This window comes from Anabrus simplex, chromosome 8 (assembly GCF_040414725.1).
Source record: "Anabrus simplex isolate iqAnaSimp1 chromosome 8, ASM4041472v1, whole genome shotgun sequence".
In the NCBI taxonomy this organism is placed as follows: domain Eukaryota; kingdom Metazoa; phylum Arthropoda; class Insecta; order Orthoptera; family Tettigoniidae; genus Anabrus; species Anabrus simplex.
In genome coordinates this window covers 83,206,078-83,494,435 of record NC_090272.1, presented here as the reverse complement: position 1 = coordinate 83,494,435, position 288,358 = coordinate 83,206,078, and the positions used below count along the sequence as shown (strand labels likewise).

The 288,358-nt window shown below is 40.6% G+C and overlaps 1 protein-coding gene across 1 annotated transcript; it reads left to right on the top strand.

The window, feature by feature from the left end:
* Positions 1-131,874: 131,874 nt before the first annotated feature.
* LOC136878814 (uncharacterized) lies at positions 131,875-284,829 on the top strand. The gene is made up of 10 exons (XM_067152310.2): positions 131,875-133,422; positions 145,923-146,202; positions 217,150-217,240; positions 230,501-230,596; positions 231,272-231,436; positions 250,923-251,011; positions 252,898-253,028; positions 260,878-261,040; positions 262,414-262,483; positions 278,867-284,829. The coding sequence occupies exons 1-10, from the start codon at positions 131,875-131,877 to the stop codon at positions 279,459-279,461; spliced, it is 3,228 nt and encodes a 1,075-aa protein (XP_067008411.2). The 3' UTR covers positions 279,462-284,829.
* The last annotated feature ends 3,529 nt before the right edge of the window (positions 284,830-288,358 follow it).

Genomic DNA, 288,358 nt, shown 5'->3' with positions numbered 1-288,358 from the left:
AATTTGACGAGAAGAAGAGATAGAATAATAGGACACATCTTAAGACACCCAGGACTTGTTCAGTTGTTTTTTGAAGGAAGTGTAGGTGGTAAGAACGGTAGGGGTAGACCAAGGTATGAATATGACAAGCAGATTAGAGCAGAAGTAGGATGCAGTAGTTACGTAGAAATGAAAAGGTTAGCACAGGATATAGGGTGGCATGGAGAGCTGCATCAAACCAGTCTATGGACTGATGACTCAAACACACATCAGGTTGTGCATATGATCTTTGATTTTATTTCATACCTATAATACAGAACATATTTTTGAATCGTAAAGAAAAGTATTAAAATGGAAGAAAGCGAAAATTTGTCACGTAACAAAATTTATAGCAAAAACTCACAATGTTATAGAAAATGACTTTTCAAAATAGCTAGACCTAGCTATAAAATGGCTAAATTGGCAACTCTTTTCGGATCATCCAAGATTTTAAATTCTATAATATTCTTGAATGTTTATTTCCTGCACTTCAATTTCTAATGGTGATGCTTGTCATACCGAGTTGAGTGATAACTGCTCGTCTTTTTGGCTTGGTGATAAGACATTTCCTGTAGAGAAGCCACGCTGAAGCCCCCTCGTTCTAATGAATGAATAAGCAAACAAACGACTTTTCTCTCCTTGTTGATGAGTTAGTGTGGGGAGACACGCAAGAGTCTGAGTTGAATAATACAGACCGGCGCTGCAGCTATCGACCATAGACTTTACACCTGCTGCCCCTCGGGCAGGCCTTTCAGCCAGTATAAACCTTGATTCGCGCCTCTCTTGATGCTGGAGCAAGACAAGGTGAAGAATACTGCAAAGTGGTGGGCGTTGCAGTGATGGAAGTACATTTCTTTTGTTAACAGTTTATTCATACACAAACTGACCTCTTATTATCCAGTAACTGGTGGCTTGTTGGGGGCAACAGTTGCTATTTATTGAGACTGCTAGGACTGTATTTCAGTGAAGCGAAAAACCAGTTTATTAAGATTTGTCTGTAAGTCAGCAAAGTAGCGTGGGTGGTCATGTCGTTCTGCAACAGTACCGTAGAACCCCGTTTATCCGTATCCCGTTAATCTGGACATGTAGTTTATTCGAACTGATTTCTGTAGATTGTTTAGCTCATGGCTTTGCCTTCGGTTCAGAGGGTCCGGGTTCGATTCCTGGCTGGGTCGGAGATTTTAATCGCGTTTGATTAATTATTCTGGCTTGGGAACTGGGTGTTGTGTTTGTGCCAGCACTTTCCTTTTCAATTCCAGACAACACACTGCACTACCAACCACAGAAACCCTCAATAGTCAGGAGAAGCATCCGGCCGTACAACGAGGCCACATCCACATGTGCGACACAGTTCGCACCCGCGACCCCACAGGTGTGGGAGAAGCGGTAGAAGATGAAGATGATGATGATGATGATGATGATTTAGCTCATGGCTCATATGACCAATCCGGTATATTAACCAATCAACAGCTGTTTATTACCACAGTATATTTCCATATTATCTAGCTATTTGCTTTACGTCGCACCGACACAGATATGTCTTACGGCGGCGATGGGATAGGAAAGGCGTAGGAATTGGAAGGAAGCGGCCGTGGCCTTAATTAAGGTACAGCCCCCGCATTTGCCTGGTGTGAAAATGGGAAACCACGGGAAACCATCTTCAGGGTTGCCGACAGTGGGGCTCGAACCCACTATTACTGGATACTGGCCGCACATTCGTACCCGTATTTTAAAATAAATTTATCAGAATACCGGACACGCCTCCGTGGCTCAGGCGGCAGCGCGCCGGACTCTCACCGCTGGGTTCCGTGGTTCAAATCCCGGTCACTCCATGTGAGATTTGTGCTGGACAAAGCGGAGGAGGGTCAGGTATTTCTCCGGGCACTCCGGTTTTCCCTGTCATCTTTCATTCCAGCAACATTCTCCAATGTCATTTCATTTCATCTGTCAGTCATTAATCATTGCCCCAGATGAGTGTGACAGGTTTCGGAAGCCGGCACAAATCCTATTCTCGCCGCTCGATGGGGGCTTCATTCATTCCATTCCTGACCCGGTCAAATTACTGGAAACAGGCTGTGGATTTTGATGTATCAGAATACCGTCCGGCTCCATGGCTAAATGGTTAGCGTGCTGGTCTTTGGTCACAAGGATCCCGCGTTCGATTTCCGGCGGGGTCGGGAATTTTAACCATCATTGGTTAATTTCGCCGGTACGGGTAATGGGTGTATGTGTCGTCGTAATCATTTCATCCTCATCATGACACGCAGGTCGCCTACGGGAGTCAAATCGAAAGACCTGCACCTGGCGAGCCGAGTATATCCTCAGACACTCCCGGCACTAAAAGTGATAAGCCATTTCATTTTTGTATCAGAATACCGCATTACTACTACTACTACTACTACTACTACTAATAATAATAATAATAATAATAATAATAATAATAATAATAATAATAATAATTGTACCGGGCGGTACACCTCCACTCCGCTAATTTAAAATGTGCGCCAGTTGAAACTCCTCTGCTGGAGGAAGTCTGGACTTTATCTACGCTATTAATTCTCTACTTTCTCAGAAGATGTCACCACGTGGAAAATTTTGAGTTTTTGAACTGTGTCATTTTTGATGTGTTTTTGTTTCGCTTGAAGTAAGAAGTGTGAACTTTCTCTTCTAGAGGACACTACTGAAGATCAACAATAGTGCAACCTAGTGCGAAGTCAAAGAACTATTTTGTTGGAGAAATTTTTATTTCAAATGTTTGTCTTTGCTAAATTTTTTTTCAGTTATTGTTTAAGTTGGCTGTATACCCCTCTCTTTCCCCTTGTTTTGCATTTAACCAATCCTGAATTTCTTTGAGTTATTTCCGACCAATCCGATGTATCTTCCCCCAACTTGGATATGTTTCTGTACCCGAGCCAATAAAAAGTTTGTGGGAGGGTGTTTTCATTCCCCTAACGCCTAGAACCTTCCGCGAGAGGATATAAACTGCTGATTTTAGGGTCTCCGGGCCACATCTTTTCCATCTTTCAGTGTATAAAGTACATAGCAGGAGGCGGGAAGCGCCTCTTTCCTCGGCAGCGGTCATCAATAAGGTAATGGCCGATTAATAAATTCTTTCTTTGCTAGCTCAGCAGTTTAACTCTCGGGGCGGGTGCGAAGCGTTCCTCCATGTAACCTTTTCCTAAAATGTAACGATCTTTTCTTCTATTCTCTTGTAAGCTGCATATTGGGATAGAGAGTGCTAACCCTCTCGAGCTCCCACTCTTATTGTTTTGAGGTGAACTTATTTTCTCAACCTATTCTTCGTTAATGTAAAACAAATTGCTCTTTTCTAAAGTCACCTCGGTAGTATGGGATTAGCCCTTGCATTAGTGGCCTAGAGCCAGATTAGGTTTTTTTAAAAACAAGTGTATTAGGAGTGCAGATTGCCTCCTCTCAAATTGTTATTTTAGAGGTCACGTAATTGCCCCTTTTCATTTAATAGACCTCAGTAGGTTGGGTATTGTACCCCTGTGTCTATGTCCAGTGAGGACAACTTGAAGGTGGAGTTTGGTGTGGCCTGGGAAAGGCTTAAATTTTGAGAGCGAGTGGCTCTTTTGAAAATTAAGTGTTGTATGCCTCGTGGAGGCTTTTCTGTGTAATTTGGAGCAAGGGCTCCTAGGTATGAATGGGGTTTTCTGCCCCTCTGTTAAAACTCGTGTTTGGGGTAAAACTGAGCTGATTGCCCAAGCTGTGTAAAATCAGGGCGCGAAGCCCAATTCCTGTAAATATTGTAACTACCCTTTTTGACTTGCTACTTTGTACCTGCCATGCTTGTTATTTCTTGTTTTTGAAAAGAAAATATAACCTTGTTAAATTTTAAATTAATTTTGCTTTCGTAGCTGGAGACCTATTCACACCCGCACCTTCTTTCACCTCTACCTACCACGGAAAATCTCCGTAACAATAATAATAATAATAATAATAATAATAATAATAATAATAATAATAATAATAATAATGCCGTGTTGCCTCCGGAGGCGCCTGGTGCAGGTCTCTCGAGTAGACGCCCCATGGTCGACCTGCGCGTCGGTAGTAATGGGGCACTACGTAAGATGAATTCTAGCGATGGAGACTGCATAATCACGCAGCCCTCGAGCCAGAGGCATTAATCACTGAAAGTTAAAATCCGCAATCCGATCGGGAATCAAACCTCGGACTCCTTGGACCAGAGGCCAGCAAGCTAACCATTTAGCCACGGAGCCCGAACAGTAGCGCACTGAAACATATACTTCAGTCATAATTGCTTATTTCATATTGAAGTTCTTCGCTATAAAGTCAAAATGGGTACTCTTCGAGCTCCGGATTCTCTCTAGATAAATCCTGTAGTTCTCCTTATGAAGTAATATTTTTACATAATCTCACTCTTAAAAAGTAATAGTTTTAAATCTATGGGAGGTGATCGTCGATATTTTAGATTTAATTGACATAACTTTTTATTAAACTCTTAAGACAATTATTCTGAAATGTTCAAAAACGGATATTTTTTTGCGGCTAGTTCAACTGGGGATAACGTGATGGTAATTCTGATGGCGTAGGTAGCCTGTTCAGTCAAACGATTCACGCTTTCTTCACAGCGAAGTGACAACAACGCTCGAAAATGTTCTAATAAAGTTGTGCTTCTGTTGTGTTGTCGATGTTGGCTACTTCTTGATGATGATGGGTTTGGCTGCTGCTTTATTCTTAGTACCTTGGGCTTTTCTCTTGGATTAATCCTTCATTTTCTTGCTGAACTCTTATCTTGCGTTCCTCGGTCCATTTCACGGTCTCATTGCGGTGTGCCTCTGCAAAGGATGTTAGGTAGGAGCCAGTTTTGATAGTTCGACAGTAATTATTTCTGTTAATTATTATGGCGTGATTAATGTTAAGTTCTGCGAGATCCTTCTCTACCTGCTTGATCCCCAGTGATCCAGTGGCTTTACCCATGCTGGGTACTTTGATAGGACAGCCTGTGCGAGTCCATTCTATACTGGTGTCCGTAGAAAGCCAGCCGTCTTTTTTTGATGGCATCTGTGAGTTTTTGTTTTAATATTTATGTTTGTAGAGTTCCCGGTTTGTTTTTTACCATCGCTTTCCATGTGGTAGTATCCTTAGTTCTACTCTCTTTCTTCGGAACTTTTCTTGTACTTCGAGGGCTTTTAGTGGGGTCTTTCTAGTTTAGAAAAGGCACTCTTCTGCGTATTATTATTATTATTATTATTATTATTATTATTATTATTATTATTATTATTATTATTATTATTATTATTATTATTATTATTATTATTGAGTCGTTATGCCCAACTAAGGAGCGCGTGTGAACTTATTTAGCTCAACGTTTCTTCTTGTCTTCCCAAAATCTCTTCATTCTTTCGCTGTGCTTCTTTTTGCGTTCTTCCGTCCATCCTGGAGCTTGTCCTTTTGCTTTATCAGTAAATTTGTGTTTGTTTGATGTTTTTTTCTGTCTTGCATGATTTGTTCATTTATAGGCTACCAATTCCTGTAGATCTTTGTTTATTTCTGTAAGCCAGTTGTTATTCTTTTTAGAGATACTGCAAGATTTAGTATTTTCTTTGTTAGCCTATTGTTATCCAACCTGATCAGCAGACCATAGAATTTTAATCTTCTTTTTCTAATGTTGTCTGTGATTTTTTTTCTGCTACTTGATAGATTTCCTGTGATTTTCTTTTCATCCAAATGCCATTCTCGCATTTATGTCATAGAATTTTCCTGACTTGTTTTTTTGTTTTTATTTGTGATCTGCCACCAATTATTATTATTATTATTATTATTATTATTATTATTATTATTATTTAGAAATGTTTTCAGGCAACTTCAGACCTACGGATATAGTTATATTTGACAGTTCAGATACACGTCAGAGACGACAGGGCTGGATGGGAAACAAATGCTGTCTTATTTGCTGTGAAAATACACTGCAAAATTGTCATACGGAATGTACATTTCCAATGGGATTATTGGATAGTTGGTACCAGAAGAATGAAAACTTTTTCCTTGTGTGGAATCCCTATCTAGGAACAAATAGATACCGATACAGGTATCTTATCTCTGGAAAATCCTTCATTAAAAACAAAGGACCCTCACGTATCTATGCTTTGGTAATCATCAGATGTCGCAGTCTGCGTTATAATTGTTGCGATGGTATTGGTGGAATACATTCCTGGATGATATTCCAGCAATGCAATGCAGCTAAGCCCCGAGGCTGGCCGCACATTCCCCAGCCCGGTGGAATGCATGCCACTACCTCAGTCCCGGCTGCCATTTACAATAACTGGCAATGCATTTTAATATGGGGACCTCATACCAAACGTGCATCAGCAACCAGAAAACCTGTGAGCGTTGATTATGTGAACTGATGTGGGGAATATTCCAAACATTCTAAGCTCTGATAAGAGAAACCATTCCCAACTATTTTCAAATCTTGTCATGGATATCGAGTCGTTTGTATGTTTGTATATAACTTGTGTCAAAGGAAAATCAGTTGCATCGAGGACATGCCAGAAGCAATCCGAATTCCTTTCTCCAATTTTTAAACCCTGATTTATTGGTAAGGTAAGGGTATATTTTGCCCGAAGGCAGGTCCAGACCTCCGCAGAGGTGTGCCTGAACCGGAGTTTACGTGCGGTAGGGTGGCCAGTTCCTTTCCGCTCCTCCATTCCCTTACCCCCCACCAACAGCGCGTGGCAACCCATCCAAATCTTAACCACGCCCAATGTTGCTTAACTTCGGAGATCTCAGCGGATCCGGTGTTTCAACACGGCTACGGCCGTTGGCTGATTTATTGGTGCTCGAATGAAATACCGGTAACTTTTTTTTCGGAGATTAATAATATGATTCCTTTAACAATAATTATAATAATAACCATGTGTATGAATTTTTATTTGACGCCATTTTAGGCTACCTGCGTGTCATTTTCGACGCTCTGTTTTACTGCACCATCTGGCAGAAAAACGGATGTCTTTTGGGTATTCTTTGGCTGAGATTCTAATTTTGTCGAGTAAACGGAGATCTTTTAAATGACGACATCGTTCGACATGGAGCGCCGAAAGAACTTCGAATCAGCGGTCTTGTGATCCAGAAGCCGACTCTACAGCTGGTCTACAGCGTGGTAGTGATGGTCATTTAAGATGCAATATTGCTTAACTATCAGCCTCTAGAGAGTAACTAGTTGGTCATATCGACTTCTTTACTATTTTTCCTGAGATCGACACCCGGTGCTTTGGCTTGTTATTTAGAGGACCTGAAATACGATAGGTCTGTGTGAGTAGATTTAACTGTTACGTTAGACAATCTCTTTTCAGTAGACCGAATGTAGTTGAAAGGCGTTAAATATTATTATTATTATTATTATTGTTATTATTATTATTCCGACCCCTCGGTCTAGGGTACCGAGGCTGCCTCTTCCAAGCCAGGCCAGGGATTTTTACCTGGATCTGAGGGCTGGTTCCTGGTTAACTCAGCCAACGTAATTACAGTTGAGGAGCTATCTGACGGTTAGATGGCAGCACCAGTCTAGAAAGCCATGAATTACGGCCGAGATGATTCGTCGCAATGACCACCTGGCACTACGTAATCTGCAGGCCACCGGACTGAGTAGCGGTCACTTGAAGGGCCAATACCCATCAGGGCTGTTGTGCCATAGGGTTATTTTTTTTTTTTCATTATCATAATCATCATCATTGCACAATCCTCTAGTAGAACACTACGGATATTTTATTTGGAGAGATTACCAGTTTCTCTTACATAAATGAACTTTTGCCATTTTTCACATTAGGGAGAGATAATCCAAAAAGGATAGCTGCCCTTACGTGAGGGATGCCGTGAGGATACAGTCTCATAATTAGCCATTTCCAACAATATTTAAATTACTTCCCAAATTTTCGTGACTTCCTTAAACGGACAGACTTCGAATTTGCTGTTAAGTTTACTTAAGGGATTTAGTTCAGTGTACACAATATTTATTCCAGTGAGTCCAGTAAGTATCTCTGCTGCGCGTAGGGCTTATTACTGTAGGATACGAGTGAAACTATGTACTAAGTTTATGACCTGGAAGGAAAGGATGCGTTTAGTTCATTTGTCGTAATGGGTTTCATATTAGTTGTGCCATGATTGGGATGTTCATGCTTTGTACAAATTTGCCACTATGATGACGGGGTACCGTACAATTACGCAAGGCACATTTCCTTCCAAATAACAGGGCCAATTTTCTGTAATTGCCTGCTGAATATACATTTGTTTTGATTGCTTGAGTGGTTTTAGAATGTCTTTATTATGTAAAATGTGCAACTCTGCGTTGTTTTGAGTCTGGGTTTGTGGGGGGCTTAATTGGCGCAGGGAAGGAGAACAGGACTAATGATGCGTCCTTTGCATTTCATTAGCGTCCATTTGTTGAGGTAAACGACGTCCAAAATAACATCACTTTCCATGTTTTGTCAGTTCCTATTTGACTTTGGTTGCCGTTGTATTAATGTTCAGTATAGCAATGGGCGTTTGTAATGCTTTCTTTTTTTTTAAATCTAAGATTTAACGTTTATGTAGAATCGGTGGCTTTCTCTCTTCTTAAACATTTGCATAATGTGTGCGGAGAAGCGTCGATTGTTTCGCATCCTTATTCCACTGTTCAGATATTTCCGAAACGCGCTGAAATTCCTCGTTTAATGTGTTGCGAACCAAAATTGTATATGCCATAGCCTTAACTCTTGTATTTTGGGTGCAGGCGTATTTCTTCCTTCATTCCCTGCGAAATCACAAGGGCCACATTAACCATATAGGCCCTAGGTGTTGCATGTCATCACACAAGGGGATTTTTTTATGTATTTTTTTTATTTTTACAATGAGGTAGGTCGGGTAAGCGACTGTATGATGTATATTGCAAATGTAATAGCATCTCCGCCAATCCAAAATGATTGTTACTGAGCTCGATAGCTGCAGTCGCTTAAGTGCGGCCAGTATCCAGTAATCGGCGGATAGTGGGTTCGAATCCCACTGTCGGCAGCCCTGAAGATGGTTTCCCGTGGTTTCCCATTTTCACACCAGGCAAATGCTGGGGTTGTACCTTAATTAAGGCCACGGCTGCTTCCTTCCCATTCCTAGCCCTTTCCTATCCCATCGTCACCATAAGACCTATCTGTGTGAGTGCGACGTAAAGCAAATAGAAAAAAATAAGATTGTTAGATCATACGGAATATTAATGAACCGGGAGAATGTTAAGAAGATATGCATAAGTTGTTCATGGCCCTTGTTGTTTGGATAAACGACAAACCATTAAATCATTAGTTCTAGGGTACCGATTCAAGAAAGGAAAACACCATTCTTCTTCTCCTACTTATGGGATTGTTTGTTATTATTTTCTAATGTTTATGTGGCAAGGACCAATTTTCAAGGCCCAGTACGGTGGTATTTGAAGGTGCTCAAATACGCCAGCTTGAAGACATTAGATCTACGGGCAAGTAAAAGAACTCCTGCGGGGAAAATTCTGACACGCTCTTGTCTCCGAAAACCGTGGAAGTAGTTAATGGGACGTAAAACCATTATTATATTCTTGAGTGTCCGGCTCCATGGCTAAATGGTCAGCTTGCTGGCCTTTGGTCACATGGGTCCTGCGTTCGATTCCCGGCAGGGTCGGGGATTTTAACCATGATTGGTTAATTTCGCTCGCACGGGGCTGGGGGTGTGTGTCGTCTTCATCATCATTTCATCCTCATCACGACGCGCAGGTCGCCTACGGATGTCAAATGATAAGACCTGTATCTGGCGAGCCGAACTTGTCCTCGGACACTCCCGGCACTAAGAGCCATACGCCATATCATTTTCATATTCTTGAGTATTTCGCGTTGTTGCTTAACTTGTTATTTATAGGATTAAACTTTAAGTTTTAAAACATGAAGAATCTCTTCAGTGTTCCTGCATTAAATGCTTAAAAAAAGTAAAATTTTCTTAACGTCGCACCGACACAGATAGGTCTTTCAAACTGGTCATCAAGGACAAGGTAGTCACTAAAGTCTTCATCAGTTGCATCTGCATATCCAGGTATTTGTTTCAGCAAAGGCAGCATAGCCTATTCTCCGTATTTTCCGTGCCAATTATTTGATTGTCAGAATTTTTCCTTGATTTGCAAGTTGAAGAGCATAAAGCAGAATGTCGGTTAAGCGGGATTCTACTGTATCAATGTCTACCCTTAGTCCCATTTACCTGGCAGGGCGTTGGGGAAATGAAATTATATGACACGTTTTTACTGCCGGATGCCCTTCCTGACGCCAGCCTCAGTTGAGTTAATGAAGATAAAACGAATGATGGTGAATTAAATTGGGTAACGAGAAGGGAGATATCGTCTGTGTTCAGTGAATAGGAACTGTCCTGACATTAGACTGGAAGTGAAAACGTAAAAGCACACACAAAAAATCTCAGGGCAGCTGATTGTGGGATTCGAACGCACTCGCCTCCCGAATGCAGAACTTGGCTCCATATCCGTAGCGCATTAACATGAGCGATTACTCCGCTCGGTGGATAAATTACAAATATAGGCCTATACAGTCGAAACCGTTTATTGCGACATCGCTATTAACGACATGTTGGATAGAACTGCGAAATCTAACGGTCCCGCCTGCATCCTGTATAAACGCCGTGTTTAAAAACTCGCCTATTACGACATATCGTATAAAACGACGTATTTTGATCACATTCTCGGATAAATGTATCGGCTATAACGTCCAATATTGATTTTTGTTTGTTACGTGCACGGCCGGCTCGATGCGTCGCTCTCGAGCGCAGCGAGGGATCCAGTCGGCCGTGGTTACGTGTTTGGTAATCGCTGACAACAATGCAACGCTCATTATTGTAGATTTCAAATCACTCCCTCTATTAAAAAGTCACGGCAAGCATCACTGCGAAGACGTCGCAAAGTAAAAGGGAAATGTTTAAAGTCACGCATAATATGGCGATTAGAAAATTGGGAAGCAAAGTTCAGCATCACGAAGGATTTGTGTGTATCACACCGAATGATTTCTACAATTTCGAAGGTCAGAGAGAAAGGCAAACCTCTTTTCGAAGAAAATTAGTTACTAATAATAATAATAGTAATAATAATGTTATTTGCTGTACGTCCCACTAACTACTATTTAAGGTTGTCGGAGACGCTGAGGTGTCGGAATTTAGTCCCACAAGAGTTCTTTTACATGCCAGTAAATCTACCGACACGAGGCTGACTTATTTGAGCACCTTCAAATACCACCGGACTGAGCCAGGATCGAACCTCCCAAGTTGGGGTCAGAAGGCCAGCGCCTCAACCGTCTGAGCCACTCAGCCAGGCAGAACATTATTTGTAAAGGAAGCGTGCCACAATATCTGAGCACAAAGATATTGAAGACCACTTAGATAGTTTAAGCAGCAAAGAACAAATAATGTGTCGATCAGTGGAAGATATTGAAGACAACTTAGATAGTTTAAGCAGCAAAGAACAAATAATGTGTCGATAATCAGTGGACCTATTTTTCAAGTGAAAGCCAATTAAATTCCTCGCAGTCTCATTCCACAAATAGTGTTCTATAAATACAGTACTTCTTTCAATTACGTTTTTTGAAGATTTGACTTCATTCTGTTAATTAACCAATACATCATTAAAACCGGGTTGTGCGAATATTGTCTATAACGACTGTTGATTGACGGTCCCTTCAGTGTCGTTATAACCGATAAAGACTGTATATGTACAGCTCGGAGGTACTTCTTTCAATTACGTTTTTTGAAGATTTGACTTCATTCTGTTAATTAACCAATACAGCATTAAAACCGGTTTGTGCGAATATCGTCTATAACGACTGTTGATTGACGGTCCCTTCAGTGTCGTTATAACCGATAAAGACTGTATATGTACAGCTCGGAGTGGTAAATTCTGATTTCAGAACGCTAAAAATCACCATACAATAATTTAAATCAGAAAGGTCCAAATAATTTCATGTGCTACATTTCAGAAAAAGTAATATTTTTCACATTTTTGCCTGAGGAGATTCTTTTAGGAACAAATGTGGAAGGCATATAGAGCACGTTCATGCTGCTGTTCAGGTATAATAATAGCACTGTCCTGCTTTCTTTTCTAAAATAGCTACGTACCTTTGATGGCCGTATTTATCTCTGTGTTATGTCGCAAAGGAAAGCCTTGCGACTCGTCCATTTTTCATGAAATTACATGTATCCTATGTGAACAACTTGAAAAAAAAAAAAAAAGAACTGGGAAGTGTCGCTCCTGAGGATCTTTTTGTTGGGAACATAGAGAAAGATATACTGTACTGTATATATATTCATGTTCTTAATTTCATGTAAAGCGCACTTGCAGCCAGTGCTGTGCTTGCTTTCAGTAGAAACATAAAAGAAGTGTAAAATATGAGCTTGTAACTAAAGGGAGCAACCAGATATCGTTTGGTTAGCCTCGGGGTAATGTGGCTGGCTGACTGTTCTTGTTTTTCAAACTAATGAGGTATTTTTAAATGGCCATGTTGGGCTCTGTAATGAAGGTGTCGAGTGTTGGTGAGGCGGACTTTTAATTATCTTTCAGCAGCATCACTCACTCACTCCATGCAGTTCCTCAGCTGTAATTAGAGCCAGAGAATGCGGCAAGGGCCACTTGCAAGGGCTCCATCTCGCAGATGATTTGATGCCGGACCATGTCTAGTTACACTAAAACCTTGTAATTTACACACAATCCCTTGCTGCTAACGGACACGCGCGCTCACACTTTTAATTTACAAGTAATTTGCTACGTTCTCACCTCGCCGTATTTCGTGCCACGTTCACTGTTCCTGTGCTGAAGTGTCAACACTTCTCAGGCGATTCAAGCCCTACACTCCAGGCACTCGGAATCATGCTTCAGAAAAGTCATTACTGGTCCAATACTGGTAGAGCAGATACTTAGGCAGAGTAGAGCGGAGAGGGTTCAATTTTCTCTTCGCGAAATTTTAGAAACTTACAAAATCAACCCGTAGCAACGCTTTTGCGCCAGTTATCTTAAAAAAGAAAAAAAGAAACGGAATGCTTTTGCGCTTCAGTACATTCTGACATTCACCGAGCATTGGAGAAAATACGTCTGTCTTGGGAAATTTGCAACGGTAACTAGAATCAGTGTTGACATTGCTGTCACATTTATTTCCTAATGCGAATTGGCAAAATAAACTAATGTACGGCGGTTAATAATCGCGTTGTTTCTCTCCATAAAGTACAGCAACTGTAACGACCTCCGCCACCAAACTATATTGAGGTGTTCAATCCTTTTCTTCTTCTACCGCTTTTCCCACATCTATGGGGTCGCGGGTGCGAACTGTGTCGCACGTGTGGATTTGGCCCTGTTTTAATGCCGGATGCCTTTCCTGACGCCAACCCTATATGAAGGGATGTAATAATCACTACTGAGTGTTTCCGTGGTTGGTAGTGTAGTGAGTTGTCTGAATATGAAGAGGAAAAGTGTTGGAACAAACACAAAGACCCAGTTCCCGAGGCAGAAGAACTAATCGGACGCGATTAAAATTCTCGACTCAGCCTGGAATTGAACCTGAGGCCTCAACGCTGACAACTCAGCCAGTGAGTTGGGCTGAGGTGTTCAGTCTAATTTTCTTCATATAAAACAAAGCTCCCTTGAAGTTTTAAATGGCTTGATATTGTAATCATAAGGACATAACTGCTCTCTTGAAAAAGCCACATGTATTGGCTGGGATTCGTACCTTCGCTACATTGGTAAGCAACCAGTTCGGATGTCGCTCGGCTGTCGTATCTTCCCACTTTTTGAATCTTGGAACTTCCATATGAGCCCCGATTTCTGGCACATTTCCTGTGAATTTCGCCATTATATAAGCTAGCCAGACAGCCTAGATTTGTAAGTTTTTCACAGTTCCTTCAAAATATTCTTCCTCTACTAGCATATGCATTTCTTCCGTACTGCATCCTTCCCCGTGTAGTGTATGTCCAATTGAAGACATGGATGGAAGAAGGGCTTAAGTCAGGTTGTGTCGTTATTCGGTAAATTGCATATATACATTCCTTGGTGGCTGTTCTAGATACTACCTAAATGGCAACTCGGTAGTGTCAATAGATGGCGTGTGATGTGCTATATTCAGTTGCGCCGTTCTTCCAAATATTGCTCTGCCCGACTTAAAATACACTCCAATGCTGACTTACGGCGAGCCAGCACTCATCAGAAGCGAATCGGCTGACGCAGGAGTAATGTCGGGAGGAGAAACATCTGATATTTCAGCAGATGACAGTGAATATATACCAAGTGAAACCTCAGATGATTCGGATACCAAATCCTTACAATCCGAATGTTCTGCCGTTCTCAGCCCAGTGTCATTTGCAACATCACAAACAAAAGCATTTTAGTTTTCAATTCAAAAGTATGTCATATTATGTTACTCTCCTGAAGGAACTGTATCAGAAAGCCAGACTTATAATATTACGTTTCATGACAAGTTTCAGTTATTGAAAGATATAAAGTCTGTAGATACTTTGGATAGTATCCCAGTTCCTCATGTAGGTACTGAAGCCGGGAAATTAAAAGATGTTAAAGATTTAGTAAGCTTTATATGCGCAGATGCACGTGCATGGTTTGAAAATATTTTCCGGCGAGCTGAATTTGTGGGATTAGGAAATTCTCGATGTAGTGGTTCCCCTAATAACATGTTGTGACCTGTCAAACGTTCTAACCTGTAAAACTTGTCTACATGCTTCCAACAATGTAAGTAACATTAATTTTCAATGAAAATGTTTCTTGAAATTGGAAGAAGGGCGTAACTCCAAAATACAAAACAGACAACAAACCACAAAATTTATAAATATTTTTGATGTACATATTATGAAATAATCAAGAATGTAGTTATGTATAATATCCCAGAATTCTGTATTTCTGAGAGAAGTGTTTGATGTTATAATTCTTTAAACTCATTTATCTCAAAAGGGTGTTTTTTGAGTTGCGCCGTTCTTCCATCCATGTCTTCAATTCATGTACTACTAGTGCTGCTGCTGCTGCTATGGATAACGTTTACGATCGGTTCGTGGTGTCTGCTGCTCGGTTGTCTTTCCTCTAATAGAACATTTCGGGTTCTCAGCTAACGTTCAGAATCATTGCCACTTTGCAACGGTATTTGAAATATACCCCCACCCCTTTTTTTACAGTTTGCTTTCACGTCGGATCGACACAGACAGGTCGTATGGCGACGATGGGATAGGAAGCACTAAGGAATAGGGAGGAAGTGGCCGTGGCCTTAATTTAGGTACAGCCAGTATTTGTCTGGTGTAAAAGTGGGAAACCACGGAAAACCATCTTCAAGGCTGCCGGCAGTGGTGTTCGAACCTATTATCTCCCAGATGCAAGCTCACAGTCACGCGCCCCTAACGCACGGCCAACTGGCCCGGTTTGAAATATACTTGCCTCTTAACAATTCACAGAAGAGTTTTTCCGCAACCTCTTTAGACAGGGCTATTATTGTACATATCAACAAAAAGGAAGGATGAATAGCATACTGTAGTTCCCAATGTCCTGAAATAAATTATAAAACTTTTACTATGTTCAATAACAAACTTAATTGAATTTGCTTCCATTACTGGTCCAATACCGGTAGAGCAGATACTTAAGCACAGTAGAGTGGAGAAGGTTCAATTTTCTCCTCATGGAATTTTAGAAACTTACAAAATCCACCCGTATCAATGCTTTTATGACAGTTACCTATTTCAATAGAGCTGGCTGTAACTCGATATTCCGGCGTGTTTGCTTCTGAACGTCGCGAACTAGCGTATGACAAACAGAGTAAGATGTTATTTTACACGAATATAATGCTGTGTGATGAAAATTTCTCTCATTTCTCCGGATAGTTTATTGAGCTTCGTGTATTGCTACATTTGGCCATCACAATGTGGTGATAACAAAGAATGTTTAAGGTGCGAACTACGATCAATTTAAATTTATATTTAATGTATATTTTTGTAAATTATGTGAATAGTCTGTAGAAAACATGTGAATATGTATATACAGTACGTATTATTTAATTTTCATATCATTTTCTATTATCTATCATCTGTAATTGGGAGACCCTGTAGGTGATAAATAAATATATTCTATTCTAAAAATAATGCGATTTGTATCGTTGGCATAACCTAAAAATTGCCGTCTTTTAAAATAATACTACTACTGTTAAAATAACAGAAGCCTTGCTACTGTTTGAAGTAAGAAACATCTTATAGGAAAGGTAATTGCATCTTGTAAGAACATTGGAAATTTATATCGTAATATTTGCTTCACGTTGGAACTGGATAAAGTTGGAATAAATTTATCTGTTCTCGGAATAGGCTGATTATATGTACGGGAAAAGGTGTGGAGAGTTTCTGATTCCACCTGTAAAGGTAGAGCTGTTGCCCCTGACAGACTCACAAAACATATACTGTTGTACACTGACTGACAGTGACAATGCAACACCAAGGAGGAGTGGTTCGAAAAGGATGAAAGTTGGGGAAAAAACAGAGACGGCACGGACGAATAATTGATGTTTATTTCAAACCGATATGCAGATTACACAATACGCACGGCATCGACTCAGTAGGATGTAGGACCACCGCGAGCGGCGATGCACGCAGAAACACGTCGAGGTACAGAGTCAATAAGAGTGCGGATGGTGTCCTGAGGGATGGTTCTCCATTCTCTGTCAACCATTTGCCACAGTTGGTCGTCCGTACGAGGCTGGGGCAGAGTTTGCAAACGGCGTCCAATGAGATCCCACACGTGTTCGATTGGTGAGAGATCCGGAGAGTACGCTGGCCACGGAAGCATCTGTACACCTCGTAGAGCCTGTTGGGAGATGCGAGCAGTGTGTGGGCGGGCATTATCCTGCTGAAACAGAGCATTGGGCAGCCCCTGAAGGTACGGGAGTGCCACCGGCCGCAGCACATGCTGCACGTAGCGGTGGGCATTTAACGTGCCTTGAATACGCACTAGAGGTGACGTGGAATCATACGCAATAGCGCCCCAAACCATGATGCCGCGTTGTCTAGCGGTAGGGCGCTCCACAGTTACTGCCGGATTTGACCTTTCTCCACGCCGACGCCACACTCGTCTGCGGTGACTATCACTGACAGAACAGAAGCGTGACTCATCGGAGAACACGACGTTCCGCCATTCCCTCATCCAAGTCGCTCTAGCCCGGCACCATGCCAGGCGTGCACGTCTCTGCTGTGGTGTCAATGGTAGTCTTCTGAGCGGACGCCGGGAGTGCAGGCCTCCTTCAACCAATCGACGGGAAATTGTTCTGGTCGATATTGGAACAGCCAGGGTGTCTTGCACATGCTGAAGAATGGCGGTTGACGTGGCGTGCGGGGCTGCCACCGCTTGGCGGCGGATGCGCCGATCCTCGCGTGCTGACGTCACTCGGGCTGCGCCTGGACCCCTCGCACGTGCCACATGTCCCTGCGCCAACCATCTTCGCCACAGGCGCTGCACCGTGGACACATCCCTATGGGTATCGGCTGCGATTTGACGAAGCGACCAACCTGCCCTTCTCAGCCCTATCACCATACCCCTCGTAAAGTCGTCTGTCTGCTGGAAATGCCTCCGTTGACGGCGGCCTGGCATTCTTAGCTATACACGTGTCCTGTGGCACACGACAACACGTTCTACAATGACTGTCGGCTGAGAAATCACGGTACGAAGTGGGCCATTCGCCAACGCCGTGTCCCATTTATCGTTCGCTACGTGCGCAGCACAGCGGCGCATTTCACATCATGAGCATACCTCAGTGACGTCAGTCTACCCTGCAATTGGCATAAAGTTCTGACCACTCCTTCTTGGTGTTGCATTTGCTCTGTCAGTCAGTGTACATTAAAAGATTAACTGATTCAGACCTGCTATTCTTAAAGTGTCTGTTGTCACTCTCGTACTGTTGTCGATGACTGGTTTTAAAGGTTGATATGAACTGTACACCTGTGGTTCCTCTAGGACTAGTCCTTAATTAAGTTGGCAACAACACCTGTCAAGAAAGTGCCTGGTTGAAAGTCCATGGTGAGAGAAGCAAGCGCGCTAGCATACAGGTGATACGTCGTAATAGTACTTCTATTTTTTTCTATTGTAAAGACAACACATCTAAATTTTCCAGCACAGTGGCCGCCGGTATTTGAACGAGTGTCTCGTTGTGAAGTGAGAGGGAGTGTAGTGTTCCTGTTTCAAAAGAGCTGGGCTGTAACTCGATATTCCCACGCGTTTGCCTCTCTTTTTCATTATCGCGTCGCTGGAGCGTCCTTTTTATTAGAGGAGCCGAGACGAGCGGCTGGGCAGGCTCATTAGTATAGCGTGCGTGTCCTCCTCACGAGGACAGCAAGCCCGCTGTTCGCAGGCTTCGGGATGACATCTGCGAAAATCGAAATGCCAAAGTTGATTTTCAAGTCTTGGTAGACCAGTTTCTGGAAACATTTTCGTTGTAAGACTTTTAGATGTTAATAATAATAATAATAATAATAATAATAATAATAATAATAATCTTAACAAGACGACCTCATAGTTCTCACCAACAATAGACAAGAAGGAATTAAGTCCGTAGAAGAACTGTATTCAAATCGGACTCTAAATTTCGTATGAAAAGACGCAGTAAATATATGGAAGGAACAAGACCAAGATTCAACAAACAACCTTTCATCACTAAAATAGTAAAAATTTCCCAAGTAGGTAAATTCAAGTATCTCTGCTAAATTATTTAACATTATTTCTTCTTCTTCTTCTTCTTCTTCTTCTGCTTCTTCTTCTCCTTCAGGTGCCATACCCTGTCCCCCAGACTCTGGCAATCACCCTGGAGAAAGCGCTCGTTCCTTTAGCTAACTTGAAAAGTTGATCGGTGTTGTTGATTCAAGTACACTGGGGACAAATCCCTGTCCGGTTCCTTGGCTGTATAGTCGGAATACTGGCCTTCGGTTCAGAGGGCCGTGGGTTCCCCGGCCGGGGTGAGAATCGTAACCATGTCTGGTTAATTCCTATGGCTCAGCGGCTGGGTGTTCATCTTCTTATTTTTGATCTTCATTTATACACAACGCATCACACTACAAACCACAACAGAAATACGCGACCGAGCTCGATAGCTGCAGTCGCTTAAGTGCGGCCAGTATCCAGTATTCGGGAGATAGTAGGTTCGAACCCCACTGTCGGCAGCCCTGAAGATGGTTTTCCGTGGTTTCCCATTTTCACACCAGGCAAATACTGGGGCTGTACCTTAATTAAGGCCACGGCCGCTTCCTTCCCACTCCTAGCCCTCTCCTGTTCCATCGTCGCCATAAGACCTATCTGTGTCGGTGCGACGTAAAAGCAATTAGCAAGAAATACGCGACAGTGAACTCACAGGGCATCTGGCCGTAAAACTGGGACAAATCCATACACAGTACCAATTCCAGGGAATTGAGAAAATACCAAGTAGTAGTGGGGGATAAATCAACAAGAATTGGAAATACAGAAAGCATACACAATCTGTATCACAGATCACAAAATGACGGCACTGCAACACAGTCGTCAAACCAGAAGCACTTTACGCATCGGAAACTCAGATAATTGGAAGTTGATCACCAAAAAAGAAAATGCAACTTGAATGAAAAAGACGCCACAGGAAATTTATCAAACCACCGGAAAAATTAGAGGTACAATAAGAACAAGAAAATTACAATGTTGCTGTCACCTGTAGATTACAGAATGGCTAACAATAGGCTAACAAAGAAAATTATAGACCTAGCACTATTCCTCAAATACTACAACCGTTCAAGATAGAATAAAATTCAGTTCCATAATGAACAAACAAAACTTGACTGAAACACATAAACGAGAAGAAAAGAGATGGAGCTAAAAGAAACTCGTCGAACGGATGAAGAGGTATTGGCGAAATAAAAGAAGAAACAGTGTGTAAAATAAACTCAAATACGCTCCTTACGTGGGTATAACGGATCAGAAAAAAATAATAATAAATAAGGCAAGGTCATATTAGTCCCACTATGTACTCTTAATACCTCGGTCAAACAATCCATAAAAACGGAATTGAAACAAAACCAACGAAATTTGTAATAAAAAATGGAAATAGCATATCGACTCATCCAGAGTATCTACAGCAAAAACGTAATTTTTAAACCCACAAAACCATGGCATTATAGTAGACCATTGAACCAGAATATTTCATTGGATCAGAATCAGTATTCTTAACACGAAAGTAAACATTGGAAACGTTGGCAGAAAATAACAAAAAACAAAAAAACAAAAACACAGTCATAAGGAACAATCAAGGCCCAAAACTCACAGGCAAACAATACAGACTCAGAAACATACAATAAACAGACATTCACAGTGACATTAGATAACGCAGATAAACAACAATTATAGACGTAGGGCCTATCGAAAGAATGGCCCCTGACAGACTCACAATACATATACTGTAGTCGAATTCTATGAAAGAAGGAATAAAGCCAAAACAGACACTATCAATCGGTGACATCAAAAGCAATATTCAAAATGGCAGAAATCGCGCCAGAAGAAATCTAAAATGGGGAGATCGTTGTATTACAAAATCACAAAATATAAGTTGACCAAGAGGATACTCCAAGAAAACGGTAAGAAAAACGTGAGCCAAAGAGAGAAAAGAGGACCACAGCAAAAGAATGAACGAGAGAGATACACATAAGTCTCTAATTACTTTGCATTGTCATAAATGGGATTATTTAATTTGTATTAAAAGGTCTTGAATTCACTGGAAGATTTTCGGCCTAGCTGAAACAGTGCTGATCGACAAATGTTTGGTGAAATTTCCAGTTGTTAGTCTGCAATTGGGAACATGCATAATTTTCAAAAATATTTTTTTTTTGAAAAGTACACCAATGAAATAGTACGTAAACGTATTACATTGTGGTATGTTGCCTTGTTTTCTACCATTAAAAAAATGTTTAATAGTGCCTTTCCGCAAGGCGAGTGAAACGGCCTCTGACGTAAGCGGCGCGCTGTGACGTCACGATCCAGTACCGCATGGAGCTCTACCAGCCGTTGTGCATCAGCCGTTGCTAAAAGCCGATTGTTTATTATTCATGATCGCGAGTAACTTCGAAATGACAGAAGAAAGGTTCGAAACAGCACAGTCAGACAATCTACCCTGTGTAGATGTCATCATTCTTGAAAAATGTGACTTTTGTGGCCGCAGAAATTCGCGGATAACAAGCAAGTTTGTAAGTGGCGTCTTTTATATACGTGCAATGTACTGTAACCCATAGTATTAGGATAACAACGAACCTGGATAGATATCACATCACTTTCAACATTTCCTTCTAGACTGATTCCCCTATTAAAGAATAACATTACATTTTCGGGCTTTCAGCATTAGTAAAGTAAGAAATCGGATTTCAGCACTAACATAAACATATAGGTAGCATTATAGTACTAGTCCGCTTCTGTGGTGTAGTGGTTAATGTGTGCCACTCCCGGAGGCCCGGTTTCGATTCCCGGCTCTGCCATGAAAGTTGAAAACAAATAGTACGAGGACTGGAACGGGGTCTACTCAGCCTCGGGAGGTCAACTGAGTAGAAGGGTTTCGAATCCCACCTCAGCCATCCTCGAAGTGGTTTTTCGTATTTTCCTACTTCTCCTCCAGGCACCTAAGGCCACGGCCGTTTCCTTCCCTCTTCCTTGTCTATCCCTTCCGATCCTCCCATCCTCCAACAAGTCCCCTGTTGAGCATAACGGGTGAGGCCGCCTGGGCGAGGTAATGGCCCTCCTCACCAGTTTCATCACCATACTCAAAGTCTCAACGTTTCAGGACACTGCCCTTGAAGTGGTAGAGGTGAAATCCCTCGCTGAGTCCGAGAGAAAACCAACCCTGAAGGATAAACTGATTAAGAAAGAAAGAAAGAAGGAAAGAAAGAAAAATCATAGTACTATAGGGCTATAATCTATCATTCCCAAAAAAATATATATTTATGGTTGGGACAACTGGCCTACCCACTTCCAGGGCCCATGAAAGAGAATTAAATATCTTTGTGGAGGGAAAAAGTTAAACATGATAAAGATAAATATGACTTCACAAGTCGGGCTGAGTGGTTCAGACTGTTGAGGTGCTGGCCTTCTGACCCCAACTTGGTTCAGTCCGGTGGTAGTTGAAGGTGCTCAAATACGTCAGCCTCGTGTCCAAGACGTAATTGAAGCATTTAAATAAAGCATTATACATTACAATTTAAAGTTTTACCACTAGAACAGCTGACATGGAAAAGTGATTTGAAAATTCAAACAAATTCATCTTACGTTAAAATATTAAAAAAATATATATATATATAAACTGTAAACTTTTCCGATATATCACCAGCATTTCTCCGGCTCGCCAAAATCCATTTCTTCCTAGTTTTAGCGTCTTTGGAACATTTATAAACAATTTGTTTGGTATGGTATGCGATGTGCTATTGCACATCGGAACTCTACACCATTTATAAGTTTTCTGCCTCACTGTCTGCGCAGGATTCATTTTAAGTCTAAAATATACCACTCAGATTATTATCCAATGTATAGACCTCGAATTTAACCATACTAGACACTAACGTAAAGTAGAAACACGCGAAGTGTATCCTGCTTCTCACAGCACACTGTGTTATTTCGTCTGCTAATTCAGTCAACCTGTACGATGACGTCAGACCAATGAGATCGCGTGCTTGCGTGACGTGACATTTTCGTAGATTTTTATCACGTTTGGAGTTATTATTTGTACATTCTGATCACATTTTTGAATTCTGCATGAAATTTTGAATCAGATTAGCATATTTTTAATTAAAACCCCGGATCATGCATGTTCCCTATTGAAGTTCGAATAATGAACTAACACATCTTTGTATTCTGCTATATTGTACTGCAAAATTGTGTCTTTATGGTTGCCGATTGCCGAGACAGTGCAATACGTCACCTCTGCAGTTATTTGCTATGGTGGGACACGAAAGGCACGATCAGTTCGTTACGGTGTTGTCGTGCGTGCTGGTATACAGGCCGCAAAATCAGCGCAGAGAAAGATACTGTTTAGGGCGTTTGAACTCATGATGTTCTGCTGAATTCCTTTGATGACTAACACTCTTCTTATTTGAACCTCCTACTCATAACAGATATGTTATTATTCACCACCTAGACCGAACTTGCTAACGTGAGTTCATTGAGAAAGTTACCTTGTTTTTGTCGTTTGAGTATTTTAGTTTAGAACGACTGCCTTGAATGAGGCGAATCATTTATCTTCTCTAATTCCATCTCACTGCTTTTCTCACGCGTTGGTGGGGTCACAATTGGGATCTGTTTCGTTCTTGTGGACTTGTCCCAGTTTTCCGGCCATATAGCCTTCCCAATGTCAGCCCTCTTTGAAGGGTTCTATTGAGCTATTATGTGTGTCTGTAGTAGTTGGCAGTATTTTTTGTTAATGAAGAGGTCGTTTAAGTATAACTTTAGCATGGAATTCTTCTGAACACTCAATTGAGTAATAATTTCTTCATAGAAATAGATTTGTGGAAGACTAAAAAGGTTAAGTTTGGGAAGAATTCATTAATGTAGGGGATTTATTACACGTTTTACTTTAGGATTTATGCTTTACTTGAGACTATAAACTCTGTTTATCGTCAGGAATATATTTAAATATTTTAGCCGAGCAGTCCATAGAGCTCGCTTTTTATGTTTTAATTTAAAGACTAATATAAAGAGTCGTGACTATCGAAGTCTACTCGGACCATTATTTCAAAGCAGAATTACTCACAAAGGATGGAATGTGTCATATACTGAAAAAAAAAAAGATTTTTTTATGGATTTGAAACTAATCCGAATCTTTTTTAACACAAACATCGTACAGTATTTCGCTTAGCAACGTGGCTAATGCAGTGGATAACGGTCAGTCAAAATGAAGAAAGAAGTAGGCACCTACCGATTATCTGTTACGACATGTAGGCATTGAGCAGCGAGTTGCTATGGATTACTTAAAGGCGGGTGACGTTCCTAAGCAGTTACTGATGACGTTACAGATGCCGGATCGCGCCACACTGAACAGTATGGACACAAGCTAATCGGTTTTATTTATTAGCGTATGGCTTTACAGATACAATACAATACATACATACATACATACATACATACATACATACATACATACATACATACATGATTTTGGAAAGCAAATTGTATCTTTATGTCCATGTTATTTATGTAGCTAATTGTGTCTGGAAACACACATCAGAATCACTGATGTCGCCACTGTAATTTCTTCTTGGACATTCTGTGATAATATGTTTTGGTTTGCTGAGAGGCACCAGAATCGCAGTTCGATTTACGAGTTCTTTTCCATTTGTAGTGGAAATCTGCGCAGTTACCATGGCCCGATCGTATCCTGTTAAGCGTATTTCAGGTTTTACAAGGAAGCTCAAATCCAGGTGGTAAGGATGAACCAATTTGTGGCAGAGTTTACTCGGGCCTAGTATCTTGTCTTCCCTGTCATTCTTTAGTTTTGGTCAAGATACGGTATTAATGAGCGTATCGGTGTAATACTACGGTAATACGACCTGACCATTCAGAATGTATTCTCGAAAAGTATGGCCGCTGATGGCCTCTGCTTTTTGCGAAAGTGCTGCCATCTGGTATGATTTGTAGTAAATATGACAATTGATTAGCAATTGTTTTTGCATAAATGGAGGGGAAAAATGTTGTTTGAATTAGGCATACATGTAGTCAATACGTTCGTTTGAATAATTTTTGTTATTTTTTGAATTGCGTCAACACGCTCAATCACTTCATTTGGAAATGTTTGATAGATTTCCAAGTTCTTTGAAATAATTTAAGACTAGGTAAAATGATAGGGAATCTGCCAACTGGGCTACAGCATAAATGGAAATCAATGATCGTTGACTTCAGAGAATCCTTCATAATTCATCAATAATAACATCCGTAATCCTCATTCTTTCTGCTAATTACAAACTATAAATTATAACGTCTAAATCAGCATGATCCATTTTAAGAAGAGCCAATTTGATGCCGCAATTTACAATCAAGGAAACACTTTTAGATAACAAGGACTTGATTTTTTTAGCCTTTATATAGTTTTATCTATTTCTTGTTATGTGATAATTTTATCTTTTGGTTTTAAATTGATATTCAAGCTATGGCTGATGTCCACGATATAAGGACGAAACAAATACTAATTGATTTCAATTAAATTGATGTACTGACTCGGATTTCTGACTAACTTAACCTGAAAACATTTATAGTATCTTAAACGGAAAAAAAATCGAGTTTTAAATATTACGTTGATTACGTTGATCAATTTAATTTTTCTATTTTAGGTTATCAGATAAACTTATACAGTGTAGATGGCATAAGTGGGCTGGATTCGATCATAAATGCCCTCATTAGCTGATCAACGCAAACAAGCTAGTCGTCACCATCACCAAAGCTAGATGGAGGGAATAAAAGCAGCCACGGCCACAGACACTGTGAGAATGCGTTGTGATTGGGCAGGTCGTGTTGTCGTAGTGTTATACCGAGACGCTCATTAATACTGTATCTTGACCAAAACTAAAGAATGGCAGGGAAGAGAAGACGCTTGTGTATTGACCCTATCTTATAAACTGTTGTTAACCTGTTTAGACTTGCTTTGTTGTTTGAAAGACAGTGTTGTATTTTCAGTGCTGATTTAAAATGTTCATGTCCTAAAGGTACTACTGTATATTCAAATAGTTCCTTTGTTTTTCATCACTTCAACGGCATACTAATTTTTTATTTTCTTTGTGTGTTTTAGGTAAGTTTGCCGTTGCGATTTGCTGGGAGGACGGTAAGATAGAGCTATCATTATTTTATATTGATATTATTGATATTATCACTAAATAACGGTCAGCACTTGTACAGCCATGTTTCACTCTTCTTAGATATGCTGTTTTGGTTTTCAAATGCGACTCCTGAACATATTAAAGAAGTATCAGTAACGGAATTACAATAACTTTATTCCGATTTTCCTTTTTATGTGACTTGCAATTTTCACTTTGGCGTTGATTCACTTATTTTTTGACTGAAGAAATTAACATCTATCATACGTGCAACGGGAAACTACCTCACTCTTCTTTTCCCTAGTACGCCTCTTCGGTGATGCCTAGGCCATCTATGACAGCAGTTGGCATAGCTATGGAGGATCAAACCAACCTTCGGGCTGAATACCCAACATACATACGTGCAAGATGTGTCTAATTAATCAGTGAGAACTTTATCAACTTTACATTCCAAGAAACTTTTGATGATGTACTTTGGTATACCCGTCCACACACACCACCCTACTTCAATTAATACAGTTGCTAGTGTGTTATAAAACTACTGCCGTCGTAGCAGACGTTTTCATTGGGTGACAAATATAGTGATTTTGCCGAAATGAGGCTGCAAGAACAGAAACTCCATTGATCCCATCACATCATTGACGGAGGCCATACTTACAGTGGGAGGTCACCAACTAGATAATGCAAAATGTGACAAAACTAGTATCAAGTAACAGACCGTGCCACCTTCCGAAGTCGAGGTCGCTATCCCATATTATGCAAGGAATGAAGGTCATACAATTGGTGACCACTTCACATATTGCTCTTCGCAGAAGGCTAAGCATCGTGTGATTAAAGACGTGGGTCGAGGAAATGAAGGATACCGATTTCAATCTCCGCTAGAATAGTTTGTCTTAAGATTACATGGCATATTATGCATACATTTTGAAACTGAGAACATGCCCGTATTTACAGTAGATGTTCCCTGTCTGCATTGTGTCTCCGATTATATGACGTGTCAGTGTGGTTGTGGCCCGACTTCGAAGGTGACGAGTCATTTGATACTATTGTCTGTCACTTGATGCTAGTTTCGTCACATTTCGTAATATCTGTTTGGTGGCTTTCCTAGAGTTGGTGCGATATGCCTTGTGCCATTATAACTGATTGCGTCACATAGTCATCATTTCTCATTGATGCATACACTTAGGGTTACCATATTCTGAAACCCCGAATGAGGACACTGTCAAAGGAATTGATCAACACGCTCTTAGGACTGCCGAACCCGGAATGAAATATTATTAGATCCATTTCTTGTGTTGTCAAATAGCTAGATTTACATCTGAAACAAAAACAAAATTAAAAGTATTACAGACATCGCACATACCTTCACTTTAGAGCCAATGTCCCATGGATATTTTTCACTGGGCTGAATCTTTTTTTAACAGTTCCTTTTGTTGACACAAATATTTAAAATAGTTTTTGCAATTCTCATGTCTGCTGTGTCTTTATTAAGGAGAACAGCCTCTCAATACAAGCGTTGTGGTCTGGAACTGCAAAGAAGAATACACTAGTTCGCTCGAGTCTACACATGTATCGCAAAAACATATACTTTTAAGTGAAAACCGAAAGGAAGGCGACTATTTCAGCTCTCTAAGCTAGCTAAAAGATCAATAGATCGATTGTAAGCAATATAAAATCTATATTTTCGCTTTTACTACCATAGCAGATCGAGTTTAAGCGTATAACAAACGGGGTCATTCAATAATCGACATAAAATATATATAACTTGTTGACGATACGAGATGAAAACAAAAATATGAAGATGTTAAAAAGTAGAAAATGGTGAGCATTATCAGAAGTCGTAAAAATGTTCGCGGAGAAAATACAGACAAGTCCGGATAAATGCGAACGTGTTTCTGTTAGATCATCAACTCAGAGGCTGGTTGGATCCTCAAATAGCACCACCAAAGGCTATACAGTTGTAGGCAAACCGCAAAAACCAATAACAGAGCCCAAATGAGACGTACTAGGCAGGATGAGGAGTGAGGTAGTTTGCCATTGCTTTCCTCACTGGACCAGAATGTGCCACTGCAGCACGACTAACCCTATAACACTCAGGCACCATTTGTGCTCCGAAAGTCATTACGCAGCACCACCCATATCCCAGCAGCTTTCATATTGTCACAGCCATGGATGAGACTGGGACTTTGGTGGAAGCTACATTTTGCTCTGGCCTGTGCCAAGAGACGGATACAAAAGTACTGCATCCATCAAGCTCTTTGTCATATGCAGAGGGTGTCGAAATAGTTTAAAAATAGTGGCAAGACTGTTTGGATAAGGTATTCCAAGACTGTGCTAAAGCAGTATATGAAACGAAACAGTCGCTCGCTGATATCTTTACAAGATTACTATTCAAATGCATCTTGTATTTGTCAGTGTCAGACATCCAGAATGTTTAATCCACGTGGTACGACATGGTAGTGGTCATAACTGAGATGGTTGCGCTTTTGTCCATGCGCGAGTTATTTCAGTGTGTAGGTATCGTGGCGTAGGTCGTTTAAATTATTTTGAGTAATTTATTGGTCTTAACATGCAGAGGCTTATCAGATGGGACCTGGGTTTCTGTGCGCGTCAAATATGGCGTGGATAACCCCTGGGATAGATGCACTGCATAAACGACTCTCTTTTCATATATTGTCATTGTATGTTCTTGTTCCCGCCATAGCTGATTGTCTCCTCATTATAGCATGTTTAGGGGTGGTTTTGTCTCCAGCCGCGAGCACTCTTAGGGGTTGAGACATACACTAAGCTTGGATGAACGAATGAAATCTTGCAAAGCCGATTTTTTCCCCCTCCTGGCTTGCCGTATCGGAGGAAGAAATAAGCTTGAGTTTGAGATTGGCTTCCCTGAAGGTGGAAAGCAGAATAAGAGAGAAAATGTACATTCACTGTGAACGAAGCAACTGTATTGAACTCTCTTCTACGCAGAGCACTGCGCGGCTAAACTGATTTATTAGCAAGAATTTATCGCGTCTTAAAACGTACAGATGCTTATCTAACCTATGTTTACGAAAGAAACATGTGCACAGCCGAATTTTTCGAGCACGATCTAGTGTTACCTTGTGAATATTCTTCCTGGACTATATAGTACCTCTTGATGGATTTGATACAAACAAAAATGTATGGGAAATCTTCCAGTTGTTGGAAAACGAAGGATAATCGCAAACACTAAACACTAAATTCCCTTTACCTTTGAACATGACCACCACTCACAGCCGCGCGCCCCTAATCTCACAGCCAACTCGCCCGGTTCGCAACGTTTAAGTAACTCCTCCTCGTCCTACATAAACATAGTTATTTATTACAAACAATTATCCCATTTGAATCTCCGCATTAATTTTAATACGTGGAACTAACCACCTGTAATTACTTTTAGGTAGTTTATGTACCTTTGCTTAGCTCAAAAATAACCCATTCATGTTTCTGTTGTGATTTGTAATCCAATTAAATGTAATATCACAGTCTAATATATACAGTCGCGAAGCTCTGATGATATTTTTCATCCGAGGCGACTACAGTGCTCCAAACGGCGAGGTAGAGGCAACTTGCTAGCAGACATTAGGGAACGAATTACCACTACAGTCTAAAATGGTCATAACTTCTGAACCATTCATGCAAATAATGTCCTGACAAGGTTATTGTAATCCTTATGAAATAGTGGGGGAGGTCAAATAATTTATTCCGATGAGGAGTTCGAGGATAATATCGAAATATTTATTTAATGTTAAGGAGTTATTTTTCTTTACCGGGGACTATAACATAAAATCGCTTCCAGAGGGCAACCGGTTCGAAATAGGTATATCCCATCGCGGACTTTTTTGTAGAGATTTCTATGCTCTACAATTCGTACGCTTACACTTGTCTATCGTTGACAAGCGATTTTATGTTATAGTCCGCGGCAAAAAAAAAAAAAAAAAACCCACAACTCCTTAAGATTAAATAAATATTTCGATATTATCCTCGAACTCCTCATCGAAATAAATTGTTTGACCTTCTCCACTACCTCATTAGGATTACAATAACCATGTCAGGACATTATTTTCATGAATGGTTCAGAAGTTATGACCATTTTAAAATGTAGTGGTAATTCGTTCCCTGAAGTCTGCTAGCAAGTTGCCTCTACCTCGCCGCTAGAGGTGCTAGTGTCGCTCCAGCTGTCAAGCGGATGAACCTTGCTCTTATTAGAGCTTCGCGACTGTATGTCTTAGACTGTGGTAATATGTTCATGTATTAAGTTTGTATATACAGTCGAACTTCGATATCTCGAACCTCTATTACTCGAATTTTCAGTATCTCGAAGTAACTTTAATATCCCGGTCGTTTGTCCTATTCTTCGCGTGTATTTATTTCTCTATTACTCGAAATTCGGTTACACGAATTTCTCGATTTCTCAAAGCAAAAAATACTCTGTACCTCGAATTTTGTGCAATATTAACTGTGCAATACGGCATTTGTGGTTTGTGAGGAACTAGTAAAGAAAGGGTTACAGTGATGCTGGGAGCTAATGTGACGGGAACCGAAAAAAAAAAAAAAAAAGAAAGAAAAAAACAACAACTTCTAGTGATCGGAAAATCGGCGAATCCTCGCTGTTTCTCTGGTGTGAATGATTTAACGGTTACGTACGAAAGCAGCCTCCGTAGTCGCGGATGAGCTCCATTTACGAATCTCGACTGCGAGGTATTGACGAGAAGTTTGAACGTGAATGGAGGAAAGGTTAACAGTAGCAAACAGAAGGGACTGATTTTTTTTTCCAAAGGTGTGAACCAAGGTATGTTCCTTGTTTCACGACTGTATGTCTTCTAAAAAGTCACTATAATCAAAGTGATGCCGTAAAATAGAGTTTGTATATTTGTATATATAAAATCTTCTCTAAAGCTCTACTTAATAGATTAGAGAAACAAACAGACCACCTGATCGGAGATTATCAGGCTGGATTCCGAAAAGGGAGATCCTGCGCAGAACAAATCCTAAACCTAAAAACCATACTACAGATTCGCAAAACCAAACAAACAGTAATCACCTTTGTTGACTTCAAAAAAGCGTATGATTCCATAGATCGGCAGACCCTGTTCAACATACTGGAGGAATTTCAAGTCGACAGGAAAACGAGGGAATTGATTAAACAAACTCTGACCAACACAACATCAAAAGTTAAGTTCTTGGGAGAAATTTCTGAACCGTTCGAAATCAGAACTGGCGTCCGACAGGGAGATGGACTATCCCCACTACTATTCAATTTAGTTTTGGAAAAAGTGATTCGTGAATGGAGAAAAGAAACTAAAGGTATAAACATTGACAGACTTCTTAAAGACAAAATTCACCTTGACTGCTTAGCTTTCGCAGATGACCTTGCGATCCTTTCGAACAACAGACAAGAAGCAATCCAATCCATAGAAAAGTTGAATGAAATAGCCGCAAAAACCGGACTTCAAATTTCATTTGAAAAGACGCAGTTTATGGAAGGAACTAAATCAAGATTCGACAATCAACCATTAATCACCAACTGTGGAATAATTTCCCAAGTAGACAAATTCAAATATCTAGGTGAAATTATTCAGCCAGCAGGGTTAAATCAGGAAGCTAACAAAGAAAGAACTGCTAAACTGCAAAGGGCTTACAAAATCACATGGAACAGATACAACAAAAGATGTATATCAAAAAATGCAAAATTACGACACTACAATACAGTCATCAAACCAGAGGCACTTTATGCATCTGAAACACTGATCATTGGCGGCAGGTCACAAATAAAAAGCATTGAGAAACAAGAGAGGAAAATTCTCAGAAAAATCCTAGGACCAAAGTTCGAAAATGGAATTTGGATGAAAAAGAAACCACACGAAATTTTTCAATTCACAGAAAAAATCACAGATACCATCAGAAAGAGACGACTAAAATTCTACGGACACCTACACAGAATGGATAACAACAGGCTGACAAAGAAAATTCTAAATCTAGCTCTAACCCTGAAAATCCGCAACAATTGGTTAGCAGAAATTCATGAAGATCTACAAGAAATGGGTATTGAGGACGAAACCATTCAAGATAGAATGAAATTTAGATGCTTAGTAAACAAACATAAATTTGCAGAGAAACCAACAAGAAAAAATACAGGCTGGACAGAAACACGCAGAAAGGAACACAGTGAAAAAATGAAGAAATATTGGGAAGAAAAGAAGAAGAAACATTGTGCAAAATAAGTTCAAACGCGCTCCACAGCTGGGCACAACGAATCAAAAAAAATGTATTCAGTATAAGCTCGTAGATACATATGATTCAATAATGTCTTATACATGCTCAAAACGGTATTCTACCGAGCTCGATAGCTGCAGTCGCTTAATTGCGGCCAGTATCCAGTATTCGGGAGATAGTAGGTTCGAACCCCACTGTCGGCAGCTCTAAAAATGGTTTTCGGTGGTTTCCCCATTTTCACACCAGGCAAATGCTGGGGCTGTACCTTAATTAAGGCCACGGCCGCTTCCTTCCCACTCCTAGCCCTTTCCTGTCCCATCGTCGCCATAAGACCTATCTGTGTCGGTGCGACGTAAAGAAAAAAAACGGTATTGTGTATATCTCGAAATTCCGATAACTCGAAATAAAATTTAGCTCCCGAGGTGATTCGAGATATCGAGGCTCCACTTTGTAGTAAGTTTCTGCTTGTTCTGTGATAATTGCTTATTGGTAGAGGCTAAATAAAGGGGTTCATTAGCCTCACAGGGAAATTGTAATCGGTAAATGTAAATTCAAAATTCTCTCCCTCTCATATAAAACAAATTCAAACCACATGAAACCTATTTTACACCCATAGCTGCATAATGCAAACAAGCAGTCTTTATTCACCGGTTCGAAAACCATCTGCAGTAAAGGTGTGTGTGCGTGTTTCACGTGCGTTCGTGAGTCAGGCAGCGTTCTTTGGGCGAGAAGAATTCATTTGAATGGCATTATTTGATTATAGTAGTGTTACCAAGTGTTAATGGAACGTGTTACTGGAGCTCCACACTCATTGTATATTTGCATAGCGCTCCTGTTTCCTGTGGGTCTTTCTATTGCTGTAATCCATCACGTGATGTTTTACCCTCTTGTTCTTACGGATCACTTTGCACGGCTCAGGCCACCTCAGCGCTTTAAGACGGGCGGGTTCGAATTTCATTGCTGTCATCATCAAACGAATGATACTGCTATTGGTTTTACGTCCGATCAATTAGTTTTGCTGTTTTCAGAGACGCCGAGGTGCCGAAATTCTATCTATCGGGATTTCTCTTGCGTGCGAGTAAATCCACTGAGCACCATCAAATACTACGGGACGGAGCCAGGGTCGAACGTGCCAATTTGAATCAGAAAGCGAGCTGTCACCACTTGAACTACTCAACCCGACCATCATCAAAACTAGTTTTCGTTGATTTCTCCGGCGTCTGTATTAAAATTGTACCCTCCTCGATGCCACTTTCTTTTGCTGTATTTGTTTTACTTCATACCGACACAGATAGGTCTTACAGCGACGATGGAAGAAAGCGACCGCTGTCTTAATTAAGGTACAGCCTAAAGCATTTGCCTGGTGTGAAAATGAGGAACCACGGAAAACCATCATCAGGGGCGCCGGCAGTGGGTTTCGAACGTACCATCTTCTGAATGCAGCCTCACAGCTTCGTGACCCAAACCGCGTAGCCGGCTCAATCTGTCCACTGCCCTTTCCTTCCCAGACAAAGATCATATTATTATTATTATTATTATTATTATTATTATTATTATTATTATTATTATTATTATTATTATTCGGGTTTTCGCGGTGTTCAGTTATGTTAGACTTAACTACTATCCTAGTGAAACATTATTGATTTTCTTATTTTCTTCAGTTATGGATCGTTCGGAGAGTTATTCAGCACTTTCTTCTTATAAATAATACAAGGTTTGTAAAACCACAATAGTTTTTCTTAAGCTTTAGCCGTTAAAGTGCATCATGCATTATCAAGGAAGTTGTAAGAATGACTCCTAACAAGCCATCTTTCAGCACTTGAAAGAGGGTATTGTCACACATGGGATGTTAGGCTACTTGTTATTATTAGTGTCTCGGCGGATACAAACTATATGGCAGTGCGGATAAATTTGCCGATAATTTCTAAATAAATACGTTTATTGATTTTCACTCAGGTATAATATTATTTTTCCTTGACAGTGGTATGGGGGAATGGTGATAGTATAAAGAGCCTTGAGACCATGAAGCCGTAAATCTGACCTGAGCCTAACTGGCTACGGCCCGCAATTAATGGAAGAAGTGAACAAAGGTCAATACGTCGGTAGCTGTCGAAAGAGAAAATCCCTCACAAACTTGTGACTGTAGGGGGTCTGGTGCCAGGTGTCAGGCCTTTTGAGTTATGTTAACAAAACAAAGCCATGAAGGCCCTTGGAGGAGTGAAAGGTAAAGGCTTCCACCATTGTTAACCGCGGCACGTGATGGGGTAGAGTGGTTAGCTCTACGCCCGTCCGCCTTTGCCACCAGGAATTAACCTGGTACTCATTTTTGGTGTAGGCTGCATAAACCTCAGGGCCATATGCACCTCCGGAAGTGGAACTCTCGTTTCTTAAATTTTACGACTTCCTGACGGGGATTCGAACCCACGTCCTTCCGGGCGAACCGAGCACCTCTTTACCGCCTCGGCCAGACAACCCCTTGAGTTATGTTAACAGATCAGTCAATTTCAATACCTTGGGTGTAATACACTCTAGTTAAATGTTTATAATATCCGCGGATAACAATTCGGGTGCGGGATGCGGGTGTGGACGAAGGAAGTGCGGATGCGGATATTATTATGTATATCCGCGCAGGGTTCTGGTGATAGTATAGGCAGAATTGACGTCCGCGAAGCGAGTCGAAAACTGTCTCAGTAGGAAGTTAGGTCATGATTTTTTGGAACTTTGTGTCGTGAATTTCTTAATGTCAGAGCTTGATCTGTTTGGTCTGTTGCATCAAATTTAGATTGGTAGTGTAAGGGAAGGAAGCAAGACTTCGTTTCTCTGCAGCGGTGCAGGAAACTGCTGAGGGTAGCGGATTAGCTCCCCAGTCGAGTCAGCAAGGAGTGGCTTCCAAACACTCGTGTGTCTTCATCCTTTGGCTGCATGCCGGTACCGATACTGTCTCCTTATTGTCTACTCTTGACTGCTGTGATTCATCTTAGAGAAGAGATATTGTTTATAGTGTGTGCTTCATGTGCGGCTCATTCATGTTCGATCCTTCACTTTCGAATGGCAGAGTTTAAACATACGAGGGCTGAAGCATTCTGTCATCCCCTCCGAGAGGACTGTCAATAGTGGTTCAAATGTCACTCTCCATCTCCATGCGAATGCCGGGATGGTAGCTACCACACTGACCATGGTCGCTTTCTTTCCGATCCGTACTCCAAGTAATGGTATGAGTAGGGAAAGGATTTTAAGGTGGAAAATATGGGGGAAAAGGCTCTGAAAATACGTACAAAAAAGGTGTAAACCAGTTACATGAACTGTCTTTATCGCACTTCCTGGATTCTAGTAATTAACAAACTTGTCATGTTGGAATACACACACAAATTTCAATATTTTTGACACTAATTCGCTGGTGTTTCGAGTTTTATAGATCCTTATACCATATGGAAAGTCCGCTCGACATTTACAGAAACCATTGGAGCATATCTTGTCAGCATTCGTAAAGAGAGTTCAGTTGAAGTTGCAAAGGTTTAAAGAGCTGGATTGTTTTTCAAATTTAATTCGAATTTATATTTAAAAATCCATCAGTGTTGTCGCTAACACTCATCAACTTCTCCCACTTTTCCTCCTTCTTCATACCTTTTTTCAAACCCAATCACATCAAAATACCTATAGCCATGCACTGCCAAATGTTCCAGCTCTAGGTCTTTGTTGTTGAGTAATTGTTGCGCCTGCTTGATGGCTGCTGGGATATGAATTAATCTTTTAAAAACTCAGAAGTGGGGGGAAAGGCGCTGAAGTTTGAAATAAAAGGGAACAGGTGGCAAAATGTAGCAAACTCACAAAAAAATGTGCAAGGAAATTGTGTTTATTTTGCTTCATTTCATGTCCCAAAATACATATACTGACCTATGTGTATGAAAATAGCTATATGTTTGGAAAGGTGGGTGCACCTTAAAATCCTTTCACCAGTTACGAGATATGCAACTGTGTGTGGTTTGAAATAAATTCTGAGCTGCTCTACGAGATAGTTAATGTTTTTCAGTGAATCTCGTCGTTATTGTTGTTGCTTCCTTATTGTATGTACGTATTATCTTTCAGTACAGTGAGTGATCGTTTTACAATTTTTTTAAATGCGCGAATTGAATATTAACACACTAGTGCAAGATTAATTGAGCTTAGTTTAACCAGAAACATTTTGTTGCCGTTATCAATTTCAGTCGGGACGATAGTAGTAGTAGTTTTATTAATAGGGGTAGGAATAGGAGTTCGAACTACAGAAGTATATGCAACTATGATTGCTTTGATGTAGAATCTGGATAGTGGTGAGACAGGGATTCAGATTACAGTAGTACAGGTCCTACCAAAAGTTTAACGACACCTGCATATTTCAGGAACATGATTCCTGTTCTTAAACGTGTAGTCTCAGGCATACGATTGTTTACAGGGAACTGGAACATATTTAGAGGAACATTTGATGAAATTCTCATTAAAATATCATTCTTTGTTTCGAAGTTACTGAAGATCTTGTTTAAAATACTTGGAAAGAAAATAGCTGTTTTTTAATACTGGACAGTACAATGTGGGAATTATATTAATATTTGTTATGGAGAAGCACAGATACCTGAACAATATTTATGATTGAAATAGAACCACTGAATATGTTTCCATTTAAAAATATCCCACGTTTCATAGCTCGCAACAGAACAACAGAAAGTGGTAAAAAAAACATTCTTGACCCTGGGTGGACAGGAGGCCCTGAAGCTACAGAGATCGTTTTTGTGTTATGTATTGCTGTAGATATCCCGCTACAACGTAACGTACAAATTATCTCGGTAGCTTGAGGGGTCTCCTGTTCATCCAACGTCAAGGAATGTTTGTTTTTTACCACTTTCTATGGTTCTGTTACGAGCTATAAAACGGGGGATATTCTTAAGTGGAAATATATCTGTTTCTCCATTACAATTATAAATATTCTATAGATATCTGTGTTTCTCCACAGCAAAAATTATTTCTGCAAATCCCATATTGCACTGTCCGGATCTTCTGAAGTATTAAGAAAATAGCTATTTTCTTTCCAATTCTAAACAACTTCAATATCTGCGGAACAAAGAATGATATTGTAATTAAACTTTCAGCAAATGTTCATCTAAATATATTCTAGTTTCCTGTAAACGATCGTATGCCTGAGATTAAAAGTGTAGGAACAGGAATCATCTTCATGAAATATGCGAAATATGCATGTGTCCTTAAACTTTTGGTAGGACATTTATGTTTAACCACGATTATGTCCGGCACCATGGCTAAATGATAACCGTGCTGGCCTTTGATCCAAGGAGTCCCGGGTCGGGGATTTTAATATTAATTGGTTAATTGATATGGCTCAGGGACTGGCTGTGTGTGTGTACCGTCTTCATCATTAGAATTGTCCGGCTCTATGGCTAGATGGTTAGCGTGCTGGCCTTTGGTCACAGGGGTCCCGGGTTCGATTCGCGGCAGGGTCGGGAATTTTAACCATCATTGGTTAATTTCTCTGGCACGGGGGCTGGGTGTATGTGTCGTCATCATCATCATTTCATCCTCATCACGACGCGCAGGTCGCCTACGGGAGTCAAATCGAAAGATCTGCACCTGGCGAGCCGAACTTGTCTTCGGACACTCCCGGCACTAAAAGCCATACGCCATTTCATTTTATCATTAGAATTCATCATATGTAGGGCTCCGTCTTCACAGACTCTTGGGTCGCATGTACCGGGCCTTTCCGGAGGGCACACGTTATCATCAACTATGATTATTTTGATGTAGAATCTGGATAGTGGAAAAGATGGTGGAAGAAGAGGCATACAGTGCAAAATAACTGGCCTAGGGAGGTTCTTTTTCTGTGCCAGGAATAAGGTCTCAGATTTCTGAAGAATGGCACTTCTCAGCTCTAGCATAATAACTATGGTCAAATACAGTAGAGACAATACGCGACACTCAGCGAGATATCGAGGGACAGCTATTAGACCTCTCTCTAGCTGGTAGACCTGAGAACTACTGATTCTGTCATAAGAGCACGTGTATTTGTGTGTTAAGTTTTGGTGTTATTTATGCGTTTTCAGTGAGTTGACATAATTAAATAGTAGCGTGTGTCATTCCTTGATAACTCCTTTCAACATGAGGGGAAAGGTATGTGCTGTGTTTGGCTGCAGTAACTATGAAGTAGAGAAGAATGCGCGATCTTTCTTTCGCTTCGCTCGTGACAAGAAAATGTAATTAATATTGTGTTTGCATATATATTCTTCCAGTGACAAAGAGATTTTTACAGTACTTCATAATCTTCTGACCTGCTCGACCCATATTTTAACTGGCTTAAAATATAATACGCATATTTTATTGTATAGTGCAGCAGTTAACCTTCAATACCGATGTGTTGTTGTAAGTGTGATCTGTGGGTTTTGATTTAATTCAAGAAAATGCGTACGCATATGTGTGTGGCTGGTTGTGTTCCAAGTTACCCCATTTGGAATGCCGTAATGTGTTGTCAAGCACTGAACAAAATATCGATGACTTAAGAAATGTACAAATTTTGTTGAAGCAGTATGATGATGCAAATTTGCTTTACCCTAATATAATAGCAAGTATTGCTTATAGGGAAGTTTTGAATGTTTTTGAGGCTAATTTTATAGATTTTCTTTCTGTTAGTAGTCTTCATGTTAAGAGGAAAATTGTCCAGCTTTTAAATGTCAATTCATTGTATCATGTGTGTAAGTAATGTGCCGGTATTTTTATTGACAAAAAATGTTTTTTAAATGAGAAAAAAGACAAATCTAACCGTAAAAGTTCAGGCGGGAATGCTGAAGCAAAAAAAGTAATGCATAAATGAAAGCTCAAGCCATTTCACAGCAGTCCATTTCACATCTTGTTTATATGTCTAATTTCAGTCTTTAAATAATAACCTTTAAAATAGTTCTTCATTCATTTATCCAGAATTGCTTTAGCAACTTCAAGTTTAATTACTCAATAACACTATTTATCCATTTTCGTATATGCATTTCCATTGATATTTGAATTTAGCGCGACTTTTCAGGTCAAGTCACTAGGAGCGCCACCGTCGAATTGTCTCCCATTTTAACAAGGCCAAATCCGTAAGTGTCGCGTATTGTCTCTACTGTGTTTGCTGTGGTTCTAGTGTAGGGCGTGAATTAACATACTAGTTACGCAATGGTGGACGGAACAGTTGCAGCCATAATGTTATGTTCTGGCGTAGACTTCCCACCAGTTTACTACGGCAAAACGCACGGTGATGCTTTTTGTTCTGTTTATCTAAAAGTATCACGTTTATTTCAAGGCAGAGTTGATGAATCAAATGGCTGCCATCGAATCTGATGCTAAAACGGATTGAAAAGTTGCACAGTTCCAACTTGTGTAATCTGTCCAGCCGGGAACTAATATCACCAGCACAAGAAAATCCTCTGCTCCCTCTCAACGACTGCTCGATCAGCGTCCCATTGTGCCGATATTTGTTAAGCCGCTGCACCTGCTCGCTCACAGATATTAGTTTGCTTGGGCTGTGTAATGCGGAAAGTATTGCTGTCATCCCAAACTTCTGTTTCTTAATGAATGCCAGATTGACAACATAATATCGCTATCATGTGTACACGTACGTACAGTAGTAATCCGGCTTAGCATGTGTGGCCAGTGTGTTGCAGCCTCCTCAAGCACGATGCCTTCCTTCCAAGCATGCATTGCTGTTTAAATCAGTACACATTTCTTCCTATATCGTTGATTCGGTTCGGTGTACAGTAAATCCCCTTTAAGCCGACGATTTAAAAGATAATATCTTGGTTGATTTCTTTACGGACAAAGGACATATCTAAACTATTCTTCCCGTACGATGTTCTAATACTTGTTCTTTCCCAGCATGTTAGTGATATGCGGCCATAGTATCCTTGTATTTATTTCACAAACCACAGAACCTATTTCGGGACACCTGTACGTATATTTGGGATGATCTGTTTTCATTTATTGACATTCATTTTGAATTGAAGTAAGTTAGTTCGAATGTGCTCCTCAAAGCCTTGAAAGGTTCATCATCAGTACTGGTAATCACTTGTATAGTCGCAAATTTATTTAGTATACATTGTCCTCAGGGGTAACCTCTGAATAAATGTATATGTATAATTATTATTTCAAAGTTTAGTGCCATTTCATTTGTAGTGCTATTCATTGCATCAGTAAGCCAGTGCTCGTTCTTCAGTTTTGATCGTCACTCTTTTTAGTGCCTGGTTCCCGAGACATACGAGTTAACTAGACGCAGTTAAAATCCCCAACCGAGCCAGGAGTCGAAACCGAGACCCCCTGATCCGAAGGGATTCGACGCTGACCATTCAGCCAAGAAGCCGGAAACCAAAACCTATGGGGTCTATGTGGATTAATTCATATGTATCCTACCCTGTGCCATCTGTTCCTCTCCACAGTACTAACTTGCCTGTATAGAAGATAATTGGTTCCAATTTTTTCAGAAGTACATAGTCAGCACTAAATCATTCGTTTGCTTTGCTCTCGTTGTGTACTCCTTCAGAATAGGCTCTGAAGCATATTTTTTTCCCAGCGCAGAAAATAAAATAGATCAAAGTTACATGAACTCCAATTTATTGCATTCTTGAGAGAGATATTTATGCTTGTCTTTAAAGAGCTACAGTATACTTGACATTACTGGGGGGATGAGAAGGACGTCATCGATTTATAGAGGATAATCTTATATGATTTTCTTTCCCCCCTGGGGAGAATTTGAGTTATGATAGGAATTGGGCTTTAAGGATGGTCTAGTAAGCCATTTGCTTTGTATTGTTTTGTCATTCATTTCAAGTGTTCTCAAATTCACTTAATCAGCATTCGGGTTACAGAATCATTGCTTGACACTGTTTGTGTATGAATTTCGTCGGTAGAAGCCACTACAAATCTTTATGCTATCATGTGATAATTTTCAGTCACGTCGCATAAGATTGCCTAAATCGCAATAAAAGCTTAGGATTCTTTCCGACTTTGCGTTATAAACCACTTCAATTTATTAACAACTTTATGGTCCATAAAATAATCTACCGACTCCTGGTTCCTTTGAGAACCGAGATATATATGAGGCGTTCAGAATACAAGTGGTGTAAGTCCAGATAAACTGTTTGTCTGACATTGGGAGTTAAAGATATATCGGAGTAAAAAACTCACCATATTCTTTCTTTTTACTTAATCCGTTTACCCTCCAGGGTTGGTTTTTCCCTCAGACTCATCGAGGCATCCCACCTCTACCGGCTCAAGGGCAGTGTCCTAGTTCATGAGGCTTCGAGTCGTGAGGATACAACTGGGAAGGAGGACCAGTAGCTCGCTCAGGCGGCCACATCTGCTATGGTGAACAGGGGCCTTGAAGGCGGATGGGAATTTTGGAAGGGATAGAAAAGAGAAGAGAGAAGGAAGCGACCGTTGCCTTAAGTTAGGTACCTCCCGACGTTTGCCTGGGGGAGAAGTGGGGAAACCACGGAAAACCACTTCGAGGATGGCTGAGGAGGGAATCGAACAATTCATCATTGTCTTCAGCATCTACGTCATTTTGAGCAAGCTGTGATTGACGAATGTTTCAAATGCAAGGAAGATGCTAGAAGAATGTGTGGTGGATGGGAAGAACAAAAGGCACCATATCCAACATATCCTTCTTAATCCTCTTGACGCAAAGAACAAAACTCGGTAAGCCCTAAGGGCCCTAAAACCAACCGTTACGGAGATATTGGCACCACACTACCCCTGCTAGGAATTGGATAAAAGAAATGAACTGCCGTAACCATGGCAACGTCAGCTCCAGCATTCTAGAGCAGCGAGATTATTATGCATTTACGTTTGGGCATAGCTGCCAACCAAAATTGGTATACATAAGACTTACTATCTGTAAAAAATATACTGTTGTGTAAGGCACTCATAGGACTCCTTTGGGCGGGGATGGAAAGGGGGTGAAGTATAAAAATCTTACTATATTTAAAAATGAATGTATGTGTAGGTGTAAATGACACATCTCCTCCTAAATCACTGGAGCAATTTCAACCAAACTCGGTACACGTATTACTTACTATCGGGAGATGAGCACTGTGGGGGTAGGTCATCCCTAGCGCCCTTAAGAGAGGGGGTTAGGGGGGTTAGTTTTAAAAATAATCGAGAATAGTGTCAAATTCATAGTTTTCGGGGTCGCTGAGTTGTAAAGTAATACTCCAGAATTATTTTATTTAAAGTCCAAGTTCAGCCCCCTTTTAGGTGGGGAGCGAAGGAGGTGAGATATAGAAATAATTAAAAACAGTTTCGAATCCATAGATTTCAGGATCTCTGGGATGAATGGTAATACTCCGGATTTTTTACAAGTCCAAGTGGGGGTGGATGGGGTGAGATATAAGAATAATAGAAAAACTATATACAAATATTATCTTCTTCTTCTTACTATATATAAAATGGATGTATGTGCGTGTGTGTGTGTGGGTGTGTAAATGACATATCTCCTCCTAAACCACTGGAGCAATTTCACCAAACTTCGTACACTTATCAATTAGTATCAGGAGACAAACCGCGTGGGGGTAAGAGACCACTAGCATCCTTATGGGCAGGGGGCGAGGGGGGTGGTATAAAAATAATCTAGAATAGTATCGAATCCATAGTTTTCGTGGTCGCTGAAATGATTAGTGACACTCCGAATTTTTTATAGTTCATGTTCAGCCCCCTTTGGGGTGAGGGTAAGGGGGGAGTGAAGTATAAAAATAATCGAAAACAGTGTCGAATGTACAGTTTTCGGGGTCACTGAGATGAATGGTGACAATCCAGATTTTTTATCTCTTAAGAGTGGGAGGCGAGAGGGGGACAGTCTCATTGACAGATGAAATCCTGTACATCGTATCTATAGTGCGACGGCTAAATACATAGTTATCACTTATTAATTTTTGAGAGGATCAAATACTTCCCAGTCGATTCGAGCTTTCATAAGGACGAAGTTTTACTCGAAAATTAAATAATCTAAAACTTGAAATCAAACACATCTAAATAATTCTAAAACTACATAATAAATCATAACATATCAATCTGCAAGTCAAAACGGAATTCTATAAAAATTCACATCACACATAACTAACTGGTAATGCAAATCTTAAAGGTAAATATTCAGAAGCTATCCGGGCAACGCCGGGTACTGCAGCTAGTAATTAGTAAAAACGTTGGTTTTGTTTCGTCATACGTTTTAATACTTACCTTCATTTTCGTTTGGGCACTCTCCTCTGTACATAATAATGATTTGCTGGTGTTATAACAACAAAACCTCGAAACACAACATGGAGTATGGACTTGCTTCACTTGTATTCTGAAACAATAAGCAGCTGCTTCAGTGGTCATGTAAAGCTCTACCGCCTGGAGAGAAACAGGTCAGTTTTGGACTTCATTGACTAGTCGTCTGAAAAAAACCCATACTGGAGAGTATAATATGCCTCCGTTCGAAAAAACAATAATATTTGGACTTTCGCCACTTGTATTCTGAGCGCCTCATATCTGACCTGTAGAAAGGCGTAATTGTTCGCGATATTAAGTGATGTGGAGTTGTAAAAGATCATTGTCACCCTTGTAGTTATATAAAGGGATTTGTTAACTCAGCTCTCGGTAAACTGTACTTTTAATCCTTGAATTGTGCTGCCAGTGAAGGTGCGTAATATGTAGCTACCTCACGAGTGACAATAGAACAAGAGAGAAATCGCTGAGGCATAATTTCTTGGAAAGGCTGCTCACACCTATCGTGCAGATATGTAGAATGCAGAATTCAGATCACGTTTCTTTTGGAGGAATTGCTCTTGCAGTTTTGCTCTTAAATTTTAAGTGTATGGAGAGTGGAAATGTTTGCCTTCTTTTAGTCACGGTTGAGAGAAATTATGTCTTAGAGGACGGAAACTTGATACGATGATAATGCTAAAGGGAGTTCTTGTGTTTTCGCAGATAATTAACTTTCCTGATATTGTGAGCGAGCCTTTCTTCTCGTCTGTGCTCTCCGGGCTAACCGTTTTCATTCCACTTGCCATCAGCGCGGACCGAATTTCCATTTTAAAGAGAATCTTTTTTCTAAATGCTAATAGCGGTCGTCACACACGGTGATTGAAATGCGCCCGGCGAGCAGGCAGAAGATTACAGTCCGCTCCTGTCTTGTGGCCAGCGCTACGGACGGACATTTATAATGGTCCTCAATTGGGGACACTGCTTTGAATGTGTGTATTTGAAGGTAAGATAAGTAACTCGATCGGAAAGGGCATAGTAAATAATGTACTTGTAGAAATTTTGAAAATAAACTAATCCTCTGTGGTAACTGCGAAGAAATGAATTACAACTCTCGTGTTCAAAAGAAGTGTTACCATAATGAATGCTGTTATGTGTGTGTCTTTCGTTGGTATTACGGTACAGAGAGTGCGTCACGGAGCCTCTCTTAGTTTAACGTTGTTTTTTTTTTTGCGTTGATGTTTTTAATCCCCAGTAGATGGGGCTGGATTTAGTATAAAGAAGTGAACAAAAATAAACTGAAGATTGTTTTTATGTTCGTCGTTTAATATGTTGTTATTGTAAGACAGTGTGATAGTATACATAAGGCGTGATCAAAAAGTTTCCGTTTGAGGGCGATGCTGCAGCGGACATGCAACGTAGTGCGATTCCGATGCGGGTATATAAGCACGGACATGCAGGCAAAGGGATTAGTGTGGCAGTCATATCGTGCCGAGGCGCGTGCGTTAAATGCGGCCACGTGAACTATGGCGACGTTATTACCAAATGCGTCCAAACAGGACCAACGTGCTGTTATTCTGCTCTTGGATTCCGAAGGACAAACACCGGTGGACATCCATCGGACTGTGTATGGGGCAGCATGTCTGTCGAAAACCACCTTTGTGGAATGGTGGACAAGTTCATTGGGGATCGCGTTTCGGCACAAGACGCCCTTCCCCATACCGCAGAGGTCGTCACGAAGGTACGCCAACTCAAGTGGAAGACACTCGAGCACCCGCCCTATAGTCCTGATCTCTCTCCATGCGATTATCACGCCTTCGGTCCCCTCAAAAAAGGCCTTGACGGGTCCACGATTCCCGTTGGACGAGCATGTACAGCAGGCGGTTACGGACTTCTTCACGCAGCAGGACACGGTGTTTGACCGCACGGGGATCTTCAACCTGGTGCGTCTGTGGGATGAGTGCCTCAGTGCTCTCGGTGATTTTGCGTGATTGGCATCCCGATTAAGGACTGTTGGGCCGTCGAACGGAAACTTTTTGATTGTCCCTTATATAATAAATTAATTCGAATAAAGGTGTGGCAAAGATAATGCCGTGAACTCGCAGTAACAATGAAGGGCAATCTGTAAGGAAAAAGTGAGCTTTCAGACTAAATTATCTTTACATCGATCTGTTTTCAAACTGACTCTGCTGTACGGGAGTGAAAGTTGGGAGGACTAAGGATATCTTAATTCATAAATTGGAAGTAACAGACATAAAGGTAGTGAGAATGATTGATGATACACTCTGGTGGGAAGGATGGGAGGAGGATAGTTCTAATGAGAAGATAAAGGCTACGTCGATGTTTGAAGCTGCCCATATAAAAAAGTGTGGATGACAGTTATGCGGATGAGCTTATGTGCACGATATATCTGATACGATTGGGAAATGTCGTGAACACGGATGACGCACAGCACGCTAATTACGTTACTGACCGAGAGAAGACATTGAGAATATAGGATGATATTTGTGTAAAGGCCTACAATATCACACTAAGATGTGGAGAAATACTGTCATGTTTGAAAGTTTTAGGTAATGTATTAAACTACTACATTCTCGTAAATGTGTTCGTTAAAAAAGCTAGTAGCAATTTGACTTACTTCGAGGAAAAGGTTCCGGGTGGCCTTTGCTTCTCATCAAGATGGAGAATGGCTCGATGATGATGATGATGATGATGATGATTATAATAAAATCAACTCTCCCCGACTCTTTTATCCAGACTTGGCCCTGGCAGCTTAAGTTGCAAGAAACGGATGTCGTTATTTAAAATTGTAATCCATCGTATACTTTGTCACATTATTGAGAAGTATACAGGCCGTACTGTAGAAAGCGCGCCAAGCCCATCAGCTGATCAATTGAGGCGAACTAATGTTACAAATTGTACTTATGAATGTAATCCATAAGGATTGGGGGCATTCTTTGGATAATCGTGACTGTTGAGAGACATACATTTATATTTAAGTATATCGCATGTTTTTTGTTTAAATTTATCACATCAGGATTTACGTAACCAGCTGTTATGAAGATAATGAGACCTCATAGTGTAGGTTAGGTATGGTATCTTCACGTGGTGAGTAATATAAATTCAAGGGACGTAATACTTCTCGTGGAATTGTTATCGTATAACATGTTTTTGTGGAAATATAATGTGCTGGAAATTTAAATGCAGTGTGTGAAAGTTCGCAGTTGCCACAATGCTAAGAACTTGTGCGTACCACGGCGAAAATACAATTATACAAGCAAATATACAATAATCAAAAAAATACCTGTTACGAAGAATAAAAGACTATGTTTCACTCATTTTACAGAGCTGATGATGATTTCTGCGTTTGACTTTCTTGTTACACAGATTTTCAGTAGGGCGTTTTATTGTTGATACAGAACAAGCATAAAAGTGGACAGTAACCAATTGAACTTAGGGTTATTTCTTGGGTTAGTAATGCTGAGTACGTGCTGCCTTTTCTCCCCAAAAATTAATGCGAGTAAAAAAAATTCCTGGGCAATTTCCGCGAATGTCTTCGAAGAATCGTGCCAGAAGTGTCAATGAAAAAAGCCGTGGCCATCTAGAGGTATGGAAGTAAAGTTTATTATTATTATTATTATTGTTATTATTATTATTATTATTATTATTATTATTGTACGTTTGTTGTCTCCGTATTTGTATTAATGCATGTATGTTGTTGGGTATTCAGCCCTAAGGCTGGTTGGATCCTCAACAGCTGTCGTAGATGACCTAGGCATCACTGAAGAGGCATGCTAGCGAAATGAGGAGTGAGGTAGTTTCCCATTGCTTTCCTCACTATCAATGCATAATAATTATTTGTTGAGTACATTGACGATTAAAACCCTCAAGCTTTGACCGCGTAGGTAGCACTTCGAACCTACTTTTCCTAAAATTTTATAGACCTTACTTACGACTTATGGTGCGATTGCAGTTGTTAGTGATCTCACCTGTAATATTAATACAACATTTGTGAATATTTCATAATTACAAGGTACAGGCGTATCAATTCCTTGCGTTACACGGGTCGGGCGGAGGAAACAGTTCGCCTTTTTTGTGTCACGTCATCGGAGCTACAGTACGGCCTGTACAGTACATCACGAAGGCAGTGCTTTCACCAATTTACAAATGTTCACGCATTTCTCTAGTATCCCATCTATTTTTTTCTTGTGGTATGATATGAGCTGTACAAATTCATATTTTGTTATTGATCTTTCCTTGTACTTCAGTACGGCATCATCCAAGTTTTTGCAATCGAGGTAGGAATTGAGTACTGAATGAATTGTCTTCCTGGGTGTTAATGCCCTCCGTATAGCTAGAGTCTAAAGACGTCATCTTGCAGTATTGTTGTATGGCATCCACGAACACACAAATGTGGAGATGCGAAGAGTAAAAGTAAGTTGCAAATTTTGCGTGGAAGGATTCACAACTATTCGTTGTCCTAACAGATGAACTTCCTCTGGTTCTCTCACGCAACAAGTTAATTAATATCGTTTATATCTCTTCACCATCCTGAGTAGAGTGAAACCTGTTAATTAAGCACCTTAGAACTCAGTAGACACAATTGTCTAGACAGTGTAGGTTATGCGTACATTCAAAAAGCGCTTGGGATTCATGATTAAGATGTTCGTAACATATTTATTCAACAGCAAAGTATCTGGTTTGTCAGTCATTTGCAGTGCGGCTTAGTATATGTTCATGAATATCAGGGGTTCTAGTTCCGCCTTGAATGTAGATTGCCTGGAAGACACACGCGTTAAGCAGGTTGCATGGGACCGTGATACTGGATTTGCTTTCATAAGCCAAGAAACGTTATGTATATTTGTATGTCTCAGTTAGTGCTTATTGCAGACATTCTAATAGCAAGTCGTAACTTGGATATAATGCTATACATTATTTTAACAAATAGGCCACGTTAAGATTCACTCGTATATTAATTTGTCCAGCTTCATCCATTCAACAACTAACAGCCGGAGCTGATGATTTAATTTACCATCTGTGTAATCTTGTTATGTCTGAAAGAGATTTAACATATCGGGGATATGGTTAGTCCAGCATTTGCGTTAATTGTTTTTGAGGATACGTGGAGAATACTGGGGAATGCTATGACGTCCACTCATATTTTCCTAACGATTGTGAAATTGCAATGTAACCCCCCTGCCGTTTATTTTATTATGTTTATTGCAACGCAGCAGCTTTCCTGGACCTTTGTGGTCAATTGACTGACGTCTGCCTTTCATCGGACAGTACTAAGTAGGTGTCATATCACCGGGCGAGTTGGCCGTGCGGTTAGGGCCGCGCAGCTGTGAGTTTGCATCCGGGAGATAGTAGGTTCGAACCCCACTGTCGGCAGCCCTGAAGATGGTTTTTTGTGGTTTCCCATTTTCACACCAGGCAAATGTTGGGGCCGCACCTTAATTAAGGCCATGGTCACCTCCTTCCAACTCCCAGGCCTTTCTCTCCCATCGTCGCCATATGACCTGTCTGTGTCGATGCGACGTAAAGCCAATTGTAAATAAAATAAAATAAAAAGTTGGTGTCATATCGTCACTGCGCAGGATCCAGCAATTGCTAATACTAGCTTAACATATGTATGAATCTGTCCTCACGGGGGTGAATGAACCCATTTTCCGCTTCTGCATGACAGCGAAAGGAACAAGCCATATGACGCATTCATGCTACTGGACGAGGGTATTATTTATTTAGTGAGTTTTCTTTATTTAAAGGTTTTGTCAGAAAAAATAAATATAATAATAACATTTGACTGAATGGTCAGCGTACTGGCCTTCGGTTCAGAGGGTCCCGGGTTCGATTCCCGGCCGGGTCGGGGATTTTAATCGCTTCTGATAAATTATTCTGGCTTGGGGTCTGGGTGTTTGTGTTCGTCCCAACACACTCCTCTTCATATTCACACAGCACACTACACTACCAACCACCACAGAAACACGCAGTAGTGATAACATCCCTCCAGATAGGATTGGCTTCAGGAAGGGCATCCGGCTGTAAAGCAGGGCCAAATCCACATGTGCTACGCAGTTCGCACCCGCGACCCCATATGTATGGGCTTTAGGTCCCACTTACTACTTTTTATCGGTTTCCGGAAACGTTGAGGTACCGGAGTTTAGTTCCGCAGAGTTCTTTTACGTGCTAGTAAATCTACCGACACGAGGCTGAAGTATTTGAGCATCTTCAAAAATAAGTACAGTGCACCATAACATCAAAATATTCACACTTACCCACTGTGTGGGCCGGGGTGGTAGAACACCCTGTCACAAGAGGCGGCTAAAAGGCGTAAACCTCCCAGAGGCTTCCAACAGGGTAGTGGTGTTGGTGACTCCGGATTCTGTAGCTGAGTCTGGCATTGCCTTCACTTGTGCCTTTCTCCTCGCTCTCATCTTTCCTATCCGACCTCCCTTGGTCGACTCTTACTACCTTCCGACCCAGACTGTATTAGGTTTATGAGGCCGTGGGTGTCTCTTCATTTTCACGCTTTTCGTGGTCTTTGCCTTTCATTTACCGATATCCTCATTGTTCGAAGGATCCGAGATCTTACTTTTTTGCCTGTGATTAGTTTAAAAAAAGAATGATAGTCCAGTTGTACTTCCTCTTATAAAACCATAATCACCACCAACACCTCATAGTACTCGAAAACTTTATATCAGTATAATCTGAGCACTCGAAGGAGACAGTGAATTTTTGAGGTATGCATCAGTTTGGACCTGCATTGTAGATTGAAGCGTCCGCAGGTGAGTTGGTAAAAGGGTCGGTAACTGTATTCGAGGATAACGGATTGTAAGACCCTCCCTCATAAAAGTAGTAGAGAGGTCAGATTCTAGTGAGCATTGCTACCCACTGGACCTTTTGTGAATTGGAGCTACATTCATTTCCAACTGCTGTAATATCCCCTTGTGCTATTGTATTTTATGTATGGTTGCTCCTACGAGTTTAGTGGCTAAACTTTCCGGCATCGTGAAGCGGTGCAATAAAATAGATAGCAGGTCTGGAAGGGTTTTTTTTTTTTACGTACTGTATATGAATGTGTATGTTTCGCTGATGGTATGTGCGCTCCATTGAATTATGGATGGAATCTGTTAGTTCTAAAAGTCTCGCGCGCTCTCTCTCATACGCATTCCACAGTGTTCCGTTCATATTTCTGTAAGCAGCCTGGTCTGGGTTACAAAATGACCAACCCGAACCTCCGCTTGCTCGCTCGCTAGCCATCTTCATATGCGAATTCCAGTCGGGAACCGAGGGAGGCACATTGCGAACGCCACGATTGCACGCGTGGAATTTCATCATGAACGAAGTGAGCACTGCGGCCCTACCAAGTTTTAGAACAAGGGGAGGGGGACGGGAGCACAAAATGGCGGAGGATTCAATCATAAGGGGTCAGCCGTTGCTTTTGATGTCGGGTGGTGTGAGCTTGTGTGTGTGTATTGTTCTTCTCCTCAAGTGGGTATTTTAAATGTTTTACATCACCCCTTATTTATTATGTAAATTTTAACCTATTTTAGGGGGAGCATAACAGTGTTTGGCTAAAGAGTATTATTTTACGACTAAATGTGGCCCTAGGGCCCCTTAACTTGGGTGCATGGGTTGACAACCATGGGGCCCTTACCTGAGTCTTGACATTGCTTCCACTTACTTGTGCCAGGCTCTTCCTTGGTCAACACTTGTTCTCTTCCGACCCCGACGGTATTGTTTTAAGAGGAACCATCCTCCATATAACACTAATCAGAGAGAACACATTCAAAGGGTCCGACATTTTGAAAAATGAAGATGTCGGACAAAGAAAGGCAAGGGCCATGAAGGGCGTGAAAATGAAAGACACCCTAGGCCTCGTATGATCTAATATCGTCGGGGTCGGAAAAGAACAAGAGTTGACCAAGGGTGTTATAATACAGATGAAAGTAAGGAGCCTGCTACAAGTGGAAGCAATGCCAGGCTCACCTAAAGACTCCGCGGTCGCCAACCCACGCTCCGAAGTCGAGAGTCACCGGGGCCCCTTTTAATCGCCTCTTACGACAGGCGGGGGTTACCGTGGGCGTTATTCTACTGCCCGCACCCACACGGGGTTCAAATCCCGGTCAATCCATGTGCCATTTGTGCTGGACAAAGCGAAGGTGGGACAGATTTTTCACCGCGTAGGCCTATTCCCGTTTTCCCTGTCATCTTTCATTCCAGCAACACTCTCCAATATCATTTCATTTCAGCTTCGGCATCCGGCACAATTTCTATCCTCGCCACTAGATGGGAAATAATAATAATAATAATAATAATAATAATAATAATAATAATAATAATAATAATAGGCCTAATAGCGTGTGGTCCCCGAAAAGGTCTGCAACAGGTCTTTCGATTAACGCATTGTGTTCTCTAGCGTCATTATACTTTATATCACCAAAAAGGTTAATAAAATTCATTCAAATATTAAATTCCAGGTAAAACCAATAATATATCCTACAAATGTCCGATCACCAGTCAAGTCTATAATGAAAGGTATCTGGACTTCTAGAAAAATGTACATTTGCGTATAATTCCGATTCGAAGGTCGATGAATCCCGTCAGTTCAGTTTTCTTTATTTACTATTTGACTGTCAATTGTTGGATTACAATCTACGTAAACAAACTCTTTGAGTTGTCGCGGCACCTCCGATAGGCTTACGTAATTTACAAATTCTGAATCAAGTCAGTCTGACAGAACGGAAATAATAGAAAATATTTTATTTACATAGATATGTTCGCGTGAACTTTTGCACAATGTTGATGTCTACAATCACTACCTAAATAGTGGAAGAATAGAGGAGAACTAGTCTTTCAAATGTATACTTTGCTAAAACTAGCCAACATTTAGTAATTCCTAATAAAAGCTTTAGTTAATTTTATGAGATATATTTTAGTAAGTGATGTCTTTTGTACAAATTGCTATTACTTTGTTGACGTGTCAATATAGAGCGCATTAAAAATGTCTCCATTATAGGGCGATGTGTTGGTTACTCAAAGCTTGTTACTGAACGTCATGTGTTGTCGATCAGAGTTTGATTTTGACGGAAAGGATATTCAATTTTTCTATGTGAAGACTATTAATAGCAGTGCGCCGAGAGACAAGACATGCTCTTTGCTGTCAGTTGCACACTCGCGCGCCCAATTAGCACTTTTTCACTTGACGATAATTAACTGATTATCCTGTGGTGACATATTCTTTGATGCCTGTCTGCCGGCGAGGGATGCGTACAGCCTTGCTACGGGCATTCGGCCTTATGTGTTAGCACAATCGACTCTTCTTTCTTCGCAGTACAGTTTCTTTTGCAGCGTTATTTAACGTGAAAGCAAACTGCTATTATTCATATTCGAATGTTATTGGTTATCTACTGTCAGTATCATTGATGAAATTCGTTTGAATGGTGTATTCTATCTGAGGTAAATGGTATGGTTAATAACTTGATAGAACTTTCATAACCACGAAATGAATAGCCCTTTGGACATTAATTTGCAAACGTTCCAAGATTGTCTGTACCTAATTAAAATTGTGAAATTTACGTGGTATCTGGAAGTAAATTTTTGTGTCATCTTGTTTGAAATTCGATGTAATTATCAAGGACAATAGTCATTAGTGATAATAGAGATGTTTTTGTACCTGTGACGAAATGTTTTACGTTCAAATGATCACCCTGTCCGTTCCTCTCGTGAAAGACGTCTCCTTGAAACATAGTTTGTTAAAAGACCAAACGATGCTTGTCAACTAAACACCAGTTTTCCAAGCTCCCACTGTGGATCAGTGGTAGAGTGTCGGCCTCTGGATCCCAGGATACCGGGTTCAAATCCGGCAGAGGTAGTCGGACTTTTGAAGCGCGGAAGAAGAGTCCATTCGACACTCCATGTAAAAGATCTCTGGTGACACATCTAGTGTTCATCCGACAAAGTTCATTACATCTCAGCCCCAAACGCCCAAGAGAGATTCGGTTTACACTTTCTGCAATCTAATAGGCCTAGAGTGAAACGGAACTGCGCAGTTGAGGAGCAGACAGCCAGATGGCGTCAAATTAAAATGTCTGCACACGGTATTATTATTATTATTATTATTATTATTATTATTATTATTATTATTATTATTATTATTATTATTATTATGTGTTTAAAGAACTACATTTAAGGGTTTCAGAGTCCGGCTCCATGGTTAAATGGTTAGCGTGCTGTCCTTTGCCACAGAGGTCCCGTGTTCGATTCCCGGCAGGATCGGGAATTTTAACCTTAATTGGTTAATTTCGCTGGCACGGGGGCTGGGTGTATGTGTCGTCTTCATCATCATTTCATCCTTATCATGACGCGCAGGTCGCCTACGGGAGTCAACTCGAAAGACCTGCATCTGGCGAGCTAAACTTGTCCTCGGACACTCCCGGCACTAAAAGCCATACGCCATTTCATTTCCATTTCATTCCAAGGGTTTAAGAGACGCTGAGGCGCGAGGAATTATGCCCTGCCATAGTTCTTTTACTTGCCAGTTAATTTATCAACAAGAGCGCGCGCGCGTGTGTGTGTGTGTGTGTGTGTGTGTGTGTGTGTGTGTGTGTGTGTGTGTGCGTGCAGTTTTTCGCCCACAGTGTGCCATTGGGCTCGTCAGTTGGACTGGCGAGTCTTTTCAAGACACTGCCTGGCATTGGCAGAGCGTCGACCCAGTCCCGCCTAGATAGCAAATAAGAACTGCTACTTTACGAGAGGAGAAATGATACGCCATTACTCGCCGGGCTAAGTGATACAGACGGTTCAGGCGCTGCTAGCCTTCTACCCGAACTTGGCAGGTTCGATCCTGACTCAGTCCGGTAGTATTTAAGATGCTCAAATACGTCAGCCTCGTGTCGGTAGATTTACTGGCACGTAAAAGAACTCTTGCGGGACTAAATTCTGGCACCGAGGCGTCTCCAAAACCCCCAAAATTGGTAATTTCGACGTAAAGCCAATATTACTATCATTATTTCTCCATTATCAGAAATTCATAATTCTTCCTTCGAGCCCTAAAGTAGAACAGCCACCTTTCGATCGTTGATCTGCAATCTATTTTTAAAAAGTATTTATATTTAGCTAAGCCTCCGTGGCTCAGGCGACAGCGCGCCGGCCTCTTACCGCTGGGTACCGTGGTTCAAATCCCGGTCACTCCATGTGAGATATATGCTGGACAAAGCGGAGGCAGGACAGGTTTTTCTCCGGGTACTCCGGTTTTCCCTGTAATCTTTCATTCCAGCAACGCTCTCCATTAAAATTTAATTTCATCTGTCAGTCATTTATCATTGTCCCAGAGGAGTGCGACAGGCTTCGGCAGCCGGCACATTTCCTAAATTCGCCGTTAGATGGGGGGCTTCATTCATTCCATTCCTGACCCGGTCAGATGAATGGAAACAAGCTGTAGATTTTCATTTATATTTAGCTAATTGGGCTAGTAGTGAGAAGGGAGTGGTCTTGGCCTTAATTAAGGTACAGCCCCAGCATTTGCTTGGTATGAACATGGGAAACCACAGAAAAATCATCTTTTAAGGTTGCCGACAGTGGGTTTCGAAGCGACTATTTCCTGAATGTAAGATCACAGCTGCGCGCCTCCCACCGCTCGGCCAACTCGCTGGGTTAATATATCGGATATGTAAATTACTGCTAATATAACTGTGAAGTTGTACGCAGCTTCACTTACTGGAGATCAGAAGTTAGTTTTAAAAATAACATCGGTGGTGTAATACACAAATGGATACTCTGTACAGATAGGTAGGTGATTTTATGACCTTAGAAAACATCTGAAGTCTCAGTTCCTGGAGAGGAAGTTTAAAATCATGATTTGCAAGATTTCGTGATAATGTACTATCATAGACCTCTAAAACGTGGCCTGCGTCAAGATCTGATGAAAGACAGCTTGGTATGTAGGAGAGAAAAATTTCGAGATCTATTATTGAGCCAGTAGAAGAAACCGAAGTATGGCTCTTGTGGCAGTGATGAACTCGAACATAGTGACGGTACAGCTCTTCATTCGTCCCCAGGCATCATAGCAAATTCTAAGTTGCATAGCGCTATTAACAAGAAAATATTTTAAAACGGGTATGGACTTTCTAATTTCAACTAGTTTGTGTGAGAAAATTTGAGATCTTATAGTGTATCCTATAAGATCAGTTTTCAGCACATATGTTCTAATTCTCTTTATAAGGATAGGGGCCGATGACCTAGATGTTAGGCCCCTTTAAACAACAATCATCATCATCATCTTTGTGAGGATGGCTTTGATATGCTTGATATGTATACGTTTGAATGAACACCGATGTCCGTTAATTTTTTAGGTGCTAGTTCTTGTTGTATAGCATTGCGGTGTTGCGTGAAACACGCTCGCAACCTACGGTACTGTATGCGTACCGGCTGGGGTACGCGTTCCCACTGTAGGAGTGACATATTGATCCGCGCGTGTACACGCATGGCTACCACATCTTCGGATGAAATTACCTGCCTTCGCTAACACTTTTGGCACTCTCAAATTAGTGTGCTGCGAATCGGTTTTGTAGTTGGTGTGCTCGCTATCCAAAGCCATGGCTGTAATAGAGTTTTGACTATAATTAAAATCTGCATTTTACATGTGATCGGTTCTGCGTAACCAGAATAATTAAAAGCTTCCAGAGAAGGCACACCTCGTATGTTTTTTAAGCAGCATTTCTGCCACATTTTTGTAGTCGTATTCAACGTATTTTTAGTACGATATAATGTAATATATCATAATATTGCCGAGTCCAGACTTCTACTTCATACAACGTGAAATGTTTGGGGAAATTACTATTGTACAACTGAAATATTCACGTTTCATGTGTTTCTTACTTTATTTCACCATCTGTATTGTAAAAATGATTATACAACATTCATAGGTGTGTTATCCCAATATTCAAGACTGCCTTTTGCCAGTGGCTTCACATGCGTGGAAATTAATATTGTGGGGATTTATGGAACTCATGAAGACTAGAAAATACATCAAAATGCATTCGATATTTCTTTTAGGGATGCATCCATTCATTTGTTGATAAAAGTGTAATATCTTCAGAAAGAAGAGAATAGGAGTGTAGAGAAACCATCAACTCACAGAAGGTGGGGACGATGAAAAAAAAAACAACAAAAAATCGCTAGTACTGGCGCCTCCAAGTGGGTACACCACGAAAACTGAGGACTCGCAACAATTTGCATAGTTTCAGAGCATGCCAGTTCCTGCTTAACGTATTCGGTTAAAACCAAGTGCGGGGAAATTCTGCATGTCCCAATGGATTAGCAGTTTTTTACCTTTTATTCAATCCAGACCGAATGACAGGCAGACAAAATTAAAGAAAACATATGGAAATAGCCTCCGCGTCGTGTATATTATCAGCTGTCTCAGCATTATTACAAAATGATTAATGTATGTTCAGACACTACATTCTTATTATTAGCGACACATTGTAATGTAAGCAACAATATACCAGGCCAAGAACTCTTGAAATTTGAGTTCGTGACACTTTCTGTGTAAGCAGACTGCAAGTACAAACAAGGGAAGCTAAACAGTTTTCAACGAATGAGAAATTGTTTGGCTGTTACTTGTTTCACACAATAGATCGGTTTCTTGATCTGCTAATTATTATTCATCGGATAGTTACAGTAACGAGTTGAGGGATAAATGAAAGTCAGTTACTTGTTTATAGTTCATACGATAGCAATATAAAATTTCTTGTAAACGTTATCACATTTGTAAAATAATACTTGTTTCATGAACATTTACATTGCAGTAATCAACATCTTAAGAGTCTGCTGTCATTTCTTGATGGATACAGTACTTTTGCATCCATCTCTTGGCATAGGCCAGAGCAAAGTTAGCTTCCACCGAAATCCCATTCCTCGTCTTGCCTAGTACGCCTCATTTTGATACTGCCATTGGTTTTTGTGGTTTTCCTATAACTGCATAGCCTTTGGTGGTGCTATTTGAGGATCCAACCAGCCTCTTGGCTGATGACCTAACTGACCTAACAGACAGACAAGAGTCGTACAACGTATTCATTATATAATTATATCCTCTGTATAATTTACTGTCAAATGAAAGAGAGCAATAAACGAATTTGTTACTCTCTAGTTGTAGGGTCATTTTTTTTGCAGGTGTTTATCCAAGTGTCATGCTTCTCAAGATAGTAAACCTGAAGTTCTTAATTTTCTTATTTTTATGTTCATTTTCGCAGTGTATATGGGCGGTTACTTGATGTGGATTTCGTTTAGTTTTACGGTCAAATGCCCTTCCTGACGCCAACCTAATGTGGTGGGATGTATTCACTATTGCGTGTTTCTCTGGTGTCTTCTGTGTAGATGAATAAAAGTGTGTTAAGACGAACACAGACACCCAGTCCTCAAGTCAGAGGATTTGATCTTATGCCGGGAATGGAACCTGGGTCCCTCTGAACTGAGAACGACTACGTAGGAACCGGACAATGCCACGCTGAAGTTGGGGATTGCCCATCAAAAACTTCATCTGAACTCAGAAAAAAAATTAAAAGAAGTTCTCACTTTTGGTCATCCTAGAAGTGGTTTCCCTTGTATTCTAAGTTCGATTTCCGGTAAATGGTGGAATAATAAAATCCGACCGCTAACTTGCTCCTCAGCCAGCAGAACAGCCTTATTCTTAACTACTGATACAACGCATGACCTTGCATTACAGATCACTTCAGTGAACTAACCCAGGTGAAATAAAATAAGTTGCACTACACGAGATGTCGTAGAGTTATCTCGTGTTTTAACTATAAAATGTATGTGTCGGTTGATGTATGATTTAGAGACGCAATTCGAGGTTGTGGTGATCGTTTTAGAACATCTACTATAGTTTTAGTGAAGTAAAGGGCCAGGGTGGTGGGTACGTTCGTCTTCGACATATTCCAACGGGAAAATAAAAACCTACCCTCTGTGGGACATGTCTAGACTTTACCTTATACATAGTTACAGTCGCTTTCGTTCCAGTTTAGACCCCAATTCTAAACATCCTGCCGCCTGCGTGGCTCAGACGGTTGATGCACTGGCCTTCTGATCCCAACTTGGCAGGTTCGATCCTTGCTCAGTTCGGTGGTATTTGAAGGTGTTCAAATACGACAGCCTCGTGTCTGTAGATTTACTGGCACGTAAAAGAACTCCTGCGGAACTAAATTCCGGTTCTTCGGCGTCTCTGAAAACTCTGAAAGTAGTTGGTGGGACGCAAACACAATAATATTATTATTATTAATATACCTAACATACTGACATAGTATACGCACCACAGCTCACGCATATTATCCAACAAACTTAATTCTCACGTAGTTATGGACAACGATCTCTCGAGCAACAACAGCAAAATAAAGAAATATCTTAAAATTATAGTGCCAACTGTAGAAACGATGACTTAAACCCTAGGCAATGTGTACCTAAACAACGCCAATTTACTCACGGTGTTCCATTGCATAAACAATGTTCATCCGGTGTTAAGCTAGACGACGTTTAACTTTCAATATTGGTTTGAAAATGTAAATAGAGGTACTTCCCATGCTTCCCTTTGCTTGTAGCAACCAGTGAAATTCGTCGGTGCGTGAACCAAACATTAGTCAGCTGACGTCTGTCTTGCATATTGTACACGATGATTTGCCTACGGATAAGAACATCGCTAGCTGTGGGAATTAAATCCATATTGCTGAGAGTAAAGTGACACGCCACCGTACGAAGAAGTGTAGCCTTTGATTATAGTGTTGTCGTTTCGGTGAATGTAGTCTAAATAGCATCGGCAAAAGAAAGATCAAACTATTTTACTGTGTAACCGAGCGAGTTGTACGGGCCATGCGGATGTAGGCTTGTATTCTGGAGATCGTGTGTTCGAACCCGACCTTCGACGGGCCAGAAGATGGTTTTCCCGTTGTTTCCCCATTTTTACACTAGGCAAATTCTGGGGCTGTTATTAAGCCCACGGCCGCTTCCGCCCATTCCATGCATTTTTCTAACTTATAGTTACCGAAATCTTATCTGAGTAGCGCGATGATAATCCGCAAAAACAAAACCCACCCACATACACAACCTACTTTATAGAACAGTATGTGTACCTACTTGGCAGTAAATATAATAAATAGTATAATCCCTCCCGATTGATGTTGGTGGACAGTTGTGCCAAGAAAAAAGAAACCACTTTCCCGTTTGCGAAAATCAAATGATAAACATGTCTCTTGGTCATGGCTATTCATCAAAGGCTGGTAATTTCAGATGACTACCGGTCGTAAGACACAACCTCTACGGTTGCTAGGTAACATTGTCTGGGCATCCATCCATACTTACATCAAGGCTGCACGGTTGCTACGGATACACTTCCATCACACTAACTTCCGTAACTCAAATTTTCGGATGATTCCTAGCCATAAGACATATTTATGTCGATATATATCCGTCGCCTAGAATCATAGTCAGATTGACAGTTACCGGATTGCCCGATGTATCAGGCTCAAGAAACAAGTCCCTTACATGTATATCTTGAAAAGGGAAATCTTATTCTAAACCGTACCTCGCTGTACATTTGAAATGAAAGCAGACGACCTACAGGAGGCCGTCGGACTAACCTTTCTCTCCGGAAACGTCTCAGCATGGCAATACAAATTATATGTTTCATTGTACATAGGGCAGTGTCTAAGTGATAAATAACGTCTTTCCAATGCGGCAGCCATACTTGGGCATCGCTTAACCGTAAACATCGTCTAAATACCGTTTCTGCAGTCGGCTCATAGGCACTTTTGTAGATGCTTCGAACCGAATGTCTCATTGTCTCATCTTCACTACCTTGTGTCGCAATATTTCATAACATACCGCTCACAATGTTGCAACTGTCTGAGCTTCTGTAACATGAGACGTGCTCGTTAGCAAGTAGGCATACTTGCCAAGTTTAGTTTGATGTCAAAAGCGAACTGGTAATGGCGTGAAAATTGAATTAATTCGATTCCAGAATTGTGTCATACTAGTTCCTTGAAGTAGTTGTTTTATACCTGGGCGCCCTTTCTGTCTTTGTAGTAATAGTGAGACTCAACTTTGACAGGAAATGTTCACAATTATTTCAAGCGTGATCATGCTGTCTTACATTATATTTCTGATAGTTCCGGAAATTAATTGTCAAAAAGATTACGAAGAAAGTCCCTTCATGAAATGGTAATTGTCCTTTTTTCCAATTATTTGGGTCGGAACTACACGCGGATTAAGTCTTTTTTTTTTCCTGACGTGAACCTTTTGTGAACGGCTGTATTCACTACTGTGTGTTTCTGCGGTGGCTGGTAGTGTGATGTGTTGTGTATAAATGAAGAAATCTGTATTGATACGAACACAGCCAGCCAGTTCCCGAATTAGCAGAATTAACTAGATGCAGCTAAAATCTCCATCCCGACCGGGAATCAAGTCCGTGGCCTCTGACCAATAAACTGATTCTTTCAACCAAGGACCCCAAAACAGTGATTATACAACAATACTACGGAAATTACCTTAGTTCGGTTCTTCTTTTTGTATTTATAATGTTTCTTTATTTCGTAGGTAGAGCAGCGTCGGATTGCGTCTTAATTTTTTTTTTTAAGTTGTGTAGTGTTACTGATTAGAGCGTTTTCATATGTCTAGGGGATGTTTATCTTGTATAAAGCCGTAATCACCACCATCACTACTTCTTATTCTTAAGGCTATTTCAAGTGTTAATTGGTCAAATTAATTTGATTGATTTACACTACAAGAGGTACACAAAGGCTAACATTGGAAATCCACAACAAAGCCCAAGTTGGGGCCTGAAGGAAATCGACCGAGTGATAGCTACGTTCTTTGTTAATTAATACAGTCACTAATTGCTGTCTTCTCATGTTCCTTTCGGTAACATACCCGTTCGTATTCGTATTCAGCGGAATAATCGGGTTAAGGTGTTCTAATTGGCTTTAGGCAGGTTTTCTACAGCCAGTAGTCTTTGAGGTCACGCATTACTTCTCATTAAGGCAACAAATATTCAGACTTCTTAGTCTGTTGTTCCACATAATCAGTAATACTACAAATAAATATAAATGTATGATTTGTAGGGTGAAATAGGCCTGCCAACCAGTGTGGCTGGTTTGTACGTATGTTTCGGCAATGGGAATAAAATATTTCAAATGATCTCTTGCTCTCCAAATATGAACGCATGACGAATTTTGTATGAATATCATATTTTGTACGAGCAGTAAAGTGGCGAATACTAACTCGTGTACGTGGTTTGAACTATTTCGGTATTTATTAATTATCTGTTGCCATTGGTGCTTTCACGGCCCGTCCTTATAGACATGATATAGGCTTTTGGGCTTATGCCGTGTCAAGAAAATAAAGTGAATTTCTTTACGTTTCGCAGAGAACTGTGCTCTGCGTTATCAGAAGAAAGTCTCGACTGTCCACGAGGAAGGCTTTCTCGTCGAGCACAGTTCTCTGCGAAACGTAAAGAATTTCACCTTATTTTCTTGACACGGCATAAGCCCAAAAGCCTATATCATGTCTATTAATTATCTGCTTGCTTCGAAGGAATTTTCCTTCTTTCGCATGTTGGCTGTCTTCGTAGCTACCTTTGGTTTGTTGAGCAGAATTCATATTATACCGCTCTCTCAAGCTCGCTAACCAGGAGATCCACTGGGTCCCGTTCTACCTTGGAGTTTTCGGTGTATTATACAGTATAGAAGCTGATAATTTTCCCGTTCCTCATAATGGGCCTATACGATATTCAAGCTTCTTTTTTAATAAACATCATCATTTGAGGTTGACAGTCATTCTACGAAGAAGCTCGTCATTTGCAATGTGGTCAGTCCACGAGATTCTCAAAATCCACCTATACATCCCACCTTGAAGAAGAGTCCACGTTTCAGCGCCATATAAGAGAGTTGAGAAGGTCGTTTTACTATCTTCTTCAGGCCTAGGCTCACATCACGGCAGCATAGTATAGGTTTCGTCTTCATTCTCTTGTTCTCTCGATCCTTCATCTGATTTTGAGCGCGTTCATTTATGCTGGAACTTAGATTTCGAAGGATTAATTATATACAGAATGCAAAAAAAAAAAAAAAAAAAAAAAAAAAATGTAATGCAGGATGTTGGAAATAATTTAACTTGAGAGGAGGCTGTTGTTATATTTTGTCTTTTGGTTCAGTTATAGGGTAGAATTTGTTAAATGTTAAGAATGTGAGTTCGGCGAATGATTTGCATATAGATTCGGTGACTCGTTAGTTAACACTGATGACCATGGCGCCTCTCGCTTCACTCCGCCCGCCCTACCGCCTGAGTAGTAGATAGAGCAAGTGAAGCGAAAATCTGATTTGCGCGGCGCACACGCTCAAAGCCGGGCGCGGGCCCCGGGAGAGTGACAGAGAGAGTAGAGGAGCCTGCCCTTTGATCTCGCCGCTTCCCTCGCCTCGTTCCAATTGCGTCAACGCGCCGTCCGCTCTTTGCTGATAAATATGCTACCAACAGCCGACGATGGAACGGGCGAGGGGGCGGGGGCGCATGGGGATGGAATGGGATGGGGAGCAGCAAATTCTGGATCAGAGGGAGAGACGATGGGGGTGTTTTAAAGCTACTATTGCTGTCGAAAATGTAGACCAGGTACCTCACCCTCTTCGTCATACATCGTTGTCATGAACATTGTTCTTGTTTCCTTTCAGCGGCTTTGAAAACTTGTCGTTATAGTGGTGGCGCTTGTAAAGTGTGTGTCTAAGAGATTGGTCTGATTGCTACGAGATAAAGTGAGAAATCAAGCGAAATCACTTCTAGTATACTCAAGAATGAGATGCAAACCCCGATCTTATCAGGGGGAAATGATGTTATGAGATCCTTTACATGCCGATGTTGTTGGGCATATAGCGCCGATTTAACTTTATTCCGCCCTCCATAAATCAAACTACCTCTGCTGGGTTTGAAACGGCGATCTTAAGATTCAGAGGCCGACACTACCACTGATCCACAGAGAGAGTACCATTCCTCTTCGTAAACAGTTACAGCATCTGACACATCCTGGCCTCTGCATTTTTCCCCCTGAGCTTTCGCATCTAATGTGATATACGTCGCCTGATTTCATTGAGTTACGCCAAGTATTGTATGAGTTATACATTTTTAACTGTTGGAAGGTCGCATCAGAAAGTCAAAATTTTTGGAATATTATGTACTGCATTCTCTAATTGCTTGCAAGTATCACCACCAAGATTCTTCTCTAGACTTCGCAATAGGTGGGGGTCATTTTAATATAAATATAAAAATTCCGAAAAAAATTGTGGCACAGATTTTTGTGTTTATTTTTTTGAACCAGTGCTAAGATAGTCAATTGTTCCTTGTTCTTGTCATAGGTCTCAGTGTGAGCTATCGGCACACTTGATTAGAAGAACGAAATGGAATTAGTGTAGATGAAGGCTGAAGACAATTGCCGTGCCTTCACTAGATAATGTCCTGATATGCTCCACTTGAGAAGGGAGTCAAATTCGTATACCATAGATAAACCTAGATGTGTGATATAATCTAGTATTCACAATGCTATAATATTAATGACTTACTTTTAAACTAAATTATAAGAGAATGAGAAACCAGGACACTTGTTTTCACTCTTATCCCAGTCCGGCGCATAAAAACTCCCCAAATTTTACCTGCTCAATTCCCGAACTCCGCAACTTTTACCTGCTCAACTGCCGAACTCCTCAACTTTTACCGGCTCAGCATCCGAACTTCGCAACGTTTACCTGCTCAGCATCCGAACTCCGCAACGATTACCTGCTCAGCATCCGAACTCCGCAACTTTTACCTGCTCACCATCCAAACTCCGCAACTTGCCCAGAACTGCCCTTACCGCCAGTACACGAACTTCGCAACTAACAGCTGATCTGTGATTTTCTCTTGGCCACTCCCTGCAACACATCAGTAAGCCATATGCAATGATAACAAGCTTGAATTGCAAGTACTTTAATTCGGAAGACACTTTTAAGCTTTGTACTAAACATACTTCAAAAAGTGCTGGCTGTCCATTTCATAATATTACCACTGCACAATTCTTTCTGGATGAATACTTGGCTTTCTTTGGTTTTCTCGTTAGTTTTTGGTACGGAACTTAAGCCGACGTTATTTAGGCGAATGTAAGAGTCTGTACTCTCTTCAAGATGGATCCTGAATGTGATTTCCTACGCGCCTATATAAAACATGATCACTTCCCAGTGTAAAAATGTTGGCATTACAATTCTCCTTCTTTGAGCTTCTCCAACCCTGATCATCCGTAGATTTCACTTTCCCATAATGTCCGAATGTGAAGTTTTTATAAAGTAGGAGTGTCTGACCCCTTTCGCTATACTTTACTTTTACACTGTTCTCCATCTTCAGTATCTCTGGCCTAAACATCTAACAACACCTTTCAATACCTTACTTTCTTGGCACTATGTTCACCATTTCTATGCTCTTCTCTGCCGCCTGCAACAACCTAGTCTGTTGCACATGTTTGGCGGATAAACCGATGTGTAGCGCTGTTCTACCTATAGGGCAAATTTCGGAATTCGGGTAAGCTTATTAGTGGACACTTCCTCGACCTTTCCTGAATAGCGGAGTTCGTGTCCGTCCTCCCAGTCTGTACTCCCAACTGCTACATTACGGTTATTGGTATAAGGGCAGCCCAGGGTGGTAGTGCCATGAGATTTGTTGGTTGACAGTCAAGGCTGACCTGTTTACTCTGTACCCGATAACGAAAACAGCCGATGACCTAGATGTTAGGCCCTTTAAACGACAAGCAACAATTAAGCGATACCGAAAAGAAATTCTTCTGAAATGTCAGTGAGATTCAGTTGTTTTTGAAGTTTTTTAATCCAGGTATTTACCCGTAACAGGAAACAGTCTGATACTCAAATGTTTTTAAATTAGGTAAGAGCCATGGAGGACGGGAAAGGGAAGGGTGCAGTTGTATTCTCAGTTCTAAGAGGAGAAAGGAGAGGACAGCACCTGCCTTCTTCTTTCGCCGTTTTTTTCTTACACCCTGATGGGGTTGGATGCGAACTGTTTCGCACGTATGGGTTTGGCATTGTTTTATGACCGAGTGCCCTTCCTAACACCAACTCCATTGTACATGGAGGGATGTATTCACTATTGCGTGTTTCGGTGGTGGTTGTTAGTGTGGTCTATTGTGGGTTATAAAAGGGGAACTTGTGGCTTTCATCCAAGAGCGTCGGTTGGCGATCACGGGTTTCCTAACCGAGTCTGGTATTGCTCATACCTGTCAACTTTCCCGATTTAGGCGGGAAACTCCCGATTTTCGACAGTTTTTCCCGCTTCCCGATTATTCTAATATTTCTCCTGGTTTTAGCTTATTTTAGTGAACTTTCAAAATTTGTTTTCAAATCCCACCATTTCAGCTTTGTACGCAAGTGGCCGAAAGTCCTTCGCTCATTGGCCTCTGAAATGAAAAATATGACGTTTATTAATACGAGAAATGGGCACGAATGTGCGATGTTTATTGAAACCTGTGTATCGCGACGCGTATATCGGCTGTCAATCTCTCGTTCTCGCGTGCTATGTTCCTGTACGTTCGCATCAATTAGTCGACTATAGAGACTAGTCGCTAGATTTGGAGTAATTTAGGACAGAATTTCGAAAATAGCGAATAATTACTTTTCTAGAGATTTTAGGAGCCATTTGGAGACAGTTCTGGCGAGTTTTAATTTATTACTTGATAAAAATAGCATTGCACTTCTCGTAATCGTGCGGGCGCGAGAAGCAGTATATTAATCTATGCATTTTCTAAGTAATGGCATCTAAGTGTATGACTGATTCACACGTGTGGAGCATGAGTTCATACTATTTTCGGAAGACTGATCAAGGACCGATTATCTCACTCAACATACTTCCTGTGTGCCTCATATAACAACAGTCGTGTTTTGAGACAAGTGTTATAATATACGGTACCGCAGTTCTCCTGTATTGCGCAAGACATGTAACATAAGCAGTTTTGAGCAACTGTATCTCCTGATTCCTCCCGATTTTACTGATTTTCATATCTAAATCTCCTGATTTTTGGTTTTGTAAAGTTGGCAGGTGTGTATTGCTTTTCGCCTTCATCTTTCCTATCCGACCTCCCTTGGTCAACTCTTGTTTTCTTCTGAAAGTGTCTCTTCCATTTTCCTTCCAATAACTATCAGTAAAGGACGGTTGCCCAGTTTTACTTCCTCCTAAAACAATAATTGGAACAAACACAAACACCTAGGCCCCGAGACTGGAGAATTGATCAGGAGAAATTAAAATCCCCGACCTGGCCGAACCCTGAATCCTCTGAACTTCTGGACGCTGACCATTCAGTCAAGGAGCCGGACAGAGAATAACACCTCTACGTGGAATGAACTTCGCCGGTTACGCGCCACTCCTCCCCCCCCTGGGAGGAGCTTGGAATTAGTGATACAAAGTTAGCATGAACTAACACTAATCAAGTTTCCCCATTTTCACATCAGGCAAATGCTGGGGCTGTACCTTAACTAAGGCCACGGCCACTTCCCTCCCACTCCTAGCCCTTTCCTGCCCCATCGTCGCCATAAGAACTATCTGTGTCGGTGCGACGTAAAGCAACTTTTTAAAAAATCTGTCGATTGTAGAAATCAAGATCTCCATCTTAAACGAAACAGTATGTTTAGTAAAAGTAACTAGATCAAGCTTGAACATTAAATTCCTGATGAGTATTGTAAACGCCCATCATGTTAACGTTTGTTAGAAGCATCAACTGTCAAAATTATTGCAGTTACACTACAACGGATCTTAACATATTCGCCGGTTAACCCTAATCATTCTTTTTTTCCGTCAGATTCCTGAACTGGTTGTGCGATGTTAATCAACTCACTACTTCGTGCTTTACGCGATAAACCCAAAAGCATTTCATGTGTGTTCTGATATGCCCATGAACCATCATTCTCGCTACAAGTACAATGCTCTTGTTTACGTGCATTCTAATACCATTTCTGGTTTACGTTTGAAAACTCTTTGTTTCTGAAATATGCGTGGTGATATTCTTTGCGCCGCTTCTGTGGTGTAGTGGTTAGCGTGTTTAGCTGCCAACCCCGGAGGCCCGGGTTCGATTCCCGGCTCTGCCACGAAATTTTTGAAAAAGTGGTATGAGGGCTGGAACGGGGTCCACTCAGCCTCGGGAGGTCAACTGAGTAGAGGTGGGTTCGATTCCTACCTCAGCCATCCTGGAAGTGGTTTTCCGTGGTTTCCCACTTCTCCTCCAGGCGAATGCCGGGATGGTACCTAACATAAGGCCACGGCCGCTTCCTTCCCTCTTCCTTGCCTATCCCTTCCAATCTTCCCATCCCTCCACAAGGCCCCTGTTCCGCATAGCAGGTGAGGCCGCCTGGGTGAGGTACTGGTCATTCTCCCCAGTTGTATCCCCGACCAAGAGTCTGAAGCTCCAGGACACTGCCCTTGAGGCGGTAGAGGTGGGATCTCTCGCTGTGTCCGAGGGAAAAGCCGACCCTGGAGGGTAAACGGATGATGATGATGATGATGATATTCTTTGCATATTGAGACATTAATACGTGTGCGTGCACATACAGCAGATTTGTATTTTACGTAGGGTAGCTGACAGCGTTGTGAATGCTACCACGGGGTACTGAAGTTTTGTAAATGAGTCGAATAAATAATAATAGGACACGAGCTCACATTCGGAGATTTCTTACTTTCGTGGTATGATCGTTTATCTTATGAGGTTATAGTAACAGAATAACGAGACAATTCAAATGGAATTTTAATGTTCAGTTCGTAGAGAATGGTGAATGCAGTACTCAGATATATTCGTGAACATCTCGGCAGATAACCATCGATTCTAATCTCTATTAATAGATGGAAACTTTCGAGGTGGGAACATTTTAATTAATGTACACTGACTGACAGAGCAAATGCAACACCAAGAAGGAGTGGTTCGAAAGGGATGAAAGTTGGGGGAAAAGCAGAGACGGCACGGACGAATAATTGATGTTTATTTCAAACCGATATGCAGGTTACACAATGCGCACGGCATCGACTCAGTAGGATGTAGGACCACCGCGAGCGGCGATGCACGCAGAACCACGTCGAGGTACAGAGTCAATAAGAGTGCGGATGGTGTCCTGAGGGATGGTTCTCCATTATCTGTCAACCATTTGCCACAGTTGGTCGTCCGTACGAGGCTGGGGCAGAGTTTGCAAACGGCGTCCAATGAGATCCCACACGTGTTCGATTGGTGAGAGATCCGGAGAGTACGCTGGCCACGGAAGCATCTGTACACCTCGTAGAGCCTGTTGGGAGATGCGAGCAGTGTGTGGGCGGGCATTATCCTGCTGAAACAGAGCATTGGGCAGCCCCTGAAGGTACGGGAGTGCCACCGGCCGCAGCACATGCTGCACGTAGCGGTGGGCATTTAACGTGCCTTGAATACGCGCTAGAGGTGACGTGGAATCATACACAATAGCGCCCCAAACCATGATGCCGCGTTGTCTAGCGGTAGGGCGCTCCACAGTTACTGCCGGATTTGACCTTTCTCCACGCCGACGCCACACTCGTCTGCGGTGACTATCACTGACAGAACAGAAGCGTGACTCATCGGAGAACACGACGTTCCGCCATTCCCTCATCCAAGTCGCTCTAGCCCGGCACCATGCCAGGCGTGCACGTCTATGCTGTGGAGTCAATGGTAGTCTTCTGAGCGGACGCCGGGAGTGCAGGCCTCCTTCAACCAATCGACGGGAAATTGTTCTGGTCGATATTGGAACTGTCAGGGTGTCTTGCACATGCTGAAGAATGGCGGTTGACGTGGCGTGCGGGGCTGCCACCGCTTGGCGGCGGATGCGCCGATCCTCGCGTGCTGACGTCACTCGGGCTGCGCCTGGACCCCTCGCACGTGCCACGTGTCCCTGCGCCAACCATCTTCGCCACAGGCGCTGCACCGTGGACACATCGCTATGGGTATCGGCTGCGATTTGACGAAGCGACCAACCTGCCCTTCTCAGCCCGATCACCATACCCCTCGTAAAGTCGTCTGTCTGCTGGAAATGCCTCCGTTGACGGCGGCCTGGCATTCTTAGCTATACACGTGTCCTGTGGCACACGACAACACGTTCTACAATGACTGTCGGCTGAGAAATCACGGTACGAAGTGGGCCATTCGCCAACGCCGTGTCCCATTTATCGTTCGCTACGTGCGCAGCACAGCGGCGCATTTCACATCATGAGCATACCTCAGTGACGTCAGTCTACCCTGCAATTGGCACAAAGTTCTGACCACTCCTTCTTGGTGTTGCATTTGCTCTGTCAGTCAGTGTAGTTATTGTTCAGGTATATCATTGTACTAGTTTAAAAATAGAGAAACCTCGGAAGTCTATCCTCAAGTCTATCGGGTTGTTGAATCTGTCTCGTGTGCACCTCAGTATATACAAGAGATGACACATTGATTTTGTTTTATTTGTAGTTCTGGTGTGCTATGTTTCTGGATATTGATTCCGATCGATTGTCTGATAAAAATTGGTTACTCTATATATTTGGTTTACAATTTATGCTAGATTTTAAAAATTCACTTGAGGGTCATTGCAAGTCGCGTTCCATGGCACTCCCGACGTTCGTCTGGCGCTAATGCAGGAAACTACAGGGATGAGTTACCCTAGGATGCCCGCGAATGGCATTTAAAACCATTTCTCTTCTCATTTGTCTTACCTGAGACTGAGTGTATCTCGTTCCCAAAATCTGTTGAATTTGTAACACCATGGAATCGAAACCGGATTGGAAAATTGGTTTTTATGAAATGCCGATTAAGTTGCGCTCCAGAATTATAATATAAAAACAGCACTCAGTTTGCGTAAACTCTAGCTCAAAGATTCCAACACCATTATTTCTCTACCGACCTCCGTGTTACCTTGACGATCGTAACTACTCTACCAGACTTAGGACTGGCTTTTAATTTTAAATTTCTTATAAAAGTTCTGTAGTAAAATATGCTACGGAATTCAAGGCACATGTCATAAGTAGCACCGCTTCATGCGGATGTTTGTTTCTGCTATATCTTGACCTTCAAAACGGCGTGCTGCTGGAGTTAACATGGTAGTAATTTTGTGTTGCTTAGAAAAGGAAAGAGGGAGAGCTATCATGTAGTTTACTATCACTCGTGCTCTGGCTGACAAATCCGGTCGTGAAGTTGATAAAACAGAAAGAGTGGAAGGGAGAAATCCGTCGGGGAAGTTCCTGCTCTCAGGTTGGCCGACGGTGTTCGAACCCGTATCCTCACGCACTCTACAGCCGGGAGTTCCTGAATCACATTCGTTACTTAGCAAGTTAGGCAGATTATGTCTCATTATCTTCTTCATTTTTTACCTCTTTTCCCATACTCTGATGGTGGCAAAGATGTGAATTGTGTCGCACGTATGGAATTGGCCCTGTTTTGTGGTCGGAAACCCTTTTCGACTCCACAATCCTGTGTGGAGGGATGTAATCATTATTTTTATTTCCGCGGGAGTTATTTGTGTGGTATATGTTATGTGAATGAAAAAGTCTCTATTGAGACAAATTTCGAACGCCTCGTTCACGAGCAGTAGGAATTAACCGCACATAGTTCAAATCCTTCACAGGGCTGGGGGTCGAACCCGGACTTCAGAACTGAAGGTCGTGACGCTGGCCGTTGAAGCAGGAAGCCGGACTAAATGAACTAAGTTACTAAATTATTAATTTAATTATTTCAACTCACATGACGATTCTAATAAAACTCTATCACAGGATTTATTGCCATATGTATATTAATTTCTCCATTTATCAATTCACATGTTTCTTTTTTCTTCTAAGTTGTCTTCACCCCCCCCCCCCCCGTATAAATCTGTTACGCCCCCCAGTTTGGGAACCATTATTTGGCTAATATTGGTCCTAGCCGCCCAGTTATTTTTCAGCAATTAATTATATAACCCTACTGTCGATTTTAGGGGCTACATGGCCGAGGCGGTTCACCCCATCAGGAAGTGGAAACATTTAAGAAACTAGATTTCCACTTCCCGAGGTGCATATGCCCCTGAGGTTCACTCAGCCTACACCAATAGTGAGTAAACTTACCGGGTTAACTCCTGGGGGACAGAGGCGGCCGAACGTGCAGCTAACTATTCTTCCCCACCGGGTTTCGAGGTTACGGATAGTGGAAGCCTTTATCTTCCACCCCTCCAAGGGCTTTCATGGCCTGTACAAAGATTGCTTTGCTTTCACTCACTGTGGATCGTACTGCAACATTATTATTACTATAAAATATAGGACATGTTAATTGATAGTTGGCCCAGTTCTCATGTCAAGGTGTCCGCTGGTGTTCGAACTTATTTTAGAACTCTACACTCAGCATTTCCTTATTGACATTCGTTGTTTTATCATTATTAACCGTTTTACTGTCTTAGTACTTTATACAGAATAATACGGTCATGTTTTTCAAATTTAAATTTAAGTACTTTGGACATTGTAAAACAAAGTGAACACAGAGCATGAAACGTACTAAGACGGGGACTGCTCCGGCAAGCTGCCTGCTGCCTCTGGGTATTGACGTAAACCTGCAGCAAGGCAGCCTTTAAAGAGAAACAGCCGTTCGCTCATTAGGACCTTACCCTTAATTATTATCGCACGCTCTATTGATTAGGCGGGGGCGACTCATAATTTCTACTTGATGGACCTTTTTTAAAAGACCGAAATTGGTACCGCTTTTTGAGCCCTCGTGTTTCTGCGAGAGCATTTCATTGATTATTATAAGCAAGTGGAAAAGAGACGGAACTGTAATTGACCGACCACTTGTGCCCAGACCTTTACAGTTAGTTAGGCGATGATCATTACTAGTTCAATTGAGGAAACTTAAAATATGTTTCTTTGTTTAAACAACAAACCAAGAAATATTCCTACACCTTTTGAGGACAGGTTTTCTTTGACTGAATAGCTTCTATTACAAGATATTAGTATAATTCTGTATTGACGGTTTTCACTTTACAATATATAGCTTTTTGTTACGTCGTCCTGTTCAATACATGTTTTCATCTTTTGATGGAGTGATTTTTAATGAAACATGTTTCGGCTTGCCTTGAGCCATCTTCAGTGAAAAAAATGTAAAAACTACTGTTCATGAATTGATGTTGAAAGAGTATAATTAAAGCCAATGAGAAAGAGTATGTAAAATCCAAGTGAAACATGATGATAAATCTTAAACAAACAAGATTGTGGCAAGATTGGAAACCTTTTAGTGTATTTTTTTCATCGAAGATGGCTCAAAATGACCCGAAACATGTTTGCTTAAAAATCACTCCATCAAAAGATAGATGCATGTATTGAACAGGAGGGCGTAACGAAATGTTTTTCATTTGCAATCCGTTAGGTGAATCGGTGAATTATTGTTTTTAACCAATTCTGACCTGAATTATTTCCGACAAATAGAAAATTAGTTTGTACAAAAATCGGCCTCAAATAGACATATGACTGTAAGAAAAAATAGTAGCATTTTTATTGATAGGAATGCAGATTAGAAATATTTTATGTTCTTGTAGCAGTTGTATAACAATCATCATCATCATCATCATCAACAACAACATCTCCCTAGCGTTGCCCTGCTCGGTGCATTGTCTGCTCTTGGGATCATTGCTCGCCACTTCGTTGTGGTCTGGGCTTCAGTCAAATAGGAAAGGGCTAGGAGTGGGAAGGAAGCGGCCGTGGTCTTAATTAAGGTACAGCCCCAGCATTCGCTTGGTGTGAAAATGGGAATCCACGAAAAAACATCTTCAGGGCTGCCGACAGTGGTGTTCGAACCCACTATCTCCCTCTACTTCTATTACCCTCCATAACCGAGTTCTTTATTCTCCTAGGCAACCTGTCCTTCATTCTCATCACATGATCTCGCCACCGAAGCCGGTTTATGCGTACCGCTCATCCATAACGTACATTCCTAACTTAGTAATTATGCCTAATTCAGAGTACTCCCATTGTTCCTGCCAGTTTGTGTCAGTTATCATTCTCGCTATATAAATGAACTTGTAGGGAGATTTACGATATTTCAGGTGACCTTTGAAAGTGTCGTTCTATGATCGAATCCTAGTCCTATCCATCGATTTGCAAGAGTTCTTCAGGGGAGCTGCACGTAACATTACATTGAGTGACACGTTAAAGATGTCAAGATTTCGGCTCTGGTGTAGCCCGTAGGGCAGGGCCTCTCAGGGTGTATGCGCCTGGTGCATGCACTGTGCACGGTTTAAAAGACGACTTCGCTGCACTCCTCGATTTGGAGCAATAGCGCTGTCTCTCTCTTTCCCCACGCCTGTCTCGCTCGCTCCCCCTGTCTCCCTCTTCCTCACTTGCTTCGTAGCGCTCCAAATCCGAGTTGAGTTGAGCCGAGTCGAGCCGAGCTTAGCCGAGTAGCCCAGAGGCGAAGCGTTGGTCCGAGCCGAACCGAGCGGGACCGATGCACTGTGCACAGGAACTCTGCACCGTTGCTTGCACACGTGAGATTTTGGGCCTTAGGGTCATCGGCAGTCAATATAATAAACTCTTGACATTACTACAGTTGCCACTGAAACTTCCTAACTTCATAGAATAGTCGAAGTGAACTGTTGAATAAAACCACCATGTTCGTTGAGTCTTCAGCCCGAAAGGTGATTGGGTCCTCAACAGATCCACCAGCCTATGCGTCACTGAAGAAGGGTACTAGGGAAGTAATTAGTAGTGAGTAAGTTTCTAGTTGCTTTGGAACTTTCCTCTCCGATGAGGCTCTGGCCTTCTGACCCCAACTTGGCAGGTTCGAGCTTATCTCAATCCAGCGGTATTTGAAGGTGCTCAAATATATCGGTCTCATGTCTGTAGATTTACTGGCATGTAAAATAATTGCGGGACAAAATTTTTGGCGTCTCCGAAAACCGTCAAAAGGGGTTAGTGGGCCGTAAAAACAATAACATTATCGCTTTCCTCAACGAGTCAGGAGATACTCTTTCGTTTCAGGCTGATATTAATGCAGAGCCTATGAATGACTCACGTTAACAACATTCATCACAGGAACTGGATATATGAGCTGTGACATTACTGGCATCACTCGTATTTCAGTCACGAAACTTAGAAGAATGAAAGTAACAAACTTGATCTCGCACATTCCAAGTGACTGTATTTCACCTGAGGAGAAGGAAACCATTAAGGATCGGTAATTTGAAGAACGTTGTAATTTGCTGGCACTCGACGGAAAAGTAAAATAAAGTCAAAAGTAAAGTGGACGAAGAGAGTTTACAATCAATGCCTCTCCAATCCATCTCTGTCCGTGGTTAAGATATGATATTATTGGCATGGGAATGCAAAAGTACATTGTAAGCAGGTCCGGGCTGAATAGAGTTTTTGTTGTTTGTAATGGAGACATGGGTAATAATAGAGCGGCGACATATGACTGTAAGGGAGGATAAAAAGCTGCTCGCATACAGCAAACATTTTCAATAGAGACGACCTCCTTTTCTCTTGTTAACCCCCTAGCCACTCACCCTTATTAACATTTGCATCTCCCATCCCACCCTATTCCATATATTGGCGATCCTTATCGCAGCGTGTGCTTTGGGATTAAGGAACTAGCTAATGATAATGTAGTAGCAGGCAGGCCATGCACTAATGGTTTATGAGCGGATTATATTAGGCTGCACAGAGGGCTTTGCCTAAACAGCTGTAGCACTACTACTTTAACAGGTGTATTCAACTATAATGCGTCATTTTACATTGTGTAATGCATGTAATAAGTAAGGTCGGGTCGTACTGCATATAAGTAAGCAAGTTCTCTTTTTGCCGTCTACAGTTTTGGAACCGTACTAGAGTCGAAAAGCGTTATACAACATGAACGCTTTAAATTCGAAATAATTTCTAGATAACAGGTGCGACGACAGCGTTCAGTATCTCATTGTAAAGATGAAGGACCAATGCCTGTTACTTCATTATGACGTCATCGGGTAATAAAAACAGTAGCGCCGCCATCTTGAGGTATTAAAATCACCGAACTGTGCTGCTAACAATTATTGCAGCTCTAGAATCCGTCGTGGCAACACGTCGTGTGAGGTGTCATTTCTTTCTATAAGTATCTTCTTATTCTTGTACCATATCCGCATTGGATGTCGGCTGTCATCAGGGCGATCTGGTTCTTGTTCTAAGCAACTCGGAAAAGAGTGTAGGGGTGGGGGTTACTGAGCCCATACCATTCCCGTAGATTCCGTAGCTAAGATATTCGCCTCCTTCCCCTACTTCTCTTTCCTTCAATTTCACCTTGTAAGATAAGCTGAAGGAGTCTATACTTATCATTTCGAATTATATGGCCAAAAAGTTTTTTTTTTTTCTTTTTGATGTTGTGCATGAGAAAATTGGAGTGCGAGAAAAGTGCAAAACATGTCTTTCTTTCGAAAAATATCGTGACATATGGACAGTGCATGGTTCCAGATTCGAGAGAAGATAGTGGCGTGACAGAATTCCTGAGTTCAAAATAACCGCTGCCGAGAGTTAAAACGTTTAACGGATGCGTCTCAAAGTTAGGGGTCGTGAAGCAGTCGAGCACATCTACTGCCCCTGTGGTGGAAAATTTTTAAATCCACGCAAAGTAGATACTTTATTTCGACAATACCTCTCATGCGGTGCGTATTCTACCTCAAAACTTGCCGCCTTGATCCCGGCACAGGCACATTCGGTCCTTTTATTATCCTAAAACAAAAACTGACAGCTCGCTCCGACCTGCGAACTCGCTAATATTTCGCACTCCGAGATAGTGAACACTTATAATGGCCTATGCAACGAAACCTAAGCGCAAGACGGCAGCAAAATGATGGAACTGAACAGTTGGTCAAGGGAGGAGGTGTGTACAGTTATGAGTTTTCTGTGGTTAGCGCCTATGTATTTAATGCAGCGTTAAACAGCTAGGAAAAAAAAAAAAAATAGAAATTCATAAATGAGGTAGCCTCTGAGCCTGCGTGGCTCAGGTGGCAGCGCGTCGGGCTCTCACCACTGGGTTCCGTGGTTCAAATGCCGGTCACTCCATATGAGATTTGTGCTGGACAAAGCGGAGGCGGGACAGATTTTTCTCCGGGTACTCCGCTTTTCCCTGTCATCTTTAATTCCAGCAACACTCTCCACTATCATTTCACTTCATCTGTCAGTCATTAATCATTGCCCCAGAGGAGTGCGACAGGCCTCGGCAGCCGGAACAATTCCCATCCTCGCCGCAAGATGGGGGTTTCAATCATTCCATCCCTGACCCGGTCTCTGACTGCGAAACAGGTTGTAGGTTTTCTTTTCTTTAAATGAGGTATCCTTATATCTTGGAACGTGAAAGAAATCTTGCTTTTCAGTATTTCAGCGCCTCCGATGTCTCTGAAAGGTGTTAATAGTTGTGGGTCTTTAAATTTCCATAACCGAGTGAATTGGCCGTGCGATTATGGTCGCGGAGTTATGATGGTGGTGATTATTATTATAAGAGGAAGTACAACTAGGCAACCATCCTCTATTAACACTGATCATGGAGGAGAAGTGGAAGGGATCCGACACTTCGAAGAATGAAGGTATCGGCAGAGAAAGACAAGGGCCACGAAGGGCGTGAAAATGAAAGACTCTCTATGCCTCCATACGTAACTTAATACAGACGGGGTCGGAAAAGAACAAAGAGCTAGGGAGGTCTGATAGGATAGATGCAAGTAAGGAGCCTGGCACAAGTACGTGGAAGCAATGCCAAGACTCATCCAAGGGCCCCGTGGTCGCCAGCCCACGCTTCTAAGTTGAGAGCCCCTGGGCACCTTTTAGTCGCTTCTTACGACAAACACGAGATACCGTGCGTGTTATTCTATTGCCCCCACCCACGGGTGCGGAGATGTGAGCTTGCATTTGGGAGATAGTGGGGTCAGTCCCCACTGTCGGCAGCCCTGGAGATGGTTTTCCGTGGTTTCCCATTTTCGCACCAAGCAGATGCTGAGGCTGTACCTTAAGGCCACGGCCGCTTCCTTTTCCTCTCCTAGCCCTTTCTTATTCCATCGTCGCCATAAGATCTATCTGTATGTCGGCGTGGCGTAAAAAATATAAAAAGAAAAACATTCTGGTTTCTTTTATTCGTCACTTTTTTCGCATACCCCAGTGAGATCACAGTGTTGTTCATGTGTCCTGGACTTTGCTGTACGGCCTGGTGCCTTTTCTGACACCAACTCTATGCGAAGGGATATGGTGTAGTGTGGAGTGGAATGAAATGAAGTGGGGTGTATTAGTGCAGACACCAACACCTAGTCCCCGAAAAAGAGAAATTAATCAGACGTGGCTAGAATCTTCGACCCGGTCAGGAACCCTCTGAACCGAAGGCCTCAGCTTCGAGCTCCGATTCCACGGCGACGTAAGACTGCTTTGAATGTCTGGAACGTTATTGAGAATCTAACTGATTTGCTGTCAAAAGTCCTTCACGCTAACCACGGCCCCCCATTCCTGTCCCACTGTAAGGGAAAGGAAGCTTGGGACCTTCTGTGCAAAATGGCTTAATCGCGTAATATTACGGAATTATTATCATTAATAGTCTAATAATTATCTGTGTCATTTCAAGGTTTGTTCGACGTCATAAGCTCCCTTGTTAATTTTCTCGTGTCTTTCTGCTGATCTTGTTTAGATTAGTTTCGCTCCCACTGCGATTGGATTTTTCTTCTCTTTTTCTGCTGATAAAGGGCGAAAATCACTTGATTGTGTTAGTATTTTCTATAACTATGTGTGCTTACTGAGGGTTGGGGAGAGAGTGCTTTGCAGTGATCAGCTTCTGGTGATACGGCACTGCGCATGGCAGATGTTCACCCTCCTTGCGCCCTATCGCGACTCCTCGAACAGAGGCTGGATGGGAAAGCCAGGTGGGGATTACAGATGAAACATAAAAGGAAATATAAATAAATAATTTAGTGGATTGCTAAGAAGTTATGGTGATGGCTAATGACCAAGGTGCCGAATTATGCTTCTCTGTTCTTTACTTCCTTCCTTACACATATGCAGTGGCGGCTCGTGAATATCAGCAGTGGGGGGGGGGGGCGCCTTAGTTTCATAATTCCATAATATATCTCAAGTTCTTCAAACCATGTTATCAAGATACACACTTCGAACTCTGTACGGTGCAATGCATATGCAATTATTATTATTATTATTATTATTATTATTATTATTATTATTATTATTATTATTATTATTATTATTATTATTATGCGTGAATGGTCCCTTTCCGAACACACGAAGCTTTATTTATGATTTCGTTTGCGGAGGATCCAGGATGCTTTCATCTGTTGACTAAAGATCCTCTTCCTTTCTTCCGTCCACTTGGTACCTGCTCTTTTTGCTACTTCATTCTCTGGAGTAACTTCCCACTTGTCAATTTTCTTTCTATATATATTTCGATTCAAAATGTCTTCGGGTTGAATTTGTGCGTTCTTCATGTCCGCTTTTGTTTGTTGTATTATTATTATTATTATTATTATTATTATTATTATTATTATTATTATTATTATTATTAACATTTGCCTGTTCTTGTCCACGATCGAATTATGTTTACGAATAGTTTCACTGTAGTGATCACTCAAACAAGACACCACATTGACTTTACCAAGCATTTCAGAGTCCATGGTACTATTGATATCACCCCTGTGGTGATCCATTTATAGCAGAATAGCAGGCAAGAAATGCAGTAAAAGGTTTCTGAGATATCACTCCCACATATCCGCGCGTTCTTGTTATATGCGTCAGGAGAATTAATTTCTCTTTGAAAAGCCCTATTTTCATTTTCCTTCGTCTCGGGTTTTTTCAACGAGAAGTCTGGTGTCGGCCTACCACATTTCTTCAGTTCGACTTTCTTTTCGATAGAAAGAGAAGAAAACGTTAGTTCTTTAATATGTTCGACGGTAATCATACTGTACGAAGTGCAAACATAACACTACGCCTACATATAAATCACAAACTTTCTCCTAATTTCACCTCGTCACAGTCACCTCACGAGATCATTCATCAACACACAGTTAAACATCGCGCTCTCCAGTGAGTATCGCCAACATGAGTCAAGTGCGAGGAGACAGTAGTTACACTCGTTACTCGTTTCGTTAGTTAATAATCGTAAAAATTACAAGACTGTTTTAAATATATACCGGCACATTTAACTCAGGTAAGTACCTCAGTAAAATAGTTCCTAGTTTTAGAAGAGAAATGGCACAAACTGACCCCTGTTAAATAGAAATCAAATCAGCAATGTTTCGGGTAGGTTGGCTGCAACGATAGGCCGTGGCAGAAACGCGCCGGAATCTCCGTTAGAACAGCACATCTCTACTGTGCCTCTGATTGGCTCGCTCAAGGCCAGTCAAGCGAGACTCGGAGTATTTGGTCCGCTATGAGAGAGCGCCCTCCTGCGCAGGGCCAGCAGCGCATCGGGCCGCAGTACAGTACAACTCGCGCCCTTGATAATAATAGTAAAATATTTCCCTTGTTAACATTTAAGATTAAAATTCCCTAGTTTAATGGAATCTCGTGGGGGGCGCGCGCCTTAGCGCCTCCCAAACGAGCCGCCACTGCACATTTGCAACTTTCATTTAGACGCGTATCTTCTCCATGCGAATGCAACAAATTGACCGTTAGTCTGCATGACTATTCTGAATGGGATTTTTCGTTTTGTTTTTTGTTTATAAGTCTCTCTCTCTCTCTCTCTCTGAGGAAACCCTGAGGTATGTGTCCGAGAAAACCATGAAAACTATTTATTATTTAAGATTCCAGTTATTCCAGTCTCCACTCTCTTCTACGGAACGGAAAGAAACTAGGAAGACACCAGCTGCAGTTGATGAGGATGCGTCAGTCTGTAGATTATAGAAGTGTGCTGGTCATGGGATGTGACGATCAAGGGTTCAGACCCTGCGGATGTAGTGAGATTTTTGAAGGGCGGAAGAACGTCCATTCAGGACAGCATGCCGCAGATCTCTGGTGACACACTCGGTGTTACTCTGATAAAACAAATCAATTCTTCCGTAGGTCGCCCAGTAGAATTCCGGTTTCTTCGTCATCTGATAGGGTAAAATGTAACGTCGAAATTAAACACGCAGGCAGCCTAATTGGCATCAAATGAACTTTTCTTCATACGGTAGATGAAGCCATTCCATTAATAAATAATAATGTTATTTGTTTTACGTCCCACTAACTACTCTTTTACGGTTTTCGGAGACGCCGAGGTGCCGGAATTTAGTCCCGCAGGAGTTCTTTTTACGTGCCAGTAAATCTACCGACACGAGGCTGACGTATTTGAGCACCTTCAAATACCACCGGACTGAGCCAGGATCGAACCTGCCAAGTTGGGGTCAGAAGGCCAGCGCCTTAACCGTCTGAGCCACTCAGCCCGGCATATTCCATTAATAATAAGAAGAATAAGAATAAGAATACTCGTATTAACAGGTTTCTTCAAATTCTTTATTTCCTGTGTAGATGTATCTGTTAGATTCAGGTTTTTTACTAACGTTATGTAGGCATATTTCCTGATGTATCTGTAGTGAAAATAAGCAGAAAATAATGAATATGGAACCCAAATTCGCGGATATGAAAGAACCATCTCCTACCAAGTAGGCAACAATGACGTGTTATCAGTAACTGGAAATTAGTTTAACAATAGGCTTCATCCGGCTCCTTGGCTGAATGGTTAGTGTCGCGGTCTAGAAGGTCCTGGCTTCCATTCCCGGCCGAGTCGGGGATTTTACCTGGCGTCTGGTTAATTCCTCCGGCTCGAAGACTGGGTGTTTGTTTTAGTACATACCTCTTTGTATACGCTCAATCAACCGCGCTACTAAACACCACCTAATAATAACGGCATGTGGCTTCAGGAGAAGCATTATGAGGTGACGTCTGAGGGCGACTTGCGGGTCTGTGAGGATTAAATCAGTACTGCGGATGGCAAGGGCTCCTACTTCACGAGCCAGAGTAAATAACCATTAAAGGTTTAAATCTCCGATCCGGTCTAGAATCGAAGCCGGAACCTCTTGGACCAACGGCCAGCATACTAACCAGTCAGCCACAAAGCCATACACCAAGCACCCCAGAAAGACGCAACAGTAAATATATCGCTCTACATGCATTTGACACTAGGAAGGACATCCGGCCGTAAAACAGGGTAAAGTCCACTTGTGTGTGACAGTTCACTCTCATGCTCCTACCAGGGTGCGGAAGATTATTGTTATTAGTAATATTATTATTATTATTATTATTATTATTATTATTATTATTATTATTATTATTATTATTAAACAGGAAACTTCAGATGTACAAGTAGATCTCGTTATACGCGATAGTTACGTTCCGCGGATTTGCCGCGCAAACCGATTTCGCGGACATCGAGAGTCATTTTATATGTAAAATTATGGGTTAGGTTTCCGTTTACTCACATATTAAGTTTAAAATAGCAGTGATTCTTAGTATTTTTTTTTTTTTTTTTTTTTTACAAAAAATAACCATTATCATGTTTTTGAAACGCATTTTAATACAAAATTTATACACTTAAGGATTTAACATTGAAACACACAATAATAAACTAAACTCTGCATACAAGCTCTTGGCCTTAGCTTGAATAGCAGCTCCAGAAGAGGCATGTGATGCTCAAACCAATCCGTTCTTTCCATCGCTTCCGAGCGAGATTTGTGTCACTCTAGTCACACATAAATTAGTAGAAGATTGAGCAGCGTTTCGAATTGATTCCACATTGTCATGAGTACTTTTCACAGTGGATTCACTAAGTCCCAAAGCATGCTGAATGTCAACAATACGTTCACCTTTCCTCATAGCGACCCATAACTTCTAACTTTGTTTCTAACGAATACAACTTTGGTACACCCTTCTTTCCTTCGACAGCCACTCTGACTTTCCTTTTATCCAGCGTTTTAAATACGAAACCTGTCAAGTGCAACTTCACAGCTCGACTGACTGGAACTGACGATTCACGTCTCGAGAAACAAGACAAAAGATACGCGTAGTGGTTCGGCACGTATGTCTGTACCCGCCTTAAGGCATTACAGCTTCCACGTACTGTTAACGGATGGCAGCACTAGCCTTGAAACCAAAATCGCGTATATGCGAAATCGTGGATAGCGAATCCGCGTAAAACGGGGTTTGCCTGTATTTGGAATGTTGAAAGCATTATTTTAGGAGTTATTGATATTATATTATCATCAGAAACTACACTCTATTGAAGAACGTTGTTCTGTTTTGTACACAATTTGGTATTAGCGACTGTTTTCCTGTCTTAAAATTCCTGTTATGAAAGTACATTTTAAACAATGGGGATGTCCGGGAATCTACGGTAATGAAGATGATCTCCCAAGACGACGAGCGGTGGGTGTAAGCACGCGCACCACTTCGTTCTCGCGACAATCCGATTTGCTGGAGTGGAGTAGAGGGGCCGCGCCAGTAGCTACAAGACCGCACATAAATCACCGACGTCTCTCTTACCTCAACTTTCTTGACCCCATTTGATGATTCTGACATAGGCTAAAATGATACTTCAGTCAGTTGTCATTACGCTCACAATACCGATGTTTAGAAAACAGATTATGTAGTCGTCTACGTACTGGTCATAATGGTCTCGGGGGAAAAGTAAAGTAAAAATTTTCTGTATCTGTTATCTGAGCGCCAAATATTACATACATACTGCAACCATAACATTGCTTATAAGGGTACAGTACGTACATACACCTTTATATACTTTTATGCCTTTCAGCATTCAGTCTGCAAGCCTCTGTTCCAATATCCTTTATTTGCTACTAGTGTTTATAATCAGTTCATTAAAAAACTAGTTTAACCATCATCACCCTGGTCTCACTCAACTTCTCTTCCTCTCCATACCAGAGTTCGTTATTCTCCCAGGTAACCCATCCTTCGCCATTCACCTCACATGATACCATCACCAAAGGCCATTTATGCCCGCAGATTCATCCTTTGAGTTTACTCCTGACATAGCTCTTATCTCCTCATTCCGAGTACCCCTCAGCCATTGTTTGTACCAGCAATGATTCTCGCCGCTTATCCTTAATCTACCCAGGTTTCACTCCGTAAAACAACGTTAGTGTGAAAACAGAACCGTGTAAAGTTAGTTTCATTGCGTTACTTTGCTGCGCCTTGATTTTAGTCTCACTTTCAATACTCCCATCCTGGGAGAATACACATCATAAGTACTTGAAATGATCCACCTGTTCCAGTTTTATTTTCCCGACCTGACATTCCGTCCTCTTAAGTTTCTTCCCTGCTGACATAATTTTAGCTGTGTTTTTTTACAAGATGCTTTATGTCGCACCGACACAGATAGGCCTTTTGACGACGATGAGATAGAAAAGGGCTAGGCGCGGGAAGGAGGCGACCGTGGCCTTAATTAAGGTTCAGCTCTAGCATTTGCCTTCACTGCTGCCGACAGTGGGGTTCGAACCCACTATCTCCCGAATGCAAGCTCACAGCTACGCTCCGCTAACCGCATCTAAATAAATGCAGATAAATAAATATTGATCATATGAACGAAACAGGGCAGGTTGTTACAACTAATTGAAAAGTGTCCCAAATTCCCGGCCGGGCTGAGTAGCATAGCCAGTAGAGCGCTGGCCTTCTGATTCAAAGTTGGCAGGTTCGAATCTGGTTCAGTCCAATGGTACTTGAAGGTGCTCAGGTACAATAGTCGTGTGTAGGTAGATTTACTGGTACGTAAAAGAACTCCTGCGGGACGAAATTCCGGCACACCGGCGTCTCCGAATAGTAGTTAATGGGGACATAAATCCAATAACATTATTATATTATTATGCACTCCCGCTAGGCAGAGTTCGCGGTTTAGGGGTAGAGCGCCTGCCTTTTACCAGGAGGCATCGGTTCGATTCTCGGCCAGGTTAGGGATTTTTTTAAACCTGAATCTGAGTTCTCGTTCAAGGTCCACTAAGTGTACATGGGAACGGTTGAGGAGCTATCTGGAGGTGAGATAGCAGGCACAGTTTAAACAGCCGAGAGGAATCGTCGCGTTGACCACATTTCCTCTAAAAGCAATCGAAGTCTTGGGTGTCAATCTGTATCTTCTCTGGGTAAAATCTCTCAGATTATTATTCTCCTCTTCTTCTGTATCTCCTAATTTCTGATTCTGTCCACGTTTAATATTCGTCGATAACACTCAATTTGATATACTTGTATCCTCTTTCTCTCTGCATCATTGTGCATGTTTCACTTCCATACGATGCTATGCACCGTATAAACATTTTCAGAAACATTATTTGTGATTGCCGGGCTGAGTGGCTCTGGCGGTAAAAGATTGGCTCTCCTAGCCCAAGTTGACGGGTTCGATCCCGGCTCATTTTGGTAGTATTATTATTATAATAATAATGTTATTGGTTTTACGTCCCACTAACTACTTTTTCGGTTTTCGGAGACGCCGAGGTGCCGGAATTTTGTCCCGCAGGAGTTCTTTTTACATGCCAGTAAATCTACCGACACGGGGCTGACGTATTTGAGCACCTCCAAATACCACCGGACTGAGCCAGGATCGAACCTGCCAAGTTGGGGTCAGAATCCGGTAGTATTTGAAAGTGTTCATTTACGCCAGCCTCGTATCTGTGGTTTTACCGACACGTTGAATAACTTGTGAGCGACTACTTTCCGGCATCTCGGTGTCTCTGAATACCGTAAAAGTCGTTAGAGAGACGTAAAACCAATACAGTTACTGTTATATTTCTAATATGTATATTTGTGTTGAAACTGTACTAAGTTCGTTCTTTAAAAATGAAGATTTACTTCGGCTATCTGCGCTTTATGTCCTTCCCTCTAACATCATTGGTTATTCTTTACTACAAACAGTAGTATTCATGTACTTCCTTCAAGGATTTTCTTGTTCTGCTCTGATATTTACCTGCATTCCATTAAGTTGTGTTTTAGATAAGAAATATGCCTTGACAGAACACTCAGCTTGCTGTCGGTATTGTTGGGAGTTCATTTCGAAGGCACAGAGAAAAGAGCTCCACTCAGGATGACAAATGAACATTATTACTGAACCACTACTTCGACATCCACTCAGGGTTTCGTTTAGCTCTATATATTCCCATGTCGACAGTCCATCGACCATTTTCATACCTTCCTGCGTCTTTGATATCTAGAGTACAATATATTGACAACGCTCATATTGTTTGCCATATCTCTGAACAGTTTGTGAACCCTTCGTTTTTAGACTTTTTTATGGTAGTTATATCTATGGTTGGGGCGAGAGTGGATTATGGATTTAGGCTTATAACCTGATTTTATTTAATACTATTGACATTTCATCGTGTTTTATTGTTTGCTTATTTTTTGCACCTTGGCTTGGGCATAAGAAGAACTAGACATTATTTTACATTCTAGACATGTAAGTTCTATATTGAAGGAGATTTATACTAGCAAGTTCGATTTCATTCTTAAAAATGAGTTTGAAAAACTATAAACTGAAGGTGACTGTTAGGAGTGGAACACCATCATGATCAGAAATATAATCAAGTGACAGTGATAGAGGAAGTGATGCATTTCAGTCTTTTTAAGGTGGATGAATTGTACTTCCAGTTCAGCCTAAAAGTGAAGCAGCTAGGCTTAAATGAATCCGGCCGTTATATTATTTCAAACAAAGAACACAACGTTTTTTCTAAGAATATCGCATGCTAGTGAAACCTCCTTGTGATGGAGCTCGATAGCTGCAGTCTCTTAAGTGCGACCAGTATCCAGTATTCGGGAGATAAGTGTTCGATAGTGTTCGAACCCCACTGTCGGCCGCCCTGAAGATGGTTTTCTGTGTTTTCCCATTTTCACACCAGGCAAATGCTGGGGCTGTACCTTAATTAAGGCCACGGCTGCTTCCTTCCCACTCCTAGCCCCTTCCTGCCCCATCGTCGGCGTGTCGGTGCGGCGTAAAGCAATTCGAAAAAAAAAAAAAAAAAACCTTGTAAGGAAAACATATATTGGATACCTTTATTACGTTTTCCATGATCAGTGTTGTTATTGCGAACGAAATTGCGGATAGCTATGGGAATGGGCTAAGAGTAAAGTTGCGAAAGTTCTTGGAGTGCGGAAGTTTAACAGCATTATTGTTATGGCGATCGTGAAGTAATAGACAGTGGTGTTCAAACTTTTTTGTTGGCGCATCCCCAAAATCCAACTGTTTTATCTTCGTACCCCCGAAGTATGAGTATATTACGATTAAACCAGAAATGACACATTGTTGTTGCTGGGTGCCAAATAATATTAATAATCATTATCTTCCACAGCAGGGTTCCTGCATGCACTGAGGCTTGAAAGAATTGTGGCTGGGAACTTGAGGTCGCATGCCCTTCCTGACACCACGGGATTTTCAAACCGGAAATCAAACCATGGGCGCCGGGGTGACAGGCAAGCAGCCAAGCCGCTACACCGTCCTTTTTCCCAAGAACAATGTATTGTGTACATGTATATCGTCGTTGGACACAAGGAGCTGCCTGGTCGAGTCGGTAAAGGCGTGCTGGTTCGCCCGAAAGGACGTGGGTTCGAATTCCCGCCAGGAAGTCGTAAAATTTAAGAAACGAGATTTCCACTTCCGAAGGTGCACATGGCCCTGAGGTTCACTCAGCCTACACCAAAAATGAGTACCAGGTTAATTCCTGGGGGAAAAGGCGGCCGTGCATAGAGCTAACCACTCCACCCCATCAAGTGCCGAGGTTACGGATAGTGAAAGCCTTTTCCTTCCACCCCTCCAAGGGCCTTCATGGCCTGTACGGAGATGGCTTTGCTTTTTTTGCATTGAACAAAAGAAACTTTACAGACGAACCCTAAATCTGAGCGATGAAGAACTGTTCTTGCCATTTTCTGTGTTTAATGGTATCCCAATTATTCGACCATTGGAGTCTTCTGTTCACTTCTCAGGTAACGCGGGAAACCTTCACAAGGCAGATGGAGAAACTTGGTTTTATCACGAGTAGAATTACCTAGCAACAACACCACACACACACACACGAGTATTATTATTTACCTTATGCCACAATTACTATTGTACCACACACTCTTAGTGGACAAAACTTGAAGTGAGTTAGTGGATTTCAAAACAAAACAAAATATTAAAAGAAAATATCAATGCAGCATAAGTAAGCAATTTTACATACGTAGTCTATTAATAGGTCAGAAAGGCGATTCTGTAAAGTGGTAGACAAAAACACTAAATCAAAACAAGATCTTATTGAAAATTGGCTCAACACTTTTGTGAACTGCTCACTGACAACCGTTAGGAACTACGATAAATTTTCGTACCCGTTAGGACGAACCCGCGTACCCCTAGTGGCGGAATGTTAAATTCTTGGATTGAACCATCTGACTTTGAGAAGAATTATCCTCGTATATTCTTCAAGATAACTTAGACTTGCGGAACTTACGATGTTCAGTTCCGTACGTTGTGCCGCCCCCGCATGCGTGCCTCCCGCCTTCTTGGACCGCCATGCTGCTGCGGCCCTGGTTGCCAGGGGCAACGGTGAGACAGAGCAGGGGGAGGAGAAACAGACCGCCAATAAAGTCTGTATTCAGTTACGCCATATAAATACATTACACAAAAGGAGCGTTTTAAACATTTAAAGTACGTAATTACGGAAGTTATGCTGCAACTTCAACCAGGAATGTTACCAATTTATCTGCTCGGAGATGTTTAGATGAAACACTAACGGACTTCAGTTAGCGAGGCCGGTTCATCAGATAAGAGAATGGGAGATTGTTATTTTATCCTATTATTATTATTATTATTATTATTTGTTTACATAATTATGTGAATGTTCATTCGACCTGTCTGCCGGTAATTTATCTTTCGAATATCGAATTTTTACGTGAAAACTTACGCGGTGTCAGGAAGGGCATCCGGTCTTATGCTTCAGACCAAACCCAGAACGAGCCAGGGTGCTTCCAGGTACTCTAGAAATACCTAGAATAAGATTGGCGTCAGAATGTGCATTCTGCCGTAAAATGGAGTCAAATCCACATCACAGTTCGCTGCCATGACTCCACGAGTGTGTGGGTAAAACGTCGGAAGGAGGTCTATCTATCTATCTATACATAATAGTACATATTTACTCCACTAACTACACAGTTAAAAAAATTGGGGGAACATGTTTTGTAACGTCTGGTATGTCAACGTTAATCAATCAATCAATCAATACTGATCTGCATTTAGGGCAGTCGCCCAGGTGGCAGATTCCCTATCTGTTGCTATCTGTGGTAGATGGGGTTCCAATGGTCGTACAGCATACCTTAAGACCTTAGCTACTACTCAGGGTATGTCAAATCGAGGTTATACTCCATCTGTATGCGGAGGCATGCATTAAACTGTCAGGTGACCCCTCAAAACAAAGTGAATAGCGGTGCGTCCGTGTGTCGTGAGGTACACAGACTACTGCGGTCATTTGAGCACGTTGTACGTAAACCAGCACATCCCATGAGACATCTTAACGAGGTTCAAGTCGCAAGGGCCGTCAATTTGATCCAGGAAGGATGGACTTTTCGTCGTGTTGCTGTGGATCTCAATGCCTCTCCGTCAGTTATTCAACGCTTGTGGAATCGCTACATTGAGACATGCCAGTTCACAAGTAGGGTTGGACAAGGTCGTGGACGCATGGCAACCCCACAGGATGACCGATATCTGATCATCTTTGCCTTGCGGCGTCGTTCAGCAACTGCCAGAGAACTGCAGCAAGACCTCAGTAGGGTCACTGGAGTCACGGTGTCTGACCAGACATTAAGGCACAGGTTAAGCGAAGGGGCCGATGACCTCGATGTTAGGCCCCTTTGAACAACAAGCATCATCATCATCATCATCATCATCATCATCATCATCATCATCATCAGGTTAAGCGAAGTGTCCTTACAACCCAGACGTCCTGTTCGAGTGCCCCGTTTAACGCAGCAACATCGCGCAGTTCGCCTTCTGTTTGTCAGTACCCACGTCAACTGGCAACTTCCCCAATGGAGACCTTATTCACAGATGAGTCCAGATTTCCCCTGACACAGCGTGATCGACATCAACGTATATGGAGACGCCGTGGTGAGCAGTACATGCTAAATGTTGTCCAGGAAGGCGACCGATTCGGACAAGGTTCTGTGATGATGTGGGGTGGCATCAGTATTGATGGCCGTAGGGATCTTGTCGTTGTCCGTGGTAATCTTACCGCTGCGGGGTACATCGAGCAGATACTGCTACAGCATGTGTTGGTTGCTGCATACGGTGTTGGCCCTGAATTCGTACTCATGGACAATACCAGGGCTCATGTAGCGAGGTCTTGCGAGAACTGGGCATTCAAGAGATGGAATGGCCAGCAGTGTGTCCCGACCTTAATCCTGTCGAGCATGTGTGGGATAGGCTTGACAGAAGTGTTCGTGGGCATCCTGTTCCACCACAGAGTCTCCAAGACCTCGAATAAACTCTCGTTGAAGAGTGGGACCTGATACCGCAACGTGACCTCCGTCGACTTATACGGAGCATGCCACGTAGGTGCCAAGCTGTGATAAATGCTCGTGGAGGACATACACTATACTGAAGCTCTCCAACTGAGATGAAAAACCCACCCTGGAGGACTGTTATCACTTTGTTTTCGCCCCTGTTTGGACATTTCCGTTTGTGTTCTGAAAATGAACGCGAATCCATCGATGTTCTTTTGTATACTTCAACCGTAAAGAATAAAGGTTTAGTTGGTAACATGCCTGGGTGTGAGGTATTGTTTTGTGGAGCATGGCGTACGTTCAAAAACATGTTCCCCTAATTTTTTTGAACTGTGTATTTGTACGGTTTTCGAAGACGAAGGGATGCTAGAATTTTGCCCTGCATGAGTTCTGTTATGTGCTAGTAAAACTACCGACACACGGCTGATGTATTTGAGTACCTGAATTTTGTCACGTACACTCATCTTTTGACATGGTGAGTTGATTCAAAGAATAGGAGTAAAATATATCCTTCACTATCATTTGTTTGATGTGGATGGCTTTACTAACAGAGTAGGGTTTTGTCGTGATTTAGAGCGACTAGTGGAAGACGAGGAAGTTCGTCAAACATGTAAATGTTATGCAAAGGGCTGTCTGTGTGTAGACGGCGAGCTAGCAGGTGAGTGTTTGTGTAGGGAGGCAGAGAGGCAGGCCTAATCGGTATACTGTCCGTACCACCTGACGACCTGGCCTCGGGGATACTCACTTCTCTCTCTCTCTCTCTCTCTCTCTCTCTCTTTGCCTGCGTGCCTGCTCATGTTCATTCGCTCGCAAAAATAATGTTGCACTGTGCTGGTGAGGTGCGGCTACTGCCTCTTTCTCTCACTCCTATAATTCATTGGATATAGTCTTTTATTAACAGAGACAAATCTATGGATATAGTCTTTTTTTAAAAGTGACAGATGTACGGCGGACGCATTGCAGACTCCCATCTCTCCCCTCCGAGAATACATAATTCCGTCATTTTCTGGGGCTGCCTTGCTGAGGTGATAAAGGCTAAAGGCATGCTGAGTTCTTCCAGAAGGAGTGGGTTCGATTCCCTGTCGCGAAGTGTAAACATTTAAACCGAGATTTCCACTTCTGATAAGCCTCTGAGGTTCACTCAGCCTATACAGAAATTGAATACCAGGCTAATTCTTGGGGGCAAAAGTGCCCAGGCATTGAATTGGCCACTCTATCCCAAAAGTGCCGAGGTTACGAACAGTGGAAGGTTTTACATTTCACTACTCCAAGAGCCTTTATGGCCTGTGTGGAGGTGTCTTTCTTTTATTTTGTTGGTATTTCCAAGACTGATGTGAACACGTTAGTTAATTAATCAGTCTGTTCTTAAATATCGCTGTCTTCATATGATTAAAACTACACCGCATCTAGGTTAGAATATCGATGTCTTGCTTTGAAGATTTACGACTAAAACTACTTAAAAATAGTGTAGTCTATGTGATATACACTTTGGGTCTTGGTTTGGACTGCGCATTTCTTGTACCATAATTTTCTTCTTTTTTCTTTCTCTCTTAACTTACCCGACCTTCCTTGGTCGACGCTTGGTTTTTCCAAACCTGAAGTTATTAGTTTTGCAAAGTCATTTTTTCGCCGTTCTTCATAGCCGCAGTTTTTTCCTTTTTTCCCGAGGTCGGAACTCGTCTTTGTTCGTGTTTTCTTCTTCTTCTTCTTCTTCTTCTTCTTCCCCTTCATCATCATCATCATCAGATTCATCATAATCATCAGTATAGTTTTCTTCCGACAATTGTAATTATTATTATTATTATTATTATTATTATTATTATTATTATTATTATTATTATTATTACAAACAGGTCATAAGAAGCAAATGAAACATGTTTTCAGGTAGATAGCGTTGCGTATAATAAAATAGAGTGAACTGCGCTCTGGCGGCAGTGAAGTTTACCCGAAAAATGGGTCAGAGTTGTTTTACAGCGATTTTAACAAACAGTTTTATTTTACACAACCTATGTTCTAGAGGCTGTTAAAGAAGATTAGATAGTATCATTTGCGAAAAATCAACTCCGTAAATAACAAACAATGTGAACTGTAACCTCAGGAGAAATATATATAATAAGAATCACTGATATTGTGAAATACATATGAAGCTGGTGAATTGTCCCGTATAGAATATATTAAACGTACGGGATATAACTATCAGGTTAAATTAACATGTCGTTAAGAGTATATCACATCGATTCTTTAAGGCTTATATGGCCAGAGTCTTTCAGTCATTATTATTCTTAATCCGTTCTTAAATGTCTACACTTGCAATGTACACAGTCAGTCCCAAGTCTGCGATAACTGGGAAGATCTTATTTAGTACCTAGCCGCGCAGTTCATGTATACCTGATCAGGTAACTACTAATAGCTTGTCCAAATTATATGTAAATCTCGTCCCAAGGATCGATGACTATTTGCCCAAGTATTTTACTACCTCGCCCTGTTATGTTTTAAATGAGATAGTTTTTACATATTAGATAATGCAGTAGGGTGGCAGTTAATTTCGGATTTTATATTATGTATTTACTGGTTAAGTTTAACTCAAGAACACGCGTATCTTAACTTTGCCAGGTAAAATAAATCATCTGTCTATCCACCTATGACAAGGAGACTTTCCTCCAACGCATGCGATCTTTAAAAGCGAGAAAGTCAATTTATCGGTCATACTTTGTGCAAACTTGGGCTTGGCTGAAAGTAATCGGTGAGATCAGAAAAACTTTGCTAGAGCGACATCTTTTTCAGCACCGCTCTGTATTCCTCATATATATAATTATAGCCTTGCTTAATTTTTTTTTTTTTTTTTGCTAGGGGCTTTACGTCGCACCGACACAGATAGGTCTTATGGCGACGATGGGATAGGAAAGGCCTAGGAATTGGAAGGAAGCGGCCGTGGCCTTAATTAAGGTACAGCCCCAGCATTTGCCTGGTGTGAAAATGGGAAACCACGGAAAACCATCTTCAGGGCTGCCGATAGTGGGATTCGAACCTACTATCTCCCGGATGCAAGCTCACAGCCGCGCGCCTCTACGCGCACGGCCAACTCGCCCGGTCCTTGCTTAATTAATACAACAAACGTGTGCGTTTACCTCGTGTATAACGTAATTTTAAACCCCAGTTTGCACTAGGAATAAAGAATAAGATGTTCGTTCCACTTGAACATGTGGAAGATGATACCCATGACAGATTTACTATTATCGAATTGCTGCGAAAAATAAACTGTGATATGTGCCTACGAAACGTAAGCTACAACAGACGATGGCCTACTTTCAACACATGCAAAAACAGAAAAGGACATTGTAGTGGGGTGAAGAATAAGTCACACCGATCTTAAAGAGGAGAAAGAAGAGAAGTCTGAAGTGCCTACCCGTACGGAGAGTGAGGCCATTGGAGTTGTGAACATGTTCTACGAAGCTGGGAGAGAGTGAAGTAAAAAAAATGGCATAAATTATGAACATAGAACGTTAGTTAGAAAGTAAGCTGGAGAAGACAGACAAATATTACTTTATTCTGGAATGAAGAAGGGTGGTGCTTTATAACGACAAGTTATGCGGTCCCATGGATGTCGTTATAAGCAAGTTCTACTGTTTTAAACTGCTGTATTCTGAGAAGGCGTGTGATGATGGAAGTAGTAGTCGATATTCTAGAAGAAAATATAATAAATAGTAGCTTCAAATGCAGTTCCGTTTAGAGTCACAGAAGTGACTTAATGGTTGGTGTTCATGACAAAAGCCACGTGAACTGTAGCAGAAGAGAAGGGAGATTATTTACTAGGCAACGCGCGCGCCCCAACCAATCACAATGGCCAACCAAATCCCACTAATGATCATTGCTGGCTCGCTGCTGTTTGGCCTATAGGCCTACATCAGCTTATGGCATTTGCATGTATTGAAATGATATTTGGTAATATGTGAGTGAGAGGGGAGGCACTATGCATATTATACGCTTCGCTTGGTACATTCTGCGTACTATGAACATGGTAGCCTTGGCGCTGATAATGCAGTATTGCATTATTGTGTGAAGTTTTCTCATAAAAATAAAGTCAGTGGGCGTTTCACAACTCATGTCAGAGGTGAATTGCCTTCCTGATTGTGGAGACTTGTGTTTTCTCAAAAAAAAAAAAAAAATCATCATCGTCATCGTATGGCTTCATCTTCTCACTGGTGCCATCTAGGTGGCCTGCTACCAATTTCGACATCCCAGTTGTGTTGCTATCTAGAACCGAAAGCGGCTATTATGATAATTATTATATAATTAATTATAATATTGATATAAAAATTATGACTGAGTTAGTTTCATTTTATCTTTTGACAATGAATGCTTCGAGATCTGTAACATGCTAACAACAATGACATTGAGCGCCAAGATTTCTGACCGTCCTTCAGAAATCGATTACCTCTCGTGGGGTCGAACCCGTGAACTTGAGATCAAGCGTTGGACACTAGGTACTACTGATCTACCGAGGCAGCTGGTGGAGAAAAAAAATGCTTTCTTAAGATAACTACTCTTTGGATTTAAACTCGGTTACTGGTGCGGTGCCTGACTTTTTCCACATTACTTTGTATTCCCGTTAGGAGGTTTTCAATAGAAGGCTATATGCCAACAGTTTCTGTTGATGCGAGTCTGAATCATGAGTAGCGGACCAGTGCACCTTTCCAGACCATCGATCAGAGCGGAATGAGCTATGCCTCTAATTCTGATTTAGTTTGGGCAGATTTCATTATTGAACGCACGGCTTGTTCATCCTACTTTAGCAGCATAGTGCATTTATAACCCATTAAACAAATTGTTCGCTTGCGTTAACTCCTCCAACTGTTGCGTTTGTACTAGTACCTACACCTAAAATGATGCTGTGCTGATTATAGTCTTAAGAACCGAGCTCGGTAGCTGCAGTCGCTTAAGTGCGACCACTATCCGGTATTCGGGAGATAGTGGGTTCGAACCCCACTGTTATTCTTGAAGTGTTCGTTTCCATTGCATTTTGAAGTACTGTGATAGGTGTTTTATGTTGGATTTTACATCTAGATTCCAGATCTTGCTTTCATGCAATTTCAACACTCACGGAAACCGAATACCTGACTTCTGCCCATCCCTTTTTGTCCTGGTGGTACTTGATGTACCATCTCAAATTTAGCCCTACACAAGGTTACAGAATGTTGTAATATTAACGTTGAGTGCTGACGGTACTCCGTAGTACCCATTGAAGGCACTGGAAACCCTTAGATGCCCTGATTTATGAATGTGCGCTCGAGAACACAGACTTTTCATGTGCTGTCCAAGTATACATCTGCGTACCAGGTATCGAAGTTATATTTTAATTTTGGCTGTAAGTGGACACTAAATCGTAACTGTCTTTGATACTGATGTATAAAACACTGTGCAGCTTACTCTGTTCAGAACAGCTATGAACAAACAACAGATCATGCTACTGATCGCCAGCGTTCTGCGAGGACATGGCACATGAGGAAAAAGAAATGTAACTGGTACTTACTTCTAAGTACCTGCAGTACCGTAGATGTTCCGTGATTTAGGTTCTTTGAAGGTAGGGTAAAAGTCCTGCGATTCCTTCTAAGCATTTGCCTGGAGTGAATGTTTTCCTCGTCACACTCTATGGTCTTATGGTCTAAAATATTCTTGTCATACTCTTTGATATACTGTACAACTATACCACAAACACTTCGCCAAAAACTTGCGTAGTTCATTCGTTCTCTGATCTGCATTTCGGGCTGTCGTCCAGGTGGCAGATTCCGTATTAATTGTTTACCCACTCTTTCCTTAAACGATTTCAAGGAAATTGAACATTTATCGAACATCTCCTTTGTTAAATTTCTATAAACGAATATTTCCCCAATTTGTCCTCTATAATTGCAATTTTATCTTCATATCATGATCATTTCCACTTTAAAAAAATATATATTCAAGCGTATTTGTTTAGTAAGGTAATCCCACGCCATCTCCCCACTGACCGCTCGGAACATTCCGCTTAGTCGAGCATCTCGTCTAACTACCACGTCTTCCCAGCCCGAAGTTTGTAATTTTCGTAACACTGTTTGTTTTAATCATTCATCAGAACAAATCGAGCTGCTTTCCGTAGGATCTTTTCCAGTTCTCTAATCAAGTAATCCTGGTGAGGGTCCCATTCACTGGAACCATACTTTAACAGGGTCTTACCAACGTTTTATACGCCCTCTCCTGTACATCTTTACTACAACCCCTAAATACTCTCATGGCCACATGAAGACACCTGAAACCTTTATTTTATATCTCGTTATTTTCACTCCGTCAAGTCAGTAATTAAAACACAGGACTTTTCTTCTTCATGGATCTTACAATTTCACTTTTCAACCTGTTTAGCATCGTCTGCTGTCTATTTCACAACTTTGTTGAGAATTTTTGTTGTTGCTGTTTATTGGAATAGGAAAGTGACAAGCTGCGTTAGAACAGTTTCTAGCGAATGCTATTTAATTTTGCTCTAAAATCATAAAGTGCATCTTGCTATTGACGAAGTGTAGTCCATATAAATCCAGCCAAAGACATCTCTATGACTCGGTTATGCTGGTTCTTAAAGCTTGAACATTTTCAGTCGGTTAGTATTTGTGTCTGTACTTTTGTTGCTTGTTCTTTAAAGGGGCCTGACATCGAAGGTCATCGGCCCGTCTGTACTTAAAAAAAATGTGATCATGATTATAGACTAGCCAGAAGTAAGTTAGTGATCCTCTTTATCTTCTACGTCGACATGAAAACTTGTGGTCACATCTAAAAGGAAAGGGAAGAAATAAGATTGCTGCACAGTGAAGAGGCGCCATCAGCGTCTGGAGATAGCTACGGCAACATGTGGCGTTTTGTTTCAAGAGGCTTTGGAAGTCACGGATGTCGGTTGGAAAGCCTTTGGGAAATAGTGCAGGACAGAAGAAAATGGCGCACTTTGATCTATGGCGTCACGGAGATTCGGAATCGACTAAACGGCTAACGACGACGACAACAACAACAACACCATGTCGTAAATCCGATGAAAGAATGAAAATCACGATTGCTGGGAGAATGGGGTTGTAACCTTAAGCATCGGATTTGGAAGAGTACTCTGACGTTACTACTACTACTACTACTACTACTACTACTACTACTTACATCAGCAACTGCCCCCCTCTGCACCATACTGTGCGACTTCATACACGGTTCTCGTCACGTCTGGTCATTTCAAATGAATAAACATTTTTCTGTTTCCATGCTTGTTCTTCCGTATGTGTTTTGTAAATATATTCCTTAGTTATTATTATTATTATTATTATTATTAGTAGTAGTAGTAGTAGTAGTAGTAGTAGTAGTGGTAGTGGTAAGTGCTGTTAAAATGGTTATAGGTTGAATTTATTATATCATCTGTAATTGGAGAATTAATCTCTCTGTTGATGATGAATAAACAAAGCAATTCAAATCACGTAGCTGTCCGCTTGCATTCGGGAGGTAGTGTATTCGAACCCCACTCTCGGCAGCCGTGAAGATGGTTTCCCGTGTTTCCAGGCAAATGCTGGGGCTATACCTTAATTAAGACCACTTCCTTTCCAGTCCTAGCCGTATTTTATCCAAATGTCGCCATAATACTCGCCTGTAACGGTGCGACGTAACACAAAAAGCAAATAAATAGCAGCTCTCATCCCCACGTCTCGGAAGCCGTGATCGTGGTCTGTGTTTCACCGGACGTGAGGCAGTAGAGACTATTTAGCAGTCGGAAAAACATCTTACCATGGTTATCCTGTATATACACTGAGGATTCGAACAACCTTCAAATTGTTCTTTCTACACGTAGTACTGCTTACAAATCGCCCACAGTGTTCAGCTCTACATACCTCGCCTTTTTATTTTTTTATTTATTTATTTATTTATTTATTTATTTATTTATTTATTTATTTATTTATTTATTTATTTATTTATTCGGATGTTTTCTCATCTAAATGTTCTCACATAAGCTGAAGGAATACTTCTAACGAAAATTCTGAAAGTTCTCTTCACCTTTTTTAATGTCATGTTCGAAGTTTTCTGGTAGTTTTAGCATGTAGCAGGGAGCCATCTGTGATGTAGGAGTGGAAGTTAAGCGCGTCGCGTCGCCATGCGGTGAGTTTTTGCACTACCTGGCCCGCTGTAAGGAAATAGCTGGTACGTTGTGTGTGCGCATTTGGTTGCGTGCGCCATTCTTACTGATAAAAACCAACAGGGGGTGGGATTATTGAATATTAGTGTGCTTTGTTCGTGCACGTGGTATAACTGATACGAATACCTCGGCTACGGAATGCAATTTACATATCATTGCACTGTTATTATACTGTAATCTCTTTAAATGTGTTGCTTTACCATTTGTGTCTAATAAATGTGGTGTTAATTTAGTCGTGGTTTATCCTCGCGAAGAAATACAGTCTCATGGAACATAATAGTTGCGTTCTCATAACCAAGAAAAGTAAAATGACCGCATTAGTAACAAAATAAATGAAATGCCAAGTAATGTTTCCACAATATAAACTGGTTTTGAAACAGCTTTTCGACGGTCTAATAATAATAACAATAATAATAATAATAATAATAATAATAATAATAATAATAATAATAGGACCTACTTACGTGTAAGCTATAATGTTAAGAATTGCATTATTTATTTGTTGTACAGTACTCCTTAAAATATTGTAAAACGATTTTCCTCTTTTTTTAACACTTTCAACGTTCGTTATTGTTTTTATTTAATTGTTCTATTTAATGTTATCGTGAGGATTTGTTCTATGTAGAATTCGTAATGTTGGCATACTGCTCGAAAAAAAAAAAACAAGTTTTGGTTTTCACTGTAGCATGTTCGTTCTAACAAATAGCCTAGTGTAGTTGACATATCTGAATTACGGAATAACAACCATTTTTAACCTTTCCACTAAGAAATGTCTACAGACGATGAAATAACGACTGTCTATTTTTCCATACGTAAGCCCATCTTCAGTTTTTGCGAAGGATAGTTGATTTTACCACTCTGATGGAGATGCCTTGTTCTCCTGGACCAGGGATAAATTTGGAAGAGAAATTGACATTTAAAGTAGCATAGGTTAGACAGGGGTTGACTTGAAAGCGGACGAATCCTTTTCGGAAGGTGCAGCCAGCACCTACTTTCTTGAAGTAAAATGAGGAGCAACAGAAAACCATTTTGGGTATTTGGGTATTGTGTTATATTGGTATTTTTTAAGGAAAAAAAATACTGTCCACACATTCCAGAGTCCTGGTGGTGATGGGTGTTCAGAGAAATGTGTCGGGATTGAACCCGCCAACTCGGGCACAGAAAACCAACGCTCTGCTCTGTGAGCTACTGAGCTCCGACTTGTACCAAAATTCTTCTGGCAGCTGCGTGCGGGAAGACTTCTTACGGTTCATCCCATCTCCCATGCTGATGAAATATGTGATATTAAAAAAAAAAAAAAAAAAAAAAAAGTCTGCAAGCCTCTCTGAATCAACGAACGCTTCCACAATCCTCTATTTGTAAGCAGCTCTGTGACTTCATTTAGTTCCATACTTCTTATCTTTAAATCGTTTAAAACTGAGTCTAACCATCGTCGCCTTATTTTCCCTTTACTTCTCTTACCTCCAAGACAGAGTGCATTGTTCTCATAGGTAACATATCCTCCATTCGTCTCACGTGACATTATTATTATTATTATTATTAAATGCATAGTACTCTTAAGAATCGTCGAATGAATAGCAAACTTGTGCCCCAGAGGGATCTCAACTAGGGGCCGTGTTGTGGGGATGCACTCTCTTGACGTGTGCCAGGTTCATCTGTTTAATGCTTCTTATCCAACTTGCCTGTTATCTCAGGTTATCTTCTTGCCTCGACTGTATTAGGTTTGCATGACCTAGGGGACATTTTTTCATGATCCCTCCCTTTCTGTAGCCAGAACCCTCATTCTTACAAGGATCAAACCTCTTTCTCTTACTGTATGTTCAGAAATAATCATCTCCTTGTAACTTCCATCAGAACATAAAGCGCCACTAGCATAAACCAGAGCAGCGCTAATACGACACTTGGCTAGGTGGCCCGTCCCACCCCATCCGGGTGGGGAATGAAAGCTATATAATAATAATAATAATAATAATAATAATAATAATAATAATAATAATAATGTGACAGTACTCGTAGTTAACGACTATGGTAGCAGAATGACCACTGAATGAACAATTGTCGAAGGTTGACCAAGAAATGGTCCTAAACGGAAAATGAGATGTTGGTGCTACAGTAGTAGATACTCCAGAACTTGGGATACATGCTATCGTTCCTTATTTAATTTATAATGGTCCGACGGAGATGTTTAGATCAAATCTGTGGTTTTGAAAGTTTTCATACTTATAATAGGATTAAGCGTATATTCTACCTTAAAAATGTATTCTAGTCATAATCGCTGGAGATTAAGTACAGATAAAAGCCAGTGAAGTGAATGCTCGTTTATAGTGATTACTGATTACAGCCCTTCACATAGGCTTGAAGTCAGGAAGGGCATCCTCCCGTAAAACTAGGCTATCTATCTATCTATATATATATATATATCTTCATCAAATCAAATATCGTCAGGTCATTCTCTTCACACCTGCATGGTTCAATACCTCTTCGAAGCTCGATAGCTGCAGTCGCTTAAGTGCGGCCAGTATCCAGTATAGTCTAGATATATTGTACTTGCTGACTAAGAAATTGGGAAGAAGATATTGAAAGACGATGAGGTGATACAGCTAATCTTAATTCTGAAGCGGACATTAATGTTAGTGCGGGGTCTTCTTCCAAAGTAACTTCGAAAGTAACTTTTTCTAAATTAAAAATGCTTCCCACGTAACTGTTTAAATCTGATCACGTATACATCTGGCACACATGTGGACTCATAGCATAGGCCTATAATGTTATATCCAATAGTTGGTGAGTTTCAGAAATGTATGTCTTATCACAGTCCCGTTTCTTGGTACGGGGTCGGGGATGAAGTGAAATGATTTTTTGACATATTCTTTTTTACGGCCGGATGCCCTTCCTGACGCCAGCGTCACATGAGGAGCTACTGAATACTAAATGAATGATTGTGAATGAAATTGGGTGAGAGAGGTGGAAGTAATCGGTTGTGGAGCTGTGACGGTATTTGCCTGGAAGTGAAAATGGGAAACCACAGAAAATTATTCCCAGGAGAGCCGATAGTAGGAATCGAACCACATTCTCCCGAATGCAGAGTTTGGATCCATAGCCGCAGCACTCCGTTCGGTTGGTTTCAGAAATATTTTTGTGTTAATGCATGGAAAAATACGTAACATTTTTATGATGCAGTACCACACATTAAAATTGTTGTTAAAATGCACTGAAACCAGAAATAAAAACTAAAATTTATTCCTTTAACTCCTCTAAACATTTTCGATTCCATCGCAGTTATCTAAACCAGCTCACCTTACCTTATGCTACCGCACTCTTCCGAGTAATCTTTAAATTGACCTTTTCGCTTCGGCCCTCCAGATTCAACCTGCCAGTGTCTTGGAGAGAACCAGGCAAGCTCTCCGTACTCATCTCTTGTTCATCGCCCATATCACTGAGCTGCGAGTTTAGATAAACACCCGGGTATGTTGCTGCCGGCCTGTTGACCTGGATTGATGCAATGCTCCACACCACCTTATCACGGGCCATTCTCTTCATCGCTACATAATTATCACATCCTACATCCTTCCTAATCTGTTTGACATGCTGATCCTTTTGTGCCCCTCGGAGATTTTTATCCCAAAGCTGCACGTCTCAGAATGTGACTAACGAACGTTGTCTTCATCAAATCAAATATCGTCAGGTCATTCTCTTCACACCTGCATGGTTCAATACCTCTTCGGAGCTCGATAGCTGCAGTCGCTTAAGTGCGGCCAGTATCCAGTATTCGGAAGATAGTAGATTCGAACCCCACTGTCAGCAGCCCTGAAGATGGTTTTCTGTGGTTTCCCATTTTCACACCAGGCAAATGCTGGGGCTGTACCTTGATTAAGGCCACGGCCGCTTCCTTCCCACTCCTAGTCCTTTCCTGCCCCATCGTCGCCATAAGACCTATCTGTGTCGGTGCGACGTAAAGCCCCTACCTTTCTTTCTGCAGCAGTTATCGTCCATGTTTCACTGCCATATAGTGCCTCGTTCTAGACAAATACTTCTCAGAAACGACTAAGTTTCAAAATAATAAGCCAAACATTGCTCACCTGAGACGTTTCAAAATTGGATAATTTTAAAAAAATGCCGTAGTTCCATTTATCTAAATTACTAACATTCCTTGTAGATGTGACTAAAATTATAAACATACATTTTAGTAGGATCTCCCTTCAAACAACATTTATATCTATGTATTATGCAGATATATATCTCCGTCATTGGCGTATGGTTACCTTCGGCCAAGGACCTAAGTGTGTAGGAGTAGTTAGCTTACAGTAGCTTGCTCTCTGGCTGCAAGAAGCAGGGTCTAGCTCGACGTAATGAAACTGTTGGTTGGTCCCCGGGGACGGCAGCTCTGCGGTGCAGATGTTTACGGCGCAATGGAATTAATTCCGCGAGGCTGACGCCCGCTCCGACGGACGGACGGACGGACGGACGGATATGTGGCCATGCCGCTAGTAATTGGATGGGGCCCGCCTTCCTTCCAGCCAGTAGGCACAGCTCGCCCGGGACACGGATCCAACCATTCCTTCCGCCACTAACATGGGATTCGTTTTGAAATGATCTCCGCAAGTTTGCTTTAGGAACGTTTTTTTCTTTTTCGTTTTTGTATTTTTTGTAATAGTGTGTCTTATTTTGTAGATCGCTGCGCAGCGTAGCTGATTAAGCGCTCGCACAAAGTTGCGTAACCGACTTCAGTCGGTTGTCATTTAGAAACACTTGATAGATAATTCCATATAAGGTAGAGTTTGAGGGATTTTCCATCATTCAACACATTGTAAAATATATTAAATTATAAGAAGACCGGTTTCGACTCCCTTGGAGTCGTCATCAGTTCTTGTTGAAAATCAAATCAAGGGGAATCTGATAACAATCATCATAATAAAAAATTATGTACCTAAAGGCGATTGCCTGGAAACACATCAATGGGTTGCAAGACATTACCTTGAAATGTAACGTACACATGGCAAGCAGCACTTGGAACTTAAAAAGTTCTTAGTTCTGGCTTAAACTGTCTTGTGTTCATGGAACACGGAACACTGGAAACACATGCACTGGTTGAAAATACTGTATATACAAACACGACACGAACACTTATGATATGGAACCTTGGCTCTCTAAGAGCGTTCTTGGACCTGACAGTCCTGTTTCTATCTGAAAAAAAAAAACTGGATGAAATACACACACATTGAAACAAAATGTACAAAGACATAGTTCTGGCCTAAACTGTCGCGCGTTCATGGACACGGAACACTGGAAACACATGCACTGGTTGAAAACACACACATACGATATGAAAGACAACGATATGAAACAATTGGCGTTTCAAGTATGTTCCTGGTCTTAACAGTCCTGCCACCATCTGACTAAACTAGTTGAAACATTTATACATTTATACATTGATTCCGGCTCTTCGGTGTGCCTGAAAACTATGAAAGTAGCTTGTGAGACGTAACACCAGTAACATTACGTTAATTAGATTGATTGTTAATTCCGACACAGCAGGTATCTTAAAAATCAATAGCAATTGAATCGACATTAATACATATTATTATTATTATTATTATTATTATTATTATTATTATTATTATTATTATTATTATTATTATTATTATTGCTAGTTGTTTTACGTCGCACCGACACAGATAGGTCTTACGGCGACGATGTGACAGGAAAGGGCTAGGAGTGGGAAGGAAGCGGCCGTGGCCTTAATTAAGGTACAGCCCCAGCATTTGCCTGGTGTGAAAATGGGAAACCACGGAAAACCATTTTCAGGGCTGCCGACAGTGGGGTTCGAACCTACTATCTCCCGAATACTGGATACTGGCCGCACTTAAGCGACTGCAGCTATCGAGCTCGGTATTATTATTAGTATTGTTATTTACGTTCCATTACGTATTTTTACGATTTTCTGAGACGCGGATTATCGCAATTTTTCCCGGAGGAGTTCTTTTACGTGCTGGTAAATCGACCGCCACGCGATTGACGTTTTCGAGCACCTTGAAATACCACCGGACTGAGCCGGGATCGAACCTGCCAACTTGGACTCAATATTATTATTAAAAGTCTGTAAAATGTTGGAATTTGAAGAGCAGTGCAGTAAGGATGTAGTAAAAATGAGCATTTTTAAAATTGAACACATGTCGGTACGACTGGTTAGAAACCCGAGAAGATCGCATGTCAAGTAAAAAGTAGTTCATTTATACATTCTGTATTTTTCTTGTTCTGTTATAACAGATAATGTATCGGTATATGAAACGTTTCACAGCGAGCTCGATGATAAAACCGTACCTGTTACTAAAAAATGAAAGTGCCACTTGCAACGTCACTCTCGTTGGTACATCCTGTCTCATGATAGTGTTTGCTCGTTGAGTTTCATCACCTGTATTTAACAGTAATGTATCAAGTTGTTCCATATTCATTCTCATGAGCCGTCTATGCTCTGAGGTATCTTAACTTACAGTTTTTCGAACAAGCCAAACTGAGGCTCCATGAACAACCCTTCTTAAAATCTAACCTCGGTTTACGTGGATGAATATGGGTGTGATTACCCGTCAGGAAGTCAAAATGACTTCGAGGTTTATTCAGTCTACGATATAAATAGGTACCTTATTAGTTTGTAGAGACAAAGACAACCAGGAAACCACTCTCTCCCATTTATGCTAAGGGTACGAATTAGAAGCCTTTACTTTCCATTCTGCCAAGGGCCAACATAGCCTAAACGGCTTTGTTTCTTCTCTCTTATCCGCCTCCAAGGCTGAGTGGTCTCTACCTTGCCGTCGGGTTCTATTCGCGCCTGGATCATATGAATTTAATCGTAAACAGTTAATTTCTTGGCTCGGGGACTAGATAATATGTTCCCCTCAAGATTACTGCAACTCACGAATCACACACAGCACTGCCCTTCGCTACAATAACACCGTGTTACCCATATCTGGAAGATTGCAAGGTCCAGCTGCAATAGCCTCACGACATTATTATTATTATTATTATTATTATTATTATTATTATTATTATTATTATTATTATTATTATTATTATACAAATCAGTCCGGTTTGACTCTACTTGGTGGCGAGAGACACGAAGGCAGTATGAACGATTGATTTTATGATATTGAGGAAACGATGGTTGAAAGGTATTTGTAATTTAGATTTGAAGATCAAGTTAGAAATGAATATTTAATTATTATTTTTTGCCAGTGATTTAAATCACACCAACTCAGTTTTTGTGTGTGTGTGTGACGATAGGATTGGGAAGGAAGCCGCCGTGGGCTCTTTTAGACCTCGAATCTATTGTTTTTGTTTTTAGGTGTTCTTTGGAGTTGCTCTCAATTTTTGTTTACATCTGTGTGACCAACGAACTGTCTGTCGTTTCACATAATTGTTGCATTTTTCATCAACTATATTATACAAACGATTAAAAAAATTCTCTTAAATCCATGACGTAACTTTATACTTTCAAACAAGCTTTTAGCGGTTTATTATCATTACCCTGAATCACTGTTGTTTGGGAATATTCATTGCAGTGGACTTCATACAGGTTTCACACTGCTAATATGCTTTCCTATCTTTGTTTCTATGACTTTTTTCACCTTCACAAATTGAGTTTTTTCCTCGTTTTGGTTTTTCCCTCATTGCAACATTAACGTCGAGATTAAATACACAATTGAAGTAGAACTGAATGATTACCTTCTTCTTTTCTAGTGTTTTCTTATTTTTCTGGGCCGGCACTAATGTGGATTAAGCTCCGTTTTACGGCCGGATGGCCTTCCTGAAGCCAACCCTATGTGGAGAGATGTATTCACAATTGCTTGTTTCTGTGGTAGTTGGGAGTGTGATGTGTTGGATGCAAATGAAGATGTGTTTTAAGACGATCACAAGAACGCTGTGCCCGAGCCAGGTGAATTAACTAACCTGGGCTAAAATCCGCGCGTGATTGTTAATCGAATCTGGGGCTCTATTAGTTCTAACCGAAAACAACTACACCAACCATTCAGCCAAGGCGCCAGACTTTCAAAAATGTAACTGTAAATAACTCTGTCAATAACGGATTTTTTTTAAATTTTCGTAATAAGGTCTCCTCAGCATTGCTCCGGATGCACTACAGCCTATAGGGTTTGTTAGTTTAATGTTACGTGATTAAAGCATGGAACAATACGTATAAAAATTAAAATGTGACCCCAACTGAAAAGTTATTAGCACAGAAAGTAATTGATAAATATTTAAATACACAGGGATTGTACATAGAATGTCTAAAAAAAGAGCATGGATGCGTGTATGGGTATTCAGAGTTGTCTAACTTTTAGGATGCATAGGGCGAAAATGACTCCCCGGTATGCCGCCAGGGTTAAAATCCGGTAAGGGGCCGATGACCTTCGATGTTAGGCCCTTTAAAACAACAAGCAGCAAGCATAAAAATCCGGTAAGATTTTGTTCTTCTCCTTAACGTTTCGTTATGATGAGAGAGAACAGAATGTATTCGTACACATCGTTACGAGATATTGGCAACTGGGTTTTAAATACACCTGGGGTTGAAGTTGCTCTGCGCAGAGAAGAAGGGATTATTTGTAGTGGAACGTTACTGCCTGTCTGTGACAGTTATTTATATAATCTAATCCATAATTAAATATGTTTTGCGTCCCGTTGGATGAAAGCGACCGAGCGTGCTTTTTGAAACAAAATAGTGAATATGAGGGAGAGAGTGTTATGTTACTGCAAACATTTAATATGTTGTGACGTTTGTGTCTGCCCAGTTTATACAGTTATGCCTGATTGTATCCCGGCGTGGAGCTCGCGCGTGTGCTGTGTAATGAAATTAATATTTTAGTCCTCATAGCCTTGACTTCATCGCCTTCAACTAGGGGATTTGTACGTAGTGCAGTTTCGTGTTGCACACATGATTTTACTGCTTTTTCCCTAACTCTGCAGTTTATTTCAAGAAGTTCCTTTAGCCCGCCTGGTGGCCATGATCGTGTAGGTGTTGAGGTCTAAACGGCCTTACATCGTGGTTAGCGGTTCGAGTCTGGCTGGTCGAAGAAAAATTCACCTTCATAATGTTGGCCGGCAGAGTAGGGGAGGTGGTGGTATACAATTTCTAATCACTAGATTGCGTGCCAAAAGCTTGGATTAAATTCCAAACGTATCCGCAGTGCTCATATGGAGTGAGAGCATATGAAGCTGTTGATGGTGATTCGTCCGTCGGATGGCGGCGTGAAACCTTGAGCAGACCCCTTGGTGCTATTCGACAGGAGTAGTCCATGTGCCGGCACGGGGTTTCACCCCCTCCCTTCCTGATATACATCACGTCATTCATTTCATCTTATTAACTCCTCTGATGAGGTTGACGTCAGGTCATAAAAACCCGCCGGGACAGATTTATCTCACCTCGTACCCGACCCCGTACAGGAACGGGAGAAAGGGTTGGACAAACATTTCTAAATTTCCTTTGTCCAAACACATATTTATACATCAACGAGTCTCGTGTAGTTTTGGTAATAAAGAATCCAAGAAAGAAGCTTTACAGACTTTGTACTCTAATTGAGATTTCATATTATTTCTAATTGTCTCTGTGCTTCGGCTTTTATTCAAAATCCCTGTTCCTAAGATACAGTAGGCTACTTAGTTACATTTCAAATCTTCCAAACAACGGCGAATTTTTGCGAAAGTAGGTTCTGTTGTTTGGGGTGAGTATTGCAATGACATCTGAATACCTATTGTCCTGGTTTCTTTAAAACTTCCGTTTTATAATTCACGGTAGACAATCTAATTAGTGGCAATATATATTATTAATAAACACTATACTATAAGCTACACAGTATACTTAAGTATTAAAGCCTAGGTCGTGTGCTAATGCTAATATCTTGTGGACTTTTCTTTTTTAGAGATTTTTATGCACAAAAGTTCTTTCTCACATATTGGGTCTCATCAGTGTCGATGCGACGTAAAGCAATTTAAAAAAAAAAGTGCTCTATCGGACTGTTGGGCAGCGTCACTGCTCACACTTTTGTCATAGATTAATGACCCACACACATCTAAAGCTTCCTCGATAAATGTTCCCTACAACTATGAAAATCACCAAAAAAAATCCCATTCCCTGTCTCTAGAGATAGCGCGAGCACAAATACAGACACTTGCCGGGGACTTCATTTTACTCGTATGCGTAGTTTTCGAAAGTTCTTTTTTTTAAACAATGAATTGACCCTCTTACACAATTTGCCTGTTGATGCAAATCAACTTTCTTTGAACATATTTGTCTTGTGTATGTTTTCTACAGCAGGAGTCATTGTTAAAGCGGAAGAATGTTGTAGACGAATGTTACTTACGTTATTAAAAGGTAGTATTATTATATGTGGTCAGTTGGGAGTCGTGTTTCACTCCTGTTGTGTTCGCGCGGTTCGATATTGCTCACTCTCACACGTACGAGTGGTGGGAGGTGGTGCTGCACCAGGTAACTATGGTAATTGTGGCACGCGCCGCCCCTGGGCATTGGTTCAAACCCCGTGCCGCGTTCTACATGTAATTAACGGCTGCGCTTTTGAGCCAAAATGGTCAAATTAATACCAGGCTCATTATCACCGTCTATCAGGGGTTCGACCAGCTTTGTGTAACTACATCACAAAATTAATAATTGTTCAAAACTATTCCGGGATATGTGGTAGAGTACTTCAGTATAAAATTTCTGCTTGTACATTGGTGGTGTCTGAGGTAATCTCCAACTCTCGTAGACTGTGGGTAACTCAAATTGATTTAATCTCTGTTGTAGATGTTGAGAGGTAATAAGTGGGAAGAATTTGTGAATACAGAACTATGTCTCATTGCATTTGACCAAGCTATCTGTTTGTAACCAGGATCATATACCGAAAAATAAGGTTTGTCTATAATCTGTACAAAGATCAGTCAGCGGTGATAAGAATCGAGGATTTTGAAAAAGATGCAGCTGTCTGGAAAGAGGTGAGGAAGGGCTGCAGTATTCCCCGCCCCCACACTTCTTTTCAGCATTCATATAGAACAAGTAGTAAAGGAAGTCAAAGACGTATTTGGGGAAAGGAATCACATTTCAGAAAGAGGTAATCAAAACATTTCTCGATGACGTTCTTCTTATTTTTTTTAACTTAGTTGCAGAAGATATCGAGAAATTTAATCAGTCACCACTGATCTGCATTTTCAGAGCAGTCGCCCAGGTGGCAGTTACTCTGTCTCTTTTATACCTAGTCTTTTATTAAATAATTGCAAAGAATTTGGAAATTTATTGAACATCTCCCTTGGTAAATCATTCCAACCCGTAACTCCTCTTCCTATAAACGAATATTTGCCCCAATTTGTCCTCTTGAATTCCAACTTTATCTTCATATTGTGATCTTTCCTACTTTTACAAACACCACTCAAATGCATTTTTCTACTAATGTAATTCCACGCTATCTCCCCACTGACAGCTCGGAACATACGACTTAGTGGAGCAGCTCATCTCCTTTCTCCCAAGTCTCCCGAGCCCAAACTTTGCAACATTTTTGTAACGCTACTCTTTTGTCGGAAATCATCCAGAACAAATTACGTTACTATATATTCACAGTCTTGCAGAAGTAATATTAGGACTAGATGAAAATAAATAAATAAATAAATAAATAAATCCAAAAGAAAAATAATTAAATGCAGTCGAAGTTCTATGACGCAGGAAGTATTCGATTAGGAAATGAAATCTTGATGGAGGCAATTGAATATTGTTACTTTGACAATAGAATAACTAACAAGGAATATGTTTCTTAAAATAAAAGAATTTTGCCCAGTGGATATGCTTATTATAATATTTGTGAAGACTTTCATGTAGAGCGTGACATTGTATGGAAGTGAAACATGGACAATAGCTAATGCATAGGAAAAAAAATAGAAGCTCTTGAAATGTGGTGTTACAGATGAATGTTGAAGGCGAGATGGGTAATTCGGAACACAAACGAATAGATTATGTATCAAGTTGGTGAATGGAGAATGTTTTGGTGAAATTTGACCAGAAGAAGAGCTAGACTAGATTTTAGGACACATCTTGAGGCACTCAGGAATTTTCACTTAGATTTTGAGGGAATTGAAGGGTGTAAGAGCAATGGTAGAATACTAAAGAATGAATGTAACAAACATGAGTAGAAGTAGGACGGAGTAATTACATAGAAATGGAGTGGTCGGCACAGGATATTAATGGAGAGCTGCATCAAACCAGTCTATGGACTGATGATCCGAACGGCGAATGTCTCGTTTCCCCAGTACTATATTCGAGGGATCAAGGCCGTACCCAGGGGATAGGTTAGGGGGGTTCGAACAAACCCCCTCCGAAATAAAAGTGAACTTGACAAATTTAAACAGCATATACAGGTTTTAAAACACCCTACAATGCATTATAAATATTATAAAAATAACCATTTGCAAAATAAACAATTGAATTTATCCTATAAAATCTGTGCCATCTTTAAATGTTACTGTATGAATATAGTTAACAAATTTACTGAGTTCATAAATGGAAATTTTACTTTTGGTGAGATATACGGATTGTTTGTTTTTATGTTCTTAATGGATCTTGCACCATAAAATCGATTTCAATGAACATACAGAAATATTTTCATGTTATCGAGCCGCTAGAATATTTTAAAAAAGTTAATCAACCTCTAAATATTTCAATACTTGCAGTGAAACATATTGTTACCTCCATATTTAAACAAGTTACAGAAATCTTTTTGTCACACTGCTCGCACGTGTTAGAGCGTGTTCTGCCCACCAGACCGCTATGAATTTACCTTTCTACTTCACCCGTTGAGTTGTAAATGGTAATGCTCTAAAACTATTTCAGACTTTTCCTTCCGTAAAATCTGTTTCAAAGTAAAAAAAAAAAAAAAGCATTTGTTACTATAGTTTTGTTTTCGCAAGCCCCCCCCCCCCAATCTTTACCTCGTCCGAAAAAAATCCCGGGTACGGCTCTGCAATAATAATAATAATTGTTCCGGGGATTTCGTGGAACACAGAGGTGTAAGAAGGTGCTGGGATGAGTGGGTGGACAGGGAAATACCAGAGCATAAGTTAAAGCACTAAATATCGAAATTTTATTTCCTTCCTTTTTTAAAATTTTAAAATTTGATAGATAATCTGAATAAACAACAACAAATAACAGTTAACGAGCTCGTCAGCTCGGATAACAACAGAGCACTACGAGTCCAAAAATCAGGTACAAGAACTGGATAGCATTATCAATGTTAGGGTACTGTATGAATATAGTTAACAAATTTACTGAGTACATAAATGGAGATTTTACTTTTGGTGAGATATACGGATATAAGGGATGAGCATTGTAGCTCTAAAAGTACACTATTTTACAAGAAGATATTTGCTCCACTCACATTCTAGGAGACTTAGCTCCGAAAGGTACTGTAGTCCAGCCTCTAAGAGGCACAACCTTCTAACAAACTTATGTCTTACAACTTTCAAGAACTGTGTTTACAGTCACTTTTGCTCAACAGCCTGTTACACACTCGTTTATCAATAATGACACTTTAAACTGGGGCAGTAGGTCCCATACTAAATGGCTTTAATGTAAAATTAAAAAGCTAGGAGCCGAAATACTTGCACTCCTTTTAGAAAAACACTTAAAATCTAATTGAGCTCATGGCCCGAATTTGCAGAGGCTAAGCCTATACTGCAGAGGGGTGACTAAACGAAAAATATTAAATGCCGAACGAGTGTGAAGAATTTAGAAGTTTGGGAAATTTTAGTCACCCCGGGAAATAAGCGAGGGTGAACACTCTTTATTCCGTGAATTTACATATTTGCAGCAGTGATTAGAACAGAGTCCTTAGACTTGCGGAAGAATAACATTTAATCAATTACTTCAGAACTTTACATTAATAAAAGAAGTCTGAAACATTCCCCTCAAGTTATCTGCCTGGAGCTGTCACTTGTTAAGAAATTTCTGCCATTACCTTCATAACGATGGCAGTCCCTGCCTTCTTATTACGCTGCACACACACTAGACCGGAGCGATGAAGATGACAATACGACCCTACAGCGCCCAGCTTTAATAGCATCTCAGAGGGGAAGATTCCAGAACTCTCTTGGGATAGGCAGAATGCCTGTACACACCCCCAGTTTTAATCGACTTAGAGAAATATACACAAAATTCCCTATTGGTTATTAACTTAAGGAAGAAGGAAGCCATAAGGAGTGTTGACAACATAGGTACATTAAAAATACAATCTACAAAACTTAAGGTTTGCCAACTTCAAAAAATTGGAATTCCCTTCAGAATTAATCGTCCTTAATCCCTCCAGAGGCGGCACATAGGCCGATAGTAGAGACATCTAATGGTTGAACGTCCAAGTATCTTGTGATTCATTAGTTCAAGATTCGTACCATAGATGGCCTTCTAGAAGGCGCGCAATTCAACGGGACGGTACAATAACAATCATCATAATCATCATCTTCATCAGTGTCTAGATGCAATGCTTTTTCAATGTACCCAATGTTCTCTGTCCTCAGCTGCTCGTTTCATTCCGTAACAGGTACCATAATGAAGATTCTGTGCCAAGTCTTGGAGGAATTTTTTCCTCGGTCGTCCTCGGCCTTTCTTCCCCGTGATTTTCTCTTCATGCTTATTGGTAAGAAAGGAATTATGTCGCAAAATGTGGTCTGTGAATTTAGCTCTTCTTCTCTGCGTAGTTAGCGTCAATCCTCTCTTCGCTTGAATTTGTTGCGGAAGGCTTTCATTTGTTCTTTTTCAAATCCATGTAATCCGTAGCATTTGTCTCTACAGTAGTCTCACATCTCAAACGCTTCCACTCGTTTCCCAAGATTCACAGCCATACACCGCAAATTAATAATAATAATAATAATAATAATAATAATAATAATAATAATAAAAATCTCCAACGCTCCTACAACTGCTATTGGCTTGTCAGGTTTAGTTCTACCCCTGGCGGTCGTTGATGATGATGATGATGATGATCACGAGTACTGATTTTTTTATATCCCACTGAATTATTCGTGATTTCATTTCGATTCAACCCAAATATATGATTAGTATTTTTGTATCATTAAATTGACAATGCATGCGTACTGACGTGTCATTTTCCAGATGACCATCATTATAAAACATACAGCAGATTAACCTATGAGTAGAATTCTGTAGTTGCAGCAGATCCTCTTGGGATCCGTAGGAAGTCTGGTCTGATCAGAATGCACTCATACAGTATTTACGACTGGTCCATAAAGGAGTAGTAATATCTCCTAATTAGACATTTTTCGTCGTCCTTGCAGCTTATTCTTGGCTTATATCTCTTGCCAAACAGCTGGAGGAGCTCAGTCTTTGGCGGCGTTTCTTTGTAATACGATTTTCTGCTGAGTGTATTTGGCGTGTAGCATGTGTTCCTCAAGATTTAGTAAGTAAACACTTTAGCCTCCCAATTTATCCTTGTACCAAGGAGCAGCGCTGAGACATGAAGATACTTGAAGGGATAGTTTAACGTAGAAACCTAGGAACCTGTAGACTTGTACCAACTTGCTAAGGTTCCTAGTTACCTGACAAACGGGTGAGTTGGCCGTGCGGTTAGGGGCGCGCAGCTGTGAGCTTGCATGCGGGAGATAGTGGGTTCGAGCCCCACTGTCGGCAGCTCTGAAGATGGTTTTTCGTGGTTTCCCATTTTCACACCAGGCAAAGGCTGGGATGTACCTTAATTAAGCCCACGGTCGATTCTCACTCCTAGGCCTTTCCTATCCCATCATCGCCACAAGACCTGTGTCGGTGCGACGTAAAGCAAGTTGTAAAAAGAAAGTTAACTGACACATTTACTAAATCCTAATTGATTTAATTTGCTGGAAGGAATTTCAATATTCTGGGTTCCCTGCTTGGGAAAATTTTTCCGGCTGGCTGGGTACAATGCCTCCTTCCTCGTACATTGCCCATTGTCGATAATATAGCTGTTATTCCAGTATATGTATCATATTCAGGGATGTTATAAGGAGAGAAGCATCTATAGCGATTATATTTTTCTTGGGCTGTGGGAGGAGAGGGAGAGTCTTAATTTCGCCTAACTCTTGTTTCCATGGTTGTTTTTTGGTTCTAAAATCGTTTACTATTGGTCTGAGTTGATTCCAAAAATTCCATCCAGTTCTTTAGTTTTACTTGGAACAAGACTCCTGCTTCTTGGCCACGTTATAATGCTAGTAGCCATTTACTCACTAATCAGGAAGTCCAAAGTTCGTTGTTGACTGTTCTAGAAAACTGCAACGGTCTCTTAGTTCTGTGGTTTTGACTGTCTGCCCATATATGATTATATTATACTACTGTACATTATGCTGAAACTTCAGTACAGTGACAATTCACTGTCTTACCCGTACATTTCATCTGAAGGTTTGTGCCTTCTGTATCACAATCTCACAAAACCTGCCAACACATTCTACTGCGTTCTTACTGTTCGTTACGAATAACTTTAGAAGTGTCATTAATTATTAGCCCTTTTCTTTTACAGTGTGCTTTACGTCGCATCAGCTCAGATAGGTCTTACGGCGACGATAGGATACGAAAAGTTAAGTGTTATTTTGGCGTGTGCCTTTCACAATATCCATTTTTCTACAGAAACTACGATGTCTGTTTGAATATTGTGGTATATGTTTATTTCGATACTGTCTATCCAGCATGCAATGGTTGAACCTACTGTAGTATCGGCCAACTTCATTGTAGAAGAGACTTGTCGTGCGCGAATTTAGTAGGCCTAAATGAAAATAGTGGTATTGATCGAAATGCATGCATGCACTAATTTGGAGCTAAAGGTAGTTTATAAAATAGTATTTGTATGTTGTAGTCATGCCCATTCTGTTAGACAGCTGCAGTATTGTGCAAGTTCAGAGTTATTTCGGTGACAGACTGTGGTCATTCGATTGGCGGTTGCTTCGTGATTGGAGGAACGTGCAGTAGTTTGGACTAGTGCCAGGTCTGCACACATATCTAACATGTGCATCATATCTCCCATCTGTAAGAACTGATTAGCCAATATTGCAGAGACTTCCCTTGTTTAGTTACATTGAAAACGTAAGTACAATTCAGAGATGGTGAATGGAGAAAGGGGCATAGCGTGCAGACTTTTCTGTGAGTTTTCAGGTACTGCCTGGCTGAATTTTTTTTTACAGTTGCCTCGCATTTGCAATACCTGGCACAGTTCTTATGTTTTTTTGCTATTTGCTGTACGTCGCACCGACACAGATAGGTCTTATGGCGACGATGGGACAGGAAAGGCCTAGGAATAGGAAGGAAGCGGCCGTGGCCTTAAGTAAGGTACAGCCCCAGCATTTGCCTGGTGTGAAAATGGGAAACCACGGAAAACCATCATCAGGGTTGCCGACAGTGGGATTCGAACCCACTATCTCCCGGATGCAAGCTCACAGCTGCGCGCTCCTAACCGCACGGCCAACTCGCCCGGTTATGTTCAACTTTAACTGGAATAAATCCGAGTTCCTCGTACAGGTCATGTCGTCGACCACCACGATTCATGTTGACTACTGTCGAAATGGACCACTCTCAGGGAGGGGGGATAGTGTCAGCAAGAATCCTTACAACTGAAGCCAATACGAGTTGAAACAAAAACAGAGATTGAGAAAACACGTGCAGTTATTATCAGTCTGGTTTCATGTGCGACAGGGAGCAAACTTAAGATATCGTCAGAGAAAGCGTCGTCGAGGCTTGTAGATTTCTGCCACATAATGATGCGTGATAGATCGACAGTTCATATCAAAGGAAATCGCCACAAATCTATTACGGGTAGTCGAATACAACATTGTTCCACTGTATTGAGATTTTAAACATGTGCTGCACATTCATTGGAGCAGCATTATGGCATCTAGTGGTTGAACATTATTTGTTATTCACCGATTGTTACGTTTAATTATTTTAGAGTTGAAAATTAATATATGTGCGATGAAGAAACGTTTTTCTTTGTTCCTGTACATTTTAATAAAAGTGCCAGGAAGGGAGTACTTGAAAACCACAGAAAAGTTTGTACACGAACTTATGTTAAAGCTCGTGTCTACTACTACTGCTACTACTACTACTACTACCAGAAGACGGTGATAGTAAAGTGGTTAGTATACAGTGGCCGTCCTTGTTTGCTTGCTTGATGGCTATAATTTTAATAGTTCTGACAGTTCTGAGAGGTGGGTCCGTTTACTGCCTGCGTGGGTGGGTGGGGAGAAGGGAGTAGCGGGTATGGTCGCCATGGAAACGTGGGCGGACTTACTGTGGTTGCCATGGAGATAGATAAGCCTGCTGGCCGGCTCGTGTTGCTTGGAGTTGCCAAACCCCTCACTTCTGAGTTACGTGCAACAGAACACAGCGGTCTGAACGAACAAGTGAGCCGAAAGCGAAGAGAAGGAGAAAAGAATGCAGGAATATGACAACATCGAACAATGCTCCTTCCTCCAGCCCTGTCTGTCAAGACGCTTCTGTTAGTATTACGGGTATAGTTCTTTTGATGATAATGATGATGATCGTTGTTTAAAGGAGCCTAACAGCTAGGTCATCGGTCCCTAATGATACGAGGTGCAACGAAAAGAAACGATAATTGAAACAAAATGTATCACTGACTAGAATCTAAAACGAATAATGAAAAAATGATCATGGGTCCAAAACAATCAGTGGACCCGATTCACAATGCCTTATTTTCTGGATGACGCTTGTTCAAAGGGGTCCAAAATCCAGGTCACCGGCCCCTCGTATAGTACTAATCACTGGTAAAGCAGAACCATGGCGTTTCTACTAAAGTAGTACTGAACACAGGAAACGAAGAATCATGGTGTTCCTCGCACGGTGGTACTAATCACAGGTAATGAAGACTCAGGGTATGTCTCACATAACGGCACTACTCTCAGGCAACACAGACCCATGTTACTACTCCCATAGTAGTCCTCTCCCGATGATACTAATCACAGACTCACGTGTAAGCAGTAGCGGTACGAGTTCCTCAGGTATTATTATTATTATTATTAGTAGTAGTAGTAGTAGTAGTGATTATTGCTCTGAGAGGGAGCACAACCAGGCACATGCAGTTGCTAATCGCAAGTGAAGTAGAGCCATGGTGTTCATCGCGTAATGATACTAATGCCAGATTGTCTCATGGTTCCTAAAAGTATCATCCGTTGGTCGCCCCTGTTATTCGCCTCTTACGACAGGCAGGGGGTACAGTGAGTGTATTCTTCATCTGTGTCCCCAGCCCACGGGTGGTATATAGATATTTTAGAGACCCTTCGGAATATAATAAGGCTCCACCTAACGAAGGTAAGGCGTATTGGCAGAAGAAGAATGGACGGTGTAAATGTTTCAGAGTTAAATGTTGTACAGCTGTCAACTAATAAGAGGCGCGACATGTTTTACTACATCTTGCGCTTGTTAAAAGAACACGTGGCGTCTTATTCAAGCCGATGCCGCGGCAGAGTGAGAAATACAAACTTACAAAATTTGTAACTGGAAGTAAGCTGTTTTTTTAAATTTCTTAATAGGTAAAAGTTCGCGGCACAGTGTCTGTTTGAGTAAATCTCTGCGCGACGCAGCCTCGCGTAATTATAAAGAAATATTGGATTTTTTTTTTTTTTGCTAGGGGCTTTACGTCGCACCGACACAGATAGGTCTTATGGCGACGATGGGATAGGAAAGGGCTAGGAGTTGGAAGGAAGTGGCCGTGGCCTTAATTAAGGTACAGCCCCAGCATTTGCCTGGTGTGAAAATGGGAAACCACGGAAAACCATCTTCAGGGCTGCCGATAGTGGGATTCGAACCTACTATCTCCCGGATGCAAGCTCACAGCCGCGCGCCTCTACACGCACGAAAATATTGGATTAAGAACATTTCATTTGCAGCAGTCTAATTTTCTTTTCTATCCTGTTCTTTTCTCTCCACAAGAACTTGCATAGAAAACAAATTGTTCGGTTTAATTACAAGTTATTGTAATGAAAATGAAAATCCACAGCATGTTTCCAGTCATTCGACCGGGTCAGGAATGGAATGAATGAAGCCCCCATCTAGCGGCGAGGATAGACATTGAGCCGGCTGCCGAAGCCTGATTAGTGAATGCCAGATGAAATGAAATGATATTGGAGAGTGTTGCTGGAATGAAAGATGACAGGGAAAACCGGAGTACCCAGGAGAGAAACCTGTCCCACCTCCGCTTTGTCCAGCACAAATCTCACATGGAATAACCGGGTTTTGAACCGGAACCCAGCGGTGACAGGCCGGCGCGCTGCCGCCTGAGCCACGGAGGCTCTAAGTTATTGTAATATCATAAGGAAATATGTGATTATTTTTATTATGCGCTTTCCTTCCACCAGTCAATGTGAAATTCTCCACATTCCCAACACTCAGCACACAATACTCCCAACGATGTTTTTTTCATCCGTCTCCCAACTCTAATAATGTTAAGAGACAAGCGTCAAGTAAATTTATATTCCAGGGATGTGTAAATAATCTCTTCATAATTAATTGACATGGTTATACCGCCATCTTGACCTACGACTTGGCTGTGAACATGGAGATTCTCATGGTTTTCGATTTGGACAGTTGTTATTAATAGACTGTGTGCCTGATCTTATTACTCCTTTATGTTTTTTTATTATTTTATTATCAAAGTTAACATTTCTTAATTAGTCTGACAGCACCAGTAAAATGTACTCAGTACAGCTGTATCTTGTGCTTTGTAAATAAATAAATAAATAAATAAATAAATAAATAAATAAATAACTAGCTGGTGTGTATCCGTCCTTGATTTGTTAGCTTTTGTATTTTCAGAGTTTTAAAAACAATATTGATTGTGTGGCTTTAGTGCTGGGAGTGTCTGAGGACGTGCTCGACACCAAATAAAAATAATAATACATTTCTGCGTTATTCGTCAGTTCGGGTCTTTGATTACCAGAAACTAACTGAAAGAGTTTATCAGACAAGCCCGTAAATGAAGTATTAACAAGTATTTACCTGTAAGTCGGCTGTCCTGTAATGTATCCATGTCTTCACTTCCCGCCAACTTGCTGAGTGCTACCAAGGAGGTTATAGAATTTTGAAAAGCAGTGAAGTTTAAAGAGAGATCCTTTGAGAACACACTCAAAGTAAAATTGGAGGGAAATTCGAATTTCATTGTTAGTCGGAGAATAAAACATATTTGTCCACATATGTGGACATTGGGTCGGAAGAGGAGGCACTGGATGAAAGCACGCCAAGAAATGTTTAAATTTAGAATGTATTTTTAAAGTTATCTTTTCATTTGATAGATAATACTTTCTGAACAACAAGAACAGTAAGACTTTAACAAGGAATAAGTATTTGAAAGGGTACAACAAAAATTCTACAGTTCTAGCCCTTCTGGCAAGCTACTCTATATTGAAGACATCCTAAGGATATGAACTACGAATTTTAGGTAAATAAAATATAATAAAATATGATGATATATTCTGTATTTATTCCTAAAATTGCAATCCTTTTCTTAATCATCGTTATCCGGTCGATTAGATTATCAGTTTGCCTTTTTCTACTACTACGAGCGCTAATATGCGTCAATGCATTGTTTCACTTAAGCACCACTACGAGCGCTAGTGTGAATCAATGCAGAGTTTCACTTAAGCCCTTATGACCACCCTCGGTTTGGGCATTTTTCGAAATATAAAAAAAAATACCTGAGAGTATTGTACCAAGGAACATATTACAGAAAGAATTATTTAAATAAATTAATTTGACTAGGATTTGAATAAACAAGAAAACGAGTAAAGATACATGCGGTTTTAGGCTGTTTTTCCGGAACTGCATTTTTTAGTTTGATAGAGTTATCCAAGACTGACAATTTGAAACCTTTTCGGGCCCTGTAACCTTTCAACTGTCGTCACAATTGAGGAAATTGCTTTTGAAGCTTAGTATACAAATCGGGGAGAAGCAGCTCCCATTGTCCTGCACTTTACCAAAGTCTTCGTCTTATGAAACCAAAGAGGCTTGAGCTTCTATAGACTTAGTTCAAGAGCAGAAGCTCAGTTAGCAAAGAAGTTTAGAACTTCCAAAACAACGCCATTAACGTTATTAACATTAAACATGAGAAGGGTCTCGAACCCTGGACTTCATATACAATTTTTGTTTAATGGTCGACCAGGCTTGAGATACACTCCTTCAGAAAAGCTTAACATGTTTTATATGACACTCGCTGTCCTTACTCATTAGGACTGAACAGAATGAAAGGGATGCTGAACACCTCAAGCAATTTATGACTTGTCATAAAACCTAGTAGGGCAGAAGGCCCGGTAACACAGACGATATGCCATACTACAAGGTGACTTAAAACCAGAAAGAAGTTAAAGACTGAAGCACAGGGTAGAAATTTAGAGTTAGGGAACTTAGTCACCAGAGAACAGAGAGTGAGTAAGGGAAACGCGGGTACACACTCGTACGTCATCAAAATTACATAGTCCCCATAATGGGTTTACACCATGTCGGTAGACAGCGTAGAAAACCTACATGATATGACCTAACAGAAAATAGGGAAACCCTACATTAAATTAAAGATGGCGCAGCACGGCCTAACTGTTACATCCTGGAGGAGAACGTTGGTATCTTCCCCTCGCCACGCGCAGATAAGTTCACAATGTATGGTTAAATAGGTGCCTACCTTACTGCTGTCCCAGCCTCATCGTCGTCTCCTGGGAGGAAGGCCTCACTTTACGTCGCACACTCCAAGATCAGATCAGATGTATAAGGCTCAAGCTTAAGCCCCATTCACAATGCAAACGTAACGTAACGTAAACTTAAAATTAACGTTGACTTAGAAGTTAGCGGCCATCTTATCTAATGGAACCATTCACAATGCGCCGACGTAAACTTAACTGCGAGTCCGTAAAATTAAGGGATTGCAAACTCCAAGCTCTTGTGGTTAATTTTACGTTAACTTAAGAACCAGCCAATCAGAGCAGAGGTAAACATTGTATGTTGTGCACGATATGACTTCTTTCGACGAAACACTTGTACTTCTCTTTCAATATAATCTTTGTATGTATGTATGATATAAGGAAAAAGAATTACAAATACGCTGTACCGAAAAATAATAGGTGGAAATAAATATCTTGTAGCAATGCAATCTGATGGTATATGGGGGGGTGGGGGGCAAGCTCGCAGCGCTGGCGAACGGATGAGACAATCATAAATAAAACAGTGTCCCTGTATATTTTTTCTTATTTTTTTAGAAATGGGGAAGCGAATCGTAAGAAAGGCAAAGAGTTCAGGTTTAATCCGCATGTCCAAAATGAACTGATGAGGGTCATTTCTTACAGTAGATTACCGAAATCGCCCTGAGATAAACTCCTTTGATTCTGCACCGTTGTTTAGATCGCCCTTTCAGGTACCGTACACAGCTCCCAGGAGCAAAGCAATAGATGTTTGAAGTAATATGAATTCCGCTACCACGTTGTTTGATTCCAACGAGGTATTGAAATATAAAACTGCGAGATAGCCCAAAACTCGACTTCCGTGCTAAATAACACGGCAGTGTTTTGATTGGCTGCTCTGTACTCTTTACGTTAATGTTACGTTCCTCCATTGTGAATACCACAAATTTTACGTTAATTTTACGGTTACGTTACGTCGTTAAGTTTACGGTTACGTTTGCATTGTGAATGAGGCTTTACAGTACTGTATTTATGAGGTCGAGCTGGATGCTGATTCCTTGATGATGGCATAACCAGACAGTAGTGACAACTTAAGAAACAAAAGACTCGAGCCCATTATGTGCCAATCCCAAAACAGAAGCAGTTCTCAACTAAGTTGAACACAATCTACGGCCCTGGATGGCACTCAGAACGACAGTAGTGACATCTAGTAATGAACCAGTAATTTAAGTGGATATTGTTCAGTTCAGACTGTCTCCGTGATACTTTACTATATACAGGCGTAAGAAGTGATGTCTACGACTAGGGAGAGGCCGTAATACTGTCACAGTTATAGTCAGATAGGGAAAGGGTGAAACCTTGTGTCGGCATATAACCTACTCCTGTCGAATAACACCAACAGGTCTGTTTAAGGCTTGACGTCTTCATCCGACGGACGAATCACTGTGAACAGCGTCATATGCCCTTTCTTCATGCAAACACTACGGAGATGTTTGGAATTTATCCAGGATATTGGCACGCGATCTACTGATTAGGAATTGTGAACCAGCCAGCTCACAGTGGCATGCAGCAAAGGTTGCAGACAGCAGAATAAACAAAGCATTCCTCATGATACAACGGTAGTCAGTGTAATGTTGTCAAATTTGATAAGCTTGAGTGTAGGTTATCACTTTTTTTCTTCCGGCTTGGCGGTTTTAGAGCTTCTCCCGCCGTCATGGTTCCTTTTCCCCAGGTGATCCATTTCTTCACGTTTCTCTTCTCGTCTTGATCAATAGGGGTTAATAATAACGCGCTTTTACAGCTTACAAAAACAATTACATCAACCACCACCATTACCAGTTAGTTCCTCTCCATGACGGCTGAACAATATTTCTTAGCTATAAAATTTAAATTTGTGACTTTTTCCGTTATTATAGCTCATACGATAAAGTGTATCGCATGTAACATATTGTATATTGATTGCGATAATTTTTGTCATGTAACTTGCTCTATAGACTAGAACTAATATTTCCGGAGATGTTTAGAAGTTTGTGAAAATTGCAATAATGGTGACATATAAATTTTTTTTGCTCGTAGGGTAAGAACGCACGTAACGTAAAAGGTTGGAAATAAAATTACATTTTACACAATGTACAGTTTTTCGGCACAGTTTAAATTAACGGCGAAATTTGACATTTCCTATTTTGACTCCGTTCATAATGGTACATCACTGAATACTGTCTGACTCGTCAGCGTACTGGCCTTCGGTTCAGAGGGTCCCGGGTTCGATTCCCGGTCGGGTCGGGGATTTTAACCTTCATTGGTTAATTCCAGTGGCCCGGGGGCTGTGTGTTTGTGCAGTCCCCAACATCCTTGCAACTCACACACCACACATAACACTATCCTCCACCCCAATAGCACGCAGTTACCTACACGTGGCAGATGCCGCTCACACTCATCGGAGGGTCTGCCTTACAAGGGCTGCACTCGGCTTGAAATATCCACACGAAATTAATTAAACTGAATACTAAACAGATAGTATATAGCCCAGGGCACAACCCGACTATCCTTCAACATTAATACGAAGTTTCGAGGAATTGTGTTTATCCGTTTTCCTGTGATTTGACGAATGATCAGACGGACAAAATGCGAACGGAACCTACTTTCGACTTCTCTACACCTGATCGGAGATTTAAAAAAGGAGTATGTAGCAAAAATTTGAAGTGTTCAGACAAAATTATAATTTAACGTAAATAAATGGATACTGGATTAAAGCCACTATGTTTATTTAATGAAGCCGAGCTTTCAGCCAAATTGCATTGGCCTTCATCAGGGCAAGATAAACTATGCTTCCGACAGTGAGCAAAGATATTCAAAGAAACGTGGAAGTCATGGACGTACTGTCCACGGCCTACCCCACTAATAGGACTCAAGGATCGTCGTGCTGTCATTCACCGCCCTCTGTCGTCCGGCTCCATGGGTAAATGGTTAGCGTGCTGGCCTTTGGTCCAGAGGGTCCCGCGTTCGATTCCTGGCAGGGTCGGGAATTTTAACCTTAATTGGTTAATTTCGCTGGCACTGGGGTTGGGTATATATGTCGTCTTCATCATCATTTCATACTCATCACGACGCGCAGGTCACCTACGGGTGTCAAATCAAAAGACCTGCACTTGGCGAGCCGAACTTGTCCTCGGACACTCCCGGCACTAAAAGTCATACGCCATTTCATTTTTACCGCCCTCTGTCGACAGTGATTTAAATGACTACACAGGAACTGAAGCAGCCCAAGGAGGGGTTGAAGTGTCCCACTGGATCCTTTGTTTTCTTCGTAATTATCGCGAGAGTGAAATATTTCTTCTCGAATGGTTTGGGTTGGCAAAGTTATATAAAACAAAATATCGCCATGTATATATCTAACGTAGCATGTTGACTGCGCGTCATTTGTAACATCACTAATTTCGTCTATTTGTAAACGCATACTAAGGACTCTTCGTAACGCTTTCGATTAACTGAGATTCCACGTTACCTGCCATCGTTAATTCAGCGACCGGCAGTTTCATTTGAAAGAGGTATCGAATCAATACCTTATAGTAATTTTTTTCAACCATAGTTTTCACCACTCTTTTATTGCTGAATAAAGTGCATTTTCCCCGATATAATGAGATTTCTTGTTCTGGCAATGCGCAAACTTAAGAGGTAGGATGCTTCTAGTGCCTTGCTATTAATCAAACCCCTAGCCGTAACTTTGTCTTTCCCATCATTTATTGTTCCTAAGTGTCGCTGAAAAAATTATATTGGTTTAACCAGCCTCTGGGCTGATGGCCTAACAGACAGACATTTTTTACATCATGAGATTTTGTTTCTAAATGTCTTGAGTTTTGCTGGTTTCATGGACTCTTTCGACAGTACACAAAACACACCGCACCAAGTATATATATCCTTATTGCAAATACGAACGGTCATATTTCCTACTCTGTTTTTCTATGATCTGTTTGTTTCAACCTTAATAATAAACCCATCACACTTACTCGCTGTTGCAACACACGTTTCACAGTTAAACTTGTATCACTTGCTTTACTTTTCAAGGTTCCTGTTCTGAGCCACTTTCCCATTATTAGGAGAATTCTCGAAACTATAATATTAAAACTGGAGTTAACTCCACACTTTCTCCAGCTATAACTTAGCACCTTTGCAGATCTACTGAGCTTTGGTTAAGGGAGCAAAACCACCAGCATGTTGAAACATGAACAACTCATATTAACTTGAAACAGCAAAGGAAAGCTGGAGCAATAAAATCGTATTGTATTGTTTACTTCATCGTTCTTATATTACTAGTTCTATCAATAATTTGCTATCGGTACATACAGCGATCGCTGAAGACCTGTACCTACAACAAGACCGTCATAAAACAGCCATTAACTTAATCCTTAAAGGAACGCTGTTCTCTACGATGCCGACTGGCAGCGTATTTAATGGACAAACTATTATAGTAACAATGCAGTCATTTTCTCATATCCTGCAAATACTATATCTTTGGTCATTGAAACATTCATGCCTTTTAGAACGTTTGGCTAATAGCTTGTAGCATTATACAGTACGAGTTGTTTGTCCAACCCTTGTCCCGTTTCCCTACGGGGTCGGGTATGAGGTGAGATGAATTTGTTGTGGCGGTTTTTTTATGACCGGATGCCCTTCCTGACGTCAACCTCATCAGAGGAGTTAATGGGAGATGAAATGAATGACGTGATATATGATAGTAGGGAGAGGGTGAAACCCGGTGCCGGCACATAGCCTACTCCTGTCGAATAGCACCAAGGGGTCTGCTCAAGGCTTAACGTCCCCATCCGACGGACGAATCACCATCAACAGCGTCATATGCCCTCACTCCATATGAGCACTGCGGAGAGGTTTGGAATTTAATCCAGGCTTTTGGCACGCAATCTAGTGATTAGAAATTGTATACCACCACCTCCCCTACCCTGCCGGCCAACATTCAGATGGTGAAAATTTTTTCGACCAACGGGACTCGAACCGGCTAACCTCGGTGTTAGACCGTTTTAGACTTCAGCGCCTTAACGATCATGGCCACCAGGCGGGCATTATACAGTACGAGTACGGTATCTATTTTATGAGAACAATTTTTAGTAATTTATGTTTTCTTACCATATTTTAATTCAGTTAGAATTTAATTTTTAATTCTGCCTGCGGACGACGTCCCATCATCACGGACCACAGGTTGAGAAACGATGTTCCTGAAAAATCTTCACTATTTTTTTGACGTAGACTACGTCTTATCGTTTTGTTCCAGTACTGGGTCCTTCGGTAAAAATCCGCGTGTCCCAGAAATGTGTACACCAGACGTCCCCCAATAATTTCAAGACAGTAGAAGCTGGCAAAAATATAACAAGTGGCTTGAAAAGAAGAAGTCCAAGGAGTTTACCCACATAGCCTTCAAGGTCACATGGCGTAATAGCGTACCACGAGAAGTCATTCGTTTCGTCTTCGCTAGAACTGTTGGATATATGTACTGTAATACGGACGGTCGTTCGGGATCTCTGGTGACAATTTTGAAGGCCGCTGGCGACGCTGTTATTAACTTGAGCACGTCAAAACGGGGAGTGATGATTCACGTCAATACGGAGAACGTGTGTGTAGAGCAGGGCCTCTCAAACACCCAAAATGTCACGCGTGCAAATCGAGGCGCAAGAGCTCCGTGCACTGTGCTTCGGTCGGGCTCGCCTTGTCTCGGACCAACGCTTCATCTCTGGGCTACTCGGCTAAGCTCGGCTCTACTCGGCGCAACTCAGCTCGGATTTGGAGCGCTACGGGGCAAGTGTGGAAGAGGGAGTCAGCGGGAGCGAGCAAGACAGGCGTGAGGAAAGAGAGAGTAAGCGCTATTGCTCTAAATCGAGGAGTGGGGGGTCTGCACTCTAGTCAACCAAGCGGAGTCGTCTTTTGCACCGTGCACAGTGCATGCACCAAGCGCATGCACCCTGAGAGGCCCTGGTGTAGAGTTTCGGGGCATTTTATCTGCAACGATCCCGAAGCGGATTGACCCTTACTGGGACGGCTACAGAAATGCCCTTTCCGATGCTAAATATAGCTTTTCTGCAATCCAGGGAATGCGCAAGAAGCGTGATTTCTTGATATCAAAGAACGAGATCAGTGCTGTATTGAATAAAAACAGCCAGATGCCGACCAGGCTTAAACAGGCAAATCCACGACCAGAAATGGTGAGGAAAGTGAGGGCCCTTATCCCAGGTGCTAACCCCGTCCCCCAAAGCGCTATCGCACGTAAGTTGGGAATGTCTGTTTCAACAGCTAACACCATACTCAACAAGGACCTGCAATTAAAAAAGCTACATAAGCGCCAAGTTCACAAGCTGTTGCCTCGTCACATTTCGGTACGTCGCACTGACGGAAGAAAGCTGTATTAGGGCTATCTGGCAGGGGGCACATGGAAAAATGTGGTGACATTAGACGAAGCATATGTGTACCTTAGTGACTGTAACAAACCCCGCTCGATTTACTCCTGCCCTAGAGATAAAAACTTTGTCAAACATTCTTTAAAGAATGCCAGGAAAATTTTCCAAGGGGTTTCATGATCATCGCCAGCCCCGTGGTGTAGGGGTAGCGTGCCTGCCTCTTACCCGGAGGCCCCGGGTTCGATTCCCGGCCAGGTCAGGGATTTTTACCTGGACCTGAGGGTTGGTTCGAGGTCCACTCAGCCTGCGTGATTAGAATTGAGGAGCTATCTGACAGTGAGATGGCGGCTCCGGTCTAGAAAACCAAGAATAACGGCCGAGAGGATTTGTCGTGCTGACCACACGACACCTCGTACTCTGCAGGTCTTCGGGCTGAGCAGCGGTCGCCCTTCAAGGGTTGTAGTGCCATGGGGTTTGGTTTGGTTCATGATCATCGCTGGATGTTATTAAAATCTGCGTATGGGCTACAATTTTGAGCCTTGGTTACACTTCACTTACGTGAAAACAGCACATCAATTGCACCTTCCATTTCAGAAATATTTGGAGTGCACGTTTTAGGTGATTCCTTCACCCCCTGTTTCGTGTGTACGTACGTATAAGTATGAAACTTCGCGTTTATATATAATTATGATTTGATTAGGTATCTGTTTCGAATGCAAGCAGTATTTAACTCAGGCCCAAATCTTGCTTGGTATGGCCGCTTGTGATGGAAGGTTCTCGTTCGTGTGGGGGCGACGGCAGTGCGTCATTTTTAAATATATTATTCACATACGTCATCATTATAGACTTCTATGCCTTACAGCGTTTCGTCTGCAAGTGTCTGTGAATTGATTAAGGGCTTCCCCAATCCTCGATTTGTAACTAGCTCTGTGGTCTTGTTTAATTCCACGCTTCTAATATTTAAATCTTTTAAAACAGAGTCTTGGCTTCCTTCTACTTCTCTTACTCTCCGACCTAGCTATTATTATTATAGGGGGCGTCGTTAGCTCAGTGCATTAGCTGCTAACTTCCATCCGGAAGGATGAGTCGATCGTAGGTTCATATTTTCATCTCAAAAACCACGTGGCTTCAGACAAGACATCCGTCCTAAATACCCTAGCCAAATCAAATTGAGCTCGAGGCTCCAGTGACGCTAGAAACATCTGGAATAAGCTGAAGCAAGTTTTTAAATTATAACGGTAACCTTTAGCGGCGTGAAGGCCGTGTGGTACAGTTACTGAATCTCACCTGGGTGACTTATGTTCGAATATCAGCCAGTGCATGTGGTATTTCTAAAATGAAAATTCACGTCCCTGTGATTCGGATTCCACGTGGCTGTATTCACGAAATCAGCAGTCATGTACACTATAAGCTTGTTTTGTTTTAATAATAATAATAATAATGCCTCAGCTACCATGCTGTAGACATTTTGATTTGACGCCATTTAGGCTGCCTGCACGTCCATTTTACTCTACCATGGAGAAACAGGAACTCTGTTGGCGGTGTGTGTGTCTTGAATTTTAATTTTGTTGGGTAAACACCAAACGTTTCACCAAAAATATTTAACAAGCCGAAATCGTACGACATTGAGGGACGGACGGACATTCTTACACGTACCCTAATATTGGGTGCGTTGAGCGGCAAAATGAAAGAGTGTGACTTGGTTCGGCGTAGTGAAATTAATGTTTGGCTCAAATCAGGGGCTGAGGGTCGCTGTGTTTTATTAGCTACGGGGCCTTAGAATGATGATGGATCCTTTGATACCGTCTTGAAAGACATAAGGTCCTCCACAGTAATAAATAATCGGACGAACAAGTATCTTGCCAAGCAAAGCTTGTAGGGGCTCGTACGACATCATTGCCATAGTTGAACTGTCATGTGCTGAAGCTAACGGCAGAGAAGCTGAAATATGTTGCGCTGTCTTCATTGACCGTTTTCGTTTAAATTTCTTCTGGAAGAAAGGAAAAAAAGAAGGCATGCCTGTACCTAATGGCAGTATCATCACATGGAGGGTCCCGGGAGTCTTATTCATTCATCTTGAACTTTTCAAACCTGTTTGTCTATAAAGGGTGTAACCAGAGTTTGACGGGAACCGTTAAGAAGCTGTGTCTTGGCTCAGCTGGCGAGGCACATAAAAAATCTTTGTTTGGTAAATAGTCGTTGGCTTCTTACCAAGGCGGCTGTGATTCGAATCCCAACCAATGCGTGATGGATTTTTAAAATATAAAGTAATATCCCTGTGGTTGGGATTACTCGAAAAGCAGCTGGTCATGATCACGTTAAACTTTACGTTTGCTGCTTTAATTTCGCAAATATTACTCCTGTCTTTTTTTGGGGGTCTATTTAAGCATCGTAGTGTTTTTATTTCGAATATCAAATTTAATATATATATATTTACCAGTTTATTTATAATTAATTTTATTTTAAACTACACTGACAAAAACACAGGTAATACTAATTAGTTATTTGTATCCGGTACTGCGAAGAATATTTTTGTTATTAGATTTTTTTTACTTATTTTGCATTGTTGTAATGTAATTATTTTCAAATCACTACTATGCAGGTAATTTTTTCTTTCCTATTTTTGTATGAAACATTACTGTTATTTTGTAGTTCTTAGTATTGTCAGTTTTAGATACATTTTGCGGTATTAATGTAAGAGAGGACCAAGAGCCTTAACTAACTTCACCACATGCAATAAACACTTTCATCTCTCTCTTCATACTCGACCCCCTGGAGAAAAGGGTTGGATATCTATTAGTCTCCGAGTGGGACAAAATTACGGAACTTCGGCGTCTACGAAAGCCGTAAAAATAGTAGGTAGTGGGACGTGAGGTCTATGACCTTTTTTTCATCCTATCCTTTTCCCAATTAGCTCCGAACTAGAGGAATCAGCCAGACGCGATTTAAATCCCGGGCTCGGCCGGAAATTGAACCCAGGGCCCTTTGAACCGAAGGCCACTACGCTGTTCATTCTGCCAAGGAACCGGACTAGGACATTATTATTATTATTATTATTATTATTATTATCATGCCTTTGCTGGCGGGACCTAGTGGTTACAGTGCACTATGTCTTCTGGTATGGGCTAGAGCAATTTTGTTACTTTCATTGATCTGTCTCAGCTTTATCCTTGGCTTTGACAAAATGAAAGTGACTGAGGTATGAGTGATGCTAGTAATGCCATTCCTTCTGCAGCCAGTCCCTGCTATGAATGGTGTGACGATATTGCTCATAGGGTCGGTTGGTGCATGCATTTCGGTGGGCTTGGCAGACTGATATGTAATAGCAGCTTCTGGCTCGGTGAGGAAAGCAACGGGAAACTACCTCACTCCTCATTTCCCTAGTACGCCTCTTCAGTGATGTCTAGGCCATCTATGACAGCTGATGGCGGAGCTGTTGAGGATCCAACCAGCCTTCGGGCTGAGGACTAAACATACATTATTATTATTATTATTATTATTATTATTATTATTATTATTATTATTATTATTATTATTATTATGAAGAGGATTATTATGAAGACGATGTGGATCAAGCGAAAAATGAACAAATGCCAGAATGTAAAGTGAGGCTTATCGTGGTCCCTAGTTGGCCGATTAGCGAAGTTGAATGAATGGATTATTATTATTAGCAGCTTACAATGAAAAGAAGAAAACAGTCCCCTTCCGCTGGGTTATTTCCTCTTCAAAATCATTTACTGTACCTTCTGTATGAATTCCGTATTACAAATATCCCAAATCCTGCTTTTAGTTTCATTCGCAAGCACCTGCGAAGTTCATCCTCATGACTATGTTAATAGAGGACAAGAAGGTGAATAGTACGAAGCATTATTGCTTGCTATTCTAAACGTGTATTTTTTCACTTGGGTTGCGTGCGGTACATATTGAAGTCACTTGTAGCAGCACACTGAACGTGTTTGTGTAGCCCAGCCGTGTGAGAGGCGTCAATCGCATTGCTTTGATCTCTTTGATCTCGCCTTGCGCACGCAGCTCCACTTGCCGACACATCGCCTGGTAACCAGTGAGTGTGGCTGGGAATGCGAGCCACATGCGTGTCTCGTATTGCAATAACCACAACATATTTAGTTAGGTTTCGCCTTCCTTCCTTAAATAGCCGTTTTCTTTTCCCTTCTTTCTTTTCTTTCTTTCTTTCTTTCTTTCTTTCTTTCTTTCTTTCTTTTACAAACGCTTTTAGTTTGTATTCGCCGTGATGTCATTGCTTTCTTTGTTTTTTTCTTTTAAAGCTCAAACAATCGTATTCAGCTAATAGGTCATTTGGCTTGTTAGGGTGTGTGCTAGCCCTTGCGATGAAACACAGTGTATATAAGTTAGCTGTACCGTGGTTCTTGGCCTGCCTGCCTGCTTGCCTGCCTTTTACTTTGTACGAGCGGCCCGGCAGAATGCCCTTGATAAGTAACGCTCTCTGTCGCACCGCAAAGAGAATACCGCCCTCTCTTTTCCCCCTCTGTACTACACACAGCTTCTCTCTTTGCTCTTTGTGTATGCTGTGCCGCTTCGGTTACATCAAAGCGCTACACTCACACACACACATATATAAAACCGAAGGCCTCGCTTTACACATACATAGAGCAGCTTTGATGTCAGCCGACTTCTCTCTTTCCCGTCCCTTTGTATGTCTGTTGCATTGCCAGCAGAGCGGGCTAGTTCGCTCAGTTGGGAGTTAGTCGTTGCCGGGTGCGGTGCATGCAGCTGGGCCGTGCTGTGTGCTGGAGGCTGAACTGAATGTCGCCCAAGCAGAAGGAGCTCAAGAGTAGTAAGAAAGTGAAAAGTGTGTCGGACAAGAAAGAAGTTGTGCGCCATGAGGGGGGCGGTGGTAGTGCAGCAGTGCGCGAAGCTGACTTGGAGAGGGCTCTGTTCCGCTGGTTCGAACGTTACCAACAACAACAGCAGCGGGGTACTGGGGAGGACGATGAAGTGCGTCTCACTGTACTGGTTAGTGTCGCTGACTTGCGGAAGAGGGCGCTGGCTCTCGCTCGACGCCTGGGGGCCAGCCCGGAGTTACAGTCAGTTATTACTAGGAACTGGATACGGCGCTGGCAAAATCGATATGGTGTGCCTAAGGCGTCATCAGCATCCCCTCCTCCGCCTAGTACAGCCACGCAGACGGCGGATATAACCATCACCGTGACGCCGGCGGCAAGTTGTACGACAACCACAACAGTAAGTGAGCCTGAACCGCCGCCCCCGGAGAAGGTGGTTGCCAGCCCTGCAGAACAGCTGCGTCGGATTATATCTGCCGGTGAATACAGTGAAGATCAAGTGTACTGCGCCTATAGCTTTGAATTAGACTGGAAAAGTCTTCCTGACCGGACGTTAGAGAGGCAGCCGGAAGAGGAACGTGTGTGGATATTGACCGCTGCTAACCGAGCTGGGGGTCGGCACCGAACGCGCTTATTAGTGATAGGCAAGCATTGGCGTCCACCTTCGTTACGTCATGTCAATATGCTTAGCCAACCAGTGGTGTACGCCGGGGGTGGTAGCGGGCGCATCACCCCAGATCTCTTCATCTGGTGGTTCCATCATGAATTCGTCCCTGCCGCCACAGCACTATATGGTTCCCGCGGTGCTATTCTAGTCGTTGAACAGACTCCGTTCTTGCCGCCAGAGGCGGACTGTGTATCCTCTGACGGCAGTGTGCGGTTAGTAGTGTTTCCAAGAGGAGATTTCGGGGATGGCGCCGTTCTTGATAACTGTTTAGTGGCGTCTGAATTGAGAACTCGTTACGCCATGATGTTGCTCTCTAATATGACTGTGGACAGTAGTGATCAACATCCATCAGTACCGGAGTATTTAGCTCAGTTCACTCTGAAGGAAGCTTTTCCTATGCTTCATCGCTCGTGGCTCAATGTCCGTTCCGATACGTATAACCGGTGCTGGAGTAAAGTCAACGGCTGTGTGGAGGTCGCCGCCCCCACGGTGGAGGCGGCAGCAAGCCCGACCCTAGCTCTGTCCACAACGGTGACGAGTCCTGCGCAGGCGCAAGAGGACCGAATGCTGTTGCTCGAGCTGCAGTGGTTGTCGCATGACCTGGGACTGGAGGTGACTGATGGGGACCTGGCCACGTGGGCGCGGGGTTGGGATCCCCCCAGCGAACCGCCCCCGCCTGTCAAGGTGGAGGGATCCGACGAGGATAGCCCTAGCCCCAGCGGAGTGCCCAGCGCTTCGGAGGCGGTCCACCACTTGACGCAGGCGCTGCTGTGGATGGAAACTGAACCGCTCGATCCAGGCTTACTCCTCGTGGTTCGCGATATCTTGGTCCACGCCAAGCAGGCAGGTACCTTGTGTGTTGTGTCATTGTTTAAAGTCTCCTTAATTTTATTATAGTCTATGTTCGCTGAATTACAAAATTAATTATTCATGCTATATATGTTCTAGTCCTTTGGAAGCGTGATTGAGGCATTTATTTGTCAGTTGATTAACTGATGCCGGAGTGTTGGATTTTAAATGAATACTTTTCTTACCGAGTGATGGTCGATACCGCGAATCCCATGCGATCTCCCATTTTGAGTAACATTGAGCGTAATCAGTGCTGGGCTAGGTAGATCGCGTAATTTTGGTTGGTAGTAGGGGAACAGGCCGGCCCCGTGGTATAGGGGTAGCGTGCCTGCCTCTTACCCGGCGGCCCCAGGTTCGATTCCCGGTCAGGTCAGGGATTTTTACCTGGACCTGAGGGCTGGTTCGAGGTCCACTCAGCCTACGTGATTAGAATTCAGGAACTATCTGACCGTGAGATAGTGGCCCCGGTCTAGAAAGCCAAGAATAACGGCCGAGATGATTCGTCATGCTGGCCACACGACACCTCGCAATCTGCAGGCCTTCGGGCTGAGCAGCGGTCGCTTGGTAGGCCAAGGCCCTTAAAGGGCTGTAGTGCCATGGGGTTTTGGTTTGGTTTGGTTTTAGAAGGGGAAAAGAATTGACAACTTCGGCTTTCTGTCGGAGCAGAAGGTATGTGAAGCCGAGTTTGAGGCTGAATATCTGGCGAACCACCCGGTATGTTTTTACGCAAGAAACTTTAAAATTAAGCTTAAATGTAATATTGATAGAGTGGAAATAATTAATTGTAACATTTGATTTGCACTCAGACAAGTATTGATCTTCATTCTAACTTAAATAGTGACCTTTTAGACCGAATTAAAGTGATGTTTGGGATCGAAAAAAAAAAAAAAAAAAAAAAAGAGGAAATAGCATATTATTATACATCATTATAGACAGATGACTTTCAGAGTTCAGTCTGCAAGCTTCTGTGGGTTAACTGATCGCCTCCACAATCTTCTCTTTGCAACAAACTCTGTGAATTCATGTAGTTCCTCGCCTTATTAGCATGCTGGCCTATGGTCCAAGGGGTCCCTGATTCGATTCCCGATTGAGTCGGGAATTGTAATGTTAATTTCTCTGGCTCGGAGACTAGGTGTGTGATCCCTTTTCAAAATCCGTTCTAGACAGGGCACCATCTTCATCGGTGCGCGGGTTGCCCACGGGGTTTCAACGCGAAAGACTTGCAGTTGGCCTCTCCGGAGGCCATTCGCCATTATTTATTTATTTATTTATTTATTTATTTATTTATTTATTTATTTATTTATTCTGAAATATTTTCTGCCATTCGAACTACAGTACATCTAATATGCGTCGATCCAATTCTTGGCTGTAGTATCCCTGAGGGACTGTCCTGACCGCTGTATAGCGTAAGTATCGATTTTCTTCATTGAATGAGGGATCGTTTCATCAGCTGTCCCATTAAATATTGAACGACTTTGCCTATCCTTGTAATAACGCATTTCTTCTCGGTATGTTTCGATTGCCGTAAACGTGAATGTGATATTCGAACAAATAAGTGGCTACAGCACTCCTTAGCTGGTGTAGCCTGAAAGGTACATCAACTGTATCCTCTACCAGTTTCTTCTTCTTCTTCTCTGAACGCGACCTCCCTTGGTTAACCCTAGTTGTCCTTCGACCCTGGCGATACGAATACTGCGAGTCTTCAATTTTCACAACTTTCATGGCTCTTTCCTTTCTCTTCTTCTGCTGGGCTGAGTTGCTCAGGTGGTAGAGCGGTGGCCTTCTGACTCCAAGTTGGCATATCGAGCTTGGCTCAGTCTGGAAGTATTTGAAGGTACTAAAATAGGCCGGCTTCGTGTCGGTAGATTTACCATTTCGTACAAGACCACCTGTGGGACAAAATTGTGGCCCCTCGGCGTCTCCGAAAACCGTAAAATGAGTTAATGGGATATTAAAATAATATTGTTATTATTATGCCCGCCTCTGTGGTGTAGTGGTTAGTGTGATTAGCTGCCACCCCTGGAGGCCCGGGTTCGATTCCCGGCTCTGCCACGAAATTTGAAAAGTGGTACGAGGGCTGGAACGAGGTCCACTCAGACTCGGGATGTCAAATGAGTAGAGGGGGATTCGATTCCATCATCGACGTGGTTTTCCGTGGCTTCTCACTTCTCTTCCAGGCAAATTCTGGGAAGGTACGTAACTTGGGGCCACGTCCGCTTCCTTCCCTCTCCCTTGTCTTTCCTTTTCAATCTTTCCATTCTCCTACTAGACCCCTTGTTCAGTATAGCAGGTGAGGCCTCCTGTGCGAGGTACTGGTCCTCCTTCCCAGTTGTATACCCCGACCCAAAGTCTCGTGCTCCACTACACTGTCCTTGAGGCGATAGAGGTGGGATACCTCGATGAATCCGAGTTAATAACCAACCCTGGAGGGTAACCGGATTAAGAAAGAAAGAAACAAACAAAGAAATTATTATTATTATTATTATTATTATTATTATTATTATTATTATTATTATTATTATTATCATTATTATTATTTCCTTTACCAACAGCTTTATCCTTCGATGGAGCGGACCTCTCCCTCCCTCATCTCAGTAGAGTTAAGAGGGGATCAGTATTTCGTTGTACTTCTCCTCAAGGTGAGAAAATTCCAGTTAGGGTAAAAAAGGAAATGCCATTTTCACGGTTTTTTTTTAAATATTTGCGATGAAGACGAATGCGTTGAAAAGCTAAGACCAAAAAGAGTTTTGTGGAACTTGAATACTGCTCATTGATACGCCCACTTTTTAGCAAGGTATATAAAAGCTTTCTGAACGCACTACCATTCTGCTAAGTGAAGTGTGGTTTTCATGTTGGTAACCATGTTAGCACCCGTCATTGTTTGTTTGTTTATAAACAGGCGTTGCAATTCAGATTATTGTTTAAATTTTCCGTTCAAAGAGTTGATGGTCGAAGAGACAAATGGACAAATGGAAAAAAAATGTACAAAGGATCAAGGAGGACACAGATGTTCCAGATTATAGTGCAGGAATGTTTTGAAAGTAAGAAATTGTACAGAGAAACTTAAAGCTGTCTGCCTCCGCAGCGTAACGGCTAGTGTTATTAGCTGCCGTCCTCAGGGGCCCGGGTTCGATTTTCGGCACTGCCACAATTTTAAAAATGACAGGAGGGCTGGTATGTGGTTGAAATGGTACATGCAGCTCACGTCCATTGAGGGCGTGCCTGAAAAGAGCTGCACCACCTCGGGGTGAGGATACGAATTTACTTTACTTTCTAGCTTAATTTTTCAGTAATTTGGTACAATTTTAAAAGAAAATTTGTAAAGTTACTTCAATGCAACTTTCTCTCTGGTTGAGCAGGCTCTTAAAAGAGATACTGAAGGATTTTACTGGAAAGAGAATACATAAAAATACAAGATTTTTTCCAAATTTTTCGGCGAGAAAATGTACCTTTCAGAAAAAATCATAATGAAAAAAGTATATGGTTTTCTGCAAATAAACCTAACCATATGGTAGAAGTAAGGACGACATAAAATGCAGACTAGCACAAGCAAAGAAGACCTTTCTTAAGAAAAGTTTGATCACCTCGAACATTGATATAGCAGTTAGAAAGGTGTTTTTGAAGACTTTCGTTTGGAGCGTGGTGTTGTATGGATGTGAAACATGCGACGATAACTAGCTCAGAAAGAAAGAGAATATAAACTTTTGAAATGTGGTGTTACAGAAGAATGCTGAAGGTGAGATGTGTAGACAGAATCATGAATGAAGAGATACTGAATGGACTCGGTGTGAGGAGATCGATTTGGCTAAATTTGACGAGAAGAGATAGACTGATAGGGCACATCTTAAGACACCCAGGACTTGTAAAGAACAGTTTGTTTTTGAGGGAAGTGTAGGTGGTAAGAACGGTAGGGGTAGACCAAGGTACGAATATGACAAGCAGATGTAGTAATGTAGAAATGAAAAGGTTAGCACGTGATAGGGTGGCATGGAGAGCTGCATCAAACCAGTCTATGGACTAATGACTCGAACAACACAGGTATAATTTATAGCTTCTGAAAATTTTATATGACTAGCCCAAGTAAATTTCTAGTGAAGTGTACCTGGTATTAGATTATTTAACGTGCGCGACATAGGCAAATGGTTCTCGCTGAGTCGTCTTGGCAGTTCGTACTGGAGGCTGTAGCAGACGCGATGACAAAAGTGGTAGTTTATTTCAGGCGTCCGTTCATTAACTCGAGGCGTTAATTTGTGCGGGCAGTTTTACTGCGCGAGATGATGGGCGCGGTCTCTTCTGCTGCCCGCTCTATGTTCACTGGGGAAAACGAAATAAGCTACATTTTCAAAAGGACATTGTCAGTCATGACGCGTTTTTTAATTCTACTGTGAAGCCATCGTTTCTCTTCAAAAATGGTTCGGCTTTTATACATTCTTAAAAACACATACAGCACATACATACATTATAGGTTAGGGATGACAGCTTCTCACCGCGGCACTCGCGATTCAGCTTTGAGATTTTCGAAATGGAAATTCACGTCACAGTGGATCTCCCCTTCCGAACCATCCTCATTCGGCTTTTGTTCTCTTTCTGCCCTTACAGTGTTGAGTTTCCGGTGTTTCGGTGTCTCTTCTTTTCACGTCCTTCGTGACTCTTCCTATTCTTGTGGTGATTCCTTCATTCTTGGAATTGTCAAGCCTCTCCTTTTTTTCTCTTCTGATTAAATCTGAGAAGGATAATTATCTGCCTGTACTTTATCTGGCAATAGTCGCCGCTACCACCCAGTGCTCCACATTTTTTTTTTTTAATTACAGACTATTGTGACATTCAGCATTCGAATCATGAATGAACTTGTTGTTATTTTGCTCATTATGTCTGTCGGCCTTTGTGGCTTCTGAGCCTAAGTTTGCGGGTTTGATTCCGGCTCAGTCCGGTGGTATTTGAAGGTGATCAAATACGTCAGCCTCTTGTCAGTAGCTTTGACGACACGTAAAAGAACTTCTCCAGGGCAATATTCCGGCACATCGGCGCCTCCTAAATCCGTAAAGGTAGTGTTACATAAAATTATTATATATATATATATATATATATATATATATATATATTGCGAATGAGCCCATTAGGACTACGCAAAGTACTTATTATTATTATTATTATTATTATTATTATTATTATTATTATTATTATTATTATTATTATTATTAGATAATATACCGAGCAACGAGTTGGCCGGCCGGTTAGGGCCACGCAGTTGTGAGTGAGATCTGTTTGAGTCGGTGAAACTTAAAACGCGTATGAATGCGTTAACAATATTACTTTATTACAATGTTTACGTATAAACAATCTGCTGACAATTAGTTGGATGTTCCTCAGTAGACTTAAGTCCCTACGTCGTACGTTCAACTACAAAAACGAGGGAGGGTATTAAATGATGCTTGTCATTCAGTAAAGATTAACAACACGATAGATAAGTCAGAAAAGCTTGTATTACTTTCATCTCTCGTCCAATATAGTTTACGTGAATAATTCGCAGGAAGAGAATGAATGAGAGGGGGTGTCAGCAGAGTGTTGCGAACAGGTCGCCTATGTTGATGACTTGGTTGTAATAGCGGATGATCTCGAGAACCTACGATGTAGGAACTTGGAACAGAAATGCAGTGATTACAAAATGAAAATCAGGTTTTAGGAGACAGGTGGGATCGGTTTGTATAAACTCTATTCGTGTTATCTGTTTGTTTCTCCCTGGTGGAGATGGGGGTCAGAATTTAAGAATGAATACATTGGATGAAGTGCGCATGAGCTGGCTTCACTGGTGGGGGCTTCGTAATGTCAATGGAGGAGAGTAGCTGTCCTGGGAGATGAAAGAGTGCGTTGAAGAGGGTTAAGAGAAACGCCGGATGATGTTGACTAGATATTTAATTTCAAGGTAAGATACGAACAATCTGAAAAGGCCATGTACCTGTATGATGATAATTGTGTAATTTTATTCTTACCGAGAGAGTTTGCTACGCAGGGCGTGTCTTGTACCCAGGAGATGAGTTGGAATCAACAGCCCTGAAGTTGGTTTGCTGTGTTAACAGTACAAACAAATGCTGGCGGTACTTTAATGAATGCTATGGCCCATACCTTCCCAGTCCAAGCTCTTTCTAAACTTAAAAAAAAAAAAACATAAACCAAAATAAACAAAAACAAAGAAAACACCACCCTCTGCGTTAGTGCAACGTTAAGCAGATAACAGCCGAGCATTCGGTAGATAGTGGGTTCGAACCCCATTGTCGGCTGCCTGATGATAGTTTTCTGTAGTTTCTCATTTTCGCACCAGGAAAATGCTGAAGCTGTACCTTAATTAGGCTTCCTTCTCTCTCCTAGCCTATCCCATTGTCGCCATAAGACCTATTAGAGTCGGTGTGACGTAAAGCAAATTGCCCATTAAACAAAAGATTGCAAAACCAAACGACGGTCTAATATAATTGGCTGAGTGGTTAGCATACAGCCATGTGGTTCAGAAGTGCCAGAGTTCGATTCTCGGTTGGATCGGGGATTTTTAACTGCGCATGGTTAATACTTCTGGCTCGGGGTCTCTGTGCCTGTGTTCATCTTAAACTGCATAAGCATACAACATACCACATAAATACGCAATAGTGCATAATTATATCCCTCCGTATAGAGTAAGAGTCAGGAAGGGCATTCGGCCGTAAAACTGAGATCCATATCAAGTGCCACCCCTAATATGGCAAAAAGATCATGAAGAAGCAGAAGAAAAGCCATCCTAGGAGGTAAACCGTTCACTATAAAGAATATACAGCGCAGTCTTTACCATTTCTTGTCAGTTGTTATCACTTAGTAATGGAAAGCACCCTATTTAGGTCTCGTCCTCCAAACTGACAAATGCAGCCTGATATAACTGATCACAGAAGGCAAGACAGAAGGGAAACATGGATGTTGGTGAGGAATGAGAACAAAAAGAAATGGAATACTTATATATACATACTAGCTGATGTACTCGTGCTTCGCTACGAAATTCTTAGAAAGTTTTTTTTTTTTTTTGTGGTTTTCCCAACTGGAGTCAACACAGGTCATTACAATGACGTCAGTAGGAATTTAGCAATTAAGAGTAATGTTATCATATAAAATACTAGATCAGATGAAAAGCGCACATTTTTTCACTTTTAACGAACAATTTTACTGTGCCGATCTACCAGTCCATAGTTCCAGTGCTGGCATGACCAGGCCGCAAACAGCCGCGAACACTCCTATGCCATTATTCCGTTAAATGTGCACACTGCTCATTCTAATCAGAGTTTCGGAGTAGGAACTGAATAGCTTGAATATTATTATGAACCAGTGTGTTACGTACCACTAGTATCAGAAAATGTATGAACCAGAAGAATGGCATGCTAAAAAAGAGAGAGATCTAACTCCCCAACTACTTGCCGCCAATATTCAGGCAGGCTGTTATACTCGGTACCCAGCAGCAATCCCATCTATCGGAGATGAGTGACCCTAGGAAACAAAGAATATCACAACAAACAATGGTCAATGTAATGTTACTGTTGATCAGGTTTGTGAGCTTTCTATATTGTAGGCCTTTACATTTTGTTTTATTCCGTCTTTGTGATAGTAGGGCATCTTATAAAATTATTTATAGCGTAGACTGTAGTTGCTTATTATCTGACTTTACATACCGTTTCATTAAATTTTGTTTACCCATTTTCTCGTGACTCGGCGCTGATATGGACTTAGCAACAAAAATACAAATTCATCAATATTTTTGTTATCATAGCCGGTACGGTAAAAATGTATAAGACATAAATGGTCTGAAATTTAATACTATAAAACTTTATTTATATAGTATTTATCGATAGGACCATTAATAACATAAATATTTGAGAATTACATTTTAGGCCTTCCCCTAAACTACCATCTCACTCATCGCGATTAAAATTATTTTATGTCCTAGATTGTAGCGACTTATTCCCCGACTTTACGTACCGATTTTCATTAAATTCTCTTCAGCCGTTTTCTCGTGATGCGTGCACATACATACATACATACATACATACATACATACATACATACATACATACATACATACATACATACATACACACACACATGCATACATACATGCATACATACAGACAGACAGACAGACAGACAGACAGAAATTACGGACAATTAAAAAGTGCATATCCTTGTTACTGTGGACACGGCCGATATAGAAATACCATTCTTTTTAAATTCTGAGCAATGTACAGGCAAAACTCTTATTTTATATATATAGATATTACAATCTGCTTTGGCGACGATGGGATAGGGAAGATCTAGGGTTGGGAAGGAAGCGACCGTGGCCTGCATTTTCCTGGTGTGAAAATAGGAAAACCCCTCTTCAGATCTGCTGGCAGTGGGGTTCGAACCTACCAACTACCGAATGCAAGATAACAGCTGAACGTCCGGAACCACACTGCCAACTCTTGCTGGTGCGTTTTTTGTCATTGAATGAATACTGAATTATCGATCCAATACAGGGGGAAGTACACCTTTCACCAACCTAAATTTAGTAAAATTTATAACTTAGAAAAAAGTTAAATTATTCGTGTCAAAGAAAATATCTTTGAATATGTTGTTCATATAAAATGAACTACCATGCACATTTTTATGTAAATAATTATCTTGAATAGTTATTGAATTGTGATGGAAAATAGTTTGTGAGTAAAGCTGAAAGTTACTATAAATAAACAACAAACATTTGACAAAGTGGGGCGTATCATTGGATATTTACTGGCGTACCATTTGGAAGGGCTGAGATTTTGTTCATCATATTGAAGAGGAAAGTTTGTTACTGAAACCAAATAAATACATTTAAAAGTGCAGTTTGTTTAACCCCATAAAGATGTAGGCTATGTACCTCCGCAACAGACTGAGGAGAATAAAGTCATTTGAACTTCTACTGGGTGTGGATTCTCTTGTCTTTTACACATCGTGTACAAGCTGAAGATACATTATGTGCTTTTATTTGAATTTTTACAGCGAAGTCGCGTTTATTTGTTTATTTTCAAGGTTGAAGAAATTGCGGTATTTTAATAGGAGTGTAAAACCCGTTTGATAGTTTGTGCTACTGCCGTTTGTATATTAATAAATTAATTGAGGATAGCATTCAGCAGTCCGGAGGAATGTCCATGTTGAAACATAGGGTCCCGTGAGATCTCCGAAGTTAAGCAACATTTGGCATGGTCATTACGTGCTGTTAGTCCCTGACCACCCTACTGCGACTAAACTCTGGCTCATTAGTCCTTGGCCTAGCTGGAGGCACTAACAAGGTTGTCAACGTCCAGGCTTCATTAAGGCACTTCATCAGCATAATAATAAGCTGTCTCTGTGGATCAGTAGTTAAGTGTCAGCATGTGGGTTCAAACTCGACAGAGGTAGTCGGATTTTTGAAGGGTCGAAAAGAAGTCCATTCGTCACTCCATGTCGTACGATGTCGGCACGTAAAATATCTCTGGTGACACATTTGGTATTTGTGTGTATGTTAGGTATTCAGCCCGAAGGCTGGTTTGATCCTCCTCAGCTCCGCCAACAGCTGTCATAGATAGCCCAGGCGTCACTGAAGAGGCGTACTAGGGAAATAAGGAGTTATGTAGTTTCCCGTTGCTTTCCTCGCCGAGCCGGAAGTTGCTATTACATATCAGTCTGCCAAACCCACTGAAATGCATGCAATATTTTCATGCCATTCATAACAGGGACTGGCTGCATAAGGAATGGTATTACTATCATCCCTCATCCCTTGGTCACTTTCACGTTGTCAAGGCCAAGGCTGATACTGAGACAGACCAATGAAAGTAACAAACTTATTATAGCCCATACTAGAAGACATAGTGCACTGTAAACACTACATCTCCCCAGCAAACGCATATTTGGTGTTTACCCGACAAAATTAATTAAAACTCAGTAATAGATGCCTAGGAGAGATTCGGTTTACTCTGCCATCTAGTAGGCCTAGAGTGAAACACGGGACGTTGAAATTGACGTTCAGACATCCAGATGGCGTCAAATTAAAATGCCTGCACATTGTAGCTGAGGTCATACGATATTATTATTATTATTATTATTATTATTATTATTATTATTATTATTGTTATTATTATTATTTCTTCTAAATCCGTTTACTCTTCAGCGAGGGATCCCACCTCTACCGCGTGAGACTTTGGGTCGTTGGATACAAGTGGGGATGAGGACCAGTATCTCGCCCAGGCGGCCTCACCTGCTGTGCTGAACAGGGACCTTTTGGGGGATGAGAAGATCTGAAGGGATAGACAAGGAAGAGGGAAGGAAGCGGCCGTGGCCTTAAGTTGGGTACCATTCGGCATTTGCCTGGATGAGAAGTGGGAAACCACGGAAAACCACTTCGAGGATGGCTGAGGTGGGAATCGAACCCCCCTCTACTCAGTTGACCTCCGGAGGTTGAGTGAACCCCGTTGCAGCGCTTGAACCACTGTTCAAATTTCGTGGCAGAGCCGGGAATCTAATCCGGACCTCCGGGAGTGACAGCTAATCACGTTTGCCACTACACCACAGATAATGCAACGTTTCCAAGTAACGAGCATGATTGAACTTATTTAGCAGATGAATTTGCCTTCTTTTCTTCCCGGATTTTTTTTCATCCTTTCGCTTTTTTTTTTTTTTTCGTCCATGCAGTGGTTGTTCTCATCTTGGATTTTTCTACAAAATGATGTTTGTTCACCAACGTTCTAAAACTTTAGGCCTGTCCCATGTAATTTCGTCTGTTGTGTTGATTGCTTTAAGGTCTTTTTCAATTTCGATTTTGCAGTTATTGACTTTTAGTGAGGAAGCATGTGTAAATATCCTTTTAGTGAGTCTTTCATTTGCCATTCTTTGAATATGGGCTTAAAATTTCAATAATCTTTTTCTAATAGTGTCTGATATTTTCTCGGAATGCTGGTATAACTCAAGAGACCTTTTCATTCACACTCCTACGCATATTCAGCCAAATATTTTCCTAAGGATTTCCCTTTTTTCTAAATTATTATGATCATCATCATCATCATCATCATCATCATCTTCATCAATACCTGGTACACCCATAATTTAATAAAATTGTTTTGATTTTAATTATACAGTATATTATTTTTAAAAAGGACTACGACTGCCAGGTTGTTACAGCCATCATAAACCTCGGTCTGTTACCTTTATCAGCTCAGAGCTTGGTGTCGTACGGTCGACACGACTGTTTATGTCAGTATACTTTGTTGGGCATTGCTTTTCTGTATCAGATAGCTCGTCAATTGCCCTGAAGAGGCTGAGTGTACCTCGTCGCAGACTATAAAAGCAGTCTTCAATTGTAATACAGGGAATTGAATCCAGGCATTCCCAGATGACAGCTTGCTGCATTACTTTGTTATACCACTGACAATTTTAAGAAAACTGTGTTATAAAAGTGTTCCACACTGAAAATCTACTCGTTGACATTTTCTAGGACCTCCATTAAAAGCCATTACATGGCTAGCCTGACTTGTTAATTTTGTCGCTTAAAGATGTTTTTAGGCCCTTTGTCGTTTTAAAATGAAGACTTAGATCGGATGTGCAGTATTTAAGTTTCCACAAATTGAAGATTAGGTGATGTAGCGATTTATAAATTCCTACAAGAATATGTAATAGGTCAAAGACAAAATTTCCCATTCCGCTTGCTCCACATAAACAATGTATGGGTTAGAACATGCAATGACAAAATTTCGCCTCCCACTTGCTTCAGACCTGAGACTGACTACCATATTAAATTGATAGGGATGGTTAATATATTCTCTTTTATTTTCTAATGTTAAAAGATAAAAATAATGTCCTGTCTATAAAACACTGTTGTTCATCACCAACTAGAGCTTTTCTTTTTCCTTTCTTTATGTAGTGCTCTTGTAGTATTGTCAAGCATTGGCGTATAAGAACGGTATTTGTGGTCAGTTGTCTGTTACGCTTTATTTGTGCGGCTAACTTTAAAGAAAGAGCCAGATTTTGAACATTATGCATTTGCTGTAATGTGTTGAGAGAATACTTGTATGTGCTATGTTGCTAGATAAAGGTGGCACTGGCGGAATTAAACTCCAGTCTAACCAAGAATATTGTTTGCTGGTTGAAACTGGCCGAAGATAAGTAGATGCAACATTCCTCCCCTCCATACAACCCCCTTGGCTCTGGTCTGTAGGAATTTATATATCATATTCGACTGAACCTTAGAACTTAACCTCATTATGTAGGAAACAATTCCGGTCAAGGATGTTGAAATCAATCGTGAGGAATTCTATGATATTGTCTTTTGATATCTTAAACTGGATAGTGCATTAGATATGTTGTTTCAGCTTTGTTCCTACAGATGAAACTGTTATTCAGTAGTTTTAAATAATCTCTTGAGTGTTTAATTTATTTTTCCATGGTACGGGACTAGTTCTTGTTTTTCTAATGATGTGTTTTCGTGTGTGTTTCAGGCGAGCAAGATGGGTTTGGCCCCCACCCACCCGGGCGCGGCGCTCCCCTTCTTCTGCCATAACGGCGATCACCTGACACAGCCGCCCCCGGCTCACATGGGGATTCCTCCGTACCAGCTGGACCCCAAGGGGGCGGGGGCGATGGGTGAGTACTGGCGGGGACTGGGACTGGGGCTACGTTCGTCACCAAGCGGGGGCAGCGCCGCCAGTCCCACCACCACGGGGGTGGGGATAAGTCCGGGGGACTGGAAGAGACTGGGGCCACTCCTAGCGGCATCAGGTTAGCCAACACATGTCACTCAAGGGAACGGGAGGGCTCGTCGCAAAGGGCTTCAGCGAATTAACATCTCCAATATTGGAAATATTGCCTGGGATATGCTGTGTTTTACATCTGTATAAAGTGTAAGGTCAAACTTAACAGAATAAAGTTCTATTGATATGATATAAAAAAAAAGCATAAAACATTTTAATGGATAAATATAGAATACTTGACATCTGACACTTGATTGTTAAGGACGGCGAACGTCCAGTTATTGTTTTGTACCATTTCGCGGAGAGATTATCCCCTAAATTGATTTAATCTTTTACAATTTTGAAAAACAATTAGAACCTTTTTCACATTAAATTGAACCACAGGAATTGACCCCTTTGGTTCCTTTAGATAGTGGTAAAGTCACAGTGAGTATAAGCTTTCTTTTCCGTATGTCGGACGTAGATTTAAATGTAGGCAGCGGTAGTGTCATTTTTAGGTACAGTATATATCACCGAGTAATGTACAGATTTTTGTGCACAATTCTTTGTAATAATCCGAATTCATTTTAATTGATAATTAATGATTTGTTACTTACATTTGCATTAACTGCAGTTGGTGCACAGTGAGCTGATTTGACACGTTTTTGAAGGAAATTACAGCACATTTTTTAGTTTTTTTCCGATCCTTTTTCCCGTTTGCAGTTGTCTTAGATATCTTAGCAACTTCAGTGTGCGATATGTTACCTGTTCCATATTGCAAGAATATTGATGTAATAAAAATCTTCCGGGCTATTATGCCGTGGTCCACTCCTCTCGCTTCTCCCAGACGTTTCGACTGCTGGTGCGGTGGTCATCTTCTGTGGCGTCGTGTCGATACGCTCTCCTGTATCCCGCTGACGCCAGCTGGCATAATAGCCCGGAAGGAAGATTTTTATTATATTGACACCGGCTGTGAAAGCCTTCATGCTTTAAAGAATATTGATGGTTTCCGAAATATTTTCTGTTGGAGATGATTTTAAATTGGGAATTAGTCGTTTGATTAACAGTGCTTAACATCGTGAAGTCCCTGGGTATACTTTTGAATGAAATTAACTTATTTCATTAGAAACGCAGTAATTACTTTTGTTTTCACTATATGTAACTGTCTTTAACTTCGGAAGACTTCAGTTTCTGAAATCCCTTAGTTGAATTATTTTTACAAGAACTGAAATTTCATGTTTTAGCAAACATGAGAAATGGTTAGAGAGAACATGTTTATCAGTCTGGAAGAATCCAGATTAACACAATTTTACTTTAGAGTCACATTATTCGAGGAGTAACTTTAACTTATTTTTCATACTGTGCCGTTTTCTCATTTGAAGAATAACATGCTGTAAGGTTGGCCTTACATTTTTTCAATCTTGAATATATAGGTGGAATTACTTTGGATGTGTTCCTGGGTGTAATTCAAGGGTTCTCATATTGACAACTTTCTGTGTTTTTTGTTTCGTCTGAAGTCCTTTCGCCGTTGTCCTTTTGGTGGGCTAACTGGCACAGGGTGGAAGTTTGGTGGTGGGTTGGTTGGATGGTTGCTCGGTAGTGTTCACCTTGGTGGAGGGATTACCTTACTGCCCTTGCTATATTCAGGTTTATAATAATTTTAAGTGCATGCTATTGTTATTTTTATCTTTATACTAGTGTGAACAGTTTAAGAAGCTAAGTGCCAACAATTTAGTTCATGTACACTCAACCAAACTTCCTGATCATTATACATTTTAAAATTATTATACATGAGATTTTGTCAAACAAATGCAGGCTGTAGTTAAATTTGGCACAACATGTTACATTTTATAATTTCTGTAATATGTACTCTATATATTGCCTTTATTTTTATGTAAGCCACTCTTCCTTTGTATTTTTCCTTTCCCACTTTGAAAGAAAATAATGTTCTCTTTTTGACTTTTGCTTAGTTTACCAGGTATGAATGATTCTTGCAAATTTTGGCACTAAGTTTCTTTAGCTGTTCTGTTCTACCATTTGTGTTTATTTATTGTGTGAGTCCTGAATGTTAACACTAGATGGTAAAGTACACTGAACTTTCTTGTTTCACTTGGTAGTGATTAACAGAGTTTTTAGTATTTCCCCCATTGTTTATGACATACAGTTGCAGACATCTGATAAAATGGCGTGTACCTAATACTGTTTTGCCCCATTGCTCCAGAACATGTTATTTTTTTAACATAGTTCATCGGGTTGTATAACTCAGTTGGTGTGTCTCTTGTACGGGAGATTGAATTCTGGAACAGTCGATGGGCATGAAAAGATGCTTTTGATTGTAGTTTTAAGGAACAAAACAATGGGGTTATCAGCTAATTAGGCAAAACTTGAGAGCAATGCTTTGCGCAGGTACATTGGCCACATAAGGTATTCGTACACCTATGGAATGTGATGGAACATCATTACGGCATACGAACTGAAGTTAGATTTATAAACGGCATTACGACAGACATCAGATATACACGCTGAACATACAGATCGTTTAAAAATGTAACATGATCGGCACGATACTGTATACAGACTGCAGATCGTACCTCCAAGAAAGTATTCGTACAGTGCGCATGTACTGTGTAGAGATGAGAAGAATGCAAGAATGAAGAATGTGGCCTGCAAGCACGAACTTCCTGTTCTGCCCAGACAGATCGGCTCTTATCTGCTACACGAAAATATTGACTCACATTTTGCAGTTCGCTGGATTACAACCGACAAGAACGAAGAGCTGCCAGTAGAAGATAATATAAAGTAGGCTGGTAGTAGCGGAGTTGCTATGGTAACCATTGCGTCACTGGCTCTGCTAGGGCTCTCTAAAGACTAGGTATGCTCGCCCGCCATTATGGTTCATTCCTGCACTATGTTAGTAAGGCGGTTGACTGCCCCAGCCTTATACATTCCTCTTTTTTACTGTTCTCGACGCTAGAAAATAAGGCTAAACTAACATACTGTAAAAATACTCATTCTCAGTATTACTCAAACGGTTACACAACATAAATATTAGTGTATTTCGTACATTATTGTGTAATTTTTACTCGAGACGGTGATTATAAAAACAAGGTCGTTGATAATTTGCCTTTTAATAAACAAACAAACTAGGCATGTACTCTCACTGGAGAAATATTAGAAGAAATAGCTTACTAATAAATCGTTGTTTTACTATTATATTATTGATAAGTAGACAGGTTGTTCGTAAGCTATGCGCCGCGCTACCGTCTAATGAAATGAGGGACACCGTGGTATTGATATAGGCTACTGTCAATTTTAAATCGTGGAATTTGACGAGGTAATCGGTCAGTGTCGAAGATATATAAATTGTGATAGAAGATTTTGATACCACATGATCTCAGTCGGTATTTCACACTTGCGTAAAATTGATTCGGCGCTATTTTCAATGTTGTCGAAATAACAAGAAAAATATTCATCGAACAAAAATAACGCTGAAATGTCATGTACCTGTCTGCATGTAAGCCTACCACAGATCTTAGTTTACAAAAATGCATTTGTTGTACTACCACCAACGTTAAACAAATTATTTCTGTCATATGAAGTTAGTTTTGAAAAATATTGTACCTGTGGTGCTTGGATGTTGAACTCTTGTTCCCGGACTTTTAGGGCAGAACTGAATATTGAATGATCAATGTGACTGAATTAAGGGGTGTAGAAGTGTCAGTGGGAGCTGGATGCAGGTTTAGGGTCAGCAGTTGAATTAGAAGGTGTAGTATAGGGAGTGGATGCATAATGCAGACCAGAACTGAATCTAAACAACCGGTATCCCGCAGTAGAGATATTACTACAATTAGGTGCAGAACAACCCACCATTATGTAATAAATATCCACACAAATACGACACTACTCTGTCCCTGCACGCGGAGATTAAAGCAATACGTTCAATGTGACGAAGCGAGCGCTCGTAGGAGAAACTAGAGTTTGATCACATGGCCCATTGCGCCATGTATGAACCAAAATGGCGGCTAAGCATACCCATCTTATAGAGCCTTAGGCTCTGCTGGTGAAAACCCCTTCGCCCCGTACCTCACCGGGCATGTGCATTCTTCTGATCTCCCAACAATACTGTCTTTGTGATTGGTTAAATCAGTTGTCGCACAGGTTTACGCCGCTGTGCCTGCAGGAGGGGTTGTTATTTCGTCAGTCATCACTGTCAACGAGAGAATATAGTGTTAATGTATAAACAAGGTCAAAGTTATCATCAACTTAGAAAACAGCTGGACTTTCGCTATAACACGATGAGTTCAATAGTTAATACATACAAGCACAGTGGACAAACAGAAAACAAACCCAGATCTGGTCGCCTAAAAGTGCTGACAGTCCATTGCTACACAACTCGCTTCAAGATCCAATAAAACGGTGAATGTGCATACTATAAGTAATATATTGCACAGTGCGAACCTGCGCAGTAGATGGCCACGAAAGAAGCCCCTTATAAGTGAAAGAAATAGACAGAAGCGCCTACAGTTCGCGAACGAGTTTTGTGAAAAGACAATGGACTTTTGGAACACCGTTATTTTTTCTGATGAAGCGAAGTTTATACAGTTTGGAACTGGTAGGAGCAGCAAGGTATGGCGGAAGCTCAACAGGTAATCCCCACGGTAAAACACAGAGGAGCGAGTGTGATGGTTTGGGGCTGCATGGCTGCGAATGGAGTGGGAAAGCTGAAATTTATTGATGGTGTTGTGGATGCCAGTAAGTACATAGACCTGTTGCGCCATAATTTAAGCTGCAATATCGCAAGAACACTCCCCACTCCACCGCAGAGTCCAGATCTCAATCCCATAGAGAACCTGCGCGATCATCTAGGAAAAGACGCCATCCTACTAGTAAAGAACATCTTAAAGAGATACTCTCAGATGCACGGTCCAACATATCTGAAGAGTACACCAAACGTTTAGTTAGCTCAATGCCAAGACGTCTGAAATAAGTCATCAAAGCTAAAGGCATGTATACAAAGTATTAAGACTGTGTTTGAACAAAGATTTGCGCAAGGTTTGAATTATCTAATAGTGTACGAATACTTTTTTTGTGTTTATTTGTTTATTATGTTGAGCGCTGTAAATATCATAGATTGTACAGCAAGGTGTTGTCTTTTCTTTATACAAGTGTCTCACTGGATGTGTTTATATTAGTTCATGGTGCTTAATATACAAGGTATAGGTTAAAATGTTGGTGTACGAATACTTTCAGTGGCCACTGTACTACACGATATTGAATATTCTGTTAATATGTGTTAATTAGTTGACTTTGTTTATGTGTGTAATTGACAATACGTTACATAAGAAACACTTCAGTGATAATCTTGAAAGATGTATATTGATTGAAATTTTCCATGTTCTCCACTCGGGCACTTAAAAGTTTACAGAATTGTATTTGCATAATAGGAAAACTTTGGTATGCTGCGTTTAACGTATTGATATAAGCCTACTTTTCGAATGAATTGATTAGTTAATTTTTAAATATTATTGAAATCCTGCCGTAGTAAAATATGCCTTATAAGCTAAATTTGTTATAGTTATTCTAGAACAATCCCTTAAAAAGAAACCACTTTTCTCTTTACGAAAATCAAATGATCGTAAATATGTCTGCCGGTCATGGCCATCCATCAACGGCTGCTAATTTCAGATGGCAACCAGCCATAAGACATAGCCTGCCCGGTTGCTAGATCATCTTGTCTGACCGTCCATCCATATGTTACATCACTGCCTTCACCGTTGCCATGTTTACACTTCTGTGACATATTTTGTCGCGTCACATTAAACAAATTCCAGGATGACCCCCAGCCAGAAGACATATTTATGTCAAAAAGTGGAGGCAAGCCGTGCATTATTCAGGATGAGAATAATGATGGATGGTGGTGAGGGGGCGTAGAGTAGCTTATAAAGTACACAACTGTCCCATTTATTAACCTTCCTTCTTTGTGGTTAAAAACGAGGTTGTTGTGTGTGAGGCATAGGCCGATAGACTACTGCGTTTCAAGGAAATGGCTCAATAGTTAATGAAATATTGATCGTGATCAGTACACGAACTTCTCATGGAGTGGTAGTGTACAGGTACAGCTCCGGATTTGCGGGTGTGTAGCTCAGCTGCCTACTGTGTGATGTGGTTCATGGTTCTTCAGAGAGCCGCTTCCGAATTATTAGATTCCAGTCTCAATCTGCAAATGGTAATTATTGATGCTCGTTGTTCATAGATCTGAAGAGTTGGTTGTTATTACTGATTTCTATTACAGATATTTTTAGAATTTTTTCCCCCCACCCGTTTATTCTCGCTCACTCTTAAGTATTACTCGCACATTATCGTTATAAACGAGCAGCACGCACAAAGGCAGTATCAAGCAATCTAAGTACCGCGTGTTCGAATCCCACTATCGGCAGCCCTGAAGATGGTTTTCCGTGGTTTCCCATTTTCACACCAGGCAAATGCTTGGGCTGTACCTTAATTAAGGCCACGGCCGCTTCCTTCCAACTCCTAGGCCTTTCCTATCGCACAGTCGCCATAAGACCTATCTGTGTCTGTGCGACGTAAAGCCCCTAGCAAAAAAAAAAAGTACCGCGTCACTTACTGAGTTCCGAAGAATACGTTGCTACACTGTTCATTATACGCTCGTGTGATCATGCGCCTTCTCCTCTTTCTTTTCCTGGTCGTATATGTCCCCGCATTGTGGATACTCCGGCGTATCAATCTGTGTCGTCTCTTCTCATCCGAAGAGAGTATTCCCTCCGCTTCTGTACTGGGTCTCTGAGATGCCCTTCTTCCACAAAGTGGCTTCAGCTGTTTGTCACCATGTCATACCTGCCAACTTTCCCGATTTAGGCGGGAGTCTCCCGATTTTCGACAGTTTTTCCCGCTTCCCCATTATGCTATTATTTCTCCCGAATTTAGCTTATTATTTGGTTAACTTCAAACATTTGTTTTAAAATCCCTCTATTTCAGCTTTGTACGCCAGTGGCCGGAAGTTCATCGCTTATTGGTCGATTTCAAATTAAATATAGAGGTTTATTAATGCTCGTGAATGTGCGATGTTTATTGAAATCTGTAAATCACTGCACGTATTATATCGATTGTCGATCTCTCGTTCTTGCGTGTTGTGTTCGTGTTCCTTCACATCAGTCTCGTCAATTCTAGAGACAAGTCGCTAGATTTGGAGTATTTTTTTAGTAATTTAGTGACAGAATTAGTGACTTTTCTAGAAGTTTTAGGAGGCTTTGGAGACAATTCTGGTGAATTTTATTTTATTACTTGATGTATAGCATAGCGCTTCGCATAATCACGCGGGCTAGTTGCAGTATAGTACGCGCACCTTTTAGTGATAGATGGACCCCCTAGTACTGAATCAGTCGACCTCGGTTAACTATCGCTTATGCATCGCTGTGCGACATCTGGCGTATACTTTACGTACTCATGCTGTTGTTGTTACACAGCAAAGCCAAACTATAGAATTCATGCTAGGAACAAGATTCGCATCGAGAACTGTTATGTATATAATATGTGTGTGTCACAGTTGTTGGCTTAACATAATAAAGGTTTAGAAAATTCATATTGATCGATCATATTATCGATTCAATTCGGATTTCATTTCCATTCTGTTGGCAGTATTACTGGAACCGGCGGTGCTCCCTCTTTACTCCTCACCCCCTACAAAGGTCTATCACTAAAAGGTCCGCGAACTATATATATATATATATGCATTTGCTAAGTAATGGCATCTAAGTGCATGAATGATTCACACGTGTGGAGCATGGTTCATACTATTTTCAGAAGGGTTATCAGACATCGATCATCTCACTCACATGCTTCCTGTGAGGGAAATGGAGATGTGTAATTTTTAACCTTGTAGCCTGGTATAGCAACAGTCGGGTTTTGAGACAATAAGAGTTATAATATACCATAGTACTCCTGTATTGTTTGTAGTTGTGGCAGAGTTGTTATTAGAATTGTTATTGAATTTAATGTGTGATTATGGGGAAGCCGTCATATGAACAAAGCTTGAGGAATCAGACCGAGTGAATTGATGTCGTGCCGTTAGGGGCGCGCTGCGGGAGATAGTGGGTTCGAACCCCACTGGCGGTTGCTCTGAAGATGGTTTTCCGTTGTTGACAGTAAAACTGCTTTCAACAAACCTTTGACAGAAGGTTTCACAGACAGGCAAAATCTGCCACTGCTGCTTCTTTTAATTGACATCAGTTTTGTACTGATGGAATCAGTGAGGGCTTACCATACTATACATGTTCTTATACATTTTCCGGTGCTGTATATTTAGGTCTCACTGAATACGAATACATATGACAGTAAAGTATTTATGGATTTAGATTCCACTCAGTTTCCCTGGAAATATGTGTTAGTTTAAATGTGGACATGACGACATGATGCATGGAGCTTGCTAGGATAAAGTAAGTATTGCCCAAGACTGCTCGGAAGATACCACTTATTCGAGCAGCTCGTCTCCTTTCTCCCAAGTCTTGCTAGCCCAAACTTTGCGACATTTTTGCAACGCTACTCTTTTGTCGGAAATCATCCAGAACAAATTGAGCTGCTGTTCTTTGGCTTTATTTTCTTCCAGTTCTTGAATCAGATCCCCCTGCTGAGGGTCCCATACACTGGAACTGTACTCTACTTGGGATCTTCCCAGGGACTTATATGCCCTCTCCTTTATATCCTTGCTACAACCCCTAAAAATCCTCATATCTATGTGCAGAGATCTGTACCCTTTATTTACAATCCCATTTATGTGATTACCCCATCGTCGGATTCGATTCTTGGCCGGCTCGATACTTTGGCCTCTTCTGGCTCGGGGGCTGGGTGTTTATATTCGTCTTAATACACTCCCGTTGATTTACCTACAACCTACAACAGACGCCAAGATGTGTGCCGATCACAAGTAATTTGGGAAACGACCAGGAAAAACAGAAGAGCTGATAGAGCATATTATATTACAAAAAGAGAAATAATATTTTTCTGGGTAATTGGAGAAATATGAAGAACATATCCGGAAGTATCAGCAAAGTGGATTAATATGGAGATCGTGAGGAATTAAATTATTGTGGAGAAGTATTCCAGCGCAACTTCTTATCTTGTTTTGACATGTTAGCCACACTGTCTCGAGGTTACGCATTCAAACCGTCATAAAGTAGGTTTGCATTTAAGAATGCTTAAATGCCAGAATTTTGATATGAAATACTTTATTTAACATGTCAATGAAGATAATACATGGTTTCTCGAATTTAAGGGTTGTTATACATAAAATAACTCTACTATTTTGCTTTCTAAAATGTTATCCGATAGATCATATCTTGGGTCTTCTCAGTACCAATTCCAAACTCCCAGTAGTTATTTTTAAAAATGGATAATTATTTAGATTTTAGGGAATATGTGAAGACTTCAGTTAGAATAATTGTAGCATATGAGCACAGCATTGCTTTGTACCTCTGATAACGTTTGTTGTTTCAGTTGCATCAGTAAAGAATCAAACTATTTTGGCCTCATATTTCATAACTTCATTGGATGATTGATGTGAGAATTTACATAATTTTGTAGCTATTCTCAAGGATGACCCAAAGTCGTCAAATTTAATGAAAAACTGAAGGGCTTATTGGCTTTAAAAATTAAAATTTGACTTTTTCCAAAATCTTTGTCAGTGTACCTGTTTCGCCTATGACGTGGTGGTAGTGGTGATTATTGCTTACAGCTGGGCAACCGTCCTCTCTTCACACTAATCGGGAGAAAAATGTAAGAGGCCCGATAGTTCGAAGAAGGCCTTACAAACCTAAAAACTAATGCCGTCGGGGTCGGAAGAGAACAAGAATTGACCAAGGGAGGCTAAATAGGAAAGATGAATATGAGCAGCCTGGCAAAAATAAGGTGGATGCAATGTCAGACTCAGCTAGGGAAATAGCGGCTGGCAACCCACGGTCCCAAGTTCAAAGCCCTTGGCCCCCATCTTAGTCGCCCTTTACGACAGGCAGGAGATATCGTGGATATGCTCCGTCGCCCCCACTCACAGCGGAATCTCTCATGGTGATTCACTCTCTAGAAGAAATCTCGTACTTTAAAGGAGTAAAAAGAAATGCCCCATTTTCGTTTTTACTTTTGGGGATATTGTTGGGGGGGGGGGGGTAAACATGGCAACAATGAAAAGGTTCCTTCGCACTCCTAAACGTTTCCTATCCCATCGTCGCCATAAGACCTGTCTGTGTCGGTGCGGCGTAAAACAAATTGTATATATAACTATATACAGTATAAGGACGGAAGTAACTAAATATATAAGTTAGGTGACGCCCTCTCTCGGACCAGGGGATTTGTTACGCCGAATGTGATGCGGCGAAGGGAAAGGGAGAAAGCGGGGTCGTGACCTGTAAAAGGATCTGTCCCGGCATTTGCTTTAGTGCAGAAGAATGGAAAAAACACTGAAAACCATTCTCAGGACAGCCGACGGTGGAGGTCGAATCCACTATCTTCCGGATGCAAGCTCAAAGCTCAGCGCCGCTAACCGTACGGCCAACTTGTTCGGTCGTCCTTACAAGAATAACATTAATGTGCTATATGTTTAACATTCCTTCTGCAGCGGGCCTGTCAGGATACTGGCTACTCCCGAACGTAGGATTGCAAGGCTAGCCAAAATCACCCTCTGTTAAGCCTACTCTACTCGGTACTCATTTGAGAGGTTCTTATTTCCCATCGGGGGGAGGGCACTTGGAAGGTGTCGCCTTCTCTCTGGTCTGAAGATTCGGCGGGTTTGGGGGTTTACAGGAGTAGGGTAATGGGTGATGGGCTTTGACTTGGTAGAGGAAGTTGAGGAGGGGATTTTTGACCTCTCATTGCTTTATTTCTTTTAATTTGTTACAATTTATATTATACAGTTGATATTACGTAGTATTGTCTGGATGAGAGGTACATTAACAGGTTAACAATGCGCTATACAGAATTCATTACAATATTTACAAGAATTACCAGTTTAGTGGTGTGCAGGTTGGGCTAGAACACATTACTTTTTTTTTTTTCTATTGGCTTTACGTCGCACCGACACAGATATGTCTTATGGCGACGATGGAACAGGAAAGGGCTAGGAGTGGGAAGGAAGCGGCCGTGGCCTTAATTGAGGTACAGCCCCAGCATTTGTCTGGTGTGAAAATGGGAAACCACGGAAAACCATCTTCAGGGCTGCCGACAGTGGGGTTCAAACCCACAATCTCTCGAATACTGGCCATTACATTTTACGTTACGATGTAGTCATACAGAGTTCATTATACAGTAACAGATGTTACTTACTTCTTCTTCTTGTACTAATGAATACAAAATACTTATTTGGTTACCGTGTAGAAAATAAAATAAATACATAAACAGATAAATAAAAATATATATTTGTTTGCAGTCAAGTTACATACAGGATTGATGGTTATAATCTGAAAATAAAATAAATGAATAAGTAAATAATACATATAACGTTGCAATGAAAGGATTGTTATAAACAGGATTGTTAGTTTCTACACGTGTATTTATTTCTTGTGTGCTGTGTTGACCTTGTTACAGCATTACTGCTGAACACACAGGGCGGGAGGACATCTGATGTAGAGTAGAGGGTCATGACTATTGAAAGGACACGGAAGTTAAAAAAAAAAAACAGGGCAGTTTAAGGTTGCGATATTTTTCTTCTTGCGTGCTTTCTAGCACATAATGCTTACTCAGATACGCTCGCAATTTCAGCAAATTCGGGATTAGACCACATGAAATTGTTTACGTGTAATCCGTTCTATGGAAGTAATTCTATATATTAAAAAAAACTAAATTTCCCTTTCAAAGCACATAGATGAAGTAATTGTGTGTGAATAGGAGCGTGTTCGACAGTATCACACCTGTTCATTCTTCTGGTGAGTGCAAATCACTTTAAATGTAGCATGAGTCATCATGCGACTGGCTGCAAAATTAATGCTGCAATCCGCGTTACCAAATAATTTCATAACCTCGCTCTGCTCCCTTTACTAAATTAACAGGTAGTTTTCTTTTGGCGGGCAAATATTTTCTCTTAGCGCTTACCAACTAATTTGGAGTTCGCTCTCTCTCTCTCATTTGTCACACAACAAACATGGCAAATTGCGAAATTTCATTAGTCCAGGTGGTTGCACTAGAGAAGGGGGGAGGTGGGGGCGTGAAATTGCGATGTATGCACGCTGTGCTAGTCAAAGCTAGCCTTTATGCGTTTAAACACTGTTAATAACTTTGTTTGAACGTTTCATGTATTAAACGACTTTTCATATCTGTGTGATAATATGATGGGAGCGAGGTAGACCAACAGTGGTCTCCATCCCTCCTTTCTGGCTGTAAAATATGGGCCATATACTGCCCTGTAATCAAGATTATAGGTAAACGAGACACAAATAATTACATCGACGTTCGATCATTTCATACTGTTCACTTTATAGGGACGTGAACCCAGGATGTTCTGTGCATCGTGTCGGTGCTCTAACCGCTGTAGTACTGGTTGGGATTAGGCACTAACTGACTCCTGTATGTTAATTGGCTATTGAATGTGACACTGTACAAGATCGCATCATGAGCGACAAAGCTTAGCTGTTTACGTCTCCTGCCACAAGGATCACCCCTGATCATCTGCCCTATAAAACTTGAAACGTTCGTTCCCTTCAAGATAAAGTAACGTTCATAATAATAATAATAATAATAATAATAATAATAATAGAATACATCCCTCCTCACAGTGTTGGCATCAGAAAGAACATCTGGTCGTAAAACTGGGCCAGGTTAAAATGTTCGACACACACGTCACACTTACGACGCCACCGAGGTGTGAAAAAAAAACGGCTTAAGGAAGAGAGAAAGAAATACACTATTATAATAATAGCACATTAATACGGAAACTTGCAGTTTAACGTTGCCCTTACACTTACCATCACCGGGCGAGTTGGCCATGCGGTTAGGGGCGTGCAGCTGTGAGCTTACATCTGGGAGATAGTGGGTTCGAGTCCCACTGTCGGCAGCCCTAAAGATGGTTTTCCGTGGTTTCCCATTTTCACACCAGGCTGTATCTTAATTAAAGCCACGGCCGCTTCCTTCCCACTCCTAGCCCTTTCCTATTCCATCGTCGCCATAAGACCTCTCTGTGTCGGTGCGACGTAAAATCACTAGCAAGAAAACCACTTTCCATCCATTACAAAGCACAAGTCTTGCCGAGTTTTATAAAATGGAACTTGTTGTAATGATTTTCAACTTCAAAAATCTCGCTCTTGAGCTGTGGCCATCTTCATTAGAAGATGAGGAAATTTCACTGCGGTATTGTCGCCTGGACACATTGTGTATTCCTTAATTAGGCCTGATTACAGTTCTGAACTGTGCGCACAACTTAGACATATGGGCCGATGTATTGACACGAATTCAGCTAACTGAATTGGGAGAGTGTTGTAGAATTTTCATTTTTGAGTTTGGATGAGAGTTTATATTACTTTAAAAAATGTTTCCATTGCTAGTTGTTCGTAGAAATATACAAGAAATTGTAAAACGTAAGACGAATGAGAAATGCTGAAAGCCTGAACTTGTAGAGGGAGATCTTGTAGATGAGTCTTCTTCTTCTTCTTTTTCTACCGCTTTTCCCACACCTGTGCGGTCGCGAGTGGGAACTGTATAGCAAATGTGGATTTGGCCTTGTTTTGCGGCCGGATGCCCTTCCTGACGCCAACCCTGTATGGAAGGATGTAATCAGTAATCACTATTGCGTGTTTCTGTGGTGGTTGGTAGTGTAGTGTGTTGTGTGAATATGAAGAGGAAAGTATTGGGACAAAATCAAACGCCCAGTTCCCGGGCCAGAAGAATTAATCAGAGGTGATTAAAATCCCCCGACCCGGCCGGGAATCGAACCCGGGCCCCTCTGAACCGAAGGCCTCAACGCTGACCATTCAGCCAATGAGTCGGAGATCTTGTAGATGAGTAAAGATTATATAATACGTACGTAACACATCAGCACTGAAGATCCGGCATGTGACATTATATACGCATTAGTGTCGCGTATACCAACAGCAAGCCTGAACTGTGTACAGTGCTACAGGTGTTGAATATCCTGTTGGAACGTCATTCTATACTACTTCACTGGGGTTGGGGGTGGGGGGTGTAACTCGGCGAGGTTCTTAGTCAGTGATCGAACACGAGAGAGATACCAACCAGCCCTAGATCAGATTACCGCGATGGCCCGGTGGCTGATGGAAACGTTACAGCGCACTGATTGAATCATACGAGCATCGTGTGGAAATGTGTTCTTCTTTTGCCCTAACGCGTTTCTTGCGCCGCATGTCAAGAGCAATGTTTTAGCTGTTTGTATCCGATACTTGCAACAGTGGACGAGTTGGTTTTTATAGTCCCACAGCCTCTACAATAATGTTCCCAGTATATTTTTGTTTTGATTCGGGAAACCCGCAGAAATATTTAAGTAGACCTTGAGGAACCGTAGTTGCCTGAAACACATTTTAACCTTGGGCAAAATAAACAAGAGGCAGATTACAATTCTTATATTTTCAATAAAATTTTTAGAACATTATTTTAATTCTCCTCATAGAAAGGCATTCATTTTAATTTCAGAACTGTTATAAACATAAGCAGTATTTATACGAAAGCATTTCAGATAAAGAGGTTTATATTAATATTGTCTCTGCAGACCATTTGTTTAAAGATTCTCTTGTATTAAACATGTTAATAGTTCTTCAAATTCATGATTTTCTTAATACTGGCAGTTCAGCGTGATATTTAGGCTTGTCTCTTGGAGCACAGTTGTTTTATTCTTATGCCACTGTAGGCAAACGCGAAGTTCTTGGGCGGACAAAATCCTATTTCCTATTTCGCTGTCTGGTTTTAATGTTCGTCAAACACGAAAACGCGTCTTCCCGTAAAAAAAGTTGTGAATTGGAGTAGGTCTAATATGTTTTAAGTTTCTTGCGAGATTACAGGAAACTCGTTTTTATCGATGGCAGCAAGTTCACATGTCGAGTCGTCAGCAAAGTTCGTGTACATCGTCCACTACACAAAAACGTAACGTTTGAGGTTCTTGGCTCTGCTTGAAATTTTTATGCAGTTTTCGCCGAGCTTCGGTTGGAAATCACTACGTGGTTACGTGCCGCCCACCTTGTGACCATGATCGTATAGGTGTCATATTTTTTTTAAAGGTCTGACACTGGGGTTAGCTGGTTCGAACCCTGTTGATGAAAAAAAATATTGGCTAGCAGGGTAGGGGAGGTGGTGGTATACAATTTATAATGGCTAGATTGCGTGCCAAAAGCTTGGGATGAATTCTAAACTTCTCTGCAGTGTTCATGCATGAGTGCATATGTCGCTGTTGATGGTGGTTCGTCCGTCGGATGCGGGCGTTAAGCCTTGAGCAGACCCCTTGATGTTATTCGACAGAAGTAGGCTATGTGCCGACACCGGGTTTCACCTTCTCCCTACCACATGATCGTCGTCATGTCACACACACCCAGGCGCGCAATTCGTCAACTGGAAAGACCTGCATACGGCCTCTCCCGAGGCAACATATGACATCAGTTAAGTGCCACATTGCGCCAGCCAAGACTGCATTTACGAAGAAATACACGTTGTTCTATACCAGTAAATTAAGTCGGTATATAGATTGTTGAAACGTGAACACTACACAAGATAGAGATCGAGCGACTGTGAGCATTTGAATTGTCGCGCTTCCGTAGTTTGACACAAGGGAGACAACTGTGGGAGAAAACTCACAGCGAGATAATTTTATCTCAAATTTCTCTTTTGGTATGGTATGAAAATTAGCCTCTCGAAGACTAAATTGATGTCATTAGGTAAGAAATTCAGCAGAATTGAATGTCAGATTGGTGATACAAAGCTAGAACAGGTCGATAATTTCAAGTATTTAGGTTGTGTGTTCTCCCAGGATGGTAATATAGTAAGTGAGATTGAATCAAGGTGTCGTAAAGCTAATGCAGTGAGCTCGCAGTTGCGATCAGCAGTATTCTGTAAGAAGGAAGTCAGCTCCCAGACGAAACTATCTTCACATCGGTCTGTTTTCAGACCAACTTTGCTTTACGGGAGCGAAAGCTGGGTGGACTCAGGATATCTTATTCATAAGTTAGAAGAAACAGACATGAAAGTAGCAAGAATGATTGCTGGTACAAACAGGTGGGAACAATGGTAGGAGGGTACTCGGAATGAGGAGATAGAGGCTAATTTAGGAATGAACTCGATGGCTGAAGTTGTACGCATAAACCGGCTTCGGTGGTGGGGTCATGTGAGGCGAATGGAGGAGGATAGGTTACCTAGGAGAATAATGGACTCTGCTATGGAGGGTAAGAGAAGTAGAGGGAGACCAAGACGACGATGGTTAGACTCGGTTTCTAACGATTTAAAGATAAGAGGTATAGAACTAAATGAGGCCACAACACTATTTGCAAATCGAGGATTGTGGCGACGTTTAGTAAATTCTCAGAGGCTTGCAGACTGAACGCTGAAAGGCATAACAGTCTATAATGATAATGTATGTATGTATGTTTCTCTTTTGAGTATAATAATTTACAGCACTTTGTTCTGTTCTCCTCTCGCTAAGGGTAACTGGAGCTGACTTCAAACATCAAAACGGTGATCCAGTATAAATGCGCAATCACCATCATATTCTTACACACTATATAACGTATTTGCTGATTTATCAGTCTTAATGGGTAAAATTGCGGCACTGGGCAAAGTGAAAGTCATCAGCATTTATAAAGTGATCAAATCAGCACTTTGCAGTGCATCATGAACACCTGATATAGCCTACTGTAGAAAGAACCTCCACAAATGTCGCAAAAGTTAACGCCAGGTATGTGAAAAGTGTTCGGCACTTCAGACCATTCGGTGGGGATCATAAATGTATCCTGGATTCATAAAATGCATATTGAATCATGTCTTTCAATCGCGAGGACTGAAATTGTGCGTAGAGAAATGAATGCAGAATGACAGTGGTGTAATTAAGTTGTTAATAGAAATGGCCATTTTTGATTGCGTAAACCGATTGAAGTCCTCCAATATGTTTGGTATTGTCTGAAAGACTTCGTCCAAAGTTTGAATCATATTGGTAGTTCCTCTTGGAATTTGTCAGACTTCCGTTGTCTTCCCAGCCTGAACTGTTATTTCCGCTTCTACACTGTTAAACGATGTCCAGCTGTCCACAGTAAGTAAATTCCTGCTACCTGTATTTGGTCAGTATAAATTCATGTACCATTCTCGCAGCTGTTGTAATCTCATTTTAGCAGATGTAGATGCAATAACGTTTAGATTTCCAAGTCTCTGCACTAATCCATTAAATCCCGTCTGCAATGTGACAGGTACTATTCCATCCTTTTCTTTGATGACAATGAAGAGTTTACCGACCATTGTTTCCTGTCAACTAATTAAAGGCGTTATCGTATAGGAATGTGCCGTAGTATTTATATTCATGGCAACAGCTTCAAATTTCTTTCACCGGGCGAGTTGGCCGTGCGGTTAGGGTCGCGCAGGTGTGAGCTTGCATCCGGGAGATAGTGGGTTCGAACCCCACTGAAGATGGTTTTCCGCGGTCAGTTACGACGGGTGAGGTTTCAACTACTTCTTAGTATACTGTCTGATTAATGTTTCTAACTAAATGACAGTGTCTTACTCTTATCCAAGTAGTAATTCAAGAGCTATTTTTGGGAAAAGTTTGACTGTAGCTTAGTTTTCCGTCTCGCAAACTCCGTTGCGCATTCTCGGAGGGAGTGGCTTTATTTGCCTGTGCCAGTCCACGCTAATTAGGCAAAGGAGACACTCCAGTAGCTTTTTGTTCCATTTGCTTCTAATTATAAGTTTGTCACTATTTCTAAATGCTCAGCACTCGTTAATAGGGGTTCATACAGCTGTGAAATATTTGTGCAAAGCATTACGAAGAACAGGCGCTGTGTATTTCAGAGCTTGTTTGACCTGTTCGTACATATTTCTCGTGATTTCAGACTTGTTAGACAAATACATTACAAATAGATTTCTTATTTCAGATCATTAGTTCTTCACTGTATGGAAATTAAGTCATATTCAGTCTCACAGGAATGTATACTTCCCTAAGGAGGGTGCCAAGAGCAATATTAGTGGTCTACTTCTGCCGTACAAGTCATAGGCGCTGAGATGTGATTTAGTTTAGAATCTTGATCTGTTTTTTGATTCCTCGTTGTTCCATAAATTTAAGATGTCAGTTTGATGCTTTCAGCCTCGATTAATCAGAGAAATGAGTTAAAAATCCCGGTTCGACCATCCTAGAAGTGGTTTCCCACTTCAGGTCTAGGTAAACATAGGGTTGGTATTTAGAACACAGATCACGGCTGCTTGAAGTATTAAGTACACAGGGTTGTTAATCGCGATTTCGTAAGTCTCTGACAGGAGACGGCAGCAAGAGCTGTAGTAGAATTTATTTATTCGGTTCGTTACGACCTCTTAGGATAGGATCACGTGTAACTTGTTCAGTGCGCCTTCGGTCTTACCAGTACCTCTTTATTCTCTCACTCCTCCTGTTTCTCCCTGCTTCCGTGATCTGAATCTTGTCCCTTGTGTCAGTCCATTTGTGACTTCCACCATCTCCTATGGCCAAATCTTAACCTTCTTTATCATAACGCGCTCGAAATTGGTTCTGCGCTCTCGTACAGTTCCTGTCCCCATCTGTGTACACAAAATTCACTTTGATTTTTGGTGACCCACATTATCACTCCTAAAATCCTTCTTTCCTCCTCCTCCTCCAGCCGTAAATTGTGTAGAGACGTTTAGATCACACCCGTGTGAATTCGATACCTTCTTTCAGTGTAAATGACTCGAATAATACATTTTTTTATAGAATTTAAAATGCTCCCTCTGATTGCCTTCAAATTTGGAACAAATGGGCACTGATATAGCATTCATAATGTGTATTATCAGTTGTATTTTGTGTTGAAGTATGAAAACCCCCACCTTTTTATGATGGAATACCACATATTACTTTATTAATAAGAATGTCGAAATATAAGGATGGCACTAAATCCCGAACTAATACCACAAGTTATTCCTTTAACTTCTCTAACCTATGCAGGTACTGAGCCAGATAGTGTTGCTCTTGGAGCGTTTTAAAATCTGACCATTTTTCTTGTAAATGCCGTTATTTCGGAAATATTTTATTTTGGTAAACTTTTAGCATTCGTAATTAGAACCGTAGTAATCAGTTACTACAATTTCATGTAGATGAAATTTAAATGACTGTATGAATTTCAGTAGGGTCTCCTGTTGAACATATAATCATCATAACAATACCCTCGCGTTTTGTGTAGGTGTTCACAACCATGCTTCTACAACAGTAAGAAATGGATCGACTCTGCGGTCGTATATAAAGGAATGATGGAAACTGTTCTTACTGGCTGGAAATTGTGGGCGTTGTTTCTGTGACCGATATTCCAGTAAGTTGGTTTCTTCTCCCTTCATTCTACTTTTTTCCGGAGAACTTCTTTTTTTCGTCATCCTCAGCTCAATTGGAGGACGCTAATGCTGGAGGTGCGTGCCACAACCGGCGATCTAGCTCGTGGATAAACGCGTCGCGACGGTTATGACATTGTACTGGTGTCGCCGGCTTGCCGTGATTAGTGAGGCCAGCGTGTATTTGTGAATCTCATCGCAAGATCATTTCCTCAGACTCATAGTGGCAAGTGCTTCTTTTCCGAACTAATACCACAAGTTATTCCTTTAACAGCTAATGAACCAAATATTGCTGCTCTTGGAACGTTTTGGAATCTTACCATTTTTCTTTCAAATGCCGTTATTTTGGAAATGTTTGTTCTATTTAGGTAAACTTTTAATATTCGTAATTAGAATCGTAGTAATCAACTACCAGCATTTCGTGTAGATGATTTTTTTCTTTCAATTTGCTTCATGTCTCATCCTCAATTTTAGGTGCCTGCATTTTCAAGATGTCGAATGACACTGAGCAGTACTTGGACAAGAGCCAGGTCTATGCCTATGCATGCTGTAGCATCATCGGAAGCTTCGCTCCATTCACGACCAGAAAGCTCATTTCATGTTCGTGTATTTTACTAACAAATGACTTGTGATTTCTTGAAATAATGTTTAATCTAACGATCCTGAGATTGAGACCTTTCTGTTTATGTGTAACACATGGGGGTTAGTACCACAATTTTCTCGTTACACATTCACATTATAATTATGTAGAGAGGTCTCTGAAAACTACGGTGTCTCCTACTTCTTTTAAAAAGAGAATTTTTGGAAGGGGAGTGGTGGACTCGAAGCAGAGCCGGAGGCTTGGCGTGACGGCCATCAACACGGAGAGGCTGCGTGCGCTCGAGATATTACCGAGATGGTGGTTGGTTGGTCCCAGTGACGAAAAGGCAGGGACGCCTCTCTCCCGGAGCTATTGACACAGGGTTCCACTCGCATAATTATAGCGCTCCACATTAATATTTATGACAGGCAGCAGGATAAAGTAAACGTTTGCTCATACTTGGTTTTCAATTGGTTTGGAAACCGCCATCGATTATACTGCTGGATCATTCAAAAACGCTTATGTAAGGGGTAAGACTGGCATCACACCGCGAACTCGAACTTCATGCTCCCTCGGCAACAATTTTAGTTCGATTACCTTCAAGTTTTGCACACATGTGCTCTGATATAGCTTTCGTAATTTTTATTATCTTTTGTAATAATAGTTGATAACTTTCAGAAATATTTTGTGTTGAAGAATTAAAAAACAGCACTTGTTATGGTGTATTACCACATACTTTATTCATTAAAAATGTTGAAATATAAGGGTGGTTAATAAATCCTGAACTACCGGGCGAGTTGGCCGTGCGGTTAGGGGCGCGCACCTGTGAGCTTGCATCTGGGAGATCTTCATCTTAACGTGCCTGTCCGCCTCGGACGTTGCCGATCAACATGGCTATTCTGGCTTTATCTATTGCAATTCGGAACAGTTCTGCAGATGTTTTGTTGAACCAGGTTTTAAGGTTGTCGAGCCAGGAAATTCTTCTCCGCCCAGTAGATCTTTTTCCTTCTATTTTTCCTTGCAGGATAAGTTGAAGCAGCTCATATATGTTCTGATTCCTCATGATGTGTCCAAAATGTTGTAGTTTGCGACACTTGACGGTGTTGATCAGCTCTGGTCTATCCGGGAGATAGTGGGTTCGAATCCCACTGTCGGCAGCCCTGAAGATGGTTTTCCGTGGTTTCCCATTTTCACACCAGACAAATGCTGGGGCTGTGCCTTAATTAAGGCCACGGTCGTTTCCTACCCACTCCTAACCCTTTCCTCTCCCATCGTCGCCATAAGACCTATTTGTGTCGGTGCGACGTGAAGCCACTAGCAAAAAAATAATCCTGAACTAATATAGCTTCCCACATATTTTATTAATAAAATAATAAAGTAATGAAATATCCACAAATGCTCTATTAAATCGAATTAATAAATACACCCCTGCTGTAACCAATGTTGATGAATGAACCAAGGCCGATACAGGTGTTTGCGAATTGTGTTAGACCTGTGTTGGTAGGTCCATTGGCTCGTTAATAAAGGGAGTGAGGGTGGGGGTCGACGTTTTGTTAACAGCGGAAAGGAAAGGGTATTCCATTGGCCGAGCACAGTTTTTAAAAAAAGGAAAAACTTCCACATTAGTACATGTGGGCATGTTTTATACATTCGATTGGACATCTTCGTGTTCATCACTTTTCACTTTTATTTTTGAAGTGATTTAAGGAACTCGAAAGATATGTACTTGGTTGGACGAATCATATGATTCTGTGCTCTTTACCTTATATTTCATTTATTTTGTGAATTGTAAGAAAGCTTGTAGTTCTACTTAACTGTCGATATTACGATGAAACCCACGGGCCATCCAGATTTACGCGGGATCCGAACTATCAGGAAGTGATTTTCCCTTTCAAAAGTCTCACATGCATTGGTCAGAATTCAAACCCCAGACTGGCACTGAGCCACTGAGATTTTTACCGACTGGTATACTTTTTTACGTTCGTACTGTATTCTTATCTGCATCCGTGTTGCTTATGGGTGGTAGTTGTATGAAATAGGCCTACTTTTATTATGAGCCCTGCGGACATTATTTTGATGTGTCACCATGTGATCCTTTTCTTTACAAAATTGGCTGCCCAGGCTCGATCCCCGTCGAGAAGAACGGGGTACTGCTGCGATCTAGTTAGCTCGGAACTGGTGCAGGTGCGTGCGACCTCTCGGCTATGACGTATGGTCTGGGGGAAGCTTTTGTTGTTGGAGTGTTATTATGTACGGAGCGACACAAAGGGTGAAGGGCTTCTCTTGATTGATGGCTGCAGGTACGGATTTCTCTTCTTCGATCCTGGCTGATCGCCTGTACCGCCAGACGATCGTCCACTGAATCATGTGCCTTTTATACTGATTAACATCATGTCGGGTTGAAGCAACGAAGGACATAGCGTTTGTTGAAAGCGGAAGTTGGCTTGTTCAAAAGAGAAATGTAATTTTTGACATTCTACGGAACTTGATAGACGCTTCGAATCTCGCCATCTCACATTTGTGTACCAGAAGTTGTGCATCAGAATGCTATTTTGCGGGGTCACTTTTTCATAATTATAGCCTATACCATGTAGTCCGACTCGTTGGCTGAATGGTCAGCGTCCTGACCTTCGGTTCAGAGGGTCCCGGGTTCGATTCCCGGCCGAGTCGGGGATTTTAATCGCTTCTGATTAATTCTTCTGGCTCGGGGACTGGGTGTTTGTGTCCGTCCCAACACTCTCCTCTTCATATTCACACAACACACTACACTACCAACCACCCCAGAAACACGCAATAGTGATAACATCCCTCCATATAGGGTTGGCGTCAGGAAGGGCATCCGGCCGTAAAACAGGGTCAAATTCACATATGTGTGACACAGATCGCACCCGCGACCCCACAGGTGTGGGAAAAGCGGTAGGAAAAGAAGAAGAAGAAGAAGAAGATAGCGTATACCATGTATCAAATGTATACAAACTTTCTGTAAATATCGTTTACCAACATCTTTATGAAACCGAGCTTCTAACCAATGGCTCCAATTATAAGCAGAATCACTCCTGAGGTTCTTCTGGTGTCCCTTCACAGAAGATTCCATCAAGTAGTATGTTTCCCGTATCAGAGTTTCCGTATCATGAATGTCGAACCGGAGGTTTCGCACAGAGGATAATCTTCTCCGCCCACGTCCTAGTTTCCCTTCTATCTTGCCTTATGTGCTTATTTGTATCAGACTGTATTTGTCATTTCGGAAGATGTGACCTGCGCTTTTTGAGGTCTTAATATTGGGACGGCCGTGATTGGAATTTTAACCCATTTTTATTCCCATTGTGTTGCACAGGGTTGAGTGCACATTGTCTCTGTCGAATGTTCGTGGCGGAACTGGGAATCGAACTGCAGGCAGCCGGATGGGAAGCTACTACGCCAACTTGCAGTCCATAGTGAGGGACAAATAGATGCTGGAAGTTGATTTGGCATAATTCTGTCTGAAAAAGATGAGGAACATCGTGAGAATTCCGCACTCTCTTATTTTGGTGTAAGGCCGGGGTCTGAATGTGACGATCGGCTTAGATGAGAATAGTCTCCTAGATGCTTCTATGGATTGCAATCGGCAGTAGTTCATTTGCAGTAGTTCATTTGCAGTACATTTTGACCATTCCTTCTTCAGTAGTTACCCTTTTAAGTGGTGTGGATTTGGGAGTGTCCGATACTGTCCTCATAGTATCATTCAGCCGGACATCAATTTTTACTGATTGTGCACTGTTGATCCATACAGGTCTGCAGCATTCTGCAACTGCGTCAATTAGGCAAGGAGCTGTTGTTCAGAGGACAGAAGCATTTGCTCCCCAACTTGTGCCACTGTGTTTGTTGCGTATTCTAACCTTTGTTGCTGTTCTGCAGAGATGTTCGTTGTACGTCAAAGAACGATTCAGCACTATACCCAAGTATTTTGGATGAGCACAGTACTTTGGGCTGTTGGCATCTAAATATACGTTCTAAACTCGGAGCTCCAGTTATGACTGGGGTAACTTCAACTTGTACTATTTCCTCCTTGACCTTCCTTGTCGCCTGTTAGGTTTCATCCATGTTGTACTGGGAGTCAGTCAGCCTTTTACCTAGTTGCCATGAGCGATGCCGAGATTTTAGTCTCCCTTGCTTCTATGGACTGCAGTCCTGATGAATCGGTAGTAGTTTATTTGCAATGCATTTTAACCATTCCTTCTTCAGTAGTTATTCTTTTAAGCGGCAAGGATTTGAGAGTGCCCGATATTGTCCACTTAGTATCATTCAGCCGGATATGAATTTCTACTTAATGTGCACTGTTGCTCCAGACAGGACTGCAGCATTTTGCAACTGCGTGTATTAGGAGAAGAGCTGTTGTTCAGAGGACAGAAGCATTTGCTCCCCAACTTGTACCACTGAGTTTGTTGCGTGTTCTAACCTTTGCACTATTCTGCAGAGATGTTCTTTGTGCGTCAAAGAACGATTCACCTCTATACCCAAGCATTTTAGATGAGCATAGTGCTTTCAGCTGTTGGCATCTGAATTGAATTTACGGAATGTAATGGGGCCCTTTTGTTGTTTAGGTGAAAGGTACTAAGTGTCGGATACCTTCCTTTTTCCCTTCTGGTTAGTGTTAACAGTGAGTGATTGCCTAGTTGTACTTTCTCGCAAAACAACAACTACCACCACCACCAGATGAAGAAAGTGAAGCCTGCATGAGCTACACAGAGTTGAAAATAATGGTGTGAGATCAGGTAACATGAAGTGCATCAGGTCATGAACCAACCGGAAGTACAAGAAGTAAACAGTATGGCTTGTTAAGGCGCACTCGCGATATTAGAATTGACTGAGGCTGGGAGCAAGAGCTATGCTCCTTATTGCAGCTCGCAGACTCGTTAACTCGCTCCATTTCATGGATTTAATCGTGATCATGCGCGCATGTGTCTTGCTAATTGATGTGTTTCCTCATTAATTAGGAAGCCTGCTAATGATGGGGGCAATGTTGACGAGTGTTAAGCACTTGATCGTGAATATGTATGGATGTGTGTGTCTCAAGTCTCCTCATTATATCGGCAGCACCACATCGAGGGGGCCGTGACACGTAATGTCATAGCGTTGGAATAGGAGCTCAATTGTTCACCACTTTTTCATGATTTTTTTTTTTTCAATTTGTGGAGATTTTTCTATCACGAAATTACCGAACTACGAACTATGCTTTGTCCATATTGTGGGTGTGAAATGATTCCGTGACTGTATCCAAGTCGTTTTGAATTGCATCCGAGTGATACATTTATTTTATCAACATATGACGCGGATGGGGAAGAGGGCTCTTTGTGACGTTCAAGAGGTGGTTTAGATATTCCTTTTTCCAACTTATAGCTGAGTGCAGTTCTTCTTTGAGAGAGAAACAGATAGATACTACATAAGATAGTGGATATGTTTAGTTGCTTTTTCGCTTAGTCACGTCTTGCAGTCGCCCCGATGCTAATTTTTAGACTGCCTGTTATAACATTTACGGACGAAGAGTGCCAATCTTTAATTTCTTCCTCCCACATTGAATTATTCCCAATTTGCACTGGATTATTAATAGCTGTGGAAGAGGATCGACATAATAAGTAACGACCAATATATTTACATAAATTGGGTTGAAAGGCACATTTAGAGATATTCTTATTTGTAAATTCATTACTTCAGTTTACGCTGCAATAATTGATCGTACACCCGGACATTTTGCGGTAGACGAGAATAGTTTAAATAAGCACGTCAATACAATCACTCAGAAAGATCCGGAATAATTTACTAGTGACTTTAGTGGCTTCACTGCTTAATTTATTAGCTAGAGACATTGTAATATTGGACCCACGTATGTAGTGAATGCGAAATATATCCGATAGTCACTTTTTTTTGCTTTACGTCGCACCGACACAGATAGGTCTTATGGCGACGATTGGACAGGGAAGGGCTAGGAGTGAGAAGGAAGCGGCCGTGGCCTTAATTAAGGTACAGCCCCAGCATTTGTCTGGTGTGAAAATGGGAAACCACGGAAAGCCATTTTCAGGGCTGCCGACAGTGGGGTTCGAACCTATCTCCCGAATACTGGATACTGGCCGCACTTAAGCGACTGCAGCTATCGAGCTCGGTATATAGTCAGTTTTATTCGGGGAATGTTGTTATTAATTAAATCTGGTATTGGACTGTATTCATTATTAATTAATTCTGGTATTGGACATAATATCGTAGAACGACTCAAATGGGGGTTGTTAGACTATAAAGGTAGTTGTGATATATTTTCTTGTTCACTCTTAAGCAATGTGTATCTTCTACATAGACAAACAATCTAAACGTAAGTTTAAGATTCCTAGCAAGAATGGTCGTAGAGTTTAGTTCCAGTTATGCAAATGATAATGGTAGAATAAAGGTACGACACACGAATGAGAACATAAATAGCTTATGAAGATTCTGGATTTTGTTCTTTGCCGGATGAGACCAGTTGGCAGTCCAAGAAAAGATGAGTGACGTACTACCTGTAGAGGTGAAATAAGTTGGCACTTATTTATTTATTTATTTATTTATTTATTTATTTATTTATTTATTTATTTATTTATTTATTTATTTATTTATTTATTTATTTATTTATTTATTTATTTGACTTTAGGAGTGGCGAAGTTAGGGCTCGTGCCCCTCTCTTACACTTAACCACGTAAATTACAAGATAATCTACATATTAAAATAATTTATGAAAACTAAAGTCAGTCAGCCCGGCCATTCTATCCGGTTGATTTCCTTCAGTTTTTTTGTAACTGAAAGGTATTCATGCACAGATTTGTCATAAGATACTATAAATCACTTAACTTCCGCCTTCCTCAAATTATTTGATTTTTCAATTTTTTGTCTCTTTGAAGCAATCGTATCTTTAGTTCTAATTGAGGTCCGCAGTTCGTTTTGGTCTAAAAACACTCAGCGGATCAAGCGCTTTCTTTTGAGGTAATAACTACTTAAATCGGTAGATTATGAGAAAGGTTGTGAGTACATTTGTCTCCACGACGAAGATCTTTGTAGAACTTTTTAACAGTTCGGCGCGTAGTGTTGTTCCAAGGAACGTTTAATTCATTTTCTTTGTGTGATGTATTTCCAAGTGTTTTGTTGACATAATATTACATTCTATTACCACAGCAGATCATGTGCTTTATTTCATTAACTCGAAACTTTGCAAATACATCCGTGAGAATGGTAACGAACAACACCATACTTTGTACACTGCGGGCGGAGCCAGCGGGAAACTGCTAGTACATATATAAAAGAAATGTACTATTCTATTATAAAATCAAAGATAACTAAGCTAAATGACAAATTTGGAGAACATATAATGAAGAAATCTGAAAATATATTTTTAAAAATCCAGCCCATGAAACTAAAAAATGAAAGAGAAAAGGTCATAATGAAAAACATGAAAAAATATAAGCAATGCATAAACAGAACATAATACACAATAAAGTAATGGAAATACAAGTATGGCCATAAAAAATTATGTATGTACATGAGTTAAAAGCTAAATATTATGTACATTTACACTAATTGGAAACGATGGGCGGGGGAGAGCAAACGGTAGGTAGGCTGTAGAAGAGATGACTTCTAGTTGCGTGCAGTGCACTGGGTGCGATTGCGAGATGATGATAATATGCTGAATATGATTCCAATGAAACGACATTGTAAGAAACAGTAGTGAATCGATATTTAAGTTGACATATTATGTAATCATGTATGTAAATTTTAAAAGAAAATGCATCCAATGTCGCTCATTATTACCAGCATCAAGAGCTGTGTCCTCTTGAGGTCTTGTAAAGAGCAAATACACTAAGTAGGCTTGTATTTCCAATTAGGACATAATGAACCACACCGTGTTTGAGAGCATCTTCGAGTAATTACTCTCATTCGTTGTCTGAAGATCTCTACAGTCTTATCTATGTCTAACAAGGTAGAGCATTTTTTTAACCCTTGGTCCGCGATATACCATCTCTTACACCCGGCACTGGGGGGTTATGCTGGGGAAATGGAAATCATTTACACACGTCCTACATAATCTTTATTATAGACTGCCAGAACTTTCAGTTTTCAGTCTGCAAGCCTCTGTGAATTAATTATGTGCCTCCGCAATCCTCTGTTTGTAACTAGCTCTGTGCCCTTGTCATTTTCCCCACGTCTTATCAAATGGTGTGTAATCAACGTCTCGGCGGTCTCCCTTTGTTTCCCTTACCTGTCCTCCGTGGCTTAGGGATATCGATACCTATCTTCCTCAACTCTCCTCACATGACTCCACCAGCAAAACCGGATCGTACGCACAAATTCATCCATTGAGTATATTCCTAACTCGTTACCTTCATGTCTGTTACTTCCAATAAAGTTGTCGTGAGTCCACCCAGCTTTCACTCTCGTACAGCAAAGTCTTTCTGAAAACCTATCAGTGTATAATTTCGTTCGATAGCTGACTTAGAATACCGTTGATCGTAACTTCGAGGTTACTGCATTTGCTCTGTTATACCTTGATCCGATCATTTGTTTTTAAAAATCATCTCACTTTGAGACAATTATACCTACTATAGCTACTTTCTTTCAGGAATTCAAAACAGTACCAGTCTTGCTCTGAGATGAATGTCCGTAATGATTTCAATAAATAATCCGAGTTATTAGAATTCTTAAAAGCAACTGAATTATTAAATCCTAAAGTAGATCTGGACGCAAAAAAGCGATAAAATAAAAGCCGGTATATAGTCGAACCTGTCGTTAGATTCGAGACTGACGCGACACAACGGCGGCTTCTGAGTTTTTCAAATTTATCTAAGAACGACAGTGACTGAGAAAAGCTATAGTGACCTAGCAGTGATTTTAATTTGAAAAGAGAAGCTTCCGCTGAATGAGTGAACCTGATTTCATCATTGACGAGTTCAGCTCATACGAAACATGTGAATAAAAGAATGTATCTCAAAATTATACGTTTATATGATACAGCATAGTCAAATTATTTTTTCATGCATTGTTTAGAAACAATTTTAATAATTCTGTTAAATGTTCTGAGGGTGTGAACGCATAAATGACACTTTAAATATGTTTCTGCTTTTGAATGTGCATGAAAATGAGCATGCAATTAAGTTTAGGCCCTCCCCAAATATTTCTCTTAGAACCGTCACTGATGCGACACAGCCAGTGAGTCAACAAAGAGAAACAGATCAGATACAAACCGTATATGTTCATAAATATAAGCTCCAGAACCTTCAAGTCGTTAAGTAATAATAATAATGTTATTTGCTCTACGTCCCACTAACTACTTTTTAAGGTCTTCGGAGACGCCGAGGTGCCGGAATTTAGTCCCGCAGGAGTTCTTTAACGTGCCAGTAAATCTACCGACACGGGGCTGTCGTATTTGAGCACCTTCAAATATCACCGGACTGAGCCAGGATCGAACCTGCCAAGTTGGGATTAGAAGGCCAGCGCCTTAACCGTCTGAGCCACTCGGCCCGGCCCAAGTCGTTAAATTTGGGGCCAGAAGCATTATTGCTTCCTTCCTGCAACACAGTCAGAATCGTGTTTTATCAAGATTTTGAAGCTCTATTTATGTTCATTCTCATGTTACCTAACTCAGTGCGTTGTAGATCATACTTTTTTATGTTTACATTTCATTTTACATAACTCCTGTAGGTGAATCATTGAAACATGTGTTGTGTTATTCTGGGTTCTTTTGGCGACCTGTAATTTCAGGCAGATTGATAAAATAAATATTCCAGCACACACTGTCTATCATCATCATCTTCGTCATAGGAAACCAAGAGAACCACACGATTCCTCACAAATCTTCCTCAACAGAAATCGAGTTTGGATTTTTGGCTGTTTCCCTCCAGTCTTCACTAGTGCCCATCTTTTGCATGTTGTCTGCTATTCCATGAAGCTATCGTGTTCTTCAACGATGTTTTGCATCATGGTATATTTCCCGAAGTTCAATGTTGTCTCTCACCCTCTATTCTCCGATGTCTAGGTCTTTCACAGTAATATTTCTCGGACCAACCTCCTCTCATGTACTAGGAGTTTATGTAGGTATTGTTTGCGAACACTCCAGGCCTGATAACCAAGGAACAGGAAGAATCAGGCTTTTAGAATTTTGAGATTTCTTGATTGGCTGTAAGATGTTTTATTAACAACTAGCTGAACTGTAGTAGTAACGGTTTGCAGGTTATGGGTCAGATTTGGTCCCTTATATCTAGAGATGGGAATTATAGGTTAGAATGCAAATGTATTTGAACAAGGCGCAAGTGTATGTTACCCACATGACGGTTCTGCGGTGAGATTTACATAAATATTATCGATCTGAACTATTAGAACCCCTAAAATTTATGCAACTCCCCGACATATCTGTAGAGCGGTTAGATTTCACTTGCTCCTTGTTCAAATACGTTTGCATTCTAACGTATTCGTGCCTATAATTCCCATCTCTACTTATATCGGTCCCTTTTCCGTCAGCAGTGAACTTCGGTATTGAACTGTGGTGTAGGTCTGTTTCTAAAGTTGCTGTGTTCGTCCAACTGCACCAAATTGCTTACGGGTTAAGAAGAAATATTCTTCCTAGTCTTCGTTTACAACCAAACTTCTGATGTTTCACTCATACATTTGTTGGCTGATGTCAGTACCACATCGTTTGCATACACTACAAGACAAAATACTTGTTGTTGCAATGCTCGATTGACATCATCACCAGGTTCTCCCCAAGGCGGCTGTGCTTCGAATCCCATACCCACTGCAACGATACATACGGTCTTTTACAGGGTCAGATAAACAAATCATTCCTTGGAAGCTATCAAGTATGCAACCTTACCACATCCCAGGCAGTTGGCTGTTAAAACATTTCTTACCTGGGATTCGAACCTCCTACCTCGAACATTGTCTAATATTACATATCTCCCCGCCCGCTTGCCATGTGCGCTACTGTGACACTTAACCTACGGTGCCCACTTCCCAGCCTGTACAGTACCGTGCTCCCGATCTGTGCATCCACCTCCTGTTTTAAAGTACGTGTTCTGCGTATCTGTACTCGTTTTACGGGTTCATTCGAGGTACCCATAATTCATTAATAGTGGCGTTCACGATTCCTGCTGTCTTCTAATCCGTAAACACACATCTCGTTGTATTACCCCGGTTTAGGGAGAGGGACTGATGTCTTTCAGAGTTGTGGTAAATGTGAAAGGATGCATAGAACTGGATCGCAAACGGCTGGTGGACCACCTGGTATAAAAGAATAACTCCCTCATTAGATCGCTGACTTACTGTACATTTCTAGTATTATATGTGTAAATGGTAATTTTGTGCTAATATCCGTGTACAAGGCTGTACAATTTTTTAGAATTTTAGGGGAGAGAAAGTCTCACTTTAACAGTACTAAGAATTTTAGGAGGAATGTCATTATCAGCTTTTTCTCGTGACTGTGCGCTCGAAGGAAGTCCCATTTCCGAACTGCCGTGCATTGTCTGTCCCCAGCGTGTCATAATTGCGAGCGAGCGGGCCGATTTTAAACTAAAAAGAGCATGTCAAAACAGCCCCGCGGTTGTAGAAAGTAATTAGGAAGAACTCATGCCTTGCAGCATTTCAGCGTATTCTTTATCAATTATCAGCGAGTGAGTCGCCGGATTAGTGCCGCCGGCCTTATATGTGGTGTGGTGTGGTGTGGTGGGCCGGATTAACGCCGACATCCACGAGATTAAGCATGGCTCCGGCTTAATATAACTTCCAAGAGGTCGTGTGTTCGAAAATAGACACCGCCTTCTTCATGTACGAGTCTGTTTAGAATGGCACTTCGTGTATTTATATTGCTGCGCGTTTCGAAGTTTCACTGTCTCACGAACATAACGAAAATAGGCTGTATATTATTATTATTATTATTATTATTATTATTATTATTATTATTATTATTATTATTGCCAATTAAATCTTGCCTGTATAGGCTAAATTTGTAAGATATGTATTGCTTTTGCGTAGGTTTGTTATAATTGGGGACGTTTGTTCTCTGTTTTAAGCCAGATCTACAGTATATACAAAGTATTAAGAAAGTTAATTGAAAACAGATTTGTCAATTCGCTCCGTCCGTTCTACTGGACCGAATTATTTACAACTGATGAATCATCAGGCATTGATAGGTCTCTTAAGTTCAATTAACATTGAGTAATTATAAAATAAAATAATTCAATCATCACTCCAATAATTGCATGCGAAGGCTTACTCTCTTAACCTTGATTTACCCTAGCCCGTAAGACATGCTGTACCTAGCGGGTTGCACACAGTTAAGGAGCAATATATTCACTTAAAAAGATATCGGCAAAGCTAAACAATTAAAAATGACGGTGACTACTGGCAAACCTACAATTGCAACCAAACTTGGTACACATCTGACTTAATACTATCTAGAGAGAAATAATGTGGGAGTAAGACACACCTAGCACCCACAGGGGTGGCGTGGGAAGGGAAGGACGTGCAGAAATAATTGAAAATGACCTATATGAGTGGTGGATCAATAGTTTTTAAGGTCGCTGAGATGAGTAGTGACACTCTGGATGACATTTAAGTCCAAGTTCAGCCACCATCGCCATAGGGGATGAGAAGGGGAGGAATAGAAAATATCCAAAATGACCGAGATTATGTGTATGTATATATATATATATATTGGGTTCGATTCCCCATCAGGAAGTCGTAAAATTTAAGAAACGACATTTCCACTTCCGGAGGTGCACATTTATTTATTTATTTATTTATTTATTTATTTATTTATTTATTTATTTATTTATTGACTTTAGCAGTGGCGAAGTTAGGGATCGTAGCCCTCTCTTACACTTAACCACATAATGAATTTACAGATAATACATATATGAAAGAAATGTACTATTATATTATAAAATAAAAGATAAACTAAAAATTACAGATTTGGACAACATGTAATGAAGAAAGAAAGCAGACTCCAACAAATAAAATAGAACAAAAAAAAATAAATTCAGAGCGTAAAGTTAATAAGAAAGAGACAACGTCATAATGAAAAAGTAAGATACAAACTGAAAAATGAGCAATGCATAAAAATAACACAATAAGTAATAAAGTAAATGGAAATATAAGTATGGCACTAAGTCATCTATGTTCATGAGTAAGAAGGTAAATATTATGTACACTATAATAATAATAATAATAATAATAATAATAATAATAATAATAATATATACATTTACACTATAATGATAATAATAACCACAATCACAACTTATCATACGTCATCATACACACGAAACAATCAGTGGTATTCAACAGATAATCTCTACATGCAGTCTTAAATGAGCACCTGGTTAATTCCTGGGGGCAAAGGCGGCCGGGCGTAGAGCTAACCACTCTACCCCACCAAGTGCCTAGGTTACGGATGGTGGAAGCCTTTACCTTCCACCCTTCCAAGAGTCTTCATGGCCTGTACGGAGAGGACATTGCTTTGTATATGTATCTATGTTCCAGCATAGCTCTCAACCAAACTTGGTATTTATATGACTCACTATCTGCAGCAAAATACTGTCGAGGTAGAACCTCCGGGGGTTGGTAGGGAAAAATCACCGACAACGACCAATATTAGTGTCGAATCCATACTTTTCGGGGTTACCGAAATGAATTAGACACTAGTTACCGTGTAAGTTCAAGTTCAGCCTCCGTTGGCATGCGGGTTAGAAGGTGTGAGAAATAAAATGTCAAAAATGACCGAGATTAGTATCGAATTCACAGTTTTCGGGTTCGCTAGGCTGATTGGTGATAGTCTCAGTGACGGTAGGGATTGCGTTCATCATATTCATAGCGCGGCGCGTAAGTACATACAGTTACTTATGTTTGTAATTTATTTGAAGGTATCAACTACTTCCCACACAACATGGGCTGCCGCGCGAAATCAAATCATGTAAAACTTAAACTTTAAATTAAACACACAACAGTAACTCTAAAACTACATAATAGTTCATAAAACATCAATCAACATTGTAATAAAGAAATCTACTAGAAATCACTTGACACACAATTTTCTATCAAGACACGTTATCTGACTTATTCACAAAGAATTATGCGGAACAGTACGGTTCCTGTAGTTAATTAAATTTAATTTAATTTACATTTTGTCTCTTTTCAATTTCGTTGCCCCACCTCGACCGTAATCAAGTTTGGTTTAGGAGTTATATAGTGAGTCTGTGTTGTATACTCGCCGTTTTTATGTATAAAGTCGGGAGACGTGCTGTGTTCCCATGTAAAGAAATTCGCGGACTGGAAAAATGGTTGCTGTAGTTGTTCTAAAAATATGTTGCTTCGTGTGCTTGTTTTAAACATTATTGTTGCTAATTTGCGCAGTGACGAGTTAGTGTGTTAAATTTGTGAGCTACATTATAGGAACAAAGATGTTTTGAGCGGTCACGAATGTGTTACAAGTTGGGTGCTGTCAGGATTCTCGTCACATTACACTGCTTAATTATGAAAACTGTGTAAACATAACCCTGCCTGCTTTTGAATAATTCTTTCTCTCTTGCTCTCCTCTGTACATTCCCTGGAGATAATTTAGTTTCACATTCATTTGTTTGTTACAGGTGTAGAGTGCTAAAGCGATGTTTTGTTCAAAATTTATCTCTCTTTTCAGCGTATTAATGTTAAGTGTTCACTAGCATACGACCCGCTGGCGCTGCATCCATTTTGCAGTTTAAAATACACGTTTTAACGCATACTTCTGAGAATTAAAGCTTATATTCCAATAAACTGACAGTATAGGAATGGTAATTGTTGTGTAATTATTTATAGTCAGGCAATTAAATTTTCATTCGTTAATCCCGAATAGTCTTATTAAGTCGTATACACATTATTTTTGAAATAAATAGAATCACGTAGCAATTTTCATTTAATGAAGAAATTCCAATGCTGCAGTTAATAGCATATGGTATCAGGATTGTTGAGGAAGATCATTGGGCAGGATTACTTGTCATTGTAAATTTGAACAGTCAAGTCCCTTGGCTGTGATCACGATGTCAGTTGTCAGATAAAAGAACAATTCCGGTAGGGGTGTTTGACGTGTCAGGTGTCTCACAACGCGAGTTGGCTACGCAGTACACATCGTAAAGCTGTAAGCTTATATTCGAAGGGCACAGGGTTCGAGACCCATCGTCGACAGCTCTGAAGGTGATTTTCCGTGGTGTGCTAGTTTTGCATCAGGCAAATACTTCTATTATGGCCACGATTGTTTTCTGCTGTATGTGTTAATGCGAATCAAACACAAAAATTCGAACCGAGATGTGCTGGAGTCGCAGTCACAAGTTTTGGCGTAAATACGTACCATGTAGTACGTATGTATTGTCGAAATAAAGTGGTCCGCGTGGGTTTGAAATTTTATTTGTTAAATTTCGAGAAATGTTAGACATCTTCCAGACCATGAGTTCTAAATCATTTTCTCCCATTGGGGCAGTAGATCTGCTCGTCTGCAGCAGCGCGGAACTCGCCTCACGACGTTCAGTCTTTACTTTGAGACGCTCCCAATAAGGCATGTGACGATCTGTATTACTGGAACATACCTACTGAACCTTCTGCTGAATCTTAACGCATTTTCTGGCTGTTAACTTCAGCAGAAGGTTATGGTGCAAGGGACAAGATATTCTTCGAAATGCGAATCGAGGGAAAATATTACAACTCGATCTTCTCTCGATTGTCCCTTCCTGTATTCACAATATCTGTGTATTCACCGGAAACTTGAGCTGTGGGATATCTCATTTCTCTTCAGATAATAATTAATTCTAAGTATTTGCCCACTGACTGTCTCTCCCCGCTATCATTTTGATGCCCACTCTAGAAAATAAAAGCCTCATTTTCCGGACGGTGCTTCCCACCCCAATGCCAAGTGAGCTGGAAGTCATTTGGTACACATGAAGGGGTGGAGTGGTGCGGAGACATGTGTCATGCGGCTGGGAGAGGAGAGGTTTTTCATTTGCTGCGCTGCATTACAGTTCTTTGTTGTCCACAACGATATGCTGGCTCATGAGCCTGGTGAGAAATCACTTCTGTCTGCTCGTACGGTCGCCGCAGGTCGTGTGCTCTGTAAGATTACTCCTAGCTGTCACGGCAAAGTTCGTCCAATATTTTAAATAAGCATTCGTATTCACTGTTACATGTCGTGAACACATTCAGTGCTTGCTTGCTATTACAATTGCAACCCATTCAAGACAGCTGATCTGCTAATATGAAAAAGATTCTAGGTAGAACATGTTCTCAACAAGCTCTGTACGTTCCGGGCATGTTGTAAAATTTGATACGTTAAAACATGGCTGTATCAGTTAATAATAATAATAATAATAATAATAATAATAATAATAATAATAATAATAATAATAATAATATGAAATTAAACATTTCCAAGACTAAAATTGTCGCTATGTAAAACACCTGAGAGAAATGAATACCAGGTTCGGGGGTTCAAAACTAGGACAGATGGATTACTTTAGGTGTTAAGAATGTGTTTTCCCCAAGTATGGAAGTATATTTTGAGCGAAATTGAATTAAATTAAAGCAAAGCTAATATACTGAGCTCGCCGTTGGGATCTGTAAGAAAGAAGTGAATATTCGCTGACGCAATTACCTTTATATTGGTCTGGTTGACAGACTTTGTTATACGGGAGTGAAAGCTGGGTGAACTCAGGATATCTTATTCATACATTGGAAGCAGTAGACATGAATATAGAGAGAGTGATTGCTGGTGCGAACACGTGAGGACAATGGTAGAAGGGAATTCTCAATGAGGAAGTCAAGGCTAAGTTCGGATTGGACTCGATGGATGAAGTTCAAGGATAAACAGGTTTCCGTGCTGGTTTCATGTGAGGTGAATACATGAGGATAGGTTAGTTGGGATAATAATGGACTTGGCCGTAGAGAGCAAGAGAAGTAGAGGCAGGCCAAGCCGACGATATTTATACTCTGTGGTGATTTCATGAAAGGAAATGCGGTATGAGGCCACTGGACCAGTTGGAAGTTGAGGATTGTGAAGAAACGTAGTTAATTCACTTAAGCTTTCGGATTGAACGCCGAACGGCGTAAGTCTATATTGAAGATGTATATCTGTAATAATAATAGCGTGTGGGTGTCCAATCCTAGTCCCATTTCTCTACGGGTTAGGTTATGAAGTAAGATGATTCTTCGTAGCGAGTTTTTACCACTGGTTGCCCTTCCTGGCGTCAGACTCATCAGAGGAGTTAATGAGATGAGATGAAATGAAATTAATGACCTGATATAATATGATAGTAGGGTGGAAGAGTGTGAAACACGCTGCCGGCACATAGCCTACTCCTGTTGAATTGCACCAAGAGGTCTGCTCAAGGCTGAACATCGCCATCCGGTGGACAAATGACCATCAACAGAATCATATGCCCCCACTTGATATGGACACAGCAGAAAGGTTCGGAATTGAATACAAGCTTTTGGCATGCAATCTAGTGATTATAAATTGCTTACCACCACCTCTCCTACCTTGCCAGCCAACATTATGGTGATGAAAATAGTAATAGTCAGCATGATGATGATGATGATCATCATCATCATCATCATCATCATCGAATCCCCTCAGCCACCGTGTGTAGGTATTTCAATTTTAAGAGTAAACCAGATTTCTGCTGGGCTGAGTAGCTCTGGCGATAGAGCGCTGGCCTTGCGAGCCAGACAAGGCGGATTCGATCCCGGCTCAGTTCGGTGGTATTTGAAGGTGTTAAAATGCGTCAGCCTCGTGTCGGTAGATTTACCGGCACGTGAAAGAACTCATGAGGGACAAAAGCCCGGGACCTTAGTGGGACGCAAAATAATAATAATTATTATTTAGCTGAGTTTTAATTAATACAGTAGAACCCCGTGTATTCGAAATAAAGTGGGCGGAGCCACTTCGATTGACGCTTTTTTTCGGATGACACATGGTAAATATTTTCGGAAGTGAAATGTCGGAATAAAAATGCATGAACCCTGTTAAGCAAAGGTGCGCACTGCGTATTAACATTAAAATGTTTACATAATGTCACTCACTGTATAAAAGTGGCTATTTTCTTCTGAATTTTCTTGCTGCTGTGCTGTCGTGCAGCTAATCAACAATACATCAGCTGGTGTAGATTCATTGCTTTGGTCAACAAAGCGCAAAGTGATCTGAAATAATTAAACCATTTTTTGTTTCTACTGAACTGAATGCTGTATCCTGTAATTTTATTACAGTACTGTAATTAAAGCGTGTGGTACTGTATTTTAATAAAAATTCGAAATCAATCTTACCTCCAAAGCATTAAATAAATCATCTGCTGTAACTCGATTCTCAGAACTGTTATTGTCGTCTGCATAATCTTCATGACGAATAATACAGTCATAATAATAAAAAATACAGTAATAATAATTCCTGCTTGTTCAAGAAAAAATGTATGATGGAACGAACCAGAGGGTAAGAAACTGTTTTGTTTTATGCTACACGTGCATTCTGGCATAAGTCATAATATAACAATAGGGTTTGCCTAGCAGCTCTCAGCACATATAGCAAGAGAATTACTAATATCGACGGCTAAAAACGAAAGGGTAAAAACAAAATATTAAAATACAATTTTGCCAGAGAATTTTGGTTAAGCCGGGTTTCGGGTAAGCGAAGTTCGGTTAAGCGGGGTTCTACTGTATTGCCAGGTGAACGACGTGGAGTTTCAAACGGACAGTTTTCGTCCTTGACAAATCCAACCACCTGTGGCAGGTTTGAATCCGCAGTCTTAGGATCCGGAGACTGATGCACACGCAGGTGGGGTCGGATGTGAATGAAGTGTTGTACATGTGGACTTATTCCCTTTTTACGGCCGGATGCCCTCCCTGACGCCAGCCGCCAACGCTGTTTGAAGGCTTGTACGCAGCTATTATGTGTTTTCAAGGCGGTTGCCAGTGTTGTGTGTTGTAGGCCTATGAAAATGAAGGGGTGTTGCAGGAATTAATCAGACGCGACCAAAATCCTTGATCTGGCCGGCAATCGAAAACTCTGGACCATGTCAATTGAAGGCCTGTACGCTGACCATTCAGCCAAGGAGCCAGGCAGGAGCTATGATAATATAATTATTATCGTTTGGTCTCAGCTACCGGGTTGTAGCGCCTCTGAAGTGGTGACATCTAGGCAGTTTACATACCAGTTTCGATTTCCGATTGTGCTGATTTCTAACGACAAAATATGTAAGTAAAGAGTAATATATTGAGATGAACACAAACACTCGGACCGTAAGCCAGAGGATTTAATCAGATGCGGCCAACTTCTCAAACCGACCGGGAATGGAACCGGCGACCCTCTGAACTGTTTTTTCCCCCCTTATTACTTTCATTTTTCTGTCTGTCTCAGTCCCATCTTTGACTTTGACGATATGAATGAATGTAAGAAACTTGATCTAGCACAGGGATGTCAAACTTGCGGCCCTTTTTTCATTCGGAATAGCCCGCAGTAATATAAGAAGTTTCTATATAGTTTGGCCCTAATGTTGCAAGTTTTGCGTAGTGGATTTTAGGAACCAAGTATAAATAAATAAATAAATAAATAAATAAATAAATAAATAAATAAATAAATAAATAAATAAATAAATAAATAAATCATACAAAAGAATACTTCTTCCGGAACGTTGATGAATGTAATCAATAATAATAATAATAATAATAATAATAATAAAACAACGTACGTATTCTATTCTTTCGTTTAATTTTGTTGTGTTGCTGTGCGCTATGTGATCCAACTGGACATCCCAAGAAGTAGAATCAACGCCATAAATTACGGAAAATTGCCATAAAACTAACATTTTTTGAGGTAATCCTGTTTTGGAGCTTTCCTTATACAGTATATCATCTTGTACTTAGACTCTTACGTGAACTTGGTGGTGGTGGTTATTGTTTTAAAAGTAAGTTCGACTGGGCAATCATCCTCTATTTGAGTTACACTAACCCGAGTAAAACATGGAAGGGGTCCGACACTTCGAAAAATGAGGTATCGGCCTCAGAGAGACAAGGGCCATGAAGGACGTGAAAATGGAAGACTCCCTAGTCCTCGCAGACCTAATACCGTCAGGGTGAGAAAAGAAAGAGTCGACGAAGTGGGGTCGGATAGGATAGAGCCAGGCACATGTAAGTGGAAACAGTGCCAGGACTCAGCTAAGGATCCCGTAGTTGCCAACCCATGCTTCCAAGTTAAGAGCCCATAGGGTCCCTTTTAATCGCCTCTTACGATTGGTAGGGGTTACCGTTGGTGTTATTCTACCGTCCCCACCCACAGCGGGAGTTCCGTGATCTTAGTAATTTTAGTTGTTAGCTTTGGCATTACGAAGTTTATTCCTTGAAGTTGAACATCACGATATTTCGGAAATCACACAACTACTTAACGTTATTTAGTCGTCCCACAGTTTTGCTCCATGATCCTCTTTCCTTGACTAGTAGAGATGATATAACTCATCCTCTCAGCCTGAAGTACTTCGTTATAGTCGACCGATTCGTTCGCCGACAAGTCAGTGGTAGTGGGTACACACACCCACCTGCGATACAGTTTCCTCGTCAATGGCTTAAAGTATTGGTTGGCCTTTGGCTGCCAGCGCATTTGACCTGTGCTCCAATCAGTGGCTGGAAAGGCACACAATACAGCGAGACTCCCTCGCTATCGATAGATAGGAAGTGAAGCAAGTTTCATTTGGCAGGCAAGCATATCCCCTAGCTTCATCAATTCACTTCTGCTCCATGTGAAACCCGTCTCGCCATTGTTAGGGAAGACGTCTACCTAATAGGCGAGGTCGTCCGCTCTTCCTGCATTCAGCTTCAATTACTCCCCCTCTAGCCCTTTAAATATTTTTCGAAATTCAAACTCTTAACTACGGAGAGGGGCTGCCTCGGTCGATACAGTGTGGCATTGCTCTACAGAAATCACTGTGATGCATATTATTCGATCAGTGAGTGTAGATAGTCGCTCTATTATTGGAGTCGCAACAGTGTCTCATGTCCAGAGACCAAACTACAATAAAGGCAAGTTATTGTTGAGTGCCAGCATTCTGATGATTCTGCACAGAAGATAGTGATAAATCGGGCGAGTTGGCCGTGCGGTTAGGACCGCGTAGCTTTAAGCATTCATCCGGGGATAATGGGTTCGAATTCTGCTGTCGGCAACCCTGAAGATGGCTTTCCGGGGTTTCCTCTTTTCACACCAGACAAATGCGGGGGCTGTACATTAATTGAGGCTACGGCCGCTTCCTTCCCACTCCTAGGCCTTCCCTATCCCATCGTCGCCACAAGACCTATCTGTTTGTCGGTACGGTGTAAAGCAAATTGAAAAAAAAGTGATAATCGGTATCTGTGTGTTGAGTCTCCAGCCCGAAGGCTGGTTGAATCTTCAATAGATCGACCATCAGCTGCCACAGGTAGCGCAGATGTCACTAAAGAGGCGAACGAGGAACATGAGAAGTTATGTAGTTTCTCGTTTTCTTCTCTGAACCAGAAGGTGCTGTTACATCAGTATGCCAAATCCTGGAAAATGCTCACACTAACTGACCCTGGAGCGACTCGTTCAGATCATTGATCATAAGGACTGGCAGCAGAAGGAAATATATTACTAGGATCGCTCATATATTTTAGTTTCGTATCGTTAAAGCCAAGGATGCGATTGAGAGAGAAACATGAATGTAACATACTTGATGTAGTCCAGGGGTTTCAAATATTCGGTCCACGGCAAAATATGTTTTTACTGAGTTTGGCCCTAATTTTATAAGTGTTTGCTTAATGGATTAGAGAAGCTAAATCTAAACAAATCAATCAGCCATTGACACAAAAGAAAACCTCTTCTTTGACGGATAGTAGTAATGAATTAGTCAAACGCTCAATGCAAATAATTGAATGAAATTAAGTACTTCGTCTTTTGTTCTACCGTAAGAGGTTGTCTGTTCACTCCTAGAAAGGCGATGCTCTGCAGATGGCAGCACGTAGCTTCACTCTGAGATACCTTAAATATTCGGTAACACATATTATATTTGAAAACAGTATTTATCCCTCTTAAAACTGAACGATCTGAATGAAGAAGTCAGCATACGTGGTAGGTTATATGGCCCACACACCAGTTCGAGTTGACAGCCCCTATCTGGCCCATACCAGGACGCAGTACACTCAGCCCACTATCTCACCAGAGATGGATCTAGTCAGAGATATGCCTATACATATCTTACTGATATAATAAGAACAAAGCATCTGTACATACATTTCTTTTTGCCACGATGGTATAATAATAATAATAATAATAATAATAATAATAATAATAATAATAATAATAATAATAATAATAATAATAATAATGCCGAGCTTGAGTGGCTCAGATTGTTGAGGCGCTGGCCCTCTGACCCCAGCGTGGCAGGTTCGATCCTGGCTCAGTCCGGTGATATTTGAAGGTGCTATTATTATTACGGTTGTCGGATATAAGATCATCATTGTTAAAAATGTTTTCTACCTTACTGTCATTCTGTTTAAATTGAATAAACGTAAAAACTGCTAATCCGTTTTTAATTAAACTTACCAGTATTAAAGTAGAAACAATTACAATTTCCCTGCACGTGGTTAAGTCTTCCTCGTTAAGTAGGAACTGAGAAATAACGTTTTAAACCTCGACTATGCCCTTTTACTCATCTGTTTCCGAGAAATACCCGATGAGTCGGAAAATCTCCATTGTACTGCACTGGCGGGGTATAAAACGATCTGTCACGGAGGCGGTATTTTGTTCCCATGTCAAAGAAAAAACCCTCATCGCTACCAATTTAGAAAAATATAATTTGTTGCTATTTTGCTTTACGTCGCACCGACACAGATAGGTCTTATGGCGACGATGGGATAGGAGAGGCCTAGGAATGGGAAGGAAGCGGTCATGGCCTAAATTAAGATACGCCCAGCATTTGCCTGGTGTGAAAATGGGAAACCACGGAAAACCCATCTTCAGGGCTGCCGACAGTGGGATTCGAACCCACTATCTCCCGGATACAAGCTCAGAGCTGCGCGCTCCTAACCGCACGGCCAACTCGCCCGGTAGAAAAAATAAAATGTTGTTGAATTTAGGAAATAAAGCCGGGGGGGGGGTGGTAAGTTTCTTAAACAAACGGGCCTTTTCAGGGATTAATGTTGATGTTTATTAGTGATCTAAAAAATTTGGAAAAGCCTGAAAAATTGGAAGGCAAACAGTTAAAGCAGGTCGCAAATTAGCCAAGGGCCGCGGCGTTGGAAATGAATGTTGGGTTTCTTGGTCCTTACGGCCTGTTTTAAGAGTAGGATTTATCGGCACCTTGAAGAACTGCAGGACAAAATTCCGGCACCTGGACATCTTCGGAAACCGTGAGGGTTGTTACTGGGATAAAAAACTATTATTATATTATTATTATTATTATTATTATTATTATTATTATTATTATTATTATTATTAATGTAAAACAAAGTTGTATGAAATTGGGCCCGAAAGATTTATTCTAAGGATAGAGATGTCTACCCACCAAACATTGTTTCTCTGTCGTAGAGAGGCTTGTTTGTTTCGCAAATTCATTATCTGGAGTGTGCTGCTATATGGTAGTGAAGGCAGGGAACGACTCGAAGCTTCGGAAATTATTGTTCACGGCACGAGTGCGAAGGATTACTGGACGGAAAGGAGATCCGATGAAGGCGTCCTGAACAAAATCAGATACCTGGAGGAATTACAATGATGAGGAAAAGGGCGGTCAAATCCATTGGACACAACGTGCGAGATAACTCCCTGATCAATTTTATTGAGGGAAAAGTTCTCATAAGGAAACTGCGAGGCAGACCAACGACCCGGTACCTACAAGATTTGATGTTATCGATAAACGACCTACCATGAGATGAAGCACGAAGCTGAAGACCGAGTATATGGTTGCATCGACAAGGCATGGTCTTTAGATGATGATGATGATGATGATGATGATAATAATAATGCAATTCAATACACTGCGTCCTTAACGGACATGTTCCATTTAAAGTTTTAGGAAAGGAATCCGTACGGAATTTTGCAGTTACTATTTAAAATCGGTCATCTTCGCTGTAAGAGCGATAAGAGACTAATTTTCGTTTGTACCAGTTTGTGAAAATCAAAGACCGACGAAAAATAGTTTTTCCTTGCATAACGAAGTATTTCTCGCCACGAATGACAGAAACATTAACACGGCCCTTGTGTGCGCGCGCGCTTTGTAACTTAACTAACGGAAACTACCAGTGTTCACTCAGCGTTAGATAAAGATTCGTATCTTTGCGAATTATAATTTTACAAGAGAGAGAAAAAAAAAAGGACAAGCTTACACTAATCCTCGTCCCAATTGAACGCTGGGAACAACGAGCGCATTAATAGAATTTGAGTTTGACGATAGGAAGAGGCGAGCGAGGCGAATTCCAGCCCAGCGGGTCGGAACGTCAGATAGATTCACATGTGGGGGAGCCAGTACCACAATGAGATTACTGCGCGAATTTTATCTCAAAGGATTTCTGCGTGCAATGCCTTGGTTGCTAGGCTAGTAACCGATACACGGCACAGCGCTGACTTTTAGATGGGGCTAATTACCCCCGTATGCACTTGTGGGGGCGCGTCTTTCTTCTGGCGCTCGCTCGCATGGTAGCCTGGCTTCTTTTGATCATTTCACGCAACTGTTCCATTGCTAACGGCTGCCGGGTGGGTGGGTGGCTTGAGTTCTGAAATCGAACCCCGCGCGCGCGTTGCAGATTGCTGATGAAGCTAATCTCCGGGTGGTGTGGTGTGGAAAGGACTGGGCGCTAAAGACCTATTACCCAGTCTCCTCCTTCCCCACTAATTTGGTTTCTGTATCAGACGGCTATGCTCGGCTCTGCTTGCTCGCTGGCTACAAAAAGAAAGACCGTAATGTTTTTGTTCCCCAGTCCGCTACTGCCCAGAAAGTCGTCACAAATTAGGCTTTCCTTTTTTGAGAAATGAAGTGGCGTGTAGTATGAAGTAACTTTTGCCTGTTACATCAGGAGCTGTATGTAGGAAACGGATTTTAGCGTATGCATTATTATGGATAATGCGGAAAATGAATTTGTTTGTGGAATTTCTCGCTGTTCAGTTCTTCAGTTGTGAAGACTTGTTCGAATTGTTGCTTTAGTTTATAGAGATTTTAGTCGTGAACAGCAATGACGTGGAGTGCCAAGATTTTATCTCACCAGGGTTACTTGATTAAAGAACTGGAAAACACCCGAAGAAAAGCAGCTCGATTTGCCCTGGGTGATTTCCGACAAAAGAGTAGCGTTACAAAAATGTTGCAAAGTTTGGGCTGGGAAGACTTGGGAGAAAGAAGACGAGCTGCTCGACTAAGTGGTATGTTCTGAGCTGTCAGCGGAGAGATGGCGTGGAATGACATTAGTAGACGAATAAGTTTGAGTGGCGTCTTCAAAAGTAGGAAAGATCACAATATGAAGAAAATGTTGGAATTAAAAGAGGACAAACTGGGGCAAGTATTCATTTATCGGAAGGGGAGTTAGGGATTGGAATAACTTACCAAGGGAGATGTTCAATAAATTTCCAATTTCTTTGAAATCATTTAAGAAAATGCGAGGAAAACAACAGATAGGGAATCTTCCACCTGGGCGACTGCCCTAAATGCAGATGATTGATTGATTGATTGATTGATTGATTGATTGATTGATTGATTGATTGATTTTGTCCACCCTTCAATAATCGACTTCCTTGGCCTGGAACTAACTCATGAACTTGGGATCATGAGTAAGTTTAGCGCTGATTCACCGAAGCAACAAATGTCAGTAATAAAAACGGTTCATAAACACAATTTTTTTAAGCATTGCGTTAAATCTATTTAGTACCGAGCTCGATAGCTGCAGTCGCTTAAGTGCGGCCAGTATCCAGTAATCGTGAGATAGTGGGTTCGAGCCCCGCTGTCCGCAGCCCTGAAGATGGTTTTCCGTGGTTTCCCATTTTCACACCAGGCAAATGCCGGGGCTGTACCTTAATTAAGGCCACGGCCGCTTCCTTCCACTTCCTAGGCCTTTCCTATTCTATCGTCGCCATAAGACCTATCTGTGTCGGTGCGACGTAAAACAAAATAGCAAAAAAAAAAAAAATATTTAGTTTGCCGGCCTGAGTGAGTCAGGTCGTCGAGTGCTTGCTTTCTGAGCCCAAGTTGCCGGGTTCGATCCCGGTTCAGTTCGGTGATATTGAAACATGTGTGGGGAGTTAAAGGCCAAGTTAGATATGAACACTTTGCATAAAAGTGTATTTGAACCAGTTGCGATTATAGAGTCGTAAGAGACGATTAGAATAGGATAGTGTGCCAGGGGCGATAATTGACTCGACCTACAGGGATTGGAGGGGCGGAGGGGAGTTAAAAGAAGAGGGAATCTTCGGAAATGTTTGTTCGACCAGTTTTAAAAACTCAAAGTATGAGGAGATAAAAGTATTAAGGGTGTCAGTGCTAGTTGCAAATACGGCGGATGTAGTTCGGCGAGAAAAAGTAAGTCGGTTGGCAAGCAAAAGTCTATTACAAACTTTTTAAACAAATTTAAATCTGTATCAGCATTTTTTTTGTTCAAATGTTGAATTGCATTGTACAGTGAATGTAAATATTACCTGTATCAATATCAAGACATCTCTAAGCGTTCACGATATTGTTTCTTCCTTTTCCCTTTTAATTGACCTCCCCGCTAATCCGACGTCTGGCCGGATCATTTACGTCGGATTAGCCGGATTGTACTGTAGGAGTAATCCCTGTACATGTTTAGGCCCACAGAAACAAAATAATAGAGTAACGTTCCTCCAAACTGGCCTCCAGCAATCGCTTTTATCTGTTAGGCATTCTTCACGAGTAATTTTTAAAGGTCGTTGTTTGAACAGCTCTTGTCATAGTAACTTGCCTAGAGCTTTCTGAACCGGCTTCCCTTCTTTGTTAACGTCTGTCATGCACATTACGGAGCTATTTTTCATAGAAGATGGTACACTGTAATATCTTTACTGTTACCAACCACTTTAGATCACCCAACGAGTTGGCTGCGTCGTTCGAGCTTGTATCCGAGAGATGGTGGGTTCGAACCTTACCTTAATTAAGGCTACGTTCGCTTCCTTTCTAGTCCTACCACCCCCTGCGGGTGTGGGACGCACATGTAGAATACACCCGCGGTATCCCCTGCCTGTCGTAAGAGGCCACTAAAAGGGGCGACCAAGGGCTGACTGAATTAGAACCATGAAACTAATTTTGAATTGTACCATCACGCGGGGAACACCATAGGTTGCCTGTACTTGCGAGTAGAACCACTAAATTCGGTACGAAATAGGTTTGTGATTAGTAGCAGTAAAAGCCTGGCATGGAGGATTCCAGTACCCGTGCGTCGTACCCATGTGTGCAACACCGCGGGTCTGGACGTAGCCTGTGAGTTGTACCACTATATGAGCAGCACTGTGGGTCTGCGTTGCCTGTGATTAGTACCCACTATGTGAGGAACACCACAGGAATACCGGCGCCCGTGTTTAGTACACCTAGGTGGAGAACCTTCTCGGTTTGCGTTGACTCTGAGTTGCGCCATTGTGTCAGACACACCATAGGTTTGCGTTACTTGTACGTATTGCAATACTTGTGAGTAGTACCATCTTTTGTGGAACACCGTGAGTCTTCGCTACTTCTGATTAATACCCCAACATGACACATACCATGGTTCTATTTTACTCGCGACATGTACCATTCTGTGGGGCCTTAGACGTGGATTTTGCACCCCCTTTAGACACCACGCATCATTGTGCTTTATAAGTGGTTCCTTGGTCGGTAATAATGTTATTTTCGATCTGTATTGAGTCCGATCCACTGGTTTTTGTTTGTTTGTTTTGTGTTTTGTTGAGTTCCTGTCCATCCATTCATTCTTCATGCCATATTTTATTTTTATTTTGGTCAGTGGATGCTTTTGCAATTTATGTTCTTTCATTTCGTACCATTAGGGGCCGATGACCTTTGATGTTAGGCCCCTTAAAACAACAAGCATCATCATCATCACCATGGTTCTACTTTACTCGCGACATGTACCATTCTGTGGGGCCTTAGACATGGATTTTGCACCCCTTTCGACATCAAGCATCATCGTGCTTTATGAGTGGTCCTGCATCCGGGAGATAGGTTCGAATCCCACTATCGGCAGCCCTGAAGATGGTTTTCCGTGGTTTCCCATTTTCACACTAGGCAAATGCTGGGGCTGTACCTTAATTAAGGCCACGGCCGCTTCCTTCCAAATCCTAGGCCTTTCCCATCCCATCGTCGCCATAAGACCTATCTGTGTCGGTGCGACGTAAAGCCCCTAGCAAAAAATATGAGTGGTCCCTTGGTCAGTAATCAATTATGTATGATCTTTATTTGAGTCTGATCCACTGTATTTTGGTTGTTTGTTTCTTTTTTTTTGTTGTTGTTGTTGTTGGGTTCATGTCCATCCATTCATTCTTCATGACGACATCATTTTTTTTTTGGTCAGTGGATGAATTTGACATTTTTGTTCTTTCATTTCGTACCATTAAGGGCCGATGACCTCGATGTTAGGCCCCTTTAAACAACAAGCATCATCATCATCAACCTAGTCCTACCCCTGCCCTACCCCATCGTCACCATAAGACCTGACTGAGTCGGTGCGACGTAAAAACAGTTGCAAACTTTACAACCAAATGCGCTTGTCTCGCTCATACAGCAGATACAGTATATTTAATTATATAAACGATTTAGTCTACTTCTGCTGTGCAGCACCGTATTTCTTCCACTGACCCAGTGCTTTAACTTGCCAGGATTACAAAAATCTGTATGCAACTTCATTCTTCCTTCTTGGAGAAAAAAGTCCACTTAATTCGTTTTGGGCTTATTGTTCACGTCTGTTACTTAGCTCAGATGAATTGAAGAGATCTTGCCTCTTAACATACATAATCCCCCACCTACTGGTTTCTAACTTTGTCCTTTTAACTTTCCCTATAAATGTCGAAATTAACAATTAATGCAACTATACTACGACAGATTGTACCTAAATTTTAAGCACTGAACGAATAGTGTAACTATAAGATTTTTTTAAGTACTACTAATGGCGTTAGAGTGAGAGAGCATGCATTTATGGCACATCCATTTTGTGATTGAAAAGGAGTCATAACTTATAAATTAATACTACAGTCTGATAAATATTGGCCTGCCCCGCGGTGTAGGGGTAGCGATTCCCGGCCAGGCCAAGGATTTTTACCTGCATCTGAGGGCTGGTTCGAGGTCCACTCAGCCTACGTGATTACAATTGAGGAGCTATCTGACGGTGAGATGGCGATCCCGGTCTAGAAAGCTAAGAATAACGGCCGAGCGGTTCCGTCGTGCTGACCTCACGACACCTCGTAATCTGCAGGCCTTCGGACTGAGGAGCTGTCGCTTGGTAGGCCATGGCCCTGCGGGTCTGTTGCGCTATGGGGTTTGGTTTGTTTGGTGTAATAAATATTGGCAAATTACAGCGCATAATTGTGGAGTTAGAGGTTTGATAACAGGATAGCAATTGAAGTTGGCAGTGGGGTATTTAACTTCACTAAAGAAAGTACAGATGGTTCTCCTGCTGGGAGTACTTCTTACATGACAGTATGATGTGGTTCAAGTCGGCTATTTCTCCAGAGTCTTGTGGGCAGTGAGGGGTGTCTAAGACCTTTATAAGATATCTTCGTAAAGTAGTCCGGCTCCATGGCTAAATGGTTAGCGTGCTGGCCTTTGGTCACAGGGGCCCCGGGCTCGATTCCCGGCAGGGTCGGGAATTTTAACCATCATTGGTTAATTTCCCTGGCACGGGGCTGGGTGTATGTGTTGTCTTCATCATCATTTCATCCTCATCACGACGCGCAGGTCGCCTACGGATGTCAAATCAAAAGACCTGCACCTGGCGAGCCGAACCCGTCCTGGGATCTCGCGACACTAAAAGCTGTACGCCATTTAATTTCGTGAAGTACAGTTGCTTGTTTCCGATGAACCGGTTTTCGGAGGTTTTAGTGCAGTCGCATCTCTCGAGTTTTGCTTCTACTCTATGGACTGTAATGCTCCAGTACTGCCTTTCGTGACATCTTTAGATACTGGTACCGAGTTGCGGTTCATGGGCCAGGCTGTACCGGCAGCGCGTGGGAGGGTTTGAGGTCGGCTTGATTGGGCGCCGCTCGTGTTTCAACTGTCTCCAATAACACAGCACTCTCGGTGTACCAGACCAGATACGGAGCCCACAATCACATCCACACTACAAAGTGCAACTTTCTTCTCATACTTACATTTTATCATCTACTTAGTATTTCGGTCCAGTAAGTCTGCTCTTGGTCACTCGCCCTGAATGGCTTTAGTAGGAAAATACGGTGCCACAGAATTCCCCGAGAATATCTGTAAAGCACTGTATTCTGCACGGACTCTGTCATTTTAAATTTGCGTTTTTCTGAGAGGGTGTGGGTTTGGAAAACATTATTTGGTAAACTTCTATTACCTGATAGGTAATACTTCCCAAGAAATTAAAAAAATAAAATATCCGGATAACATAACTCGCGTAAAATGCATTTCGGTAAAAGCAAATAGCTTAATATGATAATAGTGGAAACTCTCCTCACTTAGCACGCAGAGCAGCGGCGACAGCACATAGTGCTGCCATCTAGCGGCTCGCAGGGAACACTAACATAACGCGCCATTCAAACACTATACATTTCGACTTCCGGCCTAACGAAATACAGATGTTAAGACGTTTGCGTCGTTCTTGTAACATAATATAGGGAAGGTAAAATGTGGATGTTGATCTGAATGAACCAGTAATAAGAATAAAACAAATGTTATTATCAAATTAAAACATTAGATCGTCATGTTATGACTAGGGCCTACAGTCTTCAAGAGCAAATCACACATGCAATATCTTTTTAAACGTATTTTTACAGGGAATATTTTTCACTGTTGAGTCATTGGTTCTATTCACATATGCCTTCATAAGAACTTTGAAATACTTGTCAGTCAGTAATTTTACACAGCTCTTACATAAGCCTACACTACATTCATTCAATGACAAAAACCTGCCATTTAATTTTCTTCTAATTCCATCTTTGCTTTCTAACAAAAACTTAAAAAAAAAACTATCTTCAAATGTTCTTGATATTTTAGCATATAACTTTCCCCCACAAATATTCGGAAACATAATTTTAAAATTGTCATACTTTTTCATTTCTATGTGCAAGTTTCCCATACTATATTCATTATCATAAGATGACAATACATCCCTACACCCAGCATGGGGAAATTTGCTACATGCCCAGCCCATGACATAATTGTCTGCATTTTCCTGTATTATATCATGGTCATAATCAGTTACCTGATCACTTAACTCACACTGTCGAGAGATATTAGCATCAAAATTGCACTTTATCACATCATTATGAGTCAGTAGAAAGTTTTCAACATCATATTCACAATTGCTGTCATCAGAAGCACAGAGCAATTGATTTATCATAACACTCCTTATGGCACTGCGAAATTTTGTTGCATCTGGGGTTACATTGTTACCTCCTCTTGCTCTGATGATGGAAAAAATGTTTTCAATGCAGTCCTGTGTGAGCCTCCTTGTTAGCAAATAATGAAAACCGTAATCACTATATAATTCAGACCACAATAGTTTCAGTGCAGAAATATTGTCTGTCCAACCCTGAATATAGAGAGGGTTGCCTTTGCGGTTATTCAAAACTTTGAGTTGTTTTAGACAATCACAAATTTCATCCAGCTTTTTCATATGCCCTGAGTCATTGCTTAAGGGTCTCCTGTATTCTTTGAGGCTACTGAGACTTGAAGAATTAAAAATATCAGACAGTTATCACACATTTCTATAAACTCTGCAGTGTTTGCAGCACTTGATTGCAAAGAATTGAATGACACATGAACTAGCATTCCAGAAGCTACAGAATGGCTGAGGACCCTGGTGGCTGAACATACCCTCATACCTTTCATCTAAATCTCCCCTTCTCCTCTTCACCCACTGAGTACACCTAAAAATCGATTAAATGCATAGGTTTAATCATAACAATATTTTAAAGAAAGTATGTTCTCATAAATAGAAAAAAATATCGGCACGTAAACATTAACAGGTAGGCCTATACTCACAGCACTTTGTTGTTAGGAAATCTGTAAAATGGCTTGCGATCACTTTGTCTTCTGTAATGAAAACACCCATACATAGCACAAATAACTCCTCTTCCTGCCATTTTCAAAATCGTGATACATAACAAGCACAAAACTATCTGAAGTACAAATAAGACACTTCTGGCATACACAGCTGGCAGCAGTAGCAAGAGTAGTTAGCCTCTCGAACCGCTAGATGGCACGCAGGAGCGGTGTCGCCAGTTTCTCGCAGGAGTTTCCACTATTTAAGCTATTTGGTAAAAGTGAATTCGTGTCCTCGTCCCGAGGTAGTGCAGCTCTCGTCAGGCACATTCCCAGTGGAAGGGAGTTCTTGTACCTTTTTAATCACATACCAGGCCTTCTCTTGCCCTTAAATTCCTGGCAGTACCGGGAATCGTAGCTCCCGTGGCTCAGGCGGTAACGCGCCGGCTTCTCACCGCTGGGTTCCGTGGTTCAAATCCCGGTCATTCCATGTGACATTTGTGCTGGACAAAGCGGAGGCGGGGCAGGTTTTTCTCCGGGTACTCCGATTTTCCCTGTCATTTTTCATTCCAGCAACACTCTCCATTCTCATTTCATATCATCTATCAGTCATTACTGTCCGACTCGTTGGTTGAACGGTCAGCGTACTGGCCTTCGGTTCAGAAGGTCCCGGGTTCGATTCCCGGCCGGGTCGGGGATTTTAACCTTAATTGGTTATTTCCTACGGCACGGGGGCTGGGTGTATGTGTTGTCTTCATCATCATTTCATCCTCATCACGACGCGCAGGTCGCCTACTGGTGTCAAATAGAAAGACCTGCAACTGGCGAGCCGAACCCGTCCTGGGATATCCCGGCACTAAAAGCCATACGACATTTCATTTCAGTCATTACTAAATCACTTTGAGAGTGACGACCCCATCGTACTAATAGCCTATATCTGATTCATTCATTCCATCCCTGACCCGGTCACTGAATGGAAAAATGGTTGTAGGGTTTCATTTTCACCGGGAATCGAACCCCAGTCTGCGAGAATAACACTTTGTTACGGAAAATTAAATATATTTTTTTGAAATGTTTGTTATTTTAATAGCGCTGTTTAACGTTCCTCGACACCGGGTACATGGAAAGAAAAAATTAAGATTTTTTTAGTGTTTGAGTAGAACGCTTATATCGCCGAAAGTGTTTAACTTACGGTTATGTTTATTGTCTCAATGGACAGATAGAAAATGAAGCTACCTGTTGAAAAAAAGAAATGAAAATCTGCAACGTAGTGGTCATGACAAACTTTGTGCTAAATATGTGACGTCACATGCATACTCTGTTGTAAGATGGCGCTGTGTTGACTCCCCTATAGGGAGTTTTAAAAACTGGTCTAACAAACATTTCCGAAGTTTCCCTCTTCTTTTAACTCCTTTCCGCCCCTTCCATCCCTATAGGTCTCCCCAATCCTTGCGTCGCCGGTAAGCGTCCATATGTTAGTGCGATGTTAAGCCACTAAGCAAGAAAACACAGCACTTTACTTCTGTAGATCGTCGTACACAGTTTAATATTTTAGTACACTTTGTTACGGAAAGTTCTTATTTTCCGATCTTTAAATTTTAAATTTAGCGTAAGTTTTTAATGTTGTTGTTTTATATTCGCCGGACCCGTTTTGTTGGGGGTAACGTGCCTACCTCGTACAAGGAGGCTCCGGGTTCGATTACCGGTCAGATCATGGATGTTTATCTATATCTGAGGGCTGGCTCGTGGTCTACTAAGGCTACGTGATTACAATAAGAGGAGCTGTCTGACGGTGGAAAGCGGTCCTAGTGTAGAAAACCAAGAATAACGGCCGAGAGGATTCGTCGTGCCGACCACACGACACCTGGAAATTAGCAGGCCTTCGGGCTGAGCAACAGTCGCTTTATAAACCATGGCCCTTCGGGCACATCGGAGTGAGACAAGGAGGACTTTTGCGAATTCCTTTGTTTTTGGTCTTTGTTACTGGATGGATGTAAAAGCTGGACAGTTGGGAAAAGGAAGAGAGCTCGGCTAGAAACAATGAAGATGTGGGTATGTAGAAGAAGGATAACAAGGACGAGCTGGACTGAAAGGAAATCGGTCCTTGAGGTTTTAGAAGAGGTGAATGAAAAACGGACGCTCATTAAAGATATATAAAGAAGGAAAATAAAACTTGTAGGCCACCTGCTGAGACTTCATAAGTTCCTCACAAATTTTGAAGGAAAATTGCTGAGAAAGAGAGGCAGAGGAAAACCCAGAAAATCCTACTTCGATGACCTGAAGAACATGATGAAGTAGAGAGACTATAAGGAAATGAAGAGAGCGGGAGAGGAGAGGAGAATGGTTGCAGCGACACTGCTTTTCCTTTAATTCAGGGGCATAACGTTAGGGTCTGCAATGCAGGCGGGCCCGGGCCTTAAAGAGGCTCCGCTGACACCTTGCATATACAGGGTGAACCGAAATACGCGCACTCGGGCGTCGCAGCGCGACTCCTCACATGCCAGCAATAAAAAAAAATGTCTCTCACAAAAGTTCGTCCTGCGAGTATATCCGGCAGAAAAAGGACGTTGAAGAATGGCAATCTGGCAACACTGTAACCACATGTAGGACTACCTCTGTCAGCACATATTAGTCGTGCTGTACAGTTGGTGCAGTGGATACAGTTTTGGGTTAGTTTGCAGGAGGTCGAGGGGTCGATCCTGGGTTGAGGCGTATGTTTTTTATTTCGTAAATGTAGTCCAGGTGGTATGGTATCTGGCATCTTAGTCGTCAACAGCGATTGCAGCGGGTCCTCTAGAAACCATTTGCACTTACATACTTCGATCCTAGAAATGGACGAACAATCGTTTTCTCTGGTCAGCTTTAAAAGACGCCCTTTCCACGTCGTGGGCGTGAATTTATTCGCTGTTCCCTCTTCCTTGCCTATCCCTTCCAATCTTCCTATCCCTCCACAAGGCCCCTGTTCAGCATAGCAGGTGAGGCCGCCTGGGCGAAGTACTGGTCATTCTTCCCAGTTGTATCCCACGACCAAGTGTCTGAAGCTCCAGGACACTGCCCTTGAGGCGGTAGAGGTTGGATCCCTCGCTGAGTCCGAGGGAAAAGCCGACCCTGGAGGGTAAACAGATGATGATGATGATGATGATGATGATGATGATGATGATACTGATGAATCTTACAATAGTGAATAATCCCTTAGTTACCGAGCTCGATAGCTACAATCGCTTAAGTGCGGTCAGTATGCAGTATTTGGGAGATGGTGGGTTCGAGCCCCACTGTCGGCAGCCGTGAAGATGGTTTTCTGTGGTTTTCCCATTTTTCACACCAGCCAGATGCTAGGGCCGTACCTTAATTATAGCCACGGATGGTTCCTTCCCACTCCCAACCTCTTCCTGTCCCATCGTCGCCATAGGACTTATATGTGTCGGTGCGACGTAAAGCAACTTGTAAAAAAAGATCCCTTTGTTTATATAATTTGACGATATATTACATTTTATTTGATGGGGCCCGTATCACATTCGTTACGTCTCTGCTTTAATTAATATATTAATGAATGTATTGTATATTTGAGACTTCCAGTGAGCCGATGCTCAGAACTTATTCGTTATCGTGTCTCCACAATTTTGGTGATTACGTATCCAATGTACGGTATTTTTCGCAGACTAAGCGGCGGTTTACCTCGGCGGTCCGGAGCCGCGACCGTCACGGATTCCAAGGTACCCAGCAGGCAGTGAAGGGATATGTACGACACGTGCTCTTCGGGTAACGAGCGGTGTGTCACCAAACTCGAGGACCCGAGGCTTGGGGATCGTTTCCCCCAGTCACGTGACTCTACAATGGTGACGTGTGTCGTTCGTCTTGGTAAACCAGACGCCAATTGTATGACGCACTCCAAAAATAAAGAGATATATACTGTACTCTACCGTCTGTTTTGTTATTGTTCTGGGAGAGCATGACTCTATGTCAATGGCTTCAGCGAATGCTATGGCTTCGTTTCGGCTTTTCTCGAGGACCTTATTAGGTACAGTGTCCAATGCGTCTGTGTCATACAGTCCTGAAACTAGGGCTGCACAAATGACCCCAAAAGTATTCTTAGAAGTGTGCGAAACGACGTGCAGACGTGTTCAATCTTGCATAACAGAATGGTCTCGCTCAGTATTTCGAAGTCAAGACTCGTTCAAAGCCATCTTTTTCAGTGTCAATTCATTTAATATAAATTACAAGCTTTTCATTCTGTCGAATCCATTTATAATGGCTCATTTTCACATGTAAGGTAGGGTACCCATATTTCGTCCCCTTAAGCAAATTTGGACTTGTAGAGATTCAGGAATATTACGGACAAGGCTAGAAATTGGTGTGTGTATATATATATATTACTGAATATATTCTCCCCTTACGGGCAAGTTACAATGAGACTGGTATAACGAAAGGTAGTTAATATTTGACATAAACACTACAAAAACTAAACTACCAAATTTTTAGAAAAGTACAATTAATTTTAATATATTTTTCCTTTCTGACCTTACCAAGCACTTTCCCTATGATGAATTACTTGAAGGCCATTTATGAGAAATGCTTTCTTGCTATTCTTTTTAACATAGTCTTTCAGCGCTGCTCGTGGGATATTAAATGCTTTACTTGCACGCTTGTAACCTATTATCTTGTCCCTCAGTGCCTTAATAGCCTTTTTCACAGCCTTCTGATCCCACTGCTTGCGTTTCCCTATCTGAAAATAATAATCAACATAAATAACAATTAAAATGAAGGGGGACGAAATTACGAACATTCCCTGATTTATTACAATGGCCGCTACAGTAACTCAAGCCAACCACCTCACTGTAGTGGTTACACGCCAAGAACTATACGACTGAAATGGAGTCCAGTATTTTATACCATATCAGTGCTCACACTAGGAACAACAGGCTCTTAATTTGAATGCTGCACTAACTCAGCTCAGCATGAAACATGAATCCACTTGCACACGAAAACTAAACGTAGTGCACACAAGCAGCTCTCACAACAAGACAACGGGATGAGGCTATGCGTGTGCGCACCGCTAAACAAACTGGAAATTCCTAGAGGGACGAAATTAGGTACGGGAACGGAATTTGGGTCCCTACCTTATTTAAAGTGTTCTGAGTATTGCATTCGTGTTCTACAGACTGAAAAGCTGGTGAGTGACTGTAAGATGCTAGAATTTTGTTCCGCAAGAGTTTTTACGTGCCAGTAAATCTGCCGAAACGCGAGGCTGGCGTATTTGAACACCTTCAAATACCACCGCACTGAACATGGATCGAACCTACCAACCATAAGAGCGCGGCGCTACTACCCTCTGAGCCACGTCGCTCGATAGACCTAAGTGTAAAGTAGTCTGCAACACAAGGATCGAAATGCCATTTTTTCACTTTGTTGTGCCTTGTCACGTTGTATGGTCGTCTGGCATGGTAATCAAAAGAACCTTAGAACCTGAGGCTATAGATGACGTATCTTTTGGTGGTTGTACGTCAACATATACTGTAGGTCTACTGTCAAAGGGATAACGATTGATTGTAAGATTTGTTAATAATGAAGCCATTCTTTCTTCAGTGTCGACTCAGTGAATACAAATAAGAAGCTTTTAATTCTGTCGAATCCACTTATAAATCATTTTTACAGGTATTATTTAAAGTGTTCTAAGTGTTATGTTCGTGTTTGACAGACTGAAATGCCTTTAGGTTTGATTGTAAGAATTGAGATGCGCGGTATTGTGGTCATGAGAGAGAGCGCTCAAACCAAGATACCTAGTTTTATGTGGGCAGGTCGTATTCCACTATACCCCACTGAGGTTGAACCCAAGGTAAAAACCAATCCAAACCAAACCGAGACTACCCTTAGCTTCTTACGAGGTGACGCGTACCCAGCACGACCTCTCGGTCATTATTCCAGGCCGCTACCTCTCTGTCAGACAGCTCAGAAAACCGGCATAGCCAGGGCAAAAGGCTGTTGGAATTCAGTCGGAAACATCGTTCTCGAGCTCTGTGCAATATAATCAACGGGGCCTTGCCTGCCAGCCAGCTTTGCAAGATTACGGTGTCAACTCCATTTCTTCCCGTGCGAGCTGGTTTGGTGGTTCTTCAAATCCACAGTCTATGTCGAAGTACTGTCTTTTGAGTCCTTGCGTTTATAAACGTAATGCAATGCTCTGATGTTATTACCTGTATACCACATATAGATCATGCTTTCAATGAAAAGAAAAAAAAGATTTTGTACAGATAAAGACGTGAAATTGTGGTTACGTGTTAAGAGCGCAGAAATTAAGTTCAGAACAGTTCATTATACCTTCAGTGGTCATCGCAATAATGAACATGTCGTAACGTTCCGTTGTTGTTATCAATGCATAATTACAAGTCTTAGTAACTCGCCATCAAGATCCTAATTAGAATGTTCCGTTGCTCAAAATTCGTGAACTCAGTTATACTGTAGCGTGGATGAACCGTTGCTTTGAGGGATTGAGTCGTTCCCATGCGATGTGTCTCCCGCTGTTAGCCGTACGCCCCTCCGACCGCATGGGGCTGTCAGTATCGCCTCTGGCTTTACGCGTGGACTGTCAACCCCTTGTCAAGCGATGTGGTTGTCTGTTATGTTCTTCCTGTGCAACACCCCTCAGTGAATAAAATGGATTCGCATAAGTGGTTCAAGGTATGTCGAAGACCAGTTATTCGAAATGCTACGCTTATTGTGAAGGCTAACTTTCTTGCAGGCTTGACACTTGGTCTGGGTCCAGCACCGACTCTGCTGAGAATGTTAAGAATGGTTTGGGTATGTAGCGGAAAGCGCCAGCCTCGGGAGTACGGGTGAGAAGAAAAGAGAGATGAAATTTATTCTCGGCCATCCTAGAAGTGAATTTTAGTGCTTCTCAAGATCACATCAACCCTAGGCGAATGTCAGGATATTATCGATCATATAGCGTTTCCTCGCCAAACGTAACCCCATTTACAAATACACTATTTCACACATCCCAGGGACGGAGGTTATCAGACTGACCTCTGACTTTCTAAGTTCGCATTGTTGTTGAATATGTTGCCTTAAGCCCATTGCATGAAGTAATAGTAGCGATTCAATTAAATTCATGTGACCATTGCTAGTATGGTGCCCCTTCTAAGGCAGACCCTCTGGCGAGGAGTCCGCGCGCGAAAGGAATTTGCAATTAAAATACCTCGACCCGGTCGGAAATCGAACTCGGGGCCTGAGGATCGAAAGCTAAGACGCTGACCGAGGAACCGTGAAGCTGGGCACAGTAGCGATATTTTTGTAGGAAGGTATCTGACCCTGTGCGCCCTCCCTAGAACTGTTCGGATATAGGCTTATTGATGTTTAAAGTGAGTAATTTTTAAACTGTAAAGCGAGTTATTTTGAAACGTCACGTAGTCTACGAAAGAAGGCCTACATCCAAGATGAAAATTTAAGAGATTTGGTCTATATACTGGGTTTACATTTCGATAATAGTCTACGTAGTACAATCATCAAGTTCATCGACTGGCCGCCTAATGTCGCTGTGGTGCACTAGAGAGGACAGGATGATGCCTTCAGTTCGTCATTAATCCTAGCAAAAGGCAGCTATGTAGTAAGCTGAACTATGGCCTGTGTTATGGAGGTTAGCTGAATGTGAGCGGCGGCACTTGAAAGTGCCGTAGTTTGAGCAACGAGCACATTTCAAGTTGTGCCAAAAATTAGCCAAATCCGCTAGCGAAACGAGACGATGAAACCGAAATCGCCCCTAGGCTATCAACCACGACGGCAAAAGGCCGCGAAAAGGCAGGTCAAAAACCTAGGTGGTGCTTGAACTGTTTTTTGCTCTTTGAGGAGATCCTGAGCTGAAGCCTAGGAAGAACTGTTACTACACGACAGCGTCAGAGAACATTGTCCCGTGGTTGTCCAAAAGGAACTGGCAAAGCAACAGGTCACTGTTTTACCACACCCTCCATACTCACCTGACCTCGCATCATGCGCTTTCTCTTTCCCCATTGAAAGCAAAATTGCGTGTCTGTAAATTTCATTCCTTCCAGGAGATCATTACTGCCACAAGATCAACTACAAAGGATTTTCCACCGAGCTCGATTGCTGCAGTCGCTTAAGTGCGGCCAGTATCCAGTATTCGGGAGATAGTAGGTTCGAACCCCACTGTCGGCAGCCCTGAAAATGGTTTTCCGTGGTTTCCCGTTTTCACACCAGGCAAATGCTGGGGCTGTACCTTAATTAGGGCCACGGCCGCTTCCTTCCCACTCCTAGCCCTTCCCTGTCCCATCGTCGCCACAAGACCTATCTGTGCGACGTAAAAACAAGTAGCAAAAAAAAAAAAAAAAAAAAAGGATCTTCCTGGCAATATATTTCAGCAGTGATTCCAACAAGTACACCGTTGGCTGACGTGCATAGCGACCAACGGCGTCTATTTTCAGAGACGTTGTGAAACTATGAAAGGTATGCTGTGTTGCCTGCACTGTAGGTGCCAGTCCACGCCTAACGTGACAGTAGGTGACTCTTCACTCCATTATCTCTTCATGGTCTCAGTCACAACAGTCGGAAGAAAATGTTTTTATAGACTGCAAATCTGCAACATTTCGGGCTAATTGGCCCAAACAAGTGAAAGCGATGCCATTCTCAAATGGGAACCTATTTATTTCTGCTGAACATTTTTTACGAGGTTGGAGCATCTGGGTAGGGGTAATAACAATGTCTCAACTTGGCCAGGACTTTACCAGTTAGGGTATGTAAGCCAGAGCTCGAAAAACGTCGGGTGTCTAGTTAATGTATACCGGTAATACTTAAGTGGAAAAAGTACGCGAGAGAAGTGCATTCGATGCACTTGGTAATAGAGACTGTGTTGTCAACGGTATAAAAAGTGTGCTGTGGCTTACCCAAGTGTAGCCTAACTGTTAATTTGCATTTCTACCTGTTGTGTTTTAAATATAGCGGGTACATGGAGGAAGACGTGTTCATGTATATGTTTTGTTTCCGAAGCTGTAAATCTGAAACCGTACCTTAAAATGTCTTAATACGGTCACGGTCGCGTGTTATCATGTATGAACTTAAAAATTCCATACTCTCTAATTTAATAAAGCTTTTTGAATGCTGAACAATCGCGTGTTTTAAAAGTATTTGAATATACACAGAAACTTAAACCTTCAATTTTAAATAGGTGGATGTCATCATGCTATGGTGAGTTAAGAAGCGAGCATTAATCTCCCTTTGACAACAGGATGTTTCTCTTGTTGCGAGTCGTGCTTCAAGCCGCTGCAGGCAAGGCGGCTGCTGTGATTGGGCTTCTTTCGTGGTTTTCGTCGTTCTCACCAAGAAGTGTTATTAAAGCTGGCTTCAAGACGGGGTTGTGACAAGAAGGAAGAGGTAATTTCAGGGGAAAGCTGAGCTACTTTGTTCTGCTAAGCCAAGCCGTGTTGTGGAGGGGTTGTTCCCCGCTCCTCTAGAACAATGGCCCTGGAAGTGTGCATTGTACTTCACAGCGATGTAATGTGGGTTAGTGCTCTGCACGGAACCAAGTGAGACTGGGCAGAATTGTCGACTGTTCCCAGTATTTAATCTAAATATGTCAGTCGTGTTACCAACTCGGACTTTCCATGAACAGTGGAACTTGGAAATTCGTAGTGGTGGTGGTTGTGATGATTGCCGTTTTAAAGGACCAAACAACGAGATTATTAGCGCCTCTTGACCTTAGTGAAAGTAGAAGATGTCGAAACTTTCGAATAATAAAACGGGCAGAGAAATTCAAATACCTAAGCGAGTGGATAGAATCTAATATTTCTGAGAAAGAAGCATTCACATCAAGAATCAACAAGATGGAAATGGCATACTACATCACCAAAGATATCTATAACAAACGGTCAATATATTTGAAATCCAAGCTTGGACATTACTGTACAGTAATTCGACCTGCAGCAGCAGAATGCCTCTCAGTGAATAAGAAAGGTACGGCAGGACAGCTAGAAGCCAAAGAAATGAAAATTCTAAGGAAGTTCATGGGTCCAGTAAAGGAAAACGGAGAATACAGGAGAAGGCACAATCAGGAACTATATCTAGACTACACATGGAGAAAATAACAGACGCTATTAGGAAAAGGATGATTTCTTCCTATGGTCACAACACGAGTGAGACCAGAAAGATTGCCCACTCGAATCTTTGCCTACTTTCTGAAAAGGAAAACTAAAGGGGTCTGGTTCACCAAGGTGGAAAAGAATTGAGGATCTTACGTGATGGCATCTTCCAATGCGACCCTTTAAAGAAGAAACTTGAAAGTCTACAGAGTTTCCGAACAAATGAAGACAGGCAAGACGTGGACCGAATAACGGAAAGGAGCTCACCGAAGGATGCGGGAGTACTGGGCGAGTGTTAAAGCTCAAGATAGAAAACTGTTGAAATAGCGTGGCTAATAGCTGGCCGAAAAGAAATAATAATAACAATAATAATTTAACAACCATCATCTAATCACTAGATGTGGGAAAATCTCCCAAGTAGATACATTCAAATACCTAAGTGAAATTATACAACCAAAGGCGGGCGATAAATCAGCAAGCAAACAAAGAATGAATTACAAAATTACAAAAAGCATACAAAATTGTCTGGAGCAGATACAATCAAAAATCTATGTCCCAAAACGCAAAATTACGACACTACAACACAGTTGTCAAACCAGAAGCCCTTTATGCGTCAGAAACTCTGATCGTTGGTGGCAGATCACAAATAAAAAAACATCGAAAAACGAAAGAGAAAAATTCTAGGACCTAAGTGCGAAAATGGTATTTGGGTGTAAAGGAAAAACAGAAAATCTATCAATCTATCAAATTCTGTGGTTACCTGATCAGAAAATAGGCTAACAAAGAAAATACTAAATCTCGCAGTATCTCTAAAAAATCACAACTGGCTTACAGAAGTAAACAAAGATCTTCAGGAAATTGGTGTCTTGCAAGACAGAAAACAATTCAGAAATCTCATAAACAAACACAAATTTGCTGATCAACCTAAAAGACAAGCTAAAGGATGGACGGGAGAACGCAAACAGAAGCACAGCGAAAGGATGAAGAGATTTTGGGAAGACAAGAAGAAACGGCGTGCTAAATAAGTTCACACGCGCTCCTTAGTTGGGCATACCCAATCAATAATAATAATAATAATAATAATAATAATGAAAATCTTGTGTACAACCGTGACCTCAGATTCGAAACTCGTTGGGGGTGTGCTGCTTTGCGGTGTTTTGAAGAATGGACACTAAAGGTTTCGTCTATGAACCTACTGCAGGCCTTTGAAATATGGATGCCGGGCTGAGTGGCTCAGACGATCGAGGCGCTGGCTTTCTGACCCCAACTTGTCAGGTTCGATCGTGGCTCAGTCCGGTGGTATTTGAAGGTGTTCAGATACGTCAGCCTCGTGTCGGTAGATTTACTGGCACGTAAAAGCGGGAGAAAATTCCGGCACCTCGGCGTCTCCGAAAACCGTAAAAGTAGTTAGTGGGACCTAAAACAAAAATTATTATTATTATTATTATTATTATTATTATTATTATTATTATTATTATTGGAATGTGGATGTGTCGGAGAATATTAAAAATTCCATGGGTAGACTACGTCACTAACAAACAAGGCGGTAATCTGTCGTGCTGGGAAATTATGTGAAGTCCTAATCCTCACAGAACGCAGGGCAACAGATTATTTTGGTCACATCTTCCGAAATGACAAATACAACTTGTGACAAAAGGCAAGATAGAAGGGAAGCGTGGATGAAGGTGGAGAAGATTATCCTGAACGTCCGACAGTGGTTACCGATAATCTGTGAAGAGACAGAAGGAGGAGGAGAAGAAGAAGAAGAAGAAGTAATTGTAATCTTTCCCATAAGTTACATGCCGATGCATCTTCCCTAAATTGATTATCAAAATAGATCTTAAATAGAGTAGAACTTCGAAACGCGCGGCCGCAATCCTGATAGTGAGGATTATTTTGCTATCAATAATTTATTCCGCACCTTGTTCATGATATCGTTGTGGTGGCGCTGTAGTTTACATCCAGCGACTGTACTCCATTTAGCTACTGCAACATTAAAAGCTATGCAAAAATCGAATTATCCGGGCTTACCTATAGTCCATACAAGTTAGCAACACACGGGCCATTTACAGTAAGCCGATTGGAAACGCGCGGCGAGAGGGCTATATGAAGTGAATTTCCATAGCGCTTTTGTGCCTGGGCTCTCCATCAGCGGCACCAACACACCGAGAGTTCGTACGTTGTCCGGCCTCCTCTTATACAATTAGTACATTCTCTGTTTTACTCCTCTAAAGGCTTGAAAGAGCGCACCAAATGTTTGAATTGAGCTTATCAATCAAAGATAGGCATTCTTATAGATGGATCTCAGTGGTAGGCTAAATGGCACTCTCTCGTATTTATTTGGGTACTTCATACGATGCCATTTATTTATTTATTTATTTATTTATTTATTTATTTATTTATTTATTTATTTATTTATTTATTCTTCCTTTCTTAATCCGTTTACCCTTCAGGGTTGGTTTGTGCCTCGCATTCAGCGAGGAATCGCACCTCTACCGCCTCAAAGGCAGTGTCCTAGAGAGTGAGACTTTGGATCGGGGATACAACTGTGGAGGAGGACCAGTACCTCGCCCAGGCCGCCTCACCTGCTATGCTCAACAACGGCTTGGGGGGGGGGGGGCTGGAAGGAATAGACAAGGAAGAGGGAAGGAAGCAGCCGTGGCCTTAAGTTATATACCATCCCGGCATTTGCATCGAGGAGAAGTGGGAAACCGCGGGAAAACAACTTCGAGGATGAATGAGGTGGGAATCGAACCCCTCTCAACTCAGTTGACCTCCCGAGGCTGAGTGAACTCGATTCCAGCCCTCGTACCACTTTTCACATTTCGTGGCAGAGCCGGGAATCGAACCCGGGGCTCCGGGGGGTGGCAGCTAATCACACAAACCATTAAACCACAGAAGTGGACTATTTTTGGCTTCAGCCGCGTCTGATTTTTTAAATTTTTTATTTTACAATTTGCTTTGCGTTGCACCGACACAGATCTTATGGTGGCTATGGGATAGGAAGGGCCTAGTAATAGGACGGAAGCGGCCGTGGTCTTGATTAAGGTTCAGCCCCAGCATCTGCCTGGTGTGAAGATGGGAGACCACGGAAAACCATCTTCAGGGATGTCGACAGTGCGGGTTCGAACCCACTATCTCCCGGTTGTAAGCTCACAGCTGCGCGTCCCCAACCGTACTGCCAACTTCCCCGGTCTGATTAATTCCTTTGGCTTGGCGACGAGGTGTTTGTGTTCGTATTGATACACATATCACACTACCAACCACCATAAACGCCAAAATGAATGCATCCCTTCTCAAAGGGTTCGCGACAGGAAGGGCTCGAAGCCACGAAATTCTGAAAGTGTTGGTATTCAGCCCTGGTGGTTAAGACTACCATATTGTCATATCTGCCTCGGCGAACAGTTAACACCCGTGTTACCACATATATCACAATTCCAGGAATGTCGGAAGTTACATTTTAGAAGTAGTCTACAATATTGTAAATGCGTAAAATAGCGTGATTTTACGCATTCTTTTATGCATAAAATTTAAGTTATGTTCGCTATTCATATTGGCACTAAACGAACAGTAACGAGGTTACTCATGAATTTAACATTGGAGAATTTTTGTTTGCATGCATTTATTGGCATAAAGTGAGGGTGACGCTAAAACAGATGGCATTGCAACAAGGGTTGACTGTATTGTGAACTTGTAGTAAAAAGGTATGACCATTTTGTAATTGTCGATTCGTCCGCTTATTTTATTCGAAAATTGTGTAGTAATGGTGCTCGTACTGAAATCTTATCGTAGCCCGCATTGGATACATGAATGTTTTGCCATCTTCCCTAACTCTCTTTCACTTCCTGTTTCACAGTCGAGTACAGAGCATATTACAAGTTCGTTAAAGGCTACTAAGTCGCTGAATGTTTCAGTTCTTGAAATGTTTGACGCACATTCACTCGACTTACCTTACAATTGGTATATATAGCTTGAATGTAGTGAATAAAGTATTATCCGCTTTAAAGCATGAATGATCAAATATGCAGCAGCTAAACCCAAAAAATTATATTTTCATTCGGTCGCTGCCAGACCCAGCCCAAACCCGACTCTCAACGGAGAACTGTTGGCTTCGACGAACTTGATGATTCCTATTCTGTGTTTCTTGTCAGTTTTATTCCCATTCTTTTTATCTTGTAGTATTACAACCAGAGCGGAATTAAGTGATCATCAGCATCGGTGAGAAGTTGTCTCAGTGTTGTTAAGGAGAATGCATCGGCTTGCAGAACCTAACGTAACGATCCCCTGGTAAATGTCCCACACACACCCAGCCAGGCTTACTGGAGTGTCTCGGTAATTAGCACGGAGTCGCTCTTGTCTGCTCTTCATGTCTAATTACACTGGGGAGGTGAACTCCGGTACAGTCACAACCCCTCCAAGTGACACCGCCCACAGGTGGACTGCCTTTTTTACCTGGTGATTACAGCTTTCTACAGAATCTACATTTTAGACAAGGAAATTAAGACACCAAATCATTTTGTGAAAGAAGGGGTGCTAGAACAAGCAGCCATGTCAATGCACTAATACCGCCCGCGTCAGATGCATACATGTCAGTAAGTTGGGTGGCCTAAGCCAACAGGAGCTTCAGAAAAGTAGATTTCTGTCCATACTCCCGGTATGTCGGCAACCTCTTTGCTTAACGTGTGCAGCTGAATGATCTACTGTTACTGAAGGCGAATGTTGTAGGTTCATTTCAGAAGCAAACAAGTCTCTTTTACGACTCACTAGATGGAGGTAAAAGCATTGTGAACGAGGGTAGACGAATTTGTTGACATGATGACTTCGCTCATGTTCCGGTTGCATGTTGTTTGTTATTGAATGGGTCAGGGTGTTATAGTAACGAAGAATTGAGGGTATGTCGCTAGTATATGGGCAACGTCAAAGACATTTATTTTTTTGTGGAGCTACATGCGAGAAATAATTTGCGCAGCATTACCTGTTAAAAGGGATTATTTTGTCAGAAAAATTAGGGTAGCAAGAGAAAGTGTCACACCATTTATATTGTTGGGGTTGCAAGAAAACGTTTTGAGGCGTATGGTGTTTTGTGCGAAACAATGGTTGCATATTTTGAACGTATTTTGTAAATAAAATGGTACGGCATTGTACTTTTTATTTACATCTTTCGAGGCTTTCACCTTTAGAGGTAAATCGGAGAGTTTCCCGACACATTGGGGGTTTGGTTTGAAAATCTACTTCTCCGTAGTCCCCGGTTATTTTCGACCTTCCAACTTACTGGGCTATATGAATCTGAATCGCGCGATACATAAATTACGCAAAACTCAGAAAATTAGGATACAAAACAACATTTAGAACGGTATAACTTGCTTACTTGTTGTTTAAAGGGGCCTAACATCTGGGTCGTCGGCCCACGATATAAATTACCATGAATTAAAATGTAGTGAATATCCTAAATTCCGTATTGGACAAACTGGCCGTACACAGTACACGAAACACAAATACCAGCTCGAACAGATATCTTCGCATTAGTTCCCAAGGACACACGCATTTCTAAGGCCCGGTTGTATAAAACTTTTGATCTGAGTTTAAAGAGGAAAAATGGCTGCCAGTCAAGTTGAACTTCGATTTTCCGTTGTATAAACGCTAACCTAAGATCATCTCGTCTTGATCTAAGTTCAAATTTGACTGCCGAATATTCGTCGGTTAATCTCCTTGAACTTAGATCATTATCATTCATATTAAACATTGAACTAGACCTGAAGACTTGAGAAGTGTTTCCTTGTATCGTATATGCGTAAGAATACCGTACCTTAATAATATCGAGGTGCGTTATAAATATATTGAATGCTAGTAGTTAAATAATGCTAAAGATCGCTCGATTTTTTCAGAAGTGAGGTTATGTGAATATCATATAAACAATAGCCTACTGCTATACCAACATGTTCTTACTTAGTTTTCTATTATGTTTCAAGTTTACAAAACAAAGCATATATATTTTCTTTAGCAGGGATGTCAGATTATTCCGACTTTTCGTCTGATGAAGAGTTGATTTTACAGCGAGCTCCTCGCGTCTTTCGGCACAGACGGAATCCGATTATTGAATTGTGTGAAATGTTCAAAATAAGATTTCGTTTATCGAAATATGTTGTGGAACGACTGGAACTAAAGTTAAGGGACACACTACAAAAACCTAGTCATATAAATTATCCCCTGTCACCTATGTGTATGTTCCAAACAACTCTTAGGTTTTATGCTACAGTAAGTTTTCAAATGGTTGTTGGAGAGCTCTTTAACATTGACAAGTCAACGGCTTTCTCTTTCAACTTTGATGTCACCATATAGGTTCTTTTATTTTATATTATATGTTTGTACCTTGATAGTACAATATCCACCAGATCGCCCTTTTCTTTCTGTGTGAAGTTCCTTCCATGTTTACTTCGCGAGATTACAATATTATCTTCTTCTCCTTCTTCGACAGTCACGGCAATTTCGTATTTCATTTGTTGACAGTCACGGCCAGGTCAATCCCACTATTTAAGTATTATCCAACGGGCCGAGCTATTTCGTATTTCATTTGTTTTGCGGTGTTGCCACGTCCAATTTTTTGAACTCCGATTACATTTTAACTACACATGTGTAAACAGAGTTCAGTTTTATACAACGCAATGAAGTCGTAATCTCAGTTCATTTTCAGAACTAAGTTCTTAATTGATCTCCAGTCAGATGTCTTTATACAACCGGGCCTAAGAGACTTCTAACTAGAGTTAAGTAATCATTTTAGGTTTCAAAAGAACTTGGAGTAGCTGTTCAGATTCACGAACATAGGGTTACTTGATAGAAACAAAATGGAGGCTATGGTTAGAGTCTATATTTATCGATTTCAAGGTAAGAGGCTTAGGATATTAGAGTGTCTGTTGCGAACATCAAATTTTGGAGAGGCTTAGTTCATTATCAGAGGCTTGCAGATTGCATGCTCAAAACTTTTGTGGGACGAAATTCCGGCACCTCGGCGTCCTTGAAAACCGTAAAAGTAGTTAATAGCACGTAAAATGATATGATTTATTATTATTATTATTATTATTATTATTATTATTATTATTATTATTATTATTATCCTGCTGTAATTTTTAGTTTCTTTCAGACAGACGTTGATTTAGCAACGTGTGTGACTGTGCTTACATAGATCCATTCGCACTGTTACCAAACAGCTTTCTTAACGTCTGGGGTGTTGTCCGTATCCCCACGCGAACTGCCAACCTTATTTGTTGATTTTACTACTTCGTTCATGAAAGTAAGGTTTTTCCCCTGCCGCACAACTATTAACGTTACCAAAAATAGACGAGAACTCCTAGAGGTTTAAACAAGTTTACGTATTGGATACGGTTGTAAAATATCGCTCATATTATGGACACGGGGCCAGGGCAAACATCCACCATGAATACATCCCCATAACGTGGAGGCCGTCTAAACTGTTATATTATGCATGCTGTTCTGGGGAAGATCCCCTCGGTCTCATCTTGTTTCGTTGAATTTCTCTTGGCCGTTGTTTTCTACGTTATCCTGTGATCGAGCTTTGCTGCTATTCATCGCACTCGAGCTCATCAACGCCCAGTGTTGACGTTTTGTAACGCTTTCTTCGGCTTGTATGACGCTTCTTTGAAAGTGCGTGACTATTTCGTGGCTGCATAGTAGATTTTAATCCTTCTTCTACTGTAATTAGTCGTATGAGACCACTTGGCTTTCCTCGTTGCAGTGCGGAGTCAAGTTGTCATTGCAATGAGTAAAGTGAGGCGAGATGGATACTTTTTGCGTGTACGGCTCTGTTTGTTAGTGTAGGGGGGAGATATATGACGATAACTGTGTGTGCTGTGGGCTGTCTGGATACAGCACGTACTAGCTACAGGCTTCTCTCGGCTTTGTCACCTAGAGCCACCTAAGTAGTGAATAATGTAATGATCAAAGGCTATACTTTTTCGCATTATTTATTTGCTTAATTTTCTTTAAATAAATTATTCGTATATTTTCGCCATATGCACTTCAACTTGAATGCGAATAATAATAATAATAATAATAATAATAATAATAATAATAATATAGTCTAATCTACTGTGTGCATTTAGACTACCTGCGTGTCAGATTCGACGCTCCCTTTTTACTCTACCAGATGACAGAAATGTTAAGAATTTCATTTCGCTCTATGAACGGAACACTCAGCAAACTCAGTTAGCCCTCAAAAATTAATGAAATACAACTAAAGCGGTAGAAAATAAACCACAAAAATCGCCAAGAAACAGCAACAATTATCAGATAGCCGTGGCTTGTGCATGATTGGCCCAGTCACCGATACCTGAGCAGTTTGCGCTTTCTTATCTAACAACTATTAGACTTTCATTATTTGTCATTTTAGAGTTATAAACCCGTTATTGACATTCCAATGTATCATGTTCCGTTCTGTTTACCTTGTCGCGAAGATCCGCCATGGTTCTCTTGGCGACCGAGTGAGATTTCTGTGAGAATCTTGGGTAGTTCTTGCGGCAATTATCGCGTTCAAACAGATATACATGTAATAACTGTAATGTTTGTTCTGATGGTTTGATTAGGTGATATAATGTGTCCCTTTTTTGTTGTTGCAGGTCTGACGAGGCCGCCCATGTACCCTTTCTCTACTGGTCAGTATCCCTATCCCATGCTGAGCCCGGAGATGTCGCAAGTGGCCGCGTCATGGTAAGTGTTCACTCTGTCTATTATTATTATTATTATTATTATTATTATTATTATTATTATTATTATTATTATTATACTACGCTTGTTAACGTGCTACGCTTATGGAGCCAAGCTCTGCATTCGGGAGACGCTTGGGTTCGAATCCCGGCTGTCTTGAGAATGGTTTTCTGTGGTTTCCCATTTCTGCTTCTAGACAAATGCCGGGAGAGTTCCTATTCGTGGGCCACTACCGATTCCTTCCACTTCCTTACCGAGTTTCATTCACCTTCATTCATTTCATCTTCATGAGCTCCTCAACTAAGATTGGCGTCAGGAAGGACATCAGCCAAAAGCATGCCATATAAATTCATCTCACCTTATCCCCGACCTCGTATCAAGAAACGGAACTGAGGGGTATGTATGCATGCATACATACATACAGTCACATAACAACAGACTCATTAAAATATAATAACTACAACTGCGTTGTCCGGCTTTATTGCTGAATGGTTAGCGTGCTGGCCTTTGGTCACAGGGGTCCTGGGTTCGATTCCCGGCAGGGTTGGGAATTTTAACCATCATTGGTTAATTACGCTGGCACGGGGGCTGGGTGTATGTGTTGTCTTCGTTATCATTTCATCCTCATCACGACGCGCAGGTCGCCTATGGGTGTCAGGTCGAAAGACCTGCACCTGGCGTGCCGAACATGTCCTCGGACACTCTCGGCACTAAAAGCCATTCGCCGTTTCATTTTTCATTTACAACTACCTTATTCACCAAATCAAGGTGAAAGCGAAGATTCTTGCAAGTAACAAGTGGAAAATCGTGTTCACCTGGATTAAGACTCACGCTGGGAACTACGGTAACGAACTCGCGGATCATCTGGCGAAGGAAGCAGCGCACGACAGTGAAATTAAGGGATTGGGAGATGAGAGTAAAAATATATTTAAAAAATGGCAGAGTGAATGGGATCAAACGACGAAAGGCTCTGTAACAAAATATTTTTTCCCAATGTAATAGACGGACTTTCTCAACGTATTTAACGCCAAATTTCATAGCAATGTCAGTGGGTCATGGAAAATTAAGAGCTTATTTTCATCGGTTTAAAATATTAGATAGTCCCATATGTCCATTGATCATTGGCAGTGATCAAACTCTTGTCCATTTATTATTTCATTATGGATTACTTGAGAGGGAAACATTTTAATTCAACATATTTTAGGTACAGAGTCATGGACAGAGAGCAAAAGTAGATCAGTCAAAAATTATTTTAAACCGTTCTTACGTTTCACGAACTCAATTGTATTTGAACAACTGTGAAAAAAGGATATAGTTTTGTTCACATTATTATGTTGTTTACTTATGTACATCATAAAAGCCATCGAATTAAGAATGTATCTCACATGTAATTAGAAAATTAAGTCACATTTGAAATATGATTACTTAAAGCATGTATTATTACTGTCATGTAATGGAGCATGCTGTGAATAAACGGTAAACAAAAATGCATACATACAGTACATACTAGGTGCTGTGCCGCTCGTTGAAGGGTTGATTTTTGGCAAATGCAACTATACACTGGCTTCTAACGTATATTAGGAGTAGTAGTAGTAGTAGTAGTAGTAGTAGTAGTAGTAGTAGTAGTAGTAGTAGTAGTAGTAGTAGTAGAGACAGAACATACATCAAATAACAAGTTAATTATTGAAATGCTATTGTAGTTTACCTTTAGAGACTCTGGAACGCGTGCTTTATCATGTTAAAGCGTAAAGACTTACCAAGAAAATGCATACGCTTATTTTATAGAAAACTTAATTTTAAGTACACAAACCAAACCCCATGACGCAACAGCCCCGAAGGGCCTTGGCCTACGAAGTGACTGCTATTCATTCTGAAGGCGTGTGGATTACGAGATGTCATGTGTTATTCTTGACTTTCTAGACCGCTGCCTCTATCTCACCGTCAGATAGCTCCTCGATTATGGTCACGTAGGCTGAGTGGGGGACAAAATTTCCCCTAAGAACTCCCAGAACGCATCTTTCAATATTATGATGATAGGAGGAGATGACTACACCAGCTGAGAGAGGATGTGGAGAGAAGAGAGGGAACTGGGAGTCAGTTGTGAGAGAGGCGGCATTTCTGCACAGAGAACAGTGGCGAAGCCTCGTTCAACACCACCCTCTTCGGCACGTTGTAGGGGTTCTGTGATGGTGATGACGATGATGATTTATTGAAAAATCAGAATAGACTTGTGCTTGCTTGAACTGAATATCTGAATATATCAAACCAAAATTCAGCTTAGTCGATCTAGTAATTCAGGCGTGATTGAGCGAGGGGAAAAAAAGATGATTTTCGAAAATAATTTCGCAGGATATATTTTTTCAGATCAGTGATTTCAAACATGACGTTGTTAGTAATGTGACAGTTCCGTCTGAGAATGTTTGTGAAAAATGTCATCAAATTCCGCCCAGCAGTTTAGACGTGATGTTTCGGAATACAGACGGACGTCATTTCATTTTTATATGTAGAGAATATTATCTGTTTAATTTTAAACTTGTATCGATAGGCTCTCGATATTGTCGTTTCGTTACGATTATCGCGTGTGAGTGGAGTAAAATGGTGTGATGTCAAATAAAAATATGCTTATTCTGTATTCAGGTTTAGTAAACGTTATGCTAATGTTTTTGCCTATACAGTAGTTTTATGCCATAAGAGATTTTGAACACGATACTATGCTTCCCGTTCTTAGGTAAATGAACTCCTCATCTCCTCCCCTTTAATAATCTTGTAACCTTTCTTTTTTGTCCTGTTCAGATTGGTTGGCTTCTGTTTTCGACATTGTGCAATAGCTGTGCTCAAATGATTCCAGCATTGTTCGTTCGTCGTGTTAATTGCATTGAACTCTTATCTTATTCATTAAATAATTATCTAGACAGCTGGATATTTCACCAAAATTACAGATTTAACCTTTTTCTGGCCGAAAGGAGGTACTCAGTACCTGGCCTATTACATTTAGCAATACAAGAGATTCAGTAAATTATACACGTTTTCCTTAATTGCTTCTGTCAGACGACTTTTCTCCTGTTGGAGACCCCCTAATGTTTTGCATTTGGCACTGTTTTTCGTATAAACATTGCCTTCAGAATTTAAGTGTTCGTTATTTATATCTTCAGATAATAAGATAATTAAGCTGTAAGGCTTTTCGTGTTTCGACACTAGCGTGTGAAGTCAAGATCACTTCTACATTTACTTGCCGGTAGACATAATTATCGCTTCAGGTATTGATTCAAGAGTGTGATGTGTATAATCTCACGATAAGGTGGTAATTAATTTAAAATTGGTTTTATGTTGTGGGTAATTAAGGAGTTGATAAAAGAAGACCTTTATGTTTCCACTCAGTTGGTTGTTTATGAGAACTTAGGGCCATTTTCATAGTCAGTGGCTTTGACCTCTTTAAGACCCAGATGTTCGCAACGGTATGCGTACGGAGTACTTAACCTTTATTCGCTATTATTAAGAGGGCGAATGCACAAAGAAATCATAAGCATGTCCCAATTGAACGTAAAATGTTGTTTTTAAGGAGACTGAAGGCTATATCGAAGGATTTATTTTTACAAGAAAGGTTTTTTACGTCGCACCGACACAGATAAGTCTTATGGCGACGATGGGATAGGAAAGAGCTAGGAGAGGCGTGGTGCAGGTCTTTCGAATTGACGCCTTATACGTGACCTGCGCGACTGTGTGGATGGTGCCTTACCTATATTGAATTCTAATCCTGAAGACAGCACAAATACTCAGCCCCCGAGCCATCAGAATTAACCGTTGAAGGTTAAGATCTTCGACCTGTCCGGAAATCGAATCCCCGTGGGCCAAAGACTAGCACGCTAACCATTTAACCACGGAGCCATACAAGTGTTATTATTATTATTATTATTATTATTATTATTATTATTATTATTATTATTATGGCTCTTTGGCTAAATGATCAGGTTATTGGCCTTCGGTTTAAGGGGAGTTAGGTTCGATGCCCGTCCGGGCTGGAGATTTGAACTGCGTATTGTTAATTCCCCTCTCTGCCTTGGGGACTGGGTGTTTATGTTCGTATTTATACTCCTCTCTTCCTTTACATTCATCTCTTCGCAATACCAGCCGACAATAAACACGCAGTAGTGAATCCATCCCTCCACATTGGGGTTAGCGTCAGGAAGGGCATCCAGCCATCCAACTAGGCCAGGTCCACATTAGTTGCCAACTGCATTAAATTATTACATTGGGAGAAAAAGGCCAGAAAGACGAAACTCAGTTACCTAATTTTGTTTAACTTCAGAGATCTCGATATAATCTCTTGTTTAAAACAGACAGGTTGTAGCGTATTTGTGTGAAACATTTATTTAGAACCCATTTTTTAAGCCGGGTCACTGGCACCTGTGGATACAATTTTTCCACCAAGGAACGCAAACATATCAGGGAAGAGTTGCACGATCCCCTGTCAATTGAATGTAACTACAGTCTTGTTTGAAATATAATTATCCGATTTGTTGGAATCGATGGAGAAATGACGTCTCAGTTCAGCATGTGATTGGCTGACGTTAGCGGGAGAGCGCGAGAGAGAACGTAATTACGACGGTCCTGGTCCCGAGGTATCTTGTAATTGCCTGGGGAGCGGTTTGGTGCAATCCCGGTGGAGCAATCAGCATTGGCGGGCAATTGCCGGCCATTTCCTCCTGTACCAGAGCGTGTAAGAGACGCAGGAGAGCGTTGCTAAAACGGTGAACGCTCGCTGCTCGTTGGAGTGGTCAATGGGTCCGGCCTAGCCGAAAGTGTTCTGTCTCTCCAATGTAATTGGAGTTTTCTAAGGACTTTACTTCAGCAAAGTGCTTGGTGCTCGTTCACTGCTGCAGTGTGTAATGACGAAAGGCATTTAAATCCAAAATATGGAATTATTTTGTTTTTCTCTAACTGTTGCCCGCGGGTAGAAATTGATTTTTTTGGCCATTTGGATAGATCGAATCACGAATGAAGAGATACTGAATCGAATTGGTGAGAGGAGATCGATTTGGCTAAATTTGACGAGAAGAATAGATAGAATGATAGGACACATCTTAAGACATCCAGGACTTGTTCAGTTGGTTTTTGAAGGAAGTGTAGGTGGTAAGAATGGTAGGGGTAGACCAAGGTATGAATATGACAAGCAGATTAGAGCAGATGTAGGGTGCAATAGTTACGTAGAAATGAAAATGTTAGCACAGGGTAGGGTGGCATAGAGAGCTGCATCAAACCAGTCTATGGACTGGTGACTCAAACAACAACGACATTTATGAACACTGGAAACTGTACGAAAATGCGTTCAATACGTTTTAAGTAATGTGTATTTCAATTCTCGTTGAAAGAATATGGATTATGGTCGGGTCACACCAGTGTAGCCAGGTCCACAAATAAAAAGTCGGTAGATTGTACATAAAAATTTCTGGAGTTTTAATGAAAATTTCGGTAGTTTCTCCAGCACTGGAATGTTATAGTATAACTAAATTAAAGAATGCAATAGTCAATTGAAGTTATTATGAGAAACATATTATACAATTTCACTCACCCGTACTCTCTGACCACTCTGCTCTTCTGCTTCTCCCCAATCTTCCTGTAGATGTAGTTATTCATCGGGCGAAGAAATTGTGTGCCAATTTTGAAGTCGTAGCAGGTTGCTGATTTTGTATTCTTTATGCGGGTCGGTGATTTTCCTTCGAATGATGCAGTCAAGCGTGAGTTTTGAGTTCACTAAGAGGGTACGTAAGTCGAGCCTAAAATGAATGCGGGGAAGTACCTCACGAGTGATGTTATCGATAAAGCGTCACGCAGTGAGACGAGGAAGGAGTTTTTCCGCACAAATATATTATGCACCGTTAATTATTAATATACATTTCCCGTAAATTTGGATTATAAGAATTTTCGGGAGTTTTTTTTTTTTCGGGTTTTCAGGTGTGTTGCAAACATCTCGGGAGATCTGGCAATACTGGGTCATACATTGCCGCACCGTGCTACGACCATTAGTTGGCCATGTCTCGCTCACGCTTGCCCTCTAGAACACTGGTTCGCGCCCTCCTCCTGGAACGTAACATTTCTGGCGCCCCTTTATACTTCCTTCCTTCCTTCCTTCCTTCCTTCCTTCCTTCCTTCCTTCCTTCCTTCCTTCCTTCCTTCCTTCCTTCCTTTACATTCACACAAAAGAAAACCGGATCATGAGGTCTTCTGTTTGGAACATCTACCTAATTATTATAACGAGAGGCATTTTCACGTGAAGAATTTCGTGCTTCAGGAAAGGCTTAAAATTCTCAGCCTAATCTAAACTGGGTAAAAGTGGCTGTCCCGGTCTCAGAAATACATTAAAACATTGGAAGCAAATATTTGTAAATAATAATAATAATAATAATAATAATAATAATTCAGATTATCCCAGGGATTTCTGTGATCGTTAGAAGCCACCGAGGCTCATTTTGGTTTTGGCCATGGATTTAAGGCAGAATATCTTTCCTGATCCCACGTATTTTTCAGGTGAAAGTTTCAACTCCGGATCGATCCGGATTCGAACCTCAGCCGTACAGGTGCAAAGGCAGTAGCTAAGCCACTACGCTATTCACACTCCCTAATGATGATGGTATGATGATAATAAACTTCTTTCTTTCTTAATCTGCTTACCCTCCAGAGTTGGTTTTTCCCTCGGACTCAGCGAGGGATCCCACCTCTACCGCCTCAAGGGCAGTGTCCTGGAGCTTCAGACTCTGGGTTGGGGGATACAACTGGGGAGGATGACCAGTACCTCGCCCAGGCGGCCTCACCTGCTGAACAGGGGCCTTGCGGGGGGATGGGAAGATTGGAAGGAATAGACAAGGAAGAGGGAAGGAAGCGGCCGTGGCCTTAAGTTAGGTACCATCCCGGCATTTGCCTGGAGCAGAAGTGGGAAACCACGGAAAACCACTTCCAGGATGACTGAAGTGGGAATCGAACCCACCTCTATTCACTTGACCTCCCGAGGCTGAGTGGACCCCGTTTCAGCCCTCGTACCATTTTTCAAATTTCGTGGCAGAGCCGGGAATCGAACCCGGGCCTCCGGGGGTGGCAGCTAATCACACTAACCACTCCACCACAGAGGCGGACAATAATAATAATAATAATAATAATAATAATAATAATAATAATAATAATAATAATAATAAATGTACACAGTGCACTATGTCTTCTGCTATGGGCTATAGAACACTTTTGTTACCGGTACTTTCATTGATCTGTCTCATTCTTATCCTTGGCTTTGACAATATGAAAGCGAATGAGGTATGAGCGATGCTAGTAATGCCATTCCTTCAGCAGCCAGTCCCTGCTATGAATGGTGTGAAAATGTTGCGCATAGGGTCGGTTGGGGGATGCATTTCAGTGGGCTTGGCAGACTGATATGTAATAGCAACTTCTGGCTCAGCGAGGAAAGCAACGGGAAACTACCTCACTCCTTATTTCCCTAGCACGCTTCTTCAGTGATACCTAGGCCATCAATGACAGCTAACGATGTTGAGGATCCAACAAACCTTCGTGCGTAGGACTGAACAAGCTTACATACATACATACATACATACATACATACATACATACATACATACATACATACATACATAAATTTACCATTGCGAATCAACCTGTTATCCATGATTTTGACAATACATGTAGACCTACGCACAATCATCCGCCTGTGGTAAAGAGAACATCTTGACTGAGTTCACTGTTCTGAGGATCTGTTCACAAAGGAGATGGAATTTGTAACATTATATGAATTTTCGATCATAATCGCCCCTCCCCACCTTGTGGACCACTTGTTCGCAGCTCGTCCGCGTTAACTGGCCATGACCTGTTCGAAGGCTGTGTCATTCTGCAACATTTTGACGCAGCCAGTTACAGGAACAAGTGTTCAGCATGTTTTTCTTAAGAGTGAGTTGTAAGTTACTCGCGTTGGAGGAAGAAGGCGAGAATTGGAGAAGACAACGCGCAAGAAAGAAAAGGAAGTGGGTACACGATGCTTGGAAAACAAGATCTGTTGAAGGAGAGTTTTACACACTTTTCCTCACGTGAAGGATGATGAAACGGCATTTTATGAATATTTTAAAGTGACACATTCCACAACTGCCGTACTTGGCAATGTGTGTGTGTTCTTCTTTATTTTTTTTTAAGTTTAAAAACTGAAGCTAGCCGTGCCTGCCGAGACCGCACCTTCAACGCCAGAAAGTAAACTGAAATCGCGTTCTTTGCTGGGGTGCAGTGATGTGTGAACTGTTTCATTTGCATACCATTGTGCAATTCTTATACCGGGTGATGATGCGTTCCGACCTTTTAGCCTTGTACGGTTGGTCACAACTCGTGAAGCTACTCGAAGGCCAGAATTGAGCTCCGTGAATCAGTCCCAAGACAGCAACCTCCAAAATCCATCCTCGGTTTCCACACTCCGATAAAATGTTGGGATGGCAGCTTACTTCAGCCGTCATAGAAATTGTGGTATTTCCATTATCGCAATATTACCGTCCATTATGCATTGTGAGTCGAGTGGATGGACAGCTCTGTTGTCTATTAAATCAATGAAATGTCATTACAGCACCACGGATGCTTCTGCATTTTAAAATTAAATATTTAACGCAATTGGCCGCGTTATTCATAAAATTACTAGTGGTAAATTGAATGGCACCGGATCTATTTAAGCGAATTCCAATTCCACATAAATATGTATGAAGTACATGCAATGACATGAGTCCAAGTCGATTAATTAGGTATATTAAAATAGACCATAAATCGATGTCTTTTTATATATGACCTATATCATATTTCGTGGTATGATTCTGAGGCAGATCAGTATAACTATTTTATTATGTTATTATGAATAATAAAGAAAAGCCCGCCTGGTGGCCTTGATCGTTAAGGCGTTGAATTCTAAACGGTCTGACACCGTGGTTAGCCGGTTCGAATCCCGTTTGTCGAAGAAAATGTCAGCATCAGAATGCTGGCTGGCATGGTAGGGGAGGTGGTGGTAGCCTATACACACTGGATTGCGTACCAAAAGTCTGGATTAACTTCCAAACCTCTCCGCAGTGTTCATACGGAGTGAGGGCATACGACGCCGTTGATAGTGATTCGTCCGTCGGATGGAGACGTTAAGCTTTGAGCATACACCTTGGTGCTATTCGACAGGAGTAGGCTATGTGCCGGCACCGGCTTTCACACTCTCCCTTCCTACTACCATATATCACGTCATTAATGTTATCTTATTAACTCCTCTGATGAGGTTGACGTTATGAAGGGCATCCGGTCATAAAAACCCGCCACGAAAGATTCATTTCACCTCATACACGACCCTGCAGAGAAACGGGACAAGGGTTGGACAAACAATTATGAATAATAAAGAAAAATGCACGGGGCATGATGTGTGTGTGACCCAGTTATGGGCTTTACATAATGAAGGTTTGGAAATTTCCTATCGATAATAGAATGCTATCGATTGTATTAAGATTCCATTTCCATTCAGTTGGCAGTACTACCGGAACCGTTGCCCCTCACCTCCGTAAAACAGAGTACCACTAACAGTTTCGCGGGTAGTACATACATAACATACATACATACATACATACATACATACAGCGATAAGATTGTTATACCTTTTAGCGTTCAGTGTAGGCCTGTTCGAATCAAAGAAGTGCCCACACAACTAGCTCTGTGACTGGTTACACCTATTACTTTTGAATAATCAGATAAGGAATCTAACCATCGTATCCTCGGTCTTTGCTTCTCCTTCCGTCCATGGCCGTGTCATTTATTATCTTAAGTAGCATATCCTCCTCCATTCACCTCACATGACCCCATTACAGAAGGCGGTTCGTGCTCAGAGCTGATCTCTCTCTACACATTTAAGTATCTACGAGCCCAACATTCATAGTTGTTCGCACGAAGTCGAAAGAGTCATACTGGACTCATATTCCCCCTCACACTGAACTGTTCAACTGTTTCTTCCCATGCCTTGTTGAAGGAATTCTGATTGACTGTTTTGTTGGGTCTTCTTTGTTGTGTAGAAATCCTAGTTGCAGCTTGAGTTGTGTTGTACTTTTGATCTTTGTTTACGGTTCGAGAAATAATCGTCTAAAATCTGTAGCGCTGAACTGATTTTTTGTCATTACAGTACTTTCCTCTTGCAGTGTTTCTACCATTAATCTTAAATGTTTCTTGTTTCTCGTGAAGTCTATAAAATTAGGATGTGCGAGAGATGAGGATGTCGCATGTTGCTTATATAATATAACAAGAATCTTAATATGTAATTTCTTAAATCTAGCTTAAATGCGTTTTCAGGAATATAATTTAATATAACGCAGAAATTTATTAATTATAGGAATGTCAGTTTTGACAAGGGGAAGATGTTTTCGACAAAGACCAAACTGGTCACTTTAATTCCAATCCATTTCACGTGTTGTGCCTTGGAGTAAATCGGCTTAGCCGGATCGTCTCCGCCCCTCCAATCTTGTGTGCTTCACTTCAGCCGGGAGAAGGGAAGAAAGAAAATTGTCGAAGAAAGGTGAGGCGAGGATTGTGGTAAGACTGGATTATCCCGCCTGGTCGAGCGGAAATGATATCGAGTAGTCGATTGCCAACAAGAAGAGGATACAGGACCCTTCTGTCTGCTTCTAAACATGATGTTGATTGCTATTCATTTTTCCACATACGAGATCCCCGGATTGGGCTTACCAACCAGAATAAATCTTAAAAAGAGAGAGTGAAAAAAAAAAAGCAGAAACAAGCAAATATTATGAATGATTGGGTTGTCATTCCATATGGTTTTGTTGTTTAATGCTGCACTCATCTTCTCGCTCCCGAGACTATGGGTCGTATTCTGTATATGCACGATCATTCGCCACTACAGATTCTGAAGACAGCGGAGCAATAAGACAATCATATAAACCAGGTTCCTGCTCTACATTCCTTCGATTCACACCTGAAAAGGTCCATGATCCTGGGATTCACGTAGCCTGCAGCACGTTAATCTCTAGGGACAAAGTTAGCTGGACGAAGAGCTAAACACTCTCTCACTTATTACGAATAGTTTTTCTGTCCTTCAAATTTCTTCCCTTGAAAGTGGTTAGTATGCATCAACCATACTGTTGCAGTAGTTTTATCATTGGCCTTCCATTTTCAAGTTATTGGTGCTGGTGATTTTAAGGGTAAGTATAATTAAGAAATCATCCCCTCTTAACTCTAATCAGTAGAGAAATTTGCTGAGATCCGACACGTGACAGAATGAAATCGACACAGGAAATAAAGGGCACACGATAGGCATGATAATGAAAGAATCCTTAGACCTCGCAAACCTAACAGTGTCGGGTTAGGAAGAGAGGTAGAGATGACCAAGAGAGATAAGATAGGAAACATGAAAACGAGGAGACTGGAACAGGTAGCCTAAGCGGAAACAATGCCAGATTCATCTTGTGGTCTGGTACTCTCCAACAATTTCCAAAGTTAAAAAACCCTCAAACTCCCTTTTAGTCGCCTCTTTCGACAACCAGAATATGTCCACGGTGTCCCCTGCCTGTTGTAAGAGGTGTCTGAGAGAGGGACCAGAGGCTCTGAATTTTGGAGCGTGAATTGGAGTCCATGGTTTTCCTTTTGTCAGACTCAGAACTTTCAACTCTCCTATCCGTCCTCGCTTGGTCAGCTTTTGTTCTTTACCGATCCCGACAGTGTTTTGTTTGCGAGGTCTAGAGTATATTTTGTTTTCACTCCCTTCGTGGCTGTTCATTTTCTTTTGCCGATACCTTCATTCTTCGAAGTGTCGGGCTTCTTCCATTTTCCTTCCGATTAGTGTAAAGAAAGGACGATTGCCCCATTGTACTTCTTAAAACAATAGCCACCAGCTTCCTCGCGACAGCTAGCAGATACCGTGGACGTGTTCTATCGTCTCTGTCCACAGGGTAGTTAGCCTGTTTGATATCGACTGTGGAGGGTGGTATATGAGTGTGTATAATAAGACAGTTCCTTGTCGTTGGCTTCCAGCATATTAAAGAACGAATCCTGAACACAATTCATGTTCATGATCAATTAGTTGTCCAGATTCTTTAATTTAAAAATACCCGTGCTATGAACGCATGGTAAAAAGTACTATATTAGGTAGCCTGTGTTCCATTCTTTACTTTCTTCGAGGTTTTATTGCCAATAAAACTGACAGACCCAGGATGATGAATGTCGTCACAGTTGTTAGTACCGTCATGTACTTGTGAACCAAGTTACGATTGGATTCGCTTCTTTCTCTGACTTGTTCGTTTATATTGGACGACATCTTGGTTATCCCACCGCTGATTGCATTACAGTATAAGAGTGTTTAAGAACTTCAGCTTCTCGGCAAAGTATGATAGTACTTCAGCTCCATTGGATGTCGTGAGGTTGTGATTTGCAAGGGAGTTTAGTAGCAAAATGCCACTTAACTGTGATGATCTAATTCCAGAGCGCTCACTCGCAAATTACACGAGTCGGTTTTCGTTCTTCGAAAAACCATACGCTTAGTAACTGGGCATATTCGTTTCTTTCTTGTGTCTCTCATCTTTGAATATGAAAATCAGCCGTTCAAGTTGAAGCAAGCAAGCAGGTAAGCTTGTAGTTATACATCGTGATTACCTTGGCGAGAAGCCAGTTGTTTTCCGCGGTCATCTTTCTCAAAATTTCTTGATTTTGAAGTGACTTGTTCACTTTGCATACGTGTTCTATGAACACGAGTTCCAATATTCGAATCCCGGTGACTCCTGTGGGGATTTTTACTCAGACTAGATCATGGTGGCAAGAAATGAAGTCCTCCGATACAGTCGTACATAAACGTGAGAAGGTAGAAACAACACCCCATAGCGCTGCAGCTCTAGTGAGGCTTTACCTACCAAGCGACCCCTGCTCAGCCAGAAGACCTGCAGATTACGAGTTGACTCGTGGCTAGCGCTACGAGTCCTCTCGACTGTTATTCTTGACTCTCCAGACTGGGACTGCTATCTCACTGACGGAGAGGTCGTCAGTTGTTCACACGTAGGTTGAGTGGACCTCGAATGCTGGTAAAAGACTCTTACGCGGTCGAGAATCGAACCCGAGCTTCACCGGTAAGAGGCAGACTCGTTACTCTTAGACCGTGGGGCCAGTTGGGAAGGCGGAAGATTGAACGAAAATATAACTTGATTGTTTTATTGCATGACCTACAATTAGTGAGAGTTTTTGACTGGTGGATTTTTTTCATTACAGGCACACTCCCAGTATGTACCCGATCTCAACGGCAGGCGCAGGGTTTCGAAGCCCCTACCCATCGTCTTTGCCCATCACAAGTACAAGTTTACCCAGGTAAGCATTTCTCATCCCATGAAAGGGTTCTGGAGAATTAGGTGGTACTGCAGAGTTTTCCCACGCTGTAAATAGGTTTCCACAGTAATTTCTGAACACACGGGCAGTTTCTTTTCCGCCGTAAAAGCAACCTCCGTTTTAAGATAATGTAGTGGTTGCTGATGGGCTCATTTCAAGGACAAATAACATCAACGCTATCAGCCTGTTTTCCTTGAAATCATAATGTGAATGTGTATTATTATTATTATTATTATTATTATTATTATTATTATTAAATAATTGCTAGGAAAATGGTGCACTAATGGAATTCTCGTTACTCAAAATTTTAACTCTGCATTGAAGATTGACGTAAAACGAACATTTCTTGTTAAGTTTCGCCTTCTCAGAGGAAACCAAAGTGCCTTTTCGAGAAATACATTCTCACTCCTTAAAATTGTCAATTGTTTGCTTGGATGCTTATCTCTGCAGGTTAAATCACTTTTAAGAGTAGCATATATTAATCAGTCCATAAAATTGCTGTTTTAACCAAGACCGATTACTGCTGGTGAGAGATGACTTCCAAATAATCCTCTTTTTGGGAAGGGAAAATGTACTTCCTCTTTGGAAACCTTATGTCAAGTGATAGTTTATTCATTGCTTGGATTCAGACCACTAATACGAATGTTTATGTTGCAGCGATTTCTACAGGTTTTCCCCGACGGGCCTGATTCCTCCGCACCCAGGACTGAGCCCTCACTCCCACCCGCACTCGCACCCGCACTCGCTCGCCTCGCATCCCGCCATCGTCACTCCGGGTCCCAAACAGGAGCTCTCGGCGCACCAAGTGGACCACAACCACAGGTAACCATTGTCTTGTGACTTAGATATTGTATTGTTTTTAATGATGATTTTGTCTCTCGGCGATATATCAGTTTTTAGTGAGTTTCCATGGCGTTATAATTCAGAGGTAAGTTGCATCTTGACAGGGAAGCGTATGTGCTGGTCTACATCTAACAGTTGTCGTCAGTCTCGCATATTGTGGTGCAGTTTTGAAAGTAGACTGAAGGTTGTCTATGCTACTCACGGTTTCGCTCAGTCATGAAGAAAACACCACTGAGGTGTTTTCATTTTGTGCGCTGACAACCAGGAAAATGTGTTCATCGCCCAGGATGGTTACGAGAATTGTCACTAAAGAGGGGTAGATTTTCTCACGTCAATTTCCTCTGTGAATTATGGCAGAAATTTCATAGTTGGCGTGATTATCTATGTATGGATATGGGCACCGACTCTAACGTACAACAAGCACTAAATCGAACGTTTTACATGAAAACAAACCCCCAACTCATCCGTCTTTTGGGAACTCTTTAAACTTCATTCAGTTCGTGGAAAACATCAAACTTGTTGTCTACACGCAATGTTTCGCATGGCATCTGGCATGATCATGCAAGACTGACGAAAAAAACTGTACGTGTAGACGAGGCTTACTGGGACGAGCGGTCACTGTCCTCCATATTTGTCTGCTAGGGGGATTGTTCATGTTGTGGCATCTTCAAGACTCTGTGCCATAGCATAGGCAGTTTGAATACGACGAAAACCATACCAATAACGAACAAATACTGGAGTAAGTGTGAGCTATCCAGTACGAAAAATCAGTAGGCTTACCAACTCAATCTATACAGACGTCGGAATGGCGTACAATTTGTTGTCAGACATTGCAAAGTGCAGGGTGGTACTTACCGAATCCCGTGTTCTTGAATGGACAACTTTATATAGCTTTCTAGATTAAAAGGTTTTTATAATATATTGATATCTAGCAAGGAAAGTAAAAAATAAACTGTCGAGGAAGACTACCATTACTATCAATGTTGTTTGTAAAGAAGTATTGTAAAATACCTTCTCCAGGAACTTCTGCAAACAGTATTGAATAAACATTTATGAAAAATTGTTTCGAGTAAATTATAATCTACATACCTTTTGTGAAAAATATATATTTGCCAAATACCTGTTGTATTGCAATTGATTTTTTTGGGGGGGGGGGGTTAAGGGGTGTCGAGTGTTCACCAGCAAGAGGTCTCGCAAGGGTCCTGCTTATTTCTATCGTGAAGATCCCTTAATCTACGCGAAAACTGAGTCAGAGTATGAATGCGTTATCAGTTGAATACTGGATACTGATAAAATATAACATGTTGGCTACAGAGACGAATACGAGGAAAGGAGGGGGAAAAACTCTCGCGGAGAACTTTTCTTTCGGTCTACACCGCTTTACCGGTTTGAGATCTCGCCTAGACGGATATTTTGAGTACAAATCGGAGGTTGTGACATTACTTTTTCGCGAGACACGCCCGTGTAGTGTGGCGGTAAATAGAAAAAACAGTCTGTCTGGTTTTTCCCTTTTATCCCCGTTGGAGGACTTCTCACGGAAAAATCGATGTCGTTTCCGGATTTCACGTAGTGAAATACACGAGAGGTCTCTTCGATTTATTTTTTTTCTCAAATATTCTCGGAGAGTGTAGATTTCGCCGATAAAGAACCCTGGGTGAGATTTTCGAGTGCCGAATTTTGCAGCTGATAATTTCCGAACTGCTCGTCCGATTTCGACGTTGTTAGTGTCTTCATACGAAGCCTTTTCCTTCTGCCTTCCGACCGATTTAACCCCTTTTTTCGACATTTTGATCGTGTCAACGAATTTTCTGAAAATGCATCCTATCGGCCTCCTTCGGCCGCCAAATCTAATTTCCTCGCGTCGTTCCGTTTGGCGGAATTAAAAGAAATAAATCTTATTATCGCTACTGACCTGCTTTACCCCGCCCCTCTTTAGGTTTCTCGACAGCAAAATCTGTATTTTTTGAAACGGCTCAAATTCGGTTTTTCATTATTGTTCCATGACCTAACCACAAACCCGGTTTTGCTTTCCCGAAATAAATTCCTTCTTATGTTTCCCGGAACACACCTTATCTTGCTATATCCTTGTTGCTTGTCATCCGCCCATAGACTGATTTGATGCAGCCATTGTTGCTATCCTATCCTTTGCTAACCTTTTCAGTTTCTACATAACTCTACTACATCCTACATCTATTTTAATCTACTTGTCATATTCATATCTTGGTCTACCGCTACCTATCTAACTGCGTACAATTCCCTCAAAAACCAACTGGACAAGTCCTGGGTGTCTTAAGATGTGTCTTATCATTCTTTCTCTTCTCGTCAAATTTAACCAAATCGATCTGCTCCCATCGATGCGATTCAGTATCTTTTCATTCGTGATTCGATCTACCCATCTTACCTTCAGCGTTCTTCTGTCACACCACATTTCAAGTGCTTCTATTCTCTTTCTTCCTGAGCTAGTTATCGTCCATGTTGTACTTCCATACAATGCTATGCTCCAGACGAAAGTCTTCAAAAACATCTAATTCCTGTATCAGTGTTCGAAGTGAGCAAATTTCTTTTCTTAAGAAAGTCCCTCCATGCTTGTACTAGTCTGCATTTTACGTCCTCCTTCCTTCTGCCATCGTTAGTTATTTTACTACCCAGGTAACAATATTTACGTACTTCCTTTAAAACTTCATTTCCGAATCTAATATTTCCTGCGTCACCTGACTTTGTTCAACCGCACTCCATTACTTTTCTTTTGTACTTACTTGTTTTCATTTCGTAGTCCTTCCCCAAGACTCTGTTCATACCATTCAGCAATTTCTCCAGATTTTCTGCAGACTCAGATAAAATAATATCATCGGCTATATCCTTATATTCTATTTATTCTTCTTCTGCGTCTTTATTTCCCATTTCCAGTCTTGTGGATCGGGTTGTGAATCAAGGACCTCCACAGTTGTCTGTCTCCACCACTCCCTTCTTTCCTCCAATATTTCTTCTGCTTTTACTCCTCTCTTCTTTATACTCTCCTTCATTGCATCTATCCACCTCTGTCTTCTTCTTCTTATTTTCTCAGTAAATATTCGCTTTGTAACTCTTCTTCCATTCTCATCATCATCATGCCATTTCAGCTTACTGTTCTCTATCTTATATATAACTTAAAAGCTGTTCAGTCTGTGGAACACACAAGATAAATACAGCCGAACTTCGATATCTCGAACCTCCATTACTCGAATTTTCAGTATCTCGAACTAACCTCAATTTTCTGGCCGTTTGTCCCATTCTTCACATGTATTTATTTCTCTATTACTCGAAATTCGGTTACACGAATTTCTCGATTTCTCGAAGCAAACATATGATTCAATTATTTGCCATACATGCTCAAAAACGGTATTCTCTATATCTCGAAATTTCGATAGCTCGAAATAAAATTTAGCTCGCGAGGTGATTCGAGATATCGATGTTCCACTGTATAAATATTACACTGTAAAAAACAAATTATTAAACAAGGGATGAAAATGAAAACCTACAACCTGTTTCCAGTCATTGACCGGGTCAGGTATGGAATGAATGAAGCCCCCATCTTGCGGCGAGGATAGGAATTGTGCCGGCTGCCGAAGTCCGTCGCGCTCCCCTGGGGCAATGATTAATGGCTGACAGATGAAATGAAATGACACTGGAGAGTGTTGCTGGAATGAAAGATGACAAGGAAAACCGGAGTACCCGTAGATAGACCTGTCCCGCCTCCGCTTTGTCCAGCTCAAATCTCACTGTAAGTGACCGAGATTTGAACCACGGAACCTAGCGGTGAGAAGCCGACGCGCTGCCGTCTGAGCCACGAAGGCTGAAGGAATCAAAATAAAGGAATAAAAAATTGCCTATCTTGTCATCCAACTTAGGGAATCCAATTCTTTCTTATTATGGTCTGCATAAAAATATATAAATTAGAAAATGTCCGGAACACCTGAAATAGACTGAAACCGCCGGGTGGGTGTCGTCGGGTCAGTTTTCGCGCCGCCTGGGTTAATAGATAGGTTTCGTGTCGCAATTCTCCCCGGGTTTTTTAATTATATATAGCTATGCGCGAAATACAACATATTCTGCTCCCGTTTGCCGGCAGTTTCACGGGCTGACTTCCTGGGATATCGCCGGTCGTGTCAGGAAACGAATACACACAGGGAGCTTTCTGTTACCGAGAGGAACATTAGCGTTCACATCCTTTTTTCACATAATACAAAAAGAGGCTAAGTGCAAATGCTTCTCATGCGCTTACTTCAGAACTTCCTTACTAGTTGTGACTAATTCGGATGAAACATTAGTTGAAGTTTACATGGAGATGTGTAGGATATAATTAGTGAGAAAACCTTGAAAACCTGGAAAATGACTTGAGTAGGTCAGATCATGGGCCACGCTGTCTTGAGATAGTATATATATATTTTTTTTTGCTAGGGGCTTTACGTCGCACCGACACAGATAGGTCTTATGGCTACGATGGGATAGGAAAGGCCTAGGAGTTGGAAGGAAGCGGCCGTGGCCTTAATTAAGGTACAGCCCCAGCATTTGCCTGGTGTGAAAATGGGAAACCACGGAAAACCATTTTCAGGGCTGCTGATAGTGGGATTCGAACCTACTATCTCCCGGATGCAAGCTCACAGCCGCGCGCCTCTACGCGCACGGCCAACTCGCCCGGTTAGACAGTACAGTAGAAGAAAAATGTTGAAGCAGCATTCGTATTTAATGGTTGCATCCAAATGAATACAATGTGGTATGATTCAGTTTTTGTGCAAAGAAGGTGCTTTGATCGGGAAAACCGACATGAAGCGTGCTCGTGCTCCGCGGTACCGCAACAGTGGACATTCTCACAGTTTTCAGTGGGGTGCTATAGATCATCCACTTCACAGCCAATATCTCTCCCATTGTGACAGTCATGTCTTTCGTCTGCTGAAGAGTAAGCTGTTCGTGATGCTGTGTAAGAGCGGTTCAACCAACAATCCTAGCCTATTGAAAGGTTTCATTCCCCACTCTAAAGAGGGTGGGACGGGTCCCGAAAGGGTAACATCGAGCCAAATTTGAAAGTGTTGTGGAAGAAGTGATAATCGATGGAGATGGTTTTTAGAAAAAAACAAGCAGCAAAAAGCAGCAACTTGTTCAACGGTGGGACAAATGCCAGTCTCTTACAAACTGTCATCAGTTTGCTGTCGCTTTGATATAGTATATGTTGCCTTAGCACATGTAGTGCAAGTTTCTGAACACTAGTCCATATTTCAACTGAAGTACCATACATAAGCATCTGCAATTCATTATCAGAATCTGCTCTTCAGTCATAGAACCTTTAAAGAAATATCGTGCAAGGCTTTTTCTATTTAGTCGATGCAAACGTAGATCGTCTGCCATACGAGGTCTCGCGGACCAGATACGAACATACACCTGTTGTCATACAAGATCTACAGCAAAACAAAACCTCTGGTCAGTGTTACCTCAGGTCTACTGTACAATGTACCGACGTTGAACGGTTTGCAATGCCTTTTGTACATACGTTACAACAACTTATCTTCCAATGCCTCGTGTGCAGCCAATTGAAGCTCGGAGGAATAATACGGGACCTGTCTCCACGTGATGTCCTAAAACATATCGTCTCTTTCAAATTGTCATCATTGTCTAACCAGGAAGGTTCTGCCATCTAGGTTTCATTGTTGCATGAACTACACCAACGCATTTTCGCTCGGTGTTGTGGGTCGGTATTTCTCCCCTCATCATTGTCACATAACGGTATTTCGGGGCGCAACGCCATCTGAAAAAAAAACCTGCTTCGACCGCTCGTCTCCGTCGAAGTGGACGAACATTAGAAGGTCCCGGATCGAGACCTTCTTCGTGGAATATCCCAGGCTTACGAGAATTGATCTCAAAATCTATGTACAAAACCATTTTAACCCATTTTGAAATACTTGATATGTCGACATGCAAATGTTCTTGCAAGAAATTTTAATGTGCTTACTTTACACGTTCTATGAGCAGTTTCCAAGTCCAAGCGATCGACCCACTGTAGCATGTGTACTGCCATCGTATCTGCTATGCAGTTTTCGCCAAGTGAGAGGGAGTTAGGAAAAGAAAACGCGTGTGGATAGAGAGAGAAAGAGAGAGAGAGAGAGGAGCTTCTCGATCGTGATTGGTCAATGGCGGGCTCGGTTGCCTTGGTAACGGAATGCTGGGAGGCTGGACCAAAGCAAGTAAGCAAGCAAGGGGTTCAAGTTATGTGGGGAATCCGTTAGCTGCAGCCCCAAGCCTGCGGGCTACTGCGGGGGTGGACGGGGCGGAGATGAGAGGGGTGAAGGGCCCTGCCTTTATCGATATCTCGCCGCGAGAGCAGATTGGGGATCTTCCGGAACGTTTTCTCCTAATGAGTTTCATGTCTCGTTGCTATCAGATGGACGTTTTTACATAAGAGACTGGGATAACCGTACGTAACATGGCTCGGTCTTGAGTGATGCCAAAGCAATTGTCCGTACTTTGTACGGGTCATGAGTCGGTTATGAATGCGGTCGAATAGTCGTTATCCACTGTGATTCTTAATTGTAAAATGGTGGGTTTGTTTTCGCTTATGAATCTGCTTTGACTTCTTATACACAGATGGTATAATCAATTCCTGTTAGGTAATCATCATGGCTGAGATTCCATTCTTTCTTTCTTTCTTTCTTTCTTTCTTTCTTTCTTTCTTTCTTTCTTTCTTTATTTCTTTATTTCTTTCTTTCTTTCTTCGTACCTTCGAAGTTTTCATATTATAAGCATGTCATTGACCGAAATACACATTTTTTCTTTCAAATTCTTGTTACTAAGATAACAAACTTAATCTTATTAACACTGCCTACAGCACAATTTCTTATTTGTTTACGATGTTACTGCTTACGTTTACAACTGTTTTACGAATTCGCAGAGTTGAAAATACTAGTTTTGCTCGGGATTCGAGTCCGATATTATCCAGTTGTTAGTCATGAGCGCCGAGTACGCCAGCAGAGCATTGAACTCCTTTCTTTTGTTCTTCTCACCGAGCAGGTGGTTGTGCGGTTTGAGTCATGTAGTTATCCCTGGGGTTACCTTCTAGGTGGCCTGCCCCTCCTCTTCGGGGAGGGGAATGAAAACTTTCCCTAGGTCCTAGGTCATAGTTATCAGCTTGCATTCAGGAGATAGTGGGTTCGACCCCCCCCCTGTCCGCAGCCATGAAGACGGTTGTCTGTGGTTTCTCATTTTCACAACAGGCAAATGTTGGAGCTGTGCCCTTTCAGGCCACGGTTGCTTCCTTCCCATTCCTATCCCATCGTCGCCATAAGACCTATCCATGGCGGTGCGACGTACAGCAGTTCCCCCTCCCCCCTCCCCCCGCCAGTGCTGCTTTTGGGGTTGAATCTGCCCTACTTGATTAGTAATCTAATGAACGACGAGGAGTTTCAGGAACGAGTCAAAAGCAATATGGTACTTGTGGTATTGTTTACGGTGTTCATCTTGACACTGCCGCACTTTGTTTGTTTGTTTGTTTGTTTGTTTGTTTGTAGGCTACTTGTTGTACTCGTACAGATTAGTTTATTTAACTAGTACATTTATGATCATTGCAGAAAATCACAGTGAATGATCGATCAGATCAGATGTTGATAGTTCAAGCTTGCAGGAGGACGTAGTAGTTGAGTAGCGTTGTCACTAGCTTTTCACCGAGGTGACCGCGGTTCGAATCCTGGTCGATGGACGTGTAATTTTTTAAATGAAAAGCCACGTCCTTGTGGTTCGGATGCCACGTAAAATTAAAATAAAAAGCAACAGAATTCCCACGGCTATGATCACACTATCAACAGTCATGAAAAATTATAAGCTTACTTCTTCAGAGTAGACAGCTGTGGGACATCTGGCGTGCTCGTTTCAAAACCGTTCATCTGTCGTCCGCTCTGGTTCTGCGTACCTACAGTACTTCACACTCTTTAGCTATCACTAAATGAATAGAACAAATGTCCGAATTTGTTTTCCATATATGATTTGTAATTTTCATTATCGTAATAATTTAACCCAGACTAGAGATTCAGTAAACAAATACTTAACAGCCGTATTTAGATCACCATTATCGTTAGTAACTCTGTAGCCCCCTCCCCCCCACACTTTTTATTAGACAAAACTGTTCAGACTCGAATAACACTGTTTATACTATTCAACTTCGTGATGATGACTTGATCTGCTCCAGCAATATAACTTTCGTGTTTGGGAAATATTTTCTTAGTTTGTTTTGTAAATGAAAATAGGAAAAATTTAAGGCTATTGTAGGTTTAGTTTTATCCTTTAAAATGTGTTTTATTTATTATACTTTCGGTTTATACTGATTATTTAAAAGATATATGGAGGTAGTGGTGTTTGTTTTTGCTAGTGGCTTTACGTCGCACCGACACAGATAGGTCTTATGACAGTGGGATAGGAAAGGCCTAGGAGTTGGAAGAAAGCTGCCGTGTCCTTAATTAAGGTACAGTCCCAGCATTTGCCTGGTGTGAAAATAGGAAACCACGAAAAACCATCTTCAAGGCTGCCGACAGTGGGATTCGAAACCCCTATCTCCCGGATGCAAGCTCGCAGCCGCGGGCCTCTAACCGCACTGCCAACTCGCCCGGTGGTAGTGGTGTTTTAAGGTGTAAAATAATTCCTTTATAAACCCTTTATTTATGTACATATTGCTGCTGGGTTCGCATTCAGGCAACCGAGGTTCGAATCCCGGTGAGTTTCTCTTGAAAATTCATGTTCGCTATTGCTTGTTTATCTGGTGGTTGATAGTGTAGTGTGATGTACATATATGGAGAGGTGTATATTAAAACAAAACACAAGCACTCAGACCCTGAAACTGAAGAATTAACCAGGCCCGGCTCAAACCACCGGGAATCAAACTTGGCACCACTACGCTGGCCATTCAGCCAAGGAGCCAGATTTACCTCTTGCAACATTGTATATTTTTGTCAAAAATTGCTGAAATTCTTCAAAGACACTAAATGTAGTCCGAAGAAAAGTTCTGTTCCGTGATAATGAATCTACCGAAACTGATATTTGCTCGACATTTGAAGTAGAGCTCGTATGCTATATGTTTAAAAGTCTGTATCGAATCTGAGTTTGAATATTATAAAGATACCCTTATTTCACGCCAGCAGCAACATCCCTAGTTTATAGCCAATCCAGCTGCCGTTCTAATTATGTGATTTTTAAAAAATGTATGAATACCTGTAGGGCTTTGATTCCAAGCTTATGGTCACAGGATTAGAAGCCTAACCAAATATACTACACGACGATTATAAACCTTTCTGGAAACCATACTAGAGACGTCACTGCTACATAGTGCTCGTATGGCTATCGACCAAAAGTCATTCTGTGGGGCAGTAAAGGCGTGCTCGGTCCATCAGAAGGACGTAAGTTCCATTTCTCGTCAAGAAGACTACTACTACTACTACTACTACTACTACTACTAATAATAATAATAATAATAATAATAAAACGTTTTCATTCCGGCTCTGAAGGGGACGGTGGGCCTCCTAGACGGTAATGCCGTGTCTCGGGCCAGGAGAAGGAGATGTGCCGAGAAGGTGAAGGGGGTTGGTGGCCGGGGAACTGTCGCGTCATGCGCCTTAGTGCAGGCTAACGGAATACCACGGAAAACTATTCTCAGGACAGTCGACGGTTGGGACCAGCCGTGAGGTCCTGTCTCCCGAATGCAGAAGCGCGGAGCCACGGTCGTTAGTAGAGATGATTAGGATATCACGTTACTTGAGTTGCTCCAAGTGACGAGTCTTAGCAATACAATATCTCGAACTCCGTTGGTCTGCGCTTAGTGGCCCAGACAGTAAGAGCGCTGAGCCCAAGTTGGCGGCTTCGATTCCGGCTTGTTTCGGTGGTATTTGAAAATGTTCATATACGTCAGTCTCATGTCGGTAAATTTATCGAAACTTCTGTAGAACTGAATTCCGTCACCTCGACGTCTCTGAAAACCGCGAAAGTAGTTAGTGGCAAGTAAAACCAATATTATTATTATCATCAGGACTCTACCACAGTGTACACCACACAGTAGAAGAATGACCCAGAAGATGTTTTTCTGGAGGTCTATAGGGCTTGCAGAAGGGAAGCCCATTCAATGAATCAAGTCCCGCGTATTAGTTGCCTGATTGCGGAACTTTTTCCTGTTTGTTTGTATGTATTGTACATAAATATCTGTAATCTTATTTCGTATACGATCACAATATTATTATTTTTTAATTTTTTATTTGCGAATTGACCACCTAGGATCACACTACAATTTCAGTTTTTCTTTGTCTGAAGTTTCCTCTTCTTTCCAGTACTCCTTCATATGGGCACTATGCTGTTTCTTCTAGTCATCCGTCCAGGCTCTTCCCGTCTTTGCAATTATTTCGACTTGAAACCCTTTCAAATTTTGAATCATGGCCCGAAATGTTTTTTTCTCCAACATCTGAACTTTGTGGATGTTGGGACTTCTCTAGATCTTTACGAACTTCCTTAATGCATGTCTTCTTCTTCTTCTTCCCAAGCCTGGTTGAGAAAGAAGGAGGGTGAAACACGGCCATCGGTCTCAAAGGCGGATGAGGAATTTCAATTCCCAACAGCAGAGAGAGCAGAACAAACATAGTGGAGTAAACTACGAAAAACTATAATTTCGAACTAACAATCCAATCTGATTTTGGAATTTGTTTCCTACCCTTATATAACACAATGTATTATTATTATTATTATTATTATTATTATTATTATTATTATTATTATTATTATTATTATTATTATTCAATTACCGGGCGAGTTGGCCGTGCGGTTAGGGGCGCGCAGCTGTGAGCTTGCATCTGGGAGATAGTTGGTTCGAACTCCACTGTCGGCAGCCCTGAAGATGGTTTTCCGAGGTTTCCCATTTTCACACGGCTTCCCATTCCTAGGCCTTTCCTGCCCTATCGTCGCCATAAGACTCATCTGTGTCGGTGCGACGTAATGCAAATATATATATAATTAAATTATAATTGTGGATTTTATAAGGATGTACATCAATTACTCTTCTCATCTCGGTCTCGTGGTATAGTATTTTAGACAAGGTTTTGTGCTTCCTGGTAGAGTGTCGGAAGGAAAATACTCAGCCATACTCTGCCCAGCAGAGACAGTCCTGCCATCTGATAGAGTAGGCCTATAACAACGTCAAACATGATTCGCGAGCAGTCCAAATGGCATAAAATCGGAATGCCTGCACACCGTGACTGAGGCAGAGGCCACGGGATTACTTTACTAAAGGAAACATAATCTTTGTTTCCAACTTCTTAAGGCTACTCAATTGGCAATGCTAGAGGATGAATAGCATCCAGAAGTCATTAGTCTTGGATTCGAACCTGGGAGTTTTCAGTCGAAAGGACACAGCTGTAACCATTTTGAGCTGTAGATATTTCAGTACTAATCCCCTTGTTATTTTTTAAGTTCGTTAGTGGCCATGGCTCAAAATACAATACGTTCTTGTGTTCCTTTGTAAACTTTGTGTGCCGGACTGAGTGGCGCAGACGGTTGAGGCGCTAGCCTTCTGACCCCAACTTGGCAGGTCCGATCCTGGCTCAGTCCGGTGGTATCTGCAGGTGCTCAGATAAGTCAGCCTCGTGTCGGTAGATGTACTGGCACGTAAAAGAACTCCTGCGGGACTAAATTGCGGCACCTAGCCGTAAAAGTAGTTAGTGAGACATAAAGCCAATTTAAAGTTTGTGTGTAGGTACTAGGCTGAAAAGGACCGCCCACGTGGACAACCGTCCCACCATTTCGACGTGTTTCGTGATTGAAGACTTTTTAAAATATAACAAGGTGTAGATAGAACTTGTCGGTAAATCAGTTCGAATGTTGTCTAAATTATTCAAACAATCGAGTTAGTGAGTCTTCAGATCTTGTCGCCGACGGGCATAAAGAAATGGGACGACATCGACGCCGTTACATTCTAGACTGATTTTCGGCGGGAGTGTTTGTGCCGTTGTGTGCATCTCGACGGTTGATGAAGTTATTCCTACCTACTAACTTGGGAAAATGAATCGGATTGTAGTCAGCTGAAGTGCTGTAATCAAAGTACAAATACAAAACCCGATACCATATTGAGATATTTTGTGTAGGGATATATTATTTGTTCCCTGAGCATCAGAATGCTGATAGTAGTTGCCAGGGCAGTACTTAACTTTCTTATTATTAGTTAATTCATTAACTACAATATATTGTACATACAATAAATATGTACTATTATTATTGTCATTATCTTATTTCAGTACAGACGGTATTAATCATAAAATGAATCCAGCTATAAGACTCAAACACAAATAAGAAGAAAAGATTAACATTTTAGAGCTGTTCATCATAGATTAGAATGTGTTAAACTAAAAAATGACATAGACTCGAAATTGGTAATTACTCCGTATTTTTCTATTTTTACCATCGTCCTCAGATAACGTAATGAAATTGCTTTAGGACTTTTTCCAAGCTTGCTGTTTAGTGTTGGGTAATGGATGTAATTTCGGGTATTATTCCTTGTTTATTCACTCCATGTGAGATTTGTGTGCTGGGCAAAGCAGAGGTGAGACAGGTTTTTATCCCAGTTTTCCCTGACATCTTTCTCTTCAGCATTACTCTCCAGTATAATTTCGTTTTATATATGTCAGTCATCAATCATTGCTCCCGAGAAGTGCGACAGGTTTCGGCAGCTGGCACAGTCCTATTCTCGTTGCTAGATGGGGGCTTCATTCATTCAATTCCTGACCTGGTTGAAACTGGAATCTGGCTGCGGATTTTCATTTTCATTCCTTGTTTGTCTCGTATTAGAGGTGGGGTGATTATACGCTTTCCTAATGGCATATCACCCCGCGGCGCCATTTATTAAGGCCATTGTCCTATCAGGACGATTACTGATCGGCCAAGTAGTCTGCAGATCTTGGAGAACGCGTGATCAGCGCGACGACATTCTCAGCTGCATTGCTTTATTTTCTTGACCGGATCCACTGCCCCTCAAATCAGACACTTACTCAGTTGGTATAGCGCGAGACTGGGTGAACCCCGTTCCAGCTTTCTATCCAGAATTGAAATCCTTCGAATGGCCGGGAATTGAACTCGGGGCCTTCTTGCAAGAGACTGGAAGGTTATAGGCTGAGTAATGACGATATGGATATTTCGAAACAACGCTAGCTTTTCAGCAATACTGATTGTGACTCGAATAACTTACTAGTTATACGAGATTTTCTAAATGGAAATTTGCAGTTTGCTGTACAACTATAATTCCTGTAAGTTAAGATTTTAAGATTTTTCTTTTTCTTCTGTCTTCTTCTTCGTGGCCTTATCCCAAATACCTGGGATCAGCGCTTTGTTTTTACAATCGGATGCCCTTCCTGACGCCAACCCTGCGTGTTTCTGTAGTTCATAGTGTGATGTGTGTAAATCAAGACGAACACACAAATATCCAGTTTCCGAGTTAGAGGAATTTACCGGGCGCAGAATTCCCTGGCCCAGCCGGAGATCGTACGTGGGGCTCTCTGAACCGAAGACCAGTGCACTGACCGTTCATTCAAGGAGCCCAGACTTACGAATTTGAGATTTAAGGTGGTGGTGATTATTGTTTTCAGGTGGAAATAGAAGTGGGCATCCATCCTTTATTAAGATTTATTAAGGTCATATTGAAACAATGTGTATGTTTTTCCTAGGCGAGTCATTCCCTGGATAATGTTAGCGGTGTGTACGCAAAGATTGAAAAATGGTAATGAGCGTGCTTATTGATTTGCGAACTGAGTAGAAAATGAGTCTCTGATACTTCAGAATACCTACCATCTCATCAACCTGGTAGGGTATTCAGCGCTCCATAAAGTTACGGGAGTTTTCGAGTGCTCGCGTGCTAAGACGCCGTGATGCTCAGGCCTCGTTGAATGGAACAGGTTGTTCGTTCTTTCTTGTGTGATTTATTGCTGGAACGGTGTTTGTTCAAAAGTCTCTATTTATTATTGAATAATCGCGGCATCTTAAGGTCGTCTTGTTACTGAATGATACATTGATTAGGTTTGGTCATCTCCAGCCGTTGTGTGTTCACGTTAAATTATGTACGTCCACCTTTATTTACATGCGCTATTGAATGATAAGGCTATGTCCCTGGAAGGGTGTGCTTGTTTCTCGTTGATGGTCTCTTTGCGTGTTTGACATGTTAAACATCGTGGCTGTATGAATGTCCTTTTTTCCTTTAGCTAAACCTTAAAGTATAACTACCTATTATTTAAAATAGTAGGGAAGTAGTATCATTGTCTTCCTGTCCCCTTACAGTTCCATACAAAATCGATATGATTCGTTAATTCCTTAGAACGATTGTTTTCTTTTACCAGTAATTAACGACTACCTATCCGTTATAAGTAGCGCACAATTATTTATTTGGGGTTCACTAAATAATTCATCCGTCGCTCCGCAGAGGGTAGCACTATCCAGCCGACTGTGACTGTAACCGGCTGCTTGCATTCGAATCATTCGCTTCAAGCATACGCATGCGCTACGCACTACGCAAATCGATAAGTCCTGGCGTTAATTTTTGTCCGGCAATGATTAACAAACGAGTGAAGAAACATTAAGTTAATTCTAGTCTGTTATTTGGTGATTTGTTTATCGTAACCGAGTTGCATACAATATATTCCTTCCGTTGTCAGATTCATATATTAGCCTTTGGATACGAACGGGATCCAAAACAAATAAAAAAAACAACTCTTTGCTGTTATTGACCAGACAGCAAATGTGTACAGTTACGTCCGATGGTATTAAAGTCGATTTATATGGACAATCGATCATTGATAAATATTATTTGAACTCTGAAAATATACAATATACGTAGTTAATTGACTGTCAGAATTATAAATTTTCGTTAAGCGGATCGTACGACTCGCGCACCCGACCCACTATTTTGTTATTTGGCTACTTGAAAGTTCTGAGCAATCCATTATCGATGTACTCACGACGTCGATAGATGATGACTTCGTCGCGATGCCATTGTATTGTATAGGCGTCCCGACGCATCGTTTACGGTCACTGAGTAGGATATTTGCGCATATTGAATACGGTCGGGTTTTATCCGTAAATAATTATTTTTTGTGATTGGGCATATGAGACAGCACTTGCTAAACTGAACTTATACTATACTTCCTACCAAAAGTAGCCCGCCAGTACTTGTTCATGAGGGATTCTAGTAGACTGAGAGTGATATTTTTATTTACTTTACGTACGTAAATGTTTAAATACGAACACGAACTGGCAGCTGTGTACTTTCAGTATATTTTCTTGAATTGTGGAAGTACGGTACCATACATAAGAAACCATTCTCTTCTTTATACTATAAAAGTGATGCATTTGTTGAATGAATATCAATTATTTTTTATATACATTTAGTTTTATGAATTCTTGTGATTCTATTTCCTTGGCTGTGTGAAGCTGATACTGTGAGTGCTTCAGAAAATTAAATTTGTTTCACAAAGTGATCAGTGGAGTAAAAATGCAGTTAAATGGTTTGTATTCCTACAAAATGGAACCTGATTCCTGGTCTGAGCCTTTAAATCTTGTGATAAAGAAAAGTGAACCTGTTGCTATTGTGACTCCTTCGTCCGTTACTGAAAAGAATTTAGAAAACTGTATGCCTGATTCAACTGAAACATTTCCTAATGATACTGGAAAAGATCAGTATGAATCAGATGTACCACAGCCTGAATATAATGACAAGGTGCCAAGTTCTGATACTTCTGTCCCATTGTTCAAAGACTTCCAGCCTGAAAGTGCCAAATTCGCAAAGGATGCCTCGAATGAATCTTCTGAAAAATATGATCAGTATGGGACATTGTATGGAAAGTATGATGAAAATATTAAGGAAGGCTATGAAAATGAACAGTATTGTAGAATTACACCTACAGGGGGTAAATTATTGGACAACTGTAATAATAGTGATTCTTTACGCAGTGATGGTCTTTACTCTATGTTCCACAATCTTGCTGCAAATGAGCACAAGTTTCTTACTGCTTTGTACATGAATAGTCTGCTAAACAATTCATCACCTCTTCCATTACCTCCTTCACACCTAGGTTTTCCCTACCCTCTTAACACCAGTTACGATGGTGTATTGCGATCCTCTGTCTCGGATGGTCACTATGTCAGTCCAGATGGAACACCTGTCGTGAACAGCATGCTGACATATGCCGATGCCCAGCACCGACTATGGCAAATGGCCAGTTGGCAAGAGAGTCAACAACGCAGTTCACCAGTATCCACTACCACCATCACCAATCACAATGTTGTATCTGGTAGCGAGATGACATCAGATCAATCAAATGTGAGCAACCAAACTATTCCTGACCCTGACGCCTCCTCTACAAATTCAGTTACCAGTACATATAGTAGTAAATCAGTATCCAAGAAAACAAGACCACAGACAGAATGGTAATTTACAAAATGATATTTCTCACTTGTTGTTAGATGTGGTTTTATACTATCTTTTGCATAGATTCTTGATGTTCTGTTGAATAGTCTGTCATAAATCAAGACTGTCAGGATTTGGAATGAAGAGTATTATGCATGATGACTAGTGAGATACAGTGTTTCATTTTAATTTAAATTAGTTTGATCATTAACAAAACTGTTGTCAGGATTTCTTGTGATACTTCATTTAAATCCATGTCTCTCTGTTTAGTACCTCATTTTTTAATGTTGTAGTGCTTGACCATAGACTCTAGAATGTACTGTAAGGTATATTTTGGAAATGGTGGTGGTTGTGGTGTTTCTTTTCCTCAGTTTTCTCTTGAATCTTAAAAGAAATATTATAATTTATTTCGTAATGCATGGCTCATATTAAGAAATATATTGTGCATAATTCTGTCTATACTTGTACACAATAATTTGAATTCATAGTTTAAGATAAACATTCCACTTGGTCCAGTAATGATCTAAGTGTAATTTCATATATAGAAACAGCATAAGAATTAAATACAGGCCTTAATTCTCACCGTTTTTTTAGTGTGTGTGATTAAGAGCTCAGCTGGTCTGTAGGTTATCTTCATGCACTGAATACCTGGATTGCCTTTTCCATTAACTCAATGGTTATTTGGCTCATTTTCTTTCCTGTTTTGTATATAACACTGTCTCTGCTGACTGTACTTCTAATCAGGTGAATATATTTTTCTTCTTGTGCATTGAATTTAAGTCAGAATAGACCATAATGTGAGAGAAGTGAATAACGATACTCAGAAGAGCATTCAGATAGGATTAACATCATAAGTAGGGTTAGGTTATTCGTAACATAAAAGTTCGGTGACCATCTGTCCCAAATTTTAGAGGTTCGTCCCTGTGTCCTGGGAAAATAATTATAGTCTCAAATTTATGCGTGAAGGAATAATAATAGCTCGCAGGCGCCTTCTTAGCAGAGTGGGATGAGCTAAAACTAACATCAGAACAGCAATATTGTTGTCTTTTCTGAAAGAACTGAAACAAGACATTGCCATTCTCACGTTGAAGAAAATCTGTGAACTTGTTTTGTCATTTCCCTAGGACAAATAGATCTTTACAGCTTTGGTCTGTAGAAAGAGCCTTGTTGAAAGAAGTAATTGTCATCACGGAAGTATGATTGGTACACATCGTCAGCGCCATTGACGTTTTCAATAGCAGACATTAAATTAAGTGGTCCCAGGACGTTTCAAAAACTTCAATTAATGATTTTTTTAAAATATTAATAATAATCATCATTCATACTACCTTTATTTTTAGGTATTCATATTTAGATAAATGTATAAGAAACCAAAGTCGATGTGCTTTATACAAATCCATAACTGTACTGTATTGCAACAGCAAAGGATAAGGGGTGGGGGTGGTTGTTTTGTTGTCAACTCTCCAATATGAACTATTCATTTGTCCCAAATTTGCACTCAGAAAATATGATCACCTTTCATAAAAGTAACTAGAAATATGCAAGTAATATAACCCCGAAGTAACTAAATATAGTCTTTAAAGTGACTAATATATTGAAGACTTTTATGAATAAATTCTGTTAGTAGTTTATCAGTGTTAATAATAGAAACTTATAAAACAAAAGTAAGCTGCAATTAGGCATTTTTTTTTTTTTAGAAAAAACGACCTGACACTAAATCAGAATGTGTGCACATAGAAATAAAATTACAAATACTGTGCAAGATTCATAAAAATATTTTTTGTTTTTCATCTCAACGTCTTAAAAATTTTCATATTTTAAAAGAAATATTTGGAACTGATAATGAATGGCTATTTTAACATTGCAAGATATCACAGATATGTATTTTTACGTAGTCAAGTAGAGGTAACAAATATAGTTTTCAGACTCTCTATTAAGATTGTAAACTGCAGTTGTGTATACATTTGGCCCTATGGTGCTAATATGCAGAAATCCACTATATCCTCATTAAATTACAACTTAAAAGTCGGTTACATTCAAGAAGAGCTTCCAACTCCTCAACTTTACCCTGGCAGTATTTGCAAGTTGTTGGAAGGTTGCACCTTGTTTGTTACATGCAACTATCCATATTCAGTTTTGTTTGTAATTCATTTCTCTCCAAAGTGACTCTCTTAATCTAATACTAATGAATCTTTTCTATGGTGTGAAATATAATACATATGTCTCGGAATAAATCCGCCAGAACATGTTACATTTTTCAGATGAAACTGAATTTAAGATATTTATGGTACACTGTGGTGCCTCCGTGGCTCAGGTGACAGTGCGTTACTGCTGGGTTCCTTGGTTCAAATCTTGGTCATTCCATGTGATGTTTGTACTGGACAAACTCAGAAGCAGGAGAGGTTTTTCTCTGGGTACTTTGGTTTTCCCGGTCATCTTTCATTCCAACAGCACTCTCCAATATCATTTCATCTGTCATTCATTAATCATTGGCCCAGAGGAGTGTGACAGCTTCGGCAGCCAGCACAATTCCTATCCTCACCACTAGATGAGGGCTTCATTCATTCCATTCCTGACCCGGTCGCATGACTGGAAACAGGCTCTGGATTTTCATTTTCATAGTACACTGTAGTGGAAGAGTGGAAGTATTATTGAATAATTCTTTTCTATGCTTTTGGAAGACTAACATTCTCCCTTTTGTACATAGTTTGGTATTTTTGTAACATTGAGTTTCTTGGTACAACTTGGGCTGCTCTACAATATTTCATTTTCAATGTGGTTCATTCAGTGACTGTGAACATGAGAAATGTAATTTATTTGTCTTTATATCTTGGAGCCAGTAAGTTTTTGTTGTCATTTTAAGAAAGTATCTGTGAAATATTAAAATATTTTGAGGGTAAATCATATTGGTGTATTTTTTTCCTGCATTTCGAGACTGTATTACTTCTTTTTTTTACATTTCTCCCCTTCAATAATACCAAATAGATAGTGATGTGGAACTGATTTCTGAACTTAAAATCTCTGCAGGTCATCTTCGATGGACCAGAAAAATTCCACCTCCTCGGCAACGGAGGGAACAAAAACTCAGGATTCGGGACAGACCAGTAACAATCAGGGTGAGTTATTGCTGATAAAGAAAGTTGTGTATACTATTTATTCACTGCTTTGTATACATTATTACACTTGGTAAACATAAAACTATTGGAGACAGCAGGATACATAAGTTTTGGTCAGAAATTTGTAACATTCATTGAAGTATTGTTTGAGCTGGGTAGTTATATGTAGTTACTCAACAAATATAACAATTTTAAAATTATGTATATACAGCAGAATGCTAAAAAAGTTAAGTTTCCAATTTGAAGGGTTCAGTGGAAATAACATTTTTCTTCAACTAAAAATGATTTCTAATGAGCATTTCCTCAATTGCTGTACTTCATTATTATTTACTTACATATCAATAGGCTTACCATGTGTCCGGGATTATCCCAGACAGTCCTAGTTTTGCAGTGTTTTGCTGAGTGTTATCACCGTTAAAAAATGTATGGGGTTTTGGGGATCTGAATGTGAAATTAGCTGTTGAATATTTGTGACTATAAAGGAAATTTGTCAAAAGAATGTTTAAAATTATACAAAAAGAGGTAGCCTTCTGTTCAATATTTGCTATAGACCTATGTTAAAATAAATTCATAACGTTGGTTGTGAATTTTATGATGCTGTTGTTCAGACATACACACCATTTTTGAAAGGAAAAATGTTTTCTTTTTGCTTAACGTCGCACCGACACAGATAGGTCTTATGGCGATGATGGTATAGGGAAGGCCTAGGAGTGGGAAGAAAGCGCCCGTGGCATTAATTAAGGTACAGCCCCAGTATTTGCCTGGTGTGAAAATGGGAAACCACGGAAAACAGTCTTCGGGGCTGCCGATAGTGGGATTCGAACCCACTGTCTCCCAGATTCAAGTTCATAGCTGCGCAACTCTAACCACACTGCCACCTCGCCCGGTAAAAAAAAACAAAAAAATATGTCTAGGGAAAAATATAAGTGACAAGTTTAGTATCTACAACATAACAATAGTGTACCCAGCATCTAGGGAAAAATATAACTGACACATTTAGTATCTACAACATAACAATAGTGTACCCAGCATCTAGGGAAAAATATAACTGACACATTTAGTATCTACAACATAACAATAGTGTACCCAGCATCTAGGGAAAAATATAACTGACACACTTAGTATCTACAACATAACAATAGTGTACCCAGCATCTTATTTTTCAGAGAAATTTGCTAGGAGCAGATTCATAATAAAATTTGAAAATTGAGATTCTAGAAGTCCTTATTTTTTCAGTGTTTCACGTTCAAGAAGGGCCTAAGCTTTTAACTATAAAATATCTGCTTTAACTGTTCAGTTGTTATGGAATAAACATTTTAAGTAAAAATGTTAAGTTACTTCAAGTTATTTTTGTAATATTAGGAAAATTAGTAAGGGCTTTTAAAAATTGAAGAGAAATTATATGGTAATGAGTCAGTCATAAATGCATCCAAAATACAGTATATAAAGCCTACATATCAGTTTGGGGAATATGACTACCTGTGTCAATCCCACCAGGCAACTAAACACCTGAATATAATCTTGTTGATCACACAACATGTATTCTTGTGTGAAGTGAAGTAAACAATAACTTCTTTAAGATGTCCACTGCCCATAGTTTAAGGAAAAGCTTTAAAGGTCTTTTGCCGTCTATGGTCCCAGAGTGTGTCAAGCTGAAGATTTAAGAATCCTAGGATGGTCTTTAATCTATAATTTGTCATTTACTTTCCTTTCTACTGTAATCCTATTCACTTGATTCCTTACAATGACAGTCTTGCACTTGGAAATATTTTTTTAAAGACGTAATTTAGAATCCAAATTTATTATACTGTAATTAGTGATTTCTTAACTTGATTAACTTGAAATATCATTGCTATTTTATTGACAATTTTTTAATTTCCTTGTAGACAAGAAGAAGCCCCACATTAAGAAACCACTCAATGCATTCATGCTGTACATGAAGGAGATGAGGGCCAAAGTGGTGGCAGAATGTACACTCAAGGAAAGTGCAGCTATTAACCAAATACTAGGCCGGAGGGTAAGTGTTTGGTCTGGTATTTTTTTTTTTATTTTCCCCGTTAGTTATTTGGTCTTTAATAATTTTATTGACAGGTTTAATGTTTCAGGAGAGACTTTTATAATAAAATGTTGGTTTAAAGCAGTAGAGCATCAATTTTCTGGATATTCGTGGTTAATTTTACTGTATTTGAGAAATGTATTCTGTTCATAGAAATGAAGTTTGTGGAAAAGTTAATGCAATTTGTTTCATCTGAAAATGTATAAAATAATAAATAAGAGAAATAAATTCAGGAAACTCAGTTGTAAAAGCACCACTGTGGCTTGGGCTCTTCAGTTAGAGATTGAAGCTTGCTAGCAATCCAGCATCTTAGAGGGTGACGCCCTCCCTCAAGCCATGAGATGTGTAGTGGTAATTTGAGGTAGGTGAATGGTGAGAGGGGAGCGGCTGTGTTCTAAAGGTTAAGTGAGGAGAATGGAAAACAACAGAAAACCATTTTCGGGACAGCTGACAGCGAGACCAGCCCACCACCTCTCGATTACAGAGCTGTAGAGCCGAAGCCTACTCTGCTCGGTTGCAATATCACTGCAGGCTTCCTGTGGTAAGCTCAAATGCAGTGCCGACGTACGAGGGGAGATACGTATCTCCACTTGCTATAAATGCTCTTGTATGACCAAAAATTATGGCTTCCGATTACGTATGTTCAGTCCTTGGCCCGAAGACTGGTTGGATTCACTGAATTATTTAAATATAGAGAGTATTCAAAACAAATTTGTCACTATATTCATTTATCTATATATTATAATTAATGAATTTAATTATACAATTGTTTCTTGAGTCCCAAGTTGTTTAATTGATGCTCTACTTCTTCTCTGTTGGTTTTTACCGTATATTAGCAATTTGTTTTAACAATTAATCCTTGTATTTTAAATTTTAAATGTGATAATAAGATATTGAGAAATAATCTTCCCTCTAATAATAATAATAATAATAATAATAATAATAATAATAATAATAATAATAATAATAATTATAATACTCTCCTTGTTTGCAAAATCACAAGCTTGGTTTGATAAAAAGATAGGATGTTAAACAATTTTTATGAACATTGCAAAATTAAAATGGAGCTAAACTATTTGTGGTAGTTAGAGAAATAAAATATGTTTGTTTAAATCCCATTTATTAAGGAATTTGCAATCTTCAATAAATGCAAGATACTAATAACTATAAAGGAATGTATGAACAGACTAATTATAACCTATAAGCTGATTCATAAGAACACTTCAAGCACACTCCACTTGCTACATTTGTATATTGATGGTGAATCACTCCAAACTGGCACTGTTTTTAAATTAGATTGTTCTTGTGAGCAACAGTTCTTCTCAGTAATGTGATTCTGATAGTGCACATCAAAAGTTCAGTGAAAGTTTACTAATGGTTATATGAAATGTATACATACCTGTTACCGTTAATATTTTAAGTTTAGAAGTATTTTAATAAATGCAAGTTATGATTGTTTTACTATAATTTCTAAACTTTGTAATGTATATAAATATGAAAAAGTAAGTCAACAGTTTAAGCAAAGGGTTAACTGTGTTTGTATTATATTTAATAATGTAAAACTTGGTTCCTTTTTATTTTTCTGGTTTGATCTCAAACTTATGCTTTATGATGTGAATATGCTTATTACTGTTCATTCCTGATGTGACTTTCTAATAATTTTACTAATAATAAGGGACAAAAAAGTAATTTAGCAATTCTAATGTTCAGGATTATAGAAGCTCATTATAAGGACAGTGAAAATTCTATTTCTTATGGAGTTGTCATTGTACGGCAGCAAGAGTATCTGATGGATGTAGAAATTGAGGATTAAGGAAACACACTGTTTTTTTTTTTTTTTTTTTTTTTCTCTCCCACTAACTTCACACAGAATATGTCAGTCATGTAATGCCACTGTTCAAATAGGTCTAGTTAAAATTATTTTTAAAATAAATTTTACCTCAAATACGCGAGATGAATTATAAATTCATATACTTAAAGGAAACAAGTGGACGTGCATCATATTTTTGGAGTAAAATATTTTGATTGAATTGCTTATTATTGTATGTAATTGTTTTCAGAATGTATCCTATGTAAGTATCGCAGCAGCTGTTCCATTATACAGTGACCACCACCACGAGGCGCACACTGTAACCTGATGGAAAAAGATGAGCTGTATTCCCCCAGACCCGTACTGGCCCTTCCTGCTGGAGACAGCCATTGTTTTCTTCAACTGCAAGAAATTCAGAAACAGCCTCATTGTCATAGAAAAGAAAAACGGGAAAGAAATGCAGACCTAGCATCTTCGAAAGAAATTCCGTGACACATGTCTTAATGCGTCTTTTGTTACAGTATTTCACTCAGCTGTTTTGGATTGTTTCGATAGACTTTCTGTTTTCAAATTTCTCCACAAATAATGTCTCACATACTGAGATCTGGAGAAGGGCTCGCAAATAATTATCTGGTCACCGAAGACATTGCTAATTGCAGCTATATAATTATATTCAGCATGGGCCATAGCACCGCCTCGTTCTTCCTCAGTCAACATTGTAAAGAAAGGATGCAAAATAGCATCCAGATATCATTTGGAGTTCAGAGTTTGATAAAATAAATATGGGTCTAATTATTATTTGTCCAATAACTGCATGCCAAACACCCACTTTCGTATTGTGTATCACGTAGGGATTTTCGTGTACCCACTGAGGTGAAACCAAGCTTTGTCAGACGTTATCAAAAGCAAACGATCTAAATTCCCATCATGCGTTGATTGTAGCACCCATCATCAGAAGTTAACTCGAGCAACAGGATCTCCAACATTTAACTTTTGCATTAGGGAAGCTTTATCAGGAAGGAAATTCGGAATTTTAAGCCCTCCCAGCACTGGGGTGGGCGAGATGAACAGCTGAGCGATTTACAGGGCTAACATGCAGACTGTTTTTCAAGTTTTTGGTCATTTAAGACCCTCTTTTTATAATGCCATTTTATGTTTAACACAGATCCAATACTATTTTTCAGATAAAGCACAAACATATGGGTTTAATAGAATAGAACTTCCCAGAAATCGTATGCAATACTTCCGCACACACCTATCATACAATTTCTTTTTTAAAAGATATGTTTCAACAATAGACACGGGACTTCCTCTTCTATCATAATTCAGCTATTAAATTCTTCACCTTATTAACACTCATAGTCACTTGAATGTTCTTTCTTGTTTGATAGATGACGATAGATCATTGTTACCCTGCACTTAATAATCACTATCCCCGAGCAGAGTGGCCTTGTGTATTAAGGCTATGAAGCCCAGCTCTGCATTCGGGAGACAAGTGGATTTGAACCCCACCATCGGGTGTCCTGAGAATGATTTTGTGTGGTTTCCCATTTTTCACTTCCAGGCGTGTCCCAGGACAGTTCCTGTTCATAGGCCACAGCAGATTCCCTCCACCTCCTTACCCAATTTCATTCATCATTCATTTCATATCTTCATTAGCTCCTGAATTGAGGTTGCCAACAGGAATGGCATCCAGCCATTAAAAACTTGCCATAAAATTTCATCTGACCTCATCCCCGATTGCATATAAGAATGGGACTAAGGGTTAGATATACACACTTAATAACCGCAATCACTGAACTCTTCAAGTAAATTGCGTGCCTTACTAGCAAAAGTACAGAGCTCTACTAATGACAAGGCCCTACAAGACAGAGGATAGGACGTGGAAGCTGTCGTCTCCCGTCACGTAGCTATTGCTCCATCCTTGAATGAGGGAATACAGCCTGTCCTTCACGTCAGCTCATTATGCGCACCTCGCTTCAGTTTGCTTTAAACTCTTGTTTGGTGGTCACTATATTTAACTGTAATTGTCGTCCCCTGTAACTTAAATTGTTGTGTTTCTCTTCACTTACAGTATAAACTATTGCAGTGTTGGTATGTGGGATAACTTCTTGGAAATAGATTTATCACGTATAGGGGGAAGAAGCTAGTGATTGCTCTCTATAGACTGATCATTAATACTGTTAGCAGTAATTTTTATGATTTTGCTTTGGCAGCTGTTTATTGTAAGAATGTGATTGTAATGTTTTAAGAACAAAACAGCAAAGTTATCATCTGCATTTTAAGAAAATATGCGTTTGGCTTACCATGAATGAAGTTAAAACGATTTTAAGAACATGAAGTTGAACTTTGACTTTTATAGGCTTAACGTAAAACAGATGTTCTAGAAGCTAACGCTGTGCATTTTCGTGGTACCTAGTGCTAGATAATAGGATCAGCACCTCATTATTAAAGACTGTTATGATATGAACCAGAAATTTATTAAGAGCACATAATTTCTGCAAATTACACAAGATCATAAATTAAAGCCACTAGATATGAGCTGTCTGTTGTATATGTTTGAACAATTAATGATAGCTTAGCTGAATGTGCTATATCCTGTGTTTGATGAGCTCGATTTTGTTTCCTTTCTACCTACACAAAAAGATTATACAGAGGCTAAGAATATAAATTGCTTAGCTAGAACACACACCGGTTAGTTAAGAGAAGACAAAATAATATCTGTAGACAAGATTAGTCTCACAGTGTCATTTTGTTTCTTGTGGTACCACCCAAGTCTAACATGTGTCCGAGTGCATATTTTGCGCATATCTGACAGAATAGTGCTTATCAGCCATCAGTGTTAGGCGGGCTGTCGACGAGGATAATTTGTTTTCGTCTAATGGTTGATAAAAAGTTCATTCGGCTGGTACAGGAGGGAGAAGTGCTATAACAATGATATCTCTAGGATGGATGCTTATTTCCATTGCAACAATCGAGGATGTACTACGTAATATTCCAAAAGCACATGCCGGTAATAAATTCTAAAAATCATCCAGTATTGAACTACTGGAGAATTATCTCATGAGATCCGTGTGCCTTATTTTTAAAAAAACCAAAAAGACTATCAGGATTTGGAGAATGTGGTAAGGGGCAATGTTTTGCAATATTCAGTTCATTGTTCCAGAGTTTGCCTACTCCATCGTTGCATGACCGAATGTAGTCTCCTACAACAACGAATAAAAGGAACCTTCTGCGTCAACAACTGCTTGTAAAATGATCGAATGGCATCCTTTGTAATTATAAAACTGGGTGGTTTCCTAATTCTGATGCGTTTTACTTCAGTACATCCAAGACACTTAGCAATATCTTCCCATTCTTTCTCTGAATACGTGCTTTTCATGTTGATAGATTGAAGCCCATATCATATGATTGTTCTATTTTCTGTTACAGTAGAGCTGATTGTTATGGCACCAGTTAAAAATTTCTATTATAAAGCAGCAAATGAATCTCTAGTAGCTAGAATTCTGACGCAGAAGAGAAATAATCCATATTAGTGATTTGCACTTCAGCCTGTCATCAAATTCTGTTCTTGATGATGACTGGGATAGTGTATACAGTATGCCTTGGTTTCTATTGACTACGAGTGTCTTGTCTCATCTTTTCTTTTCTAGGACTGTGTTGACTAACTATATCTTTTCTTACCTTTTACTAACCAGTGTGTGCTCTAGGAAGGGATTATTCCAAGGTTGGGATACATTCATGCAATGAAATAACAAATCTTAACTAAGAACTTTATGTGGCAATAAATTTGAAAACCATGAGATCATACATCTTTGTTTCCAAGTTCTTGAGCATATTATCATTCAAAGAAGATCTTCCAGTCCTTATTTTCATTTCCCCAGTAATTTAGCTAACTCTGCTAAAGGAATATGTATTAGTGATTGCTTTTCTTCTAGAGCATTGGGTACTGTATGTATTAACTTTCTAACATTGTCATAGGTTAGTTTTTACTTTCCATCCATTTTGTCAACTTAAACGGATTTGGTTTTTTTTTTTAGGATACAAATTATCCTCTAGAGAATCATAGGAATAACAGGAAGATGATAATATATCATATGCTTTGCATTTTCAAAGATATTGTGCTATTAATTGAGAATGGTTCGGATATGTCACATTGCATCTTGGTAGGTAAAAGGGAACTTTCCTTGGAGCACTACATTTTTTTTTTTTTTTTTTGTGAAAATGGTGCTGGTTTACTTGTATGATATCATTAATTGATCCTTTTTCATATGTTAATAAGGTGGGATATAACTTTATTTGTTCATATGGGTCTTCTGTACAACCCATTGGTTTACTAACTTTTTAAGAAAAAATATGCCAGAAAAGTTCTATAAATACCCGTTACAGTGCAGCATGCTCAGATATTGTTCAAAATGTGTTGTGGTAACCTTAAAAGTAAACAATTATGGAGGAAAAATGTCACTCGGTATCTCACTAAATACATTTAGTTCATTCGGTTTTACATTCATAATAACAAACTTCTTGTGAATTTATTCATTTACACCACTCTTACCAATAAATTAAATGTTGCAAACTACATTAGTCACACTCATCCATTGCCACATGTCATTATGTGCGAGCACATCGACAGTAGGCTTACTTGCAGCTGCCATTCCATTCCTGGCATCATCTTCATTGTTACCTTTTTAAAATTATTTGCTGTACGTCGCACCAATACAGATAGGTCTTATGGCGACGATGGGTTAGGAAAGTGTTCGGAGTGGGAAGAAAGTGGCCATGGCCTTAATTACGGCGCAGCTCCAGCATTTACCTGGTGTGAAAATAGGAAACCACGGAAAACCATCTTAAGGGCTGCGGACAGTGGGGTTCGAACCCACTATCTCCCACATGCAAGCTCACAGCCGCGTGCCCCAAGCTCACCCGTTTCATTAATACTGCTGCTACTTTCACTCTGATATGAACCTACACTCCGATGGTCATCTATACTATCTCTATAACTATCCAACAGGCAATCTTCGATTTGTTTTAGATCCCTCAGGAAATTACCTCAATTATCCGACATGCTCATATGAAGGCTTTGCCACCCAAATTTCAGTCATTACTGGTCTGCATTTAGGGCAGTCGCCCAGTGGCAGATTCCCTATCTGTTGTTTTCCTGGCCTTTTCTTAAATGATTGCAAAGAAATTGGAAGTTTATTGAACATCTCCCTTGGTAAGTTATTCCAATCCCTAAGATACATACTATAGTATATTGTAGTATAGTATAGCATATATACTGTTGGGCACAAACAGAACCAGTGTGGAACAAAATAATTATTTATGAAGAAAGCTGTGCACATTTCAGTAAACTCTTTGCACCTTCTGGTGGTAGTTTGAAACATCTGAAGGCTAAAAATGAATGACAGTAGAGTTTGTGAGTTCCAGTCATCGAAGTATCCGAGGGCCAGAATAATTACATGCAAGTGGCACTCATCAAAGTAAGCCAGTAGGTTAAGAGCCGTATAAAAAAATCAGAGCTAAAGAAGAATAGATTTAAGTATTAAATGCAGATGGTAGCATGCTGCCTATGATGATAACTGGAACACAAGAAATGGAATATTTTCATCATTAAACATAGATAAAGAGACAGGGATGATTATTTTATTCATGTAATTTAACCATGTTTATGTGTGTTTCATGTTTGTAAAATAGCATTTTCTGTAGTATGTTATTGCTGAACAGGAATAGTAGAAGTGAAATAATCATGCCATCAGCTGGATAATATTTGTGTTTTTAATACAGCATTGAAGTCACATGTCTGGTGTACATATTTGTACGGGAGAATATGAAACTTCACCAAAAATTTACTGTTAAGGTATTATTATTTGTAATCGCTGTTTAGTTCTGTTTACCGGAACATATTTTTTCTTTTGCTTTTTTTCTTGACGAGCTCTTCCCCCACAATAACAATTCTCTAAGATTGTGGTTAGTGAAATGTCTGTGGCCTGTTGGTTGTAGTGGCACTCACTAACGCGGGAAGAGCAAGCGAAATACTATGAGAAGGCTCGGCAGGAGCGACAGCTTCACATGCAGCTCTATCCCGGCTGGAGTGCCCGGGATAATTACGGCTACGGTGCAAAGAAGAAGAAGAGAAAGAAAGAACGCTCAGCCGATCCAGGAGGTACCCTTTCCAGTAGTGCTAGAACAGCAGTTTCACAGGGGACAGTGTGTATAGTGCGCGTGCCAAACTGTTTAAGCCACACCCACCTACCCAAGTAACCCTTAAAAAATAATTTCAAAAAGAAGAACCTTTCTTTGGACCTGTAGAATTTGTTCCTTATCCATAGCGTGTGTTTTACACTGATTTTTGTTTTCTCTTTGCTGAGCAGAATAGGTTTAATTAAAATTTTTCATTTGGCTTCACTGCATTTTTTTAAAACTACAGTATAAACATATTTCAATAAAGGTACACCGGACCAGAAATTCGAAATGTGACAACAAACTTTTCCTGGCTGTTCTTCTAGCACGACAACTGAACGGAAAGTAGGAGCCCCTCAAAATTATTACAAAAGAAACGGTTTTCATTTTCATTTCTGCCCTTTTTTAAATTTTATAACATTATTTTGTGTTTGTAATTGCTTGTTTTGCTTCTCCCGTAGTGGCACGCATTAGGTCGGGAGGAACAAGCCAAGTATTACGAACTGGCCCGCCGAGAGCGGCAGTTACACATGCAGCTCTACCCCGATTGGTCGTCTCGTGCTAACTCTTCCCGCGGCAAGAAGAGGAAACGCAAACAAGAGACAAATGACGGAGGTACATACGATACCCGCTTTAAGGCTCTACTTGAAATTAACTTTGATGTTGTGTTATAAGAAATTCTACTGTTACTATGACTGGTGGCTTGATATTAGGGAGCGGGAATAACACGAACGTAAAGTTCTAAGATCTGTTCCTTATCCCATGAACAAGATCCAGTCAACTAGCAACAGTTAGTTTTGGCATAGCATCAAGTTAAAGGCAATTCGAGCAAAATTTCATTTTTAAAGTTTGTTGCATGTAGATTTATTTATTTTTTCTGTAAGAGGGGAAGAATTTTGGGGGGTTCGAATTTCAGAGAGTAAGTTTAAAGTTTCTCTTTTCGGGGTTTATTGGCCACTAGGTTGTGCATTTTGCAGGAACCTATTCTGCTTATCAAAAGATTCTCAGTGTACTGTTGTGTTGGCACATGTACTTACTTTTCTTCTATTTAACAGTCCCAAAGTTCTTTGATGTAGAATATTGTATTATTCTAAATTTAGATTGCACTACTTTAAAATGATATGCTTTGTGCTTGATGTAAATGTTAAATAAAATGCTTGACATATTTATTTTCTTAATTACTTCATCTCTTTAGTAGTTTTAGTTTAGCATGGCATATAATATATGCTCTTTCTTTTACATTGGTAATTTGTATTGAGAGATTCTTCTTTCTGCTTGAAAAACGCATTGCATGTTTGTTTAGAGAACCTTTTTACTTTCTGGATGGTTAGGTTAATACAAATTTTGTACCTGCAGGTAACAGCATGAAGAAGTGCCGAGCCCGTTACGGCCTGGATCAACAGAGTCAGTGGTGCAAACCTTGCAGGTAAAGAATGAAGTTCCATGTCTTATTGTGGTGTTTGTTTTCCTGTGTGTGTTGTGTGAATGTTCTAGGTTATGGAAGGAAAGAAAATGCGTATTCTTTTTCCTTTTGTGTTTATTTTTACTCCTACTTATTTTATATTTTATTTGATTGTTATTATTTATTTGTTCTATCATGAAACAAGGGTCACTCTCAATAAAGAGGATTTGAATGTACAAGGAAAAAGCATGACTAATTTGAAGTGAGGTATGGTACAGTTGACTTCAAATAATTGATTGAAATGAAACTGCACTCCAAGAAAGTTTCTTCATTATAGTTTCTTATGTATTTCTTTTTAATCAACAAGATATTCGTTAGAAATAAGCAGTTTGCTTGATTAAACGAGTTATCTTCCATGTAGTCGTTCAACTTGCTTATTTAGTCACTACTGTAAATAGTTAGTTTGTAGATTGTAGATGTACAGTACATAGCTAGGTAGCTGTAATGTGCATAATACTCCCACTATATTTAGGTTAGCCAAAGTCACTCTCCTAAACCTTATTCTGCACTTAATACCTGAATAGAATGCTATAACTTATCTCTGATTCAGATCAACTAATTTGATTAGAAGAGAGAATAAAAACTTTCTCTTAGTCAGTCAAACCTTTGATAGATATTATATTGGTCCTTGTAACAGCATTGCTTATGGTGATGCATTATAAATCAGAACAGCTAGCACTTGGGTCAGAATTTAACCTACTTGGTGGTCAAGGAAGTTGAACACTTCTTCTTGTGGCTCTCCTGTTTCTTTTATTGTTTTCCTTTTGACCCATCCTTTGTTACTTTCGGTTCATTTTTAATCGGTGTGAGGAGTCGCTAATTGTATGGGTTGTAAAGAAGAATAAAAAGACTTGTCTAGTTGTAGAACAGAAACACTAAATTGCTCTTATAGTCAGAAAAATCTAAGAAGTGTCATTTACAAATTGCTTTACGTCGCACCGACACAGATAGGTCTTATGGCGACGATGGCACAGGAAAGGGCCGACAGTAGGATTCGAACCCACTATCTCCCGAATACTGGATACTGATATAGATGTTGATTCTCATAGGGAATCTGAAATATTTGTCCCGAATGAGTAAATATCCAATAACAGACCATTTATATTGGTATACTGGATACTGGTCGCACTTAAGTGGCTGCAGCTATTGAGCTCGGTAGAAATGTCATTTATTCTGGTGTGAAAAATTAGAAAAGAAAAGAAAAGTGACATATATAGTCAGAAACATGATAGAAGCGCAAATATAGTTCTTCAGGGCATGGGAACAAAAACAGATATCTCAGAGTTTGTCTTGATCATTGAGTAGAATATTTGTGGTTCCTTTTTCTATTTTTATTCTCTGCATTGTCAAATTGTTTATCTATACTCCATTTTGAAATAAAAAAATTATGCTACCATTTTGGTACTTTCTGATATTAATGAAAATGAAGGATTACTTTCATGGAGGACATGAGTGACCCTTATTTTTGCCCACTGTTTCTTGTGCCACGCGGGTTTGTGTTTAGTTAACATTTGGTGTCATCTTATCTATGTGGAAAGACTGTGCTAGATGTAGTCGTGAGAAGACACTTTGGTGTTTTTTACATGTCAATTTTTTCTCTTTTTATTGAATGAGAAAGTAAGTTAATCATACATAATCTCGTGATCAGTGTTTACAATGAACATTTAGATATTTACTTTTTTTTCCCTTTATTTCATTAAATGTGTGTTGAACGTGCAATAATAATAATAATAATAAAAAAGAAATTACTTGTTTACTGTGTAGTTTAGTAAGATATGTGGTCATTTTTCTATATTTGACCACCATCTTTCTAAATTATAGAAGTAGAAATTATTGAAGCATGTATGAGAAGAAAGAATTAAATGTCCATTCAAGAAATCGTTCATTGAGACATAATTGATCAGAGTTTTAATTGTAAAATAATTTGCAAGAAAATGTTATATTGGAGAAGAGTGCTGTTTTTCTGATTCAGAAAATGTGTCTTCCCACAAAGAGAAGAAGCCCAAGTTTAGATTTCTTGAGTTAGCTTCTACCCTGCGTTGTTTCATAGAGTCAGTAGTTCATTCACTGCAGTGAGAGCCTCAACCAAGTTCTTGCGCGTAGATAGACCACAGTTTAACATTAAAGGGGCATGATTTGGAATGTCACCTCAAAAATTCCTTTGTTTTTATCTTCTTCTTTCGAAAAGGAGAAACATACTGTACAAGACTTGCCAAAATTCTCCCATCTCTAGATATAACAATTATCACTGCCTTTTAATGATTTCTTAACAGGGTTACTAAATTTTATTATATTTTCTGACAATTTGAAAGAATCTTTGTCGACACATTTTCTGAAATATCAAAATCAATCCTTCTGCTCTTTAAAGCTAGGGAAGTTTCTAAAGAAAACTATTTCATGGAGTAGATGTTGAAAATTATGTATTTGATGCTCTAGTGAACCATGTGTAATCTCTACATGTTTCCACAATGCTCCATGCTTTTTTGTGTTTATTTATTTAATTTTTTTAGAAGGAATTGTTGTCATTGTTCATTTCTGTCATATTTTTTTTCGCTCTTTAATTGGAGAAGTGCCCCTTTAATGCTGACTGCTGTTTCTATCTTGTGCTGCGGACTGCAGTCCGGATGGGCCGAGCCACGGGAACCCCCCCGGGCACCCCCCTGGCCCTGGCCCCAACACAGGGCTGGGGGTCCATGCTAGTATAATTCACCATGGTAATACTGCCACTAGCAATGCTGCTTCCCCGCAAGAACCTACCTATGTTAATCTCTAGTCGATCATGAGCCTGAGGCCATCTGTGAGTCTTTATACCAACTTCCGTGCTTTACTACGAGGCATGCTGCAGTGTGCTGTGTTGTGTTTTTCTTTCTCTTTTTGTTTTATTAGTTTCAATGACTGTTTTTTCTTTCTATTTTTTTAGTAGATTTGATGTTTTCTCCTGTTTCTAAATTACAGCTGTGGAGTACTGTTTTACACCCTCGTGAACAGATTTGTTATCCACTCTTGTCTTCATCATTTTATTTGGAATGAGCTTTTTATTTCTTGTTAGTTTTGTGTGGTATTCCAACAATTTTTGTTATGACATTAGGCAGTATGTTGACAGTAGTTAGAACTGTGGGTTTGTTACGATGTCGGACACACTTCTTTTTAAGACAGTTAGCACAAACTTTTCTGCAGCACCTTGATGTGAAATGTGGGATGTCTTGTTATAGTTGGTTTGTATCCCAGTAGAAGATCGTTTAGCCTCTTTATTTGAATTATTGTATCATGACACAGCTTGTTAATTAATTAAAACTGAATATGTTTCTTGAGAAGGATAATAAATTAATTTAAATTTTATTTGGTTGCATAAAATTTATCACAATTGTTTATTTCAAGGTAGTTAAGAAACAATTTCAAAATAGCTTCTCACTACAGTGCCGAGTTACACATCCACCGTGAAGATTGTTAAGAATGATATGGTTCTGTATGGGCGGGAACCAGGAAGGATTACATATCCCATGCATCTGCATGATTCTTTTTTTCTCAGTGCAGTAACTATATGGATACTAATAATTCTTTTCAGATAATTGCAGGCATGATTTCTTTGTAACCTTTCTATATTTTCAGAACTTAGACCTGGTTTGTGTATATGTTCTGCTGTCTTTATGTTAAATGCCACTGATTATTTTTAATTTTGCTCTTTGGACTTATGTTTTTTTGTTTTTTGTTACATATTATGATTGGAATATTAACATTAGCTAATAGCCTGTGGCTGTAATTTACTTATTTTTTACTTTAGATTTAAATTTAATTCTAATAAATGTGTCTAGAGGATGTGTGAAAGGTGATGAATGTTTGAGAAAATGTGTGCATTGTATGTAAGTTAGTTTTAATATCTTGATGAATGCATGTATTTCCTAATAACTTCATTGATGTTTTTAAATTTTCAGGCATGCATAAGCACAATTTGGTAGTTGTGTGTTTTATACAGATCTAGTACACAGAAGCAACCAAAGGAGGTTCACCTGGAAATATTTTACTATAATGACATTCTAGTTTTGCAGTATTAATTTGGTAATGCAGTTTAGCTTGAACTTCCGGATAACATTATACCGTATTCTATAGTTCTTCAATTGAAAATGAAATGGCGTATGGCTTTTAGTGCCAGGAGTGTTCAAGGACGTGTTCGGCTCGCCAGGTGCAGGTCTTTTTTGATTTGACACCCGTAGGCGACCTGCGAGTCGTGATGAAGACGACATATTCAACCAGTCTTCGTGCCAGCGAAATTAACCAATGATGGTTAAAATTCCCGACCCTACCAGGAATCTAACCCGGGACCCCTGTGGCCAAGGGCCAGCACGCTATCCATTTAGCTATGGAGCCGGACGGTTCTTCAGTTAGTCTAACTTCAATGAAAATCATATCTTGTTCACTACAACGGTGTTTTATATATATATATATAATATATATATAATATATATATATAATATATATAATATATAAAATATATAAATATAAATATATATATATATATATATTTTTTTTTTTTAAAAGGTAAATCTTGACTTCCAGGGTTATATGATTTATGAATGAGGTGAAAACATACACTTTACTTGAACTTTTCCGGCCAGGAATCAAACTCGGGGACTTCAGATAAGAGGCAGGTCATCTACTAGATGACAGGTTCGAAAAGCCTTTGCTCTAGTATGAGGAAGTTATGCTTTAAGATTCAGTTCGTGTCAAGTATATTTATGGAATTTTGACCATACTTAATTCAGATTCAATTACTTATCCATCTAGAATAGGTTCAGAAAAATTCTTCATTGCTTTAACCCATTGATGCCAACTCGTGGATCAGGCCTGAGGCCATGTGTGCCTGATATTCAGCAGGACCCCAGCACTCTTTCTACTTTTCATGTGGAGATATTGCCATTGAATTGTATTTCATTGAGTTCACATATTCTTTTCTTGGTTGTCTGCATTTTATGAATGAAAGAAATACAGTATTTTCTGACTGAAAGACAGTAAAGTAGTCACTCCATGTGAGATTTGTGCTGGTCAAAGCGGAGGCAGGGCAGGTTTTTCTCCGGGTACTCCGGTTTTCCCTGCCATCTTTCATTCCAGCAACACACTCCATTAACATTTCATTTCATCTGTCAGTCATTAATCATTGCCCCAGAGGAGTGCGACAGGCTTCGGCAGCCGGCATATCTCCTATCCTTGCCGCTAGATGGGGCCTTCATTCATTCCATTCCTGACCCCGTGGACTTTCATTTTTCAATTACTATGCACTGTGCCTAACTTATTATTTGTAGATAACATATTAGTATGGGGCGGAGACTGAACAGCAGGTGCAAAGCGAGATTGATGTTTGGAACCAAGTAATTGAAGAATGGGGAATAGAAATAAGTAGCGACAAGAGTATGTCTGTAGTATGGATGGAAGAGGAGTTGTAAAAGTCCAAGGAGAGCAACTGAAGGAGAGCATTTTAAATACTTGGGGTGTCACAAGACATGACTGTAACTCACGAAATTCCCAACAGAATACAATTAGCAGGAAAGATTTATCAGAGAACCAGAGATCTGCTTTGAAATGATCAGGTACCAAGACAATGTAAAGAAGCTCGGTATAAAATATGTTTTGTGCCCATCCGCACATATGGAGAAGAAACATGGGTTACATCATTGAGGAAGGAAAGTGGACTTCAAGGAATGAAAACGAAGTTCCTAAGAAGTGCATTAGGAAACACATAGAAAAATCCTATAAGAAATGAGGAGATTAGGGCTAGGTTTGCAACAAAGAAGTTACTGGATAAAGTAGAAAGATCCAGAATGAAGTGGTTTGGTCATGTGAAATGGATGGAAGAAACAAGACCTACTGGTGACCATAATAGTATGTGTAGTAGTGTTTAGAGGTTGTTTATGAAATAATCAATAGACCTACAGAAAATGACGTTACGCCATCATTTTCCTCGCTTCATTTCACGTTGTGTCATATAGGTTTAGAACTTTTAATTTCTATTTTAATATTTTTTATCGCAGCTGAAATTCAAAAGGTGTTCATTTTTAAGTGTGTTTCAGCCATGCGCCAATTTTAAGACATTGTTTCTCCAAAATCTGCCATCTGGTCAGATTAAAATTTTAACACAATGTATAATGGGATATTATATTGTTTATAAATTTCATAATTTTATATTTCCAGTTATCAGTTAATTTTGTAAGGTAACATTTTCTCAGCTCGGGGTGGTTGGAAAATTGTGTTCTTGGTTGCGTTGTGATCTTTTTATATCTATGGTTGTGCTGGATGACTGAGGAATGCGTAAATTAATTCCCTTTCTTTATATTAGTTTGTTTTTGTATTTGGTAGAATAATATGGATGAGTAGCTGGTCGATGTAGGGAAAGTCGTGCGACGTTGCCGTGATAGCCCGGGATACCGCACCATGCCATGCCTCGCTTGGAGTGAAATCTTCTGATTACAAGTTGCCTGTACAGTAACATTAGCTTCACAGTTTATTTAAAAGTTTCCTCCAGTATTTAATAATTACCTGTGATTAGCTTTGAAACAAATGGTATTAAGAGATCAAGAAAAACATTTCCCATAATGGAATAAAGACAGGCACAGATGATAAGTGTCTAAAGTACATATACACTAAGGATGGGACAAATGGTTATTTTCCAGTATCATGTTCCTGTGTATCTGTTACACTGTAGTATTAGGTTGGAGTATTGGGATATAAAAGTAACATAATACAAGTTGCAGGTGAACTTTTGGAAGGAGCGTCCCTTATACCTGTTGTCTCTTGTAGCCCCTAACCGCACCTTAGTAAGTACTTATAAATAGCAATACTATATCTTCATCTCGCTTTCATCTCTCCCACTGTCCCTTTTGCCAGCTCGTTACATTCTTAACTATTCCTAGAAAAATATTTGCAAGGACCCATTTACATTCCGAGAACCAATACTTCGAAACCTTCATTTATAAAAAGCGCCGTGGCTGCTATGTGCATTCATAGATGTCCAAGGATCTGTAGTTAAACAAACACTAGGACCAGACTATAAAATATGTTGATGAACGAGTGTCATACAATTCATATGCCGCCGGAATGGGTCATGAGGAAATAGCCCTACCAGGCAAGACGTAAGCAGATTTTAACCCAGTAATTTTTGTTATTTGTTTTTTTACGTCGCACCGACACAGACTGATCTTACGCTGACAATGGGATAGGACAGGACTAGGACAGAAACAACCGGGGCCTTAACTGAGGAACAGTTCCAGCATTTGCTTGATGTGAAAATGGGGAAACCACCGAAAACCATCTTGAGGACTGCCAACAGTGGGGTTCGAATCCACCGTCTCCTGAATACAAGCTAACAGCTACGTAACACAAACCGTGTAGCCAACTCGCTCTGTAAAGCCAGTACAAAAGGCTCCCATATCGTCTTTCGTCATATACAGAAGGTTGTGGATATGTGGTACACAACAGTGTAAGTGGTTTGTCTAGCGTCTTTTCTTTTTTCTTCTGTATATCACTCCTTCTCTTTTGTACTGGTAAAAATTCTGATAGCTTTTGCAGCACTGCCACACAAGTTGCAGTCGATGGCGACAGATTCAAGTGATGGGACTTGCGATAGCTCTTCAGGACCTGATATTTGAGTACCATGTACAGTATCAGAACTACTGTATATGAACCGGTAGAATTTTTAAATTTTTAAAAAATTATTATTATTATTATTATTATTATTATCATTATCATTATTATTATGCCTCCGTGACTGAGGTGGCAGCGCGCCGGCCTCTCACCGCTGGGTTCCGTGGCTCAAATCCCAGTCACTCCATGTGAGATTTGTGCTGGACAAAGCAGAGGCGGGACAGGTTTTTCTCCGGATACTCCGGTTTTCCCTGCCATATTTCATTCCAGCAACACTCTTGAATATCATTACATTTTACCTGTCATTCTTTAATCATTGTCCCAGAGGGGTGTGACAGGCTTCGACAGCCGGCACAATTCCTATCCTCGTCTTGTCGCTTACAAGGGCTTCGTTCATTCCATTTATTATTATTATTATTATTATTATTATTATTATTATTGGGTACCTTATTTCAATGCGTTTCTAGAAACCGTTTTCCTGTAATTGAGTTTTTGTCCACATTAATCATATTGGATGTAATACATCCACTCATTGTCCAGAACACGGAGTGAAACTCGAGATGCAAGGTGGGAAGACCACGTGTAACTATTCTGAGTAACTACGCTGCTGTACGTATTACCACCAGTAAGCCTAATACAAAGCACTTCGAATAACTAAAGAATACCTGTAACCGACCAGCAAGTAACAGGATCTGGAACAGGATAGGAATATCGGTATTGCCACTAAACTGTTACAAAATTATCGCTCGCGCCTGCGCAAGAGCATGCGCTTAAAGCGAGCTGCTATGCTTCCTAATATCCGTTAGCCAATCAGAAACTCCCTACCCTTCCCTTCGTTTCGCTGAGACAGTTACTTTTGTATTAGGGTCTCCGGTGGATCATAATATTTCTGGAACAGCTTACTGTTATGGATTAGGATACAGTACCATGTTAGGATATGTAACTCCCATCTCGAATATACACATAGGTACTACATGTTCATAAATGTGTGTTATGAATACTGTAGGAAAATATGTAAAACACAGCATAAAGCTAGGCTTGCCAAGCAATTAATGCGTAGATATAATATGCACTCTCATTGTTTTAGTTGTGCCAAATCTCTCGATCACTTGCTTAATGAAATTTGGAATTCCATTAACACTTTTCCTCCACTTTTGTCACTAAACACTTGTGTACTGCTTAAATCAGATCTTGGAGGGCCAAACTCTTAGCTGAAATTCTGTCTTCATAAGTTAATGTTTTAGACAGTAAGTACAGTATTTTATTTTGTTCATTTTCTGCACTATACACAATATAAATTGACTTTGAACTCACCTCAGTAATAAACACTAACTCTGCCAACACGTTCCAGCACTAGGACTATACTAACAACAGAATATTTGTTCCCGAATATCTGAAGTTCCAAGTTAACAAAGGAACCATACCATTACACAGACCACAAGGGGTGGAAGTTGTATGCAGGATCCAATGAACTGTCTGCTTAACTTCCCCATTTGTAGAGCTACTCTTCTTGTTCTCACCCACAGTTTGCTCAGGACCAGGACTATAGTGTTACATTGAGTCCCTCCTCCAAGAGACAGCTGCCAACAGAATGCAGAGGACTCCTGCTCTATGTTCACACAGAACTGTGACCACTAGCTGCGATACTGTATTTATAGGCCAGATTTTACAGTTGATGAATACCGGTCAATGTTATTATGATATTACAACCTATATATAATTTATTGAGAACTGAAAATTAATAAAGTAAAATATTTATGCACATAGATTGTGATATGGGCTCATGCCCCTTCATGGCGTCCATATTGGTGAATTTTTCAATCAGTTTTGAACATTAGTATAATGTTTGTTTGTGTTAATCACAGCAAATGGAAATATAAGATGGTGGAATTGTAAAAGTGAACGTCTACTATCTCGGTAATATTTATAAAATATGTTTCATGAAGCCTGCCTGGTGGCCATGATCTTTAAGTTGTCACCCATTAATATCTGACCCTGTGGTTAACTGGCTTGAGTCCTGTTAGTAGAAAACATTTTCACCATCAGAATGTTGGCCTGCAAGGTAGGAGAGGTGGTGGTAAACAATTTCTAATTAGATTCCATGTCATAACCATGGGTTCAATTTCCAAACCTCTCTGCAATAGTCTTAGAGTGAGGGCATACGCTGCTAACGGTAATTTGTCCATCAGGTGGGGATGTTAAGCCTTGAGCAGATCTCTTGTGTTATTGTACAAGGGTAGGTTATGCGCCAACACTGGGTTTCATCGTATCCCTACCTCATCATCATAATTTTGTACGAATAGTTAGGATCAGGTGGGACGATAACGAGAGCACCGCTTCAAACTTGACTGGTTGGCAGAAGCTTGATGCCCTATGCGCTTCAAAGATGGTGATAATGATAATGTAGAGTATCAGCCCATTCTTGCCTAGGTTGTCTTGTGGTCCATTTCCGAAGACTTTCGGCCACAATACCTTGTAATTTTCTGGAGCCACTCGGTCGCAAAATGTCCTTATTGGTGACTTGGTCGTGCCAAGCGGCACCCAAAATTTTATGTAAACAACGTAGGTGGAATGCATTGAGCTTTCATGCTATCTGCGCCATAATTCTCCGTGTTTCACTGGAATTGATCGCTGTTGGCAAGTTTGAGTTCAGTTTCTTTTTTGATTGTTGAAGAGGGCCAAATGGGTCACAAGCACTGAAAGACTGCTGAAGCTTTATCAGTTCTGTAGCCGACATCTAAATTTAAACTGCTATCTTGCGATATGACACTTCCGAAGTAAGGTAATTGTTTCATGTGTTCGACTGGCTGCTGCCCAAGGTGATTGGTGTGATAGTAGCAATCTGCTTTACGTCGCACCAACACAGATAGGTCTTATGGTGATAGTGGGATAGGAGTGGAAAGGAAGCGGATGTGGCCTTAATTGAGGTACAGCCCTAGCATTTGCCTGGTGTGAAAATGGGAAACCACGGAAAACCATCTTAAGGGCTGCCGACAGTGGGGTTCGAACCCACCATCTCCCAAATGTAAGCTCACAGCTGCGTGACCCTAACTGCACGGCCAACTTGCTCAGTGTGTGAAAGTAGCCTGATTACCAATCAACATGGCTTTGTCTTAACATTAATGATGTGCAGTCCAACATTTTCAGCCTGGGTGTCTAAGCTATTAGTCATGTCTTGTAGATAAGTATTGGTTTCCACCACCAATGCAAACGTCTTCGGCAAAACCAAGGTCATTGACCTGCGTGAGGTCAATTCACAAGATTCTAGCAGGCCCATTCAGTGCCTTCCACATAAATACTGTAAACCGATGGTGAGAAGAAATAGAAAGGGGGGTTGATCATAGGCCACATGTACAGTTTAACAAAATTGCATAAAATTTAATATCTTGTGAAGTTTGATGACAAAAGAAGTTTTAAACTAACACTTCTAACCCCTTCAAAAATGCAGATAATTTAAGAGCTGCATTACACAGTGGATGAAAGTGATTCAAATGTGACTGCTCTGGAAATGCAGTAGTCTGTTTAAGAATGTAGTTTACAATCAGTCACTTTTATATTATGTTATTGCTTAACCAGTGATAATGTAATGTCGTATGGCTTTTAGTGCCGGGATATCCCAGGACGGGTTCGGCTCGCCAGGGGCATGTCTTTCTATTTGACTCCCGTGGGCGACCTGCGCGTCGTGATGAGGATGAAATGATGATGAAGACAACACATACACCCAGCCCCCGGGCCATTGGAATTAACCAATGAAGGTTTAAATCCCCGACCCGGCCGGGAATCGAACCCCGGATCATCTGATCCGAAGGCCAGTACGCTGACCATTCAGCCGAGTTGGACAGCTGATCTTGTTGTTCCTGTATCTAGCTGAAAAGAAACATATGATGAAATGGTACATGGAACTTTTCAAGAAGCTGCTAAACTGTGCTACAGTAACTCACTTACAATTTATAGACATGTGACAGGAAAAAAGACAGATCTCAAATCAGAATCCAATTAGTGGAGGAGATGTTTACCAAAACTCTCATGGCAGTCATAAATTAGAGCTAGGGAAATGTCCTTCAGACAACACACTGCCAAGGCCAACAGAGAACTATTTCATAAGACAAAAAGTCTTAAGCTGGATAGGATATGCATCATGTTGATCAATCATGGGAAAGAAGACTTTGGTATATTGTTACTAGAAGTGTGATGTAGGTTTCTGCATTGAAAAGTGTTTCGTGCTGTATTGCACCAAACTGAATCTCTACTGAACGAGGCAAGATCTGCATGGCAAAGGGAAGGAGTGTACATTCACGTGAAAGGCCAAGTCGTGGACAGTGAAACACACCTCAGATTATATGGACTCTTTCTCAAGAACTAATCATCTTATTAACCTGGGATTTGCGTTAAGTGAATCTTTGAACTATCGTCTTCAAGTTTAGTAAACAAAATTTCTGTGACAACAATGACACTAGTTTTCACTGTATCCTGAAACCATTACTGGTTAGTCCGACTCTTTGGCTGAACGGTCAGTGCCTTCCCCAGCATCCCTGCAACTAACACACCACACATAACACTATCCTCCACCACAATATCATGCAGTTACCTACACATGGCAGATGCCGCCCACCCTCATTGGAGGGTCTGCCTTACAAGGGATGCACTCGGATAGAAATAGCCACACGAAATTATTATTTTTGGTGTAGGCCGAGTGAACCTCAGGGCCATGTGCCTCTCCGTAAGTGGGATGAAAAGAGTGGTACTGTTTAAAAAAATTCATTTGCAGCAATTTCGTTTGGTCACGAGACATGCGGGAAACAGATGTCGTTGAGATGAAGACTTGAAAGTTTAAAAGTGGACTCTTCCAGAGGCAAGGGGAAAATAGCTGACCATGGAAATTTCCTATTGGAGGGATATGCAAGGAATGACCACAAATATCCAAAGCTTGATTCACATAATTCAGAAGTTTAATACAAAATTTTGAGGCTTTTGAAGGTATAAAGATAGCCATCCTTTCCAGAGAGGTCGACTGTTGACAACTGAAATGTTTTACTTTGGCAAATAGAAAAGCTTAAATATGTAATCTAGGTCCTGTACTATTGCAAATATTTTGAAGAGTTTAAATGGAAATTGATCTTTTGATATTACATCTGAAAAGCCTGGTGTCAGAATTATTCTAATCGAAAAATACAACCTTATTGTGTGTGTGTTTTTAAAAAATGCCCATAAGGAAAAATTGTCTCTAATACGATGTATATTTCATCCACTTTGACTTGTTTCCAGCTCCTTACTGGGGATCGGAATGCGAACAGATTACCACAAAAGTTTGTGTACTGCTCAGCATTATGAATTCAACCAATTCTCTACCAAAAATTTCATAACTCAAAACTTTCAAGTATACTATTAACATTTTCATTACTGTCTTTGGTCCATATTCACTATTAAATATCTCCTGCTGCCCTGAAGGCTCCCATTCGAACTACTGCTGAACTAGTTCATTTTCATGCTATCATCATCTATAATAGCATCTGCTGCATCAGTTTTCTTTTTCACTGCTACTATAACTAAAACTACTAGTAATATCATTCCAATTATCATCTGATTTATTCAAAACTTCAAGTACTTCACTTTCATTCAACTTGCAACCTGCCATTCTTCTGTGCTGCACAGTCTCTCATCTCATACTGAGAGCAAACCAAGTAATCATGATTTGGAAAGGTTTCAAGGGATTGAAAATAAAAAGAAGGGAATCCTCGAATAAAGTTGATAGATATATTGTTTGAAAAGTCACTTTATCGATGAAAATTTGAAGTAGTCAGTCACAGAATGAATCAGAATGCTGAAGCAATGCACACTCCAGTGGTGTTGACAGAGACTTCATGAAATTAAAACAAACAAACAAACAAAATACTCACCAGATAATGTCAGCCTGCATATTAATTTAAAGGTGATTTTGTACTATTAATCTACATAGTGAAATATCGTGCAGTCAGCCACACATCTGCTAAATTGCAGCAGAAATTTAAAACTTTACACACTTGCCTGAAAGGAGATCAATGTCCACAAAGGGAAAAAAACACTGTTTTAGGCTTCTTCAGCTACAAAGATGTGCCATTCCCAAGGTCTATGCCACACATGGAGGTCTGAGGCATGTGAAGAATAAGGTACCTATACGACATTTGGAGGTCGGTGTCAAAGGTTTAAATTAACTTGTAGGGAATATTATCCAGTTTTACAAGGCTTGGTGATATGGGTATAAAAGAACATGCAAACTTTCTTGCCTAAAACACTGATGGGGAATGACGGCACAAGACTGTGAAAAGGTTGTGGCTAGCAGTACATACGGGGCGAGTGATTAATGTTATTGTTTTTTTACATCCCACCAACTATTTTTGATGGTTTTCGGAGACGCCAAGGTGCCGGAATTTTGTCCTGCAGGAGTTCTTTTATGTGCCAGTAAATTTACTGACACAAAGCTGGAATATTTGAGCCCCTTCAAATATCACTGAACTGAGCCAGGATCGAACCAGTCAAGTTGGGGTCAGAAGGCCAGCACCTCAACCGTCTGAGCCACTCAGCCCGGCAGGGACGAATGACCTACTAGTGAGTTGCCCTTGACTGCTGACGGGGGTGGACTTGCAGCCTTAACAATGAGCTGGCGATTTTACTACCTTCTGCTGCAAGGATGCATAATATCTACCTGTTATTCCTCCAATATTGTCTTATGTTTTGTGGGAATAATTATTACATAGTACTACTCCCATTCGAGTCTTGCTTGAACCTTTTATAACCACAGAAACCATTATAATTACTAGAAACTAAACTAAAAAATGGTCAGTAGTAAAATAACTCCATTTCAGGTGGGCTACTGAAAAAGCTTTGGCAAGCCAGAGGCTGTAGTTAATCGAGAAACATGTAAATGAGATTCTCTTGTACAGGCAATCACTAAAATCTGATTAGCCCTATAAAATAACAGAATTTATATTACTGTATATTGAAATTGAAAGGTGATTTTGTACTATCAATCTACATAATGAAATATCAGCTAGACTGCAGTAGAATTTTAACACGCGAGACTCGCGCCCGCGGCAGTTTGCTGCACTTTATAAATATTGGTCAATAATTTTGTTGCTAGCCGCGGTAGGGCTTAGGGCGCTCGTTTCATCCCTCCCCTCCCTCTCTCTCGCCTGACGTTGATTATCGTCATTGTATTGCCTGCTGCGTTCGAGTAGTTTAAGTTTTCTTTCACTCTCGCATCTGCTGTGGCAAATTGTCTTCCTGCGACCCCTTGCGTAGTGCATTCTTACATGACTGCATTTCCAAGAAAGTTTCTTAAGTAAAGTTCATGAGGTTTATGGTGGCTTTCAGTGAAGTGTGGTGCTGTAGTTTTATCTTGAATTGTGACCAAATCATTCATTGAAATATACAAATGCAAACGTTGAGGCAATTTGCTCACACGTGACCTCTCGCGCTCTTTAAAAACTAATTTTACCAGATTTTGCAAAAAAAATGCATTAATTTTTTTACCTTGAGAAAATATTTTTATTGGGTAATTATGTTAGTACTAGTTGAAAGGCAGTTAAACAGGGTAAAAATTTATATTTTTATCAGAGCATTCATTGCAAAAGGAAAATAGCAGCTCATTAAAATATTAAGCGCGAGCAATTTACATTTGCGCGACCTCTCGCGTTCTAAAACGGGCGTGACCTCTCACATGTTAAGACTGTACGCACTCGACTGAAACGAGATCAGTTTCTACAAAAGGAAAAAGAAACACTAATTTAGGCTCATTTCTTCATCCAAGATCTTCATCTGCTAGTAAATTATGGCCCATTTACAGTAATATTTAATAAAGCAGTTTGGTGATTCATCTAAGGTTTCTGTTATACGAGTACTGTATTAGCAATCGGTCTTGAGGTGTAGGCTAACAATTGTGCTGTAATTTCATTTTTATTTCAAATCATAAAAAGTGATATTGTTAGGTTGATGACACTCGCCTTTATGCGGTTTACGAGAAATAGAAATGGATATTCTAATAAATATTGTAATGCTGTCTCCTAAATTAGTTCACAGAATGTTTTCACTGTTTTTAGTTCTGTTAATGGAAATAGGCAGATTTACACATTCACATCCTTTTCTTTCTTTTTGTTATTCCTTTTAGTCTGAAAGATATAAATGTTTTGCATGTTCCTCTGTATGTTCTTGATGTTGCACCTGATTTCTATGTGTTTTCTCTTTGTTGCTGTAATGATCTTCATAATTTATAAAATAAGAACTATTTAATGAAACAGTAAATTTTGACTATGGAAATAAACAGGATTATACCTCAATTTATTACTGACATCTTAAAAGACCGTTGTTGTGCTCTTTGCGAGTGTTTCATAAGCCAATGAGTAAAACATTTCCAAAGTGATGATTTGCCATTTATGATACAAAATTCATTGACCCCATTTCTTTTTCTCTTGACTTCTAAAACTTGCAGGTGGTTAACTAGGGAACCAGTTAATGAACTAGTTAGGAACTATTAACATCAATCACCTCTGTGAAAATTAAGTCCAAGGCTTTTAATTTTTCTCTATGCATATTTAACTCGACTTCTGAATAATGTGTCAAATGATTTTCTATTAAGTGTACCGTATATGAATGTGTTCTAGTGCACGTGTTTGTCTTTTAAATCTTATTTTGGTGAAATATATCAATATATTCATTGTAACATATTTTCTGTTCTTTTAGGCGCAAGAAAAAATGCATCCGGTACATGGAATCTGGTGAGAGTGTGGATGGTAATCAGTCGGAGGATAATTTGGGAAGCTGCGGTAGTGTGGGAGAGGCTCAGACACCACCTGATGATGACGCAGAGTCTCTCCCCCATTCACTGTCGAGTCCTGGGGGTCTGAGTGGGCTGTCGAGTCTCACGAGTCCTTCCATGATACTCCCCAGTCCAAGCACGAGTTTGGCCAGTCCTTCGGTGAGTCTGGCAAGCCCGTGCATGAGTCTGCAGAGCCCGCTGACACCCCACGAGTCATCTGCGTTTGAGTGCAAACCTCCAATGAACAGTCTGGGTGTGCTTCCCACCCACCAACCTCCTCCTCCATCGACACCGTCAAATGTTGTTGGAAGTGCAGGTCTTCCTGTACACCACCATCATCCGCCACACCACCCTCCACCCGGTCCACCCCTACATCGGAATCCTGTGGGCACAAACCCACACGACATCAACAATCCGTTAAGTGTGAATCAGTTGACAGGCCAGTGCATTAAAACGGAAAGTAATAATGGGAGCAAGGACTCGTCTTCGAACGCTCGATCTGTCATTAGCGTTACGTAGCATTAGGCAATATGCAGCATTCACCAGCCTTCCTCTGAATGAACCTCATGATTTGTAGGGAGGAAAGACTGGAAAATAAGACAATGTACTTTAATATGAGTGCTGCTAGTTTACCATATTGCTCCCGAGTTGTGTGAGTGTGTGCGCACATGGTGATGGTTTTGAGGCTCCATGATGACAATCAAGACCACAAGAAAGAAGAAATACTCAGGACGAAGTGTCAAAAAAGCAAGACGAAGTAGAAACAACTTTGAAACTTTTTTCATACTTTTTTTCATACGTATGTGTGTTTGTTTTGCTTGTTTGTTTGTTTGGCAACGTGTCACAACTTGATTGAAAAATAATGTTCCTTTGTGCCAGAAACTGCTTGTTTTCAACCATGTGTTTTATTTTTTCCTCTTTTATGATTTTTGTTCATGTGTTGTTAATTTCTGAGTCTATAATGCTGCCAAGTTCTTTTTAATTATTATTTTGATAACAGGTTTTTAATTGTCATATAGCATATTGAATAGGGAATCTCAGTAGCTTCAGCATCTATCATTACATCACATATTCTTTTTTATCAGTTCCACAAAATCTATATTTAAATCCACAAAGCAGTCCCTCTTGAATTCTTAACTTACCAAAGCTCATATAAGTTTTTTGTCATTGTTGTAATTTCATTTAGTCCCTATATAAGGTAATTGTACAGTTTTTCTGTTGAATTTTTAAAATTTACGTGAGAAGTTGAGAAACAGAATGGATATATGAAGAATGTACAGTATGTATATGAATGAGAGATTAGTTATTTCATAAGTGAGTTATCCCAAGACTCGATATCTTGGGGCTATGTTTTACTGAGTTTACTATTTAATTCATTACTCCAGAAAATAAACATTAAATGGAAGCTAGTATTGGAAGTGATTTGGCAGGCGGGACGTGTTGGTACTTTTTTTTTTTTTTTTTTTACTTGACAGATTGCTATGCACTTGGTTTAGGATATGACCACTAAAGCATACAGCTTGCACCATAAATTACAAAACTATAATTATTTCACTGCTGCAAAAAACATTGGGTATCTGACACTCTTGAATAACATTTATTTGTTGTAGGAACTTGACACAAATGAATGGAGATATTATTGTATAATGAATTTTTCAAATTTTAGAGAGCTACATGTAAAAATCAGAAGTATCTGTTCTTGTTTTGTTTGTAGGAAATAAATAGTATTTTTCCCCCTCTTTTTCAAGGTGACCAAAAAGAATATAGTAGGTAAGTAGGTAATATGCAGAAAACGAGGTAGCCCACATTCAAAGTGTAGTAATATGTTACTGAAACAAATTAGTGTTAAAACAGGCTTGTAAAAATAGAACTTTATATAGGATGTTGACCAGTGCTGTCATTTTAACATTGTTCTATCTTAATATCTGCCATTCATTGTGTAAGGCCTGGTATTTAGCATTCTTTTGGAGTTAATGAACTGAAATTAAACAGTTGTGGTGAGCAAAATGTAAAAAAAAATATATAAAAATCCCCCCAAAAAAATCAAAGTAAAAACTGCCAAAAATATGAAATTTGTATGTGTAGCAATCACGATTCATAATTTTCACTAGAAGCATGGAGAGATCACAATGGAGGTTACGAGATGAGATGCAGGGTACTGTTATAATGTGGATTCTTGGATGAAATGTTAGTTTTATATTACACTTGTTTATAACATTTGTTTGTTTGTTTTGATTTGAAACCATTTCATTTATTTTACAAAGAAATTAATTAACATGTACCTTAAAATGGGCTACTTTGACCACTTTTATAAGATTTTAAACATTAATTTGAATGTAAAGATGATAATTAACAGTCATAATTAAATCAGAGACCATTCTCTGAGATCCATTATACATAATCACATGAATAGATAATTGTCGTGCAACATTTTATGTGTCATATTACATTTTTAACTGTGATTGAAGTTTTCCAAGAAATGGGGTAACATCGGCCACTAACAAAATATGATTAAAATGTGAAGTTACACACACCTAGACAGGTGTGTCATTTGAAAATGTGTAGGAAACCTGTAAATTGTTTTGGTTTTTAAGGTTTTGTTAGTAAATTAAACAAGTAAATTATTCAGTTGCTAAATTAGTTGAAATAATAAGTTAGAACAAAATTGTTTAAACATCATATAACATGGTTCCAGTTCTTCTTGTAGTAAGATTATCAGCGAAATTACCACCTATAAATTGACAAATAGGAATGCACTTATACTTTGGCCTTCAGAATATCCAAACTGTCCATTATGGTTTTGAAAATATATCTTCCTCACCTTACAGGAAGCTGCGCTTGGAACTTTCTCTCAGTTTTATTTTTCTTCATTGAGCGGTTTCTTGAGGCTCCACTTGTTTGGACGATGCCCTTAACACACACACTCCTTCCTGGTTTTACGTTGATTCACCTGGTCTTGGATTTTGTATATTTCTTTTTCCCCAAGTATGGAGCTTTGAGGAGATCCGTGAATAAGCCACTCCAAGATTTCTTTTTTAAGCTGTCATTCTTTTCAAAATCAGGAAGTTTTTTGAGCACAACCTCTCTATTTACAGAAAAGGTTCCTGTTGATAGGAATCCTGATTCCAATTGTTTCAGGACCAAAACCTTCAGTTGCTACATTCACTATCGTAGGAAATTCAGTTTTAGTTTCCCCTCATCGAGTGCATATTAATTTAATTCCAATGTTTTGTGTTCTTATACTCTGGTAATGACTAAATCTTATTTATTCATTCAACAGTTTTCAATATTCCCTAATAGATCTTCTAAAAAATATTATTTATGTAGCCTGTTACTTATGACATATTTATTTACGAATTTAGGACATTATCTTCATCTTAATTGTTTTCCAGAGATTATGTCGCACCCAGTTTATCACCATCTTTCTCATTGCTTTCATGTCTGTATCTTCTTAATCGTCATCTTTCAAACATCAGTTCGCTTGATGGTAGCAAGATAAAAACAGGTTGGACAACCTAATGGCCAAAATTTTTGTCGAGGAAAGATAGGGTGTTTCATTGTAAAAGACAGCATAAACGCTCTCTATCTCTTCATCCTTTAAGTCGATTACAGCTCTTGCTCATCCTAAAGATGTATCCATTTAGTTCCATTCTCGGCTGCTTCTTTTGCCTCAGCTGTTGTCATGCCAGTATCACCTTTGATGCTGTCTAACCAGTGTGATCTTGGCCTTCCATTTCCTCTTTTGTCACCCACCCTTTCTTCGTAGCACGACATCCTTTTTCAGGGAGGTACTTCTCATTATGTAGATATATTTCAAGCTTATCATTGCATTCCTTAAGTTTCAGCCATCACTTGACTTCAGGTGCAGTCACCTTCGTGATTAAATTTAGAACCAAGAGTATAAACTTTATGGTTGATAAATATTTGGTGTAAATGTGTGGTAGTGGTCTATTTTGATGTAAATTTATTTGATAGTGCATAGCAGTCTCATGATGGGTATAAATGAATTTTATCATTACTTTAGTTTATTTTTTGTTATTTCTTCTCTGATATTTAGACTGATACTAAGAAAGTAATGCAGAGAAACACACAGCCCTGCCTCAAATGATCTTCCAAGTTTTTCAGAAGTATGAAATATATCTTTCAAGACATTGAAGATACTCTATCCTGAAATATCAGAGTATGACAATGCTAGATACTGTCATTGATGATTGAGTTTGTGTAAATGTGATATCTCAGTTAGAACATTTTATCAGACAACCTGTCGAGAGGATTAGCCAGTTGAGTTGCCATTTGCAGATATTAGCTGTGAAAGCAGGTTTAAATGCTGTGTACCAAAGATAATTATGGTTTTAAACTGGGTTTTAAATTCTCGTGCTTATCTTTATGATATTTTGAGGTTCGACATTCCGGTTGACCCAGTTCTTCTGGAGGTGTATAAGTCTAATGCTGTCTAATTAATTCAGTATTTTATTAAACCAATTTATTTGGGGATATCTTAAAGAATCATTAAAATAACTCACCCTGAAAAGCAAAAAAAAAAAAAAGTTTTATTTAATGCAGTCCTGTGAATAGGAGTCGTAAAGAAATTTCTTGTTTAATTATCTTGGTAAAGATGGCAACCATTCTGTGCACTTATTTAAGTTGATATTTCATTATGTTTTTTGGTAATAAATATATTATAATGAGTGCAGTGTGACTGTATCCCAGCAAACCTTATGTCTGACATGTTCTAAAGAGAAAAGGAGAAACAATAGTGTACAGGGCAGCATGGTCATGAATACTTGTGATAAAAGGATTATCCTCCTTTGAGCCCCAATTCAGGATCTTTGACTGTGAACTCCAGTTTTTCCTCCATGACAAATGTAAATATATTATGTTCTATTAATAAAAATGGTTTGAATCTTACCATTTTATTGGGAAAGTGCAATTACACAATCATGGAAACTGTTCATGATTGTGCTTGGGATTTTTTATAGTTTTAAATTTAATAAAATGTTATGAAATCATATTTTTTTCTAGCTTCCATTTGAATTCAAGGTGTGTTGTGAATTGAAAACATACCTGAATTTATGAGTTCCTAGTATAACAGTTAAAGCAATTTAATTTAGTAAAACACACATTTGTGATATTCTTGTAAATTTCTTTAAATCTCAGTACTGAATTTAGCAAAAGGAGGGAAAGAAAGTGATGGACAGTTATCTTTTATAAATGATTGATCAGTCCATTTTATTTTTTGCAACCAGAGTATAGACCATATACATTGATATTATAGTCTGATAATTCATTTAATTTTATCTTCAGAATAGTGTGTCATATTGAAATCCCATTTATGATGTCATATTTCAGTTTTGTATGTTTATTTTTTCCCCTTGATTAATTTGAGTTCAGAATTTGCTGTGTTGATTTTTATAAAAGATCCTGAATTGGTCAGTTAATGCCATTTTGTATTATGTACAGATGTTGTTTTATAGAGGACATTTTTTTAAAAGCTGGAACTATGTGAAAATACTGTGTACGTAGATTCTATTATTACTAAAGAAGAAAGTCCTATAAAACTGTCCTTATTGATATCAAAGACATAAAGAACTAACTTGAAGAAGAAAAACAAATGATTCTTTGAACTGATAAGATTTATCTCGACTTGTTTTCTTCTTAAAAACATTGGTATTATTTCTTGTACTTGTAGCAAACTCAGACAACCCTATTACCATGTGTATAGTAAGTGTATCATAAAGAGCATTGAAAATGCGTGGATGTTAAAACAAAACTGGTGTTGCATTATTGTATATAATGTGACATCAATGTCTAGAGGTAGCTCGACAATGTCTTGTAAAGTAGCCACACCTCGGTTTCCAATATTTGTTGTAAGTAAAAAGAGCGTCAGTTTACATAATGTGTTGTATGATTTATATTCCTTTTTCCTCTATAAACCTCTGACTATGCTATTAATCCTCTTCCTGTTACTTTGATTGTTAGAAATATATGCGAACACAAACATTGCATGAAGTAGCTGTGAAGGAAGTGAATTTTTATGGACTTAAAAAGTCAAAAATGTGTTTCAAAAGAATGAAATTATTCAAGGTAAAGTTAGAACTAATACTCATTCTAAGACCTCTAGTCATTGAGCGAGGTATTATTACAGTGATTCACAAACACCGAGTCTAACCTGGGCATCTTAAAACTATAATAAATATCGTGCAACACTGACTTGCACCTTGAAAAATATACATTCAAGATTGCAGGTTGTTAAGTCTTGTGTATATACAACGTGAAATATCTCCAACATATGTTCTATCTGTTCAAGTTTTCGACAGTGCCCCCCTGTAAAATACAGTAGAGCCTTGATTTGATGCAGTTTACGAGGGATATGCTTTACCACTCATGATAGCTTAACATGGATGTTATTTGAAAGAGGAGTAGTCCACCTTTTAAATACAATGTTTCATCCCTATGTGAGAGACATCATCAGCTGTTGAAGATAAGTTAACAAGAAATCCAATATTTAAAGGTGTGCAGTAAAATTGGCCAAAATAAAATAAACAAGCATGTAATGGGAAAACACTGCAGAACTCTGTAATTCTATCATTCAGATCCTCTTGTATGGAATATTTGGTTTAAAAATAGTTGACTTCAATCATTAAAATGGGGGAATGTAGAGTGAAGTTGAAGAAGCACATTAGAAATAGTCCAAATGTTAACGAGTGTCTTTGAATAAATAAATCTAGATGAGGTGATGTAAGTAAAATAATTCCTTTAACGATCTGGTATTGCATCATTTTTTAAAGTTACTGGAAAGCAGGGGAACTACTCTCTAATTCAAGACAGGTTAGTCTCGCAAATCGTTGAAGTAATGATGTATGAAAATGGCATAGAAAACTTGAAGATCAAGTTGAGTCAAATTAATACCTACAGAAGGGGAACTCCCCTGCTGGTCCTGCTGTACAGGTGTGTGCGTGTTAGCCCACTTAACTGTGTTAAATGGAAAAGGACCTCTAGGGTGACAGAAGAATCAGAAAAATTTGTAGGCTACAAGAGAACACAATTTTATGAAAGACTGTACCTAAAATACAAACATTCTACATTACATTTCATTCTTCATATGATTGATTTTGTTCAATTTACCATTCACATTGTGTGCTTTTCTTTTTTGTGACATTACTGCACCAAAGTCAAGATTTAATGTTAGGAGATTGTCTAACAAAAGCTAAAAATCAATGTGGTCACTCTTTTTGTAAGTGTGGATGCAGGCAAACAAGTTGTTGAGGGGGATAGAGGAAGGTCATCATAACTTTCAACTGTGTACACAAAAGCTTAGCCAATTGTTCACGTACCATTATTTCTGTGAATAGACTTGCATGCAGTTTTTGAAACCCCATCCAGTCATGAAGTTCTGTTTAGCGTGGAGTTGCTAACAGTTACAGACTGATATGCAGAATCCCTCTATGGAGTTCGTTACCACATTTAAAAAATGAGAATTTTATTTATCATTTTTATGGAAACATACTTTGTACCATGTTCGGTCCAAATCCGCAGTGAACCTGAACATGTTTAATCCACTGCATCTGAAATTTTACATATCACTTGTAGCCCTTTATTATTTAAACATAATAGGAATATCTCTCTCTCTTTTTTTTTTTTGGCTTCTGAAGCACTGCTTTCATTATGCTTCTTTTTAATCTTGTTTATTTTTTATTTGTTTCTGTCAGCAATCATTTAGTAGATTTTTTAAACTTTATAATACAGTGTGACAGGAAACAGATTTGTATTAATGAAAGTTATATTAGCTATAAGCGTGGTTACATCACTTGGAGTAGCTCCTCCAGAATTGCAATAGAAAATGCTTTTTATCCTTCCAGTTCATTGCCACAGAAAAATTCACTGCAAAATTATGTGCATAATACATACTGGCATGTAACCAGATACCCCAACATTGATGATTGGAGTGGGAAGGAGTGGAAAACTCTGTTCTACTTTGTGATTTCACAAAAACCTTCTTTCTATTAGCAATCAGCTTATCTACATTCTAATAAGGTACACAAATTGTGTCACAGACACTCTGCAGAGGTAACAAATAATTTTAGGGTAGCTCTCTCTAATTCCCTTATTTGCTTAAATCATGTATGGAGCAGCATCAGTTAATAGTAAAGTAAACTTGTGTCCTCATCCCAAGGTGGTGCAGTTCTTTCCAAGCACAACCCCGTTGGAGGTGAGCTGCATGTACCATTTCAACTACATACCAGCCCTCCTGCCATTCTTAAATTCCTGGCAATACCGGGAATCGAACCTGGGCCCCCGACGACGGCAGCTAATAACACTAACCATTACGCTACGGAGGCGGACAGTTAATAACAGCACATTGTCATATTTCACACTTAGCGGACCCCGCCACCAGGAAGGACAAACACTGAAAAAAAAAAAGTCATATTTCACACCTACTGACTAATGAATATGTATAACCGCATTGAAAACACATTCTATGGTTGTGCGAATCATTGTAGTTATTCCTCACATGCTGGAAGAAAATCATTCTTTGACAGTGGCTCACTGTCTTTCAGAATTTTCCTTCTACTGCTGTTACTTGCTTTCATCAAACGACTCCCATATGTTTCCATTCTCACATAACTTCTTAATTTTATTTAGTGTTAGCACATAGGCAGGAAGTATTTTTGTTAACTCATCAGGAGGACTTACTTTGTGTACATCTGTGAAGAAAATTTGCAAGTTCAAGATTATTGATATTTGAGATTGGGATATCAATAGAAATAAAAGCCTTGCACATATCTGTTGAATATTTCACAAATGTTTGCAGAATTAATTGGTTGGGTTGGTTGGTTGGTTGGTTGGTTGGTTGGTTGGTTGGTTGGTTGGTTGGTTGGTTGGTTGGTTGGTATATACAGTACTTATGTCCACTTTTAAATGTTTCTTCACTTGCAAACGTTGATTTGGAATTGTAAGATTTTCACACACCTTTTTGAAAAGTATTTGCCATCCATTGTGAATGCATCCCTGAATTTGTTTACGTACTGACATAATAGAGTCACTACACTTCACTTTTCCGGTTTCCAAATTATGCAAAAATTAACACAACAAACTGTAACTGTCTGTACCCAGCAGCTGAATGACCAAGGCAAGAAGAGTGGAAAAGTGAAGCCAGGTAAATCGCTAGTGTCATGTGATGCATTGCATTATTGCAAGAAAGCGTTACAGTCCGGCTCCATGGCTAAATGGTTAGCGTGCTGGCCCTTGGTCACAGGGGTCCCGGGTTCGATTCCAGGCAGGGTCGGGAATTTTAAACATCATTGGTTAATTTTTCTGCCATGCGGGCTGGGTGTATGTGATGTCTTTATCATCATTTCATCCTCATCACAACGCGCAGATCGCCTACGGGAGTCAAATCAAAAGACCTGCACCCG

Bases quoted from the DNA above. Each gene is read 5' to 3' on its own strand.
- LOC136878814 (XM_067152310.2), top strand. From the start codon at position 131,875: ATGTCGCCCAAGCAGAAGGAGCTCAAGAGTAGTAAGAAAGTGAAAAGT. The intron at 251,012-252,897 runs GTGAGTTATTGC...ATTTCCTTGTAG, and splicing joins ACAGACCAGTAACAATCAGG to ACAAGAAGAAGCCCCACATT. The intron at 253,029-260,877 runs GTAAGTGTTTGG...TGTTGGTTGTAG, and splicing joins ACCAAATACTAGGCCGGAGG to TGGCACTCACTAACGCGGGA.